Source organism: Balaenoptera musculus, chromosome 14 (assembly GCF_009873245.2).
Source record: "Balaenoptera musculus isolate JJ_BM4_2016_0621 chromosome 14, mBalMus1.pri.v3, whole genome shotgun sequence".
Lineage (NCBI taxonomy): Eukaryota > Metazoa > Chordata > Mammalia > Artiodactyla > Balaenopteridae > Balaenoptera > Balaenoptera musculus.
Genome location: NC_045798.1, coordinates 17,340,044 through 17,628,401, shown reverse-complemented (window position 1 = coordinate 17,628,401; position 288,358 = coordinate 17,340,044). Strand labels below are relative to the sequence as shown.

At 43.4% G+C, this 288,358-nt stretch overlaps 4 protein-coding genes across 7 annotated transcripts; 3 read left to right on the top strand and 1 right to left on the bottom strand.

The window, feature by feature from the left end:
- Window positions 1-81,199: 81,199 nt before the first annotated feature.
- Window positions 81,200-99,381, top strand: OASL (2'-5'-oligoadenylate synthetase like). The gene is made up of 6 exons (XM_036823200.1): window positions 81,200-81,588; window positions 86,553-86,835; window positions 88,254-88,429; window positions 93,190-93,431; window positions 95,688-95,835; window positions 98,397-99,381. Exons 1-6 carry the CDS (start codon window positions 81,391-81,393, stop codon window positions 98,958-98,960), a joined length of 1,611 nt encoding a protein of 536 aa, XP_036679095.1. The 5' UTR covers window positions 81,200-81,390; the 3' UTR covers window positions 98,961-99,381.
- A 2,038-nt stretch (window positions 99,382-101,419) lies between these two features.
- Window positions 101,420-109,348, top strand: C14H12orf43 (chromosome 14 C12orf43 homolog). The gene is made up of 6 exons (XM_036823000.1): window positions 101,420-101,575; window positions 103,695-103,737; window positions 103,917-104,015; window positions 106,792-106,865; window positions 107,403-107,493; window positions 108,006-109,348. Exons 1-6 carry the CDS (start codon window positions 101,452-101,454, stop codon window positions 108,355-108,357), a joined length of 783 nt encoding a protein of 260 aa, XP_036678895.1. The 5' UTR covers window positions 101,420-101,451; the 3' UTR covers window positions 108,358-109,348.
- HNF1A (HNF1 homeobox A) lies at window positions 109,304-126,645 on the bottom strand. 2 transcript variants are annotated; one of them, XM_036822997.1, is made up of 10 exons: window positions 125,094-126,645; window positions 118,285-118,484; window positions 116,578-116,764; window positions 115,895-116,136; window positions 114,753-114,904; window positions 114,428-114,629; window positions 113,470-113,661; window positions 112,218-112,339; window positions 111,990-112,134; window positions 109,304-110,596 (listed from the first exon to the last, which is right to left on the bottom strand). In XM_036822997.1, the coding sequence occupies exons 1-10, from the start codon at window positions 125,420-125,422 to the stop codon at window positions 110,469-110,471; spliced, it is 1,899 nt and encodes a 632-aa protein (XP_036678892.1). In that variant the 5' UTR covers window positions 125,423-126,645; the 3' UTR covers window positions 109,304-110,468. The 2 variants fall into 2 exon arrangements, with proteins under 2 accessions (XP_036678892.1, XP_036678894.1); XM_036822999.1 differs by having other exon boundaries at window positions 115,907-116,136.
- A 34,249-nt stretch (window positions 126,646-160,894) lies between these two features.
- On the top strand, window positions 160,895-285,499 carry SPPL3 (signal peptide peptidase like 3). 3 transcript variants are annotated; one of them, XM_036875049.1, is made up of 11 exons: window positions 160,895-161,430; window positions 233,312-233,389; window positions 262,594-262,682; window positions 268,925-269,044; window positions 269,819-269,897; window positions 270,808-270,920; window positions 281,248-281,354; window positions 281,837-282,000; window positions 282,749-282,948; window positions 284,034-284,143; window positions 284,892-285,499. In XM_036875049.1, the coding sequence occupies exons 1-11, from the start codon at window positions 161,408-161,410 to the stop codon at window positions 284,961-284,963; spliced, it is 1,155 nt and encodes a 384-aa protein (XP_036730944.1). In that variant the 5' UTR covers window positions 160,895-161,407; the 3' UTR covers window positions 284,964-285,499. The 3 variants fall into 3 exon arrangements, with proteins under 3 accessions (XP_036730944.1, XP_036730945.1, XP_036730946.1); XM_036875050.1 differs by having other exon boundaries at window positions 161,306-161,430; window positions 284,796-285,499; XM_036875051.1 differs by having other exon boundaries at window positions 161,306-161,430; window positions 284,034-284,202; window positions 284,796-285,499.
- Window positions 285,500-288,358: the final 2,859 nt, after the last annotated feature.

Genomic DNA, 288,358 nt, shown 5'->3' with positions numbered 1-288,358 from the left:
GTAATAAATCTGAAAACCCTTCCAGACACAGACCTTTATGGGTGTGAAGTATCTTAGGGACAGTCAAAATCACGTACAATGGAGCAGTGCATCCTAATGCAGTGGAACCTAGGAACCACTTTCCCTCCTGCCTTGAATCTTTCCAAAAAGTTAACTCTTTGGTGGCCAGTCCTCTTTCTGGCTATGGGGGAGGTTTAAGCAGTCTTGTCAAAGCAAATGGGGGGACCTAGAGGAGAAAGGTGGCCAGGCCCCACTGCTGTGTCTCCCTGGGAATCTGGAAATGCCCAGCCACATGGACTGACTGGAGACTCTGCCAGCCTGTGTAATTTTGTTGTTGTCATTTTTTTCTGAAAATGATAATCAGCTGTCTTCAATGATTAAAATACAGGCTCACCTGGAGGCAGAAGGATGGACAGTTTGACCTCTCAAGATCTTCCTTCAGCCTTATATTTCAGGAGAGAGCATGGCAGAGGGAATGTGATACAATAAAGAATGTATCTGGGCTTCCCTGGTGGCGCAGTGGTTGAGAATCCGCCTGCCAATGCAGGGGACACAGGTTCGAGCCCTGGTCCGGGAAGATCCCACATGCCGCGGAGCAACTAGGCCCGTGAGCCACAACTACTGAGCCTGCGCGTCTGGAGCCTGTGCTCCGCAACAAGAGAGGCCGCGATAGTGTAAGGCCCGCGCACCGCGATGAAGAGTGGCCCCCACTTGCCACAACTAGAGAAAGCCCTCGCACAGAAACAAAGACCCAAGACAGCCATAAATAAATAAATAAATAAATAATAAAAATGAATTCCTTTAAAAAAAAAAAAAAAAAAAAAAAAAAAGAATATCTGCTTTGTTCTGGGTTCCTGGCACAGTGTTTCAAAATCCTTGGACTTTCTTAGTGATAGTAGTAGCTTTTGTTATTCATAATGAGCCCCTTTTGGCAGGGGGGTGGGGGGGCGAGGGGGGGTCTGGTGGCCAGGGGAACCAACAATGTGATTGGAGGGTTGAACCTTTCAGCCACCGTTGGAGAGGGGAGGGGAGCTGGAGATTGCATTCAATCACATGGTTTAAATTAAATCAATGATTTAATCAATCATGCTGACATAGTGAAACCTGGATAAAAACTCTTAGACACCAAGGCTTAGGGGAACTTTCCGGTTGGTGAACACGTCAGTGTGCTGGGAGGGTGGTACACCCTGATCCCATGCAGAAGGAGTATGGAAGCTCTGAGCCCCCTCCCCTACCTTGCCTTATGCATCTCTTCCAATCAGCTGTTCTTGAGTTGTATCCTTTATAATAAAACTGTAGTTTTGAGTATAGTGCATGCAGTGAATTACTTGAGTTGTTCTAGTGAATTACCAAACCTCAAAGGGAATTATGGGAAACCCCAAATTTGTAGCAGAAGCATGAGTGGCTAGGGGACACCTGGGACTTGTGGTTGGTGTCTGAAGTAGGGGCAGTCTAGTGGAGCTAAGCCCCTTAGTCTGTAGGGTCTGCACTAATTCCAGGGAGTTAGTGTCTGAACTGAATTGAATTGAATTGGACTGAAGTGAATGACACCCAGCTGGTATTGGAGCTTAGGGAATGAAGATGATGGTTGACACTTACTGAGTACTTATTATGAGCCATGTGCATATAAAATCTTTCATGTGCATTTTCTCAAATAAGAATCCAGACCCCGCCCTGCTCCCAATATTGATGGTCGCAGTTTACATCGTAGATTCCTCAATATGTTATATATAGCTTTAAATCAGGTCGTACATTCCTTAGAATGGCCTTCAACTGGCCAGGGATTTTACACCTTTAGTTTTAGGTATCCCTCCCCATCTTCGGCCTTTCCAGCGAGCAGTTACAGATTTGTAAACACTCCAAGGGATGCTATTTAAAGACAGCCCTTTGCAAATCAGAGTGCTTCTGAAACACAAATGGATGTAATCACTCCTTAATTTGCCTGGTTTGTGGGTTTGAATTTGCTTGCTTGCTTTATTTAGACTGTTCTGAATCGTATTGTGGGCTGAGAATCAACAGCTTCAGCCATAAGTGCTCTGACTCTGTTTTGTTTTGTGCAACACCAGGTGTGATGTCAGACGAATAATGTTATTTTTTTCCCCAATGCTATACATTACACATCCAAGTGAGCCTTGTCTTTCAAAGTTCTCACCTCGAGGAGGCAAATGCTTTCCCCACCACTCTGTCTTGAGTACCTGGAGCACCCCTGGAGCACCCCTTCCCCCACTCCCTTCCCTAGAGCCTGAGGGTTCTGCCCGCACAGGAACTGTACTGTCTGATTTCATATCAAATGTAGCACATGACTGGATTCTACACACCCCCCACTCTCTTCTCCATGGGTCTCGACATTCCAGTTATGGGAAAGAATGGAAGCAAAGAGAAGAGGGTTGCGAGGGTTCAGGCGCAAGAGGGTTCCGGGGTTCAGCGTTCAGACAAGGGTGGTGGCAGTGAGGATCAGAAGAGGTGAACTATTTTTGGAGTCCACCACTCAATGGATGTATGGGATGTGGCAGTGAAGAAAAAATGGGTCACTTCTGATCTCTCACCAAAATTCTCAGTGACCCTCAGAGCCCTTGTCATATTTGGTAATCAGAATTATTTGTGACTGTTTTTCTGTTGTCTATCTCCTAGACTGTGAGCTCCAGGAGGTCAGTGAGTAGCAGAGGGCTTAGCACCCCAGAGGACTCTAAATATTTGTGGAATGAAAAAAATGAATGAACATCTTATCCCCCTGATAGAAGCCCGTGCACAAACACAGACTTGCTGCATCCAGTGATTGAGCTTCCTAATTTGGCTCCAAAGCTTGAAAGATCAGAGGTCATGGACAATTTTGAGAATCTGATGGAAGCTATAGAGCCTCTCCCCTTTACCAAATGTGAACAGAATTTTGCACAGTACTTCAGAGATTTCACTGACCACACATGGACCACCCAGAGTTCTTGGTTAAGAATTTCTGATCTCGGGCTTCCCTGGTGGCGCAGTGGTTAAGAATCTGCCTGCCAGTGCAGGGGACACGGGTTCAAGCCCTGGTCCGGGAAGATCCCACATGCCGCGGAGCAACTAAGCCCGTGCGCCACAACTACTGAGCCTGCGCTCTAGAGCCTGCGAGCCACGACGACTGAAGCCCACGCGCCTAGAGCCCCTGCTCCGCAACAAGAGAAGCCACTGCAATGAGAAGCCCGCGCACTGCAACGAAGAGTAGCCCCTGCTCGCCGCAACTAGAGAAAGCCCGCGTGCAGCAACGAAGACCCAACACAGCCAAAAATAATAAATAAAAATAAATTTATATTTAAAAAAAAGGAATTTCTGATCTCTAATCCAAAACTCTAGTTTTATAAATGTGCCCAGAGAGGGGAACTGACTTGCCCAAGATCACATAACTAGAAAGAAAGAAGGGGAAGGAAACGCTTTTTGAGCTATAAATGATCAGGACTTTCTCATTTTTCCAGATCCCTCACTTCCTCTGGGCAGAGACAGCCAGCATATTCATCCAGAGCTGGACTTTTCTGCTTAAAAGTCCTTTTTTTTTGGCATGGAAATGTATTTTCAGAAATTTTTTTTGGACCAAAAATCTCCCCAGACTAGGTTTGAGGCTTTGGGAAGAGAAGAGCCACATACTGATATGCATGTGTGTTGGGAGAGTTTGGAGAGAGTGGTTTCTGTTGTTAGGGAAAGTACTTTTCTTTTTGATTCTCTTTTTACTGTTTTCCCAAGTGTTTTTCTGACTCAGAGGTGAACCAGAGCTCAGTTCTGCTCCATAGGATTAGTTAACAATCTTTGACAGTGCTGCATTCTCAGTGGAAGTCAGAACCCCTGCAAAACACTGAATTATTCACACCAAAGAGGTCACATTTGCTGATGGAGCAAGTAGAATTGTGTGTCATGGAAAGACTCATTAAACTGAGTGCTTCGGTAAAGCAAGCCCCACTAGGGTCTGACTTGTTGGTATTGCTTGACATCTGCCTCCCAAAAGTGATGGGGGCTGCATCTACCTAATGGGCAGAGAGAGTGAGCCCATTTCTGTCTGTGGCCAGAACACGTGTCTCATGGACCTGCCCCAAGCCCTGTCCTTCATCCATGCTATCAGCACTTGGATCTTGGAGTTTTGCATGCTCAAAGCTCTGTGGAAGGCAGAAAGACAAGACTGGTCACTTTTTGGATGAGGATCACTAATCCAATGATGCTATCTTTATCAAGAATCATTTGGTTGCAGGGAACGAAAACCTCCTTAGACTGACTCAAGTAAAAGGAGATTGATTTAGTGGATAAAGGGTAATCTTGTGGATCTCAATGATGGAGAAAACCTTTTTTTAAATTTTATACAGCAGGTTCTTATTAGTTATCTATTTTATACAAATTAGTATATATATGTCAATCCCAGTCTCCCAATTCATGCCCCCCCACCCCCAGTGGACCTTTTGAGAATCAAAACTCATTAGATAAACTATGTGTTTTCTCTCCTCTCTCTCTCTCACCATACGACAAGATGCATGAATAAATCCAGTAAATGGATACATAGGAGTCCAAGTGCATCAGTCATGGCACTGCTTACAAACAGCCCCTGATAACTTGGATGTAGCCTTACCTCAGTTGCTGGGGGCAGATGCAAACGCATGTTGCTGTCCATGGTCCTAAACAACCACTGAACACAATTTTCTTTTTCCCTAACACTGGGACCCAGATAACCTCATCCAAACTGGCTCAGGACATCTTAATCAAATTTTGAAAGAGGTGTGAGGGTAGAGAATGAAAAAAAAGGAAAACTGGGAAAAAAGACAGGCCATCAGAGGCAAGCATGCAGGACCACAGTCCGCTAAAGATGATAGGAACTAAGCATGACCATTGGCTAGGTTATACCAATGCACTCATGGGTTGTTTTGTTGTTTTATCTTCTATATTGATGAATAATCAGGTATTCTTCACACTTGCAGGACAAATAGAATTACCAGTCTTGCTTCATTTTTTTTTTTTTTTTTTTGCCACACTTTGAGTCTTGTGGGATCTTAGTTCCCCAACCAGGGATTGAACCAGTGCCCTCGCTGTGGAAGCATGAAGCCCTAACCACTGGACCGCCAGGGAAGTCCCCAGTCTCGCTCCATTCTGATGCCATACTCAGAAGTGTCAGGGAGCTCACCATTTTGTAATATCATCTAATCCCAGAGGTATAAGAATCTCGGTTTTTGAAAACATTTCTTGTGTCAGACTTAACCTGCTCTCTTGTAACCATCACCCTCTGTTCACAGTTCTGCTGCCTCTTCCACATGACAGGCCTTCAGACAATTAAAGCCCACCCTCACCTGCCCCCAGGTCATCCTTCCCCAATTGACCCTAGGACTCCTGTGCTATATCAGCTCATCCTGACTGAGCATCACGTGGAACCCAGAGATTAAAGTGAAACTTCTGAGATGAGAGTCTGTGCTAAAGACAGCATCTGAATGTTCATTTTCAAGCAGTCCCAAGTCCTTCCCAGGTACTGATCAAAGATCCCCACACTCTCTGCAGAGAGCAGCGTTTCATCTGGATCTGCTCCTGGATGTGGGCCATGGCGTTAAGACATCAGCCTGGCCTCCTCTTTCTCCCTAACATTAGACAAAGCGGGAAATGCTGTCATTACAGCAGAAAGGAGGCTAAACTGATGGTCTTCATCTCAGTTCTCCTTGCTGCATCCCACATTCTACCCCATTGTTTCCATGAATTAGAAAATACAACCACCTGGGTGATATCCACTGATCTGTGGTCCCAATCATAATATGTAGCCTTTTGTTCATGCAGTGAACATTCATTGAGCTGCTATTGTGGGCCAGGCACAGATGGTTCAAAGATTCCTAACATCCAGACCCTGCTCCAAAGAAGCCCATGATCTGGTGAAGGAGACAAAAACATGTCAAAAACAAGTGATTACAATAAAATAGTCCTTTGAGATAAGGAGTAAATTTGACACATAAGCAAGTTGCTTAGAGGAATTATGGAAAGAGGATAAGTTCTACTCAGCAGATCAGAAAAGGCTTTGCAGAAGAAATGACATATGGTCTGGGTATTGATGGGTGAATCAGAGTTTTCTAGGGGGCAAAAAGGTGAGAAAAGATTCCAGACAGTATTTGTCAAAGCACACAGGTGTGAGAATGCAGGGACAGTTTGGAGAAGGACTGATGGCACCATGGGGTGAGAATGTCGGATTCACACCACTAGGTCAACCAACAGATAGGAATGAGCCCCCACTAAGGGCCAGGCACCAAGGGTGTAGTACTGAATATGCCAGGCTTGACCCGTAATTTCCTGGAGCCTCTACTGCTTAAGAGAAGAACTTCAGGAGATGATGTTCCCATGGAGATGCTTCCATAACACCTTGCACGTCCTGGGGTAGCACGCATCACTCTCTAGAGCTACTGTCTGTTGACCTGTGATTAGACTGTGACTTCCTTAAGAACAGAATGTTGTGCCATTTACCACTTCTGCATCCCCTATGCCCAGCAGTTTCTGGCACATAGTGGCCACTCAGTAGACATGCGATGAAAGAATAAATGAAAAGCTGATAAGGCCAGTTTGTGACTGGCCTGTCTTTCCTCCTAAGCCTCTTGAGGGAGAACTATTACTGGTACCTGTATTCAATGCAACAAGGCAGGAATTTTTTTAAAGCAGCAATAATTGTATTTCCCTAACCCAGGACTGAATTAAACACTACCTTTAACATGGGTTGTTAAAAATGTTTTACTTCTCCTGCTGGCACTTAGAAGTCAGCTCTTTCTCAGCCATTCTCTTCCTTCATTTACTTCTTATCAGGGACATCAAGACCACTGGCATTTAAAAAGCACATTATGTTGGCTCTTTTCTTTCCAAGCACTGCAAAAGAAACGATTTGACCTTTCATAAGGAAAATGGAACCCTGAGCTTCCCCTACATGGCAGTGATGTCCGGGATTTCTTATCTCCATGTCAGGAGACCTTCTCTCCAGCCTGGCGGGAGTGAGCCTGGGAGATAGGTGGAGCCTATCTGATACGGTCCCTCAAGAGAAAATGCTGAGGGGAAGGTTTATTAATAGTGCAGACCAGCCCTGCCGTAGGCAACTGTGAGGAGGAGGTGGGAGAACACTGGCTCCAGGGTCACAGTAAACTCTGCTGACATTTCATTTCTTTGACATCTATGCAGAGAATACCAGGCTGTTGTCCTGGGGGGATGAAAAGGAGAGGATGGCCACAGTCAGAAAACTAAAATGGAAAAAACGGACTGACCCAGGAGCCCAAACAGATAGAATGAATTCCCTCATGGGAAAGGGCAGGTCTCAATAAGTCTCCTGTTTGGCTTGGAAATGTAAGAAATAGATCTATTGCTGTCCTCTGCTCATGAGAGCTCCCTTTTGTGATCACTTTTACATGTAGCAAGAATTAGGAGTGTGTGAGTCCTTGGAGTATATTGCTAAAATTATGGCAATTCTTCCTCTCACTGTGCCCATGCTCTTTGCAATGAGACTCTGCTGCTTCTCCCATCAAGGTGTGGAGCCTCTTCCCCACTCCTGGAATCTGCACTGGACCCTGTGACTAGCGTTGGCCAATAGAACATGGTGGAAGTGTTACTGTGTCAGTTCTAAGCCTGGGCCTCTAGAGACTGTGCTTACTTCCATTCTCTCTGGGAAACTTTCCTGGCCACCACATGAACAGCCTGGGCTAGCCTATGGGAAGATGAGAGATCGGAGCCATTGAAGAACATTTACCCCAGCTGAGATCTCAAACATGTGAGAGTCCAGCCAGGATCACTAAAACTGCCTACCCAACCTGTAGCTTGAATGTGGATGCAAGAATGTATCCAGGTAAGATCAGAAGAAACACCCAGCTGAGTCCACCCTAAATTGCCAATGGCAGAATTTTAAGCTAAATAAATTGTTGCTATTTTAAGCCACTGGGTTTTGAGGGCATTTTGTTATACAGCAATAGCTAACTGATACATTTGTATTCTTATTCGAGCACCCCTAGAGGACAGGAGAATTTAGCACTTAGATGAGAAGATACACGAACTCTAAGCTGGAATGTAAATCCCATGAAGGCAGGAACCATGTTTTCCTGGTTCAACCCAATGGGCACAGCAAGTGACACAGAGCAGATGACAAATAAATCTTGTTGTATTGAGTTTGAAAATTGTGCAGAAAATTGGGTATCTTCAAGAGGATGCCCTCGTGAGAATTTTCCCAACTTGCCTCCTGGAGTAATTATCACCCTGGTTAAAGCTTCAGTAAGAATGGCTGGCAAGATCAATTGAGCTTCTTGAATTTAATCTGAAGAATTGTGTGTCCTGGTTAAGAAGAGCCAGCAAAGAGTTAAAGATCTCTACCACATACACTCCCTGCCCCATCCATTACTTCCCCAGTTATCTAAACCTGTAGTCACTCTTGACATCCCACCCCCTCCTCTCCTTCATTCAGTCTCCATGTCCTGTTGTTTATGTCTCTTACATACATCTCAATCTATTCGCTTCTTGCCACCACCGTAGTTTAGGCTTGAACGATCATATCAGCTCTTAAACTAGTCTCTTAATTAGTTGCTTGACCCCTTCTCCCCAGAACAGCAATTATGATCTTTCCAAAGCACCAGTCTGATCATCCCTCCCCTGCTAGCCTTCAGTGGCTCCCCATTTCCCCCAACAGGGTTTCTTAGTCTGCCTGCGCCCACTGCTGACTTTCCTCCCTCCCTTCTCCTTGTTCTCTGTTTCCACCAAAACACAGGCCTTTCCTGTGATACTGAACTATTTGTAGTTCTGTGACATTCTTGAGCTGGGACAGTCTCCCCACTCCCTATCCTCCTGCCCAGCTATTTCCTTTCTTCTTTCAAGGGCTTTCCTTAGATGCCATAGTTTCCTTCCCTGATCCTCAGGCTGAGCAAGATGGAAGGCTCTCCTCTGCTGTCCTTCAGCTTCCGGTCCACTGCCCAGACCTCACTGAAGCTCCAGTGCCTGTTCTTCTCTTCCCTCCCCCTGCCGCTAGCCTATGAGCTCTGTGAGGCTGGGGCTATTTCTTTCATCTCTGTGTCTAGCAAAGAACCTGACTTACAGTAAGTGGTTGATTGAATGAGTGAATGAATGAACCTAAAACAAGAGGGACAGGGACTGCCCTGGTGACGCAGTGGTTAAGAATCCACCTGCCAATGCAGGGGACACAGGTTCGAGCCCTGATCCAGGAAGATCCCACATGCTGCAGAGCAACTAAGCCCGTGCGCCACAACTACTGAGCCTGCGCTCTAGAGGCCGCACGCCACAACTACTGAGCCTGCACTCTAGAGCCCGCACGCCACAACTACTGAAGCCCGCGTGCCTAGAGCCCGTGCTCCGCAACAAGAGAAGCCACCGCAATGAGAAGCCCGCGCACCACAATGAAGAGTAGCCCCCACTCTCCGCAACTAGAGAAAGCCCGCGCACAGCAACGAAGACCCAATGCAGCCAAAAATAAATTAACTAATTAATTAAAAAAAAAAAAAAAGACAAGAGGAACTTTTGGCAGCCCCTCCTGAGAATGAATCAGACTTGAGGGAATCTTCTAGAGAGAACTAGAAGAACCAGTTCCCACTTCCAGGTTACATGATCTTCTGGGAAGTGGATTAGAAGGAAGGATGAGCAGTAACGAATGTCTGAATCAGGCACAAACATGGAGCAAATTCACGAGTTGGTAGCTCTCATTAGACTTCAGTTGTCAAAGGTGAGATTTGCTAACAATCAATAAGGGTTGGTGTTGATCAACAACTTGTATCAGTCGCTGTGCTAAGAGCTTTACAAGTCTCATCGCATTTACTCATCTCAGCCACGCCGTGAAGTATGTTTTATCACCATCCCCCCCTTTTCAAGTGAGACTCCAGAAGCACAGAGAGGTTAAGTAACTTGCCCAAGGTCACTCAGTCAATGGATTAGGTTAAGCAAAGTCATTTTGCTTGAGTGCAGGTTATACAGTCTTTATCTGATCATCTGCTATGAAATGTATGATGTGGGAAATTCAATACAATTATACCATTTAAACATACTTTGCTTGCTTATGGATACAGATCAAAATAAAGCATCACATTTAAATAATTAACCTAGTCAATATAAGAGTAAACAGGATGCCAATCAATATACAGAGTTTTTTTTTTCTTTCTGAGATTATCAATGCACTTTTAAAACTGAAGTATAGTTGATTTACAGTGTTGTGTTAGTTTCAGGTGTATATCAGTGTACATTTTTTGCCAAGACATAAGCATTCTCTTTCTGGCCACCAGACTCCTAAGAGTGAAGAAGTGAAAATTATATATGCATTTAATGTGCCCAATTCGAGTACTGCGTGTCTATTAGTTTCTACATGTAACATCAATGTTGTTTCCCCATTTTCCCTCATATTAACTGGCCCCCACTATAAACTAGTCACTTTCCCTGCAATTCTACAAACCTTGCCACCTCCTGGGCCCTTATCCATGTGGCTTCCCTAGCCTGAAAGCCACGCCCATCTAAATCTGTCTTTTAAGGTCAAGTTCATGACCACCACCTTCTGTCTTGCCACACCTTCTCATTCTAGGAAATATGATATGGGGCTCAGTGCTCTTTCCACTCCATCTTGGGCTGATCAAGCAGCATCCTCCCCACCCACATGTGTTTTTATTTGGCCTGCATGATTTGGCTGCACAGAACGTTTTTAAAATTTGAATTAGTTGTCCACTTCCAAAAATCAAGAAAGTTTACATAAAGATCCAGCCTTCTGATTTTCTTGAGAGGTCACAAGATTTGATAACTCTGTAACCATATACCTTCATGGCTATAAATATCCAGAACTGAGTAGCTGCTTCCTTCGACAGGGTACCACAGATGCTGGTGTGCCCCCCACCCCTTCTACTCCCTCATCACCTACCATTTATGGGCACCCAGCAGGCTGACTGACTTCCTGCTTGTCCACTCATGCAACTCTTTGGGTGAAGATTCCCTCTGTCTATGGAGGCTGCTCTGTCTCATTGCAGGACAGACCAGAAGTGCCAGGGAATAACTGTCTTCTCATCTCCTCCCAAGAGCAGCTCTCAACCAATGATGGCAAGACGTTGGTGAGCTTCCCTCATCATCTAAATGTTCCTGAGTTCCAACATCCTGGTGGTCTGCTTATTATCCAGTGATGCATAATAATAACCTCCAAACATAGTAGCTTAAAACAATGTATTAACTCTCACTGTCCTGTAGGTCCCCTGGGCAGTTCTGCTCCACCTGGCGTCAGCTGGCCACTGGGTGGCTGCACTCATGTGCAGGTTCACTTAGGCTGTACCGACCAAGACGGCTGGAGTTAGCACCGGCAGGGAGCTAGTCCTGGAAGTCAGCTAGGGGTGCAGCTGGGGATGACTAGCAGCGTGCGTATACGTGACCTCTCCATGTGGCTTAGGCTTCTCGCAACATGGCAGCTGGTTCCCAAGAGGGAGCGATCTAAGAGTGAGCATTTCCAAGAGACCCACGCAGAAGTGAAAGGTGTCTCATGAACTAACCTCAGAAACTACATAGCATCCTTCCACCACCATCTCCCCACTGCTTCCTTCCTATCTTTTGAAAGCTGCTGTGTGAGGCCAGGAGGTTTGGCACTGCTGCAGCCAGCTCACAACCATGAGGTGGGGGGCTGCCAAGTGGTCAGGGAATTGTAGAGCCATTCGGGAGCTCGGAGCCCGGCATGAAATCTTGGAACTAACTCTCTTCAGGCCTCTTCATGATGGTGGTAACTGTGCTTAGAATTTGAACCACAGTTAGGCTTTCTATTACTCATGGCCAAATGTGTCCAAACTGATGAACCAACTGATTTCAAATATGGGACCCAGGTGGGTGTCACTTTTCTATGTTCCCCAGATTCTGATTTATAGCTCCTGATGTAGTCGTTTGGAGATGTCAGAAATTGGGAGAAAAGTTGCGAGAAAAGGCTTGGAGGAATGTTTTCTTGCAAAATACCTAAAGGACCCTGATGGAGAAATAACGCACTCTGCTGAGTGCCTCTCCAGAAGTTTCCCCTGGAGACTAAAACCTCGAATGATCCAGTTTAAACAGTTTATTCTGGCTGCAGAGTTAAGAGCAGTGTATCTCAGTAACCCAGCACCCTTAGAATACTGCCTAGCCTTGCATAAGAGCGCTCTTCAATGGCACTTAGTATTGAAACCACCTTGGGGCCTTGCTAGAATTCAGATTCTTGGGCTCCCTCTCCTCAAATATTTGGATTCATAGGTCTAGGGTAGGGAGAAAGAATCTACATTTTTATTAAGGATTTCAGGTGACTCTGATGTGAATGGTCGATGGATCTCATCTTGTGCTTTTCAAACTGTATTTTAAAGGAAGTAATTTGTTGGGTTGTGTGTGTGTGTGTGTGTGTGTGTGTGTGTGTGTGTTCTGTATAAACACCTGTGATCAGCTGAATTTAATTGGACCACAGCTGGTGTCGATTGCATATTTTTTAATGTGGCTTTTTTTTTTTTTTTTTTTTTTAATAAATGCCAATTGAATTGATGTTTTTTTTTTTTTTTTTAAATGGTAAGTTACCTTATTTATTTATTTATTTATGCTGTGTTGGGTCTTCGTTTCTGTGTGAGGGCTTCTAGTTGCGGCGAGTGGGGGCCACTCTTCATCGCGGTGCACGGGCCTCTCACTATCGCGGCCTCTCTTATTGCGGAGCACAGGCTCCAGACGCGCAGGCTCAGTAGTTGTGGCTCACGGGCCTAGTTGCTCCGTGGCATGTGGGATCTTCCCAGACCAGGGCTCGAACCCGTGTCCCCTGCATTAGCAGGCAGATTCTCAACCACTGCGCCACCAGGGAAGCCCCTAATGTGGCTTTTGAATACTCTCTCCCCTAGAACGGCCTTTATGACTGAACATCGGCATTGATCCAACCTTGGCTGTCAATTTTAAGGTTTATTTAAAGGCACATGACAGCCAGAGCTTTTTATTCTTTACCTAAATGACACTACATATGGACTTGGGAGTTTTAAGTGCAGCATGTTGAAAGGAGAATTTCTACCATGATTGGGCAGCTGTCAGTTCGTTTTTTGTTTTTGTTTTTGTTTAATTTTATTTATTTATTTATTGCTGCTTTGGGTCTTTGTTGCTGCCGTGGGCTTTCTCTAGCTGCAGCTAGCGGGGGCTACTCTTCGTTGTGGTGCGTGGGCTTCTCATTGCGGTGGCCTCTCCTGTTGTGGATCATGGGCTCTACGCACGCAGGCTTCAGTAGTTGCAGCACATGGGCTCAGTAGTTGTGGCGCACAGGCTTAGTTGCTCTGCGGCATGTGGGATCTTCCCGGACTGGGGATCAAACCCATGTCCCCTGCATTGGCAGGCAGACTCTCAACTACTGTGCACCACGGAAGTCCTGCTGCCGGTTGGTTTTAAAAACTGTGAGTTGCTTGCTCTCAGAGTCAGCTTGGGCAGATTATGTCATGACCCCAGGTCAGCAGAAGGTTGTCTACCCTGAAAATAGTCATCAAGGCTGCTGCAAGCCTAGATGAGTCTCTGTATGTGAATCAGAAAAAGGTGCCTCTTTCCTCAGGCAGAAAGGACTTCTCCTGGCTTAGTGAGTGGTATGAAGGCTGAAGAGTGAAGGAAGGAGGCTCCTAAAACAAAACAAAACAAAACAAAACAAGAGGCAACCGAGGTATTGTTACAATGAAGGGGAAGGGACGTTGGATGTGTTCCCTGCCACGGGAAAAGAGATCTCAGTGTGCTGCCTTTGTATATGATCCAGGTATGATCCTTATGCAGTGCACAACCCATACAACTACACGTGACAGCCCTGCACGAGTTAACACAAGTCTTGTTCAGAACTGAAGAATTGGAAGGGCTCCAAACATCAAATTGGAGGCTGTGCATGTTGGTGGAAAAAATAAAAACACAGCAGCAATACCATTTAATAAGCCAGATGGTAGAGGCCTCTTCTGTGAAGGGTGACCATAGGGAGAGAGACCTGCGATGGCATTAACCTCTGAGCAGCCATGTGAGTTTCTCCCCAAGGCCACAGTGGATCATGGTCACTTGGGATCCATCTGAGAATGTGTTCTCCATCAGAGAACAGCCCATGGGGGTCTGGGTCCAGCAGAGTGAACACACCCAGGATCCCTTCCCCACTTGGGGTACTAGTACCCTAAAAAGTCGTCCTTTGAAGAACTGCCTCACTTCCACTCCAGTTTTAGTGATTTGGGTGCTGAAACTCACAGCAGCTCCCGCGATGAACAAATGACCCAGGCTTCAGCAGTCAGGATAAATTTCCCGGGAAGAGCTTTACTTTGGATTTCACAGACTGTGGAATCAGCTGCAGGGGCAGCATAATGTTAAAAGTGTGGGCTGTGAAGTCAGATTTCAACTCCACGAACATCTAGTTGTGTGACCTTGAGTGTCTTAACCCTTCTGGGGCAGACAGACTCTGAAGTGGCCATGATCCCCACCTCCCAGTTACACCCTGTGTAGCCCACTCCCCTTGAGTGTGGGCAGGACTTTGGTCTGGCTTCTAACCAATAAATATGACAAAGATGATAAAATGATGTCACTCCTGTGATCATATTATATAAGACTGTAACATCTCTCTTGCTTGAAGTCCCTCTCTCTGTGACTTGGAAGAAGTAAGTGGCTATGTTGGGAAGGAACTGGGGGTGGGTGTCTCTGGCCAATAGGCAACAATAAATAGAGATCCTCAGCTCCATAGCCCATGAGTAAAGGGCTGCTGCCAACAACTGTGTGAGCTTGGAAGCAAATCCTTCCCCAGTTGAGCCCCAGATGAGACCACACCCTGACCAACACTTCATTACAACCTTGTAAGACCCCAAGCAGAGAACTCTGTTAAGCTGTGTCCAGAGTCTTGACCCACAGAAATAGTAATATAATAAATGTGAGTTGTTATAAGCTGCAAAGTGTGTGGTAATTTGTTCTGCAGCAACAGATGACTAATACACCCTCTCAGGAAGAGAATGGAGAGACAGTCACATGGTTGAGAGTAAGGCTTTCAATATGATGTCAAGTACACAGCAGATTGTTTTGAGACTGTAGGATACTGCAGGGGTGTGCCTGGCACACAGTAGACACTCAATAAATTGCACTTCCCTTCCTCCCCTCAGTAAGACCAGTGTCATAAGTTGGCAACCTTGGAATAAGTTGGCAAACTCTGTATCAGAAGTTTCCAGGGTCACCCTAGGAAAACACCAGCAGAAGTTAAAAAGCCAAACTTCTTTTGTGGAAGGTAAAATCATTTTACATCGTCCAAGAGGCTGCACACAAGGCAAAAACTGTTTCATAATCCTGCCATGTCAACCAGCTGGGATTTTCCTTCACATAAATTGGATTTTGATTTATATGTCAACAAATGCCCCCAGAAACCTCATCATTTGAAAGTTCATCAATCTCAGCTAGAACTGCAGATATGGCCCTAGAGGTAGCTCCCTGGGAAATACGGCCCTCGTTTACTAGCCCCACACGCTGACAGGGGCATGAAAGAGGGAGCGGGCGGCAGGAGAGATAGGATCACCTACCGGGGCTTTGCAGTGTCAGGCTGAGGACTTGAGTCCCCAGAAGAGTGTGAGAGAGCCTGGTGATTTGGGGGACCTGCTTGAAGGTGTGGCACGGCTGGAGCATGCAAGGAGTGGCAGCTTGAGATCAGGGAGCTAGGGAGGGGCCAGGTTATGACTAGCACTGAATGCCAGGACATGGGGTTTGGGTTTTGAAACAAGAAACTGGCATAGCAGATATGAATCTTCAAAACAGCGTTCTAGCTGCAGTGTGAAGGACAGGATGGAGAGACAAGCCTGGGGACAGAGAGACCAGCTGGGATGCCACTGCCATCCTTTATATGAGCAATAATGGCGTCCTGGATGGTGGTGGCAGTCAGGGTGAAGAGAAGGGGATGGATGGAAGGACTCTTGGGGGATTCATTTTGGCAATCCTGGTGACTGATAGGACTGGACAGAGAGGTCTGGTAGGATGACACTGATTTCTGACTTAAGTCAGAGGACGGTGGCAGCATTTAGAACCGGAATTGTGGAAGAAAAGTAACATAGTCAATGACCAACCGAAAGTCTTAGAATAGTCCCAGAAGAGGTTTTCATGGAAGAGAAAAGGAAATCTCAAGTTAGGAGAGTAGAGCCTCTGGCTAAGAGAAAATTGCCCCAAATCAGCTACTTCATGCATTACACCATGCAAAGCCCCCATAACAGACACTTTGTAGAATGTCCTCTCTGGGGACATTGTGGCCCAGCTACAAATGAGTCACAACCTCCCTTTTAAAGCTAATAAGTCTCTTCCTATAGAGTAGTGGAGCCATGACTACTTTGGCAGCTCTGACACAAGGGATTATATTGATGTGGTTGAACATTTTACTGAACAAGGGAGGTGTCTGGCTGGCCAGTAAAACTGACAGATATGTGCTGTGGGTTTGGGGGCTTGTCAATTCCATTTCCATTGTCCTTTCTTAAGTGAAGACTATACCAAGTCTCAAAAGACTCCAGTCGTTCTGCCCTTCAATCCACCCGGCACATGGCCAATTATCCAGTATCCAAGCTCAGAGGGTCCTTGTGAGGACTAGAGGCCATGATGGGTGTAAAGGACTTGGCACAGTTTCTGGTACAAAGGATGAGCTTAGATCTCCCCGTCATCAGCACCGTCCTTACTGATGTCACTAACATCATCATTGTTATCATACCGTATGGGGCTGATCAGACCACTCCCCTGCTCAGAAGCCCTCTCTGGCTCCCCACTGCACATAGGAGAGAGTCCACACTCAGCCTGGCCATCACTACGCGACATCATCATACCAGTCCAGGTTTAACTTCTTCAGCTCCTTAACACCTGTCCTACATTTTAACTATACCACCATGTAGGCATTTGCAACAGTTTGCCAAACAATAGGGAAGGGAATTAGACATGAATTAGACTTTCACTGGCCTCATGAAACTCATGCTCTATCTATAGATTAAGACACGCCTAATGAGAGTCCAGAGAAAGCTAAATGTTGGGCAAGGGACAACTTTATATCTAACTGGGGATTTAGTGCCTGAGCCAGGTGGTCCCTGATGAGCAGGAAAGAAGTCTGTGGAAAATCCCCTTGCCTAGACCCAGTGCAGGGCATGATACCAGGCATTTCACACAATCACTCAGTTTGGGGCCAGGCACTATTCTAGGCATTTGACATATACTATCTCATTAAATGAATCACAATGCTATGAAGTATACAATCTCATCCCCATTCTACAGAAGAGGAGCCTGAGGCTCAGGGAGATTAAGTAACTTGCCTAAAGTTTCCCAGTGGATAAATGGCAATGTCAAACAGAGTCTAGATATTTTTAACTGCAAATCTCTTAATACTTTCAAGACCACTGGAGTGGCTTTCAGGTTTGGATTGTCATTGGAATTCACAAGACACATGATAGGCTCACCAGGCATGAGACTTCTTTCACCTTAAGAAGGGATACAGAATAAGGAGCACAGCAGCATCTTAGGCTAGCAGCATCACAAAGGCCTTGGACATCCAGAGCCAATGTCCAATGTCCTAATCACCATTCTGGTCTAAAGCATGAGAGCTGGTGTGACTGTGGGTCACATCGGCATAGGGAAGCTTCAGGATCTTGGAGCCTTGAATACCTTGCTAGTGATGTAGTGCCCTGAGGGGCACATGTTTCTCATTCTTCAGCAGCTGCACTCCATAAACTACAGGTCATGTAATAAGGAAACCCAACAACCAAGTACAGTGGGCTCCGAGACATCATTGGATCAGTGATGGGCATACAGCCACCTCAGGAACAGCATCATTTGTCTCTAGTGGGTACATTCCTTCCGTCATTATCAGAAAGAGTCCAACTTTCCTCAAGCATCCCTGAGGACAGAAGAAAGATTTACGGTTCACCTGTGAGCCCCAGCCCCTTCCTTCTCATGATGACGATGATGACCAACACTTATGAAGAAGTCACTATGTGCCAGCTCTGTGCCAAACTTTTTATCTGCATTATTTCAACTAATCTCCATAAGCCAATAAAATAGGTCCAGTAAACATTGTTCCCATTCTCTAGATGAGGAAACTGAGACTTAAATAAAGAGATTCTGTAACATTCCCAAAGTCACACCTCTAGGAACTGAAGGTGCCAGAATTTAACCCTGGTGCACTTGACTCCCTAACTGGTGTATCTAATCAGTCTGTGAAACTGGATAATGGAGTCAAAACCAAGTTCATCCCTCCCAGTTAAACTGGATGCGTGCCTGAGTCCTAAATCAAACAATAAACCAAGTCAACTGGAAAAAAACACGTTAAACTAGTAGATTGTCTAATTTGGTCAGTTCCTGAACCAAATTGACAAGTCATTTCATTCAAAATAAGTGAGCTAATAGTCGTGTGTAGAGATGCCATCATGGCTTAGTTACAATGATTAACAGCTTTGCCCAGTTTTATCGCGTAAAAGCTGTATTCCTGAAAGCATTCTCTAAGGCTCTAGAGCTTTTGCAGGGGCTGTGCTGTGGTCAGAGTCTGGGAAAAGTGGAATTAAGCCTTGTTAAGGGGATCACTTTAATCTCAAGAACCTTTAACAGGATGCTTCCTATACGTTGTGAATCTCTCTTCTTGTCAGAAGTGCAAGGATTCCCCCAAATCCTGTTCCCACGGGCCCCTCTTTGGGTGAGAACATATTCCCAACACACACTGGGAAACGCTGCCTATCCTTCTCATCTCCCTGCTCCTCTTGATTTTTCTCTTCTCAGAACTGGAGTCTTTCTTCTACTCCCATCAGTCCTCAGATCAGCTCCCAGCTTCCCAGAGTCCCATCTGCAGCGCAGCAGACATCACGAAGAGTACAATTACCCAGGGAACAGAGGCATGGACTTCACGTTGCATCATGTAGACCCTGCCTAGCCACTGTTGAGTACATCAGCTCAAAGAAATGATTTACAAAGGTTACTAGAACAAAAGAAATGCGAGTACACATAGGCACGCACACACACGCGCACACACACCCCTATAAATGTTATTGGGTTTCATCCATCAGGATGCCTTTGAACAGATCTCATAAACATTAAAAAAAGGTTTATTACTAAGGTGAACAATGTACTTTAATATCTCCTGAATAACTTGTGTTGTCAGGAGCACCCACTGCAGTATTTTCTAGTTTTTGTCCTCTCCGGCAGCTGCTGACCACTCCGAAAGAAATGAGCTTCCAACTGTATTAATAGCTTTTTCATCTTCCTGCCACTGCTCCCTCTAAATGGCTTGCCGTTATCTATTCATGAAATAAATAACTGCTGCCTTTCATGTCTCCCAAACCTTCCTTGTGCCTGGTGAGATTAGGGAAGTCAAAATCTTTCCAAGGAGCTCTCCAAATGCCTGTGTTGCAGGAGAACCTGGGAAGGCTGGCTCTGTGTGAAGTCAGTGGAAACTAGGTAAGTCTGGACATCGTTTTGTCACAGGGGAGTTCCCACAGGGTCTCGGTATAATGTGCTTCAGTGTGCGGGTATGTTGGGTGAAGCCTTCACCAGGCCTGTTATCCTTTCCACCCATTCCCTGTGAGTTTTATAGCCACCCCTCTCTCTGTGGGAAGCCACAACACGTGGCAGGTGAACATTCCATCCTCAGAGTCTAAAAGATGCGAATCCAAATCCCAGCTCTGACACTCACTAGCTGTGTGACCTTAGGAAAGTTGCTTTGCCTCTCTGAGCCTCAATCTCTTCTAGTTGATACAAACAACAACAAAGCTATAATACTGCTTTTGTTGTTAATTTTATTATCCTCACATTGGAGCAAATGGATCCAGAGAAGTTCAGTAGCTTGGTCATGTGCACACCTGAGTGTGAGTGGCAAAGGCGGGAGTTTAATCCAGTTTTATCTGATGCCAAAATCTGTGCTCATTCCAACTACATGGTCAGCACCAGGAAGGCAAGGCCTTGTCTGTTTGTTTCTGCTATGTCCCTAATTACCAGTCACAGGAGGTGCCCAAGTCTTAATCACCTCTTACAACTTACTTGATAGGCAATGTTCTAATCATTTCCTAATATGCCCTTATTTAATCCTTACAACAATCATATAAGCTGGGTACTGGTATTACCCCCACTTTAAAGATGAGGAAATGGGTGAGTAGATGGATGCATGAATTCCATTACTGTTTTCCAGATTAGCCTGATCATAGAAATCACCTAGGTTCTTATTAAAAATCAGATTCCTGGACTCCCCATCACTTCCTCTAACCCCAGGGATTCTGTTTCAGTAGGTTTCGGTGGGCTCCAATCCTGGGATATGTATACAACAGAGCCCACCCATGAGGTCTGATGAGTTTTTTAAACTGAAGGAGGGTCTGGTTCTCAAACAAAAATTTTGGTCCAAGGATGATACTCATAAGCACCTGCTGAGAAGGAGGCCAGTTCTTATAATTCAACACAGGCTGGGGAAGGAGAGCAGGTCTTGGAGCCCAGCTGACCTAGATATGACTCCCCACTTGCCCCTTAATAGATGTCTGATGAGAACCAAGTCACATAACCTTGCTGAGCGTCAGTTTCCTGAACTGCAAAGCCTGGATAATCGTCCCTTCCATGAATGGTTATGGTCACATTTAGCAACAATGTATTTACGATGGCTCCATGATGCCTAGAACATGGTCGGCGTTCAACAACTAAGAACTGATTACAAATCGTGTAGGACACAGCGTGATCCAACAAGGAAGCTTCTGAGCCAGGTAGACTTCATGTGTTTATTCAGCAAATATTTAGTGAACATTTAGTGCTCACTGTGTGTCAGGCACTGTGCTCAGAGCAGTGAATACAGCAGTTAACAAAATTAATTAAATCCCCTGCCCTGGGGGATAGTCAAGTAGGAGTGAGACAGGCAATTAAATATATGCAAGATAAATAAGCAAATTATATAGTAAGAGATTGTGTCTTAGAAGGCAAAAAGTGCTTTGGAGAGAACAAAGGAGGGTGAGGAGAAACAGACATGGGGGCAGAGAGAAATTTTAAAAGGATGGTCATGATACATTGCATTGAGCGAGGGATATCTGGATAAGATTTTAAGGAAGTAAGGACTCGTGCTTTGCCATGTCTGGCATTTGAATTCTAGCTTTTCTATTTACTTTCTGTGTGATTTTGGGAAAGCCATCTTATTTCTCTAAGTCTGTGTTTCATGATCTGTAAAATGGGAATAGTGGCACCCAGAGTCATCAGATTTCCTAACAATGTATACTGGTTTTTGTGCATAAGATATTTTTAAGAAAACTGGACAAATAATGGCTAACGTTTATCAGGCACTTCCTCTACCTACCAGGTCCTCTCCTAGGCATTTCATATGCAGTATCTCATTTTAATCCTCACCATAGCTCACTGAGGTAGCATTCTAGTCCCATTTTACTGATGAGGAAACTTAGGCTCAGATATTTGAAGTGACTTGCCCAACTTCGCTAAATGAGGAAATGGTACAGCCAAGACAGGGACCTGGATCTGACTCACAAATTTACTTAACCCTCTCCCTCACTTACTGACTGTGTGACCTTCAACAAATCACCCCCTAAGCCTTCATTTCTCATTATTTAAGAATCAGAGCACTATTTGTTTTCACATCAAATGATGTGAAATCAAATCATCATCAAATCTTCATCATCAAATGATGAAGCCTTGATTAGCATCTTAATTCAATCTGTGTATCTGAGGCTGTCTGATAGGAAAAGACAGATGCCTAAACTCAAAGAGGACATAAAACAGCATCCAGACACACTTGGCAAATTGATTTCACCTCTAACCCAATTTTGATCAGTGGCAGAAGGTGCCTGGTTCCCTCTACTGGGAAGGATTTTAAGATCACAACTAGTCTGAGCAGGCTGTACTGCCATGATCTATTAGTGATGTCTGGCACAGATGAAGAAGTGGAGAGCAGAGGTCTGTGTGATGCAAAAGTCACTTCTGTTGGTCCTAAATGGAAAATCCAAGTACCCTTGCAAAATTAAAACCTGCCCTCTTATTTTCTTTGATCCAGGTAGACAGAAACTTAACTTACTTGAAGCCAGTTACCAACTTTGACAAAGTGAACATGAACTTAGGAGTCATCCTCTCCTCTCCATAATTCTCTGGACATTATCTAGTTCTTGATGTTTATCCATCAATTAAAACATTTTTGGCAACATGGTAAAGACACGAAAATGGTTTTCAACTACTTTTGAACTGAACATAGAGGGAAACCAAAGACATTTCCTTGGTTAGAAAGGAATCTAGTTCTCTCTAGGATTACTTAATGAATGGCAGCCCAAGAAAGGCAGAGAAGAGGGCGTTTCCCAAACTGCTGATTCAGGAACCCGTGTCCATCTCAATGAGGTCAGAGGATCTCCTGATTTACAACTCACAGCACACCAAGGAGACCTTAAACCAATATGCCAACCAGGGAATGCGCCAAGGCAAGCAGACTCCTTCCTACCTTCTGAGAAGAAGGATTTATATAGAACCATGCTAAAAATAACTCCCAGGTGTGACAGGCTGCGTTGGGTCAGGCAGCTCTCAATTATCTGGGATGGAGGCAGCCTGGGATGCTGGTAAAGTGAAGTAAAGGAAAACCCAGCTATCGTGTCTATCTAGCCTTAGGGTTCAGTGCAAAGGCTTGGGAGTTTCAGACAGAGCTGGGTCTGGATCTTGTTTGAACCACTTCCTGCTGTGTGACCTTGGGCAAGTCATTTCACCTCTCAGAGCCTCAGATTCCTTATCTAGAAAGCAGAGAGCGTTACATAGAGTTGTCCCTCAGTATCTGCGGAAGATTGGTCCCAGGACCACGCCCCCTGCAGATACCAAAATCCCCAGGTGTTCAAGTCCCAAAGGCGGCCCTTGGTACTGGGGACGCAGAACCCACTGAAACAAAGGGCCAACTGTACCTTCTTCCCAGCATGTATTTTGAAGATTAAACGAAATAAAGAACACAGCACTCAGCAGAGTGCCTGCAACACGGTAAACCCTCCATCAATGTGAGTTTGCTTATTGTTTTCCAGATGAGGGAGAGGAGCATATTTCTATTTCTTAATGAGTGTGATGCAGGCTAATAGTAAAGTGAGTCAGAATCCCCGTATTAAATTCAAGAGATGCAGTGGGGAAAGCCGCTAGGTAAGAAAGATAGTTCTCACTCTGTCCGCACCTGCTGTTCAGGCTTGGAATTTTCCCCCACATCTCTAAGACGCAGATGGCCCATTTGTCACAAAGAAAAGGGTAGCACATGGTTCAAGACACGGACATAGGTTTCAATTCCCAGCTCTGCCTGTTCTGAGTGACTGAGTCTTGGTTTACTGATCTGTGAAATGGGGATGATGATAACAACACCAGCCTCCCAGTGAAATTAACAAAATAAGCACCACAAAATTTTAGCAATACTAATCCTTAGCTTCTTTAACAATAATAATATTATTATTATTATTTAAGTGATTATAGCTCAGGTACTACCTTGCTTCAAGAAGCCAGTGGTGGCAGCAGGATGGAAAGCAATCAAATTGCAGTGGACAATTTGCCCCAGATATGCTGCATGTAGGGAGCTGGGAATTGCACAGGGGCCTCCAACACCCCAAGGCTCTCCCTCCCTCAAACACCCCATTCTCCCCTCCCCTCCAAAAGCAACCAAGATTATTCAGAGAAACTTTGAAAAATGTAAATGCCCACTTCTCACTGCTCTGTAGTCCAAATTCCAAGAAAAAGCAAAGCTCCTATATCAGCATTAATTAAACTGCCAGCTAGTAACAGTCCCATTACTCAACCAGTAAATCTAATTCCTATCTGTTCGGCAGGAATCCCTGAACCACATAAACCCACGCTGGAGTTTTATGTAACCTTAAAGGACTCTTGATAGCTTCTGGAGTCTTTCTCCTCCCCATACATCTTGCAGCATCGAGAAGGTCTACTCCGTGAGTTAATGGGAGAAATAGCTTCCCTTGGCACTTTCCACATCTGTCTTAATTTTTTAAATTATATTTGTATTAAACCCTTAAGGAAAATGGACTTGCAGAGTTCTCATTAAACAGGGAACTATGCACTGCATAAAACAGAGAGACGAAAATTTTTTTTGAAAGCGACCCTCACAATTTGCCTTAATGAATTCTCCCTCCACTGCTGTATTACAGAGTGTGTGCAAATAAATAGAGCACTTTGTGAGTGGTGGATGGGCAAATGGACATGTAAGCAGCCGATAACAGTTCTGGCAGCCTCCAATTGGGATCTTTCTTCCTAGGAACTTAAAGCATTGGGTGCATTACGCCACAGTCTTTTCTCCCTGGCTTAATGCTGGGATGGAAAGACAACTCAGCCCTGGAACCTCTCATGGAGGGAGAGTCACTCCCACACAACAGTTTCAGAGGAAGCTGCGGGAGTCTACTTCCTAGGAGAATACACAGTGTTTATCAAGCACCTACTCTGGCCAGGCTTGTTGCTAAGTGCTTTTCCTGGCATTCGTGGTTATCAGCTGGTAAACTGATTATGGCTCCCAATGCCAATTAAACTGGTTAATCCAGCTGGTAAACTGGATTACGGCTCCCAATGCCACATCCTCCCTTAAACACAATTATACCCCCATGCTCTTTGCCATGTGACTTGTGGGTGGAGTCTACTACCTTGCCGCATTAGCGCTTAGTCATGTGACTTGTCTTGGCCAATGAAGTATGGGAGGAAGTCTTAGTGTTACAGTTCCAAGCATCAAGAGGCATCACGTTTACAATCTCTTGCACTCTTGCCATCACCATAATAAGGGACCTGCCATCCCCCAAATGAGACACACAGCCTAGAGTTATAACCAACTGAAATTGGCCAAATATTAGCCCATTGGCACACACAAAAGTGAGAAAAACAAAGAAGGCATACAGATGGCCAACAGGCACATGAAAAGATGGTCAACATCACAAATTATTAGAAAAATGCAAATCAAAACTACATTGAGGTATCACGTCACACCAGTCAGAATGGCCATCATCAAAAAGTCTACAAATAATAAATGCGGGAGAGGGTGTGGATAAAAAGGAACCCTCCTACACTGTTGGTGGGAATGTAACCTGGCTCAGTCACTATGGAGAACAGTATGGAGGTTCCTTAAAAAACTAAAAATAGAGTTACCATATGATCCAGCAATCCCACTCCTGGGCATATATCCAGAAAAGACAAATGCACCCCAATGTTCATTTCATTATTCAAAAAGACACATGCACCCCAGTGTTCACTGTAGCACTATTTACAATAGCCAAGACATGGAAGCAACCTAAGTGTTCATTGACAGATGAATGGATAAAGACGTGGTGTATATATATACAAAAGAATATTACTCAACCATAAAAAAGAATGAAACAATGCCATTTGCAACAACATGGGTGGACCTAGAGATGATTATACTAACTGAAGTCACAAAGAGAAAGACAAATATCATATGATATCACTTACCTGTGGAATATAAAAAGACAGATACAAATGAACTTATTTACAAATAAGAAACAGACTCACAGACATAGAAAAGAAACTTATGGTTACCAAAGGGGAACAGGGTGGTGGAGGAGGGATAAATTAAGAGCTTGGGATTAACAGATACACACTACTATGTATAAAACAGATAAACAACAAGGTCCTGCTATATAGCAAAGGGAACTATATTCAATATCTTGTAATAACCAATAACAGAAAAAAATATGAAAGAGTATATATATATACACATTTTTTTAAAGATTTTTTTTTGATGTGGACCATTTTTAAAGTCTTTATTGAATTTGTTACCATATTGCTTCGTTTTATGTTTTGGTTTTTTGACCCAGAGGCATGTGGGAGCTTAGCTCCCCGACCAGGGATCGAACCCGCACCCCCTGCACTGGAAGGCAAAGTCTTAACCACTGGACCACCAGGGAGGTCCTGACACATATATATATACACACACAAATATATATATATAACTGAATCACTTTGCTGTACACCAGAAACTAACACAACATTGTAAATCAACTATACTTCAATACAAAAAAAAGAAAGAAACTAAACCAGACCTCAAACAAATCATCAGTAGGTTGGGTTTGGGTTTTTGTTGTTGTTGTTAATGTTGTCTTGGTTTGAGGTTTACTTGTTTGTGAAATGAAATGCTGACGACAGGGTGTTTTGAAAACAGCAATGTCCCTAATAAGGCTTAGACCAGTGCATGTCAACCTGTCTGCAATGAAGGGCCAGCTTTGTTTTTTCCCAGTACATCACGGACTAGTCCTAGTCGTGCATGCAGCTGCTACCCGTCACTCGATCCTACTCTGCATTAGTACCCACTCACGCCACAGGCAGCTCACCACTGAATTTCAACAACACTCTGACCGGGCTACACCTGGTTCAACAAGGCAAGTGCACTCGGCCCCTGTGCAGGGCTAGGTTGCTATAGAAGTTTCTACATGCCAGTTCTTGGTGTCTTACTGATCTTGTCCCAGAGTTGACAAAGCTCAGAGGCACAGCTCAGAGACTACACTTTGAGTAGCACTGGATTGGAGTCAAGCAGGGCTCTCACCCCTTCCCAGTCCTGGGAAGAGCCCAAAGATGACACTGACAAGCTGAAAACCCCTAAGTCAGCCACATCATGCTTCTTTCCAGCTCAGATTTCCCGAAATGCCAACTGAGGCAGGAAAAGGCTTTTCATTGTTGGAGATTTAGTGTCCAAGGTGGGATCCCACAGGAGCTTGGGGACCAGAGTGGACTGACCTTGACATTCACGAAGTATAAGTTTCAGGACTGTCATCTGAATGCACCTGCCAAATAAATAGGTACTCCCATACCTAAGTTTCATTACTAATTTTCTTAAGAGGGTCGTTCACATTGTATCAACCTCAGTTCCTCAAACCCGATCTGACCCTGTTGGGGACTTGGGCTGAAGTTCACCAAGCCATTAGGTCCACAAGGTGAACCAGCACATATGCTGCAAGTCTGCAGGCAGTGATGTTTTACCTGTACTCTAGCTGTCTTCTCAAGGAGGAAGTTTTAGGTGTGTGGCCAAAGACCCCTGGAGTGGAATTTTGGCAATGCCATCTACTTGCTGAACTTGGATGAGCAGCTGTACACTTCTCAGAGCCTCAGTTTCTTCACCTGTACAATGGAACAAGAACAGCATGCATCAAAGTTTAATGGGGATACAAGCTCATGGGCTCAGTGCAGGGCTGGATGTTTAACAGAGGCAGCGCATAGTGATTTAGCACTTGGCCTCTGGAGGCGGAACACTCAAGTTCAAGTCCTGGCTCTGCCATTGACCAGCTGTGTGACTTTGCAAGTTTTCCCACATCTCTGAGCCTCAGTTTCCTCAGCTGTGAAATAGGGCTAACATTATAATTCCCTCCTGGTGTCACTCTGAAGATTAATAAGATGATGCCTGAAAAGGATTAGCAGACTCCGTAGGGCAGAGTGGGTGCTTATAAATGGCAACTATTATTACTGTGCAAACGCAGGTGATGGCTTTGGTCTGAAGGATGTAGGGAAGATGTCAGAAGGCCAAGATTAGGGTTAAGGGATCCCATGACCCTGGAGCTGAGTTATGCCAACAGGCTACCCAGACCCACAACCTTGGGCTGTCGTGCCGACAGAGCCCGCGCCCCACAAAGCCAGCCTGCCATAGGCCACCAAGCCTGTTTCCCTCTGCAGAGAGCTGGCAGCCATGTGCACCTGTTCTCAATTCACTCCCGTATCATTCCCCTTAATATCTCCCTGGGAGCTGATTGATGGCGACAGGCGACAATCTATAGCTATGTGACAGAATGTTTACTACCAGCCCTCTAGGAAATGATTACTTCGAGGTAATTTTGAACCTCCAGACTATGATGCAGTGTCTCATATATTAAACTGAAGTGAGCAGTGTATAAAAGTATTTCAAGGAGACCTTGTATTTCACAGTTTACTGGGGAAGGAGCACACAGGGGCTCCTTGGTCTGAAATTGGTTTCAGGGGAAGGCGAGCATGGAGGATTCAAATTCTTTGCATCCAGCCTTATGGAAGGAACAGAGAATTCAGCTTCGAGTCTACAAGACCAAGGTCAATGCCCATTTTATCCCCCTGGACTGCTCCAGGGGAGACCCTACAGCCAGTGCCACTGAGGACCCGCACTCTATAATCCATACTACCAAGGCTCTAGGACCCTGCCACGGCTGCTTCCAGAAGCTGGATGGATTTCTTCCTGCCCCTTGCACAATCATTACCAAAAATGGGTCCCTTGGGAGTACCTCCTTCTACACAAACCTCTCTTTCATATGAAAGTTTTCTAAAGGTTAGACATATAGACCAATGGAACAAAATAGGGTCCAGAAATCGACTCACTCATAGTCACCTGACTTATAACAAAATTCCCTGGAAGCAGAGGGAGAAGGATGTTGTTTTCAATTACTGGTGCTGGGTCAATCCATGCTAGAAAACAAAAATTCAGCTTGAACCCTACCTCACACCATACAAAGAAATCAGTATCGGATGGATTGGCACAGCTAAATGTGAAAAGGAAAACAATAGAACATTTAGGCAAAACACAGGAGAGCGTCTCATGACCTTGGGGTAGGCAAAAAATGTCTTAATAGGGTCACAAAAGTGCTACCTAAGGGGAATACTGATAAATTGGACTACAGCCACAACTGTTGATAGTAATCAAAAGATACCATGGAGGGAATGAAAACACACCCAGGAAAGTGGGAATGGGATATTTGCAAATTCAAAAAGGACTTTTAACCAAAGTATTAAAAGAACTACAAATTAGTAAGAAAAAGGCAGACAACCCAAAGAGAAAAATTGGCAGAAGACACGAAACAGGAAGTGCACAAAAGATGGTCTCCAACTGGCCAATAAGTATATGAAAAGGTACTCAGATATTAGAGAATACAAATTAAAACCACCATGTAATATTTCTCACTCTTACCAGAATAGGCTAAAAGGTAAAAGGTGTAGACACAAAGGTTGGAGCAATTGCAAACTCTCATATATTTGACCGGTGGCAGTGGTAAAGTTGGTATAAACACTTTATAAATGATTTCGCAGTACCTGCTAAAGCCAACTAGTGCATATCATCTTTGACTCAGCAGTTCTAACTCAAAAGAAATGCATACATATGTTTCACCAATAAAACATGTACAAGAATATTCATAGCAGCCCTACTTGTATTAGCTGAAAACTGGAAACACCCAAATGTCCATTAACAGTTGAATTAATAAATTAACTATGGTATCATCATCTACTGGAATACTACCCTGCAATGGGGATGAATGATATAATAACTACATGCACAATATAATTTATATTTTCCATATTCCATATATATATAATTAATTCTATTAATTCCATATATATCTTCATTAACTTATATAATTCGCCATTTCTATAATTTTAAAACTAGCCAATAATAGCCTATGCATTAGAAGTCAAGATATAGATACTCTTGGGGTGGCTGGAAGGAGGCTCAGCCGGGTCTTCTGGGGAGCTGGGAACACTGTTTCAATATTTTAGGCACTGGTTATAGGACTATGTTCAATTTATAAATATTATGCAAGCAACATACTTAGGCTTTGTTGTGATTTTCTATATATATGTTACTCTTTCAATAAAAAGTTTACCCCTCCCCTCCCAAAAAATCCAAATCTTCCAGCATTGGGTCCCAAGACTGGACCACAAACTTACAAGGGAGATGGCAAGTGAGTTTTTTGGCTTTTCTCTTGGGGACGTGGACTCTGGACAAGGGAAAATACCCCCACCCAGGAAGACATTATACTGATGCTCAGTGGCCAAAAGGCATAAAAAAATGTCCCATTAGAGGAGATGGAGGGGGAGAGGAGAAGAGCATCCATCCTTAAGTGCCAAGCACTGTATTGAGTACCTTTGTGCACATCTATTCATCAAGCCTCACCTGGGCTCAGAGGGTAAGTACTGCATCATCCCTTGAGCTAAGCACTGCTGAGGCAACTGAGGCTCAGAGAGGGGCCAGAACATGTGCCCAGGTCTCAATGGCTCCAAACCCAAGCTCCCAACCTCCAAGGGTAGCCTGTAGATTGGTAGCTGCTTACTGTGTAGGAGCAGCTGTCATCCTAGGGCCCTGTGTCTCCCTGACCTCCCAGGAGAAACGTGGGGACCAGGTGGGCAAGAGGAGCCTGGCCTTCTCAGCGGGTGAGTACGTGCTACCCTCATGCTCAGCCTTGTCTCTGCCTTTAATTGGCACGACCTGCTCCATAGCAAGAGAAATGTTTACAGTGTTAACAAGGCAAACTGTTAATTAAGACAGCGGTACCTTCAGGGGGTTTTAATTTAGGGTAGGCACAAACCGGGATAAAGAAGACATTCAAAGCATGGATGTGTGCATTTCTACACCCAACTGGCTACCTTGCAGAATTTTAATAAAGATGATTTCTGCTTTCTAGTTATGATTTCCAGCTGCCTGCAAACAAGGCCTTTGCTGTCTCCGAAGGGTTTGGAGTCTGTACTTGGGGTGCTGATAACTAAGGGAGGATATGTGAGGCAGTGAAGGGGATGGTGAGGAGGTAAGCGGTCCCAGTTCAAATCCCAGCTCCATCACCTACAAGCAGTGATGAGTCAGTCACTTAGCCTCGATGAGCCCCAGATTCCTCAGCTATAAAATAAGGTCAACATGCCCAGCTAATAGGGTTATTGAGATTATAAAATTAGAATATATATGTGTATATGTGTGTGTGTGTGTGTGTGTGTGTGTACACACATTATATGTGTACATATACATATAGATATACACATCTCATTTCGCATAGTTCTGGGCATATAGCAAGTGCTCAATTATTGTTAGGACTCTGCTCACAGCTCACTGTCCTGCGTTCAGCTTTGGGAAACTGACCTAGATGTTGTAAAGACCTTAACTTCAGAGAAATTACCTAAGTTGCCCAAGGTCTCACAGCTAGTAAGGTTTGGTACTTGGCCAAAGTGAGGTTGGGTCCCAACTCTGTCTGACTTTTGAGTCCCTCCTTTTTCACGGCCATCTATTCCAGGTGTGACCTGAATTTAGATCTCCCAGTACCAGCCCAGAAGCTCGGCGTGGAGTAATTTGCACAGAGGTCCCAGCCAGGCACAGAGCGAGAACACCTTTTGTTAGAAAGCGGATGACCTTCACACCATTGGCTCCCCTGTCCCATGGGGCTTTCCACTCTGGCTGCTGTTCTTGGTCAAGGACGAGATGGGTTGTGGATTTCATAGCATCAGGAGGCTCCATTAAGGGTTGAGGCATAGGAAGAGGTCAGAATTACCAGACCCTCTAAAAACAGCTGCAAGGACTCCCCTTGGGGCAATCATCCCCTTCCCACACTCCCAGTGAGTGATGAGGTGACCAGTGAGACTGGGTCAAAGTGTTCTAATGCTGGATTCCAAAATAAACAAAGCTGAGCCCCTCTAATGTCTAGATTTCAGCTGCTTGAGCTGCATCCCTGCCCATCCCAGCTCTGGCTTTTATGCATGACTGGATTCCAGCCATGGGACTTGGGATTCAGATGTGGATTCAAGTTCGTCTATATCCCGCAGGGAGTCAAAAAGACATGAGTTTTAACCTAATCCTCCACCACATTGATATATTTATTGTTAAATTACACACATAATCCTATACTAATACATCATGTGCATTATGGAGATGTCTATTATAAAACATGGAGAAAATACATAAAATGTAAAAGGAAGAAATGGAAAACAGATATAAATAGACAGCCTAATCCTTTCTTCCCACACCCCTGTACATATAGTCGACAGTCTTGGTGACCGTTCCCTTTCCCAGGGGGTATACTCATTCATAAAAGAGCTGTCCTCTCATCTGAGCAACTGCCCTTGGCTAAAGGGAGATGTCTCACTTTGAAGTTGACACCCCTCACCACCCTAGGGTCAGGTGGCTGACAGAGGGACACAAAAGGTCAACCCCCTGTGATGCAATTCACCTGCCAGAGATCCCGTATGGACCAGGCTGAAGCTAGACTCCAGCTGACATCACACCCTTGCGTAGCTTTTTCCCTCTTCTCCATACTGCTTCCCTGACTCTCGCATAGGTCTCTCCTGAGTGCTCCCCACCCCAGTAAGTCACATGGATCCAAATCCTTGCCTCAGGCTCTACTTCCAGGGAACCTGAACTAAGACAGTACATTATAAACTGAACTAAGACAGTACATTATAAAACATGCCCAGAAGTATAACTTTCAAAACAGATATGATAGAAAACACACGGAAACAGAAGTTCTTATACCTTTTTCCCACACCTGGGAGGATCATCCTGCGTTGCCTCCAGTTTGCAGATGCCCCACTCCAGAGACCACTGCTACAGGCAAGCTGAGCCTTGGCAGGGTTTGAAGGAGGAAAGAGGCTGGGGTCAAATCTGTGGTTTGAAAAGAGGCCTCTGGTTGGCCAATAGAGAGTGGAATGGGACGGGGGAAAGGTTGGAAGCAGGCAGAGAAGTAGGAGGTGGCTACAGGCATCCAAGCAAGACACACTGGAAGCCTGGACGAGGGTGGTGGGAGGATGGAGAAAAGTGGCTGATGGGAAAAAGACTTAGGAGGTGGGATCTCCAGCATGTGGAGGCTGAGTGACTGTCAGGGGACAGGGAAGGAGGAAAGGGACAGAATGCCTGGGTGTCTTGTATCAGCAGTCAGTGCACTGTGCTGTGTTCACTGAAACCTTGAGGAGAAGCAGGTGCATGGGGTGGGGTGGGGGAAAGATGAGCTGCATTCTGGACTCACCTCCACCACCTGAGCCAGGTTCTCTATCCTTGAAGGGAACTAGTTCAGAGAAGAACCACACCATTCTCCATCATGGGAGTAAATACCAGGGCACACACCACAAAGCGTATTCAAGAACGCTACAAGACCAGATGCGGTTTATTTTGTTGGCCCTTTGTTAAGCACTTACTGTGTGCAAAGCTCCTTGCTAAGCCTGAGGCAGACACAAGGCTGAAGACACCAGGGGCGCTACCCACCAGAAGCTCGTGGTCCTGACGGAGAGACAAACGCACTCAGGCAAGGCTCCAGGAGCCCTCACTAAGAACTGCGGACTTTGGAACCACACCTCCTGCTGGGGTCCTATCCCATCTTCTCAATTTAATTATTGGTTTAGCTTGGGTGTGTTACTTAATCCCTCTGAGCCTCAGTTTCCTTGCCTATAAAATGAGGATGAAAATCGTGGTACCTACCTTGTGGGCTGCTGTTAACAGTAACAGCAGTAACTAGCATTATTGAGCCCCCCAAGCGCTCCAGCACCTGTGTACCTGCACATAGCAGATGCTTGACAACTATTTGTTGAATGAATTAATTGAGCACTTACTGTGCTCTAGATGCTGGGAGAAACTCAATGTTATTTTTTATCCTTCTTTTTTATTACTGATTTTCTCGCAACTCTATGAGACCACAATGACTGTTTCCCCCTCTTTCAGGTGAGAAACTAAGACCCCTGGGACTTATTAAGTGCATCATCCAACATCACACTGCTAGTAAATGACCGAACAAGATCCAAACCAGGATCCAGTCGAAGTCTGGAGGCCGGTGGCCCTGGCCCAAAGATGATTAATAATTTAATGTATGTGAATCACAGCCTGGTTCAGGGCGCGTTGTGTGTGTCCCCTCAATTCCAGAAGCCTCTCTGAGCCAGGCTTGGGCACTGGGACTCTTTCCTGTAGGTAATAGGAAGCCCCGGGAGGGATTCGATCAGGGGCCTGATGTGATCACATGTGTGATTAAGGGAGGTAATTCTGGCTCCCATGCAGGGCCGGAACTAAGGTGAGGCGAGTGAGGCAACCTACCCTCAAGCACAAAATTAACGAGAAGCTGAAAAGACTCATTAAACAAGATAAATAAAGACAGAATCAGTATTACTGATATTTCCTTTCTTCCCCAGGCTTCAATATGGCTCAGCAAGCCCTGTTATTAATCCTGTCTTAATTTAAAATGTTGATACTTTGTTCATCATAGATTTTTTGCAGTAATTAAAAAATATGGCATTAGAATATCATTGCTCTTGATTGCTGAGTTTTTCTGGTGTCCCCTTAACTTTGTGCCTGAGTCCAGGTCCTCCTCCCATGACTTATTTATTCACATTTCCTCAAAGCAAAACTTGTCCAAGTCTCATTTTCTACATCTGTGAAATGGGTATCTTAATACTTAACCTCTCAGAGTTGCCATGAGTACTAGATAAGATTCTGCAGGTTTAAGCCTTGCTTTGTGAACAATGAAGTGTGTGATTCAGGAAGGTGACTAATCTCATGAAACAAGGTCACCTGGCAATGTCCTTGGCAGACCTGGGAGTCATTCAGGATTTTCTTTCTAAGCCCTCAATTTTGGTCACACTGTTTCCCATCCTATTCCCTCATCTGCACCTTCCAACCCCCGCTGCCCACGCCACCCAGTAAAGACAATCACACATTGTGGCTTATTCCCAAAAAAGTTCTAGAGCCAGAAGAGTTCTCCAAGAACTCACTGCAAAACAGTCTTGTTCTTTGACAAAATCCACTCTGAACCAGGCAGCTGAAAACAAACATTGCTTCTTCCACTGGTGTCAGAAAACCATATATTGTGTTTTGAGGCCTCCTGGAGAGGGCTGAAATATTCTTTTCTCAGGAGAAATGAAATCCTGCCTCTTACACTGCAGTTGGGACTGCTTCCAACCCCACATTCAGGATATTTGCTATTCTGATTGTATAAGCCCGAGTCATGTACACATGCTGGGGCTTCTGAACTATATATTACAAGGAAATCAGCATAATACACAGTTAATCATTCAGCATATGATTAATCCAAAAGCTCCGCTCCATATTCAATACATCCACTGCTCCCCTACTGTGGGCCGGGTTTTGCTTAAATGCATTTGAAGTCAATGGAGCTGCCAGATTTATGGAGGCTGCCGAAAGGATGGTGCTCTGATGGTAACAAGTTATATTCCTATTATGTGGTGGGCAATAAAGAATCTGATATTTATTCTTCTGGATTTTCGAGAAACTCTTGGAAAGAATCTAGGCTGCTGGAACACAGTGACATATTTCACAAACAATGTCCCCACTGCGGTTTGACTGTTTAGAGGATCTGGGGCTGCCTTAGAAACCCAGCACCCTAAAAACCATTTTTTTATTTTAAAAATAATTTTAAAAATAAATTTAAAAATTAAAATTTTTAAATTTAAAAATAAAGGGACTTCCCCGGCAGACCAGTGGTTAAGACTCTGCACTCTCAATGCAGGGGACACGGGTTCAGTCCCTGGTTGGGGAACTAAGATCCCACATGCCGCACGGCACAGTCAATAAATAAATAAATAAATAAGTAATAAAAATTAAAATAAGAAGTAAAAATAATTTTAAATTTTTTTAAAATTTAAAAAAATTAAATAAATAAAAAAGAAACCCAGTACCCAAGTACTCGAGTAGGTCAACCAGCACCTCCATCATGGTTGGAAGTTTCTCACTACCCTTAGAGAGACACCTGGTTCTGTCCTCCTGGAAATCACAGGCTGTGTGACCTCAGGCAAGACCCTTACACCTCTCTAAGCCGTTTTCTCCATCTGTAAAATGGGAATAGCAATAGCAACCTCAGAGTTCTGTTGCCAGGATTAAATGAAATACTGAGCGTGCACCTGCCTAGGCCAGTGCCTGGCATGTAGCAAGCTTCTAATGGATGGTTTTCAAAGAAGAACTGGAATTTACAAATGAATAAGTGGATCAAAGTTAATTTCTTCAACTCATGAGGGCACGTATTAGAACAGTGTGTCCTCAAAAATGTGGTAACCGGGGACTTCCCTGGCGGTCCAGTGGTTAAGATTCCGCGCTTCCACTGCAGGGGGCATGGGTTCGATCCTTAGTTGGCGAACTGAGATCCCACATGGCTGCATGGTGCAGCCAAAAAATGAATAAATAAATTGTATTAAAAAAATTTTTTAAATGTAATAACTGTACCACTCGGGGGTGTAGGGAACGATTTTTGATGGAACATGGATGGTGAATTTTATCTTTAAAGTTATGTGCTTATTTTAGTGGGTCTTGAATAAACACTCAACCTCATGATTTTGTGAATATGACTGCTTGAGCCAAAACTATAGAGGGATGACTATTAGAACAAATCTTAAAAAAAAATAATGGTGTAACCAAAGATAGGGTAAAAACCTTGAAGGTGATATTAAAATAACTGGGGTTTGGGAAGCACTGTTCTGAAGGAGAAAAATAAAAACTCTTGGGGTTAGCAAAGCAAATCTTAGGGTCAGCATAAACATATGTTTATGTTTTAAACATAAAAAAATCAGGAACCATGAAGGGTAAGATTGTGGGCATCTGAGGGTTGTTCCGAATTCCCCAGACGGTAGGTACCCACTGCCTATTCCCACCATCCCCCACCTGCAGGAAAGCACATCTGGAAGTAAAGCATTGAAAACAGCATCATTATAGAAAGAAACGTGAATGTTCTCAAACTTATTTTTTAAGCAAATAATCTGCCAACTTTGGTATTTCACCAATAGCTCAGATTATTTTCCAACGTCCCTGATAACTATGGCCACCCAGTGGTGATGCCATGCTGTGGCTGAGAACTGCTGGTCTCCAGAACCATGCCACGTGGTTAAATTAAAACCAGCTTGGGTATCAAGAAGCTGAACTCAGGGCTTCCCTGGTGGCGCAGTGGTTGAGAATCTGCCTGCCAATGCAGGGAACACGGGTTCGAGCCCTGGTCTGGGAAGATCCCACATGCCGCGGAGCGACTAGGCCCGTGAGCCACAATTACTGAGCCTGCGCGTCTGGAGCCTGTGCTCCGCAACAAGGGAGGACGTGATAGTGAGAGGCCCGCGCACCGCGATGAAGAGTGGCCCCTGCTTGCCACAAGTAGAGAAAGCCCTCACACAGAAATGAAGACCCAACACAGCCATAAATACATAAATTTTTAAAAAAAGGTTTTTTTAAAAAAAAAAAAAAAAAAAAAAAAGCTGAACTCAGACTGTAAACGGAGAGAGTTGGCTCCAGCTCTTTCTGCTGGTGTTTCAACATCTAGAGTGCTGCTAAGGCCTTTGTCCTCTGCTCTCCTAATTCCAGAGCTCCCCGCTCCCTGGAAGAGAAAGCCATTCCAGGCTGGAAACTGCAGAATGACAAGCTTCTGAAGCAGCAAGCATGGGGTTAGGTTGGTCGGCGTGGGGCGGGGAGAAGTTCTCTCATGCACATGGTTAAGAGGAGAAGCTCTTTTCCTTTGGCAAATGCTAAGGAGCTGAAGACTTTTCAGATGCCAATGGTGGGGGTTCTCACTCAGAAACTGGGGTAAGATTCAGGAGGTCTATGGACCCCCTGAAATGACTGGCAACCAGTGAAACCACTGTGGGTGTGTGTGTGTGGGTGTGTGTGGGTGTGTGTGTGTGGGTGTGTGTGTGTGTTGTGTGTCTGCATGCACACACATGCGTTTGAGTATTTCCCCAGGGGAAAGTCCATGGCTTCCATCAAACAGTCAAAGGGGCTGCATTAGGTTTTGTCAGCTGTTTGGAGCTTCAGTGATATGGAATCTTAATGCAAAAGGCAAGAGAAGGGAAGCAGATGCATCAGTTAAGAGCGGAGAAGGTGGTATGGGGTGTGGCTGGGATAGAAGAAGAGGTTTAAGAAATACTTCTGTGGAGTATGAATCGTCGCCTAGTGTTGGGGAATTATGATAAATGAATGTAAGTTATTGTGAAATTATTCTTGGGATCATGAGACTGTCTTCTGTTGATCTCAACAGCTCTTGAGACTGGGTCATACAGATCCCTGCGGTATAAGCACTACATCAACACTTCTCTCTCCATCTCTCTTTTCTTCTTCCAGGTGCTCATCCCCTAGAAGGCAGGAACTCTGGCTAATTACACATCATATCCTCCACCACCTCCGACACTGGTGCTTGCTAAACCCTTGCGGAAGGAATGACTGTGCCGATCTTTAGGAGTCATTGGTCAAAAGGGCATGAGCTTTGCATCCAAATGGACATGGACTTAAATTGTGATCTCCATCACGTAGTCAAAAGGTTTTCTTGGGCAAGTTATGGAGCCATTTTCATCCACAGTTTCCCATTTGAAAGATGGGGGTGAACATTTCTAGTTGGCATGGCTCTCAAGATGATTAAATGAGTGAGTGGATTTCATGAGCTTAACGCCATTCCTGGTACATGTGAGGCACGTGGCCAATCGTAGTTATTGCTCTAAAAACACATTTGTTTGAAAGACCGACCCTACTTAATTGTTTAAAAATCATTTAGGGTCAGCAGCATAAATCTCAAACAGAAAGATTTGCTGAGAGCCTTCTGCATGCTTTCTGTGTAGGGCAGCAATGATGCAATTCTTGCTTTCATAGGCTCCCGAAGGAGAAGCGATGGGTAAGTTGCACTTTGCAAGCTCAGTGAGAGCTCGATGCCATGAGCAACCCCCTGGACTTGGGGTCAGAGAAGAATTCCAGATGCAAAGACATGAGAGAAGAAGATGTAAGAAAAGAGCTGGAGACGTAGCGAGGGAAAGGTGCTGAAAGAGGATTGCAGGTGAGGGACCCTCCTGTGAGGAACCCTGAGCCAGGAAAGGGCTTGGTGAGTTAAAGGATCTACCAAGGATCCCAGTGGGATGAGACAAGAAATCCCTCAGAACGTCCTGTGCTAGGACTACTGCAGGGTCTCCTACCTGTTCTTAGTCCTGTTCTTCCAGCTGCCTTTTCCATCCTGCCCACAGCAATCAGAGAGAACATTGAACAATATAACTTGGATCCTGCTGCTCCTTTTTATGGCTCCCTGCTGCCAGCAGGATGAAGTCCAAGTTCCTTTTCTTACCCTAACTGACCCCTGCCGACCTCATCTCTGGCCTCCTGACACACCAGGCTCCTCTGTGATTCACCACACACACTGTGTGTCAGCCTCCTAACAGCATCCTTCCTCTTCCCTGTCTGGTCCACGTTTGCTCCCACCCCAGGGCCTTTACACCTGCTCTTCCCTGTGCCTTGAATGCTCTGCTTCCTCCAGTCCTGGCCTTGCTGCCTCCCTCTCTCCGTTCATGTGTCAGCTCTGCTGTCCTCTCCTACTTGTTTTCTCCACGTAGATCCCACAGTTGCCCTCTGTCACATCACCCTATGCTTCCTTCACATTCCTTACTATCTTCTAACACTTGGTTGCTCTGAATCAGACCTTTACATAAAAGGAAATAGAACTTTCTTCTCCCGACTCTACAGTGGCTACATTTATCCAGCGTCATCAGGGCATCCATGGGTATTTGCTCCAATTGTCATGGAAAACTTGATTTCAAATCCAGAAAATCCCTGACAAATCATAAGGTCCAAGATTTAGAAATTCTGATTAACTGGATTTTCCAGTCAATTGAAGGTTAATCAGGAAATCTTTTGCGCTTTAACCCCTCTGGCTGGTTATCTTTCAATACGTGTTGTGGTTCTCTCCTGCTCTGAATCCCAGCTCTATCCCTGAGGAGCTCTGTAGCCTTGGGCAAGTTACTGAATATCTTAGTTATCTATTGCCACATCACAAATTTCCTCAAGCTTAGTGGCTTAAAACCACATGCAATCAATATCTCGAGGTTTCCATGAGTCAGTAGTCCAGGCATGGCTTAGCTGGGTCTTCTCAGGGTCCCACGATGCTTCAATCAAGGTGTCAAGTAGGCTCCTTCCCAGAGCTCAGGGTCCCCTTCCAAGCTTGCAGTGTTGTTGGCAGAATTCAGTTCCTTGTAGCTGTAGGACTGAGGTTCCCATTGTCTTCCTGGTTGTCATCTGGGGCTGCTGTCAATTCCCAGAGGACACCTACAGTTCTTTGCTATGTGACCCTCTTTCAACATGCTAACTTCCTTAGCATTAACTTGTTTAGTGTTCACCATGATCCTCTGAAGGAGATGCAATTATTATTCCTACTTAGCAGATGAGGAAACTGGGGTTTAATAATGTGCTACGATTGGTACAAGGATATCCATCTGGCAAGTGGCAGAGCCCAAAACAAAGTCAAGTTTGTCTGGCTACAAAGCCCATGTGCTTACGTAACCACTACAAGATCCTGCGTGTTGTGTCTTATTAAAACCTGGCTGAGGGCTTCCCTTGTGGCGCAGTGGTTAAGAATCCGCCTGCCAATGCAGGGGACATGGGTTTGAACCCTGGTCCGGGAAGATCCCACATGCCACAGAGCAACTAAGCCCATGCACCACCACTACTGAGCCTGCACTCTAGAGCCCACGAGCCACAACTACTGAGCCCACGTGCCACAACTACTGAAGCCTGCATGCCTAGAACCCGTGTTCCACAACAAGAGAAGCCACCGCACTGAGAAGCCTGTGCACCACAATGAAGAGTAGCCCCCGCTCACTGCAACTAGAGAAAGCCTGCGCGCAGCAACAAAGACCCAACGCAGCCCTAAATAAATAAATAAATTTATATATATTAAAAAAAACCTGGTTGAGCTTTATTTTGTCTTTTTTATTCTAGAGTATAGCTCTTGCACACAGGATAGAGATGTTCTTGGGGAAAGGAGCCAGGTCTCAAGTTACATGTGTCCTAGGTCCATAATGCAAGTTGTAGCACATAATGAGTAATTAATAAACATTTGCTAAATGGATGGATAGGGTGGGCAAGTGGTGGATGTCTGGATGGATGGATGGGATAGATGGGTGGATGGGTGGATGGATGGGATAGATGGATGGATGGATGTCTGGATGGATGGATGGATAGATGGATGGATGGATGGATGGGATAGATGGATGGATGGGATAGATGGATGGATGGATGTCTGGATGGATGGGTGGATGGGTGGATGGATGGATGGATGGATGGATGGATGGATGGATGGATGGGATAGATGGATGGATGGATGGATGTCTGGATGGATGGGTGGATGGATTGATGGATGGATGGATGGATGGATGGATGGATGGATGGATGGATGGATGGATGGGATAGATGGGTGGGTCTGAAGGGAGGTGGAGTGGGTAGAGGAATAGATGCATGAAGAATGGGGTGGGTATTAGGTTGGATATGGACTGGGCAGTGGGTGGAGGGATGAATGCGTGGCTGAGTTGGTGGGAGATGGGGATGCGTATGAGATAACTGAGTAGAAACAGAGAGTAACTTCTCCCTGAATAGCTTCCTAGACATTTTCTACTTTCCCCCTGTAATCCTCTTATACTATACACATCATGTATCTACAAGATTCAGGCTGGCCTAAGTTCGTCATTGGCTTGATACCCATAAATGTATATTTAGATTCAAGAATTCACAAATCCTAGGCTATTACAGGGACTGGCAGAGCCCTGTTTCTCAGGAATGGAGCAAGCTGAATGGCTGTTTAATAGGTGGATGACCCCAGACCAAGAGGCTGATCCTAGGAGAAATTCCCTGCCCAGTGCATCCCAGAGCTTTGGAGGGCTGAGGGATACCTCAGCTCCTACCTGCCTGGAAAGGAGAACAATTTTACTTTTCTAAGAGCCTATGATATCCCACTGATCGAAAAACTGTGCATAGCCCTCCCAATAGCAGGGGTGGGTAACCCAGTGCTGTAGCATCAAATGGAGCATTCTGTGATATCCTAGCCCCATTCCGGAGTCTCAGTCTTTACCCTGACCTCATTTAGGACATGTGTAGTTACAATAACAGTTTAACAAGCATTAGCAAAGTACTGTGCCAAGGGCATTAATGTACATCCCATTTAATCCTCAAAGTGGCCCTAGAACCTGGTACTGATATTCTCTCCATTGGTTGAGGAATCAGGTGAGGTCATCCTTCAAGGTCACCCAGCTGCCAAGAGGGGAACTTGGGCTTCACAACAACTTCGATCTGACTTTAAAACTCTCGTTCTGCACTTGTGTTCCAAACTGCTCCTGTCCAAGGAGAAGAAACGCCTTGTCTCTTGACTAGCAAGATACTTGGAGAGGACAGGACAGAGCTGGGCCTCTTGTGAACAATCTCTTGGAACACATGGTTTTGATAAAGACATTGGGAGGCAACAGATTCAAACAAATATTCTCTAAATCCCCCTCTCAACCATAATAATCTTGGGAATGGCTCTTGCTTGGCTGATGTATTGGGGAGGGGGGAAATTCCTGAAATAATTGTAGGATTGTTCAAGGAAGCCCTTCTGGCTAAGTCCACGGAGAGATCCCAAAGACCGTTCCCAATCACTGGCCAGAGCAAGAGAAAACCAGGGAGACTGAGAAGGTGCCCAAAGGGCTGTACATAGATGGGGCTCCTTGTGCAAAGCCCCACAGTGCTTTGTTAATTCAAGTGCCCCACACACCCTCTTTCGTTCTTAACTGTGCTGCCAGCTTGGGGTAAATAAGAATCAAATGGACAAAAATCATGCCATCTTCTTGCTGAGCTCACACTGTATCCTGTGCATGGTGCTGATTTATCTTTTTGTGCATTATCTCATTTAATGATCATAGCCGCCCTGGGCAGGGACTTCTATTACTATCCCTATATATGAAAACTGAGGCTCAGAGTGGTGGAGTAACTTCCCAAGGTTACTCAGCTTGGAGGTGAAAGAGGCAGGATTCCACGCCAGGTCTGCCTGACTCCACAGCCTCTTAAGGACTGCACTTGACAGCCCGGCATTGCAGTAAAAACAAGGGCTTTGCAAACACGGACTCATTTCCTCCTCATCTGTGCAATTGGTTCAGTTAATTGCCCACTTTACTGAGGAGAAAACCAAGCATCAGGGAACAGAGCCCAATTTCCTCAGAGAATCACAGGTAGAAAACAGCACAACGGAAATACAGATCCAGTTCTGTCCACTCCAGAACTTAATCTCTTTCTTCCATGCCTCATCGCCAATCAAATCTACTCTCTCAACGAGATGATGTCCTGAGCAGGTCCCAGTGGTAACTCTGGGCAGCTCTGTCCACAGCCCCCTGGACAGAGGTCGGCCTCCTCCACCCTCTGCCTCGTCTCTCCTCTAATAGCCTGGCCCCTCTCCAGGCCCTGCAAGCTCTCCACCCCCATGTCAACTGCTTTTCAGGCTGCCTGTCACCCATGGTTTACAGCTCACTCGATGAAGAGCAAATTCGTATTGATCTCAGAACAGCTCAAGCTGTAAATTACTGGTCATGATTGGCTTGGTCACCTCAAGATGAGGATCTATCCACTGCACGAGGGGTCTAAATCTAATTATCATCCCAGAAAACCCACTGGCACTGTGACCCAATGTCTACGTGAAAAGAACTATTAAGATGGCCAAGAGCTACCTGTAAAAATACATACCACATGATTCAGAGCTGGCCCTGGTCTTGGCTGATGGATCAAAGTCTCAGCGGCTTACTTTGGCCATTGAATTAAGTTTGAGACCTGACCGTGAGCCATTTCTGTTATTAATAATAGTGGTAATAATGACCATGGCACAACAATAGCTAATACTCACTGACCCCTTTCCATGCAGTATTTTATCCTCACAAAAGCCCTGTTACTTATTAGCTATGGGATTCTGGGCAAGTTACTTAGCTTCTCTGCACCTCTGTTCCCTCACCTGTAAAATGAGGAATAATATTAACAGCTCCCTTATCACAGTGGGGGAAAGGTTAAATGAAGTGATTTATGTAAATTGCTAAGATCAGGAGCTAGGTGTACTCTTACCCTCACTATTCATAAAGAAACAGAAGCTCAGGGATGTTAAGAGACTTGCCCAAGGTCACACAGCCAACATGGGGTTTTATTATAGATCGCAGTGCATTGTTTTTAAAATGTTCAACTGCCAAGACCGAAAACTAGAGATGACTTACTCTTTCTCTTGAACACTGGGGGAAAAAACTGGCAGCACCGGGCTCGCCTTTCTTTCTGCCATATTTTTCTGCTAACCAAATCTGTTCTCTCCCATCAGCTCAGCCCAACAATGCCTAAATCTGCCCACAGACTCTTGAAAAAAAAAAGTCTGGGATTTTGAGGTTTACTAGAATGCCTGGAGCAAATGCCTGAGTGCCCTGGAGCAGGTGACTCTGGCCAGCAGCTGCCACCATTCCACGGGGTTAGGGCTCCTGGTTTACCACAGTTCCCACCACTCCCTGCTGCCCTACACCTGGCCTACTTCTCACGTTCACAATGCCTGCCTGGCCCCTGGAGGCACCTGAGACTGTGGAATACATTAGCACACTCGAACCTCTGAGGGATGTGCCATCGTCATTCCCAGGTGCAGAAGCACGATCAAGGAGACCGTGACTTGCCCAAGGTCACCCAGTCAGCGAGCCTCAGGACCAGAATTCCAACGCAAGCCTACCTTCTCCCAGAGCCAACCTTCTTTGTCCTTTGCCGAGTTTCCTTCCCAGGCTCGCGGGCTACGTGAAAGTCTGCAGGCAGAGACAGGAAAGAAAAATCAATATCAATCTCTCACCCTGGGGAAGGAATGTAAAAAGAGAGAGTCTTCAAGTCGTCTTTCAGGTCTCACAGCTTCTCCTGCAATGACTCTTCTGAGGACAAAGGGCTGTTTCCAGTGGTTAATGGCTTGGTCTGTGAAAGACCCATATCGGGGAGAACACAGAGCTTACATGTGTCCCTGTTTTGTGACCGTCACAAAAAGGCTCCCACGTTCAGGTTGCCGTCCCTTTTTCCATCTTCAGACTTCGCAGGAAAGAGGCAAGGAGGGCTGTGGCTGACAGACACCCCACGCCCAGCCCCGACCCCAGTAGGTGACAGCACCAAGGCCCGTGAAGAGACGGCTCCTCCGACCCCAATGAAAGCAGCCCCCCTTCCTGGCCCCAAGGTTCGGGAGGTGGGGCGGAAACGGAGGCGGCGCCCGGAAGAGAGATTTCATTTTCTCTCCTCTTCCAGAGCTGACAGCTTGGACAGTAGCTTCCGAGGAACAAACTTTATTCTCAGGCAGACCGACAGGCCTGAGCTTTAAGTGATGCCATGAATATTTATGGCTTTTCTCCCTGCTTCTTCCTCAGCTTTGGCCATTACACAAGGTTCCCGCTCACTGCCGGCAGATGCCTCGTTATTGCTCCGCGGAAGCCGCTTCTCTGTGCCCGGGATGAAGAGCCACCAGGTGGCGCTGTTGTCTCTCGTGAATGTCGGCGACGATAAATCTACATCAGCCTCTGTAGTTTACGGAGTGTGCTAAGGGCTTTACACAGGTTACATCATTTAATCCTCGCAACGACCCCGAGGAGGAAGCAGTGAGGCGCAGAGAGGAGAAGCTGCTTACCCAAGGTCACACAGCTAGGAAGCATGGAAGACAAGATTCAAATCTATACGCCGGCGGCAGAAAATTTCTGTAGCAAAAATGTCAGTGTACAAACACCAGCTGTCCCTGCCTGGGAAAGGCTATGGTTATTTTTTTTTTCGTGAAGTTATGTCCTTCTTATGTTTAGGTGTTAAGATGGATTTTCTTTTTGGAAATGATGGAGATGGGATGCGTGGTGGGTTTTCATGTCTTTAATAAGTAAAATTTTAAATTTCCTATCCAATGGACCTAGAGATTATCATACTAAGTGAAATAAACCAGATAGAGAAAGACAAAAATATCATATGATATTGCTTATATGTGGAATCTTAAAAAAAATGATACAAATGAACTTATATACAAAACAGAAATAGACCCACAGACATAGAAAACAAACTTAAATTACCAAAGGGGAAGGAGAGGGGAGGGATAAATTAGGAGTTTGGGATTAACACATACACACTACTATAGATAACCAACAAGGACCTGCTGTATAGCACAGGGAACTATACTCAATATTTTGTAATAAACTATAAGGGAAAAGAATCTGAAAAAATATATATACGTATAACTGAATCACTTTGCTGTACGCCAGAAACTAACACAACTTTGTAAATCAGCTATACTTCAATAAAAAAAATTTTAATAAGTAAAATTTCCTATCCAAAACTTTTTCCCCCCAATTTTCAAGCCCCAGATATTCAAGATCAAGGACCATTTCCCTTAATGGACAAGCTCTGGTGTTCAGTTAGGAGGATATTCAAGTTTGTACAACAGAATTCTGTTGGTAACCCAGTCACACAGGAGTACAATCAGTAATGCATCGTCTGGTACAAGTGGATGTAGACAGGGGACCCAAGGTCTCTGGGCCTCAGTCTCCTCACTAGTAAAATGGGATAATTACAGCAACTCACGGTCTTGTGATGAGGACTCAGTGAGATGATGCGTGTAACTTGCTTATCACATTATCTGGCCAACAGTAGGTAATCTGGTGTCTGATTTCCTTCCTCTGTGAGGTTCGTCTATCTTGTTCCATGCAGTTGTGGTTTGCTCATTCTCTGCGTGTGTAGCGTCCCACTGTGTGAATATGCCACGCTTTATTCATTCTGCCATTAATGGGCATGTGGACTGTTTCACATCTGGGATTTCACAATCTTAGGGATTGTGGTCCTATGAACATTCCAATACATGTGTATTTGTGAACATAAGTACACATCTGTGTTGGGATTATGCAGAGGGGAGACTGTGGTATCCAAGGTATGGATGTACTCACTTTTAGGAGATACTGACACATAGCTTCCCAGAGTGTGTGTCAACTTACCCAACTGTCAGCCCTGGAGGAGTTCCAGTTCCTCCACATCCTCAGCAACACTAGATATGACAACTTATATATACTTTTGACATTCTGGCAAATGTGTGGAACTGTCACATTGGGGTGTCAAACTGCATTTCACTGAAGACTAATGAGCACATTTTCATTTGAGTTTTAGCAATGGATATCCTCTGTTGGGAAATGTCTATTCACGTCCTTTGTTCATATTTCCTTTTTTTTTTTTTGCCACATCCTTTGTAGGAAATGTGTTTTGCAGAAAGTCTTTTCCATTGCACTTTACTGTTTCTTTCACTTAATTGTGTCTATTGATGAATGGAACTTCTTATTTTAAAATAGTCAATTTTTTCCCTTCATGGTTAGCACAATTTTATCCTAGTTATGTAATCTTTGCCTACTCCCAAAGTCATGAAAACATTCTCCTTTGTTTTAGTCTACAAGTGTATTGTTCTACCTTGCATAATTAGATCCACAAGAGACCTGGAACTGATTTTGAGGTCGGTTTAAAGACTTCCATGTGGAAAATTTATTGAAAAGCATGGTCAAATTTATTTTTATTTTCACTTCCAAGAGTGAGGTGTTTTAGCTGCAATCATCTTTAAGTGCTTGTTGTAGAATCTGCAGTAGTTTATTCATTTATTCAGCCAACATTAACTGAGGTTGTACTTTGTGCCAAGCTCTGTGCTGGGCACTGTGGACACTCGGGTGCTGCCCTCAAGATTCCCTGGGGAGTGGACACAGGACATACTGTCCATTGAATGGGTCTGTCATTCACCTCTGTATTCTCCAAGCCCCACACAGTGCCCAGCCCATAGTAGGAGCTCAATAAATAGCAACTGCCTTGGGCAACAGAACAATATTATGTCTCTGGCATCTGGACTTGGACAAAAACTTTGTCAAATCATAGCCTGTCCAGTTATGTGCTGTGTGACTCTGGGCAGGTCACACCATCTCTCTGAGAGTCGATTTCCTGGTATGTAGGATGGGAATTTACATCGCAGGGTCTCCTGGGGGTTTAAGGAGCTAATCCATGAAAAGAGCCTGGCACACACTGAGTGCGTGACAAGTTACAGCTTTTGGAGTTAATATTGTCACCATGATGTCAAGAAGCCCTGGTAAATACTATGGTCTCCATTCTCCCTTCTGGAAAATAAGGAGGACAGACCACATCGCCTCTGTCTCCTCCACGCCAGGACCCTAAGGGATCAGACATGGCTGCTGTGAGACCTTCAAGATGGCGGAAGAGTAAGACACGGAGATCACCTTCCTCCCCACAAATACATCTACATGTGGAACAACTCCTACAGAACACCTACTGAACGCTGGCAGAAGACCTCAGACCTCCCAAAAGGCAAGAAAACTCCCCACGTACCCAGGTAGGGCAAAAGAAAAAAGAAAAAACAGAGACAAAAGAATAGGGACAGGACCTGCACCTCTGGGAGGGAGCTGTGAAGGAGGAAAAGTTTCCACACACTAGGAAGGCCCTTCACCGGCGGAGACAGGGGATGGCGGGGCAGGGTGAGGAGGGGAGGGGGCTTCAGAGCCACGGAGGAGAGCGCAGCAACAGGGTGCGGAGGGCAAAGCGGAGAGATTCCCGCACAGAGGAGCGGTGCCGACCAGCTCTCACCAGCCCGAGAGGCTTGTTTACTCACCTGCCGGGACGGGCGGGGGCTGGGAGCTGAGGCTCGGGCTTCGGAGGTCAGACCCCAGGGAGAGGACTGGGGTTGGCGGCGTGAACACAGCCTGAAGGGGGCTAGTGCGCCACAGCTAGCCGGGAGGGAGTCCGGGAAAAAGTCTGGACCTGCCCAAGAGGCAAGAGAATATTGTTCCGGGGTGCGTGAGGAGAGGGGATTCAGAGCGCCGCCTAAACGAGCTCCAGAGACGGGCGCGAGCCGCGCGGCTATCAGCGCGGACCCCAGAGACGGGCATGAGACGCTAAGGCTGCTGCTGCCGCCACCAAGAAGCCTGTGTGCGAGCACAGGTCACTCTCCACACCGCCCCTCCCGGGAGCCTGTGCAACCCGCCACTGCCAGGGTCCCATGATCCAGGGACAACTTCCCCGGGAGAACCTATGGCGTACCTCAGGCTGGTGCAACGTCACGCCGGCCTCTGCCGCCGCAGGCTCGCTGCGCACTCCGTACCCCTCCCTCCCCCCCACCTGAGTGAGCCAGAGCCGCTTAATCCGCTGCTCCTTTAACGCAGTCCTGTCTGAGCGGGAACGGACGCCCTCACGTGACCTACGTGCAGAGGCGGGGCCAAATCCAAAGCTGACCCCCGGGAGCTGTGCGAACAAAGAAGAGAAAGGGAAATCTCTCCCAGCAGCCTCAGGAGCAGCGGATTAAATCTCCACAATCAACTTGATGTACCTGCATCTGTGGCATACCTGAATAGACAACGAATCATCCCAAATTGAGGCGGTGGACTTTGGGAGCAACGATATGCATATTTTTTTCCTTTTTCTCTTTTTGTGTGTATGTGTATGCTTCTTTGTGTGATTTTGTCTGTATAGCTTTGTTTTACCATTTGTCCTAGGGTTCTGTCTGTCCGGTTTTTTTTGTTGTTTTTTTTTTTCAGTACAGTTTTTAGCACTTGTTATCATTGGTGGATTTGTTTTTTGGTTTGGCTGCTCTCTTCTTTCTTTTTTAATTTTTTTCTTTTTTTAAATTACTTTTAAATTATTTAATTTTAAATTATTTTTTATTTTAATAACTTTATTTAATTTATTTATTTATTTTTCTATCTTTTTTTTCTCCTTTTTCTTCTAAGCCGTGTGGCTGACAGGGTCTTGGTACTCCGGCCGGGTGTCAGGCCTGTGCCTCTGAGGTGGGAGAGCCGATTTCAGGACATTGGTCCACCAGAGACTTCCCAGCTCCACGTAATATCAGATGGCGAAAGCTCTCCCAGAGAACTCCATCTCAACGCTAAGACTCAGCTCCACTCAATGACCAGCAAGCTCCAGTGCTGGACACCCTATGCCAAACAACTAGCAAGACAGGAACACAACCCCACCCATTAGCACAGAGGCTGCCTGAAATCATAATAAGGCCACAGACACCCCAAAACACACCACCAGACGCGGTCCTGCCCTTCAGAAAGACAAGATCCAGCCTCACCCACCAGAACACAGGCACCGGTCCCCTCCACCAGGAAGCCTACACAACCCACTGAATCAACCTTAGCCACTGGGGACAGACACCAAAAACAATGGGAACTACGAACCTGCAGCCTGCGAAAAGGAGACCCCAAACACAATAAGTTAAGCAAAATGAGAAGACAAAGAAACACACAGCAGATGAAGGAGCAAGGTAAAAACCCACCAGACCAAACAAATGAAGAGAAAATAGGCAGTCTACCTGAAAAAGAATTAAGAATAATGATAGTAAAGATGATCCAGAATCTTGGAAATAGAATGGAGAAAATACAAGAAACATTTAACAAAGACCTAGAAGAACTAAAGAGTAAACAAACAATGATGAACAACACAATAAATGAAATTTAAAAATTCTCTAGAAGGAATCAATAGCAGAATAACTGAGCAGAAGACCAGATAAGTGACCTGGAAGATAAAATAGTGGAAATAACTACTGCAGAGCAGAATAAAGAAAAAAGAATGAAAAGAAATGAGGACAGTCTCAGAGACCTCTGGGACAACATTAAACACACCAACATCTGAATTATAGGGGTCTCAGAAGAAGAAGAGAAAAAGAAAGGGACTGAGAAAATATTTGAAGAGATTATAGTTGAAAACTTCCCTAATATGGGAAAGGAAATAGTTAATCAAGTCCAGGAAGCACAGAGTCCCATAAAGGAAGAATCCAAGGAGAAACACACCAAGACACATTAATCAAACTATCAAAAATTAAATGCAAAGAAAAAATATTAAAAGCAGCAAGGGAAAAGCAACAAATAGCATACAAGGACATCCCCATAAGGTTAACAGCTGATCTTTCAGCAGAAACTCTGCAAGCCAGGAGGGGGTGACAGGACATGTTTAAAGTGATGAAAGGGAAAAACCTACAACCAAGATTACTCTACCCAGCAGGGATCTCATTCAGATTCGATGGAGAAATTAAAACCTTTACAGACAAGCAAGAGCTAAGAGAATTCAGCACCACCAAACCAGCTTTACAACAAATGCTAAAGGAACTCCTCTAGGCAGGAAACACAAGAGAAGGAAAAGACCTACCATAACAAACCCAAAACAAGAAAATGGTAATAGGAACATACATATCGATATTTACCTTAAGTGTAAATGGATTAAATGCTCCAACCAAAAGACATAGACTGGCTGAATGGATACAAAAACAAGACCCGTATATATGCTGCCTACAAGAGACCCACTTCAGACCTAGGGACACATACAGACTGATAGTGAGGGGTTGGAAAAAGATATTCCATGGAAATGGAAATCAAAAGAAAGCTGGAGTAGCAATTCTCATATCAGACAAAATAGACTTTTTTTTTTTTTAACATCTTTATTGGAGTATAATTGCTTTACAATGGTGTGTTAGTTTCTGCTTTATAACAAAGTGAATCAGTTTTTGGTCACAAATACATATACATATGTTCCCATCTCTCTTCCCTCTTGCGTCTCCCTCCCTCCCACCCTCCCTATCCCACCCCTCTAGGTGGTCACAAAGCACCGAGCTGATCTCCCTGTGCTATGTGGCTGCTTCCCACTAGCTATCTATTTTACGTTTGGTAGTGTGTATATGTCCATGCCACTCTCTCACTTTGTCACAGCTTACCCTTCCCCCTCCCCATATCCTCAAGTCCATTCTTTAGTAAGAAATAGACTTTAAAATAAAGACTATTACAAGAGACAAAGAAGGACACTACATAATGATCAAGGGATCAATCCAAGAAGATATAACAATTGTAAATATTTATGCACCCAACATAGGAGCACCTCAATACATAAGGCAAATGCGAACAGCCATAAAAGGGGAAATCGACAGTAACACAATCATAGTAAGGGACTTTAACACCCCACTGTCACCAATGGACAGATCTTCCAAAATGAAAATAAATAAGGAAAGACAAGTTTTAAATGATACATTCAAACAAGCTTTAAATGATACATTTAAAGACAAGCTTTAAATGATACATTAATTGATATTTATAGGACATGCCATCCAAAACCAACAGAATACACTTTCTTCTCAAGTGCTCATGGAACATTCTCCAGGATAGATCATATCCTGGGTCACAAATCAAGCCTTGGTAAATTTAAGAAAATTGAAATCGTATCAAGTATCTTTTCCGACCACCATGCTATGAGATTAGATATCAATTACAGGAAAAAATCTGTAAAAAATACAAACACATGGAGGCTAAACAATACACTACTTAATAACCAAGAGATCACTGAAGAAATCAAAGAGGAGATCAAAAAATACCTAGAAACAAATGACAATGAAAACACGATGACCCAAAACCTATGGGATGGAGCAAAAGAAGTTCTAAGAGGGAAGTTTATAGCAATACAAGCCTACCTCAAGAAACAAGAAACATCTCAAATAAACAACCTAACCTTACACCTAAAGCAATTAGAGAAAGAAGAACAAAAAAACCCCAGAGTTAGCAGAAGGAAAGAAATCATAAAGATCAGATCAGAAATAAATGAAAAAGAAATGTAGGAAACAATAGCAAAGATCAATAAAACTAAAAGCTGGTTCTTTGAGAAGATAAACAAAATTGATAATCCATTAGCCAGACTCATCAAGAAAAAAAGCAAGAAGACTCAAATCAGTAGAATTAGAAATGAAAAAGGAGAAGTAACAACTGACACTGTAGAAATACAAAAGATCATGAGAGATTACTACAAGCAACTCTATGCCAATAAAATGGACAACCTGGAAGAAATGGACAAATTCTTAGAAAAGCACAACCTTCCAAGACTGAACCAGTAAGAAATAGGAAATATAAACAGACCAATCATAAGCACTGAAATTGAGACTGTGATTAAAAATCTTCCAACAAACAAAAACCAAGGACCAGATGGCTTCACAGGTGAATTCTATCAAACATTTAGAGAAGAGCTAACACCTATTCTTCTCAAACTCTTCCAAAATATAGCAGAGGGAGGAACACTCCCAAACTCATTCTACGAGGCCACCATCACCCTGATACCAAAACCAGACAAAGATGTCACAAAGAAAGAAAACTACAGGCCAATATCACTGATGAACATAGATGCAAAAATCCTCAACAAAATACTAGCAAACAGAATCCAAGAGCAGATTAAAAGGATCATACACCATGATCAAGTGGGGTTTATCCCAGGAATGCAAGGATTCTTCAATATATGCAAATCAATCAATGTGATACACCATATTAACAAATTGAAGGATAAAAACCATATGATCATCTCAATAGATGCAGAAAAAGCTTTTGACAAAATTCAACACCGATTTATGATAAAAACCCTCCAGAAAGTAGGCATAGAGGGAACTTACCTCAACATAATAAAGGCCATATATGACAAACCCACGCCAACATTGTTCTCAATGGTGAAAAACTGAACCATTTCCACTAAGATCAGGAACAAGGCAAGGTTGCCCACTCTCACCACTATTATTCAACATAGTTTTGGAAGTTTTAGCCACAGCAATCAGAGAAGAAAAAGAAATAAAAGGAATACAAATCGGAAAAGAAGAAGTAAAGCTGTCACTGTTTGCAGATGACATGATACTATACATAGAGAATCTTAAAGATGCTACCAGAAAACTACTAGAGCTAATCAATGAATTTAGTAAAGTAGCAGGATACAAAACTAATGCACAGAAATCTCTTGCATTCCTATACACTAATGATACAAAATCTGAAAGAGAAGTTAAGGAAACACTCCCATTTACCATTGCAACAAAAAGAATAAAATACCTAGGAATAAACCTACCTAAGGAGACAAAAGACCTGTATGCAGAAAACTATAAGACACTGATGAAAGAAATTAAAGATGATACAAACAGATGGAGACATATACCATGTTGTTGGATTGGAAGAATCAACATTGTGAAAATGACTATACTACCCAAAGCAATCTACAGATTCAATGCAATCCCTATCAAACTGCCAAAGGCATTTTTCACAGAACTAGAACAAAAAATTTCACAATTTGTGTGGAAACACAGAAGACCCCGAATAGCCAAAGCAACCTTGAGAAAGAAAAACAGAGCTGGAGGAATCAGGCTCCCTGACCTCAGACTATACTACAAAGCTACAGTCATGAAGAGAGTATGGTACTGGCACAAAAACAGAAATATAGATCAATGGAACAGGATAGAAAGCCCAGAGATAAACCCACGTACCTATGGTCACCTTATTTTTGATAAAGGAGACAAGAATATACAATGGAGAAAAGACAGCCTCTTCATAAGTGGTGCTGGGAAAACTGGACTGCTACATGTTAAAGAATGAAATTAGAACACTCCCTAACACCATACACAAAAATAAACTCAAAAGGGATTAAAGACCTAAATGTAAGACTGGACACTATAAAACTCTTAGAGGGAAACATAGGCAGAACACTCTATGACATAAATCACAGCAAGATCCTTTTGACCCACCTCCTAGAGAAATGGAAATAAAAACAAAAATAAACAAATGGGACCAAATGAAACTTCAAAGCTTTTGCACAGCAAAGGAAACCATAAACAAGACGAAAAGACAACCCTCAGAATGGGAGAAAATATTTGCAAATGAAGCAACTGACAAAGGATTAATCTCCAAGATTTACAAGCAGCTCATGCAGCTCAATATCAAGAAAACAAACAACCCAATCCAAAAATGGGCAGAAGACCTAAATAGACATTTCTCCAAAGAAGATATACAGATTGCCAACAAACACATGAAAGAATACTCGACATCACTAATCATTAGAGAAATGCAAATCAAAACTACATTGAGATATCACCTCACACCAGTCAGAATGGCCATCATCAAAAAATCTACAAACGGTAAATGCTGGAGAGGGTGTGTAGAAAAGGGAACCCTCTTGCACTGTTGGTGGGAATGTAAATTGACACAGCCACTATGGAGAACAATATGGAGGTTCCTTAAAAAACTACAAATAGCACTACCATACGATCCAGCAATCCCACTACTGGGCATATACCCTGAGAAAACCATAATTCAAAAAGAGTCATGTGGGGCTTCCCTGGTGGCGCAGTGGTTGAGAATCTGCCTGCCAATGCAGGGGACACGGGTTCGAGCCCTGGTCTGGGAAGATCCCACATGCCGCGGAGCAACTGGGCCCATGAGCCACAACTACTGAGCCTGAGCGTCTGGAGCCTCTGCTCCGCAACAAGAGAGGCCACGATAGTGAGAGGCCCGCGCACCGCGATGAAGAGTGGCCCCCACTCGCCGCAACTGGAGAAAGCCCTCGCACAGAAACGAAGACCCAACACAGCCAAAAATAAACATAATAAATAAATAATAAATACAAAATTAAAAAAAAAAAAAGTCATGTACCACAATGTTCATTGCAGCTCTATTTACAATAGTCAGGACCTGGAAGCAACCTAAGTGTCCATCAACAGATGAATGGATAAAGAAGATGTGGCACATATATACAATGGAGTATTACTCAGCCATTAAAAAGAAATGAAATTGAGTTATTTGTAGTGAGGTGGATGGACCTAGAGTCTGTCATACAGAGTGAAGTAAGTTAGAAAGAGAAAAACAAATACCATATGCTAACACATATATATGGAATCTAAAAAAAAAAAAAATGGTTCTGAAGAACCTAGTGGCAGGACAGGAATAAAAACGCAGATGTAGAGAATGGACTTGAGGACGTGGAGAGGGGGAAGGGTAAGCTGGGACGAAGTGAGAGAGTGGCATGGACTTATACACACTACCAAATGTAAAATAGATAGCTAGTGGGAAGCAGCCGCATAGCACAGGGAGATCAGCTCGGTGCTTTGTGACCACCTAGAGGGGTGGGATAGGGAGGGTGGGAGGGAGACGCAAGAGGGAGGAGATATGGGTATATATGTATATGTATAGCTGATTCACTTTGTTATACAGCAGAAACTAACACAACAATGTAAAGCAATTACACTCCAATAAAGATGTTAACAAAAAAAAAGAAAAAAAGAAATGGCTGTTGTGTTGGGTGGGTGTAGAGTGGCATCTAGTGGAGAGGAAGAAAAAGTGACAAAGTGTCACAAGGATATTTGGAAGAGAATGTTTTCAAGGCTGGCAGAAAATCCAGGAAGGTGACGGGCACGTGCTTGTGTCCCCAGCCGGGGAGGTAGACAAACTGCCCTCGGCAGCACTCAGGGCTCCCTCCCATGTGCCTGAGCCCCATGTACTAATGGAAGACTCCCCCCTCCCCCTCCCCAGGCCTCTCTGGGTGCTGGGTCTCTGGGTCCTGTGGGCTCAGAGGCTCATCTTCCCTGTTCTGCTCCACCTGCCCCGTGTCCAGCTAAGGGCATTGCCTCCGCTGCCCCCAAGTCCCCAGCTCTCAGGATAATTAAGACCATGTACGTTAGCAATGTTCAAACACATTTTTCTGTTTCCACGTTTTGCTACTCCGAGTGCAGGAGCAATCTAAGGCCTGACTCCAGCCTTTTGTTTTCCCTGTTTGTAAACAAATCAATTTTCTTTGTGGTCCTGACAGGTCATTGGTCTGTAACACCTTCATGTGACACAGTCAGGCAGGACCTCTGTAGGTTCAGATCACAATTTCACTGGAAGCAAAACCTGCAAAGTCTTCTTAAATAATGTATCACAAAGTCTTCCACTCTGTGAACACAGGATATCTTTCCATTTATTTGTGTCTTCTGTATTTTGGTTTAGCAATGCTTTGTAGTTTGTGGGAGATGGGATATCTCTGCAGATGGCAATATGGGGACAGAGGTACCATTGCTGGACACCAGTAGGTGTCTATGGACAGAAGGAGGATGTGGAACTAAATGGAAGAGTATTTTTCATACTGTGTGAGAGGTGAGGCCTTAAGCAAAATAAAGAGGAACAATGAATCTCCAGATATCATGGAAGGAACTGGTCTGATTAATTTGACTGATTAAATTGTGCTTAATTTGTGAAATAACAGTTTTGTTTTCAAATTACAAACAACTTGAACATAATCTTACTGTTTTTCCCCACCTAAAAATGTATCATAAATTAAGTATCTTTTCTTTCTTTGTATACATTTTTTGTAAGACCGAATTTTGGTCCTATTTGATAATGATTTATCATGTGATTAGTAGACACAGAGAACAGACTTGTGGTTGCCAAGGGGTAGGGGGGTAAAGGAGGGATGGATTGGGAGTTTGGGATTAGCAGATGCAAACTATTATACATAGGATGGATAAACAAGTTCCTACTGTACAGCACAGGGAACTATATTCAATATCATGTGATAAACCATAAAGGAAAAGAATATGAAAAAGAATGTGTATCTATCTATCTATCTATCTATCTATCTATCTATCTATCTATCTATATCTCTGAACCGCTTTTCCATACAGTGGAAATTAACACAACATTGTAAATCAACTATACTTCAACAAAATTTAAAAAAAAATTTTTTTTAAATATCAAAAAGAAATCATGTGATTAGATGACTCTTACAGATTCAATGTTTTAGCAGTGGGAATAAAGACTCAGGGAGATGGTCTGAAAGAGGCCAGGTTAATTCTCAATGGTTGGATTAAATTGTATTGCATCTAGAAAGTAATCACCCGGTGTTTGCTTTTTGCTGGATCCTTTGGTCATTGTAAAGACAGAGCCCAGCGCTCCTGTATTATCTAATTAAGAAAAACTGAAAAAGACGCATCTCTAGCTAAAAACCGTGACCCGTGTTCTGTGAGGTGGGGGCTAAATTTCAAGTGTAAGAACAAAAGACAGTGGAAAGCATTTATCTCAGTATAAGAACAAGTTTATACAGAGTGCAGCCAGTGAGCTGGGCTTTCAGTTTTCGTGGAGCCAAATACGCTCATCTCTGGGCTGAAAGGAGGGCATGTGGATGTCGCTGGAAGAGTGAAAACAACATAGGCTGGCTTTTTGTTTTTTACCTTTTGGCCCCGCTACGCGGCACGGGGGATCTTAGTTCCCTGACCAGGGATCGAACCCACGGCTCCTGCATTGTGAGCGTGGACTCTTAACCACTGGACCGCCAGGGAAGTCCCCTGTTTATTAATCCTGTAGATGTAACTTGTAGGGAATAGGAGGACCCTGATGACCGCGCTAATGGGCAAACGCACAGTATGTCCATGAGGTGGCGCGAGGACCATATTCTGTGACCTGTGGAAGGATGTACGGTATTTGCCTGCAGTGCTCCCAGCAGCTGTGCTGGTGAGCATCCTGCGTGGCGGGGACGGCTGGGTGCTGAGACCAGGATGAAGGTAGTCATGGTTTGGGGGAAAGTTAACAGAGAGCAAGGAGCTGAAGTCTTGGAGCAATGACGGGGTAGGCCCGGCAGCTATTGCGTCCCTGCGGTGAATCCATGTATGGCCCTAAGCAAGATGCACAGTCCCCAGCAGAGAGGTCCATCAAGGCAGCAGTGTAACCAAGGAGACGCCAACTCCGGTGATGGAAGCAGCGGGTGGAACCTTCAGAGAATCAGCTCAGGACACGTGGGAACTGTGGCTGAGTGTCCACGATTCTGAGGCAGCCGGAGGAGGGTGGACGGGAGGCCAGGGGGTGAGGCGCTCCAGGCCCCACCTGCACAGAGCCAGGGGTGATCCAGGCAGTGGGTGGGCTGTGAGGTCGACACCTGGGGGCATCAGACAGCAGGTGTGCCAATTTTTCAGATGCTGGTTACTACTATAATTAATTTTGTGAATGATGGAAATATTGATGACATCATCGCTTAAAATTCACAGTGGGTAACATTTGCTTTGTTTTACCAAGAGCCCAAATTGACCTTTTTTAGTCTTTTATATTATGTACATATTATTTTGATAATGTTATTTAAAAAATAAAATTTCCAAATTGTGTTACATTTTTAAACAATATTGAATATTTTTAAATTACATTTTCAGAAGTTTCTTTCCTGAGTGTTCACCAATTTCACCATGTATTGCTTTCGTCCAGTGTTTATTGATGTTGCTTTGACCTTGAGGAAGAAGTTTACATTATCAACAAAATTAAATCTAGACATTCTACGTCATTGTTGCATGTACATATATAATTATTACTGTATAAATACATATATAATATAAATATAACATTAGATATATATATGTGTGTTTGTATATGTGTGTGTAAATATTTCATGCTTAATCTTTAGCCAGTGCAATAGTGGGTTTTTTAAAAAAAAACAGCTCTCATTTTAACTTCACTTGATGGCTTTTTAAGATTTAAAAAGTTCATTATCACATAAATCATATCAATGTTTTGTTAGGTCAGTCTCCCAAGGCAATAGAAGTAAAAGCAAAAATAAACAAATGGGGCTTAATCAGACAAGTTTTTATACAGAAAAGGAAACCATAAACAAAATGAAAAGAAACCTACGGAATGGGAGAAAATATTTGCAAATGATGTGACTGACAAGGGATTAATTTCCAAAATATCCAAACAGCTCATACAACTCAATAACAAAAAAACAAACAACCCAATCAAAAAATGGGCAGAAGACCTAAATAGACATTTCTCCAAAGAAGACATACGGATGGCCAACTAGCACATGAAAAAATGCTCATGATCGCTAGTTATTAGAGAAGTGCAAATCAAAACTACAGTGAGGTACCACCTCACACTGGTCAGAATGGCCATCATTAAAAAGTCTACAGGGGCTTCCCTGGTGGCGCAGTGGTTGGGAGTCTGCCTGCCGGTGCAGGGGACACGGGTTCGAGCCCTGGTCTGGGAGGATCCCACATGCCGCGGAGCAGCTGGGCCCGTGAGCCACAATTGCTGAGCCTGCGCGTCTGGGGCCTGTGCTCCGCGGCAGGAGAGGCCGCGATGGTGAGAGGCCCGCGCACCGCGATGAAGAGTGGCCCCCGCTTGCCACAGCTAGAGAGGGCCCTCGCACGGAGGCGAGGACCTAACACAGCCATAGATAAATAAATAAATAAATAAATTCAAAAGGAAAAAAAAAAGCACATTTAAAAAGCAGCCATAGAGAATGCACAAACGAATGAGCCTTGGCTGTGCTTCAATAAAATTTAAAAAAAAAAAAAAAAAAAAAAAAAAAAAAAAAAAAAGTCTACAGATAACAAATGCTGCAGAAGGAGTGGAGAAAAGGGAACCCTCCTACACTGTTGGTGGGAATGTAAATTGGTGCAGCCACTATGGAGAACAGTTTGGAGGTTCCTCAAAAAAAACAGAATTGCCATATGATCCAGCAACCCCACTCCTGGGCATATATCTGGACAAAACTATAATTCAAAATGATACATGCACCCCAATGTTCATTGCAGCACTATTTACAATAGCCAAGACATGGAAACAACCTAAATGTCCATCAACAGATGAATGGATAAAGATGTGGTGTGTGTATACACATACACACACACACACAACGGAATATTATTCAGTCACAAAAAAAGAATGAAATAATGCCATTTGCAGCAACATGGATGGACCTAGAGATTATCATACTAAATGAATTAAGTCAGAAAGAGAAAGACAAATACTATATGATATCACTTATATATGGAATCTAAACTATGACACAAATGAACTTATCTATGAAACAGAAACAGACTCACAGACAGAACGGACTTGTGGTTGCCAAGAGGGAGGTGTCGGGGAGGGATGGATTGGGAGTTTGGGATTAGCAGATGCAAACTATTATACAGAGAATGGATAAACGACAAGGTCCTATTGTATAGCACAGGGAACTATATTCAATACCCTATGATAAGCCATAATGGAAAAGAATCTGAAAAAGAATATATGTATATGTATAACTGAATCACTTTGCTGTACAGCAGAAATTAACGCAACATTGTAAATCAACTATACTTCAATAAATTTTTTAAAAAAGATTTTAAAAGTTCAGTGTTGTTATTATTCACTCCATTGTTCATTCATGATATAAATTTTCACTTGCTTTAGCTACAGTACTTAGAAAATGTAGGTCCAGGAAGAAGAACGGATGGCATGTTTTCCAAATAATCATGTTGTATTGTGATCTAAAGTAAAGTGAGATGGAATCTGAAAATGTTTTATTGCGATCTGATTCTTTTCCTTGGCTTCATTTCCAAGCAATGAGTAGAAAGAAGGAATCTTACTGTCTTGTTTTACCCCTTGATTAAATGTAAAAAATTTAATGATCAAAAATAATGAAGCTGATTCTCTTCTTATAAATTTATTTATTTATTTATTTATTTTTGGCTGTGTTGGGTCTTCGTTTCTGTGCGAGGGCTTTCTCCAGTTGCGGAGAGCGGGGGCCACTCTTCATTGTGGTGCGCAGGCCTCTCACTGTCGCGGCCTCTCGTTGCGGAGCACAGGCTCCAGACGCGCAGGCTCAGTAGTTGTGGCTCACGGGCCCAGTTGCTCCGCAGCATGTGGGATCTTCCCAGACCAGGGCTCGAACCCGTGTCCCCTGCATTGGCAGGCAGATTCTCAACCACTGCGCCACCAGGGAAGCCCCTGAAGCTGATTTTCAATATTTTTTAAACTCATAGAAATGAATAGGCCGTAGGGGCAGTTCACAAATTGCAATAATTATTTAATATCTTTAGAAATTACTGGGCACTCTCAATGCAATTTGATGGTGTGTGTCAAAGATCCTGCACAGGTGTTAGTGACAACTGCAGACCCTTTGAACATAGTAAATGACCCTTTGACTAACAAATTTGTGCTAAAATGAGCAGCAACCCTCAGGGGTCGTTATATCACCATTTACAAAGGGATGGGTACCTCCCTCTTCTGATGCAGGTTCCAGGACTCCATTCTACTTTCTGAACACCCACCACAGTCCAGGACTAAGGTGAAACCATCTCTGCTCAGTTCAGTAAACATATGTGTCTACTAAGACCTAAGACTTGACCCTGCTCCTTACAAGTTTATTTGAAATTACAGCAGTTTCAATTCATATGCAGCCAATGTTTTTAGGAGAAAATGCACCTACACTGCCCTCCCTTCTGCTTCAAAACCTGTAATTCCGGTTATAAGATAAATAAGTACAAGGGATGTAATGTACAACATGATAGTTATAATGATCACAACTGCTGTATGGTATATATGAAAGGCGTTAAGAGAGTCAATCTTAAAGGTTCTTATGAACCCAGGAGGAAATCAGGCTGCTACCAGATGAAGGGGGTGCAGTCTCTGGCATTCAAATGTACCAGCCCTTATACTTGGGCTTCCCGAAAACACTTCCTGTGCTTGTCCCTGGGGGAGGGGCCTCAGCCACCCACGTCCAGGCATTTGCATGTAGTCCCTAGAGGGCGTGGAGATCCTGGCTGAAGGACCGTTCAGGGTGGGGCTGCTGAGATTATCAAAGATGGGGGCAGGCAGACCCTCCGGTTTCCAGATCTGGGTCTTTCGCAACTTATCTGGTGGCCACTTACTTATTTATTCGAATCAGGCCCTCCATTTCACTGAATTGCATTGTTTATTTCATGCCTCTGAGCCTTCACTCCATTTCTTTTAAAAGAGCGAGAAAGGCAAAATACAATGTCGCAGTTCTGCTTAATCCGGTGCAAGGCTTAAAAACCAGACTTTCCTCAATTTCCTCATTCGTTGAAATGAAGACGACATAAGGAAACCACTAGAACAGTAGCATGCCACGTCATTTAGGGGCTGAAACGTGACACTATTTAAGGACAGCTGCCCCCTGTTAGGCCCTTAAAATACTGAGCACCTGGTTTGTGGTGACCCCGCCATCATTGAACGTTAATTGAGTAAGTTCGTTCCTTAAAGACGCATTTATACATTGCCGCCTACAGATGGCGCCAGAGACCGCGATCCGCGGCCTAGGGCCCAGAGCACTTTCTGGTCCGGCGCACAGGCTGCTGCTGGAACCCCACATGTCTCAGCCTTCGACCTTCTCACTCTCGCAGGACACACTAATCACGCACACGAGCCCCTCACCTCTCATTCACTCTCTCTCACACGCACTCGCACACTCTCACCTGTACCGTCTCTCTCTGATACATGCTCTAGAAGTTTCTCCCAATATACAGCATTAAGTAGCCCTGGCAGATCCCATGGCCCGGAAGCCTAAAACACGTGCTCTGGCTCCTTGAGAAAACATATGCTGACCCTTTCAGCTGGCGCTTTGCAAGACTTCTCGTGCCCGTCACCCACAGCACCTCCAGGCCATCAGTGGGCCCAGTCCCCGTGACAACCATCCGGCTCCCCGTGGGTTTCCAAGAGGATCCCACTGAGAAACTGCTTTCAGGTCTTTGTCTCCTATTGACTGTCCTCTCCAATCTTTATCCTACTTTTAGGGATAATGCTTAAACAGTAAAATATTATTTAATTATTTTACTTAGTTTGCACACTTACGTACGATTCCATAGCCTGGGGCTGTCAGGAAGGGCTTCTGAGAGATGCGGTCTGAGCTGATGGCAGGCAAGGGGGGAAGCTGCCGAGGAGGAGAGGTAACAGGAGTTACAACCACTTCTTTACGGGCACTTTCTGTTTGTCAGATGTTTTCTCGGACTGTTACTGCTTCTCTAATCAGAGTATTACTGAGAAGGAAATGAAATCAGAGGTTTGAGGGTGGGGACTTAAGAGGAGATAGAAGAGCTGGGGCTGGAACCAGTCTCGCTGTCCAGCCGGGTACTCTTAACTTCTGGGCGTCCTCCTTTTCTGAGGCCTCTGCATCCTCAGAGGCCTATGGGGTGCCAGGAGATCCACTGCTAATGTTATAAAAGGAGATGAGGCCAAGATCCATCTTCAGGAAAATCCATGAAGGTCACTAGACCTGGGCTGCCCAGTACTGTAGCCACCAGCCCCATGTGGCCGCTGAGCACCTGAAATGTGTCTTATCTGAATTGAGATGTGCAGTGAGTGTAAAATGCTTCAAAACTGATTTTGAAGATGTTATAAGAAAAGTGATTTCAACTATTTCATTTTGAGATCTTTTAAACATTGATGACTCACTGAAATAACATTTTGCCAAATAAAATTATTTTGACTTGGTTCCTTTCGCTCTAGTTTAATGTGGCTACTAGAAAATTTATAATTAGATATGTGGGTTACATTCTCGTGGACATCCTGGTCTAGACTCAGAGACCCTCCAACTTCCGCCAGCTGGTCCGACTCGGCTGTGGTTCAGATCCCCAGCAGCAGCTGAGAGGTTGAATCAGTCAACGGGGGAAACTCGGTTCACCATGTGGTAGAGGACTCCAACCAGGATCTGATTAAGGAAAAAGAGCATCATCTCTCCAGCCTGGGTGCTGAAACCTAGTCCTGCCTACAGCTCCTGGAGCAGAGGGCCCAAGGATCCCTAAGTGTACACACTAGGTCTGGGATTGAGCTGGCCTCGGCATCACTTGCTGTATTAATAAATTACTCTCCATTCCCCAAACTTTGTTCTGTCATATTTGCCTTTTGTAGAAAACTGAGAAGCAAAAAAGAAATTACATAGATTGGACTTGCCTCTCTACTAGATCCTCCTCTGGCCTCCAACTCCTTCTGAAGGTGATTCAGCTTTTGAGTGAGATCCACCTACAAGGGGCTTTTAATTTTTAAAATTTTTTAGAAGATCTTAGTCACACATTTAATGAGACTTGTATAGGACTTGTACAGGGTAAAATCTGTAAAACTTTGCTGAAGGATGTGAAAATTGATTTTTTTATTGAAGTATAGTTAATTTACAATATTAGTTTCAGGTGTACAGCATACTGATTCCATATTTTTACAGATTATACTCCATTAAAAGCTATCTATTCTATACATAATAGTTTGTATTTCTTAATCCCTTAATCCCATACCCTCCTCCCTTCCCTCTCCCCACTGGTAACCACTAGTTTGTTTTCTATACTTTGAGCCTGTTTCTGATTTGCTATATACATTCATTTGTATTATTGTTTAGTTCCACATATAAGTGATATAATACAGTATTTCTCTTTCTCTGTCTGATTTATTTAACTAAGCATAATAAATACCCTCTAGATCCATCCAATTGTTGCAAATGACAGAATTTCATTCTCTATGGCTGAGTAATATTCCATTGTATGTATATACCATATCTTCTATAAGGGGCTTTTTAATCCTGAAGGATCTCTTCCCACCCTATTCATACCAGGCCTCTTTAATCTGATTGTATTTTGATTTACTTCTAGCAAAAATGAGATTTTTACTAAAGACAAAGAAGTTACCACAAACATTCTTTATTGAAGTAAATTATCACAAGCATTTTTACTCAACATTTTAAATGAATTGCACGTGCATTAATTAATTACAATTCATTAATATTACTTCATATATATTTGTAAATATGTCATGCTTAATCTGTAAACCACACAATGGTAGGTAAAATTCTCATTTACTCTGACTCATACATTTTTAAGATTAAAACATTCAGCTTTGCTAATTAATATTGACCCTTCACTAATACCTGATGTAAATTCTCACTTCAGCTAAACTATTTAGAATATGTGGGTCCAGTTGATGGACACACACGTATTTGCTAAGGAATCACGTGGTACCAAGGGGAGGTGAGATGGGATTTGGCCGTGCTTAATTCCCATCCTATGAGATAGATTCTTCGTCTTGATTTTATTGTCAGTCAATGACTAGAAAGAAGATATTGCAAATTGCCACCTTGTCTTACTGTGCATTAAAATGTAAGAGTGAAGATGTAGCAAAAATCATGAAGCTGATTTGAAATAGTTTTGAGATTCAAAATATGAGGTCATAATGGCAGTTCATAAATTGTACATATTTTAAATATCCATATTACTGAACACTCAATGAAGTTTGAGAATTTGTTGTTGTTTTTAGACACTTCTCCACATATTTTGACCTTCTTTCTTCATATATAAAAAAACATGGACAGGTTTTAGTTCTTGAGTGACAGTTGCAGACATATTTAACATTTGATTAATGAAGTAATCATAAAAGGCTCCAGCCATCTCACAGCTACCCGCTAGGTGGCGCTATGTCAAAGTCTATGAAACGATTCGGCTCTTCCCTGTTCTGATCCAGGTTTCCTGCCTCCTAGATTCTACTTTCTGAAATGCTCACCAGAAAGCAAGGACCCATCTGATCCTGTGACGGCTCAGTTTTGTAGACATTTCTGTCTCTTGATAAACAGGATATCCTGACTATCTTCTCCTCACAAGATTATTAAAAATTACAGCAGTTTAAATTCGTAGGTAAATGTTCAGCCTTCCTTCTTCCTGGAGACCTTTCACCCTGAGTGACATGGCAAAACTCCGCCGCACCCAATGCCTGGATCAGCTGTTCCTTCTTCTAGGAACCGTTCCTTTTGTCCCAAGACAAAACACTGCTTTATGTTGCTCTCCCAGGACAATTTATAAACATTTCTAATAGAATCTGTTACCATTTTTATCTGGATTGGTGTGGTCTTAAAAATTCTTTAACGAGACAAACTTAGTAGAAAGCTGAGTCTGTGGCCTTGATTTTGGATATGAAATACAAAGATATCCAGCAAAAAGTAGACAACAAACAATTACAGTTGGATTGACAGACAATTGTATGTAATAATTTGAAATCAATCTGACTTCCTTCATATTTTCTCCTGATTTTCATCCTCCCCACACTCTCCTGGTCCTCTAGGTGTCATCTAAAACAATAAAAGAACTCAGCTGGCCTCATACCTCCAGACCCTGAGTAAGGAACCCAGGTTAGCCAGAGCAGACTTCTGACTTACAGAACTGTGTGATAATAAATGGCTATTGTGAAAGAGGAAAACAAATATCATATATTAACGCATACATGTGGAATCTAGAAAAATGGTTCAGATGAACCGGTTTGCAAGGCAGAAATAGAGACACAGATGTAGAGAACAAACGTACGGACACCAAGGGGGGAAAGTGGGGATGGTGGTGGGGGGATGGACTGGGAGATTGGGATTGACATATATACACTAATATGTATAAAATAGGTAACTAATAAGAACCTGCTGTATAAAAGATAAATAAATAACTAATCTCCTATAAAAAATGGCTATTGTTTTAAGCTGAAAACAAAATTTGTGAATTAATAATGTAATTTTATTCATTGATTAAGTGGGTGGTATTTATCCACTCATATTTATTTTATAACCCAGACAGACGTACTGTATGTTACTTTGTCCATTGTTTAATTCATTGAAGACGCCTAGAGAAGACAAGGCTTGTTTTCAAAGCTTGACCATGGTGTAAAAAATTAATAAAGGGAAACCTCAATTAAATAGAGTTGGGAGACCAGAGGGGGAGCTCTCGTGCCCTGTGACCATAGCAGAGCCCAACAGGAAGAAGAAAGACTCCTCTTCTTTCCTGGCAAGACTCAGCCAGTGAAAAGCTGTGAACTCTTGACTAGAGCCCTCCCAACTTCTTTGTCCCCTCTATAAAAGCATTCTCCTTCCCTTGCCGCTTGGGGACTTACACAAAGCTCACCATGGTGGCCGACCCTGAACTGCAATTCTCTGCTGACCCCGAATAAACCTGTCTTTGCTGAAGAAATATCTGGTAGTCTATCTGTTTCAAGTCAACACTTTCAGAATATATAAATGCCAAGGTTTTCTGATTTAGAAAGTACCCATTTTGGCCAATTAGTTTCTATTTATTGTCTCCTCTGATGCTCATTTTAAAAAATCTGATTTTTTTTTCTAAAGACCAGTTTATCTTTAAAACACATGTGGGGTTTTATTGTACCTAGAGATTTTACTGTGGGATGGACTTTTAAAAACTGCAATAATAAACAAGTGCAGAGTTTTAAAAAATCATGAAGCTGTAGCAAGCAAACTTGACTGTACATCATACAAAGGAAACTGATATGAGTTGTGTTACAACAATGAGAAGGGGCAATATTAAGATTATATATGAATTATTTGTGATTTCCTGAGAAGTAAAGACCACACTTATCATTATTCTTGTGCATTTTCAAACATTTCCAAACTTGAAATGAACAAAAGAAAGCAAGTACAAAACACATAAGATGCCAACATTGAGAAACAGTGGTTACATTTGACTTTTAGGTTCATTCTACCATATATATTTCCCAGTCTCTGTGGGAGAGTGGAAACCTAACTTTGATGGGCACTAAATACCACACAGAGATGTCCTAATCACAGAGAAAAACGATTGCAAACTCAGAAATAACTCAATGCTCTGGAAGCACCCCATAGATCAACCCCACCTCAGTACCGAGAAACTCTCCTGCCTTTTGTTTCAGTGAAGCTGAGCCCAGACTGAGTCTTGGTCTTTCTCCCTTATTACAGTAGTCTTCAATATCACCTTCCTTCCCTATTTAACTCTTTTGGGTGCAATTTTTAAAATTAATTAAGTAAGTAAGTTATTTATTTATTTATTTATTTATTTATTTATGGCTGCACTGGGTCTTCGTTGCTGTGCCTGGGCTTTCTCCAATTGTGGAGAGCAGGGGCTACTCTTCCTTGCGGTGCACAGGCTTCTCATTGCGGCAGCTTCTCTCCTTGCGGAGCACAGGCTTCTAGGCACGCGGGCTTCAGCAGTTGGGGCACGTGGGCTCAGTAGTTGTGGCGCACGGGCTTAGTTGCTCCACGGCATGTGAGATCTTCCTGGACCAGGGCTTGAACCCGTGTCCCCTGCATTGGCAGGCGGATTCTTAAACACTGTGCCACCAGGGAAGTCCCTGGGTGCAATTTTTGCTTTGACGAAAGTAAAATGTATTACAGAAGTCTTACAGCAATATAGATTTTCTTACCCTTTGTTCTTTATGTTATAGTTGTCATATGTAATACCTCAGCATGAATTGAACTTGACCTTCTGAGATTGTGGTGTAATTTTTTCCTTCAAAAGTCATACTTATAGTAAAAGAATTTAAGAGGAGAAAACTAAGCTATCTCATTTATCCAGATGCTACCCCTTCTGTGGCTCTTTCTTTCTTCCTGAAGTTCCAACTTTAGGAACTCTTGTGTCATTTCACTTCAGCCTGAAGAAGTTCCTTTCCCATGATTTTATATCTAGCCACCTGATAATTGACTATTTTGTCTTCTTTCATCTTCATCAGCCTTTGTTTTATTTTCATTTTTGTTTTGCCTTCAGTCTTTAAGGATATCTTGGCTACATCAGTATCCTGAGGTGATAGTTTTCTTTCAGTAGTTTAAAGATATTATTCCGATCTCTTCTAGCCTCCGTTTTCAGATGAGAAATCACGTCTCGAAACTGATATTCTTTTACATTTAACTGACTGCATTCAAGGTTTTTCTTCCTCTTTGATTTTTTAGCAGGTTGATAAAGATGTGTCAGGTTGAAGGTTTTCTGATTTTATTTGAGATGAATGCCAACCTCGGACACTCCTCAGGTTGTCAGAAATCACGAGTTGTCATCGGCTGTATCTACATGCGAGGTCATAGCCACTGGAGAGAGAAAATAATTTAGCAGGTAGACTGAATCCTTGGCCCAATCAGAGAAGGCACCCACATATCCCATTTGCATTTAAGTTGGTTTATTTCTGCTCTTTCCACAGTCAATAAAACCTTTCCCCAGAAATCCTTCTTGAACTCCCAACGTAGGACCTAGGAACTGGGCCTAGATGAGATTTTTCAATACCCAACCTGAAGAAGTGGATTATTTCCTTATTTTCATAAATGAAAGTATAGCCTGGGGTATATATCTTGAACAGACTGTCCAATATATATTTCTGTGATGGAAATGATGTATATCTGTGCTGCCCAATATGGAGGCAATGAGCTCCATATGGCTCTTGAGCCCTTGAAATATGACCACATTTCTCCTGCCACATGTAGAAATTCTAACATTTTGCAGATACTGAATTTAAAATCTATTATTTACATTGACTTCACCATTTTCATTTTCCTGGTGTGTTCATTAGAAAATTCAAAATTACATATGTGCCTGGCATTATGTATTTTTTGGTGAGCAGTGATCTAGAGGATGGAAATGTATGCCTCCTTCGACTCCTTAAACTTAACCCCACTCTGGGGCAATGTCCCAGCCAGGCAGAAACTGCAGGTGGAGCTGGAGACCTTGAAAAGTTTGGCTATACTTCCAACTCAGCCCAAAGCCCAAGGATGATTCTAGACTTCCATTCTGACTCGTGCATTTCAGATCTTTCTGGGTTTGGACCTGGTATATATGTCCCTCCTAGCCCGCCCTGGCTGCCCCTTCAGTTGTCACCCCAGCAGGATCTGGGTGGCTTAGGCACTTCTGGGTTTTTTGGGGGGTTTTTTTGTACTTCTGTTCTTAGCGGCTCTTCCCTCCAATGTTACCAGGCGGGAGGGCAGGCGGACGCACAGGCGCTGATGCCGAAGCTGCCACCTCGGGCGGCGGCTGCTGAGCCAGGTACCCTGCTCTTCAGCTTTCCCGCTCTGGTGGCCGGGGACCCATCCTGTACAGTTAGAGCCGGCCAAGGGAGAAGGGGCAGCTGCCCTGCCAAGAAGCTCATCACCCTCAAGGCAAACACCTCCAACCCGCAGACCCTGGGAGATCTGGAAGCACCTATGCAGCCCCAGGTCCTCACGTGTCCTCCGCGCATGCGCCATCCCTCTGGAACCTTTGCGCGCGCCTGTACCTCATGGGCCCCGGGCACGCGCGCCCATTCTTCGCTCACAGGTTCCAGAGCTGCGTCCCAGCAACAGGTCAAACAGTGCGCACTTCGCCTTTGGCCGAGTTGGCAGCTGAAGGAGAGCGCTCGGAGCCCAGCTCTCTGTCCAAGGACCGACCTCACCCAAGTTCTCTAGGGACAGTTACCTAGGCAGGCCCTGCCCCTCACCCCCGCCCAGGGCACTGGGGGACCAGCACCTCCCAGGAGGGCTCGGCCGCCCCCAGCCTGCTCCCCGCGCCCACCGACTTCCCTTGGCCGGCCCGGGTCACCCAGCTGTCCATGGCCCGCTATCCATTCGCAGGCCAGCCCACAAGTGTCCAGTGACTCTGCATCTGCGCTTTGCCACAGAGTCTCTGAGACCACATTGCAGCATCCCACAGACCCTGCGCTCCTTTCTGGGGGTCCTTATCGCCATCTGCAGGCGAGGCCATCGGAAGAAGGCGGTGACGGGTGCTCACACCTCCACGATGTCCCGCAGCTCAGTGTCTGCAGTGGACACAGTCCCTGTCAGTGTGGCGCAGGGGCAGCCAGTGCCGCCCACGACACCCAGGTGTGTTCCGAACAGTAGTCGGTGCACAGAGAAGATGGCATTGAGGGTCCTGGGAGAGAGCGGGAAAGGGATGGCCAAGCAGGAGGAAGTCCCCACAGTCACCGGGAGGAATGACGACCGGAGAAGCGGCCCCGATGGCACCGGGGGCACACGATCTGCATTTAGGCCCCTGGGGGTCTCTTTCTTCGTGCCCAGGCCTGGACCTCTGCAGATACACCTCGACGCCAAGAGAGCAGAAGACAGGTACAAGAGGAAACTCCAGACCTCTTTTATGAGCTCCTGCCGCCAAAGAAACGCCATCACGAGCTCATATATCTCCACCCGAGGTTTCCCGCCAGTGCAGAGAAGGAGGGGTCCCGCCATACCGCAAGGGCTGCCCCAGAAGTCCTCAAAGAAAGGGAGCGAGGAGGGCCGTCCATCGCCCTCTGCAGCTCCGGTGTTTCCCAGAGCAAAAGCCCGCCTGACAAGGATGCAGAGGCAACAAGAGGGCAGAAACGGACCTGGAGGAACTGCTCACCCACATCTGACAGTCCCAGGCCCCGAAAACGCAGGATTCCTCTGCTGCCGCACAGGCGAGGGGAGCCTCTGAGGCTGCCCTCACCCCCTGAGCTGGGTTTCCGGGTCACCGCTGAACACCGAGACGCGGAGAAGGAAGCAGCGCTCTGGCGCATCAACAGTGCGCTGAGGTGAGACCCAGGCCATCGGGGGCCTCGGCGCCACGCAGCCTTCCTGTCCCTTCCCCCTGCCTGCCACAAGGGCTGCTTCTCCGCCAGCCGTCCCTCCAGACCCCAGCAGGGATCCACCGCTTGAGAGATGCGGTAGGAAGCAGGACTCCCCAGCCCCAGTGGACATCCCGGCATCCGCTGGAGGGGCCTCCTCTGTGCATCCCTCGTCTGGGAGGCAGCACAGCTCACCCGGCCGCCTCTTCTCCCTGCCGCAGCCTCTTCCAGGCACCTCTTCACACTCACGGCCCTCAGCCCCTCTCACCTTGCTGACCCCCGCTTCCCCCCAGTATCAGGCAGGGCTGGCCTGTGTGCTAGGCCCCCAGACCCCTCCGCCCCTGCTCCCTCCCCCGTGCCAGGCACGGCCGGTGCGATCAGAAGCCTGGCTCCTGACTGGCCCGCTCCTCGGCTGCTGCGGCTTCCCTTCCCTGCTTCAAGTTGAAGCTCATCTCGGGGCCTCCTACGAATGGGGCAGGAGGAGGCCGTTTACAGCCCAAGGCATCCGTCACAGCTGCCACCTGCCTTCCCTGCAGCTCCCAGCACCTCCCGAATGGAGTCCCGCACACCCGTGTGCGTGGGGTCTCCTGTCTTCACCCCACAGAGCCTCCCTCCCGTCACCAACCCTACTGCCCCCCACCAGCCTGCCCATTATGTGTACTGTCAGTTCCAGACCCTCAACCAGCACATCTGCAGGCCTGGCTCCCCAGGCCGCTTCTGACCCTGAGGTCACCCCCATGGACACCCCTCCACCCTCCCAGCCTCTCCTCTTGGGGTCCGCCCCTGGCTCCAATGGGAACCTCTTCTTGTCTACCCAGGCCCTGCAGATGCCCCCCCAGTGACAGCACATCCTCAGTCACAGTCACCAGCGACCTGCCTGCACTCAGGTTCTGCGGCCCCGCCCAGACTCTGAGGTTTCCTCTTCAGCCTGGAGCCACTACCCAGCCCATCTCTGGGGCCCCTGATGGGCAGCAGCGGGGAACCACCGCCTGTGGCAGCTCTCCCCACCGTAGAAAATGACAGCTCCAGCCTTAGCCTCTGCTCCGGGCCCCCCAGCTTCGGGCAGCCCCACACAAGCATCTTCTGGGAGTTCATCATCCACAAATTCCACCGTGGGCACCCATGCCAGCACCCAGCTGGGTTTTGGGAGTGGAGCGGCTGCCCTAGGTCTGAGCTGCATCTTTGCAGCTCTCAGCATCACAGCAGGAACCAGGGGGCCCCCGAGCACCACACACAGCAATGGGGAAAGCGTGGGCCTGAACTCCTGGGGCCCTCCTCACCAGAGCACCCCCATGGTGACCATGGGACCCAGCACTAAGAATAAGCCTGGGTTTGGAGGCACTACTGCCCCCATCTTAAGTCACATCTCTGGGGGCGCACCCAGGCAGGACTCCCCTACTTCCAGCAGAGGGCCCAGCCCATGCCAGCCAAGGCTGCCTTTAGGGGCATGTCGGTTCCAGCCTCTACTCCTAGTAGCCCCGCCTCCGCGGTGGGCACAGCAAGGTTCAGCCTTCCTGTTAGGGCCCCCTCATCACCTGCCCAGGGGACATAAAACCATTGGACCATTGACCAAGTCATTCTCCTCCAGGTCGGGATTCATTACCTTGGGGTGTAAGAGGAGAAAGTTGGCCTGAGCCAATAATTTTGGGGAGAAGCCATCAGTGTCCACCTCCTCCCAGGCTGGGCCTTGTGTGGACCCTGTTTCCATGTGAAACGGACATCTTAGCCCTAACCTCTGTAATCCTGGAGCAAACTGGGCACCCAGAGATACAGCATTCCGTTCCCACCCCCCGCCTGCAGTCTTCCTCCCAAAGGTGGGTGGTTTGAGTCTCTTGTCCCATCCCAGCAGTCAGAGTCCTCAGGACAGTAGACAGAGGCCCTAGCTTCATCTCCTTCAGTCCTGGAACAAGGGGATGCCCTCTGTTGCCTGGAGCTGACTCCTCCCCTCTCCCTGTTTTCCTTCCAGAACCCTTGTGTTGTGTTCATAACTTATAATAAAGCTTTGTTCTTGTTTATTTGCATAATCCTCACCTGTCTGTGATCTGTAGATCAAGTGCGGAAAAGCACTGGCTTGTATGAGTGGTAACATGGAAAGCCAGACCTGTTTACCGTTTCCTGTGACCCTGCTCATGGGTTGTGAAGAGTAGCACAACAAGATGGCTACAAGGGCCCTGTATCAAAAGTGTGTTTTGAATTTAAATGATGCAGTCCAGAATAAAATGGGCCCTGGGGGAGGGGTAAACAGAGAGGATCATCCTTGTCTGTTGTAATTGCTGCTTCTCACCCACCTCTCTGACCTGGAAGGGGCTGGATCATCCCGAGCATACACCAGCCGCCCATACTCTACACGTTTAGTCTTTTCTAATGTAGCAGTTTCTTTGACTTTTTTTGTTTTGCTTTAATAAGTCTTAGGCAAATCACCTACATACACGTCTCACTCAGAGAGTATATGTCCATACAACCTAAAGCAATTTACAGATCCAGTGCAATCCCTATCAAAATTCCAATGACTTTTTTTACATAAATAGAAAAAACAATCCTAATATCCGTATGGAACTGCACTAGACTTCAAAAGCCACAGCAATCCTGAGAAAGAAGAACAAAGCTGGAGGCAACACTTTTCCTGATTTCAAATTATCCTACAAAGCTATAGTAATCAAAATGGTATGGTACTGGTATGAAAACAGACACGTACACCAGTGGAACAGAATCAAGAGCCCAGAAATAAACCCACACACATACAGGCAACTAATTGACAGGGATCCAAGAGTACTCAACAGGGAAAAGATAGTCTCTTCAGTAAATGGTGTTGGGAAAACTGGATACCCACATGCAAAACAATGAAACTGGACCCCTATCTTACACCATTTGTACAAATTAACTTGAAATGGATTAAAGACTTCAATGTAAGACCTGAAACTGTAAAACTCCTAGAAGAGACCATAAAGAGAAAGCTCCTTAACATTGGCCTTGGTGATGATTTTTTGGGTATGACAACAAAACCACAAGCAACAAAAACAAAAAGCAACCAATGGGACCACACCAAACTAAAAAGCTTCTGGACAGCAAAAGAAACAATCAACAAAATGAAAAGGCAACCTAGGAATGGGAAAAAATATTTGCAAACCACATGTATGATAAGAGGTTAATATCCCAAATCTATAAGGAATTCACACAACTCCATAGCAAAAAAACCCCAAATAATCTGATTCTAAAGTAGGCAAGGCAGGGGACTTCCCTGGTGGTCCAGTGATTAAGACTCCACGCTTCCACTGCAGGGGGCACGGGTTTGATCCCTGGTCAGGGAACTAAGGTCCCGCATGCCATGCAGTGTGGATTAAAAAATAAAATAAAATAGGCAAAGCAAGACTAGGAAACAACTCAGTGTCCATCAACAGGTGAATGGATAAAGAAAATGTGAGAGAGATATATATAATGGAATTTTATTCAGCCACATAAAAAGAAGGAAATCTGCCATTTGTGACAACACAGATAGACCTTGAGGGCATTATGCTAAGTGCATTAAGTCAGACGGCGAAACACAAATACTTATGAGATCACTTATATGTGGAATCTTTAAGAAAAAGAAAAAAACCTCACAGATACATAGAACAGACTGGTGGTTGTCGGAGGTGGGAGGTGGGTGAAATAGCTGAAAGTGGTCAAAAAGTACAAACTTCAAGTTATAAGATAAATAAGTCCTGGGGATATAATGTGTAGTGAAGTGACTATAGCTAACAATATTGTTGTATATTTGAAAGTTACTAAGAGAGTAGATCTTAAAAGCTCTCATCACAAGAAAAAATAATTTGTAACTATGGGTGGTGATGTATGACAAGCCATGGAAGAAGCTTAAATGCATATTGCTAGCTTAAAGAAACCAGTCTGAAAAGACTACACACTGGATGATTCCAACAATATGACATTCTGGGAAAGGCAAAACTATGAAAATAAGAGGACATGTGGCCCCAGTGGACATCACTGTCTCTCCTTTCAGGAGACTCCAGATGCTGGAGACCTTCCCTCCTGAGATCCAGGTCTTCATGAAGGACTCCAGCGGCCAGAGCAAGCCTTATGCCATTGACCCTGAAGACTCCATCCATGACTTGAAAGAGAAGATTGAAGAGGCTGGAGGACCTTACATGGAGGATCAGATACTCAGGTTCTGGGGCCAGAAACTGTGGAATCAATAGCTTCTCAGACCTGCACATCAAGGATTGTGACACCATCATGCTCGTTAAGAGAGGCCCCACATCCTCATGAGTGCCAAGATCTGGCTGTTCATTTTGTAGACTTCTATGGTCCTCTCCCCCTAGCTCACCCCTTTCTACCCAGACCACTGTGCTCTTTCTGAAGCATAAATAGAAACAGAATCCTCCCCTGCTTAAAATCGTCCAGTGGTTCCTATTACCTACAGAATCAAGTTCAAGTTCCTTTGCTTGGCATTCAGGGTCCTTGACCATTTAGCTCTTGCTGACCTCTCAGTCTCTCCCCATCACTCTCAAAACACACCAGACGTGGCCAAACACTTGCAATTCCAGAACACTGAATGCTGCTCACAACTCCATGACTTTGAGTCAACTGTCCTTCTCCCCCATTTTGTCATCTTTCAAAGCTCAAACCTCTAAGTTATTAATTCTCAAAAGTATGGACCCCAGACCAGCAGAATCAGCATCATCTGGGAACCTCTTTGAAAAAAAAATTCTCAGCAACTACACCAGAATTACCTGAGTTAGGTTCTCTGGTAGTGGGACTCAGCAATCTGTGTCTTAACAAGCCTTCCAAGTAATTCTGAGCAAATATGGAAGTTCCAGGGAGTTAACACCCCAGGGGGTAAGCCTTGGCCCATTGAAAGACAGGAACCAGCGAGTGCATACTCCCCTCCTCCACCTCTCAGGTGGATAATTTTGAGGCACGTTCCTCAAAAGTTTTTGAGGCATTTGCTCCTTACGCGTTGCTCCTTAGAGAGTCCGCAGTGGGATCAAAGCTCAGCTGCCCACAGTAGTGATCAATTTCATGATATTTCTTGGACTGGTTTTTCCTCCTTCTCAATCCCCCACACCTGTCCCTTGGGATCATTTCCCAAAACAAGTCTCATGCAAATCCTTGTCTCAGGCTCTGCATTTAGAGGACCACAAGCTAAGAGAAAACCCATCTTTATGTATCTTCCTCCTTCCTAAAACCCAGCCCACACCCTTCCTAACCACTAGCTCTTCCCCCACTTCCATAGGAATGTGCCCAACTGGATGGCATTTCAACAAACCATAAAGCCAATACACAATCGACTTCATGTTCCCTTTTTAAATCTTTTTTTGTTCTTTTTTTGGCCACGCTGCAAGGCTTGCAGGATCCTAAATACCAGACCAGGGATTGAACCCCAGTCCCCAGCAGTGAAAGCCCAGAGTCCCAACCACTGGACCACCAGGGAATTCCCCCTTTTTAAAACTTGAAAGCTGCTGAACTCCCAGATATTTCATGAAAATCAATAATGAAAATGAATCAAAACTAATATGTAAAGTCTATTGAGCAAAGTGGTGGCTATCAGTGGGGAGAAGGAAGGGGGGAGGGGCAAAATAGGAGGAGGGGATTAAGAGGTACAAACTACTGTGTATAAAATAGATAAGCTACAAGGATATATTGTACAGCACAGGGAATAGAGCCAATATTTTATAATAACTATTTTTTTCAAAGATTTATTTATTATTTGTTTATTTATTTTACTTATTTTTGGCTGTGTTGGGTCTTAGTTGCGAGATGCAGGATCTTCATTGAAACATGCGGGATCTTTCATTGCAGCGCATGGGCTCTTCATTGTGGTGTGCGCGCTTCTCTCTAGTTGTGGCCTGCAGGCTCCAGGGCTCATGGGCTCAGTAGTTGTGGCGCGCGGGCTTAGTTGCCCTGCGGCCTGTGGGATCTCAGTTCCCCAACCAGGGATCGAACCTGTGTCCCCTGAATTGGAAGCAGATTCTTTACCACTGGATCACCAGGGAAGTCCCTATAGTAACATTAAATGGAGTATATAACCTGTAAAAATATTGAATCACTATGTTGTACACCTGAAACCGATATAGTGCTGTAAATCAACTATACATCAAAAAAAATGTTTTAAACTAAGATGTAAGGTCTGAATGTTTATTGTTTGAATAACTTGTATATTGCCTTGAAGCTCATTATCTGTCATTATAAACATAGGGCAAATGTTTGGAATCTCACTTTATTGTCGACTTTGGTTTGCGAAATTGCCACTGCTCTTTAAACAGTTACAATATAGGACTGTTTAAGGACCAGGCACTACCAACCTCTGAAAATATGGAGACTTTTAGAATTCATGTAATTAAAAAAGTGATTCTTTCTGTTTGGGGTTAGCCAGTTGGAAAATTTAAATTGAAACCTGTCATGATTGAGGGTTTTTTTGTGTTTTTTTTTTCCCCAAAATGGTATTTAAGACAACAGACACCCTCCACCGCACCACTTCCTCCAGCTAACGCCTGTCTTCCTCCTCCCTTTCACGACAAAGTTCTTGAAAGTGTTATCTACACTCCTGGTCTCCATCCTCCTCACCCAACTTACTCTTCAACCCCACCCCTAAAATCTGGCTTCTGCTCCCAGCTCTCCTTTACATTTCACCCACAATGATCACCAGTAGCCTCTTGGGTGCTTCTCAGACCTATATTCCTGAACTTATCAGAAGCATTAGGCAATGTGGACAACTTTTTTAAGCTCTCTGGCTTAAACAGCTACCCTTCTAGACCTCTCCCTTTCCCATTCCTCCTTGTATCTTCCTCCCTTTGTTAATAGTACCCTCCATCCGTTACCCAGGTACCCAAGCCAGAGAGCTGATAGCCGTCCTGTCTTTTCCCTCACCTCCTACCTGTAGTCACCGAGTCCTGTCCACCCTTCCTCCAAGGTAGACCTAGAATCCCATCCCTTCTCCAGCCCAGTCCAGGTCACCTTCCCTCTCACCTGGACCACAGTACAGTGTCCTGACACGTCTCCCTATATCTACCCCTGCCCCCTGCAATCCATCCTCCCCACAGAAGCAGCCAGACCAATCTTTCCAGAATGGTAATTTCACCTCTGGTCGCTCCTCTGATTTGCCACTGCCCTCAGGACAAAGTCAGCACAGATTCACCTGATATTTGACCCAGTGGATCACTTTCTCTTTCCTAGAACAATGTTTCCACTTGGCTATCAAAACACACTCCTGATTTTTCTTCCACCTCCCTGGCTACTCCTTTTCATTCTTGTTTGCCGGATGCTTGCCTCTCCCCAATCACTTAATACTATTAAGTATTTCAGGGCCCAGTCATTGGTCCTTTTCTTGTCTTGCTCTATACTCACTCACTTGGTGATCTCATCCAGCCTTATGGCTTTAAATATGTCTATGCTGGTAATTTGTATCTCAACCCCAGATTTCCTCCCTGAAATCCAGACTCAAATATGCAACTCCCTACCCCATTTGGATCTCACTAGACACTCAAGTTCACTTCCAAAACCGAGCTCCTGATCTTCATGCCTACACTGTGCCCTTGCCCAGTCTTTCCCTTCTCAGTTAAGGACAATTGCATCCTTCCAGTTGCTAAGGCCAAAAGCCTTAGAGTGGTCCTTGACTCTAATCTTTCTCTCACATCACACTCTATCCATTAGCAAGACCTGTTTATACTCAAAATATAGCTAGTGAAATGATATGATGTCTGGGATTCACTTCCAAATAATACAGGAGGGGAGATATGGATGGAGATATCGTTGAAACAAGACTGTCTATAGGCTGGGACTTCCCTGGCAGTCCAGTCATTAGGACTCTGCGCTTCTACTGCAGGGGGCACGGGTTAGATCCCAAGTTGGGGAACTAAGATCCCGTGTGCTGGGCGGCCAATAAAAATAAAAATGGGCAGAAGACCTGAAAAAACGTTTTAAAAACTGTCTACAGGTTGATGATTGTTGAAGGTGGGGGATGGTACATGGAGGTTCATTATATTATTCTACTTTTGTTCATGTTTGAAATTTTCCATAATAAGAAAATTGAATCATACCACTTCTCCCTACCTTTCACTGCTACCATTCTGACCCAAGGTGCCACACCTCTTGTCTGGACTGTCGTAGTAGCTTCTTAACTGAATTCCTGCTTCTGCTCTCACCTCCACTCCCCACCCTCTGCTTTTAATCTAATCTTCCCACCAACAGTCAGTGTGATACTGTTAAAATGAAAGTCCAACCATGTCCCTCTTCTGCTTGGAACTCCCCAGTGGCTCCCCATTTCAATCAGAGTAAAAGCCAAAGTCTTAATAGTCTTCAAAATCCTACACAATTTACCCCCCACCCTTGTACTCAAACCTCATCCCCTCCCACTCTCCCCCCTTGATCATTCCATTCCAGTCACACTGCTATTCCTCAATCCCACCAGGCATACTGCCGCCACAGGGCCTTTGCACTTGCTGTTCCTTCTCCCATTCTTTTTTTTTTTTTTAATATTTATTTATTTTTTTCTTTTTGGCTGAGCCGGGTCTTAGCTGCAGCACACGGGATCTTTCGTCGCAGTGTGTGGACTTCTTAGATGCCGCATACAGACTCTTAGTTGCGGCATGCATGTGGGATCTAGTTCCCCGACCAGGGATCAAACCTGGGCCCCCTGCATTGGGAGAGTGGAGTCTTACCCACTGGACCACCAGGGAAGTCCCACCTTCTCTCATTCTTCCCTCTGACATACATACAGCTCACTCTTCGCCTCCTTCATGTCTTGGCTCAAATGTCTCCTTTTCAGACCTTCCCTAACCACCTTCTTTGAGACTGAACCCCTAAACATCGCCACTTCTCACTCCCCACACGTAGTCGATACCTTTTAACCTCTTTCCCTGCTTTATTTTCCTGATTAGCACTTATCACCGTCTTAATTACTATAATGTTACTTATTTATCCTGTTTACTATCTGTCTCCACCATTAGAGTGTAAGCCCTCTGCGGTCCAAGAATTTTGCCTATTCACTGCTGTATCCCCAGGACGCCTGCCTGGCACACAGCAGGCACTCAACAAATGTTTGTTGAATGAATGAATGAATGGCATTCTGAGTCTCAATCCCTGCCCACCTGTCCAGGCACAGCTCTCACCTCTCCCCTCCCTGCCCTCCATGCCAACGTGGATCTGAAAGCCGAGTCCTGGCACATACCAGGATGATTCACACTTCTCAGCCTTATCCCGTCTTGTGCCCTCTGTCTCCTGGCCGCATTCCCAGTCTTTTAAGACTCATCTCAAGCAGGTGTCCACTGACACCACAGGTGACCCCAAAGAAACTCTTCTGCCTGAATTTCCACCAGGTTTCTGTGCCCTCTTTTCTCCTAGTACACAGGACACTGGACTCTCTGTGTCTCCTGTCTCCCCTACTGCTCTGGGAGCCCCTGCGGCAGGAACCACATCTCATGTTTTCTTCTTAGCACAATGTCTGGCACCCAGCCAGCACTCACTAGACGTACAGTGAACGAATAACAATACTTGCATTTACTTAATGTTTTCTCTGCTAAATGTTCTCACGCTTAATCCACACAACCTATGGGGTAGCTATTATTCTTAAACCCATTTTAAGGATTATTTATGTGAGGATCAGAGAGGTTAAGAGTCTGGCAGAGGGCAGAGTGGAGTTCTAGAGTTTGTTCTGCGGGACCCTAGAATTCCCACTGTTCAGCCCAACCTCGAGCGAGTCCCTGCTCTTACTGACCTGTTTCAGGTGACAAGGTGGTGGGGATGGGATTGGTGGATACCGTCCAATTCCCATCTCCTGGGGGAGTTGCCTTTCCCAGGGCCATCCTCAAGCCAATTTCAGTTTCCAAGTTGTAAAAGGGAAACTAAAAGTTGAGAAACGAAACCTACAGCAGAAAGGGTGACTAAAAGCCACGCCTGTTAAGGTGGTTTCACTCAGTGTCCCTCGGTGCTCCAGCTGCAGTGAACGGCCTCCAGGAAGAGGATCCCCTGGTCAGCCAGACACCCCTTGTTTCCTCTCCACTCTGGTCCTTTATTCCACAGGGTGCTGGAGGTCAGCTGAGGAGGAGTCCCCTTAAAGAAGAGTGTGTGTGCCAGGAGCTGGGTTGGTGTGTGTGTATATATCTAGCCACCAGTGGTACTCTCAAGACAGAGATGGCAGTGCCCCCGGAGCTGTTTGTCACCCCGGCTTCCAGGCTGAACTCCTTCGTGGCTCACTCTCTGCACCCCAGCCAGGAGTGGAAAAAAGAGGTGCTGGAGACTGTGCAGACTGTGGAGCAGTTCCTGAGAGAGCAGAGCTTCCAGGGGGAGCACGGGCTGGACCAGGAATTGTGGGTGCTGAAGGTGGTCAAGGTGAGACTGGTCCCCTCCATCCCCAGACCAGGGCTGGGCAAAATGCAGCTTGTGGGTCTACATCCCTGAGGATGCTGGGACCTCTTGCCTCATTATCCCTAGCCCCTGCTACTGACATCTCAAGACACTCCATCCCAGTGCACTGCTGCCTTGAGCAGAGCAAGTCCAGTAAGGAAGCTAATAATAAGAGTGCACTTTTTTGGATGCACTACCCTAACCCCTTAACATATATTATCTCTAATTTGTGTACCCTGTGAGGTATGTACTATTCTTTTCCCATTTTACAGATGAGCAGAATGGAAACTCAGTGATTTAAGATCCATAATGACCAAATACAATGCAAATTCTCTGATTGGATTTTGGTGTGAATGGACCATCTGTAAAATATAATTTGGGAACAATTGGGGAAATTTCAATATGGCCAGAATATTAAATAATATATATAAGGGAATTTTTTTTAAATATTTATTTATTTTATTTATTTCTTTTCTTGGCTGCGTCAGGTCTTAGTTGTGATAATGCAGGATCTTTCGTTGCAGCGTGCGGGCTCGGGCTTCTCTCTAGTTGTGGCGTGTGGGTTTTCTCTCTCTAGTTGTGGCGCGTGGGATCCAGGGTGTGTGGGCTCTGTAGTTTGCGGCACGCGGGCTCTCTAGTTGAGGTGTGGGAGCTCAGTAGTTGTGGCATGTGGGCTTAGTCGCCCTGCGGCATGTGAGGTCTTAGTTCCCTCACCAGGGATCGAACCCGAGTCCCCTGCATTGGAAGGTGGATTCTTTACCACTGGACCACCAGGGAAGTCCCAGGGAATTGTTTTTTTGAGACATAATAGTTTTGTGGTTATGGGGGAAAATGTTCTCCTTTGTTGGACACAAATGCTAAAGTATTTAGGGACAATAGTCCTTAGCGTCTGTAATTGACTTTAAAGTGGCTTAGTTGAAGCAAATATGGCAAAGAGTTTAGACTTGTTGAATCTGGATGGATGTATAAGTGTTCATTGTATTCTCTTTCTATTTTTCTGTTTAAAATTTTTGATAATGGAAAATTTTTTTAATGGAAGCTCAGAGAGGTGAGGTCACTTGCCCAAGGTCACACAGCTAGTGGTGAAGCTGGGATTTCAACCAGGATCTATCTTACTCCACTCCAGGCTGAGCTTTTTTCCCCCAAGCCCTTCCTGCAGCTGCCTCATGTCACCTCCTGTCCTAGCTAGGATAATAATGCAAGAGGGTCAAAACTAGAAAGGCGTGATGAGAAAAACAACTTTTGAGGAAAACAATTTTGTTTTTCTGAGTGGCTGCCTAGGCCTTTTACAGTATGGTGACCCTACTAACACCAAAAGTTCAGAGTCTGGACTTGTAGATAGGTTTAGGGTATCCCCACAGGTTCCTGCTTTGCCTTTCCCAGTGGAACCTTTTAAAATAACCACTGAGTGGGCTTCCCTGCTGGTCCAGTGGTTAAGACTCTGAGCTTCCACTGCAGCAGGCACGGGTTCGATCCCTGGTCAGGGAAGTTCTGCATGCCACACTGTGTGGCCAAAAAACATAAATAAATAAAATTTTTTAAAAATGTAGAGCTAAGAGCGTTTTTAAAAAAAATTTTTTTAATTAAAAAATAATAACCACTTAGAGTTAAGCCTGTGAAAAGTTAGTAACCTCTGCCCCAATCACCTTGTAAGTACTAGGTGCTTGCTACCCTGCTCTATCTCCTGCTGGCTTGTGACCTGGGGCGGAGAACTGCCCTTCCCCCAGCTCACTGCGTCCCCTTGCTTCTGGGATCTGTAAGTAATAAATCTTTTTTTTTTTTTCTTTTTTTTAAAAATGGTGCTGAAAGAAAGGTTGTGACCAAATTAAAGGTTGTTGACCAAATTTTTTTTTTTTGATTTTTATTTATTTATTTATTTATTTATGACTGTGTTGGGTCTTCGTTTCTGTGCGAGGGCTTTCTCTAGCTGCGGCAAGTGGGGGTCACTCTTCATCGCGGTGCGCGGGCCTCTCACTATCGCGGCCTCTCCTGTTGCGGAGCACAGGCTCCAGACGCGCAGGCTCAGTAGTTGTGGCTCACGGGCCTAGTTGCTCCGCGGCATGTGGGATCTTCCCAGACCAGGGCTCGAACCCGTGTCCCCTGCATCGGCAGGCAGACTCTCAACCACTGCGCCACCAGGGAAGCCCTAAATTTTTTAAATTAATTTTTGTTGGAGTATAGCTGCTTTACAATGTTGTGTTAGTCTCTGCTGTACAGCAAAGTGAATCAGTTATACATATACATATACCCCCTCCTTTTTAGATTTCTTTCTCATTTAGGTCACCACAGAGCATTGAGCAGAGTTCCCGGTGCTCTACAGTAGGTTCTCATTAGTTATCTATTTTTGAAAGTAATAAATCTTATGACTCTACTCCCTTTGTATGGGTGTATTGAAACTGCACCTTTCCTCCAAATGACCCCGTGGGTTTCATTTCCCCACGGAGGGAGTTTGGATGCTGAGGGAGCTACCTGCCCACCCTGTGTGGGCGGCTTGTGCCCCCCCAACACCAACGAGAAATTAACACTTTGTTTGGGCTTTAAACCCTCCCCCCACCCCTGAAAATCTGGTGAGCTGTGCTGGTCCACAAGAGTGAATGCTTGTCCTTGGGTTTGAATAGGTTTGGACTGAAGCAAGTCATGAAGCCTGTTCTAGAACGCTCTTCCCTCTCTGCCTGTATCTTACCACTGGAAAAGGTGGGAAGGGCAGCGCAGGCACAGCCTTCAGCGGGATGTGCTCTTCATCTGCACCCAGGGTGCCATTCCCAACACTCTCACATGGGGCAGAAACGCTGAGTCCGAATGCAGGTGGAGAAAGAAAATGGAAAAGGAAGAGGAAAGAAAAGATGGCGGACTCCTGCACAGAAGCAGGGCCTGCCACATAGACTTGGGTCACAGGGAAGAAAGAGGTAGAACCACCACACCTGGTGTTCTGACTCTATCTGACTGTGACTATCACTCCTGGCTGTGAGTCCATGGCAAGTTGATTAACCCCCAACTGCCTCCCTTTTCTCATCTGTACAATGGGGATAATTATACTAGTCCCCCCACCTCAATTAATGGGGGTGAGGATTAAAAGACATTGTGTGTATAAAGGGCTTTCAGTGGTGCCAGGCACAGCGAGGGCTCAATTGGCGGCAGCTGGGTCATCATCAATGTTCCTTGACTCCACCCACCAGCAGAGGTAGCCGACCTGTGGTCTGATGCATCCCTGGCAATTCCACCTCCCGACCTGGAGTGAGAAAGAGAGAAGGCCAGAGAGTTGGGGGACTTAGTATACCAGAGGCAACAGTGCTGGAGAGCAAGTTTAGGATCTCAGAACATCAAAAAGACCCTTTCAAAATCATCCAGCCCAGGCTCCTTCAATTCAGATGGGGAAGCTGAACTCCAGGCAGCAGAAGAGATGATCTAAGTCAAGTAGAGCAGAAGGAAGAGAGATATATTGCTGACTTCCTGTGTGCCAGGCACCACGGCAAGCCCTTGGCACACATTGTCTTATCGAATCCTCCCAATCACCCAGTGACTCATGTGCCATCATTACTCTGAGGTGACAGATGAGGGACGGCGTTCAGAAGGATCACGCAACTGAGAAACAGGGGCAAGAGGCGAGGTCAAGATCACGCTGCCTCATTCCCCAGTCCGTGGTTCTCATCCACCAGGCAATACTGTGCCCCCCTTTTTATTTTTATTTTATTTTATTTTTTAGATATTTATTTCTTCATTTATTTATTTATTTAGGCTGTGCCAGGTCTGAGTTGCCACAGGCGGGATCTTAGTTTTGGCATACAGACTTCTTAGTTGCGGCATGCATGCAGGATCTAGTTCCCCAACCAGGAATCAAACCTGGGCACCCTACATTGGGGGGGGGGCGGAGTCTTACCCACTGGACCACCAGGGAAGTCCCTGTGGCCCCCCCTTTTTTTAAAATTTATTTATTTATTTATTTATTTTTGGCTGTGTTGGGTCTTCGTTTCTGTGCGAGGGCTTTCTCCAGTTGCGGCGAGCGGGGGCCACTCTTCATTGTGGTGCGCAGGCCTCTCACTGTCGCGGCCTCTCGTTGCGGAGCACAGGCTCCAGACGCGCAGGCTCAGTAGTTGTGGCTCACGGGCTTGGTTGCTCCGCGGCATGTGGGATCTTCCCGGACCAGGGCTCGAACCCGTGTCCCCTGCATCGGCAGGCAGACTCTCAACCACTGCGCCACCAGGGAAGCCCTGCCCCCCTTTTTAATGTCATGAAATTATTCAGACCCCCCCCCCAGAATCCTCCTACCACCACCCTGTGGAGGATGACTGTTCCCTTGGAGTGGGGATCACTCTGCCGATAAGGCTGAGTCTCAGAAGCGAGGCAGTGGAGTAAATAAGAAACGTGGGCTGTGGAGTCTGGCTCCCTGGTTGGAAGCGCCCACTGTGTGACCCTAGAGGAGAGGCTTGCCTCTCGACATCCCCGCTTTCTCCCCTGTAAAGAAGGGATGTTAATACTCCCCACCCGGACATCCCTGGTGGCACAGTGGTTAAGAATCTGCCTGCCAATGCAGGGAACACGGGTTCGATCTCTGGTCCGGGAAGATCCCACATGCCGCAGAGCAACTAAGCCCATGCGCCACAACTACTGAGCCTGCGCTCTATAGCCTGCGAGCCACAACTACTGAGCCTGCCTACCGCAACTGCTGAAGTCCGTGCGCCTAGAGCCCGTGCTCCGCAACAAGAGAAGCCACTGCAATGAGAAGCCCGCGCACCGCAATGAAGAGTAGCCCCCGCTCGCCGCAACTAGAGAAAGCCCGCGCACAGCAAGGAAGACCCAATGCAGCCAAAAATAAATAAATAAATAATTTTTAAAAAAGGAAATACTCCCCGCCCATCCCTCAGGGCGGTGGTGATCATCCGTGGAAAGAGCCTCAGGGATTGCCTGGCCCAGGCAGTGGCCTCGTGGTGATGGGACTCTGTGCTCTGCAGGTGGGCTCTTTCGGGAACGGCACAGTGCTCAGGGACAGCTCGGAGGTGGAGCTGGTGATGGTCCTGAGCGGTTTCCACAGCTTCCAGGAGGAGGCCAGGCGCCTCGACGACGTTCTGAGCCTGCTATGTGAAAAGCTCAGGTACTGCCAGGACCTCCGGAGCCTCCAGCTCCAGGACCTGAGGCTGGTCCAGGGAGTCCCCTCTGCTGTCGCCTTCACCATCCAGTCCTGGGAGACTGCGGAGCCCATCACTGTCACCGTCGTGCCGGCCTACGGGGTCCTGGGTAAGGGGAAGCCCACCAGACTCACACGACCGCCCTCCCGGGGGACCCGCAGCTTCCTCACCTCTCCTTCGTGGCCACGTGCAGACACCTGTATTCACCCATTCAACCCACGTCCTGTGCTGGGTGCTGGGTGACCGCAGTGCCTGGGACTGACTCAACTCTGGCTGTCCTGTGGCTCAACTTAGGAAACAGATTTATCAAAGAATCACGCAGATAAATATATGGTTGGAGAGGAAGTGAGAGCCATGGAGGGGAAGGAGGAAGAGCAACCTCGGGTGCTTCTGGAACATTTACCGCGGGGGCGGGGGCCTGTCATTGTCTGTGCTTTCCCGGAAGCAGACCCTGAGACAGGGATTTGGGGATAAGCAGTCCCAGGAGATGCTGGTAGGGAAGCAGGGGAGCGAGACGGAAGGGGAGGAGCCTGACAAGGTGCACGTGGAACTAGTCACCACGGTGAGCAGCTGGGCTTGTGCCCCTGCAGAGCTCCGGTAAAAGTGCAGAGCACGTCTCCCAAGTGGGTTGTTGAGTGTTTCATCCACGAGCTTCCCATCGGCCATTGGCTGAGGGCTGCTTCCCGGGAGCACCGATGGCAGTAGTAACGGTATCAGCTACAAACCCAGATGATACAGCTTTCACCTGGTGCACCAGCTCCTCTTAACTAGAGTGGCTGCTGGAGTTGCCTCCACGGAGAAAGTGTCACAATTGGGATCCCATCTGAGCCAGAAAGAGACAGTGGGAGACATAGTGGTAGTGATGTATGCCCCACCCTTCAGCAAACGTGCTCTCTGAGCCCAGCTTTCTATATGGAAACTGGTCCTTCCCTACAGTGATGGAAGCTTCCTATAAATCGCTGAGAGATCCAAAACAGACATTAAGGGAAACTGAGGGTGTTGGGCACATCAAGAGAGGACAATAGTCCTTGAGTAGCCTGAGGAATAGAAAACCCACTTTTAAAAAAAATGTATTTTATTGAAGTCTAGTTGATTTACAATGTTGTGTTAATTTCTGCTGTACAGCAAAGTGAGTCAGTTATCCATATATACACCATTATGTTTTATCACAGCATATTGAATCTAGTTCCCTGGGCTGTACAGTAGGACCTTGTTGTTTCTCCATCCTATGTATAATAGTTTGCATCTGCTAATCCCAAACTCCCAATCCATCCCTCCCCCACCCACCCTCCCCCTTTGGTAATCACAAGTCTGTTCTCTGTGCCTGTGAGTCTGTTTCTGGAAAACTCACTTTTGATTCTCCAGAAGGACAATCAAGAAGGCAAACTGTTAGTCTCTTAAGCTATGTGGTCCCAGGTTTCCCTGGAGAGATACTCCAATAATTACCAGTCTCTCCCCCATGGACTAGTCAGCAACCTGGGGCTTCCTGAGCCCTCACTCTCTCCCCTTTGCCTCCTCTCTCCTCAGGGCCTTCTGTTCCCAACTCTCATCCCTCCCCAGAGGTCTACGTGAGTCTGATTAAGGCCTGCGGTTCCCCTGGACATTTCTCCCCATCCTTCAGCGAGCTGCAGAGAAACTTCGTGAAACACCGGCCAGCCCAGCTGAAGAGCCTCTTGCGGCTGGTAAAACACTGGTACCTGGAGGTGAGGAGGCTGCCAGGCTGGGGGCAGGAGCGGAAGATGGAGGAGGGAGGGGAAGAAAAAGGCAGGAACCATATCTGTTATCTCGGGAAACTGCACCCAGAAGCAATGAAGGTTGGGTGGGAGAGAAGGCTCATCTTTTAAAATGTAAACCTGGCAGAAGATGCAGATGAAGAAGGAGGAAGGAGAGGAGGGGGAGGAGAAAGAAACAGAGGAGGAAGGAGAGAAATAAGGAACGTACTGTATTTCAAAGAACGAGTGCTTGTAATGGTCCAGCTACAGTCCAGTGCTGGCTAAGGTCAACTTCTCTGGGCTCTCTGGACATTAATCTCAGCTGATTAAGGACTAACAAGAGGAAAAATTCGTTTAATTCCACACTGCACCAATTCCCCCTCCAAATGATTGAGTTCCTGAGTATCATGATCATTACTGAGTGAATACATCCACAGCAGCTACTTTTTAGATTTCACATATGATGTCTGCATGGTACCAGGTATATTTCAAAATACCCAGATGAACATGTCATCTGAACTTATGAAAGGAAGACTCAGAAACAAGCAAAAAATGAGACAGAAAGAAAAAAGATGCTTTCTTATTTTTAAAAAAATGGTAAGGGTCAGATTTTAGAAAGACCGGTCCAGTCCAAAAAGAAAAAAAAAGTATTTAAAGATAAAAATCAGAATATTACCAAAGTTAGTTTATAGTTAGTATGTTTATGGTGGGAAAGCAGTCATTTTCTTACATGATTATCACTTCTACCGAGGTTGTGATGTATCTTCAGATGTTAGCATCACAGAAGCCAAGAATGAAATTGGTTTTTTTGGTCAGTCAGGCACTTAAGAGGAATTGATCCAAGGTTTTGTGGATTTGGAGAGCTAGAACTCAACAAAATGATCTGTTTGCTTTGTTTGTCTGCCTGTCTAAGTGTACAAAGTGTTTTCTTCCTGTATATGACTTGCACATTTATTGTAACGTCCACAGAACAACATATCAGCTTTACTTCTATAGCCCTTTCTTTGTTCAAGTCTCTGCCACTAAGGGACTTCCCTGGCAGTCCAGTGGTTAAGACTCCATGCTTCCACTGCAGGAGGCACAGGTCTGATTCCTGGTCAGGGAAACAAGATCCCCGCGTGGCCAAAAACAAACAAAAAAGCAAACAAAAAAACCCCAAAAGTCTCTGCCTCTAAGACAAGAATTTGTCTGCATATGGTTTTTTGAAACAGTTTTTTGATTCAGTATTATTATTTATTTATTTATTTATTTTTGGCTGTGTTGGGTCTTCGTTGCTGCGCCCAGGCTTTCTCTAGTTGCGGCGAGCGGGGGCTACTCTTCGTTGCGGTGCGCGGGCTTCTCATTGCGGTGGCTTCTCTTATTGAGGAGCACGGGCTCTAGGCGCGTGGGCTTCAGTAGTTGTGGCTCGCAGGCTCCAGGGCGCAGGCTCAGTAGTTGTGGCGCACAGGCTTAGTTGCTATGCGGCATGTGGGATCTCCCGGGACCAGGGCTCCAATGCGTGTCCCCTGCATTGGCAGGCGTATTCTTAACCACTGGGCCACCAGGAAAGTCCCGATTTATTCTTGATTTATCTAATTCTATCCTGGTAGGAAGGAGGACAGATTTTTTGAACGTATGTAAACACTACATATTCCTGAAAAGGAACTTAATAAAGACACTTTGTGAATATTAAGCCATCATTCTGAATAGTTTTATAAACAAGGCCAATTTACATATGCTATTATTTTACAGAATAATTATTTTTGTTTTCCTGAGGATTTGTTAGTTCATAATCTATAGTAGGAATTTTTATAGGGATTTTTTTTTTAATTCTGAGGTGTCAGTTGGAATAATATATCATTTACAGAATGTATCTTAGTTTGCACATGTATTTCCGTATATTGAGGGTAGGAGAGTAAGAAAGAAAGGGTTTTTTTTTTCTCTCTCTCACATAGTCATCAATAGAACATTAACCTGAGTAATTAATTCTCATTTTGTTAAGCAATCTGCTCTTATGAAGTTGCCTACTTCTGAAATAAAAGATTCTGGTGAAATTCTGACTCAGTCCCCTTTGGTGGCCATGAGTCTTTATCCACGAATTTATTATACTTCATAAATTTCCCATAGTGGAGTTGGGAGGAAGAGATTTGCTGGCAGATAGATTATATTGTAATCAGACCATTCTTTTACGAAATCCTTTTTTTTTCATTTACATACATAAAGACAAAAAGAATTGGCAGCTGTGATTTTACTATTTTAATTATGTGTCCAAAATAAACACAGCATAAAATCTAACAGTCCATCAGCTCCTAATTTTACAGGTCGGTTTTCCAGGAATCACATGTGTGTGCGTGCACGCACCACACCCCTACCCCCCAATTTTTGAGTGATTTAAATTCATAATGGCATAGAAGACAACAATAACAGGGCTCCCAGGAGATCTCTGAATTCTCAAGACAAACAGACCAAACGAGAGAGAGAGAGAGAGAGAAACACAAAATACAATCAAATTCTCATCGACTGCCACCCAGCAGAGAATAAATTCCTATCATCTGTCTCCCGATAGAGACCACCAGATGGTCAAACCATAAAAGCAGAGTTACAGATTGTAGTCATCAGTGGGGACATAAGTGGCCCCATACAAATACGTACAAGAACCAGAATCAGACTTGTCCAAGAATCAGACAATCTAGAATCAGAAATAAAAACAGAGTAGAGGTGGGGAGGGAGGAGAGAAACATCAGAAGAGTAAAAACTATTGTACTACAAGATTCACCCTCAGAGTTGAAAAAAGGGGCACATCTGAGTGTAAACAGCCCATGAGGCGCGTTTCTCAGGCAACACAGTTTACTCAGCTTTGGAACAGTCTCAGTGGAACCTCCAGCTGCAAACAGAAACAAGAGGTAAAAAGTCATTTATTAAATAAGAACTTGCAGAGAAGTTGCAAGGGAATCAGACTGCAGAAGGAAAGGCTTAATCCAATAAAAAATATAATAGGTGTTTAAAGAAAAAACGATTACCAAGATTACTAGGTTTATAGTTCATCTCTGTTGGTGGTGGAAAAATAGCAAATTTCTCACATGCTTATCAGATCTAGAAAGGTCATGAAGTATTGCAACTTCGCAAAAGTCAGAGAAATCCAAAATATGAAGAAATCAGAGCATCGCTAACATAAATCAGCACTGGAAGGGAACATAAATCTTTTCTTCTGGTTTGCTCTTTTTTTTTTTTTTTTTATGTACCATTAAATAGTCTATCAAAGGTCCTAAAAGAAATGAACGGCTCATTTTTCCTAAGGCTTACAGCTTATGATTACAGGCATTCTGCATTTTCTTTGTCATGTAAATTTAAGAATCTAGCTAGTAAAATTTCACTAGTATTGGAGAAAATAAATTGTCTTGTCATGAGTTTACATTCTTAACAAAATTATAATTTTATTAGTTAAGATTTACAGCTTTGTGAGATGTGAATTCACAAAATGTTACAAAAACAAATTCATTAATTTATGAATAAGTTTGAAATCAATTAAAAAATTTTAAAGTCAAGGATAAAGTTGTTTTTGTTAGTGAGTCAATAACTTACAGGAAAGGCACAGGTTTCATTTATTTTGGGGACTAGAACTAGACCAGATGGCCTCGTTTCTGTTTGTTTCAAGGTCAAAGTGGGTTTTTGTCCCTTTGAGGGGTGTGATATAAAACTTATTTATAATGGCCACAGGACAAGATGTCAATTTTGCTTCCACAAACCAAATAGCTGGATGTTTGACAGAAATTTTCATTTCCTAGCTCAATGTTAGAGAGGTTCTTTAGACAGGAGGTGACTGGTATCCGTTAAGATGCTTTCTTTTGCAAGTAACAGAAAAACAGAAAAACCAACTCAAACTGGCTTAACCAATAAAGAGAATTATCAGCTCATGTGTGAAAACCCACAGCAGTGGAGAGGAGGCTTCAGGCACTGTTTGATGAGTGCTCCAGCTCAGTTTCTCTATAATACTCTCAGCGTCTCTCAATTCTATATGTCACCTTGGTCCTCAGGCTGGCTTCCCTCATGGTGGCAAAATGGCCACATCTGTTCCTGCCCTCACATCCACATACAAGAGAGGACTTCTCTTCTTTCAACCACTGAACAAAAGAACTAAGCTTGACTCAAATTAGGCCAACTTAGATTACAAAGCTTCTCTTGAACCAATCACTTGGCAAGGGGAATAGGTTTATACTGGTGACCCTGTCCAGTCAGGGCCAACCCTGGGCAGGAGGACTGGGTCAATCCCGTCCAAACAGCATGGCTACTATACAATGGGGAAGGAAGAAACGCCTGTTAGAGAGGCAACCCCGATGTTCACCATGGATTCTCAGCTATTACCTAGTCCTATAGTCCCCCAACACACTCATACTATTTTTTTTCTCTTTAGCTAAGAAGACTTTTCTTTAAAAGAAATCTTTCAGAGACCCAAATAGATTAAAATGGAGCTGCTTAGGCTGGGGTGCTGGTGACAGAGCCCAACCTGCTCACTCCTTGGGACACCCCTTTTTCATTCCATTTCCGGGAGTTATGTCAAGCACAGTTTGAAACCAACTGGACTAACCTAGCTGCTTAATTCTAAAATGGAGAAACCCATTTAGGGTCAGAGAGGGAAAGTGACTTGGCCATGACTACGCAGCCAGTAGGTAGCAGAGCTGGGACCAGAACTTGGATTTTTCTAGTTTCTGGTCCAATGTCATCCTTATAAGGAATCTTGGGGTCTCGCTCTCTCTTCCCATGTCTTTCAACAGTGCGTGAAAGCCTGGTGCCTTCGGGCCGAGCTACCCCCTCTCTATGCCCTTGAGCTACTGACCGTCTACGCCTGGGAAGTGGGTACTCAGGAGAAGGAATGTTTCCGGTTGGACAGAGGCCTGGCCACCGTGATGAGCCTGCTCCAGCAGTATCAGTTCCTCTGTATCTACTGGACCAAATACTACACGTTCCAGAACCCAATCATTGAGGACTTTGTCAGAAAACAGCTCAGAAAAGAGAGGTACTAGATCACTGCATGCCAACCACATCTCAAAGAGAAAAGAAAGAGAATTAAGGGAAAGGTGGTATCGAGTTTTCTGGGTGGGCTTCATTAAGTAGGAAAGCTGATACCTCACCCTGACACACCTGACATCTCAAGTTGACTGCCTTTCAAAATTGCAAGGACCTTAGGGGCTTTAAGCCTTTTCCTTGTTCCTCGAGCCACCACCCCACCCTACCTTAGCCCTCTTGCCCTCAGAAGACCATTTCAGAAAAACATTTCAGAAAAGCTAAGCTACCTTAGCTTTTTAGTGACAGCACAGGAAACTGGAAAGAAACGTGGAGACCCAAGTGTGAGCCCAGCTCCACCATTTTCTCATCTCTGTGAGCCTCCGTTCCTCGTCTGTAAAACAGGAGTAATTGGCACCAACATGCAGGACTGTTGGGAGAGTCAGACAAAATATTTGTAAAGGGCCTACAGTATCTAGCCTATGGTAGATGCCAGACAAATGTTGTAGCACATGCTGCCTGTACCCATTCATATCCCCTGGGCCTTTACCGTTTCCAGGAAGGCTGGTTCAACCTCCAGCTGTCAGCACCTGCGTCCCTTTGCCTGTGGGTTTTCAGCTTCCCCCAGTGACTGATGGAAGTTGGTGTATAAATACCCCAGCTCCCTCCCATCTCAGATGGAGGGACTCTCTTTGGGACACATGTTCTATACTACTTCCCAGAGTCCACCCTGGGGGACTAACCCCCAGTTGCTCACAGTGGTAATCACCTTGACACATACCCTTTATTGGCATCCTTCCCTTCCCTGTCTCACTTTCTCACTCTCTTATTGGTGCTTCCTGGTATCTCCTTCCAAATAAATGACTTGCACTCAAATCCTGATCTTAGGATCTGCTTCTGGGGGAACCCAACCTGGGACAACTCTTTACATTAGAAGTTTTAGGTCAATGCAAGCAATATCGCAAGATTGTTTATTATTCCCTTATGTGAGTGTTGGGTCTTTTTTTACAAGGGAGAAAATCCCGGCTTCCTAATGAAAAGAGGATTTATTGTAAGGATGACCAGAAAATTGACCTTGGAAAACCACTGGGACCTGAGGCAAATCTATAGACTCCCCCTCTCTCTGTTGCTCACTCTCATTGCCCACGTGCTCCCTTTCCTCTCACTGCTTCTCTCTCCACACCTGTTCGGCTCCCCTCTTACTCCTAGTTGATGAGGAACCTCCATCATTCCTGGTCCAAACTCCAGAGGGAACCAGTCTGATCGCTGGGCACAGGCCCTGCATATCAGGTCACCTGGTGGGTCACTTTGGGTCAGGTGACCCCATCCCATAGGACAGCGTGTTATGACTCTAAATGAGGCAGGACCATTCAGTGAGCCAGGGATGTTGGGAGTTGAGAGCATGGAGCCTAAGGTGTCTAGTTCATGTCAGTAGCCTGCTATCACATTCTGTCACTTAGATCAAATCTCAGCTCCCATCTAAGTCAAAAGCTCCTGGAGTACAAGGGCCGGGTCTTGATCATGGGCTTGCCATCCAACACATGTGGTCACCCCAAGCAACCCAAATAGGCTATTAGACCCCCTTCAAGCCAATATTCTTTAAAGTATTTATTCAACATTTACCTAGAGGAGAGATGCTTGGAGACAGCCCAACCTCTCCTCTGTTGAGGCAGAGGAGATGGGTAAGAACCTCACCTTCAGGTTGGGAGAACCTAGGGAGGTCTGTGCCTCAGTTTCCTCATCTGTAAAATGGGGGAAGATCATCATCATCACCATCATCCTCATCATAGTCCCTACCTTATAGAATTGTTGTAGGGATTAAAATAGGTTAATTCACATAGGGTTTGAGCCCGTGCCTCAATAAACATCAGTAAATAGTGGTGGTGGTGTTACTGTCATCCAAAGCAATTCAGCAGCTCTAGCCTTGAACTCACTTACGTAGCCTGTTCAGCAAAATGAAAGCTCTGAACTTGAGGCCCACCTGCCTGAGTGGGCCGCTGTTACTGTTCCAGCATGCCTTTGGGGCTCTCACCCTCCATACACCTCAAAAATTCCTTGCAAACACCTAAAGTACTCTCCCCAAGAGGAATTCTTGGAAAAAGAATCCTCTCCATTCTGTTACTCTCCGGCAATGTTTTTGGGCCCTCCTAGACTGATAGTCCTGGGCTCTGGACATAGCAGATGCTCAGATGATTGCCAAGAAGGTTTCTTTCTGGCTTGCGGGCCTCCAAACCAGAAAGAACCTGGACGCCTTCTCTCTGTGTTGCAGACCTATCATCCTGGATCCGGCTGACCCCACCCATAATGTGGCAAAAGGCTACAGATGGGACATAGTCGCTCAGAGGGCCTGCCAGTGCCTGAAACAGGACTGTTGCTATGACGACAACGAGAACCCAGTCCCCAGATGGAACGTGAAGGTAATGGCTCCTCTCTGGGCTGCCAGGGGCTTGAAGGTCAGAATGAGATAACTGCATAGTATTTACTTCTGTGTCGATGGAGCCAAGAGGACTTTAGTGTCAGTTTGAGGCCTGGCTGCACCACCTACCAGCTCTGTGAACTTGGGGAAATTATTCAACTGTCTGAGCTTCAGATTCCTTATCTTCAAATTCTTGTTTTCCTGTTTTTTCTTCTTCCCATAACCTACCAAAGAATCACTGGGATTCTTTGCTCTCAATCATTCTCTGCATAAGCTGAGCCCAGGCAAGTCAATTCAATCAGCTGTTTTGTGTTAGCACCAGGCTTGGGGTTGATGGGGGGTGACGAAGGGGGCAACAATGGTTCAGAAATAAGACATGGCCACAACCCTTAAGAAACTTGCCAGATGGAAGCAAACTTGCACAAAACTCCTAAATAGAATTACCAGAGAAGATACTCAGAAAACAAAAAAATGCCATATAATATTATAATGTGATGTCAAACCCACAGTACAGGTAAAGAACATAATAATCTATTTTATTCACATTGTGCTTTACGATTTGCATAGCACTTGTTCAGGGACAAGTCTGTAAAATAGAAAGGTCAAGTAGTATTATTATCTTATCATTATTATCCCCATTTTACAGATGAGGAGATTGAGGCTCAGAGAGGTAAAGTGAATTAACCAAGGTCACACTGCTAAGAAGCAGCAGAGCCAGAATTCACACCCAGGTCTTTGTGGGGCTGTGGAATCGGAAAATAAATGTCATCATCATAAGTCACCAAGGAAGATTTCTTGAAGAAATTAAGGCTTGAGGTGGGCCCTAAAAGCCAAGGAGGGATGTAGACACTCAGAACAAAGAGTACTCCATCCAGGGAGAGGGTCAGGTAGGGGATGAGGGGCAAAGGACTAAAGTTGTGTTCAAAAGACTGAGGTGCTTAGAGCAGAAGGCAGAAGCAGAATCAGAGGCTCCCTAATAAGGAGCAGAGATTACAAACTGGGGGCCCACCAGCCATATGAGGCCCACAGATGGGCTAAAAAATATATGCCTTTGGATTTTTCCTGAATATAAAAACCATCATGAAAAGATTTTTATCTTGACAAATCAGAAGACTTGGCAATGCTGGGCCTATATTCCTTCTTAAAAGGATCAGCTAGAGGTCTGCCCACCATTCCCCTCCCCCAGCACCTTCCAGATGTTGCTCTTCAGACATCTGGGGCTCTCAGGCCCTTGAGTGTGGCCTCCAGTGGTGAAGAACAGACTTTGGAGTCTGGCTGACCTCAGTTCAAATACCCGCTCTTGTGGGCAGAAGACCTAAATAGACATTTCTCCAAAGAAGACATACAGATGGCCAACAAATACATGAAAAGATGCTCAACATCACTAATCATTAGAGAAATGCAAATCAAAACCACAATGAGGTATCATCTCACGCCAGTTAGAATGGCCATCATCAAAAAATCTAGAAACAATAGATGCTGGAGAGGGTGTGGAGAAAAGGGAAGCCTCCTGCACTGTCGGTGGGAATGTAAATTGATACAGCCACTATGGAGAACTGTATGGAGGTTCCTTAAAAAACTAAAAATAGAACTACCATATGACCCAGCAATCCCACTACTGGGCATATGCCCTGAGAAAACCATAATTCAAAAAGATACATGTACTACAATGTTCATTGCAGCACTATTTACAATAGCCAGGACATGGAAGCAACCTGAATGTCCACCAACAGATGAATGCATAAAGAAGATGTGTCACATATATACAGTGGAATATTACTCAGCCATAAAAAGGAACGAAATTGAGTTATTTGTAGTGAGGTGGATGGAACTAGAGTCCGTCATACAGAGTGAAGTAAGTCAGAAAGAGAACGCATATATATGGAATATGAAAAAGCATTACTGATGAACCTAGTGGCAGGGCAGGAATAAAGACGCAGACATAGAAAACGGACTTGAGGACATAGGGGGTGGGGAAGCGGAAGCTGGGATGAAGCGAGAGAGTAGCACTGACATATATACACTACCAAATGTAAAATGGATGGCTAGTGGGAAGCTGCTGCATAGCAAAGGGAGATCAACTCGATGCTTTGTGACAACCTAGAGGGTGGGATAGGGAGAGTGGGAGAGAGGCTCAAGAGGGAGGGGATATGGGGATATATGTATACATATAGCTGATTCACTTTGTTGTACAGCGGAAACTAACACAACATTGTAAAGCAATTATACTCCAATAAAGATGTGGAAGAAAAACAAACAAACAAATACCTGCTCTGCTCCTCACTACTTTTGTGATGGTCAATAAATGGCATAACCCTGCTCAGCCACAGCTTCCTCATCTGTAAAATGGGCTAATAGCAGAACCAACCTCATAGGGCTGTGAGAATAAAATACATTAAGAAGAGTATGAACGGCGCCCAGCACAGGGCCTGGAAGGTGATTGGCACCCCCTAAATATTTGCAGCTGCTGCTGTCGTTGTAAAGATGAGGGCAGGTAAAGGGCACTTTTGTACTCAGACAGAGGGATGTGGACTTAACCCCTCTTTATCCTCTCCCTTCCAGGGGGCACGAGACATCCAAGTGACAGTGGAGCAGTGGGGCTTCTCGGATTTCGTCATCACGGTGAACCCTTATGACTCCATAAAGAAGGTTAAAGGGAAGATCCAGGGGAACCTGGGCTCCACAGCCCTACAGCGTCTGTCCTTCCAGGAGCCCGGTGGGGAGCGACAGCTACTCAGTAGCCAGTACTCCTTGGCTGATTACGGGGTTTTCTCCAACACTCGCATCTGTCTGCTGCAGACCATCTCCCCTGAGATCCAGGTCTTTGTGAAGAATCCCAGTGGTGGGAGCCACGCCTATGCCATTTGCCCTGATAGCCTTGTCCTGAACCTGAAGCTGCAGATTGAATTCAAGGAGGGGCTGCTCAGAAAGGAGCAACAGCTAGAGTTCCAAGGCCAAGTCCTGCAGGATGGGTGGAGTTTGAGGAGCTATGGTGTCCAAGACAGCACCACCTTCACGCTGAAGAAAGAAGAAGAACGTGGAAAGAAGACGAACCCAGCTAGTTCCTCTGAAAGACCTCTCTGTGCATTTCTGCCATTTAATCCAGACCCCATCAGTTCCACCTAACCTTGCCAGTAGACGGATGACGAGGGATATGAGAGACTAGATATACAAACGAACAATGGCCAGACTATCTTCGACAATAGAACTCTGACCCACAAGCTCTGCAGCTACCAGCCCGAAGCCAAACCACAATCCCTGCATCAATCAACCCCAAACCATCAGGATTTGGTCAATAACTGCCAGCTTCCTTATTCCCTCCCTTCCAATTTAGGATCAATGAAAGAAAGCCAAACAAGCTCCCTAACCAATCACATAGGACACCCTGCTTCTGCTTAGCCCACCTCCAGCTTCCCCATGCAAACAACCTCAGTCAGGGTATGCCTGAAGCCTTCTCTTTTTCCCACTATAAAGCTGTCCCACCGCCCTGCTTGACTTGGAGTCTCTGCCAAAGGCAAGGGATGGTGGCTGATTCCCTGGTTATGGCAAGTTGGGAATAAATAATCTTTGTTTGTTCTCTTTCGGATGGTCTTCATTTCTTTCCACAGATGCTAAGGCTGTCCTGGCATTATTGCTGAAACATTTGAGCCTCTTAACTCTGGAAAGTGAGGGCTGTAGGGAAACTGAGATGAAGAAAAGCAAAGTCTGGGAGAGTGAGGATGATGTGGTGTTAAATGTCCCCTTGGACTTCCCTGGTGGCGCAGTGGTTAAGAATCTGCCTGCCAATGCAGGGGACCACGGGTTCGAGCCCTGGTCTGGGAAGATCCCACATGCCGCGGAGCACCTAAACCCGTGCGCCACAACAAGAGAAGCCATCACAATGAGAAGCCCGCGCACTGCAACAAAGACCCAACACAACCAAAAGTAAAAATATAATAAATTTTTAAAAATCCCCTCAACTTATTTACAAAACAGAAGTAGAGTCACGGATGTAGAAAACAAACTTATGGTTACCAGAGGAAGGCGGGTAGGGGTGGTGAGGGATAAATTGGGAGATTGGGACTGACATATACATACTACTATATATAAAATAGATGACTAATAAGAACCTGCTGTATAGCACAGGGAATTCTACTCAATACTCTGTAATGGCCTATATGGGAAAATAATCTAAAACGAAAAAAAAGAGTGGATATATGTATATGTATAACTGATTCACTTTGCTGTACACCTGAAACTAACACAACATTATAAATCAACTATACTCCAATATAAAAACAAACAAACAAAAAAATTCCCTCAACTCCTGCAATACACACACAAACAGTACCTAATGGTCCAAGGATGTAAGGACAGTAATAGCATCTTTAGCATCAAAGGACATCATGTGATCAGGTTTACTCCAATCAACCCATTAAAAAGTTTGCTTTTCCTCCCCTCCCCTTTGACCCACTTTCTAAAGGACTACTCACCATAGGGGGGAAAAATGTACTTTATAATTGGTACTCAATAGTCTCTGGGCAATTTATCAATAGCAGCCTGTTTCCCACCTCTTTTTGCCTTCAGGGGCGGAAAGAGTGCCTCCTTTCCATGGAGCAGACAGGTGAGTCCATCCCACACCCTTTGTATCCTTTATAAAGCCCAGTGTAGCCCACATTGTAGGTAGTGGACCAATTCTTGTTTAATAGAATGATGAATAAGTTACCTTCCTCTCTTTCGTAATAGGAAAGCTGAGGCCAGAGAGTTTATTTTTTTTTAATTTTGACACACTCAGCTTCAAAGATAAAACACAAAGAAAAGCATTCCAAAGACAAAAGTGATTTTGTTCATATTTTATATTGGAGTATCTTAACTGTGGAGATTCTAATGTGTCGGTCTTGGGGGGATCTTAGGAGTCAGTACTTTAAAGTTTCCCAAATGTTTCCGATGTGCAGGTTGAGTGAAGTCCTGAGCTAGAAAACTGCAGAATGTTTCCCAAACCATATTGTGCAACAGAATCACCTAGGATAGTGCCTCTCAAACTTTAGTGTGCACACAAATCACTTGGAGATCCTGTTTAAATGCAGGTTCTGATTCAGGAGGTCTGGGCTGAAGCCAAGATTCTGCATTTTCTAACAAGCTCTGGAGTTTGCCGGTGCTGCTGGTTCACGGATTATACACTGAGTAGCAGCAAGGCCCTAGGATGTTGGAGGAAATACAGATTCCTGAGTCCCACTCTCGGAGATTCTGATTCGCCTAGTTTTTAGTGAGACTCAACAATCTGCATTTTAAAAAGTTCCCTAAGGTGCTTCTGATGCCCAGACGGATTTACCAAAACCTGGGAACCAATCCTGGCTCATTAACCCCTTGTGTGACCTTAGGCAATTCTTTCCTCTCTATAGGTCTCACTTGCCTCCTCAAGGATAGATAAGTTGATTTCTTAGGCCCTTCCAGCTCTCACGTTTAAGGAAACCCCCATAACAGTTTAGGACCAATGGCGGCCTGAGTCTGAGAACTACAATCCCCACAATGCCCTGTGCTGCTCCGCTCCCTTGTGGGATCTTGGAAGAGGATCGCTCCTGGAGGCGCTCCCCACAATCCTTTGCGGTGCTTCAAGGTGGCGGCGCCCAGGGGTGCCATGAGCGATATGGAGAGCAGCAGCAGCAGCAGCGATGCGGAGGAGCTGGAGCGGTGCCGCGAGGCGGCGATTCCGGCCTGGGGCTTGGAGCAGCGCCCGAGGGGCCCGGAGAAGCCAAGAGTCGGTAAGGGACTATGTTCGGGGAGTCTGGCCGAATGGCGCAGGATCTTCCCCTGCGGCCTGAGAGGATGGATGGTGGGGAGGGAGTCCCTGGAATTCGACTTCTTTCCCCGAGGAGGCTCCAGGGTCTGGGTGGGGTTCAGAGTCAAAGCGCGGACAAGTTCAGCAGGGAGGGTTGTTCCATTATCCCCGTCAGAGAAACCAAAGCACCTGAATGTCTCTTGACTTTGCTTCCCTGGGTCCATCCTAACTGTCGCACCCTGGGCAGCCCACCACCTCTCCGAGGTGACTGCGACCCTTACTGGATTTTCGCATCCAGGCTTTCCCCGCCTCCAACACTTTCTCACTCCCTGGGGCTGCCAGCGAGCTGTGTCCTACACGTCTCTCTGACCATGACTCCCTAGTGCCCTGGGAATAAATCCAAAACCCCTTAAGGGTCCCTAATCCCGGACAGAATCCAGAGGGTCCGTGAATCTGAATGGGAAAAATATTTCATCTTTACTTTCATTAATCTCTGTTTGAAATTTAGCATCTCTTTCCATCATGCATGTGAACAACAAGCCACAGTAGTTTTGGCAATACCTGTTAACTTTGTCTTAACAAAAGTCACAGATTTTCAAATCCCATTACAGTCTTTGCAGATATATCAAAAATATTTTATTCACAGTAAAATGTTGAAAAAAATCATTTCCACTCATCCCTGCTTTAAAATTACAGTAATTTTTAGACCCATCAGTAGATCTTATACATTAATTAAGAAGCACATATATTAATAATATCCCAAATTTGGCTTTTTAGTATTAATGATAACTGAATTTCAGTATCATTGGTTTTCTTTGTAATCCTATGTGTTACATTTTTTGCATCTAAAACATTCTGAGAAGGGATCCAGGCTTTACCAGACTGCCAGAGCAGGCCGTGGCAAAGAACCCCTGCTTTTGTTGAGAAGGACTTACAAGCCCTTTGGTAATCTATTTTTTTGCCTTCCTGCCATACTGCACACTTCCCGTAGGTAGGCTCCAGACCATACTGTGTCCTCTCATCTGTGGGCACCATAACTCTGCAGTTTTCTCTTCATTTTCTATAGGCAGAAATGCCTCTCCATCCCCATCACTTACTGGCAGTAAGAAATTTGGGCAAGGTACTTAAATCTCACTGTACTTAAATTTCCTCATCTGTAAAGTGGGGGTAATGGTAGTACCTACCCCGTAAGTTTGAGAAGGAACTGAGATGATGTATCTGCAGTGCTTGGCGCATATTAAAGGCCCAATAAATAGCAGCAATTATGTGATCGGTCTCTCTTCATGGACTGCTTTCCCCCTCCTGTCTGACTCCCACTCATCCTTTAATACTACAGCTGAGACACCATCTCTTCGGGAAAGCTGGGTTACACGCCTTCTCTCCACCATCATCATACTTTGTGTGATTCCCTTCGTATATAATGCTTTCCTTTCTTCTACGATTGCCTCTTTATTTATCCTGTCTTTTTTCCTTTCATCCCCTGCATCCCCAGCACCTAGAGTCAACTCTGGCCTGTACTTGATCCACAAATATTTATTGAGCGAGAGGTTACATGATGTGAACTTCACGAGGGCTGGTATCCCTTCACCATGGTATCCCCAGGGCCTACACAGTGGTCAGGAAAATAGTTCTTAAATAAATGAACTTGCTGGAAAGGCACCTCTAATGAGTGGAGGCTGAGACCCCAGCCAGACTCCCAGTCCAGTGATCAATATAACTGAGCCCCCTTCTTCTCTCTCTTCCACAGCACTTAGCACACAGCCAAGCACATAGTAGGCACTCAATAAATGCTGGAATCAAATTACACTTGCTTGTTCAGCATAGTGGTTAAGGGGGGACCTTTGGAGCCAGATGGCCTGTGTCCTCATCCCAACTCTGTCGCTTATTAGCTGTTTGACCCTGGCTAAGCTATTTTACATCTCCTTGCCTCAGTTTCCTCTTCTGCAAAATGGGGATAATGGTAACCCCCACCCCCCACCCCATGGGGTCATTGGAAAGATTCAATGAGTGATACATGTAAATCACATAAAATAGTGCTTGGCACACAACTGATGCTATAGTCATTTCCTCTATAAATGCTTTGGTGTTCGTTATTTTCACAGGTGCTGCAAATACTCAGTTGCCAACCACCCAACCGAGCCTCAGGTACTGTGCACTTTGGGTTCACGTTTCATGCATTCATTCATTGATATTGCTCCCCTGCTGTGTGCCAGAGGCTATTAGACCCTGGGATGTCAGTGCGAACCAGACACACGTCTTCCCCGCCCTCATGGGGGCAGCTTCTGAGCTGGCAGGAAGTGAGGTCCTTTTCGTGTGTGTTGTAGGCACAAGGTGGATGAGCACGAACAAGACGGCAACGAGCTGCAGACCACCCCTGAATTCCGAGCCCATGTAGCTAAGATGCTGGGAGCCCTGCTGGACAGGTAACCTGCCCTTATTCATTAATACGAAGAGTAAGGGCTCCCATGGCCTGGAAGCTCAGCGTGTGTAAGTCGACATCGCGGCAAGCACGTGGCATCTGTCACATCATCGCTTTTCATAATCCCCCTACCACGGAGGTCCTGTCGTTGTCCTTCTCTAGATGTGGCAACAGGCTCCCCTCTGTGAGAGGACGCATTTGCTTGAAGTCACAGGGAGGGAGGAGCAGAGTGGCTTTGACTCCAAAGGCCCTGCTCTTAACCACTGTGGAATCCTGCTACCACGAGAGGAAGAGGGGAACCCGAGCTCATTCCCACTGCAAGAGGGCAAGGGACCAACTGTATTCCTATTTCTTGGGTGCTTTCTGTATGCCAGGCACTGTGAGAATACAATCTGTAAAGATCCAGGTCAGCAGTCCCAAAATAGGTGCCCAGAAATGTGAGTCCAGAGTGTGGCTCTTGACAAAAGGGGTCCAACAGCAAAGAGGTGGAGAAACGCTGCACTCTGCATACCCCCGTGCCTGGGAGATTTAGATTCCTAATAGTGTATTCAAGGTCCTGAGAAGTCCTGCAGTAAAGAGACCTGTGTAACTTTGTTTAGCCCAGCATCTTGCGAATTCATTTGGCCACAATGCCGCTGTTCCATGGATGACTGATAGTGTGTCATGGGACGTGTTCCGGGATAGGCTGGTCTACATCCATCCCCACTTGACAGAGCCCTAGCAGGGTTTTTGTTGTTGTTCTTTTTTAATATTTATTTATTTATTTGGTGGCACCGGGTCTTAGTTGCCACTCCAGGGCTCCTTAGTTGTGACATGCAAACTCTTAGTTGCAGCATGCATGTGGGATCTAGTTCCCTGATCAGGGATCGAACCCGGGCCCCCTGCATTGGGAACGCGGCGTCTTATCCACTGTGCCACCAGTGAAGTCCCCAGCCTAGCAGGTTTTGAAAAGGAGATTGAGGGTGTTCAGGCCATAGTCCTGCAATTTGAAGTAGTCATTGAAAAAGGACAAATAAGCCTTCCCAAAGTGCACACCAGCTGCTCCTCCCAGACAGAATGTTGGGCCAGGCCTCAGCAGCCTGCACCCCCATGGCGTTAGTGCCAGTCCCCCAACCTGGGAACGTGTTAAACATGTTTAGGAAGGTCAATTAGCATCTCACCCCATGGGAGCGGTTTTTCTCCATGACGGTTCGGCTTCAGGGTGACCAGGGCCTGCCTGGCGTTGCAGTGATCCACAATGGATGCTTCCCTAGGTGGACATCCAGCAGGATGCGGGTTACACGCGGTCAGGATATTCCCTGCAGCGTGCCCATATTTCTCTCCAAAGAAACGATACTCCAGTTGGTCCCTTGTGTTAGATCAGGGTTTCTCATCTTGGCACTATGGACATTTTGGACTGGATCGTCCGTGGTTGTGCGGGGCTATACCATGCACGTAGGATGGTTTGCTGCATCCTTGGCCTCTACCCATGAGATCCTAGTAGTGTCTCTCCACCAGCCGTGACAACCAACTGTGTCTCCAGACATTGCCTGGTGTCCCCTGCGGACCGACGTTGAACCACTGGGTTAGATACTACCCGGGTCAGGGGCGGCGCCCAGTTGGGCCAGACCGCGTCTCCGCTCCCTCTCCCCAGACCCCAGACCACGTCCTGCACAGGACTTCGGGGAGGCCTCTGGCACCTACAGAAAGCAGTTAGGAGAAGCACCCAGTGCATTGCTGTGTTTGCTGCGAGGATGTTGCTGAGAGCGTCGGTCTCTGCGGTGCGAGGTGACTGCCCCACCAGCATTCCCCCAAGACCTGCTTCCTGGTCTCGTCAGTTCTCCCCGCTCTCTCTGTGCTTCTAGAGAAAGGGGGTCCTGTGAAGCTCATTGCTTATCTTGACAACAGTAATCGTCTTCAGCATCGTCATAGCTGCTGTTTACTGAGCACTGGCTTGTAGCCAGGCTCTGTGCTCAGGGCTTGGTACCCACTGTCTCATTTAATTCTTGTGGCAGCCCTCGGAGGTGGGGACTCTTATCACTCGCAGTGTAGAGACAGGTAACACAGGCTCAGAGAGATGAAGTCCCTTGTTAGTAAGTGACAAAATCAGGATTCAAAACCCAGGTCTGAAGTCTGAAAAAGGTCGGTGGGTTGTAGCAAAGTCAGTTTCCCAGTTGTGATAATGGACCCTAGTTACACGCAGTGTCACCAGAGGGAGAAACGGGGTGGGGGGGAGTCCGTGGATCTCCCCCTATTATTTCTTGGTACTGTATGTCAATCTACAATGAGCTCAAGTTTTTAAAAATTTAAAAATGAAAAAAAAACAAACAACAAAAAAAACAGGTCTGCCCTGCTCTAGGAGCTGACCTCTGAACTGTTTTTTGCTAGACTGGTCATATTTCCCTTTTCGTGCTTGCTGCCAGGAAATTCACAACGAAATGTGTACCCTCTGTCTAGCAAGTGTGTAGGGCTTCCTGGCCACACTTCTGGCTCTTTCTGTCCTTCCTGCTCTTGTTTTCTCTTTGCCTTATTTGAAATTGCACTCATTTTGTTGTACTGTATCTTCAAAACTTCTTCAGCACTTTCTGGAATAAAGTAGGCTTTAAACCAGTGAGGCACCGCAGTTTGAGCTGGCACTATGGACATTTGCGTCCCCATCAGGCCGGGGTGCTCTCCGCCTTTGCACTTAGTATCGCGTTACCCTACCCCCTCCACTTAAAGGGAGAAAAGCAAGTTTTAATTAAAAAGAATTTTCGTTGTTACCCAGAATCTCATCTTAAATCCACCCTCTCTTCGCTTAGCTCCATTACCATCTCAGAAGTAGTGAAGGAGCCAAGAAAGGCTGAGGTACCGAGAGGTGTCCTGGAGGATGATGGTGAGCAGTTATACTTTCCTTTATCAAGCACCTCCCGTGAGTCTGGAGCTGGGAAATACATTTTTGGCATTTTATCTTCTTTCATCCCTGCAGCCCCTGTGCGAGGCATGTATTATGGTGATCCTGTTCACAGGGGGGAGTCATGAGGGGACTGGGGCTCTGGGGAATGCAGACACTGGCCCGAGGTGACCCTGAGCAGGAGCGCCTAGCCACTGCACCCTGCAGCCTCTCCCGCATGAGTCTCTGTCCCCTGCCCAACTCATTAGCCACTCTGAGGGCTGCCTTAGGCGGGAGGCTCAGCTGCTGGCTCCCGGAAGCCTCTGAGGGCTTGCTGACTTGATTGGGCAGCCGGCATCCCCTCAAGCACCCCATCCTCTCGCTGCAGCAGGTAGCAAGCGAGCCTCTCATCCTACGAGGCACCGTTTTGTAGTTAGGAGCGATGCCCGCTGGACTGGGAGCTCCTTGAGGGCAGAGACGGGGCAGCCTCGGCCCCTGGGGTGCCCCTGGCGGTGCTGACTCCGCCCCTGTGGGTTGCAGGCTTCCGCCTTTTCTTCACGTCCATCCCTGGAGGCCCTGAGAAGGAAGCTGCTCCCCAGCCCCGCCGGAAACGGTTGCCTCCCAGCTCCAGGTAAGATGGGACACCCACTCCTCAAGTTCCCTCGTTGTTGCCTGTGTTCTGTCTTGGCCAGTCCCCCCTGCCCCCCAAATAGCCAGGCCAACTCCAGTCAGGTCCAGGCCCAGAAGGAGCCCTGCAGTAGCTGAAAAAATAGTACCTCAGTGGGAGGGGAAAGAGTTTCCACTGGGCGTTGGCTTTGGATGTTTACTGCTTTTCCAGCACCCATCTTGTGCCGGACACTGCACTCCTGGGACATCCCTGTGAGGCCTGGGCTCTGTTAAGATCCCCGTTTTATAGATGAAGACACTGAGGGTCAGAGAGGTTAAGTCGCAATATGAGGTCACACAGCCAGGAAGCAGAGAAGCCAGTATTGGAACCCAGCTCTGCCTCACTGCCAAGCCTGAGTTCTCCAACCGCCACCCTCTGTCCGTGGCCTCTCTCTGGTGGCTTGGACTGAGGCAGTGAGAGGCGGCTTTGGGGCCCCGTCCCGACTCCAGCTGACCTGGCCTGCACTCCCGTTGCAGCAGCGAGGACGGCGACGAGGAGTTGCAGCGCTGCCGGGAGGCGGCTGTGTCAGCCTCTGACATCATCCAGGAGTCCGCCATCCACGGCCCTGGCAACGTGGAGAAAAAAGCAAAGAAGAAGAAAAGGAAGTGGAAAAAGAAAGCCAAGGAGGACAGCACCGACCTTGCCCCCGTGGCCACCACTGCAAGCAAGGCCGCATCTGGGGAGCAAGGAAGGGAGTCCACCGGGCTCAATGGAGACCAGGCGCCGTTTGGGACCAAAAAGAAGAAAAGGAAGAAAAAGGCAAAGAGGGCCAGTGAGGCCTCCCCATCCCCACCAGCAAAGAGCGCAGCAGCCGTGCCTGCAAACTGAGCCCCGCCTGTGAGCACAGGGCCCAGCTCGGGCACCTGCCAGGGACAAGGCATGTCCAAGCCCCGCCTCCTTCTCCAAGTGCAAGGACTTGGCTAGCAAGTCTAGACTTCGCCCATGACTGGGGCTGGCCCAAGGGTCGGGGCAAAGAAGCGGTTGTGGGGTGAGCAAGGCCTGCCCTTCTGTGCTCCCACTGGGGCTGGGGCAGACCCGTGGTACCAGAACATTCTGTGGTCTCAGGAAGAAGGAGGAGCCTCCCAGTTATTGAAGGCTGATGGCCAAGTGGTAGAGCTTCCACCTCCTCAGCCTGGTGTGGGAGACGACCTGAAGAAAATGAGGGAGGGGGTCTCCGAGATGCCAAGCCCCAGGAGGAGTTTTGTGCGTCCCCCCTCCAAGCCACACAGACCTGATATAACACTGTCTGGAAAAGAAGGAGAGAGATCCCTGCCTCCACCTGGTTTTCCAGAATTTTCTTTCTTCACATTGTGAATATGCCATGCATGATCATGTCTCTGAGCCAACCAGATAATTGAAAATAAATTGTCGAGGGACCCAGAATGTAACAGAGGGATTTGGGTGCTACCCTCGTGTCCGTGCTGAATCCTGGCGAGCCACTGTAAGTAAGCATCACACAGGAGGGGTCCTGCCTGCACCCCCAGAAGTGTTCCACTGCCCCAGCGTCAAGACTTCAGGAAGTGTCACAGCACTCGTCGCCTGGGGGATTCATGGACCCATGTATCCTGCAAGAAGGAGCAGAAGTTCAAGGTGAAGGTGAAGTGCTGGCTTCGTTGCCTGGCCTTGGAGATTCGGCAAAGCAAGAAAGACAGAGGTGGGATGTGAGAGCGTGTGTGCCGGCCCCATCCCTCCTTGGGCTCCTGGTCCCCTTGCACCCCCCTCTGCCTGCCCAATCCCATCTGGGCGATGTGTGGACAAGCAAGACGTTTCAACATGTTCCTCATTTACTAAAAGTTAAATAAATGTACAGGCTCGCCCTTAGCCGGCTGCAAGCTGCAGGGAATGCCAGTTCTCCCCTGGCTCCTTCCTCAATCCAGGATGGAGGCAGTCCACTGGGGCTGGGTTATCTGCAGCAGCCCCAGGGAGATGAGCCCTGCGTTGGCACGGCTCCCTTGTCCCTCAGGACCTCAACCTCCCCGGGGTGGTGGGCTGTGATCGCCTTCCCTCAGCCAGCTGGGCTCCAAGCTTCCAGGCGGCAACCTCTCCTCTGGTCTCGCCTCTCTCCTCCCTCTGGGCCCCTCAGCTCTGCCAGCTGCCCTGGCCTTACCGCCTTCTGAGCTCAGCAGCTTCTCCCCCAAAGCAGGGAAGGGTCTGCTGCCCCATGACCTTGACTTGGCACCAGGCACAGAGTCACGAGTCTCCCATAGGAGCAGAGACAACACCTAGGCCTGCGGGGATGGGGGCTTTCCAGTAGAGGCGAGATGCCAGGCTGGCATCAGAAGGTGTGATGCGCAGGGGGACAGATGTCCAAGAAAACGGGAGATCATGGCGGCTGGGGAGAGGGATGGCTCAGGACGAGGGAAGCTGGAGAGGCCTGCTTGCCCCAGGCCCTGGCACAGAGGAGCCACTCAGGCGATGCTTATGTGGTGGGGGACAGGTGGGTCCAAATGGGTGTACGGGTTAAAAGCAGGAAGGGGGGCTGGGTGGAGTGGCCTGATTGGGGCACAGGTGACAGCATGGGGCCACGTTGACCTATGACCTCTCTCCCAGCTGCACAGCCTGGTGTCCTGAGAAGTGTGGCGTCTCCACAGGCCCGGCCTGGGGGTACCAGAGCCCAGGGCTGCCCCCTTCTGTTCCAAGTGACAAGATTTACCCTGAGCAGCAGGGACAGTCCCTCCCGAGTCCCACCAGGAGCAGGCTCTGCTTCCCAGCTCTGCACGGTTCCCTCTTGTGCACTGAAGCAGCCCTCCTCGGGTTGGGGCGCCTCAGAACCCCCCCCCCTTTTCTGAGGGGAACAGGGTGGGGACTGAGGCACAGTTTTCCAGGGAAGAGCAGCAGCCTGGGGGCAGTGAAAGTTTTGCAGGCTCAGATGTCTTGGTCACCCCTCCAGCAGTCTGTGTAGGCTCCAGGGCCCATCCCCTGGGAGGCCGTGTCCGTGGTTACTGGGAGGAAGAGGCCATCTGCGTGGAGATGAAGGTCTCAATGACGCTGTGGTTGGATGGCAGCAGATGGCCATGGCCGTTGGTGGAGTCGGAGCTCTGGTACAACACCAGGCTGCTGGAGGACACTGCAGAGGCAGAGGAGGCGGCTGGCTTCCTGCCATGCCCGTCCCGACCCCTCCCCACCCACCATCCCTAAGGGGTACTCGGGATGGGAAAGTGGCACCTCGCCACCTCCTAAATCTCAGCAGGTGACCGGACCCCAGAGTCACACCTCTGCCCTCGGGCCTTATTAACCCCCAGCTAGGCTCCAGGACCACGAGGCAGTGGTCTTCCCAGCACATTTTAGTGGGAACATCACAGAAGCGCTGGTGAGCTGGCGTCGTGGTTAGTTTTATGCGTCAGCTCGGCTGCCTTTTAGTACCCAGTCATTGAGCCAAACCCTAATGCAGGCGTGGCTGTGCAGGTATTTTGTAGATGTGGTTAACACCTACGGCAGTTGACGTTAAGTAAGGGAGAGTTCCCTTGATAATGTGGGTGGCCCTCATCCAATCAGTTGAAGGCCTCAAGAGCAAAGGCTATGGTTTCCCGGAGGAGACTGCAGCGTCACTTCCTACCCTGCAGCTCTCAGACTCACCAGCCCTCACAGTCGTATCAGCCAATTCCTTATATATATGTGCGTGTGTGTGTATTCCTATTGGTTCTGCGTCTCAGGAGAACCCTGACTGATTCAGATGGTTAAGAGCATGAATGGGCTTTGAGTTTGGACCTGGGTTCAGGTCCTGGCCCCACTACCTAGTGGCTGTTGGAAGCACCGCCAAGTCCCTCTCCTCCTTGAGTGCTTTCTCATCTGTAAAACGGGGATGCCGACACACACCTCATGGGTAGAGCACAGAGCCTGGACCGTGGAGCCCTCAGTGACTGTCCCTGCAGCCACCGGCGCTGGGCGGAGGATGCTGAGGCTCACACTTAGCAAGCGGCTGCCCTGGGTCTCAGAGCCCAGCAGCCTGACTCCAGAGTGCCTGCTCTTCACCCTGACGTTGTGGGCTGCAGACTCAGGTCTTCAGGAAATGGAAATGTGTGGGTTGGGTGGGACGTGGTGGGCTGGAGAGCCCACACTCTGTGGTTGCCACGGGGCAACACGAGTCCTTCCGACTTTCGAAGAGGAGCCAGAAGTCTATGAAAGCTCTTAATTTTTAGCTGTTGGCAACGAATTCAAAAAAATGCTAAACCCTGAGCTAAAGCAACACATCCATGAGTCACTTCTGGTCCCCAGCAAGCCCAGTTCTCGCCTCCTGATTACCCCCTACCACCTCTTCCGGTTATCTTTTTCCTCAACTGAGTTAATAGATGTTCCTGTGAGACAGGCCCATTTCCTGTGGTTTCACACCCCCCTCGGCTCACTTCAGGGGAGCACAGGTGCCCCCTCGCATTTACCCCCTCCCTGCCCCCCGTCTGCTGCTCACGTCTTCCTCCCCAGCTATGGGGACGGCAGGGGGGCGGCAGGGAAAGGCCACTCACCGGTGGGGCTGGCGCTGAGCCGATGGGTGGGCTGCAGGTGCTGGATGCCAGCAGGGTCCTGGCTGGGGATGTGGATGGTGGCGGCCTGGGACGCTGGTGTGTGAAGCCCGGACTCACTGGAGGCCTCAGCGTCTGAGGTGAAGACCTGGCAGAAGGGCAGCTCTTGAGCCGCCAGGGTGTGCGCTGGGGCAGGACCCAGGGAGGGGCCGGGGCAGGCCTGGGCCTTACCTGCTTGGTGGGTGTGAGGCTGGCCAGGGCGCTCAGGTTGGTGGTGTCGGTGATGAGCATGGTCTGCGGAAGCAGGCCCGTGTGGGTGTACTGGGCCACCTCGGGCTTGTGGCTGTAGAGGGCTGGCCGGGAGGGAGGGAGGAGAGAGGACACAGACTTGGCACCTGGGCTGGGCTGAACCCCTCCCAGGAGGGCCTCAAGGCGGGGGGCTCCGGGGAAATGGGGCGTGGGCCTGGTGAGCAGCCCAGGGGGGCAGTGTCTGGGGACTCAGGGCTGATTTCCCAAACTGGGAGCTCCAGATAGAGGGGTTGGACGCTCTCCCCAACCGCAGGGGCCTGCTCCGCCTGTCTCAGTGGAGAGGAGCCTGGGCGAGGCCGGGACCCCAAACCCAGCTCCTGCGGTCACCTCAAGAGGACAGGTGTGAAGGGCAACGGGAGCATAGGTGCTGTTAGGGCACTAAGTACCGGCCTTGGAGGGAAAGGCCAGGGCTCCTGTTAGGGGGTGAGGAGGGGGCAGCATTTCTCCATCTCCAGGACCCCTCTCCACAGTGTAACCCAGAATTTCACCTGCAGTCCCCAGCCCCACAAATATACACACAGATGCCAGTAGAAAACAACGTAAATCACGTATTCTCACATGGACTCAGATGAAAACACAACCACCCACATACACACATAAATGGTGCCCTCAACCAAATACACAGATGTTCAGGTCCACAAGCCCTTATCCAAGAGTCCAAGTTCCAGAAAGGTCTGAAAGCCAACAGGTTTTTGTCTGGTTGGCACTAGAGCTCATTTGGTGGCAAAATCTGACCTGAACCTGATGTGAGGCTGAGTCTTTATTAACCCACTTCGTGGAATTCTACCTTTTGCTGCAGGAATCATGGTGTTTGATGACAGAGTGTTGCTCCAAGCCCTGCTGGGAGTGTTGTGTCATTCATGGTGTATGCTCCACATTACCTTTCTAAAAGCTGAGAAATACATATGGCCCCAAGGGCACACGTGGGTGTGCACACACAAACACCCACTCACACAAACCCATGTGCGTGCACATGCAGCCACACACTGAAACGTATTCCAGCCCACAGATGCTCATCTGAGCCCCCGCAGAGCCTCCGCCACAGAAGCACTCACACTTGTATCAGACACACACACAGACCACAGCGTCTGCTAAGCCGCCCCCTTCCCCTGGGCTCAACGACAGCCAGCCTCTCCCACCACCTCCCCCAGCAGGGGGGCCGAGGGGTGCTCACCATGGGGGCTCTGCAGCTGGGCCATGGTGGCCATGAAGGGGCTCTGGGCCACGTGGCTCTGCACGGAGGGCATGAGCGGCTGCTGGTAGGAAGGGTGCAGAGGCTGCGAGAACTGGACGGGCTGCAGGGTGGTCAGGCTGCTGCCCATGCTGTTGATGACCGGCACGCTCTGCGCCTGCGTGGAGGCCAGGCCTGGAGCGGGAGCGGCAGGAGTCAGCCAGACCTCCTGCCGCCTCCATGGCCTCCTCAGGCCCAGCCCCGACCCCCAGGGGCACCATCTCTCCCTCCTGGAGCCAGTGGGTTGCAGGAGGGGACAAGGTAGTCAGGAAAGAGCCTTGCACTAGGAACCTTCACTAAGTTACAGCCCTGGCAAGTTAACTCCCCCTCTGAGCTGCTAGCTCATCATAAGGGCAGGGGGTGTGTCAAACTAGGGTCCCTGGAGCCCTGGGGTTCCACAACAATGCAAAGGCCCTGGGGCTTAACTCTCTGTACCCGGCTCCCAGCAGCTCCCTGTCTGTCTTATATATTGAGTTTCTGCATAATAGTTCTGAATAAAGTTTTTCTGGGCTTTTTAAAAAAAAAACTAAAACCTAAAACCTAGAAAACTTCAGTCCTCCTTGCTCTGCTCTGTTTTCCCATAGCTGTTTTACCTTTTAAGATACTCTATAACTTACGTATTGGATTGGCCAAAAAGTTCGTTCGGGGTTTTCTGTAAGATGTTAGGACAAACCTGAACGAACTTTTTGGCCAACCCATATTCTGCTTATTGTCTGCCTCCCCACTTGGGTGGCTGAGATTTGGCGCTGTTTGGTCCACTTGTGTATCACTGGTGGAGCACGGAGTGGGCACTCAATAAATACATGAAGGAATGAGTCCCAGTGGCTCTCCCTGCTCCTGGATTCTGTGGGAGACCCGGGAGACCCTCCCCCAGATGCCCCCGTCCACCCCACCAGCTTACCAATGACCAGGGTGGAGGCGCCCGTGTTGGTGAACGTGGGGCCCAGGGAGGCAGGCTCACCAGGCCCTATGGCCATGACCCCGGGAAGTGAGGCCATGATGAGGTTCTGGGGCTGCTGGCTGAGGCCCGGGGATGTCTGCTCCAAGCTGTGCAGTGCTGTCAGGGTGCTGACCGGGGGCAGCGGGCCCCCAGTGGCTGAGACCTTGAAGGGGAAGCCGAACTGAGTCAGGTGGGGGGTCCCACCCTACCTCCCTGGGGACTGCTCCAGAATCTCCCAGCCAAGGGGAGATTGGTGGGGGTGGGGGGGATGGGGCGGGACACTCACCAATTTGGCTTCTGTGCTCAGCAGACTGTGACTGGGCTCCAGACCAGTGGGGGACACTTGATGCAGGGGTGCAGACACTGTCACCAAGGGACCACCACTGCTTGAGGGCACTTCTGCCCCCTCACTGCTTGCAGGCTGTCCATAGCGCACTCCTGGAGCGGGAGCAGTGTCCAGCCTCAGCACCCCACTTCCCTGCCCGCCTCCATGGCCCCCATCATTCCAAACTGCATTGGTTTGCGCAGACCCCTCACCCCATCCCTATGCAGCCAGCAGACTTTGCTTGAGTGTCCACTTCCTGCCAGGCCCTGTGCTGGTTGCTTCCAACTCCTTGAACACAAGGGCCACGTTTTATTAGTTCTGTGGCCCTCACTGCCCAGGGCTATACCTGACGTGAAGTAGGTGCTCAATAAAAGACAACTGAGCCAGGGACTTTCCTGGTGGTCCAGGGGTTAAGACTCTACGCTCCCACTGCAGGGGGCACGGGGTTTGATCCCTGGTCGGGGTAAGATCCCGCATGCCGTGCAGTGCAGTGTGGCCAAAAAGAAAAGACAACTGAGCCAAACTGAATTGACGGTAGTGAAATTAAACCACAGCAAACTGAGTTGAATAGAATGAACTGGAATTAGTTGAATGAAACTGAGTATCATTGAATCAAACCAGAAATGAATTGAGATTGATTGAGTCGAATTGGATTGGAATTGAACTGATACAAAATTAACTGAATTTCCTTGAAATACATTTAGTTAAACTGAATCAACTGGGAATTGGATTGGATCAAACTATTCCAAATTTAAATGAACTAAATTAGATTATAATGAGTTGAACTGAATTGAGTTGAATTGAACTGAGCTGAAATGAATTGAGTTGGTTTGATCTGGAATGAGTTGAAGTAACTGAAATCAAATGAGGGTGGAGTGAATGGAGCGGATGGAATGGAGTACAGTGGGCGAAGTTGAGTGGTCAATGGAATGGAGAGGGGTGGAGTGGATAGAGCAGTGCAAATAGAGTGGAGTTGGAGCCGTAAGGAAGTGCTAAGAGGTTTGGGTGGCTGCTGCCACTGGGGTGGTGCTCCCCAACTCTTCCACCCACCCCCATATTCTCTGTACCCACCATCCCAATCCCCCTGCCCACATGGCACTCACCGTGGACCTTACCGGGGGAGAGGGCCGGTGGGGGCAGGCCAGGGGAGCCGTGGGCAGGCAGCGCAGGGCCTGGGCCTGGCCCTGGTGGCGGCCCGCTGTACGTGTCCATGGCCAGCTTGTGCCGAAAGGCTTCTTCCTTGCGCCGATTGGCAAACCAGTTGTAGACGCGCACCTCTGTGACGAGGTTGGAGCCCAGCCCCTGCGCCTGTGACGGTGACACCCCCCTCTGGATGCACTCCGCCCTGCAGAAATGGCCACTCATGAGCCTCTGGATCAGGCACAGAAGAACCCTCCCTTGGGGCTGGGGGGAGGGTTCTGAGAAGTAGGGCTCTACCTGAGTATTTGCTGAGGCTGGCAGACCTGGGTTCCGAGCCCAGTCTGCTGTGCAACCTTGAGCAAGTGACTTAGCCTCTCTTAATCTCTTCAGTTATAGAGTGAGCCCAGTAAGTGTAGGGTTGTAGTGAGGATGAGTGAGACGAGCAGCCACTCAAGGGCTGCTTGGGTCAGTGGGGGGGTGGGTGCCAGGAATGGAGCTAGGTGTCAGACACTGAACAGGAGCTGAGAACTCCTGGGCCAACAGCAGGAGCTCTCAAAACCTGGGGAGCCTCCCTCAGGACCCAGAGCCCCCCTCGCCTTCCCCCAGCCCAGACCAAACCAGCCCTGCTGACCACCAGCCATTCTACCTGTTACACTCCTCCACCAGCGCCTCCCGCTCCTCCTTGCTGGGGTTCTTCTGCCTCTCGTAGGCCTGGAACAGGATCTGCTGGGATGCTGGGCCCCATTTGAAACGGTTTCTCCGACCCTTCTTGGTTGGTAGCTCATCGCCCATGGGCTCTTCAATCAGCCCACCCTGCCCTGCGTGGGTGAACTCTGTGGGCACAGAGAGCCATTAGCAAGACACTGGCCAATCCCACCTTCCAGCATTGGTTCACCATGCTGGAATTGGTTCACCTAACCATGCCTCTGGTTCTTTCTCATTCCTAGGATGCTGAGCCAGAGGAGCTTACAGCTAGAACTTAGAAATCATCTAATCCAGTGATGACAGACACATAGCACACACACCACCCCTTTCCTAACCTGTGTCCAAGGCAGACATCACTAATCAACCCCTGCATACTTTGCTACTGGGCCAAGATATAATCTCACAGTCTTCAATACAAGGCTCCAGGTAAGCATTAAGCATTTGTTCACATTTGACACATATGCCGTCCCATTTTATAGATGAGGTAGCTGAGGATCAGGGAGGTTAAATATTTTTCCAGGGTCGCACAGTAGAGCAGAAACTTGAACTGTATCTCCTGAGTAGATTCCACGCTATTTTCAACATTCCAGACTTGAAAATCAAGCTTAAAGTATAAGAATTAGCCAGGAGAGAAGAGACCCAGGCACTTTCTCAGCTGGTTCTTTGGTAGGAGGCCAGTTAATGGCGCCTCCAAATAACAGAACAGCTAGCAGCCCTTCAAAGAGCAGGGGAAATATGTATATAGCCAGTATATACATACAGTACCCCTGGAAGGTTACGTATGAGACTGGGAATGCCAGTGGCTGCCTTAGGAGAAGGACACCTAATTTTTATTGTAAAATCTTTACTTTCTTCTATTTTTTTTAAATTAAGTGTGTATTACCTTGAAAACCTGGATAATTGTAAAAGAAACATCAAAAACATTTTTTTTTTTACACTTAGGCTCAAAAGTGTGGAAGTGCACTTGGGATTTTGTGGGGTATGAGGCCCGGGTAGTGAAACCCACCATCCCCGGAATAATAGTGCACCTAGCTCTTCCCAGGTTTGCAGTGGAGGATTCCCTAAGCATGCACCTCACCTCTGAGCCTTTACTCCTGCTGTTCCTTCTGCCTGAAACCCCATCCCTGCATCTTCATGGGTCAAAATTCAACTCACACTTTAAGACTTAGTTGAAAGATCATACTTCTAGTTGATCCTTCCTGATGCCCCTGCCTCCCTGAGGAAGAGATTATTCTCTCCTCCTCCACCAGCTCAACACTTGGAAACACTTTCTGTAGTGCCCTGCCCTGGGCCTGGCGCACGGTGAGTGCTCCATAAACACTAGCTTTTGTTGTTGGCGTTATCACATTTTAATACTTGTCTCACCGAATCATGATGATTTGTTCTCCTGCTTCCCCTCTACACAGGGAGCTCTTGGAAGGCAGGGGCCCAGTTCACCCACCCAAAGAGGATGCCCAAGACCAACCCTCCTCCCCTCCCCCAGAGCGCCTTGCGCAGAACAGCTGTCACATGCTGGCTGAATCCTCCCGACTTCCTCTCAGTCTGCCTGTCCGAGGAATGGGGTGGGAGGCTTCCAGCTCCCACCCTCGAGCTGCAGGTAGTCCGGGGCCCTGCTGGGAAGACAGGGCTGCAGTCGGTTATTACTTACGCTGGGCCACCTCTCGCTGCTTGCGGACGTACCAGGTGTACAGGGCGGCTCGCTTCTGCGTCTTCATGGGGGTGCCCTTGTTGAGGTGCTGGGACAGGTGGGATTGGTTGAGGCCGGTGGTGTCGACCACCTCCCGCTGCGGGATGTTGTGCTGCTGCAGGTAGGACTTGACCATCTTAGCCACACGCCATGGGTCCTCCCTGGGGTGGGGGGGGGCGGGGGCGCAAGGACAGGCTGCTCAGCCCAGGGTGGGTGCTGGGAGCCCTGTCCACCCGGGGGGTGAGGATGGTAGATGGAAGCAGGCGTGGAGCCCAGGAGCCTGTACCTAGACTCAGGGACAGGAGATAAAGGCACTCATGCCAGGACACAAGGACATGGGGACAGAGACTTGCAGACACATGCACATGGCAGACGTGGACACAGGCCCCAACCAGTCCCACACAGACATAGGAACAGATAAAGGTTTCGAAACACGGACACACAGAGACGTGGACACAGATGTAGACAAAAACAGACCCCCTGGGAGCTGCCCAAGCCAGATGGGGAGGGTACTCATCTTTGTGCCTCCTTTAAAGATTTCCCCCGCCATTCTACCTAGAAATGTTATTTGTGACTGTGTCTTAACCACTGTGAGAGACTATAAACACCTGGAGGGCAGGAACTGTCTGGTTCTCGGCACCCAAAATAGGCCTGACATAGAGTCTGCCCTTGGTGAATGCATGAATGAATGAGTGGATGTGTGTATGTATGTATGGATGGGTGGGTAATGGGATGGTCAATGGATTGATGGTGGATGGTGGGTGAGAGGATGGATGGATGGATGGATGAATGGGATGGTTGATGGGTAGATGTTAGATGGATGGGTGGATGGGTGGGTGGATGGATGGATAGATGAGAGAGATCTACCGGAAAAAAATTTGGGTCTGAAAACAAGGAGAGAAACATGATTCTCCCACTTTACATCCAGGGCCACTGAGGCTCAGAGCACTGTGTCACTTGTATCTCTTGTCCAAGGTCACAGGGTCAGCCCAGTAGAGTCCCACCCCAGCTGAAAGGATTTGGTTCTAAGTCAGCCTGTCAGATAAAAATCACATAGCATCAAAACGCCTCCTGGAAATCTGCACTAAACCCTAGATGGTGGCGCGGCCAGTCTCCCCACAGCACTGAGGCGGGTGGCTAATTTCTCAACAGAGTCCCAGGTGAAGGGGTTAGGGGCTGGCATCCCAAGGCCTTGTAAGAAAAATGAGCGTGTCTGAGCATGGAATCCCACTCTGTGGGCTCAGTTCTCTCACTCGAGGGATTCAAGGGGACCTGAGGCCACCTGTGGCTCAATCTCCTGTTCTCTGCTCACTATGGGGAATGGAACGGGTCAGGTTGCCTGTACGATATAAATTCTTCTCTCTCCCTCTTCTGCTCTGTCTCAACCCTCCTCTCTTCCCTTCATCCTCTCCTGAGCTTCTATTACAACCATGTGTCAGATACAACAGTGCTGAAACAGGCAGAGCTGGGATTTAAACCCAGGTCTGTGCGATCCCAAGCCTGTGTTCCCACAGCCTTGATGCAGCAGTTTGCTTCTAGAATTGAGGCATATGTGACAAATGGCGTGTGTAGGAAGTGATTCATCTCCATGTCGTTTGCCACAGCCAAAGATTGGAAACAACCTAAGCGTCCAGCAAAAGGATGCTGATTAACCAAATTGCAGTGCCTCTGTACAATGCAGCCATGAAAACCCACTGAGAAAGCTCTGTACAAGCCCAGATGGAACAGTTTGTGTGATAGGTCTACTGTGCTATGTGTGTAAAATTTTAAGTGGGATAAAAGGAGATTTCTACGTATTTGTTTTGTTCACATGAAATACCAGAAGTATACGGAATGAACTGGAGTCACTGATTGGATGCTGGGGACAGGGTGAGAGGGGAGGGTTTTCTCTGTTACTCTTCTGTACTTCATAAATTATGTATCAATAATATAGTATCATATAATATACTACATATGCATATATAATGTTTAAAAGTGAATTGTGAAAAAAAAAAAGAAAAGAAGCCCCCCAGTGCTCTGAAGCCCACCCCACACTGCCTTCTCCCCTGGCCCTTCTCTCTTTCCTCAAAGAACCAGCCTCGCCTGTGTCCTTGACAATGCCCTCCCAAGACGTGAGGGCACAGAGCCTTTCATCCACTTTGGCCCTCTGACTTCCTCCTTTTTTAATCAGCAGTTCCCATACAGGCAGGGAGGAATGGAAGGTGGGGACAGATATAGTTAATCAGCAGTCGGTCCAGCAAAGTCCCATTTGTGTAGAAATGATAGCTGTGAGAATTCATGCTTCTTGAGTATTTATGGTGAGCCAGGTAAGGGCTGGTCATTTAAATCTTAGAATAACCCTAGGAAGTATGCCCATTTCACAGGTGAGAAGATTGAGGCTCGGAAAGGTGAACACTTGTCCAAGGTAACTTCGCTGGGACTCAAGAATATTTCACTTTCCTGAACCCCCCAACCTCTCCCCAAGCCCTATCTCCCTGCTTTCCTAGGAGCTTCTCCTCCCCACCTCCCCCGTTCCCCGGGTGCCAGTCAGAGCTGGGAGGGAAGGGCAGGACAAAGTCCAGCCTTGTGCTCCGTGGCAAACATGTTTATCTGACTCCAGGGCTGGGCTGCCCGATGGCCTCCCTCCTCCCCCAACTGCAGTCATCACCCTCCTGAGAGATCCTCCCTCCCTCTGTCTCTTCTCCAGAGAGAAGGAACCCAGTCTTCCTTCAACAGGGCCTCTCCTGGCTCAAACTAAAGATTTACTGTCTGTCTCTGTCCTTCTGACCCCATGTGTCTCTATCTGTCTCTGTTTCTCTCACTCTCTCTCCTTCTGTCTCTGTGTCTCTCTATTTTCTGCTCTCTTTCTCTCCCCCCCCCCCACCCCGCCCCACAGTCTCCAAGAACATGGCTCTTTTCCGGACATTTTCCCCAACGCAGAACTAAGAGGCCAGGTCTCCAGGCATCTCCTGCTTTCACTCTAATGGGTTTGAGAGTCGAACCAACCTGGGTTCAAATCCCACCACTGTGACCTCGCGCCCAATGTGCACATGGCCCCCATCTCCCCTGTAACACAGCGGCAAATTCACGCCTGCCTCCCTGTTCTCTGTTGGGAGAACTGAATGAGTTTCTAATAGGAGTGAAATGCTGAGGACAGGGCCAGGCACACAGTAAGTGCTCAGTAAGTGGAACAATATTGTTACCATCATCATCAGCAGCAGCGACCTAGTCCTGGGACCTCCAGCCCCACAGCAGAGGGAAGAGGGCCCAGGAAAGGTGAAGGTCTGCCCACATCCCCCCTCCTCTCGCCTCCTGCCAGTTCTAGGGTCAATCAGAGGTTCGAGGCTTTGGGCCTCTTGCTCCCTGGCCCGTGGGGTTTCAGTGGGTCCAAGGCTGCAGAGCTGGGAGACCAGCCTGAAGGCCACTCATCCGGAGGGGGAGCCGAGTTCTCAGTGTGAATCCCAGCTCTGCCACTCACTCTCCGGGTGGCCCTGGGAAGTTTCTTAACTTCTGTGTGCCTCAGTTTCCTCAACTGTAATAGGGAGCTAATAATATTTAATAGGCTGTCAGGAGGAGAAAACAAGCTTAATGCACTTGTAAGCGCTTCGTGAGCCCTCGAGCACTACGCAGAAGTGGTCGATGGTGACATTAACAGCAAGAATGACCCAAGGGGGTAAAGAGGGAGATAAATGTATCAAGGACAGGCATGCGACCTCAGGGTGCTGTGCAAAGTGTGGGATTAGGAGGACCTGGGTCCAAGTCCTGGCCTTACTGCTTTGTAAGAGTTACTTTGTGCAGGTCACTTTGCCTCTCTGAGCTTTAGTTTGCTCATCTGTAAAATGGGACCACTGATAATAGCAACTGTTCGTTGCACTCACATGCTTACCCTGTGGGTAAGTGTTATGATCAACTCTGCCTTGCAGAGAACACTGGGACTCAGAAAAGTGAAATTGCCTGCCTGAGCAGAGCTGGGGTTCAAGCCCAGTCAGGCTGGCCTCAGTTAGGGATGTCAGATTGCCCCACCTTGGCCACTGTCTTCCTGGGTCTCAGTGCCTTGGTGCTGCCCAGTGGAGAGGACCAGAGACCCTCAAGATTGAGTCTGAGCTGCTCAGGGACAGGAGGGCCCAGGAGGACACTGAGGAAGGAGCCCTGGGAACATGCTACTCCCTTGGCCATTGCAGCAGACATCCCCAGGGCTCAGAGAAGCCTAGTCCCTCGTTCATTCATGCTGTGTGTCAGCACTGGGCTGGATATCAGGGGTCTGAGTGGTGAACAAGCCTCTGGAAGAGCTTCTGTTGTCATAGCAGGAGATAGAAAACAGACAAATAAGGTAATAATAAGTAATGATAAGTTTCAGGGGAAAGTCAATGAAAGTAGTGGAAGAGGGAGTGACTGTGGTGGAATTTGAGCAAAAAGAGAAGGAATTGACCGTGGGAAGATCTGGAAAGAGGGTTTCGGGGAGAAGTTACAACACATGCAAAGGCCCTGAGGTGGGAATCAGCAAAGTGTAGTGTAACTGGAGGAAAGTGAGGGAGGGAGAGAGGTCCCTCAGGAAGAGATCAGGGAATCAGGGCAGGGAGTTTGAATTTTACTCATTGTCCAGGTAGGGAAACAGAGGCAGGAGGAGAAGAGGCTTGCCCGAGGTCACTCTTGGTCACACTTGGCTTCCACGGGAAGCCCTGCCTCTTCACCATCCTTTCCAGCCTCAACCTCCCCCACTGGCCAGGCCTTCATGGGGGTCCCCCACCCCTCTGCAGCCTGTGCCCTGAGGCTCGAGGCCCCACTTTTTCCCCTCGGGGCGTTTTCAGATCCCTTTTGTTACCTGAACAATAAGTAACCCAGGTAGTTAGTTATAAACCCCGCAGGAACAAGGAGCTGGTTGATAATTTATAGCAACATCTCAAATTTAAATGGAAAGTAAATAGCATGCTGTTAGCATTAAAGAAAACCCAATCGGGGCGGGAGGCAAGCACTCCAGCTTCCTCGCAGCTTGGGGCGCCTCGCTCTCTCCCCAGCCCATTCTCCCAGCTGCGTGTCAGCCCCTCTCCCCTCCCGGCTCCTCCGCTCCACTCTGCTTCTCCAGGCCTCTCTCTCCATCTCCCCTGACGCCCTGTCTCTTCCTCCATGTCTCCCCTCTCTCCCTCAGTTTCCAGGTCTCTGCTGGTCCCCAGGGAGCACTTTGACCCCTGCTTCCTGCTCGAGTGCTGTGGATCAAGCCTTTCCCTCCACCCATCATCCCACCAAAGGGGCTGCTGATCAAGAGGCCCCACCCAGCCAGGTAAGGCCTTTGGCACTCCCTGCCCCCAGTCCCCCCCGAAAGCCCCCAGTCCCATCTGGGGCCCTGAGCAGGTCTGGCCCTGCCCCACCCTTGTCCGAGTTGCCCTCGCCCTGGGTCTGGAGATGCCAGACTCTTTGCCCCTCCCCTGCAACGCGGCAGGGCCCTTTGCCCTCCTCTTCCTGCCAAGTCAGGGGGCCCTGGCTACTCCCCTGCCCCCTGCCCAGGCCCTCACAAGGCCTGGCAGGCCCTGAGAGCTCCCTGAGGCAGGGATCCAGCCCTCCCCAACCCCAAGCTGGGATCAGGACCTTGGACAGAAAAGAGGTGGTCTTTGGGACTCTCCCTCAGAACCCCCAGCCACCCCCCAGCTGGCCCCTGGCCCCGGTCATGGTGATTGAGGGCACCGAAGAGAGTGGGTGTGGAGCCCCAGCTGGGTGGCCTTAGTCCAGCTCCGCCCCCCTCTGAGCCTCAGTTCCCTCATCTGCGAAGCAGTTGTCCCCAGGTGCCTCCAGAGTTCATCTCAACACTACCCGAAATGATACCTGTGAAACCTCAGCACGTGCCCACCTGGCTGTTAAGATGGAGGTTACAGAGCCTTAAGGGAGGGGCAGTCCCTGCAGCCCCCAGGTTCCCCTTCCCTCACCTCCAACCTCCCCCACCCCCGCTCCGTGCGAAGTTGGTTGGCCCAGGCCTCACCAGGCTACCAGCCCTCCAAGTTAATGATCACAGGCCTTATCAGAGCCTTTTGCCATTTATAAATTTATAAAACAAAAGAGAAATAATAAAGCCCGTGGGTAATTAGTAACCAGGTCAGCTCTGCTGAGGAGAGGGGAGGCATCGGGCTCAGACCCACCCAGTTCTCCAGGAGATGGGGAGCCAGCCAGTGGGTGGGGTACAGAGTGGGGAGGCTTCTAACGGTACCCACTGGTGAGGGGCATGGCCTGAGGCTGTGCTGGAAAGGGGAGCAGCTCCCATCCTAAGGCTCCATTTCCCTCAGGTAAGAAAGACCTGGGTTCTGCTGGCTGAATGCTTGAGTTCCAGGGAGGCCAAGCGGGGCGCCGAAAACCCCGGCCTGGGCTCCCCCTCCCCACTGGTGCATCCGGGGGCCTAGCAGGGAAGTTGGGATTGGGAGAGTCGAAATGGGCATGGTAGCTAAAAATTCCCTGCCTCCCCACCCCCGTTGTCCAGGGACTAGAATCGTGGACTCTCCTGCTTTGTCCCCATCTTGGGGCTCCCCTGGGGCATGCCCCACTTCCCAAGCACTGGGCTGAAAGCCTTGGCTCATGGAGACTCGGGACCCCTCAGAGGGCCGGGTCAGGGGCTGGAGGCTCCAACCTCCGAGCTAGGACCCCACCCCACCCCCGCTTCCAAGCTCTAATGGGCCCTGTCCCCCCTTGCCGACAACCAGCCTAAAGGCTACAGCCCATGGGACTCTGGACTGGCAAGGGCTGGTCAGGAGCCGAGGCTGGGCCCCTCCGGGCTCCTTGGGAGCTGGGGACAGGGGAGGGGTCCTTACTGCAGCAGGGTCTCCACCACGGCTTTCTGGTGGGCTGCCTCCTCGGGGCTGAGGTTCTCCAGCTCTCTGAGAATGGGCGGTGTGAAGTCTTCACCCTCGTCGTCCGTCTCGTCCTCGGAGCCCCTCGTCTCCCCCAGCCCATTGGGCAACTCGGCCAGCTCCCCTCGACTGCCGCCACCACAGGACTCCCCCTTGTCCGGGGGGCCGTCTCCAGCCAGCAGGTAGGGCCCCGGCTCACCCAACGCCTGGATCAGCGCCTCTTTGCTCAGGCCCGACTCGAGCAAGGCCGCCAGGAGCTCCGTCTGCAGCTGGCTCAGTTTAGAAACCATGGCTCCACTAGCGCGGGCCACGCGGCCCAGGGCCACTGAGCCGGCCGCCTCCCCGCCGTGTGGGCTGGCTCCGTGCTGGCCGGCCAGCAGGCAGGCCCAAACCAGGCTCCTTGCGCCCGCTGCCCCCCCAAACCCCACTAGCCAAGCCCTGTGGGCACCCCCAACCCCCAACCCTGGCCCCAGTGGCCAGTGAATCAGGGCCCCTGCCCGCTCTGTTTACATTGGAGCTGGGGAAATTCTCCAAGGTTCATATTTATCCATGTGCTTAGCGAAGGGACTGAACTTTGGACTTCACCCTGCAAAGTGCAGGCCTCATGGCAGCGCAGAGGGACGGGGAGCCGTGGCCTTCCATGGGAGTGGGCAGAGCGGAGGGCGGGGGAGGCAGCGGTGGGGGGCCCAGGACAGCTGGGATGGAAGGTGCTGGGAGCCGGGGAGGCCTTCGGGTGACCAGCATCGGGTCCCTCCCCCAGCGACCTCGTAGGGGGCCAGGCTGAGGCAAGAGAACAAAAACAGCCTTGGGAACAGAAGCAGCAGAGAGTTCTAGGCTGTCGGGTAAACTCTCCTCAAGGGCAAGGCTAGGACACATCCATTTGAGGACCCCCCACTGCCAGCCCCAACATCTGGCCTCCCAGGAGGGAAAACGCTTCGACTTAAGTTTACTGTGGGCTGGGTCTGTAACGTGCGTCATTACCTCAGTGTAGCCCCCTAACAGCTGTGAGTAGGTACAGGGATTATGCCCATTTTACAGAGGAGGAAACTGAGGCTCTGAGAGGGTAAGCAACTCGCTCAAAGTCACACAGCTAACAGGGACAAGATTTGTGGAGTGGGAGCAGGGTGAGGCCAGTCAAGCACTTGGTGCAGGTGCAAATTTTAAGGGGACGTCGAAAAACTCAAGATGAAAAAATATTTTTATATACTCTATTAAAAATTCAAAATTAATGCAAAACCCAAAAGAACTTAAAAGAAATGTCCACACGAAAACTTGCTTGCGAATGTTCTCAGCAGCATGATTCACAAGAGCTAAAAAATAGAAAAAACATAAATATCCATCAGTGGATGAATGGATAGAAGAAATGTGGTCTGTCTGTGCAATGGCATATTATTTGGCCATAAAAAGGAATGAAGTCCTGATTCATGCTACAGTAGGCATGAATCTTGAAGACATCATGCTAAGTGAAAGAAGCCAGACACAAAAGGCCATCTATTGTATGATTCCATGTATAGGAAACTTCCAGAATAGGCAAATCCATACAGACAGAAAGTAGATTCGTGGTTGCTGGGGGCTGGGGAGGTGGGGGTGGGCACAGGGAATGGCTGCTTAATGGGTACAGGGTTTCTTTGGAGATGATGGAAATGTTCTAATATTGATGGGGTGATGTTACACAACTCTGTAAATTTACTAAAAACCACTGAAGTTTGCAATTTAAAAGGGCAAATTTTATGATCTATGAATCAATAAAATATACTTTTCATTAATTTGAAAAATTAATGCCAAAAATCTGTGATGAACAAAAAATATCAAAATGTTAAATAAAGGCAGGTTCCAACCCTCACTCACCTCCTGCTAATGCCAGTCCTAGGCAAAAACTCATCCTCAACCCCCACCCTTCCCTCTTCCGGTAAGAGCCTGGACAAAAATTCCTGCTGTCTGTCCCCTGGGGTGGCCCTAAGCTCCCAGAACAAGGGGTGTGCGCCATTGCCTGGAGCAGGCAGGATGGTGCTGAGGGGCTGCCCCCAGGCTGGGGCATCTCTCAGGGGTCTGCAGAGCCAGGGTCATGCTTGGCAGCGGTGGAAGGGAAAAGGCGCCCTTGGCCAGAAGGCCCTCCCTGCAGGCCAGGCTAGGCCAGCAGGGGGACAGGGGCTTCTCAGTTCTTCATTTTTGTACTCACCTGACACACTCGGCAGCTGTGAGGCCCGTGCGGCCACTGAGCACTTGAAATGTGGCTAATGCCTCTGGCTGAAATGATAAATTTTGGATCTATTGAGTGAACGTTTTTAATTTTAAAACTAAATATTTTAAAAATTAGAAAACTTAATTTCACCTGTTTCTTTTTACTTTTATAATGGTACCACTGGAAACTTTTGAATTACATTTGCGCCTCACATTCTGTCTCTATTGGACAGCACTGCTCTGTAATTTACTTACACGTATGATGTTTATTATTTATGGTCTGTCTGCCTCTGCTAGAATGTCGGGCCCCCCACCCCCGCTCCAGAGCAGGGCTTTTGTCTGTCTTGTTCACTGCTGTATTCGAAGTGCTTAGTATGTTGCCTCATCCGTACTTAGTAGGTGCTCAGTAATATTTGTGGAATGATAAATTTCATTGCACACCGCCCAGCGTATACTTAGCTCCACACCAGGCTTTAGTAATGTGTGAAATGCTCAGAACCCCTCTATGAAGTAGGCACTGTTATTCCCAGAGCCCGGCCGTCTGCACAGGATGATGCTGGCAGTTGCCCCTTGAGAAAGTGGGCCCCCCACATTTCTCTCAGTGCTTCCCTTCTCCTCTAGCACAAGTAGCTTTGGGGTCAGGCAGCTCACTACTGGGGGCAGAATTCGCAAGTCCAGCTAAAGGACAGGGAAGATGCGGTGTGCTGTCCCTTCGCGGTTTCATGGCTCTCCTCCTTGCTACCCCGTCCAGGAGGCTGCTTGCTGCCTGCAGCTGCTCTCGGAGACTTTCCTCTAGAAGAGGGAGCCAGACAGGGTGGGGCCCGGATACTTCGCACAACTTTTGGGCTCATTGACTGCGGGGTCCCCCCGGCAGCCAGGTGGCTGAACTGGTGACTCCGGGACTGAAGGTGGATTTAGTTGGGAGGAGGAGAGTGGCATGGGGCGGGGGGAGCCTCTAAGGTGTCTAAGGAGAGAGACCCCCCAGGGTCCAACTTCAGCTCCAGTACACACAGAGGCTATTGTCCTGCCCCTCCCCCCACTAGGGCTCCCTCTGAAAATGAGAAGAGTGTTGGGTATTGATACTTGGCAACAGACAATGGAAACGGCGGTTCCAGCCCCCAGCCTGCCCTTCCCCACGATCAGGGAACACATCTAAACAGACTCAAAGGTTGGGAGAGGCATTTTGCCTTCTTGAGAATCACTCAGGACCTAGTGTGCGTTTCACGGGCCCCCCACACACACACCCCAAGCCCGCACTGGGTGGCCTCAGGCACTGAGTTCGCCTTTCATGACTTATTTATAAAACAGAGGTGTTGATCTCCTAGGGTTGCTTGAGACAACTTTGTACACCTAATGCAGAGATTCCAAACTTTCTTGGTTCCAGGTACCCCCAGTGTCTCAGTAATATATTTTTATGACAGCTCCTACGCATATCCTCCAAACCCCCAGCCAAAAAACTAACAGTTCTGTTTAGTAAGTAGTTAGGTCAAAACAACTAATAAGTATTTATGTCCTAACAACTTAGTAGCCACTTGAAAATGCACATAAACTGAAGAAAAGTAATATTTTAGTTTCTTCTTAAATAATCATAAGTATGTACTAATATGAGTGGATTTGTTGGGCTCTACACAACTGCTCAAACTTTGGAATTAGATTGGACATGACCACCTTCATTTCCTGTTCCACAATCATTTTTGCATGATGCTTACTTTTTTTTGTTGTTTTTAGAACAACTGCCGTAAACCCAGCTTCACAAAGTTATGACATCATCTTAACATTCAAACTGCAAACTACCTTGAGCTAGCGCAAGGTGGCCGACAGATGTCGCTGTGTTCCTTTCAAAAATCCTCTAAAATATTCTGCGGCGCCCAGGGGCACCTCGAGGCGTAGTTGGGAACTGCGGACCTAAGGGATGGTCTTGGACACAGAGGGTGTTCGGTAAACCGTAGTTGTGAACTTTATCACCATTCTCACCTACTGAGTGAGCAAATGTTTGCAAAACCGAAGTTCTGGCAAGGCACAAGTCTTCTCCTTGGCCTTAGGAAGCGGCGCAAGAGGGGTGCCCCGTCAGCCAATCTCAGGGCTCTCTTGGAATTTAATCGCCAACCCTACCACCCCACCACCCCCACCTCGGGGCCCACCTGTATTCATACTTGGACTATTCTTCCTCCCAGCCCCACTACCTTTAACCTTTTAACCTTTATTGAGCAGTCGCTGGTATATGCAATTTTCATGCTTTTTCTCATTTAACATCTCAACAGCCTCATGAGGTAGGTACTTTTATCCCCATTTTACAGATGAGGAAACTGAGGCTCTAGGAGGCTATGTAACCTGCCCAGCTAGTGCTTGGCAGAGCTAGGATTTGAACGCCGATCACCCTGATGCCAGAATCCAAGCCCTTGACCACTATTCCACGCTACCTCTTTCTGTGAGGCAGTTCACTTTCACTAAATACTTGTTACTATTATTTTGTTGTCATCATTGTTTTGTTGTTCTGGTTAAGCATAACTCTGCTTATTGGACTTGTCACCTTTGTGTTGGTTTTACAGATGAGGAGACTGAGGTGCTGAGGGAATAAAAGAGTGATTAAAAGCCAGACTGCCTGGGTTTGAGCCTGGCTCTGACATTTACCAGCTTTGTGACCTTGGGCAACTTGCTTAACCTCTCTGTGCCTCAGTTTGCTCTTCTGTACAATGATAATGAAAATACTATCTGCCTCATGAGTTGTTAGGAGGATTAATGAAGTAATACACAGACAGCACTGTGCCTGGCACATTGTAAGCACTCCCCACTACTGAATGATAATCGTTACCTGATTACTAAAACAGCCGTTCCACTCCTATCACCCAGGCTGAGTTTTCTTCGTTTGCGAAAGTTCTCCACATAAGAGTCCCTGCCACCCACTTTATTTGACTCTTAAGCCCCGCCTACTCTCTATCCAGTCACACTATTTGCCATCTCCAGAGCATACCTGAAACTGTCTCCCATCTATGACTTTTGCACAAGCTGTTTTCCTGGAGACCCTCACCTGTGAACCTCAAGATCCTCAAGATCCTCCTGGGTCTCCTCCTGATCCCTTCTCCTTCCCACAGCAACATGAGCCTTCACTAGCCAGCCTTCCCTGACTCACTGGAGCAGGACCAGCAGCAACAGAAAGCCTTGGGTTGAGGATTAGAAACTCAGATTCCTGACTCCACACTCAAAGGGTTTCTTTAGTAGATCTGGGGTGAAGCCCAAAGTGTGCACACTCCTTGCATCAAAGGGCAGAGAACTGAATAGTGTTCTCTGCAAATCAACAGTAAGTGTGGTTGTATGTATGTGTTTGAGAAAGATGTGAAAGGACATACTCCAAGCTGTCAACATCAGTTATCTTTGGCAGAGAGGTATACATAAAGAAAAACAAAAACAATAGCAGGAGGAGAGGAAGAGAAATAAAGAAAAGAAACCTCAAAAAAAATTGTAACTCTATGAGGTAACAGATATTAACTAAACTTATTGTGGTAATCATTTTGCAGTATATATGGACGTATATCAAATCATCATGTTGTACACCTTAAACTAATACGATGTTATAAGTCAACTATATCTCAATAAAATTGGGGGAAAATTAGTTTATGATGATGGTTGCACAACTCTGGTAATATACTAAAACCATTGAACTGACACTTTAAATGGGTGAGTTATATGGTATATGTATTATATTTCAGTAAAGATCTTAATAAAAAAAAGAAAGAAAAGGGGACTTCCCCGGTGGTCCAGTGGGTAAGATTCCATGCTCCCAATGCAGGGGGCCTGGGTTCGATCCCTGGTTGGGGAAATAGATCCCGCATGCATGCTGCAACTAAGAAGTCCACATGGCACAACTAAAGATCCCACATACCACAACTAAGACCCGGTGCAGCCTAAATAAATAAATAAATAAATATATTTTTTTTAAAACTAAAAAACAATGGACCTTCCCAAGCTTAAAAAAAAGAAAGAAAAGAAGCCTCAATAAAATATTGCATGTATAATGAAGTGACTGGGTGTGTATACGTGTATCAGTATAAAAGCACAGTGAGCCATGTGGAAAGATGGTCTTCAAAGGTATATTTGCAGTTATTGCTAGGTGGTAAGATTTCAGGTGATTTTTACTTTCTTGATTATCCTTGTCTGTATTATTTGAATAGTTTAACATGAATATTTATTTTCATAGATATAAAATAGAAAAACAATAAAGTTATTTTTATTTGAATGGTACCTCCTCTCCCCCCCTCACCCAATGAGCCAGATTCCCCAGGCTATCGTGATGCCCACAGTTCTGTCCCCCATCTCAGGTGTTTGTCCCTGGACCCCCACCTGGCTGTGAGCCACAGATGGCAAGAACCATGGTATGTCTATTCCTGGGCGCCCAGGGCTCCCAAGTGCTATTACCTACGCTAGTGGAGCTCCAGACACAGCTCATGCTCAGGAAATAGTTGCCGGATGGAGCCCCATCCAGTGTTTCCGAATGCATTTCTCATGATTTCCTGAAGATGTCTTGTCAGTTCAATTAGATTGTAAATTCTGTGAGATCAGGGAGAGCCTTTGCCTTCCTTTTACTCCCCTTGCCCCTGCCCAGCTCTGATCTGGGCACATAGTGACCTTGAAGGGTAAAAAAAAGACTCGAGGCAGGAAAAACACCTGCAGGAGGAAGGGACCAAACAGCCTGGGAGTGCCTCCGTCCGTTTTATTGTCATCCTCTTCATCGACAGCAGAGGGCGCTCTAATTCTACGCAGCAAAAGTTTCCAAATCTGACTTATGTTTAGAACTCCGGGTCACCAGGGCAAACAAACAAATAACAACACCAAAAAAACCCCACCAAAACCGAAATCCAAGGACCCACCCCCATTGTTTCTGAATCTGCCTCTTTAGCAGAAATACCAGAGAATCCCTCCTTCGAACAAACACCTCAGGCAATTTTCTCAGGATCAAGCAAGTTGCAGAAACTCTGTCTCACACAGCCCTCCAGGTGTTTACAAGATAAATAACGTGGTTTCGTGGTTTCGACAAGCAAAAAGCCCAGAGAGACTTACAAGGGTGTGAATCAAAGTGAGCAAACAAATTCTTTAGCCAGGATGTCACACTTCAGCCCCAGGGCTAGGTGATGGTGCTGCCTAGAGGGCAAACTATTACAAGCTTTGCTGTTGACTCTGAACAAGTCCCATAACCACTTTAAACCTGTTTCCTCATTTGTAAAGTAGGGACAATGTGGGCCTGAATGGGTTGTTGTGAGAATTCAGTGAGATAAACTGCAGTTGTATTTATACAGCAAGCAGGCATTTGGACAAATGTGAGTTTTCATCCTAGTGAAAATAGCTAGTTTTTGAGCACCTACTACCTGCCAAGCCCTGCATAAGTGCTTTACATTTATTTGTTCCTTTAACCCTCGCAGCAACCCTATGAGGAAAGGTCTGTTATTCTCCCCATTTCACAGATGAGGAAACTGAGGCACAGAGAGGTTAAGCAACTTGCCCATTGTCTCCCAGCTAGGAAGTGGCAGAACTGGAATTTGAACCCAAGAAGCCTGGCTCCAAGCCCCAGGATGAACTAGCCCCATGGGAACAAAACTATAACACCTTTGGGTTTTTTGTTTGTTTTTGTTTGTTGTTGTTGTTGTTTTTGGCCGTGCCACGCGGCACATGGGATCTTAGTTCCCCGACCAGGGGTCGAACCTGCGACCCCTGCATTTGAAGGGCAGAGTCTTAACCGCTGGACCACCAGGGAAGTCCCGACAATATCTTTTAGGAATCATGAAAATTGCCCCTTGGCTTCTTTGGGGAAAAGTAGACCACCCAGATGAGCGAGTCCAGAAATTAGCTGAGGGGCCAAATGCAGATGCAGGCTGCCAGCTGGGATTCCTAGTCCTACAACTTTTCTCAGATTGGCTTACACACATCTGAATTCATGGGACCAGGAAGTGCTTGGTCTTGCTAAAGCTGGTTCCCGTTGGCGGACTTCCGACTCACTGCTGGACTAGCGTCAATCAGTTGCAGCCTCAATATAGGACATGGGTAATTTCCAGAAAGCTGTGGCTTCTGGACACCGCCCCCTGGAAACAAGGCTTTTGTGAGGATACAAAGGGACAAGAGGGAAATCAAGCTGAACTAGTGTCCTCGGGACCTGGCATTGGGGTCATGTCCACTCACGTGCCTGGCTTGGCTCACAAGTTATTGATAATCCCAAACAAGCTAACAGAAACGAGGCAATCATGTTTCTGGATGGAGAGATGCAAAGGAGTCTGGGAACACTTTCTGGGGAGGGGAAACCAGAGCCTGGAGGACAGGGTGGGATGAAGGCTTTGCTTTTGTGCAGCTTCATTTTTACACCCTGAGCGAGTTGGTCAGGGTCCTGGCAGGATACAGCTGGCACTCTCTCAAATGAAACGATGCAGCCAGGCTTTCCTGCCGGGGCTCTTTACCAAAGTGGGAGCAGATGTAGGGAGACCAAAGGGATGGAGTGTCCGGGGTGGGGCTGGGGCCAGTAACAGTGGGGAACTGTTGGCAGGCCTGGCCTGGCTGGGTGAGGGCTGGGATGGCCACCAGTGCCGTGGAAAGGGCTGCCCTAGGAGGACAGGTGACTCAAAGCCTGGAGGCGGGGAAGGGCAATACATACCTCCACCTCTGCCTTGCTCCAGTCCTACCCTCCAGTCTCCTGCTGGCCTCTCCACTTGCCGAACCCAACCACCAGGCAGAGACAGGGGGAGACTCCGCGGGCACGGAGCAGGGTGGAGACGGGCAGGGAGCACCTCTGTGGAGCAGACCAGACCACTGAGCAGTAGGCATAGTTATGGAGATATGGGGATGTAATAAGAAATATATATTTGGTCTTCATAGAGCTCCTAAACCCTTGTAAAATTGAGTGATGGAGTGAGCAGAGCATCTTTTGTTATACCGTTTGATCTTAGTCCCCATTCCTGACATAGAGTTCCTAAGACCTTTGAACCTCCAGAGTGATTAAGAGCGTCTTTCTGTATGTTAAGGAGGCAATTGATGACTGGGGGCTGCAGGGAGTCCTCACCAGAACCAGAAAGACCGAGGCATGGTTAGAGGGTTAGAAATTTCAGCCCGACGCCCACTCCGACCTCTGGGAAGGGTAGAGGGGCTAGAGGTTGAGTTAATCACCTATTGCCAGTGATTTAATCAATCATGCCTATGTAATGAAATCTCCATGAAAATCCTAAATGAAAGGGTTGGCACTCCTTGCACTTGGGAATATATTCATGAGCCCGGAGGGTGGTACGCCCCTACTCCACGGGGATAGAAACTCCTGCACATGGAACTCTTCTGGAACTCACCTATGTACCCCTTCCTCTGTCTGGTCATTTGTGTCCTTTATAATATCCTTTATAATAAACTGGCAATTGGGACTTCCCTGGCAGTCCAGTGGTTAAGACTCCTCACTTCCGTTGCAGAGGGAGCAGGTTCGATCCCTGGTCAGGGAACTAAGATCCTGCATGCCGCGAGATGCAGCCAAAAATAACGACAACAACAATAAACCGGTAATAGTATGTAAAGTGTTTCCCTGAGTTCTGTGAGCTGTTATAGCAGATCATCCAATGTGAGGAGGGGGTCAGGGGAAACCCTGATTTGTAGCCAAGTTGCACAGAAGCATTGATGCCCCAGTACTTGTGAACCCAATACCTGTGACTGGCGTCTGAGGTGGGGACCATCTTGTGATATGAAACCCCTAACCTGTTGGGTCTGCGTGAACCCCGGGGGTTTAGTGTCAGAACTGAATTAAAGGCTGAGGCTTCTAAAAGTCTCATGCAGGGAATTCCCTGGCGGTCCAATGGTTAGGAATCGACGCTTTCACTGCTGTGGCCTGGGTTCAATCCCTGGTCGGGGAACTAAGATCCCACAAGCTGCACAGCGCGGCCAAAAAAAAGTCTCATGCAATACTTCTACCTACGGTTCATCGAACTAAATGCAGTCACATGGCCTTGCCTAGGTTTGAGAGAGGCTGGGAAGTGTCTTTATTCTAGGCAATGAGAGCAGGGTTCTACTAAAGCAAAAATGGGAAGAATGTATATTAGGAATGTAACTGGCTACAAATGATAAAAATAGCATCTCATTGAGCACTTACTATGTGGCAGACCCAGTGCTGAGCACTTAATAAGTGTGGTCTAGTCAAACAAGATTGCCCTCTTGTAGCCAGGAAGACGCACACACACACACACACACACACACACACACACACACACATACACAGAAGCCTCTTGGACATGGCCCCTTCACTGTGAGCCATTGATGTGAGAAGTCTTTGTGACCCAGCAGAGAGGGAGGGGTAATATTCCCTTAGCATAATAAGGTCAGGATTACTGGTTCTCATGAAATTAAATCAAAATCTGTACCAGGAAGAATATGAGTGTTCCATGTACAAGATAGGGGGGAGGGATGTTTTCAAAAGGAAATTAATCTTTGTGGTTTGAGACGTGTTTGATTTTAAATACATCGAGAGAGAACCAGCCACTACCCGGCAATGGAAACCCCCGTTCTTCCAGCCTACCCCATCCTCCCCACACCTGCCCCCAGAGGAGTCAACAAATGATGAGACCAAAGTCCCTCTGTCCCCCTCTGCGTGTCAGCAGAAAACTCGGAGAAGAAAGACTTTTAACAGTCAGCAGACTCTGGGAACTGTGTACTTAGCAATTTACAAAAAGGGGCTTCATGGGGACTTTGACATTTTTACAGAGAAGGGTGATGTTTCACGAATAGTGAAAAGGTCAGAGACAGAAGTAGGCAGTTCAGAGAGGAAGGGAGCATCACAGGGCTGCCATTTTGCACAACTCCAGGGTAATGCCCACCCACAGAGAAGAGAGGACGACAGTGGTTCTAAAGGCTTATTGAAAGGAGATTCCACAGGACCTAGGGGGTGGGGGCAGGGGCTTGGAAGAACAGTTGGAGGGTTAGAGGCTGAAGTAGTGGGAGATACCCCAGGACTGGAGACAGGTTTGGGGTTCCTGAGCATCTGGGGAGACTGGATCTGAAATATGAGTAGCCAGTCTGAACCAAGACCCCTGTGTCAACACTTGGCACAGAAATAGCGATGTTAGCAGCCTTCAGAGGATCCACAGGCTTGATCAGAGAGCACATCAGGGTAACCAGTGTAGACCAAAGGCCAGAAGGCTTCCCCCAAACCTTTTTGCCTGGATAGGAATCCTACCACCCCTGTACAAGACAAGAAATAGGAAGCCCTGGGTTACAACTAGGCCTAAATACCACCCCCCTAACACGTGGAAGTCTTGGGTCAGGAATAATTTGATTTCAGAAAACTTAAGCGATGTTCGCAGATTCCAATCATCATCATCATCATCATCATCATCAATCACAAAGTTGGGTGGGCTTGAGATAACATTAGGATCCCAGGTTCTCTCCATCCTCCCTCTCAGCAGGCCACAGCATCAGCTTCCCTGAAGGCCAACTCCCCTGATGGTCACAAAGTGGCTGCCACCACTCACTGAGGCATCTTGGTTTTGCGGAGGGTGGGCGAGGAGGAGAGGGAGGAGCTGCTCACGCCCATTAGCTCAGACCACGCCCCCCTTGCATCTCATTGGCCCACCAGTTCAGGCCCACTCTGAATCAATCACTAGCAAAGCGAGATGGAATTGCCGTGATTAAGTTAGGCCAGCTGTTCTCCCTGTGGTCCCAGGACCAGCAGCATCAGCATCACCTGGGAACTTGTTAGAAAGGCAGGTCCTTCAGCCTCATCTCACATGTGCTGGATCACAAACGCTAGGGATGGGACCCAGCGGGCTGGATTTTCACAAGCTCTCCGGGGATCCTGATGCACGAACCCCTGCCTTAGGTAAAGGTCTTCTTAAATTGCTCTCAAGGTCTGTGCGTGAGGATGACTTTGGAGGAAGGTAGATGAGGCGGGCTGAGGGTGGGGGATGGGAAGAATACCCTCTTCAGTGGGCAGTGCAGCTCCCGCTGTCGACAGTGTGATGACAGGGACCATGTGGACCCAGGAGTCCTCACCTGCAGTAGGGAGACAGCAAGACTAAAGTCTCCTCTTAAGACCACTCCCCCCAACCCCAGAGGGAAGGGAAAAGCCCAACGGACAGGAAAGAAACCCAAAAATCTACATGCATATTATGTCACTTGACCTCTCTGCTATCCTCTAGAAGGGATATTATTAAATTCTCATTTTAGTGACGAGGAAATTGAGGTTCAGAGAAGTCGCTGCTACATGGCTACACACAGCCACCCATTCCACGTGAGATGTCCAATCTCTTGTCCGTGTGATGTAACAATGGCGGGGCAGTGGGAGTGGTCAGGCAGCAAAGGGGAACATTTTGTGTAGAGAATTTTAAAACAGTAATAAAACAGGCTAAATGTCCTTTATTGTGAAAGTGTAATGGCAATTTTAAAGATCAAAATGCAATAGCAATTCTAATTATTTCTCAATAAAACTGGGCAAAAATAATAAAAGCAAAAAAAAATGCAATAGCAATTCTAAACAGTTCTAAACAATGTCAGTGACAAGACTCTCTCCCCTGAGTTGGTTTGGGTTCTAAACAATTTCTGTGGTCACTGTTGAGTTTTAATAAGAGAAATGATGATATAGGGAATTCCCTCGTGGTCCAGTGGTTAGGGTTCCACACTCTCACTGCCGAGGGCCAGGGTCCAATCCCTGGTCGGGGAACTAAGATCCCACAAGCCGCGTGGCAAGAAAAAAAGAAAGAAAGATGAAAAAAAGATGATATAATGATAGAAGTTAAAATATAACACAAATAATACAAATTAAAAGCGAGCACTTTTTAATAATCCCTCTTTTAATAAACATTGTAGTCTCCATGTAAGAAGTTAATTCAGAGAATTTTCCCAGTTATACAGCTGGTCCCTGACACAGCTGGTCTCAACTATCTTGGTTTCAAAAGTAAGTTTATAATAATATGAAATCACTGGACCTGGTTTATGACTCCAACCCCTATGGTACTTCATATTCCTCATTTAAACAGTAGATTAAAAAAAATAATAATACAGTGATTGTAAAGATGAAGGAACAGAACCTAGCCTACTTCAGTTCTGTCAATCTATATGGCCACTTGGAGTTTTTATTTGTGTTTAAAATTTAAAACAGTGAAACAGCATGTAAGTGACAAAGTGTCATACTTTTTTGGTCGGTCAATGCTAATTGTGGTTCATGCATGAAATATTTTACTGAATTTCAATAATATCTTTAAAATTGAAATATATACCTACTTCCTAATTGTTAATGGTTTTTAAATGAAAGAATGAATCAAGAAAATGATGATGAGTGATTGTTACATGATTAATACTGAAAATATTTTTATCACCTAGAGGAGGAAAGTGTTAAAGATGGTCTATTCTGGGTCGAGTACAATTATTCAAATGTCTGAAGACTATTTCATGCCACTGCTGAGAGTTCTCTCTTCCTGGCTAAATGGCCCTAATTCCTTTGTCCACTCCTCAGCTGACACATTTCAGACAGTTCACTTGCCCAGTGTTACTCCTGGAGCCTAGAGGAGATCTTCTAAGATTGTGGCATCCAGAACGGAGGATTCTGCAGGAGAGGAGAGCGAACACAAATTTTAGAATCAGGTGTGCCAGGATGCAAATCCAGGATATGGCCATGTGGCCTCAGGCAGGTCATTTTCTCTCTGAGCCTGTTTCCTCATCTCTACAATTTGATTAAGGATCTTTATAATCTCTTGGGGTTAATATGAGCTAACTTATTTTTATCTAGATGTGATTATTCATACTTTTTCCCTCCCCACCCTCTAAGGGGAGAGGATTCTTGCCAACTCAGCTCCATGATACCTTCCCTTTGTTTTGCAGGATCCCAGCCACGGGTTACAGCCTGGGAGAAAAGTGGTCAGGGAGTTTGAGATCTGAGTATGGGTCCAAGGGACTGCCTTTCCCAGGGAGACCTCTGTAAGGGAAGAAGGAGTGTTTTGGAGAAGTTTTACTCTGCATTGAAAATGAGCTCCCTCCAAAACCACACCTATGAGAATGGCTATAATGAAAAAGACTGACCTAATCAAGCCCTGGCGAGGATGTGAAGCAAGGGGAACTCTCATGCCCTGCTGTTAGAAATGTAAAGTGGGGGAATTCCCTGGTGTCCTGTAGTTAGGAATCTGTGCTTCCACTGCCAGGGACCATGCGCTGCCAAACACACACACACACACACACACACACACACACACACACACACACACACACACAAGAAATGTAAAGTGGTGCAAATACTTTGGAGTTTGTAGTTTCTTTTCTTTCTTTCTTTCTTTTTTTTGGCCATGGGGCATGCAGGATCTTAGTTCCCCGACCAGGGATCGAACCCAATGCAGGGGCCAAGGGTTCAATCCCTGATGGGGGAACTAAGATCCTGCATGCTGCACAGCGCAGCAAAAAAAAAAAGGAGAACATACCATGTGATTTCACTTAGATAAAAGTCTAGAAAATGCAAAGTAATCCACAGTGATAGAAGGCAATCTAGTGGTTATCGGGTATGGAGGGAGGGTGGCAGAGGCAGGAGGAAAGGATTATAAAGCACAGGAAGAATCTTTTGGATGTTACAGGTATATTCATTATCTTGATTGTGATGATGGTTTCACAGGTGTATACTTATGTCAAAACTTGTCAAATTATACACTTTAAATATGTGCAGTTTATTGTATGTCAATTATACTGCAACAAAGCTTTTGTTAAAATGTACTCACCCCTTTGCATTCTTTGAGAGATTGGGAAAAGATTTTAATTACTTCCATTTTTCTGACAAATAAGTCACCATGCAGAGACAAGGCCACCAGAAGCCCTGGGTATATTTGGTTTACATATATTATGCAGAAAGCCTGGTTCCTGGCTCAATAAATAGCAGTGATTGGAATTATTAATGCAACATTCCAGGTATCATCTGACCGGCACAGAATTCTCTATTTAGACCAGAAGTTGCAAGCTCAGAGGACTTTAGGGGCCAGGCAGGTGAATTAAAGCAAGAGTGAGACAAGCATATATGGCAGAGACCATGGCAAAAATAATTTATGTCCAGTCTAAATGCATCCAAGTTCTAAGTGTTAAACAACAGACATTGGTGGGCTGAACTGGGCAAGTTTGGGGTTGGGGGGGGCAGTCCCTGCACTATCCCTAAGACAAGATACCTCAGGTCAAGTAGGTCCATGAAATTTAGTGATTCGATAGCAACAGGTGACATCTTACAAAATGCTTTTATCAATATTTGGTCCTCCCGACAATGCTGTATGCTCAAGAGGATTATCTCCACTTCTAGATGAGGAAACTGATGTTCAGAGAAGTCACCAAGACTCCCACCCAGGGCCAGTGAAACCGAGACACCCCCTTGCTGCTTCTCACCCCAGCTTGAGTTTTTTTCCCCACGCAGCTACAGGTATGATTGTATTAGCTTTGTTTACTCCTGTGGATAAAACTCCACTGTCTCTTCCTTCCCATGGTGGTTACCTCAGGGGCTGAGGATATTTTGGAAGGAGAAAGAGCTCAAGAAGCCCTCTGGTGGACGTTCCAGGAAAAAAAAGAGTTGAAAACGCACTGCCTGTTACGACTCCAATTTTTTTTTTTTTTAAATAAACTCCCTTTATAAGGAGTTCATCTGTGAATATCCTAGGATATTATGCAGGTAAGTTCACTTTAAGAAAACTATTATATATGGTCAGTAATTATGTAATATCTTTATATGGTGCCAGGTACCCAGACTTATCGTTGTGATCATTTTTAAATGTATAGAAACATTGAATCACTATGTTGTGTAACAGGAACTAGCATAGTGTTGTTGTAGGTCAATTATACTGCAAAAACAAACTCATAGAAAAAGAGATCATATTTGTGGTTATCAGAGGTGGGGGTAGGGGGAGGAGGAATTGGATGAAAGCAGTTATAAGGTACAAACCTCAGGGAATTCCCTGGTGGTTCAGTGGTTAGGACTCCACGCTTTCACTGCTGAGGACCCAGAACCCTGGTGGCGGAACTAGGATCCCTCACATCGCAGGGCGTGGCCAAAAAAAAAAAGAGGTACAAACCTCAGTTATAAGATAAATAAGTACCAGGGATATAATGTACAACACAATAAATATGATTAACACTGCTGTATGTTACATATGAAAGTTGTTAAGAGAGTATGTCCTAAGAGTTCTCATCACAAGAAAAAAATTTTTTTGTCTATTTCTTCTTTCTTTCTTATTTTTATTTTATTTATTTATTTTTGGCTGTGATGGGTCTTCGTTGCTGCGCATGGGCTTTCTCTAGTTGCAGTGAGCAGGGGCTACTCTTCGTTGCAGTGTGCAGGCTTCTTATTGCAGCGGCTTCTCTTGTTGTGGAGCACAGGCTCTAGGCGCACGGGCTTCAGTAGTTGTGGCACATGGGCTCAGTAATTGTGGCTCGTGGGCTCTAGAGCACAGGCTCAGTAGTTTGGCGCATGGGCTTAGTTGCTCCGTGGCATGTGGGATCTTCCCGGACCAGTGCTCGAACCCGTGCCCCTTGCCTTGGCAGGCGGATTCTTAACCACTGCGCCAGCAGGGAAGTCCTTTTTTCTATTTCTTTACTCTTGTATCTATAGGAGATGATGGATGTTCACTGTACTTATTGTGGTCATCATTTCATGATGTATGTAAGTCAAATCATTATGCTGTACACCTTAAACTTGTACAGTGCTGTGTGTCAATTATATCTCAAGAAAACTGGAAGGAAAAAATTAAGGGTATTAATCCTATTCATGAGGGCTCTGCCTCCCAAAGGCCCTATCTCCTAACATCATCCTATTGGATGTTAGGATTTCCAACATGTGAATTTGAGGGAGACATAAACATTCAGATTATAGCACCATTCATCACACAAAAGGATAGGATCCCCGCCCAAAAAACCCAAAACCATTACGTAAGAACGTAAACTGCAAAATAGATCTGCAAATACACCTGGTGTGTGACAATCTTAACAGTTGATGGGCTAACTATGCGCCAGGCTCAGTTTTAAGTGCTTTACAGGTGTTAAAAATTAGTCCTGAAAAAACAATTATTTAGGTGGATTCTGTTATGTCTTAGTCCGTTTGGCCTTCCATAACAAAATAACCATTGACTGAGTGACTTAAACAACAGGAGTTTTATTTCTCACAGTTCTGGAGGCTGGGAGTCCAAGATCAAGGTGTCAACAAGGTAGATTTCATTCTGAGGTCTCTTTTCTTGGCTTAGAGGTGGCTGCCTTCTTACTGTGTGCCCACAGGACCTCTTCGTGCTCTGGGAGACAGAGAAGGTGAGCTCTCAGTTGTCTCTCCTTTTAAGGTCACTAATCCTATTGGATCAGAGCCCCAACCTCATGACCTTGTTTAACCTTAATTATTTCCATAAAGGCCCTATCTCCAAATACCATCCATTGGGGGTTAAGGCTTCAACAAGTGAATTTGGTGGTAGTAGAGGGGGGCACAAACATTTGGCCCATAGCAGTTCCCAACCCCATTTTACAGATGAGAAAAATAAAGCAACCCTCCTGAGCTGACAGTCTGGTGAGAGAGACTGATATCAAATTACAAATTTCTATCATCTCCGTGGAGGAAAAGCTTGGGGAGTTATGCAAGCCTAGGGAAGTGGAACCCTGTCTAAGTTTGGGGAGTCAGAGAAAGGGACTTTCCTGAGGAAGTGCTGGTGAGCAAAGGAAGGGGGTGGGGTGGTGGAGTGGAAGGCAGAGTGGAAAACCCAGAGGCAGACAGGAGCAAGGCACATTCTAGAAACCAAAGAACTGTGGACAGGATGCAGAAAGCCAATGGAGGACCCAACAGAGGACAGTGGTTGAATTGGGGTTGTATTTTGAAGATAGGTGACTTAGAGGGACAGGGAAGAGCAGGGGATGGCCCTGTATGAGTCCCTGCTTCCCTCAAACTGTTATTGGGGGACTTCCCTGGTGGTGCAGTGGTTAAGAATCCACCTGCCAATGCAGCGGACACGGGTTCGAGCCCTGGTCCGGGAAGATCCCACATGCCGCGGAGCAACTAAGCCCGTGCGCCACAACTACTGAGCCTGCACTCTAGAGCCTACGTGCCACAACTACTGAGCCCACGTGCCACAACTACTGAAGCCCATGCGCCTAGAGCCCGTGCTCCACAACAAGAGAAGCCACCGCAATGAGAAGCCCGCGCACCACAACGAAGAGTAGCCCCCACTCTCCGCAACTAGAGAAAGCCCGCGCGCAGCAACGAAGACCCAATGCAGCCATAAATAAATAAATAAATAAATGTATTTTTAAAAAAAAAAAAAACTGTTATTGGGAGCAAAGCAGAAGCAGCAGCAACTGTGGAGACTGTAGCAGAGTCGCTGGCTCCCCAGTGCGAGCTGCTTGGGGTGTGGAGAGACCTTGCAGCGTTGGGACTCAGATTTTGATGCCTCCCCTCAATGGCTTATTGGCTGTGTATCCTTCTGCAAATAGCTTGCCCTCTCTGGGCCTCTGAGCCTCTGGGTGGACTGCAGGAGATGAGGCTGTGAGGCTCTGAGCTGCCTTCTCAGCATTACGCAGCATGTTGTACTCTGAGCGCATCATGACAAGCCCCAGGCTGTGCTGATAACGGCAGGAGTCCCCACGCCACCGCCTGCCTCCTCCGAGTGGCTTCAGAGTCCTCAGGTAAATACCTGAGCTCACCTGGCCAACCCCAGCTCTTAAACAACAGAGCTGTGCGTTAGGAGAGCGTTTCCCCCCTCCAGGACCTCACCTCAGTCCCACAGCTTCTTGAGCCCAGGCTTGTCCCCAGTCCACCTCCAGATTACTCCAGGCTCTTGTCTTTGCTGAATTCAAATCCCACTTCTGCCGCATCCTAGCTATGAGCTTGGGCAAAGAACAGGCTCTCGAACCCCAGTTTCACCATCTGCATAATGAGGACTTGCGAGGATTCAAGGAGATCTTACTGTACATAAAGTGTTCAACACACGACATGGTACACAGCAACCCCAATAACTGTCTCCATTGAAAAAAGACATTGTACTATATAATATTCAACACATACCATATAACATATTTATTCCAAAACCATTTATGAAGGACGTGCTGGGTACCAGACCCTGTTGTAGATGCTGGGGATACAGCAGGGACTGAGATTTCATTGCTGCTTTTGCAGAGCTTACCTTGTAGAAAGAGCTATAGATGATATACAAACAAAAACTAACATTTTCATCTCTCACATGGGAATAAGTGTTCCAGAAAACTATTAAGTAGGGACAAAGTAAAGGAGCACAGAGCGGGCGATGGGGGTATAATTTTAAAGAGGATGACCTTAAAAAGCTTCACTGAGGAGATAATTTTTGAGCAAAACCCTGAAATATGTTATAAAACTTAATCACAAAATAAACATCATCCTGGAACCCACCTCCTAATTTATGGCCTAGAACATTATCTCCTGTGAAGCTATTATTTTTATTTTTTATTTTTTTTGCATTGCTTTCCCCACACTGAATAGGCATTGCTTTTCAAACTTTAATGTGCTCTGGAATCACTTGGCAATCTGGTCAAAATGGAAGCCAGGCCTCAGGCTCTGCATTTCCAACAACAAAGCTATGGCTTTCATATTATGGTTTTCGTTTCTTTATTATGGCCTACCCCAGCTTTAGCCATCTTAAGAGGTCTCTCCTGGACTTCTCTGGCGGTCCAGTGGTTAAGACTTCGCGCTTCCACTGCAGGGGGTGCAGGTTCAATCCCTGGTCTGGGAAATAAGATCCTGCATGCTGCAAGGTGCGGCCTGGAAAAAAAAAAAGAGATCTCTCCATCTTTCTCCATCCTCCTCCGTCAACAGGGCTTCCTGTCTGCCATACCTCACATTTGTCTCCTTTCTCATGAGTTCTGAAGTGCTTTACAGCTCAGTTGGAAAACCTGAGTCGGGAGGTCTGGGTTCAACTTGTGGATTGACCACAAGCTCTCTCTGTGACCTTGAGCAAGTCATTGGCCTGTGCCTCAGTTTCTCCATTCTGAAACTGAAAGATAAGAGGCTCTTCAAGACCCCTTCCAGCTTAGACCATGGATTGGACCTTGTGCGCGCGCGCGCGTGTGTGTGTGTGTGTGTGTGTGTGTGTGTGTGTGTGTGTGTGTTTTGTCTTTCCAGCACGGGAACCTCATTCCTGTGTTTGGAGGATCCACCTTGTAGATCAAATCAGATTTTGTGTGGAACAAAAGTATCAAATACTTGTTCTCACCAAGCTGGATCATTTGGAGGGAATCCCTCGAAGCACAGGCTGAAGGCTACACAGGAGGAGAGGTGGTCTGGACTTCAGGTGGCCGCCAGTATCCAGAAGAGGCAGCAGGCTGTTTGTGGTGAAATCCTTAGCTGTGGTTCCAGCCATCCTGCTCCTGTGGGTTTCTGCCAATTCTCAGATCCTGTCTCACCCATCAGTTCTCTAAGCTTCCAGACATCCTTCCAACAAACTCCTTTCTGCCTAAGTTACCTAGAATTGGATTCTGTTGTTGGCAACTGTTGGGCTCAGAACTTCAAGTGATCCTGTGACATAAGCATGTGTCTTTAAAAAAAAAGCAATCATTTTAATTAATTAATTAATTAACTTATTTATTGGCCACACTGTGCAGCTTGCGGGATCTTAGTTCCCTGACCAGGGATTGAACCTGGGCCCCAGCAGTGAAAGCACTGAGTCCTAACCACTGGACCCCCAGGGAATTCCAGCATGTGTATTTTCTTAAGTGTCTTGCCTTTTGGATGTGTATGATTTACGTCTCACCACCCCCAGCTTCCCCTCCCCAGATAGAGGGGTATCTTGAGGGCCCCAAAGTAGTGCAAAACTCAAAACCGGGTGGTTCAGAGACATGGAATCCTTCCAAAGATCGTGGAGCATCTTCCAGGGGACCAAATTGTCAGCCCGATACAGCCAGCATGTGGATACCCTTTGTTTGCAAATTTCACACAAAAGTTTCAGATTTCCAGATTTTCTCAGAAAATCAGAAGATCTGTCCACACTGCCCCAAAGTCCCACATGGCAGCATTTGATTAGAGCTGAGTAGCACCTACTCCCTTTGGATGGAGTGTGACTTCTCCAGTTATCCACAGTCTCCACTCATCCCTTTTGTGTTACACCTGGACGGCTTCACTCATTTAAATGATCTATTGGAGTCCAGGAGGCACTGGAGTTTGCATCCCTTGTTTAGGTGGGCAGAATGCTATAGTTCCTACCTTGTTTTCCTTGAGCATGTCTTTTAAGGCCACAGCTGGGGATAAGATGCGGCAGTGTGAGATCAGCACAGACTTCGGAGTCATTTACTAGCTATATAACCCTTGGAAAGTCCCTTAACCTCTCTGACCCTCAGTCCCTTCAACTCTCAAATGGAAATAATAGTTCACAAGAATGTTGTAAAAAAGATAAGTGATAAAGCCTGACACAGAGGATGTGTTCATAAAAGTTTATGGAAGAGGGACTCCCCTGGTGGTGCAGTGGTTAAGAATCCGCCTGCCAATGCAGGGGACACGGGTTTGAGCCCTGGCCTGGGAAGATCCCACATGCTGCAGAGCAACTAAGCCCGTGTGCCACAACTACTGAGCCCACGTGCCACAACTACTGAAGCCCGCACGCCTAGAGCCCGTGCTCCACAACAAGAGAAGCCACTGCAGTGAGAAGCCCGCGCACCGCAGAGAAGAGTAGCCCCCACTCGCTGCAACTAGAGAAAGCCCGCATGCAGCAACGAAGACCCAACGCAGCCAAACATAAATAAATAAATAACTTTATAAAAAAAAAAAAGTTTATGGAAGAGTTAGGGGATTCTGAGGTCTTAAATTTGGAAGGGCTCAGTAGGGCCCAGGCTCAGAGCGGGTGCTTTGAAAATGTGCTTTCTCTTCCCCCAGCTTCTTGATTGCTGGGCAGAGTCCCTGGGTACGGATGTTATGGCCGAGACAGGCTTGGGCAATCAGGCCACGGTGCCCTCCAGTGGAGTCTTGTGGGCTAGAAATAGATCAGGCCCTGAATAGCTTTGGGACATTAGATATGAGGTACAGCCAGCCACACTCCCTGATTTGCATGGGACCCGAGGGCTTCTTGGGAAAGAACTGATATCCTGTCCAGGTGTGTGAACCTGGGATTCAGACAGGTTCAGACCAGCCCAACAGTCTTGGTGGGGCAGAAAGAAGCTGGATAGAGGGAGGAATGGGGCCCGAGGGAAAATCACAGGAGGAAGACAACTGGCAGAGAGGGCCTGACAGAGAGCTGGGCCTGAGATTGGAGAGAACAGATGTTCAAGGAACAATCTGAGGCTGTGTTTGCCCTCCTTCATGCCCACGTGGTCCTCGCTTGCGCCGGATGGAGAAGCCTGTGGTGTGAAGGCTAGAAGGGGCTCACGTGGAGCCCAAACAGCTCTGCCAAGGGATCCCCCTCCCTGTAGAAGCTCCACAGAAAGCATCGCAGGGGTCAGCAAATAGCCTCCTCAGTCGACAGGTCGGGGGAGGCCAGCAAGGGGGGCAGGGCCTGAGAACCCCAGAGAGCAAACAGCAGCTTGAGTCACACCTGAGGCAACTCCTCCCTTCCGGGACCTCGGAAAGAGCCACAGCGCCTGTCAGAACCCGGAGCATCCTGGGATGCTTGCGGAAGGGGACCCACGTCCAGGACAGGACTTCCTGCTGGCCCAGCTCAGGGTGGGGGTGGGGTACGGGGGGTTTGGGGGGGCCTTGGAGTACTAAGACTGTAGGTAGAGGCGTGGCTGTACCTGTGGTCCCTATTATATTTGCGGCTCATCTCCACCTATTCACCACCTGCTCTGTGCTAGGCTCCGTCCCAGGTGTACAGCGGGAGCAATGGGCGAGAGCGTCAAGGCAGCGGGGGAGATAACAAGCAAGTGATCAGATGAGTCAAGGAAACAGGAAGTGCTATGTGTTGTGATGCGTCGGAGTGGCTGAGGTAGGTGGGGCTGAGTGTCCAGGGCAGACTTGATCCTTGTGTCACCGTGGGATGAGCTAGGTAGAGGCAGAGGGGCCACCGCTGTTTCCTCCCAGGTCCTGCATTGCGGGGGCCCCTGTCCCTCCTGAGAACTCAGGTCCATGGAATGGCCTGCCCAGGAGGGCAGGTCAACCCTGCAGCCCTCTCAGCAAGCCAACCCCGGCTGTCTCATTTTAGGAATAAGACCAAGTGGGTGGGTGTCCTCAGAACCACTGGTGGGGTTGGCAATGTGCTCCTACCTGCCCAGGTAGGCCCAGGCTCCAGGGCTGGGGCGTCACCTGTGACTCATCTCACGTAGCACTTGGGGAGCTGCCTGCTGCACCCCTACCGCCCACCAAACACACACACACACACACACACACACACACACACACACACACACACACACACACACAGAAACTCTGCCCCGGCTTTGGGCTTCTAGGAGAGGATGTGACCAGAGATGCTTACGGCAATAGGGGTTTATGATCGCTGGGGCAGCAGCCGTACCCTACCCCCCTGCTGACCCCATAGTGGCTGTGATGAAATTTAAAGTTCATTTCCACCCCTTCCTGCGGTCAGGGGGTGTGGTCCTTCAGGACATGATGTCAGCATTTCTTAGGGGTGTGGCCTGGGCTGTCTTGCAGCATCCAGAACACTTGCTCTAGGAGGCGGCCAGCCAGCTGCCCCACACAATGCCCACCCACCCCCTGCTTGCTCCTTCTCCCTCAGAAGCGCCTCCTCCAAAGTCCACTCTGTTTCTGCCTTTGCACCCCCATCTCATTCCTCAAAGCCAGACCATAGCCTCCCCACCCCCCCACCCCAGATCTTTCACTTCCTAGGTCATCACCTTTCCCTGGATTCAAAGCCTGGCCCCTGTCCATTTATTACCTGTCTGCCCTTCGACCACATCTTATTTCCCTCTCTGCATTTTCAGTTTCCTCTTCTGTAAAATAGGAAGAAAGAATCCAGCCTCATTTTTCATCCAGCAAACATCGTGTGAGTTAAGAGACCCAAAGCACTTTGAACAGTGCCTGGCATGTAATAAGCATTCAATAAATGGTAGCTATTTCACTATTATCATAATTAAATAGCGAGTGTCTCTTCTGCTAGGTGTTGGGGACTCAGTGGTGAGGAAAACAGCCAACATTACAGTGGCTGAGGTAAGATAAAGGACGTGCAGGATCTGACACATAGAGGACCCCCAATAAATAGGGGGATCCTCCTGCCTTCCTTCTCGGGAGCATTCCCAGCTCTGAGCATGCCTCCGGTCCTCAGTGTTCACCAAAACCTACAGACCTGACACGGGATGGAGGCTGAGGGATGTTTCTGGCTGGCAGTAGAGTCCCAGGAGGGTCTAGTCACCTTGGGGCGGGCCATGTGCCACCCAGTAAAGGTTTCCCTGGGGAGGAGTCCTGAGGAGAAGTCTGGCAGATGGGGGGCCAGCTCCGAGGGTGGTGGTGAGTCTTTTCATATCCCCCGAGCTGCCTATCTGGCTTCTAGAAATGAGGTGTTAGGAGCTTGCCTTCCGTGGGTCCTTTTTTTAAATTTTTGGCCACGCCGTGTGGCATGCGGGATCTTAGTTCCCTGACCAGGGATCGAACCCGTGCCCCCTTCATTGGGAGCACGAGTCTTAACCACTGGACCGCCAGGGAAGTCCCTTCTGTGGGTTCTCTTAGTCGGGCCCAGGTTCCCCTGAGTCTGACTCAGGCCTGACTCTCAGCAACAGAGGTGGTTAGTTTCAACAATTTAAGTCTGGTTTTGTGATTTTCACACCCCATTCTGGTATTCAGAGTTGCCACTCAGGGCTTCACTGAGGATGTGACCTAGAAGGTCCCAAACATAGGCAAGAAGAAGCACAAGCTGAGGCCAAGGGCATCTGAGTCACTTCTAAGAAGCTCTCCCAGGCTCTGGGCCCAATTTTAAATGCTTCTTGCTCCAGGGCAGAGGGAGTTGGTGGGGATGGATCAGTGGCAAAGATAGAGGTTGGGTTAACTTTTGGGAGAGGGGGATTTTGAAATACCTTAGAAAACGTAGGTCTGGTTTAACTCTGCAAGTCAGATTTAGGTAGGAGACAGAACAGAGTTCAAGGTGGCAGAAAAGCTGAGGGTGTGTCAATAATAATAGCTACTCTCTGTGGAGTGCTTACAGGTGTCAGGTGCTGTGCAAAATGCATCATGTGCATTATCTCATGGAATCTTTACAACAGCCCTGTGAGGTTGCTGCTATTATTATCTCCATTTAAGAGGAAAGAAGACAAAAGGTTCAGAGAGGTCTGGTCACCTGCCCAAGGCCACCTAGCTAACAAGTGATAGAGCCAGGATGTGGATCTAAGTGGAGTGACTTTAGAACCTTCAGCCTTAACCCCAGCACTGGTATCACTACCTAGGTGAAGCATGATGGAAAAGTGAGAGTCCTGAGCTACAGTAGACAGTAGACCTCCCTGGTGGGAGGTACTTTGCCTTTACCAGAGGGATTTTAACCCTGACTGGGCATTAGAATCATCAGGAAACAGTATAAAATGTAGATTCCTAGTCCCTACTGTTAGAGATACTAATCCACTAAATGGGGCCTAGCATCTCTATTTTGCATAGTTTTGCAAATGATTCTGATGATGTGGGTTGAAAACTACTGCCCTAGCCTGAATAGGGGTTTTGAGGGATCTCACCTCTTCCCATCCTTGGATATTTTCCAGTGGGCTCTAGGCTGGAATCCAAACCACCTTGAAGATGTTTGGGAATGGTTGTGAAGTGCAGCAAGGATACGGTTATGTCATTTGGTTGGTTTCAAATTGTGACTCTGCCATGAACTAGGTATGTGACCTTGGGCAAATGGCTTCACTTTTTTCAAAGCCTCAGTTTCCTCCACTTAATAATGGGGGCTAATTATACTGACCTTAAGGGGGTACCCTGATGAATAAAGGGTTAAAGAATATAAGGGGTGGTAATAGCAGAATTAACCTTCCCTCAAATAATGATAAAATCTGAACAAAATATGTACCAGAAAACCCCAATTATTTGAAGGCACTGGGACAACATCCACTAGCAGGCAGAAATGTGAAGGAAGTCAACACTTGAAAGATAAGAGCTGCTTGGATGAAATTTGAGTTTTTGTGGCCTCTTACCTCTGGCACTCTCTAATCTGTGTGGGAGGTGGGGTTGTGTAGAAAGCTTTGATCTCACTGGTTTGAGGTGTCAAAGGTACAGAATTCCAAGCTAATTGCTGGAAAATTAAGCAGGAAATCCCAGGGGAAAAATTAGCTGTAGAGGAACCCCAAAATCTGTATATAAACTCTGTCTAAATCCTTGCCTGTACAGGGAACTACACATAGGCACAGGAAGCTCCGGGGATCCCAGTGAAATCAGTGGCTGGAAGCTGAAAGAACTGAGTGGAAATTTCAGCTGCTGCCCTTTACAAGGGATACAAAGTTTGGAGTTTGAATCCAGCCAAGTTAATTGACTGCTAGAATAAGATTAACACTCTTGAGAGAAACATAATAGAATCCAGGATCTCTACAATGTATCATTGACAATGACCAGCACACAAAAATCAAGTGCTAGACATAGGAACAAACAGAAAATGGACTCAATTTCAAAGAGAAAAAGTGATTACCCAGATGTTGGAATTAGCATCAAGAATTTAAAAGCAACTCTTATAAATATTTTCAAGGCCCCTCCCCGCAAATATAGTCATAATGAAGGAAAAGATGGGGAACCTCAGCAGAGAACTGAAACTATAAAAAAAAGTCAAATGGAAATTCTAGAACTAAAAAGTACAATAACTGAAATGAAGAATTAACTTGATAGGTTCAATAGTAGAATGAAGAAAAAGAAATAACTGGAAAAAATTAAGCAGAGCTTCATGGACCGGTGGGATAGCATTCAAAGATCTACATACCCCATGCAATTCAAATTTCAGAAAAGGAAAAGCGGGAGAATGGGACATAAAATTATTCGAAGATAGGGAGTTCTCTGGTGGCCTGGTGGTTAGGATCCCAGGCTTTCACTTCCATGGCCTGGGTTCAATCCCTGGTCGGGGAACTGAGATGCAGCAAGCCATGCGGCGCAGCCAAAAAAAAAAAAAAAAAATCGGAGATATATTTCCTGCTGATTTCTCAAATTTAATCCAAGATAAATTTACAGATTCAGAAAGCTCCGTGAAGTCCAAACAGGATAAATGCAAAGAAAACCAGGCCCAGGCATAGTGTAGTCAAACTACTGAAATCCAAAGATAAAGAGAAGAATCTTGGAAACAGCTAGAGAAAAATGGCGCATTATAAACAGGCGAACTATGATACAAATGACGGCTGACTTCTCATTGCAAACAACGGAGGATAGAGCCTAATAGATCAACATCTTTAATGTACTGAAAGGGCAAAAAAGACCCTCTCAAACCAGATTTCTACATCCAGTGAAGGTATGCTTTAAACATGAAGGCAAACTAGACACATTTTCAGATAAACAAAAACTAAATTTGTCACCAGCAACCTTGTATTATGAGAAATGCCAAAGGAAGTTCATCTGGCTGAAGGGAAATGACACCAGATGGACACTCAGATCTATAGGAAGGAATGAAAAGGACTTGAAATGGTAAATATGTGAGTAAATATAAAACATTTTATTTTTTTTCTTCTCTTTTTTTAATTTTAATTTTTTAAATTGAAGTATAGTTGATTTATAATGTGTTAGTTTCAGGTATACAGCAAAGTGATTCATATATGTATGAATATATATATATATATATATATATGATTCTTTTCCTTTATAGGTTATTACAAGGTATTGAATATAGTTCCCTGTGCTATGCAGTAGGTCCTTGTTGTTTATCTTCTTTTCTTCTCTTGATTCCTTTAAGAGACATAGGACTGTTTATTTTTAATATTTATTTATTTATTTGGCTGTGCCGGGTCTTAGTTGTGGCACGTGGGATCTTCGTTGCTGCGTGCGGGATCTTTAGGTGTGGCATATGGGATCTAGTTCCCTGACCAGGGATCAAACCTGGGCCCCCCTGCATTGGGAGCATGGAGTCTTAGCCACCGGACCACCATGGAAGTCCCCATAGGACTGTTTAAAAGCTAAAATTATGACTTTGTATTGTGGGGTTTATAACATAGAGAGATGTAATTTATATAATAACAGTAGCATACAGGGTGAGAGTGGGGCTAAGTGGAGCTATATTGTTGTGAAGTTCCTACATCTTATGTGAAGTAGTAAAATACTAATTTTAAGTAGATTGTGATAAGTTAAAGACTCATGTTGTAATCACTAGATGAACCATCACAAATACATTCAAAGAAGGTAGAGCTAAAAAAGCCAGGAGAGGAATTAAAATGCAATACTAAAAAGTATTCAATTCGGGGCTTCCCTGGTGGTGCAGTGGTTAAGAATCCGCCTGCCAATGCAGGGGAGACGGGTTCGATCCCTGGTCCGGGAAGATCCCACATGCCGTGGAGCAGCTAAGACCATGCGCCACAACTACTGAGCCTGTGCTCTAGAGCCTGCAAGCCACAACTACTGAGCCCACGTGCCACAACTACCGAAGCCCGTGCACCTAGAGTCTGTGCTCCGCAACAGGAGAAGTCACCGCAATGAGAAGCCCATGCACCACAACGAAGAGTAGCCCCCACTCGCCACAACTAGAAGCCCATGCACAGCAACGAAGACTCAACGCAGCCAAAAATAAATAAATAAACAAAAATTTTTAAAAACAAACCAAAAAAACACTATAAAAAGTATTCAATTCACCCAAAAGAAGGCACGAAAGGTGGAACAGAGGAACAATAACAAAAAAAGATGGAAGAAGTAAAAAGCAAATAGCAAAATGGTAGAATTAAACCTAAACATATCAATAATTACATCAAAGGTAAGTGGGCTAAGCATTCTAATTAAAACAACTGAAATTGTCAGACAAGGCAGAGAAGCAAGATCCCCGAATATGATGTCGACAAGACACACACTTTATTTATTTATTTATTTTTAAATTTTATTGAAGTATAGTTGATTTACAATATAGTGTTAATTTCTGCTATACAGCAAAGTGATTCAGTTACACATATATATATTCTTTTTTAAAAAAGTATTTATTTATTTTTGCCGTGCTGGGTCTTCATTGTGGCACGTGGGATCTTCGTTGCAGCATGCATACTCTTAGTTGCGGCATGCGTACTCTTAGTTGTTGCTTGTGGGATCTAGTTCCCTGACCAGGGATCGAACCCAAGCCCCCTGCATTGGGAGCACGGAGTCTTACCCACTGGACCACGAGGGAAGTCCCCATATATATATTCTTTTTTATATTCTTTTCCATTATGGTTTATCACAGGATATTGAATATAGTTCCCTGTGCTATACAGTAGGACCTTGTTGTTTAACCATCATATACATAATAGTTTGCATCTGCTAATCCCAAACTCATAATCCTTCCCACTCATAATCCTTCCCACCCCTACTTCCCCTCCCCCTTGGCAACCAGAAGTCTGTTCTCCATGTCTGTGAGCTTGTTTCTGTTTCGTAGATATGTTCATTTATGTCGTATTTTATATTCCACATGTAAGTGATATCAATATCATATGGTATTTGTCTTCCTCTTTGTGACTTACTTTCCTTAGTATGATAATCGTTTAGTATGATAATATCTAGGTCCAACCAAGACACATACCTTAAATACAAAGCCACATTTAGGTTGAAAGTAAAGGAATAGAAAAATAAAACCACAAATCATAAGAAAACTGGAGTGATTCTATTAATATCAAATAAAGTAGACTTCAAAATAAAGACTGTAAGAGAGATATTTTACAATAGAAGAGGCAATTTGTCAGGAAGATATAACAGTTTTAGGTGTGTATTAACCTAATCATAGAGCTTCACACATGAAATCCAGATAGAATTAAAGGAAGAAGTAACAAACTCACAATCATGATTAGAGATTTTAATACCTTTCTCTCAATAATTGATACAACTATTAGATAAAAAACCCATGGTGGGGGTGGTGGTGGTGGGATGAATTGGGAGATTGGGATTGACATATATACACTAATATGTATAAAATGGATAACTAATAAGAACATGCTGTATAAAAAAAAAAAAGTAAGGACATAGAAGACCTAAACAACATTAGCAACGACCTTGACTTAATTGACATTTATAAAACACTACATCCCAAAATAATGGAATACAAATCCTTGTCAGGTATACATAGAATATTCACCAAAATAAGTCACATGCTGGCCCATAAACAAGTTTAACAAATTTCAGAAGGTTGAAATCTTACACAATATGTTCTCTGACCACAGCAGAATTAGAAATTAATAACAATAAGATAGCTGGGAAAGCCCCAAATATTTGGAAATTAAACAACACTCTTCTAAAAATCCCATGGTGGGACTTCCCTGGTGGCTCAGTGGTTAAGAATCCGCCTGCCAATGCAGGGGACATGGGTTTGATCCCTATTCCGGGAAGATCCCACATCATGGAGAAACTAAGCCCATGCACCACAACTACTGAGGCTGCATGCCACAACTACTGAAGCCCATGCTCCTAGAGCCTGTGCTCCGCAACAAGAGAAGCCACCGCAATGAGAAGCCCGCGCATCACAACAAAGAGTAGCCTCCACTCGCTGCAACTAGAGAAAGCCCGTGCACAGCAACGAAGACCCAACACAGACAAAAAAAAAAAAAAATCCCATGGTATTCCAAAGTAAATTGAAAGTTATGTCCATGGAAAAACTTGCACATGAATATTTATAGCTGTTTTATTCACACTTGCCAAAACCTGGAAGCATCCAAGCTGTCCTTCAATAGGTGAATGGTAAGCAAACTCTGGTACATTCATACAATGGAATATAATTCAGTGATTAAAAAACAACAACAACAAGGTATCAAGCCACGAAAAGACAGAGAAGATTTTTTTTTTCCTTTGGCTGTATTGGGTCTTAGTTGTGGCACACGGGATCTTCGCTGAGGCATGCAGGATCTTTCATTGAGGCACGTGAGCTCTTCGTTGCAGTGCGCAGGCTTCTCTCTAGTTGTGGCCTGTGGGTTTTCTCTTCTCTAGTTGTGGCACACAGGCTCCAGGGTGCATGGGCTCTGTAGTTTGCAGCACACAGGCTCTAGCTGAGGTGCGTGAGCTCAGTAGTTGTGGCATGTGGGCTTAGTTGCCCCACGGAATGTGGGATCTTAGTTCCCTGACCAGGGATAGAACCCGTGTCCCCTGCATTGCAAGGTAGATTCCTTACCACTGGACCACCAGGGAAGTCCCACAGAGAAGACTTAAAAGCATATTGCTAAGTGAAAAAAAAGCCAATCTGAAAAGTCGACATATTGTATGATTCCAACTATATGACATTCTAGAAAAGGCAAGCCTATGGAGACAGTGAAAAGACTGGTGGTTGCCAGAGGTTTAGTGGGAGGGAGGGAGGGAGGGAGGGATGAATAGGGGGAACAAAGGGGAATTTTAGGGCAGTGAAACTATTCTGTATGACACTGTAAAGGTGGATACATATCATACATTTGTCAAAACCCGTAGAATGTACAACACAAAGAGTGAACCCTAATGTAAACTATGGACTTTAGTTAATAAGAATATATCATTATTGGCTCATCAATTGTACCGAATGTACCATACTAATGCAAGATGTAAATAATAAGGGAAACCTTGTTGGGGAAGAGGGAGTATGTGGGAACTCTCTGTACTTTCCCATCAATTTTTCTGTAAACCTAAAACTGCTCTTAAGGGACTTCCCTGGTGGCCCAGTGGGTAAGACTCTGCACTCCCAACGCAGGGGGCCTGAGTTCGATCCCTGGTTGGGGAACTAGATCCCACATGCTGCAACTAAGAAGCCCAAATGCTGCCACTAAGAAGCCCACATGCCGCAACTGAGAAGCCCACATGCCGCAAAGAAGACCAGGCGCAGCCAAAATAAATAAATATTTTTTTTTTAAAACTGCTCTTAAAAAGTAAAGTATTTTTTTTGGAAAGAAAAAAAACCCTCATGATCAAAAACTGCAAGTGACCTGATACCTAATAAGCTTACCATGTACCTTACCTCCAATCATCTGTCTTCCTATAATGTCTCTAACAGAGATTTCTCTGCCCCTAAGGATTCTCTTTCTCAGCCGGGAGGAGGCCGTGGGGGACGGGAGAGGGTGCTGAATTTGAGATCATGGACAGAATCATGGGACTATCAGGCAGAACCAGTTGTTCTGAAACCTGGTTTGCCTTCTCACTCACTCAAGCATTCATTCCACAAACTTTGAGCTTCTCTGAGCTGAGTTCTGCGCTCGACACAGAAGATGGAACTGGCAACAAGCCACAGTCCCTTCCCACAAGGAATTTGCAATCCAGAGGGAGAAGATGACAAGTAAACAGGCAGTGACCATTCTCTGTGCTAAGTGCTAGGACACCGGGAAATTCAGGGGTCTGTGGGAGCGCGGGGGAGGAGTACCTAACCCAGCCTAGGTTTGGTCAAGTGAGACTTCCTGAAGGAGGGGACATAGAAGCCAAGCTTCAAACTTAATGAGCAGCAGTTGAGAAGCAGAGATTTAGAAGCAAAGAAGAGCATAGCCCATTGGAAGCTGCAAGCGGTTCAGTGTGTGTGTGTGTGTGTGTGTGTGTCTGTGTGTGTGTCTGTGTGTGTGTGTGTGTGTTGGGACTGTTGCACAGAGGTGAGAAATTGGCTGCAGAGGCAGGCGGGGACCGGTCAGACCAGAGCCTTTGACCCTCTCAGAAGCAGCACCTAAGCAGCCCAGTCAAACCTGGCAATGCCTGCTCCCTGGAGTCTGCACCTGAGGCAGATGACATGTCCTGGGGAGACTCACCAAGTCTCTTTTGAACACACTTGGTAGAAAGAGCAATCCTATAATTACCGTGGTGATAATTAGAGGAACTTCCATTGCCTCTTTCAACAAATATTTCGCAAGCTGTGGCCCTCCCACCTGTGTGGCAGTTGGGGGTCAGTGGGGGCAGCCAGGCACCCCTCCTGGGGGGAGCCAGTGCCTGTGTCTCCTGCCAAGCACACCTGACTCTCCAGCTGAGGCCCAGAGGTGCCATAGATACCACCTGGGACCACTCCAGCCTGGAGCTGAGTGCTGCTGGCAGAGGGGCTGAAAGTCACTCCCCAAGTACCCCAGGCTGGGTGGCCTCCAGCCAATGGACAGACTTCAGATTTATTTCAGCCTGGCCTTCTCCAGGGGACTTCAAGCCTGCAGAGGTCCTGACCAGGGCCTGGAGGTGCCTTCTACATCTGGGCAACCTTAGCCTGAGACACTTAAGCCACCAGTTTCTGGGCTCACACTCCAACTGCCTGGACCATGCACACAGGCTTTCCATGGCCTGGATACCTCCCAGCCCTGCCAAATGCTGTTTGGCTTCTTATACGGTCTGCGTTCACATGTCTTCCCAAGAGATGCTTGGAGGGCCTCTGGTTTACACGGAGAGAAGAAAAACTTACTTCTCATTTCGGACCCCATACCTTCACCCAGACCCCTTCTCCCTCCTTTCTTCCACCAGATTTTTCTCAGTGCAAAAAATGGTCCCTTTGCTTCTGGGAAGGCCTTGACTTTCTTTCCTCAGCACCTCCTGTTCCATCCCTCCAATACCAAGTTTGCCCTTAGCTTTGCTTTCTCTGACTCACTGGGAACGAAAGCCCAGGTGAATTGCCCAGGGGCTCAGTGTGTCTTTTTGTTTCATTAGTGACATGTCTGGTCTGTTTTGTTCTTAGCTCTTCAGGGAAGGAGCCTCTGCACCTCCCAAAGCCATTTGTGCCAATAGCTTCTGGCCTTTCTCATGGGGCCTGAAGCCTCACCCATTTGAGACTCAGAATGACTGTATATCACATTCAAGCGTACAGCTGACATTCTGTAAGAGCACCTGGAAGAGCTGTAAGAGCTAAATGAAATAAAAAATTTAGGCTCTTTGCTTTCCTGTCTCCCCATGATATCTCCACATCCAGCGCCATTTAGAGCTGGGCAGATATTTGCAGGCTGGTACCTTTCTGTGAATGGTCAGGGGAGTGGCCCTTGGTGGTCTGGTATATTCTTGGGGCCCTGCCTCTAACCCTCTGGGGAAACCTTGATCTTATCATCTTGCCCTTTCCCAGGGCTCTCTGGTGGAGCTTCAGGAAACACATTGAACCTGACTGGTCCTAGTCCCTGGCAGTGGGGAAAGGAGGAAGAAGGAGAGATGGCTTCTGAAGGAAAAGTGTACTTGGTTTTCTCATGAAAGGGTTCCCCCTGGGGAATGGGCAAGTGGCAGATGTATGGGCAATGGCCAACTGATCCAATTGGAGATAGATTCAGGGCATGGTGTTCCCCGTAAGGCTGGGCAGGTCTTGGGAAACTGGAGCAGCGCTAGATCCTGGCCTGAAATTGGTCCAGCTGCAGAGGATCTTGAGTATGCTGGCTTCAGGTGTGCCAGCTCTGCTCCCTGTGGAGAATGGGGGTCTGGGAAGTCTAGTGTGTCTGTTGCCCAGGCATGCTTCTGAAACCTGGAGCTGCACTGCTCATTTTCATTCGTGAACATAGTAATTGGCAGGGAGGCTTAGCTAGGCCCTTCAAATTCTGGCCTCAGAGCACTTTTTCAGTCTCTCAACACTCTCCAGAAGGAATCATCCATCCCTCTCCTGGATCCAAGCTCACTCCAAGCCTTCACATCTTTGGGCCTTTCCTCATGTCATTCTCTTTTTCTATAATGTCTTTTCTCCTAGTAAGCCGCTCCTCTTTCAGACTGCCTCATCAGCTCCTGGAAAAGTATTCCGCAGTGCCCCTGGGCTCAATTCATCTCTCCCTCCTCTCTCCTCCTAAGCCCCAGATTCACTCTGTCGGTCTCGGGGTCTAGCTCTATTAAGTTTACTTCTGTGCCTGCCTCCAGTCCTCCAGATAGGCTGTTCCCTGAGCTTTGCTCTTGCATGGTCAGCTCCTCCTCATCCTCAGATGTCACCTCCTCCACCAGGCCTTCCTTCACCATCCTATCGAAACTAGTCCCCACCCCTACACACTCTTTGTCCCATTACCTTGTGTTATAATCTTCATAAAACTTAGCAGCATCTGAAATGATCTTCACTTATTTGTCGGCTTGGGCTATCTATGTCGTTTCCTCTAGAATGTAAGCTCTCAGAGGGCAGAGACCCAGCAGAATGAATTGATACATAGTTGGCACCCAGTAAATATCTGCTGATTGATTACATGAAGGCAAGTGTGGCGTATTCGACTTGGCCCCAGAGGACTTGGCACAGAGTCTGGGCGCAATAAAAGCTGGCTGCGTGGAATATTTGCTAAACGAATGAATGAACCAACGAACATGCGAACGAAGGCATGCAGCGCTCCGCCTGCTGACTGACAGGTTGACTGACAGCTGGGAACCCGCGGCCAGCAGACTCTTGATTGATGGGTGACAGCTGAGTGGCAGCCAACAGACGCGCATCGGGGCCCCTGATTGGCTGGCTGCAGCAGCCCCTCGGAAAGGGTAAGGGGAGGGGGTCCGAGGCGACCGCTCCGCGTGGGGAGGGTGCGGCACCAAGCGGCGGGAGGCGGCCGAACAGCCAGAAGCCGAGAGAGCAACTGTCGCCTCGAACTAAGGAACCGACGTCTCCGCGCATGGGCCCGGCGCGAGGGGCGGGGCGCGCGCATCACGTGAGCGTGTTTTGGACACGTGACCCGCGCAGGGCCAAGGCTCGCCCCCGCCCCCTCCTCACCTCCCCTTCGCGGGTGTGAGCGGAGCGGCCTCGGCTCACCGCTTAGCGCCCCCCTCAGCCGCCGCCGCCGCAGCCGCCGCCTCCGCCTCCGCCCGCTGGCCATGTCCTCCGGCCGCCGCCGCCGCCGCACGAGCGCGGGGCTCCCGCGGCCCAGCGCACAGTGAGCGCGGGACCCTCTTGCCGTTCGCCCGCCCCGGGCCCCCTTGTTCTCAGCGCCGCCGCCGCCGCCATGTTGGGTTCAGAGCCGCAGCGGAGCCGCCGCCGCCGCCGCCGGTGAGGGAGGCCGAGAGCGGAGCCCGCCCCGCCCCGGGGCCCAGGGAGCGGGGCCGCCTCGGAGCCCGGCGTCTCCCCGCCAGCCGCCTTCCCGGCCCGCCCGCTCGCCCGCGGTGTAAGCGAGCGAGCGAGCGCCGGGCCGCGGCCGCGCCTTCCGTTCCCGGCCCGAGCGAGCCCACCGTCCGTTCGTTCCCCCGCCGCCGGGCCCGGCCACATCCTGCAGCGGAGCCCTTGAGAGTCAGCGCCATGGCGGAGCAGACCTACTCGTGGTGAGTGCGGGGCTCCGGGAGACCGGGGCGCGGCGAGGGTGGGGGTCGGGGCGCCGGCGAAGCCAGCCCGGGGGGAAGAGGAGGAGGAACAGGTGCCTGCTGGGGGGGCCGCGGGATAGGGGTGCACGCCCCCCTCACCCCCACCGGAGGGGACAGCAGGCTCTTGGGGAAGGCGTTGAGCGGCCGGGGACCCAGCGTCCGAGGAGGGGGTTGCAGGAGGAGGAGGCCTCCGCGGCGGATGTCATCTGGTCATGGGCGGAGCAGGTGATGGAGAAGGGGAGCTTGACTCCGGGGTGGGAAGCCCACGGAAGGGAAGTGGATTCCCGCGGGCACCCCGGAACTGGCCTGAGGGGGTGGCTGATGGGCAGGAGCAATGGAAAAGGTGGAGAGGGGCGGGCTGGGGCAAAGGTGGGCCACGGAGCTGAGAGGCATCTTCTGAGAACAGGTGATAAGAGGCCGAACTTGGAAGTTGTGAGAGAGGAGGAGCCACCTCTACTGGGGCTGCTGCTTAGCCTTGGGATGGGGAATGAATGGAGAGTTGGTAAGGTGGGCAGAGGCCCAGGTGTGAGCGGAGGAAAGCTGCGGAAGGAGAGAGTCTTGGGAACCCTGGAGGGACACCCTGGTGAAGAGGTTGGAAGGGGAGACTGTTTGGATAACTAGATTCTGGACAGGAAGTCATTGGTGACAGTGGGGCCTGGGCAGGATCTTTGTAAGGGTTATATGAAGTGGCCCGGTGCCCTGGGTCACATATGGGGATGGAGGATCTACAAGTTATGTCCATTTTAAGGGGACTTTTTAAAGTTATAAAATAGCTTGTTAAGGACTGAGAAGCGTACTATGTAGTTTATGGAGTGAGAACATACCTGTCTTGAGAAGGGAGTGCTGCGGTTTGGGGAAAGGGGGATGAGACACTTCCCTTTAGCAGGCAGAGGTGGAATATTTGCAGGAGGGAGTTGAAGGAATGGCGATAGTATCCTTGAGGAGTGGAGTGGGGAGGAAGCAAGAAATGGGATGATGGTAGGTGCAGGGATGGAAAATCTGGTTGCAGTCTAGAGCGATTGTTCGAAGATGGTTTACTCTGTGAAGCCAATGTGGTTTGGGATAGAACTAGAGGCTTTCCCTTCTTAGAAAAGAGCATAGTAGAGTGGGAAGAGCATGGCGTTTAGAGTTGGTTTGGATGTCGGGTTCACCACTTAACTCGCTTTACAACTAGACAAGATAGTAAGTTTTCCATTCTTTTCTCCTTACCTATAAAATAGGGGGATTACCTTTTTCATAAGCTGTAAGGATTAAATGAATAACTTTACAAAGCACAGGGTAAACTGTAAGGTGTCATATTTTACTATATTATAATTATCTTAGGGAAACAGCAAAGAAATGGATAATATCTGAAAATGAGGAATGGCTTTGGATAGATGGCTTTAACTGAGTGGATGATTTGTGGTGGTTGGGGTTATGTGAAGTCAGGAACTCATTGTGTCTTCACATAGGGGAAGAGGATTGGTGATTGAAGACGATAATTCAAAAGGGAACTTCAGTGATGTATATACAATCTCAAAAAGAAGATAACTGAGAGATTGAGAGAAAGCAATGCTAAAGCAAGAATTAAAATCTTAGTGAACAGTTGTGACAACATATATATTTTTAAAAGACGTTTAAACTACTTTGTTGTGAGCAGCAGTGAGCTGCCTCTCTGTAGCAGGTGATTCGGAACACAGGATTAGAATGTTTCTAAAGAACTAGAGCTTTCTTATGGACAGAATAAGAAAGGAAGTGAAGGTGCCCCTGCGTGCCTTGTGCTAACTAACTCATCTTGAGCGTCTTAACACTCTGGCCCAGCTGAGAGTCCTGATGACGATCCTTCTGTTTGTACTGTGCTGTAGAGAGGCGGTGGATGGTTCAAAGAGTAATAAGCACAGTGGCCAAGAATTGGGGATAATGAGAGTGTTTTTACTAGGTAGGTTGGCCACACACTGTGTGATGTTGGATGGCTCTGCTACTTAGAGGAGGGTTGTTTGGTGAAGTTTGACAGTTTATAAGATTTATCCTCCTGAAATACTTCCTTCAATCTCAGGTTCCTTAGTTTGCTTTACAGGTAAGGAAAGAAGCTCCTTGACATCAGAATGCTTAGCTCCTCACCTTTAGCATGTTTTGAGATGGAGAAAGTTTTTACAGCGTCTTGGGAGAGGGTGGTGTATGGAGGGAAAGGATTGGGAAGCCAGGCAGCTTTCTTCCTGACTAGTTCTTCCCAGGTCAACCAGGCAATAATATAAAGAACTATCCATGTGGCATTTAATATATACACTCACTTGATTCTCACAAGTCCCTGAGGTAGGTGATCTTTCCCTATTTTATAGAGGAGGAAACTTAGGCTCAGGAGCTCAAATGATTTGTCCAAGATACTTCAACTGTGGTGCTTTTTGTTGTTGTTGTTGTTTGGCATGAATTCTCCATGATTTTATTCATTCTCATTGAAATATAAGTATGGAAAAGGTATGCCCAAAGTACATGTAAACCGTTTTGGATTGTCTGTCATTTTGCAGTATCTTTGTCACTGTTCCCTTGGTTTGATCAACAATCAAGAGTTGATTTTCTTGAAAATAGGTTTGCACTTTATTTGTATGTGGCCTTTAGGAAAATCAACCTTGTGGAGACTACTGTGGTGGTATGGATTTGTCTGAGGTGGAGTCAGTGAAGAAGGTAGGAACATATGAAAATAGGTTCCTTTAGGGTTTTTGTGGAGTAAGACATGTAAATTATAAAACAGGATTGGCTATGAGTTGATTATTGTTGAATCTCAGTGGTGAGTCCATTTATTCTGTATACTTTTACATGTTAAACATTTTCATAATAAATAGATTAAAAAAAAAAAAGCCGCTACACAGAAGTTCATGCTGTTCTCTGGTTTCTTGTGCCTGCTTTTTTCCTAGCAAATTCTATCAAAGTTCTGTTACCCAGCTGTGAAGCATTTTCTGACTGCCCCAACTGAAAGTACGCTCTTTGTTTTTTTTTTTTAAGTTTATTTATTTTTGGCTGCGTTGGGCCTTCGCTGCTGTGCGTGGGCTTTCTCTAGTTGTGGCAAGCCGGGCCTACTCTTTGTTGTGGTGCTTGGGCTTCTCATTGCGGTGGTTTCTCTTGTTGCAGAGCATGGGCTCTAGGTGCGCGGGCTTCAGTAGTTGTGGCACGTGGGCTCAGTAGTTGTAGGGCGCAGGCTCAGTAGTTGTGGTGCACAGGCTTAGTTGCTCCGCAGCACGTGGGATCTTCCCGGACCAGGGATTGAACCCGTGTCCCCTGCATTGGCAGGCGGATTCTTAACAGCTGCACCACCAGGGAAGTCCCAGCTCTTTGTTTGTGACACTTGTTTTGTCTGCCTCACTTCTTCCTTTTCAAGTGTGAATACCTAGTCTTCTCACTGGATGGTAAGCTTTTTGAGGGTAAGGATGCAGTTACACTAACCTTTGTCCTCCTCTAGTGCCTAGCACATTGTCTTGCCCATAGATCCTGTTTAGTAAATACTGAACGATTGAATATGATAGGTTTTCAGAGTGGTTCGTCCTTTGTTGAAAGAATATTAAGTGTAAGAGGAAGCTACAGATAGATGAGTGTTTGTAATACATATACTTATAAAAGAGAGCTTTTGGTAACTTAGTTTCCTGGTGTCTCAGTGTTGTAAGAGTGAAGGGTACCATCCCTTAATAGTTTTAAATAAAAGCGATTGACAGAAGAAATTAAAATAATTGGTAGTAACACCACAATCTTTATCACGGGTCACGATTAACCACAAGATTCTGTTTGTATCCTTTTTATTCGTAAAAACTGAGGAAATAAAAGCATGCATGTGAAAACACATTGAAGGTGCAAACTAGACTTTTATTAATTTGAGAGAAACACCTTGCTCAATGTATATTTATGAGCAGTTGTTTTAGCATAAGTTCTGTGAGAAACAGTACCTTCTCTCTTGTTGGAGTCAATGCAGTACTTGTATATACCTACACTTGAATCTTGGTAAAAATTACTTATATTAGGGTTAATGTTGGTGTGTAGGGGGAAAAGGAAGTCAGTCCATGTGAACCTCATTCACATGAATTTCGTTACCAAAGTAGTATCATCATAATTTATTGTGTGTTTTCTGTGTGCTGGGGCTTTACAATCATTGCTCAGTAAGGAAACTGAGGCTCAGAGAGTGTAAGTGACTTGCCCAAGGATATAAATAGAAAAACGGTTCTAAGTCAAGACCGTTGGACACCAAGATTCCAACACTGAATCTGTCTGCTTCCTTGTCCACAGTCACTACTCTAAGCCAGCCCTCTTTTGCTTCAGTTCCTTGTTAGCCTCCTCACTGGTTCCCTCCATTCTCTGCACAGTGGCCATCCATTCTCCTGAGTAGTCTTCTGACAGCCTAACTCAGGTCATGTCAGTCCTGTGTTTAAAACTCTTTAATGGCTTTTGGCCACATTTAGAATAAAATCCAAATTCATTAGTGGGGCTCTTCATGGTCTCATTTTGTGTGTGTTTTTGAGGGATGACAGATAGTAAACAAACTATAGGTTACACAGAGGTAAAAGTTTTTCTCTTTCGGTGCTCTGTCCAGTGCTTGGCATATAATAGGTGGTTTGGCAAATATTTACTGAACAGTGAATGAACATGCCTCCCCCTGGGCTGCCTGTCTGAAGATCTGTTCTAAGGACTGCATTATATTGAGGTGATATGTTGTGTGACAATGGACATTGTCAATGTCAGGTATTTGCAAATAATGCTAAACTGGATAATGAAAAGCAAAGCAGATCTCTAGAACAAATGGAAGTTATATCTGGTTTTGGATTTCTGTTGTGTATCACTGTATCTGTTATGATCATATCTGATTGTCTTGTGATCATCGAATCTGGTGAAAGTTTTTCGGAGAGAAACTGTTTACTTGAAAATGTATGTCTAGCATTATAGACTTTAGATTTGCTTATTATTTTTAAAACATGTTTTGCCTGTAAAGTGCTATGATAGTAATGTTTTGGGGACTTCCTGGTGGCGTGGTTAAGAATCCGCTTTCCAATGCAGGGGACACGGGTTCGATCCCTGGTCGGGGAACTAGATCCCACATGCATGCCACAACTAAGAGTTTGCATGCTGCAACTAAGGAGTCCTTCTGCCACAACTAAGACCTGGAGCAACCAAAATAAGTAAATTAAAAAAAAAAAGATAATAATGTTTTGGCGATACATGATTCAACCTAAAATTAGCCAAAGATAAGACCATGAATTTGTATTGAAATAACCTTCTTCAGTGTTTCTTATGTGTCCTCAGTGTTGGGGAGCTGGGGACTTGGTAACCATATAAGCCTGTAATTTATGAAGTAGTACTACAAATTAAAACGCCTAATGTTCATGCATTTCTCAAAATAGATTTCTGTGATCATTTATTTTAGAGATGATAAATGCCACTGAACTGAGGTGTTATGTAGTTCTGTATAATTGTATTTTACTTCAACATTAATAACTTATTTAGTTTTCATCATTCTTACCTGTTTAATCAGACCATCTCGTGAAAAATCAAGGATACCCTAAGAAGAAAACGTCTAATGAAGTGCTGTTTTAGTTGGCTGTATTTAGTACCTGAAACTTTATGTGATTGCTGTCCTTGACAGTAGAGCCATAAGTATAATTTTATTTTCAAAATTCTATAATATATTTTCTGGAGTTTAATGGTTCCTTCTTAGGAGTTAAAGGAAAGTAGTGGTTTTATTTGTTGTATGTATAAATCAAGAAACGTTTGCAACTTTGAGTTTCTATAGCATATTTTCTAATCCTCACTTAAAGAGTTAGAGGCAGAGTGCTCCTTTTCTGGAATTTTAACCTCTTAGATGTCTAGAGGGGCTCCATGTGACCAAATTCAGTTTTACAGGGAAAATCTACAGTTAGTTCCCATGATGCTCACAATGAATTACCTCTCAGATTTTGTTAGTAGGTCTCATTAGGGCCACAGCTTAAAATAAATCAGACCCACTCATTTGCTGTGATAAGACTAGATTGAGCTCCTATGAAAAAGTTAGGTTTGAAAATACTTTTAAGGCATTAGACCGATGAATATTAGCCAAATAGAGACCTAAGAGAAAATCCCATTTCTTGATTGGTCCGGTTCACTCTAACTTGGTAAGAAAACTTGATAATCTCTGTTTTGGAGTTCCAGGTTTGATAATGAAGAACCACTAAAGGATTTTAAAAAATGCACTAAAGTAGAGGTGTGTTTTAATTGCTTTTTACATGTTTATAAATTGTACTGAATATAAGTGATCACTCAAAGTATTCAGTTCTGTCAGTACCACTCATTAAATTTTATTTGAAATCCTAAGATAGGATCTAATTCTGTTCTGATTTATTTTTTTTCTTTTCCTTTTTTTTTTAATTAATTTATTTTTGGCTGTGTTGGGTCTTCGTTGCTGTGCGTGGGCTTTCTCTAGTTGTGGCGAGCAGGGGCTACTCTTCGTTGCAGTGCATGGGCTTCTCCTTGCAGTGGCTTCTCTTGTTGCGGAGCACGGGCTCTAGGTGCGTGGGCTTCAGTAGTTGCAGCACGTGAGCTCAGTAGTTGTGGCTCGCGGGTTCTAGAGCACAGGCTCAGTAGTTGTGGCACACGGGCTTAGTTGCTCTGCGGCATGTGGGATCTTCATAGACCAGGGATCGAACCCGTGTCCCCTGCATTGGCAGGTGGATTCTTAACCACTGTACCATGAGCGAAGTCCCATGTTCTGGTTTCTTTAAATTGAGAAGTCTTTAGTTTGAAGGTGATTTTCATCTCTGATTAACTGTGACCTAGTCTTGTCTTAGTCCCAGTGTTGAATTTTGTACAATGGTTATGCCTGTCATACTCCACAGGGTTGCTGCAAGGATTCAGTGAGGTAATATATGTGAAAATGCTTTGAAAATTGCTACATGCAATATAGAAGCAAGTTATTTGTTCTTTACATTTTTAGACCCGGATCAGCTCCAGACAGAGTTCCTCACTGCAGATAAGATTTTTCTTTTTTCTTCTTTTTTTAATATTTTTTTAAATTGAAGTATAGTTGATTTACAACATTGTTAGTTTCCGCTGTACAACATAGTGATTCAGTATTTTTTATAGATTATACTCCATTTAAAGTTGTTGCAAAATATTGGCTCTATTCCCTGTGCTGTGCAGTATATCCTTGTAGCTTATTTATTTTATGCATAGTAGCTTGTACTTCTTAATCCCCTATCCCTATCTTGCCCCTCCCCCACAAAAAAGATTTTTCTTGTTTCACAATTTAAACAGCATTTAAACTTTGAGATATCTATTCTAGTAAGAATTCTATGGAGATGTTTGAATAATGCCATATAAAAAGAAATAGAAATATTAGTTTGCAAGTTGTCATTGATTTCTGTTGTTGCCTTTGAAATGTGTTATAAGGTCATCTCCGTTTAGTCACAAGTTTCATAGTCCAGTGCTGCTTACCACAAAACAAGAAAAATTGTGACTTGAATAAAGGCTAAATTTTTTCATAATAATTGTATTTTGATCTTTTGAAGGCAGTGTCCCTCATAATCGTGGATAATCCTAGTCTTTGTCTCTTTTTTGTTTTTGTTTTTGTTTTGTTTTTAAATGCACAGGAAAATTTTCTACCTTAAAATGCCTGAGGAGGGGCTGTTAGTGGTGGGTTATCTGTTTTTCTTACTGCACACCAAGTCTGCCAGGCACACTCACTTCCCTTTATCTGAGGGCTTCAGGCTTGGGCTTCACTCTTGACCTAAATAAAACATGTGTAGCAAAGTTTTGTTAATTGTTTCTTCAACCTGGTTATACACACATTTTGACCTAAGTACAGTGCTTGACCTTTTGTTATTTCCTTGTCTTAATTTTTGCCCAGAATTGTCTAGCTTGACCTTCCAAACTTGACTAAATCTTCACACCTTGCCTGACAGTCTTAACTTTTAAACCTTTGACTGTACACTCTGATTTTATAAATGCCCAGAAATTTACATTCATTTCTCAGAAGTGCTTGCAAAAATACTGTTAGAAGTAAAAGCTAGTTTTAGAGAGTGAATGCTCTTACTTACGCTACTGATTAGTACAAGCACTGATACCTTGAAAATATTAAGGTCTAATACCTTAAAAAACATTTTCAAACGTAACTTCATAGGGTTCAATCTAGTTTTATTACAGGAATACATCCTGGGACCACAGGTAGGTTAGCTAGAGTTAGTTTAAGATTTGAGATGAGGTCAGTTAACCAAGAGGGAGAGTGTAGAGAGGACAGAATGGAGGACTAGAGTTGAGGCCTGGGAAACTCACAGTTGAGAAATGGGAGGAAGAGGAGGAGTCAAGGGAAGCTCCATCAGAGGTAGGATAATTAGGAAGGTGCAATGGTGATGAAAGAAAAGGCACAGAGAATTTTTAGGGGCAGTAGTGTAAAAAGCTTCAGGATTCAAAGAGAATGAAGGAAAAACAGGCTATTGACTTTGCAAAGGAAGTCGTTACTGAAAGTGCTCTAATAAAGATCAGAGTAGTGAGGGTGAAACCCAAATTAGGGATGGATAGTGAAGAAGTAAAGGTGTCCTTTGGGTACTGGCCATTTGTTTGAGAGATGGGATGTGAAAGACATAAGGAAAGAGGATGGTTGATATAGACAGCAGAGTCATAAGGATCTTTTGTTTTTATTTATCTTATATAAGGGAGAGAACTGTGTATTTGAAGCCAAGGAGGAGAAATTGATCTTGGAAAGAAATTGGTTTTTTACTGTAGTTTAAGTTTTAGAGATTTCTACTTTTTTTTTTTTTTTTTTAAAGTCATGGATTTCAGTTAGAGTTGTGAAGAGGACTTAATGGGGAATGAATGCGATGTAGTGTACATTCAGTCTTTGTTTCTTTTGATCTTTACATTGTCACTAGTTTGGATTGTATTACATTTGGATTCCTAGGGCTTTTAAAATTGCCTACAGTATAAAATCCAATCTTTGGTCTGCTTTTCAAAATAATCTGGCCTTGTAACCCTACTTTTCTTTAAAAACTTGTTATTTCAGCCAAACTGGGTTACTCACTGTTCCCCTTTTCTTTAAGCTGGCTGATACACCTGGTTAGCCTTTCTCCCAAGTCTCTGAAATATGTGAGTCCTACCTGTCTTTTCAAGGTCCAGCTGAATTGCTGTCCTCTTGTTACAGAGCCTTCTGATTGGCCCAGGAGAAATATTCTTCTGATGGCTGTAGTTCTTTATCTGATCCTGTCAGATGGCAGTGCTTTTACGATTTTCTGACCTTGTATTGAATGTATTTATGTGGCTCTTTTCCCATGTTTGCAGTGAACTCTGTAAAGGTAGGATCAAAGGCATTGGGCTTCCCTGGTGGTGCAGTGGTTGAGAGTCTGCCTGCCAATGCAGGGGACACGGGTTCGAGCCCTGGTCTGGGAAGATCCCACATGCCGTAGCGTAGCGGCTAGGCCCGTGAGCCACAATTACTGAGCCTGCGCGTCTGGAGCCTGTGCTCCGCAACAAGAGAGGCCGTGATAGTGAGAGGCCGCGATAGTGAGAGGCCGGCGCACCGCGATGAAGAGTGGCCCCCGCTTGCCACAACTAGAGAAAGCCCTCGCACAGAAACGAAGACCCAACACAGCCAAAAATAAATAAATAAATTTAAAAAAAGGCATTAATTTCATGGTTTAACGACCTATATGCATAATAGAGGCTCAGATTTTTTTAAAAAATTTATTTATTTATTTATTTATTTATTTTTGGCTCCATTGGGTCTTCGTTGCTGAGTGCAGGCTTTCTGTAGTTGCGGCGAGCAGGGGCTACTCTTCGTTGCGGTGCGGGGGCTTTTCATTGCAGTGGTTTCTCTTGTTACGGGGCACGGGCTCTAGCGCATGGGCTTCAGTAGTTGTGGTGCATGGGCTTAGTTGCTCCGCGGCATGTGGGATCTTCCCGGACCAGGGCTCGAACCCATGTCTCCTGCGTTGGCAGGCGGATTCTTAACCACTGTGCCGCCAGGGAAGTCCCTTTTTTTTTTCTCTCTCTGTTGAAGAATGAATACTTTAGAGGTGAAGTTTGTCAGGTGCAGGATTTTAGGATAGAATGTGTCCTTAAAAATAAAATGGCAGGGCACATAGAAGAGAGAAAATAATAACTTGCATAACGTCTCATTCCTCTTTGAAGAAAATACAAAAGTAAAATTGTTACTGTTAAATTGGGTCATGTGTTGTGGCGAGATTCCCCTAACTTCTTAATATCCATACAGCACCGAGAGAATGAAAGTGGCTCAGCCTGGGAACTGAACTCCTAAGGGAGACATTTACAAAGGACCACAGGCCCTTTAGAGTAGTCATCTCCATTTATCTCCAGTCTTCTTCAACTGCCCACAGACTGACTGCTAACTATTTATAATTTATCTCCCAAACAAGTATTGGTTAAATATGTGACATATATGACACATATGTAAGTGGAGAAGCTCTGCTATTTTGTTTCTGCAATTAGCAAAACAGTTTAAGGGAAATTTTTTTCAAATGAAAATATTTTGCAGGAAACTTCCTTTGAGGTGTGAGGAGAGCTATAAGCTATATGGAAACTAGCTTCTGAAGAATTTAACATTTTCTCTTTTGTTTCTATTTCAGAAATTCATATTTTTTTGTATTTAAGCTTCTGTTTAAAAAGTTAACATTTTTAAAAGTAGAAACTTACATTTCATTTTTTTCCTGTTTCTAAAAGACTGTTTTCTCTTTTGACTCATTTTTTTTGTCTCTTGTTTAATAATTAGTATTCAGAAAGGGAAATTAAAATTTTTTAATTTTAATTTTTAAAATTTTTATTGGAGTGTAGTTGATTGAAAATGTTGTGTTTCTGCTGTACAGCAAAGTGAATCAGTCATACATATACATATATCCACTCTTTTTTAGGTTCTTTTCCCATATAAGTCATTACAGAGTTTTGAGAAGAGTTCCCTGTGCTATGCAATAGGTCCTTATTAGTTATCTATTTTATGTATATATTATAGTGTATATGTCAATCCCAATCTCCCAGTTTATCCCTCCCCCACTTCGCCTCTGGTAACCATAAGTTTGTTTTCTACATTTGGACTCTATTTCTGTTTTGTAAATAAGTTCTTTTGTACCATTTTTTTAGATTCCATGTATAAGCGATATCATATGATATTTGTCAGAAAGGGCAATTTAAAAATATATGGCTTGGTGTGTGCATATTTTAAATTTCATAGATACAGTAGTGATTCAATCTTAGGTCCGAATTAAATAACCTAGTCGGGACTTCCCTGGTGGCGCAGTGGTTAAGAATCTGCCTGCCAATGCAGGGGACACGCGTTCAAGCCCTGGTCTGGGAAGATTCCACATGCTGCCGAGCAGCTAAGCCCGTGCGCCACAACTACTGAGCCTGAGTGCTGCAACTCCTGAAGCCCGCGTTCTTAGAGCCTGTGCTCCGCAACAAGAGAAGCCACCACAATGAGAAGCCCGTGCACCGCAACGAGGAGTAGCCCCCACTCGCTGCAACTAGAGAAAGCCCACGTGCAGCAACGAAGACCCACGCAGCCAAAAAAATAAATAAATAAATAAAATAACCTAGTCATCTGGAATAGGCATAAACCAGAAGTTTGGGGGATTAAGAGTTTGTTTTTGAACCTTTGCATGCTGCACGATGGTGAAAATAACCTGCAGGCCTAAGGATGATGTATTAGGCTGGTATTCATGGATAGCAGAAATTCTAAAAGCCAAACTAAAGATAATCAACCAACTTAGAAAAAAGGGAGTAACAGGTAACCTCTTCATTCTCTCTCATCTTTGCTCCTGGATGACCCTTCATTGTGTTCTCTTAGTACACTACACTTGCCTCTTTCAGTTGTTTGTTTCCTTGTTTCTCTCTCCGTAAAGTTTTGAGGACATGGGTTATAGTTTGTTCATGTCTTTATCCTCAGTGGTTTGGTACCTAGTTTATTTAAATTAGTATTATTCTGTCTTTAATTTTTTAAAATAATAACTCTAAAATAATAAAATTAGTAAGATGGAAGAGTATGTAATATCTTAAATTGCTCTCAACCTTTAAGAGCTTAAAGGGACAAGCATTAAATATCTTTTGAGATATATAGATCACTCTCTTAAGCTGAGTAAATGAAACTATTTTTATTCAAGGTGCTAAGCTGGACCTACCTTGATAATCACTTTCATTCTTGGGACCTCTTCAAAATACAGTGGGAGAATTGGGTACTGTATTGGTTAACTATTGCCACCATAATACTGCCTAACAAATTGCCCCATAACTCAGTGCTTAAAATAGCAATTGATCTGCACGTTGGCTGGAACAACTTTGCTTCTTGCTTCAGATCTGTAAGTCAGCTGGGTGACTGCTTCATGTGTGTTCATTTTGGAGCCCAGGCTGAATGGGCAGCAGCTACCCAAGGGAAGTTCTTCTCATGACAGTGGTAGAAGCACAAGAGGGCAAGTGGAAACATGCAAGACTTCTTGAAGCTCAGGCTCAGAACTGGCACACTGCCATTTCTGCTTCATTCTTTCGGCCAAAACAAGTCATGTGGTGGAACCCAAAGACAAGGAGCCACAAAACTAAACCTTGCCCTTTTTGTGGGAGGAGCTGCAGAATCACAGGGCTAAGGAGCAGATTTGGGGAGGGGTGAGGAATTTGGGCCAGTAATGCAGACAACCATAGTTGAAATTCTCTCTTCCTTTTCATATGGCTAGCTTTCATTTGTTCATTCTGTTCTGTCTAAAATGAAGGATTTCATATAGGTCCCTTTCTATAACAGTATTGTTTTCATTCTAATGTTTTATGTTTTTAAAATGGCTTTTTTGAGATATAATTCACATACTATACAACTCACTAATTTAAAATATACAATCCAGTGGTTTTTAGTACATTCACAGAGTTGTGCAACCATCACTACAGTCAATTTTAGAGCATTTTTTTCATCCCAAAAGAAACCCTGTACCTGTTAGCAACTACTTCGTTTCCCCCTTTTCCCCAGCCCTGGCAGCTGCTAATGTGCTTTTGGTTTCTGTGGACTTGTCTATTTCATATAAATGGAGTAATAAAATATGTGATCTTTTGACTTATTTCACTTCGCATAATGTTTTCAGGGTCCATCATATTGTAGCATGTATTAGTGCTTCATTCCTTTTTATTGCCAAATATTCAATTGTATATATTACCACATTCTACTTATACACATTTGTTGATGGTTGTTTGGGTTTTCACTTTTTGGCTATTATGTATAATAATGTTGCTATGAACATTTATGTAAAAGTTTTTGTGCAGATATGTTTACATTTCTCTTGGGTAGATACCTAGGAGTGGAATTGCCGGCTCTTAGGGTTTCTGTGTTTAACATTTGGAAGAACTGCCAAACTGTTTTCCAGAACGTCTGCACCATTTTGTATTCCCACAGCAATGTCTGAGGGTTCTCATCTCTCCAAATGCTCACCAATTCTTGTCATTGTCCTTCTTTTTAATTATAGACATGCTAGTGGGTGTGAGTGGTTTTTGTGTAATATTTATGTCTTAGGGTTTATAAAAGAGGAAAAAAGCAGTGGTTTTAGAAGGTTAGATCTGTTTGTTCTTAACAGTGTAGTACCAAAGTTGAACCTCAGTTTTAGTTACCTAAAAATCTAGCATTGAGGGAAAAAATATAATCTTTTGGCTCACAGATTTTTCTTCAGACTACTCCTTATATTTTTTACACGCTAGAATCATTTAGGAAGAAATTAGCCTCAGATGATTGTTACTTCCCTTTGGGTAAGTGAATGACCAGATTGCTCTGGCAACCTGCTGCATCGTCAGTAGTCCTGGGACCGGTTTAATGACTGAAGTTGTTGTGGTTTTGTGTGTGGGGGGTGGGTGGGGCTCCATATCTCTTTTTGCCGGGAAGGTACTCACTAGAGGAATTAGTTGTAAAATATGACCTTCTCTGGGGAACCACTGTCCAGTAGAAATATAATGTGAGGAACGTATATAATTTAAAGTTTCCTAGTAGCCACATTAAAAGCAACAAGTGAAATTAGTTTTAATAATGTCATTCATTTAACTCAGTATATCAAAAATATTTATCATATCATTTATTGTATGTAATCAATACAAAAATTATTAACGAAATATTTTATGTTATAGTTTTAGCACAAAGTCTTCTCAGTTCAGACTAGCCACATTTCAAGAGCTCAGTAGCTACATGTGGCTAGCAGCTACCATATTTTACAATACAGTCCTGGAGGTCTAAGAGTTTATGATCTAGATTTCTGCTCACATGTATGATGATTGTGTATCTTTAGGAAAAACAGATGAGTGCTTAATCAGCCTGTATTTCTGGTTCTTTAATTTTATGTTGTTACTGACCCCTCCCCAACCCCCCCCCCTTTTTTTTTTTTAATGTGGAAGACAGTCTTTAGAAGGGTACAGAGAGGCAAGCTCCTTACAGGTCAAATTTTTTATTGTGAGTAGAGATTAGTTAGCAAGAGGAAGAAAAACATTGGTCTCCCTCATCATTAAGGATGTATGAGGTTCCATTGTTCTTAGCAAATGAAAGAAATCTGTTGGATCTGCTGTTGTTTGGTCCTAATTCTAATTGTTCTGTATGTTCAGGGTCTGCTTTGGCCTGTTCTTTATCAGTTATGCACTGCTTGTACTGTTTGACCACATAACTCACTTGGTTAGAAAAAGTTGTAGATTTGATCTCTATAATTAATGAATGACTTTATGCCTGCTGGGACTCCAGCATAGTAACTAAAGCAGAATAAACAGGATCCTCTCTCTTCCATGAGTTTGCGGTGTTGTTAGAGACTGTTTGGCATTTGCTGGGTCAAATGCCAGCAAATGTAATTAAGACAATTTTGAGAGAAGGGAAATTTCAGGGTGGGCCATTATATAGACTGTGTGTCCCAATCATTTGATTACTGGAAGGACTGAATTTGGTCAAAAGTGTCTTAATATTTGAGTGCCTTTACTCATAGTATATATTTTCTTTTTTCTTTTTTCTTGGCTGCACCTTGCAGCATGTGGGCTCTTAGTTCCCTGACCAGGGATCGAACCTGCGCCCCCTGTGGTGGAACTGCAGAGTCTTAACCACTGGACCACCAGGGAAGTCCCCCATGGAGTACATTTTCTAATTTGCCTCAGTCCCTACCACCTTCTGCTCCTGTACACTGAGTCTCTACATCACTAGTTTATATTATTTACCTAGCCCCTGAAGGCAATCAGGTTGTGGCCCCCTGGTGTCTGTGATCAGTTCGTTGCCTCAAGGATGGGCTAGGGATAAGGAGATAGCGATCAGTGCCCCAGTGACACTGCATATGGGCACCTGCATATTGAAGACACAAATCCTTTCACCAAATTTGACCATTGCATTAAGTATCACTGACAGTCGGATACCTTAATGTTCTAACAAATGTTCCATCAGCCATTGTTCTGGTTTTCTAAGTGTTAACATGCAGTTATTCTAAGTGGAATTTACATGCCTTTGGATTGGGGTCTATGAATGGTATCCTGACCAAGAAAACAAAGATCACTACTTAATTTACATGGAATAGCCTAATGCACTCATCTTTGAGCTCTTGGCTCTTTTGATAGTGTGGACCCAGGGCCCGTTTGTGAGTTCATGGATTTGAATTTGAAGGCCATGTGAAATCCTTGTGTATTGTAGGTCCTCAGTGCACAATTGTGGGATTAAAGAATACTGTGAGTGGTACTATTTTTTTTGGTCAACAGTTTATTTGGTGGCTTTGTTGTGTTTTTGATATACATTATGATTTTGATAATTTCCAAATAAAGTTTGTCTCTTGTTCATTAACTTAATTTTTTGAAATGGGCTTGAAAGCTTTAGCCAAAGAGAGAAATAATAATGTTTTTTAGTTGTTGAGTTTTAAATGCTGTGGTTTGTTGGTAGGATGAAATATTAATTTAAGGGCTATTTTACTTGTTCTCAGCTGAATGCACAGTCTGCAAGTGGCTATGCTTCAAGTTTGTTGGGCCAGTGTGGACAGAATTGGAAGCCTTACTTCTTCTCTGGTCTTGTATACTAAATAATTCCACTCCTCTGGTATTAAAACCTAATTTAGATCTCTTCTGGTAGTAAAAACACAAGACCTTAACTGATGTGAAGTTAGTTATATGACCTATTTATCCCACTTAGTGTAACTCTTCACTTTGCTGCAGGAATGTTTTTGTTTTTGCTTTTTTTTGCCATGCCGCGCGGCTTGCAGGATCTTAGTTCCCCCACCAGGGATTGAACCGGCCCTGGCAGTGAAAGCACCGAGTCCTGACTGCTGGATCGCCAGGGAATTCCCAGGAATGTTTGTGTTTGATTGTGGAGTACTGCCTGAAACCCTTCTGGGGATGTTGGGCAATGCTAATGTATGTACTGTGTTGCCTTCCTTAAAGTGAAAAAATCAGGATCCTGAAACATCTTTAGTTGCAGGAATATCAGATGAGGAATTATGGAACTGTAATACGTATTTTATTGGTACAGTTTTGGAAAACGTAGATAAACAGAAAATGGTAAGAACACTACTCAGAGTCCCACCAACCCACAGAAATCCTTCATTAAATTTGTTGCTTGTCTTTCAGTTCTGTAAAAAAAATGCATATGCTTGTGACCCCCCCCCCTTTTTTTAAATTTACACGAAAGTTCGCTGACGATCAGAAATCCCGAATAAGGAGTAATTTAAAAATTATAGCTACCTAGAATTTAAATTGCCTAGAAAACTCATGGTAACATTTCATATTACCCTTTGGGGTAGATCATTTTTTACACAAAAATAGGAACAGCTTCATACTGTGTTTTCATTTTTATGTGATGTTTAATATCTGCAGAAGAATGTGTTCTGTGTATGTAAGTTATGAAGCATAATCAACACTCATGAACATCACCAAATAACTAAATAACTACGGGATTACGAATACTCTTGAAGTTCTCTATGTACTCCTTGATCCCTCCTCCTGCCTCTGTCCCCTACCCCTGCAGAGTAACCTCTGTTGTGATTTTGTGTTTACCATATCTTTGCTTTTTAAAAAATGAGTTTTACGTTTACTGTGTTTTTATGTTTTACTGTACAACATAATGTTTAGTTTTGCTCTGTTTTTATAAACTTGAGTATTATAAAGATACATATTATCTTTTATAATTTGCTTTTTTCAATAAATATTGTTCCCAAGACTTGTCTGAGTTACAGTATTCATTTCCGCTGCTGTATATTGTTCCATCCTGTGCATATCCCATACTTTATTCATCTGTTCTTCTGTTGACGGATATTTAGGCCTCTAGTTTGGGGCTATTGCAAAGAGTTCTGCTGTGAGCATTCTTGTATGTATTCCTGGTGTTTGTGTTTATGAGTTTTCCTAGGGTTTATACCTAGGGCTAGAATTTATCAATCTCTTTTATGGCGAGTGCTTTTGTGTCATAAGAAATCCTTTTCTGGCCTGAGGTCTTAAAGGTATTCTCCGGGCTTCCCTGGTGGCGCAGTGGTTAAGAATCCGCCTGCCAGTGCAGGAGACATGGGTTCTAGCCCTGATCCGGGAAGATCCCACATGCTGCAGAGCAACTAAGCCCGTGCGCTGCAACTACTGAGCCTGCGCTCTAGAGCCCGTGCTCCGCAACAAAAGAAGCCACCGCAATGAGAAGCCCGCACACTGCAACAAAGAGTAGCCCCCGCTCGCCACAACTAGAGAAAGCCGGCGCACAGCTACGAAGACCCAATGCAGCCAAAAATAAATAAATAAAGTAAATTTAAAAAAAAAAAAAAAAGGATATTCTCCTGTATTTTTCTGTAAGTAGGAATGGGTTAGGGTTAATACTTTGCCTTTCACAAACTTAGAACTTAGTCTAAATTGAGATGGCTTTAGATAAGACTAAATTAAGACGTCTAGAATAAAGTTTAATTTATCTGTGGGTGAGTTAGGAATCCGGTTGTCCCAGCACCATTTACTGAATTGTCCCATCTTTCCCTAATGATCTTTAATGTCACTTCTTAGACTCTTTCTGGGCAGGTGTGTGTGTGTGTATGTAAGTGTTAGGTTAAATGGTAAATAATATTTTGTTATCTGCTTAATATATCATGAACATCTTTTCATACCATTAATATTTTATAGATCGGATTTCAGTGCATACAGAGTAGACCACTATATTCAACCCCTCTTTATTGTGTTCATTCTTGATCCTACAGCCTCGCTCTACAAGAAAATTTATAACATGTGTTTTCTCTCCATTCTTCTAGAAATATATGCATATAGGCACATGTATGTGTATAACCCTGTTGTTTTTTTATTATTGTAAAATATACAAAACATACAGTTTTTCATTTTAACCATTTTTTAAAATAAATTTATTTTATTTATTTTATTTTTGGCTGCATTGGGTCTTTGTTGCTGTGCACGGGCTTTCTCTAGTTGCAGCGAGTGGGGGCTGTCTTCGTTGCGGTGCGCGGGCTTCTCATTGCGGTGACTTCTCCTGTTGCAGAGCACGGGCTCTAGGTGTGTGGGCTTCAGTAGTTGTGGCTCGCGGGCTCTAGAGTGCAGGCTCAGTAGTTGTGGCGCACGGGCTTAGTTGCTCCGCGGCATGTGGGATCTTCCCAGACCAGGGCTTGAACCCGTGTCTCCTGCATTGGCAGGTGGATTCTTAACCACTGAGCCACCAAGGAAGCCCAGTTTTAGCCATTTTTAAGTGTAATTTCATTGACATTAAATACATTCACATTGTTGTGCAACCATCACCACCATCCATCTTCAGAACTTTTTCATGTTCCAAAACTGGAACTCCATATCCGTTAAACACTATTTCCTCCATTCTTCTCTCCCCGTTCCCTGGCAACCACCATTCTACTTTCTGTCTCAATGAATTTGACTACTCTAGGTAAGTCACATAAATGGAGTCATATAATATTTGTCCTTTTGTAACTGGCTTATTTCACTTAGCATAATGTCTTCAGGATTCATCCATGTTGTAGCGTGTGTCAGAATTTCCTTCCTTTTTAAGGCGGAATAACATTCAGTTGTATGGATATACCACATTTTGTTTATCCATTTATCCATCGATGGCCATGGATTGCTTACATTTTCTGGCTATAGTGAGTAATGCTGCTATGAACGTGGCTGTACAAATATCTCTTAAAGACTTTGCTTTCAAAATTTTTGGATGCATACTCAAGTGGGATTGCTAGGTCGTATGGTAATTCTCTGTTTAATTTTTTGAGAAGTTATCATACCATTTTTTATAGTAGCTGTACCATTTTACAGTCCCACCAGCAATGCACAAGGGTTCCAGTTTCTCCATATCTTCTCTAACACTTGTTATTTTCTGGTTTTTTGTTTGTTTGGTTGGTTTTTTAAAAATAATAGCTGTCCAGATGGGTGTGAAGTGGTATCTACTGTGGTTTTGATTTACATTTTCCTGATGACTGTTGATGTTGAGCATCTTTTTATGTGCTTATTTGGCTATTTGTATATATTTGGAGAAGTGTTTATTCAGGTTCTTTGCCCATTTTTTATTCAGGTTGTTTAGTTTTGTTGTTGAGTTGTGGGAGTTCTTTACATATTCTGGATATCAGTCCCTTCTCAGTTGTATGATATGCAAATATTTTTTCCCATTCCATAGGTTGCCTTTTAATTCTGTTAATAGTATCCATTGGTGCACAAAAGTTTTGAATTTTGATGAGGTCTCAATTTATTTTTCCTTTTGTTTCTTGTGCTTTTGGTATCATATCTAAGAAGTCTTGCTAAATCCAAAACCATGAAGCTTTTTCGTATGTTTTCTTCTAAGAGTTTTATTGTTTTGGGTTTTTACACTTACAACTTTGATCTGTTTTGAGTCCATTTTTGTAGATGGTAGTAAGCGTTCAACTTCATTCTTTTGTGTAATGCCTTTTTAACAGAATGATAGCATACTATACACTATGATGCTGTATCTTGTTTTTTTCACTTAATAGTGTATTTCAGCCCCACTAACTTGTTTCCTTTTGTACTATACTCTAGTATTCAGTTGAAAGGTGTGAGTCAATACATAGAAGAGCTTTTGAGTATGACTTTAGTAGTTAAATTAAAAGAAAATCAAATAGGAATGTTAAGCCCAGGAATGACCACTGAAAGGAAAAGACAAAAGTAAGGAGAGAGGGAGTGTATGGGAATAAGTATCATCAACTTTTGTTCTCAGGAGGACAAATTGCAGTATTGTTGAAAATTTATCAGGTACATTTGTTAACACTGTCTGTGTGTATAACCTACCCTTAAGTCAAGTCCTTTGAAGTTTAAGTATTGTTTCCCCCATTTTACAGTTGAAAAAACTGATTACTCAAGATTATATAGTTACTGGGTGGCAGAGCTAGAATTTGAACACAAGTATTTTTAACTCCAAATCCAGGGCTCTTTGCCATTAGTGGTTCTCTGAGAATAAAGGGAACCTTTAATCAAGTAAGCTTGAGAAAGGCTGCATGTTAAATCCCTCTTTTGGAAATTCATAGTTTGAATTAGCATATTATGAGCTCTGGTAAGTTGGACAGTAAAAAAGAAACCTGTTTAATTTTATTTTAAATGTTAAAAGACACTTGCTCAAGGGAGGAGTTTGCTTGGCATCTTAACAGTACCTGGAACAGTTCTCCTTTAACACTATTTTGGGAAGTGCCACTCACAGTTGTGTTCTCTTTCTTGTATCAAATCTCAAAGGCTAAGGACAGGAAATTAAATCCTAACTTAGTGAAAAGGAACAGCCTATAGAATTACCAAACACAGACCAGGGTTATTGCTTTTTGGAGAGTGAGGGTCAGCTTATACCCCAGAGTCTACTGTGAGGTAACTCAGAAGGACAGGTGCTCTTCCAGAGGTGAATTGCATGTGACTACAACTTCCCTTGTCCACATGACGAGTATTAAGTTCTAGCTTTATTTCAGTGTGTATGATATGATAAAACTGTAATACAACAAAAGGATCTAAGACATTCATTTAGAGATATTTAAGAAAAAATAACATTTGATCTGCAGTACTTCTTACACATGAGCATTGTGTTAAAGATTCTGTCTTGGTCATGAATTGTTCATTTTAGCTGTACCACAGGTAGCATAAGCTATGATTTAGGAAATGAAAGATTGTGTCTATTATGAGGGTAACATTTAAACACTGGACAGAAACTAGTGTTAGAGATGGTCAGCAAATGAATGAATCAGCCATCTATTTGCATTTATTTTGTAAGAGAAAGTCATTTATCAGTTTGAGACCCAACCCCTCGATTAGGTATTGCTTTTAGTATTCCAAAGGGCTAATCCTATTTTTTTTCACTGATTGCTCTTTGATTTTTTTTCCCATTTATTTTTTCAAGTTCTCAAGTTCTGTAAAGTATGTTGTTAATGTTTGTTTTTTTTGTTTTTTGTTTTTTGGGGCCTCACCACGCTTGTGGATCTTAGTTCCCCGACCAGGGATTGAACCTGGGCCTTCGGCAGTGAGAGTGCGGAGTCCTAACCACTAGACTGCCATGGAATTCCCTTGTTAGTGTTTTTATTTTTATTTATTTATTTAATTTTTAAAAGAATATTTATTTTGGCTGCACCGGGTCCTAACTGCAGCATGCGGGCTTCCTGGTTGCAGCAAGTGGACTTCTCAGCTTTGGCACATGGACCTCTCACTTGCAGCATGCGGACTCCTAGATGCAGCATGCGAGGTCTAGTTCCCTGACCAGGGACTGAACCCAGGTCCCCCGTTTTGGGAGCACGGAGTCTAACCCACTGGACCACCAGGAAAGTCCCTTGTTAGTGTTTTTAATTGGGAGTACATTACATCTGTATTTTTTAATTTTTGCGTACTTATTTATTGAAGTATAGTTGATTTACAGTGTTTCAGGTGTACAGCAAAGTGATTCAGTTATACATATATGTATTTTTTCAGATTCTTTTCCATTATAGGTTATTACAAGATACTGAATTTAGTTCCTTGTGCTGTCGTAGGTCCTTGTCTATCTATTTTATATACAGTAGTATCTGTTAATTCCAAATTCCTAATTTATTGCTCCCCCGCACATCTATTTTTTAACTTGTGCAAAATTGTCTCCTTCATGATGTTATGGTATATTTCTTCTCTGCAACTAACCAAGTTTTTCTCCTGTTAAAGTTTACTACACTAATTTTATATTCACTACACTAATTACCAAGTATTTTATACTTTTTGTTGCTGTTTTAAATTTATTTATTTATTTATTTATGGCTGTGTTGGGTCTTCGTTTCTGTGCGAAGGCTCTCTCTAGTTGCGGCAAGCGGGGGCCACTCTTCATCGCGGTGCGCGGGCCCCTCACTATCGCGGCCTCTCTTGTTGCGGAGCACAGGCTCCAGACGCGCAGGCTCAGTAGTTGTGGCTCACGGGCCTAGTTGTTCTGCGGCATGTGGGATCTTGCCAGACCAGAGTTCGAACCCGTGTCCCCTGCATTAGCAGGCAGATTCTCAACCTCTGCGCCACCAGGGAAGCCCCCCCCTTTTTTTTTAAATAAATTAATTTATTTATTTTTGGCTGCAACGGGTCTTCCTTGCTGCCATGTGGGCTTTCTCTAGTTGCGGTGCACGGGCTTCTCATTGTGGTGGCTTCACTTGTTGCAGAGCACAGGCTCTAGGTGCGTGGGCTTCAGTAGTTGTGGCACACAGGCTCAGTAGGTGTGGCTCACAGGCTCTAGAGCGCAGTCTCAGTAGTTGTGGCACACGGGCTCAGTTGCTCCGTGGCATGTGGGATCTTCCCAGACCAGGGATTGAACCCATGTTCCCTGCATTGGCAGGCGGATTCTTATCCACTTCTTATTTTCTTCCACCAGGGAAGTCGTGTCGTGACATTTTGCATGAATCTTTTGCTTGTATGATATCAATAGTTATACTTATTTAAAACCCTTGCATTCTTAGAACAAAACCTGTTTAGTAGTATTTAATAAATCTCTTGAGGTATTGCTTTATTTGCTTGAGTTTTATTTAAGATTTTCACATCATTATTTGTAAACAAGATTGTCATATAGTTTTCTTTTTTCATTTTATCTTATCAGTTTAACGACCTGTTTCCTCCACAGCACTTGGAGGTGAATATACCTGCCACATTTTTGTTAGAAACCTTTAAATTTTCGTGTAATGCTGTTGGGTTTTAGTGCTCTCGTGGGGGTAAAGAAGGGATGGTTGTGTAATTTTTTGTTATATTGGTCAGCGTCTTCTGTTATGGATTTGTTTCATGTTTTCTTGTATCAGTTTTGGTATTTAACATTTTACTAGCATACTATTCATTGAACTTAAGTTTTAAAGTTTATTAGCATGTAAGTGTATATGGTATTCTCCAGTAATTCTGAGCTCTTTTATTTTGGCTCTTATGATTTCTTTCCCACTTCCAGCTTTGAGATTTTTCTTTTCCCATGTAGTTTTTAAAATTTTAATCAACTTTCTGAGGTATATTTGCCTACAGTAAAATTCACTCATTTTAAAGTAATAATTTGTGAGTTTTGGACAAGTACATGCTATTATTGTGAGACTACAATCCCAGTCAAGAATAGGACATTTCTTCCTATCACTCCAAACAATTCCCTTGTGCCCCTTTACAGTTAATTTTCTCCTCTCACTCCTAGGCCCTTAGCAACCACTGATTGCATTTTGTGTCTCTCTCTCTCGCTATAATTTTGCTTTTTCTAGTATTTCATATAACTGGAGTCATACAGCAATAGTCTTGATTCTGGCTTCTTTCACTTAGGATAACGTTTTTGAAATCATGTATTTTGTTGGGTGTATCAGAAGTTTGTCCCCCCCCGCCCCCGCCCCGCCTCAAGGCTTGCAGGATCTTAGTTCCCCTACCAGGGATTGAACCCAGGCCCTGACAGTGAAAGCGCTGAGTCCTAACCACTGGACCTCCAGGAAATTCCCCAGAAGTTTGTTCTTAATTGCTGTGTGGATACATCACAATTTGTTTACCATTCACCAGTTAGTTGATGGACGCTGTTTCTTTTTTTGTTTTTGGCTATTATAAATAAAACTGCTATGAATATTCAAATACAAGTCTCTCTGTGGACACATGATTTTATTTCTCTTGCATAAAACCGGAGAGTGGGAATATTGGGTCATATTGTAAGTATATGTTGAATTTTTAAAGAAACTGTCAAACTGTTCTCCAAAGCCTGTAGCATTTTGCATTCCCACCTGCAATGTGTAAGTTCCAGTTGCTCCATTCTCATAGTGGAGAGTTTTAGTTGCTTCATTTTCTAGCCATTCTAGTGGTGTGTAATGGCATCTCATTGTTGGTTTAAATTTGTATTTCCATGGTGACTGATTATATTGAGCATCTTTACATGTGTTGAAATGCTATATAAATATCTATTAGGTCAAGTTGATTGATAGTGTTCAGATCCTTGCTGATTTTTTAAAATTCTGTCAATTACTGAGAAAGGTGCGTTGAAGTTTCCAGCTTTGCCTGTTTCTCCTTTCCGTTCTGTGAGTTATTGAACCCCTTATTAGGTATATACATATTTAGGATTATGTCCTTTTGATGAATCGACTCCTCCTTCATTATGTAATATCTCTCCTAATATTCCTTGTTCCAAAGTCTACTTTTGTTGTAGAGATATAGTATAGTCTCCTTTTATCTGTTCCAGGATCCCCAGTGGATGCCTGAAACCATGGTAGTACCAAAACCTGTATATACTTTTTTTTAAAATGTTTTTTCCTATACGTACATACCCATGATAAAGTTTATAAATTAGGCACCGTAAGAGATTAACAACTAATAATTAGGACAATTATATTATAATAAAAGTTATGTGAATGTGGTCCCTGTCTCTCTTAAAATACTTTATTGTACAAATTTAATGTTTTTTCCACCTTAGCTAAGCACTTATCACTCCCTATAGCTGTAACTTTTGCAGTTTGAGGTGTGACATCAAAATGAGCATGAATTTCTTTTTCTTTCTGTACAATTTCAGAAATTCGTTCTTACTGTAAATCTTAGCAACCTCAGCATATGATTGTTTTTCTTATGAAGTTGAAAACTTTCACCTTTTCACTTAAAGGAAGCAGTTTGCAGCTTGTCTTTGACGTGTCGGAATTGCCAACATCACTACTCTTGTGCTTTGGAGCTATTATTCAGTAGAATAAGGGTTACTTAAATACAAGCGCTGTGATACCTCAACACAGCTAGATGGCTGGCTAGTAAGTGACTAACAGGTGGATATTAGAGCACACCTCTTTTTAATAGTCTGTGTGATGTAGTGGGAAGTTATAAGGCGCTTATAACTTCTTATAAGTGCCTTAAATTATAAGGCACTTACTTCTTCTGCAAGTTGAAGTTCCGTGGTGGTTTTAACATGGAGGATTGATTGAGTTGCACGCTGACCTAGCAACATTTTTCATGGGATACCATTTTTACTTGAGAGAATAATTGACAGAAAAACTGTGGTTATTCAGACTTGAATATTTGGCAAACATTTTCTCAAAAATGAAGGAGCTGGTAGTATTTGTTGCCAATGATAAAATTTGAGTTTGACAAATTACCACTATTTAAAGACCTCTCTGATGAGATCAGTGGTAATGTTAAATAGGGATTTTTGGTATTGAATAATGAAGTGTATCAATGTTTTAGGAGTCACACAACACTAGTGGACTATTTGCTGAGTAAAGATTCATGCAAGTGCAAAATAGACTGATGGTTTTTAATGTAACAGAGTACAAAAAGTTCATTGGTAGGGTTTCAGATTCCACACTGCATGTAACCTTTAAGAAGCTACCATTTGTTGAGTTTTTTTAAAATTTTTTTATTATTATTTTAAAGTTTATTTATCTTTGGCTGTTTTGGGTCTTCGTTGCTGCGCGAGGGCTTTCTCTAGTTGCAGCAGTGGGGGCTACTCTTCATTGCGGTGTGCAGACTTCTCATTGCGGTGGCTTCTCTTGTTGCGGGGCACGGGCTGTAGGCACGTGGGCTTCAGTAGTTGCAGCATGTGGGCTCAGTAGTTGTGGCGCACGGGCTTAGTTGCTCCGCGGCATGTGGGATCTTCCCGGACCAGGGCTCAAACCCGTGTCCCCTGCATTGGCAGGTGGATTCCTAACGACTGCACCACCAAGGAAGTCCCCATCTGTTGAGTTTTGTTGCAGTATTAAAGAAGAATATCCAGTTATCTGAAAGGCTATTAAAATACTCCCCTTTCTTTATTCTTGGCTGTGTCGGGTCTTAGTTGCGGCCCGCGGGATCTTCATTGAGGCATGCGGGATCTTTCTTTGCGGTACACAGGCTTCCTTCTAGTTGCGGCCTGCGGGTTTTCTCTTCTCTAGTTGTGGCACGCAGGCTCCAGGACACGTGGGCTCTAGTTGAGGCGGGCGAGCTCAGTAATTGTGGCGTGCGGCTTACTTGCCCCGTGGCACGTGAGATCTTAGTTCCCTGACCAGGGATCAAACCCACGTTCCCTGCATTGTAAGGCGGATTCTTTACCACTGGATCACCAGTGAAGTCCCAATACTCCCCTTTAAAACTACAGATTTGGGTGAGGCTGGATCTTCTTCATATACTTCAACCAAAACAAATGATCACGTCAGATTAAATGTAGAAGTAGATATGAGAATGCACTTGACTTCTGTTAAAGTAGGCATTAAAGATATTTGCGAAAATGTAAAACAGTGCTATTCTTCTATTCTTTGTTTGTCTTGGAAAAGTTATGTTTCATTAAAACATGTGATTTATGTAATATGTAATACTGTTTTTTGTTTTAAAATATTTTTAATGTTCACAGTTTTAATTCTAACATAAATATCAATAGATATAATGTACATAAACAAAAGTTTGAGAACAGCTAGCTACTTTAGACATTATGGACATTATTTTACAGTAGTACTGATTGCATTATACTTATTGTTGACTAAATTATTGTTGTTTTTGAGTCTTAGTCCCTTCAAGTACGTTGCCCAAAATTCTAGAATTGAAACCATGAAGAAAATATGAAAATGTTGAGAGCTACCACCCAAAGCTGTGGTCTCAGTCCTTTGAGAGTTATCTCTTACCCCTAACTCTCTTGTAGCCCTCGTTGTTCTTCTTTGGTATCTCAGAACTCTTGGGTATCAGGGATCCGGGTCATATTTTGAAGGGTACTTTCTGCTCTTCCCTCCTTCTCTGCCACATCGATTACCTGTGTTACTCCTGTAGTACAGTTATTGGCCTACAGTTTACAGTTGAGAGATTGTTCTTCAGAGATATTTTAGGTATCTTTTAAGTTTCATAATTTTATTTAAGATGGTTGGAAGTCTGCTGCTGGTGGAATTTTGTTCTTTACATATATTGAGGCAATCAGGGTCTGGTGGGAAACTGAATAATAGGGGTTAGGAAATCTGGATTGTGGTCTTGAATCTGCTTTTAACCAGCTATAAAATTTTTGTTCCCTTAGCTTCCTCATCTTTGAAAGGCAGGTAGCAATTACTCACCCTTACTCACACCTTACTCATTCAGCAAATGGTTGGTTGGTTGGTTGATTTTATGTGCTTGTTAGAAGAGATGGAAAGAAGACTCAGACATGAATCCTGCTCTCAAGTAACTTAGGGTCTAGTAGGAAAAGTAGTGTCATTTTTGCGTTGCATTTTGGTTATTTATGGGTGTATCTTACTTTAATCACTAGGATGTAACTTTTTTGAAGGCAAAATCTTATTTTTATACCCTTAATAATGCATACCACCAGCAGAGCTTTGCAACTCTTAGGCACAAAAACTATTCCAAAACACAAATAATGAGGGACAGAACTAATCTGTTAGGAGATTGGATTGTTTTATATGTTCTGATTTCAAGGATGTGATTTTTTTTTAAATCAACCAGAGATTTGATTATATAAGTGTAATGTCAGACAGTGTTCTCCCCTGCCAGTTAAACCAGAATTCAGTCCTTTGCTAAGAAGTATATAAACAGAGACATCTTACCTGTGTAGTATCATCATAGGGCACTGTAGTTTATTATAACAAAGCAAGCATCCACCACAGCCTGTTTAACATATGACTAGAAACATGGCTGATGGCATAGCTAAATGAGATCTAGACCACATTGATAGCAGTCTCTTCAGGATTGGTTTCCAAAAATCTTACTCTTTTACTTTATTGCCAAAACCCTTCCCAAGGTTCTGTCCTTTTGGAACATTCTGTGCTTTGTCTCCTTTCTTATTCTATTTTTCTTGAATGTTACAGTACGGGAATCAGCAAACTGTGACCTGCAAGCCAAATCTGACCCACCGCCTGTTTTTGTAAATAAAGTTTTGTTGTAACACAGCTATACCCATTTTGTTTACATGTCATCTGTTGCTTCTTTCATGCTGTAATGGCAGAGTTGAGTAGTTGCAGCAGAGACTGTATGGCTTGTAACGCCTAAAATATTTACTATCTGGCCCTTTACAGAAAAAGTTTGCCGGCTTCTGCTTCTCAAACTATTTCTGGTAATGTACCAGTTCCTCTTTCTTCCCTCCTCCCAGTTTGTCACAAACAGATTTTTTTGTTAAAATACACTAAAAATAAATCACCAGATTAAAAAACCTTACAAAACGCATGCCCCAAATTTTCATTATCAGGGTCAACAGGCATAAAATTACCAAATCGCTGTAAAGGTTTTGAAACATTTATTGTTTTTCTTTTTTTTTTTTTTTTTTTTTACTTACCTTGAAATGGATCAGTTACCAGTGGTTCGTGGACCAACACCAGGGCTGAACTACCCTTTGAATAGTCCTGTTCTAGTAGTCAATGTATTACTAGAAAACTTTGACGTTTATACAATTTATTCACCCCTTTCGTACAAGTATTTTTGTAGACCAGGTATATTATATGTTATATACACTTGTGGTTAAGTATGATGAAGATATATCATGCAAGTGATGGGACTCTTCCAGTGGTGAGCCAGATCCTTCCTAGGTCATTTGTATACTTTTATCACCTCAGTGATTGAGAGGACTTTTGGACTCTATATGTTTTTCTATTATGTTGAAACTTAACATAGCTTCCTTATTAATAGGGACAATATGACTGTAGGCATAAGTGTTCAAAAAATTCTTTTAAATCAGTGGTTCTTAAATAATTTCTGTTTCAGGTACTGTTGGTGGGTTTTTTTTTTTTAAAGAATTTAGTAGGTTCTTTTTAATTTTTAAAAAAATTGATTATTTTTGGCTGAGTTGGGTCTTCGTTGCTGTGCGTGGGCTTTCTCTAGTTGCGGCGAGCGGGGGCTACTCTTCCTTGCGGTGCGCGGGCTTCTCATTGCAGTGGCTTCTCTTGTTGTGGGGCATGGGCTCTAGGCATGTGGGCTTCAGTAGTTGTGGCACGTGGGCTCAGTAGTTGTGGCTCACAGGCTCTAGAGCACAGGTTCAGTAGTTGCGGCGCATGGGCTTAGCTGCTCCACGGCATGTGGGATCTTCCTGGACCAGGGCTCGAACCCGTGTCCCCTGCATTGGCAGGCCGATTCTTAACCACTGTGCCACCAGGGAAGCCCCTGTTTTGTTTTTTTGTTTTGTTTTTTTTTGGGGGTTTTTTTTGGTGGGAGGGCAAAGTAAACTACATACACACACACAATACTATATATAGTATGTATACTATACTATCACAATTTTAACCTCAGTTACTGCTTGATAAAAGCATTTAGATTTGGCAGTCTTTATCTTATTTAGGTGACATGTTAGCACTTATCTTTATATTTTGCTTGTAGCATGCTATAAATTTATACATAAAATCTCCCCATTGGAAAGTTGTTTTACTGTGTCTCTGAGAAACATGATGAGACAGAATATAAAATGAAAATATAACTCTGTACTATAAGGATCCTAAATACAGTTAATAAGTAAGGGGAACACTAATAGATTCTAAAAAGCAACTGGCTCTTAAGAAGTTAAACAAATTTACCATATGACCCTACAGTTTCATTCCTACTAGTTTGACTGCCTGTAAGTTCTTGGCTCATGTTTGGTTTCCTCTATCGTCTTCTGCCATGTAGCATTGCTTTCAAAGACTAATGATGTTCTGATAGTCTTAACATTACAAGTGACTTGGACTTTTTGTCAGGATGCCAGGACTTCTGCTTTTTAAAAGATCCAGTAATTATACTAGACTGTTTCTCAGAGCTGGTCATTAGGGATTGATTGATTCAATGTAGAATTTTTTTCGTGAAATTTTTCTTAAATTGTGATTTTTTATTATTTCTTAGGTCGCATTGCTTTGATTTTTTTTTTTTTTCCCTTTGGGGCATTACGGCATTATGTCATTTTCTTAAATTTTTAAAGCTGATTTTGAAATATAAAATTATATTCATCTGTTTTAAAGTATTGTTTTTCTAGTATGCTTTCATTGTTTTTAGGAATACTGTCTGTACCCCCCATCCCCTTTTTTTTGGTTTTTTGTTTTCCTTATAATGACTTTTAGGTGTAACCACACTGCTTTCCCGTGCTCATTTTAAAATTAGATTAATTTTTCTAAACTATTAGAAAAAAGAGGTTAGTCGTGAAAGTTTTTCTAGCTTCATGGTTCTAGAGCTCCCTCTTCTGAGTTTTTTTGTGGGGACCTTGTACTTTCATACATTTCCTGGCCCTTTCTCCTCCCAGTTCCTTATCTGGGCTGCCTTCTTGCTTTACCGCTCTTGTCTCTGTTCTGCTTAATTTGGATTCTGTTCCCAGTAGTTTTTCCTCAGCATAAGACTTTGTTCTGAAAGGAACTTCGGATGGTTAACTTTGAGTTCATAGGGCCCAGGTTACTCCATCCCCTTCAGACTGCCAGTCTCCTTGTGCTCACGCATAAGTTGAAATGTGCAAAACTCCTTTCCTTTTCAACTGCTGTTCTCAGTTTGGCCCAGTGCACTTTCCAGTGAGTATCTGTTGTCTCTTCGGGGTTTTCCTAAGTTCAGGTTCATCAAATACCCTGTTGCTTCCCTCTGCTTTTTCTCACACAGATGGTAGTTCCACGTGAGTCTTTAGCAGTCAGTAGTTTGTCTCCACCCACTTGTATTCTGGGTTTCATGAGATACCTTATCTCTTAGTATTGTTGTAAATGCAGGCTTTCAGTTTTGCTATCCAGATTGCTCCATGTGTTTTTTATGGGAGAATTCAGGAGGATTCAAAAACAACTGTGCCCTGGCTGCTGCCATCATTCTAGAATCCTGTCCCATAATTAAATTTCTTTAATTTTTTTTTTTTTAAGCAGGAAAGTGGCAAAAATTGAGGACAATAGTGTTCTGGTTTTGTTTTTTAATTTCAAATGTGCATGTAGTCTGTTTAACACAATATGGTGGAAAAGCTCTAGTGTGATACACTTAACTTGATCCATTAGGGGTACCAAACAGATTTAAATTATTTCACTTTGGAAACATGATTTAGTCTGTGTTTACATGGTTAGTAAAATTCATAATGTGTTATTGGACTATTATTTGGTTTGAGAACAGTTAGAGAATTTAAATAATGCATATTTTGTAATTGTTTAATTTAAAACGGTAGAGAGGGAGTTGAATGGAGGAGAAAGTAAGTTAGAAAATTTTTCTGTTTGTACCTACATCTTTTTTTTTTTAAATAAATTTATTTTTGGCTGTGCTGGGTCTTCGTAGCTGTGCAGTCTTTCTCTAGTTGCGGCGAGTGGGGGCTACTCTTTGTTTTGGTGCGTGGGCTTCTCACTGCGGTGGCTTCTCTTGTTGCAGAGCATGTGCTCTAGGCACACGGGCTTCAGTAGTTGTGGCTCGCGGGCTCTAGAGCGCAGGCTCAGTAGTTGTGGCGCATGGGCTTAGCTGCTCTGTGGCATGTGGGATCTTCCCGGCCCAGGGCTCGAACACGTGTCCCCTGCATTGGCAGGTGGATTCTTAACCACTGCGCCATCAGGGAAGCCCTGTACCTACATCTTAATAGTGATAACTTTAAATGAGTCCTTGGATGGTAGTGTACAGGTGGTTAGTTTACTGTTAACCATATTTATTTATTTATGTTCCTTAGTAGTCTGGCCTTAATATTTGCTAACAAATGATTTTTAGCAAAGTACTTATGATCCATTATTTAGGATATATTTGTTCTAGAATTACTCTCTTTGGAATTGACATCAGTATCTGATCTTTAAATACCTAGGTTTATTTCACTACTGCTCCAAGGAGGACAGTTTACTTCATCTGCTTTTACTTTGTGTCTCTTGTGAATTAGTATATCTTCAGCTATGGTTAACCAAAAAATCCTGATTTGGCTGACTTAAACAGTAAGAATTTGTTTAATTCTTATGGACAGGAATTTTTATCTGTGAGGCTTATTGCTGTATCTCTAGTCAGTGCTTAGGAAATATCTGAATAAATGAAAATATCTAAAATATCTTAAATAAATAGATTAAAATGTTATCTCTTCAACAGTGGTCAGGCAGCTAGCTCATTGATAGTTTCAAGGGGTCGTGTTCTTTGCATTCTTCTGTTCTGCTCTCTTCAGCGTATTTGTCTCATCTGTAGGTTTGCTGCTCTACTATTTGCAAGATGGCTGCAGCATTTCCTACATATTACATCTCAAGACCACATCCAGAGGCAGAAAAAAGAAACTTCTCTGCCTTGTGTGTGTGTCCTTTTTTTTTTTTTTTTTTCCCAATACAGGAGAAATCTTTTCCCCTTATCTCATTGGTCAGAACTGCATCAAACGCCTAAGCCAGATCACTGCCAAGGGGACTGGAATCCCCAGGATTTTCTTAGATCTGTGCTGTCCAATAAGGTAGCCACTAGCTGCACATGGCTATTTACATTTAAATTCATTAAAATAAAATTACAGGGCTTCCCTGGTGGCGCAGTGGTTGAGAATCTGCCTGCTAATGCAGGGGACACGGGTTCGAGCCCTGGTCTGGGAAGATCCCACATGCCGCGGAGCAACTAGGCCCGTGAGCCACAACTACTGAGCCTGCGCGTCTGGAGCCTGTGCTCCGCAACAAGAGAGGCCACAATAGTGAGAGGCCCGCGCACCGCGATGAAGAGTGGCCCCCGCTTGCCGCAACTATAGAAAGCCCTCGCACAGAAACGAAGACCCAACACAGCCAAAAATAAATAAATAAAATAAAAATAATTACGCTTGCCTTTATTTAAAAAATAAAAAATAAATAAAATTACAGTTTCAGGTCCTCAGTCGCGCTCACCACTTTTCTAGTGCTGACTTATTGGACAGTGCAGATATAGAATGTTTTCATCATCACAGAAAGTTCTGTTAGACAGTGCTGGCTTACATTAATCATGAGTCACCCTTTGGGCCTTTCAGAATTCCACTCACTCTTAAGACTGGAATTCTCTCAGCTGCCTTCCAGGGACATCTATGTGGTGGATAGGCACAGTATCTGACAATGATTCCATCCTGGTGTGGCTCTTGGGCTTCAGGTACACCTCCACTCCTTGGAGGAGTGACATATTTTCTCCATGTATGAAAAAGAGTAAGGTGGTTTTACTGCCAGAAAGAAGACAGCGCATTTCTGAAGCAAGTATTATTTTACTTGAGACCAATAAATTTTTTTGAAAATAAAGCTTTGGGCTTTGCTCGTGGCGCAGTGGTTAAGAATCCGCCTGCCAATGCAGGGAATGCAGGTTCAAGCCCTCGTCCGGGAAGATCCCACATGCCACGGAGCAACTATGCCCATGTGCCACAACTACTGAAGCCCACGCGCCTAGAGCCTGTGCTCAGCAACAAGAGGAGCCACCTCAATGAGAAGCCCGCGCACTGCAACGAAGAGTAGCCCCCACTCGCCACAACTAGAGAAAGCCCGGGCACAGAAACAAAGACCCAATGCAGCCAAAAATAAATTTAAAAAAAAAATTTATAAAAAAAGAAAATAAAACTTTTAAGTCATAATGCTAAATAGCAGGGACCTACGATTTACTTGATAAAAATTGGTTTATATATGTTTGCCAGTTTCTAGTTGTGTGGTTGAAAAATACCATTAATCTGTGTTATTTCTGTTCATTTATTGTGCTATCTGGAAGCTCTTCTACTGGGAAAGTCTACTTCATAAGTTATTAGAATCAGAAGTTGAGAAGTTGTGGAGTACCCAAAAGGTGCGAAGTTAAGTTGTTAGGCCATAAATGCTTATTAAGTTTGGACCTAACAGACTATTAGGCATTCCTTTTGGCCTAGAGCGTGCTATGAGAAAGTGACCTACATTCTAAGAGAGCAGTGACCTGAGAAGGTTTAGGAACCTCTGGTGTGGTCTAAATTTTTTTGGTGACTTGAATTTTGGACTTTCAGTGTGTTAAGTTGTCCAAGAAAAAAACAAGGGAGAAAGGCCAGGGAATTATAAACAGCACTGTGGAGGAGAAGGCAGTATGTGGTTCTGGTTTTGAGTCTTAGTTCTTTGGCTAACTTTATGATGCCCGAGAAATTAACTTTTCTAGACCTACTTGATCATTAATAAAAAAGTAATGATAATACTGCATGAGGTTTAAATGAGATATTGTAGATACATATGCTTTATAGAATTTAAAATCTCTATACAGGTGTGTGGTAGGCTGAATAACGGCCCCTCAAAGATGTCCATATCCTAATTCCTGTTACTTGTGAATATTGTAAAAAGAGACTTTGCAGATGTGATTAAGTTAAGGATCTTGGGATGGGAGAATTAGCCTGGATTATCCAGGTGGGCCCAGTATAATCACAAGGGTCCTTAGAAAAGGGAGGCAGGAGATCAGAGTGCATAGTAGAAGATTTGATGATGGAAGCAAGAGGTTGGAGTGATGTGATGCAGAGTAGGTGACCTAAAGCGTACAGGCAGGCCTCTAGAAGCTGAAGAAGGCAAGGAAACTAATTTTCCCCTCAGAGCCTCCAGAAGGAACCAGCCCTGCCAGCACCTTGATTTTTAGCCCCGTAAGGCTCGTTGTAGGTTTATGACCTCTAGAATAAATTTGTGTTGTTTTAAGTCACTTAGTTTGTGGTAGTTTGTTACAGGAGTAATAGAAAACTAAAATAGGGTATTACTCAAGTTGAAAAGGGGAAATTTTCTTTAAGAAACCATTAGTTCATTATCCAACATTCTTTTTCATAGTGTGAAGTCTGGAATAGCAGCAGTTGGCTTTTTAGACTTCCCTGCACTGTGGCATAAACTTCCATGGTGTGGGCATGTTGGTGATTTCATTTGGCCTTAACACTCGGATGGCTCTAGAGACTGAGTAAGTAATTAGATTTGAAAGGGGCAGTGGGGAGGACTCATTAGCCTCTGGTACATCTGAGATAAAGGGTGTCTCCAGAAGGCTTAATTTAATGGAAAAGGTTCTAGGAACTGAGTTCCCTTGGTAGCTTCTGGAGCTGATCCTTTACTGATCATCCATCATATTTCCAAATCTAGCCTGGTCCAGCAACTTAGTTTAGAACAGTTTCTCCAAGCTTAATATACTTTAAGTTTGCACACCAGAGGGTAGTATTTCAGAACCTCTCTGAGTGCAAACTTGGGGTTTTCCATGGCCTGATGATTCAGCTGAGGGAAGCATCTGACCAGCGTCTGCCTAAATGTATCTGTTACACTGTTAGGAATGGTTATTTTTACTGAATCCTTGTCCACATTTTTTCAGTCTTAACTTTTCCAATGAAAATATTTTACACTAGAGTTATGGATTTATAAAGCAATGGCTATCATAAAGAAGTGGTGAGGCTTGAGGACATGAAAACTCTAGGGGGAGGGTATGTGTGAGAAGATTAGGAGCCTATAACCCAGAGTTGTTTTCAGGAATCTCAGCTGAATAGGATTTGCCCAGTCCTAAAAGGTATAGACCACGTGTATGAGTCATAGCTAACTAGAATGCCTGGGACAAAGCCAGATATTTTCTTGGAGATATTCTCAGATGCCACATGCAAAAATCACACAGAATATGTTGGTCTCTGTTTTTTAGAGCAGTTTTGATTTTCTAAGTAAAACTCATGATTTTTTAAACAGTTGCTGTTGTAAACAGATCACCCATTTCATCTGCCTCTGTGGTGGCCCATTAATCCATTAGTAGCTACTTAAACAATAGTTTAGGAAATGTTCTGCCAGTTGGCTACAACTTTGTAGAAGTTGGTACAAATTACATGAATTTTTTTACCTTTAGAAAACTGACTTAGATGGTTTGATATACAAGAAAGCTTTTTAGAGTTGATGATCCCATCTCTTGTAACTTTGTTAGAGGGAAGGGAGAGTATTGGGGGGGGTGTATATGTAAGTTTAATTCTACTTTCATTAATGTAAAAATATTTACATACACTAATCAAGTTTGCATTACATCCTGGGCCCCGAAAGATGGTTAAAAACAAATAAATAAATAAGTAAATAAGTAAATAATTGAATGTCATACAGATCATCTCTAGCGTGCTTATTTTTTTGTCATTGGTGTTACATCACAGAGGTAGTAAAGAATAGTTTATATGCAGATTTTTTTCTGAATTCTTTTCCTGTTTGCCTACTTTCTTCATTATTTCCTTATTCTTTAGATATAATAAGATATGCTACAAGAGCAGTATTTTAAAATACCTGTGAAAAACCTAGCCTTTCCCTTTGTCGCCTTCTGGGTTAAAGTTTGACTTTTGGAAATGAAACCATTAAAAAGTAGTTATAAAAATTATAAATTTGGCTTCCTTTTATCTTAAATATATAGATTAATTCCACAACTAATCTGTATGTGAGATATGCAGATGATTAAAGTAGTATAACAATTCTAAAATAATACTTGTTAAGCTAGCTCACTTGGGTGGGGGGAGTGGGGGCAGGTAAATTAGTTAAAATAAACCCTTGCCGTTCTCTCAATGGCACCACTATTCTCAGTCATTCGGACTGGACAAAAAGTAGCAGTGCTCATGTCCCACCTTCCTTGCGGCCCTCCTGTTGAGAGAAATTAATTTGAGGCTCTGTGAGTATGACAATAATTCTAGACCCATACGCATCCCTGTAGTCCTCAGCCCGCTCCAGGATTTTAGGATCCAGTGGCTGTGGTTTGGCCTGTTTTCTGAGACTCTTTCCTTGAGATTTACGTCCTGATCCTGGTATATTAGAAAGAAGCCATTGGAGAAAATGAGGTTAGACATTGCAAGTACAGCTTTGCTTACAGTGCCAACTAGAACAGCCTTGAGTTTCTCTGTTCTTTAATTGTTCCTTCCCTCGAATGGATCCTGGCTGCTCTTTTCATCAGGAGGTGGTTTATAGTCTAGGTCAGAATCTACTCTTGTACACATATACCACCTTCTCATCCCACTCCAGTGTTGGTGAACAAGACTAGTTTTGTTTTGTTGCATAATGCCTTACTTCTCGTTTTCTGTCACCAGACGTTCAACTGCTTATAAAAATGACTCTGTCCAAATAGAGGTTTTCCCCTTTATCTGAGCAGTTCAGGTGAACACTGGTTCATATTCACTGTGGCATTTATAAAGTAGGAGTACACACCCAAGCTGATTATGGTATTTAGGTACAGAAGAACAGGAAAACCAGTGCTCTGCTATGGAACGTTAATTATGAACATTGGCATTATTTTTTAAATTAGTTTAAAAGCCAGTTCAAATGGCTACTTTAAAAATAAACCTAATCTGTATTTCCAGCCTCCCCAGAGAGACTAAATTAGTTTTTTTCCCCCCCTCTTTTTTCTTGTTTTCTTTCTCTCTCCTTAGTGTTGAAATCAGTGTTACATCATTTTTTTTTTTTTTTTGGTGGAGGATCTCCTTTGTTTCAATCCCTTTTGCCTGATGTTTGGTTCTGTGCATAGTGAAGCTTGAGGCTGTTGGTGTGGGTGTTCAGTGACCTAAAACTTCCATTTATTTGTGTTTATAAGTCAGAATCCTATTTCACTTCTTCCTGAGCCTGAGGGGAAGTCTTAGAAAAGTCCATTGAGATTTAAGTTATAAACACACTGCTTAATTACTGCACAAGCTTAACCACAGAGTTTGCTGTCACAATATAAATACCCAGATGAAAGCCTGAGAAAAGCCTCCACACTTCCACCCCCGTGAACTCTCGTGGGTTTTCTAATCCTGCCCTCTGTCTGGCAAACAAAAATATGAAATCCATTCCAAGAGCTTCTGTGAAGCTGGTTTAGAAGCCTTATAAATGGCTCAACTAAATGCTCAAAACTCTACTACTTCCTTTCTGTTTTGCCAGCTTTCTCCAAGCCATTTTTTTTTTAATTAAAAAAAAAAATTGGTTATTTTTCTTGAAAACCTACTGTATTTTACCTAATTTGCTGCAAGGATTTTTAAAAAATATTTACTTATTTATTTGGTTGCATCGGGTCTTAGTTGCAGCAGGCAGGCTCCTTAGTTGTGGCTTGTGAGCTCCTTAGTTGTGGCACACGAACTCTTAGTTGCGGCATGCGTATGGGATCTAGTTCCCGCACCAGGGATCGAACCCCGGCACCCTGCACTGGGATTGCGGAGTCTTAACCACTGCACCACCAGGGAAGTCCCTGCTGCAAGTTTTTTAAAACTCCAATTTTAAAACTTGTTTCTCTTTTTTTTTAAAACTCCAATTTTAAAACTTGTTTCTCTTTTTGGTCGTAAGTAGCATACACTAAATAAGCAAAACAGCCCTGGCTCACTATTGTACTCTCCAAAGCCTTTATAGGATAAAACGTGTTCAGGCTTTAGGATTCTCACACAACTACTTTAAAGTGAAATAGCAGCTGTGTGAGTAAACCAGAAACTAGGATATTTCATCATCTTAAAACAGTAAATTTTTTTAAAAAATAAATTTATTATTTATTTATTTGTTTTTGGCTGTGTTGGGTCTTCATTGCTGCGTGCAGGCTTTCTCTAGTTGCGGCAAGCGGGGGCTTCTCGTTGCAGAGCTCGGGCTCTAGGCGTGTGGGCTTCAGTAGTTGTGGCACGCGAGCTTAGTTGCTCCGTGGCATGTAGGATCTTCCCGGACCAGGGATCGAACCCGTGTTCGATCCCTGCATTGGCAGGCGGATTCTTAACCACTGAGCCACCAGGGAAGTCCCAAAACAGTAAAATTTTGCTTTTACTATAATTAAAAATCTATTTGAAGAGCTTGACATATACCATTGATAAAATTAAGTGACACACTAAACAAATGTGCCATACTGTGCATGCGTTTGAAATGAATTTATGAAATTAGAAATTTTTTCGTTTCAAACGCTTTATTTTTTTGTTTTTGTTTTTTAATTTTTATTAGAGTATAGTTGATTTACAATGTTGCATTAGTTTCTGCTGTACAGCAAAGTGTATCAGTTAACACATTCATATATCCACCCTTTTTTAGATTATATTCCTATATAGGTCATTACAGAGTATTGAGAAGAGTTCCTTATGCTGTATAGTAGACCCTTATTAGTTATCTATTTTATATACAGTAGTGTGTATATGTCAATCCCACTTTCCCAGTTTATCCCCCACCCCCTTCGCTTTCCCCCCTAGTAACCATAAGTTTGTTTTCTACATCTGTGACTCTATTTCTGTTCTGTAAATAAGTTCATTTGTACTGTTTTTTTTAGATTCCACATATAAGCGATATATGATATTAGTCTCTCTCTGTCTGACTTAACTTCACTCAGTATGACAATCGCTAGGTCCATCTGTGTTGCTGCAAATGGCGTTATGAAATTATAAAATTATTTTATCAGTCCCCTTAGTGTGGCCCTACTTTTCAGTTTTTCAGTCATGTAAAATATTTACTGAACTCCAGTTATGTGCCAGGCACTGTTGTAGGTGGTAGGGATACAGCAGTGACCAAGATGTCAAAGCCCCTGCTCTAGTGGAGCTTACTGGCTCATGGGGAGCAGTAAACAAGTAAAGAAGGTACCAGGAAGGAATTCTAAGCAGAGAATGAATAGAGAATGATATATAGTGATTGGGATGGCCCTGAAATTGGGTGGGCAGGAAGTGCCTGTCTGAGAAGGTGACATTTAAGCTGATGTCTTATTAACAAGAGCCAGCCATGCAAAGATCAGAGGCAGCATATTCTAAGCAGAGGGCCTAGTCCTACGGTGGAAATGAGTTGGGTATTCAAAACAGAAATACGGTCGCTGAGGCTGAAAGTGTTTGTGTATAGCATGGGGTGAGGGAGGGGATGTTTTTAGGGAATAAGGGTAAGTTTGATGTCAGATAGGCAGACAGGAGCTAGGATTTTATTGGTACAGTGGGATGCCATTGGAGGATTTTAACACAAGCATAAAGAATGGAAGTAAGACCAGTTTGGAGGCCATTGCAGTAGTTTAGGGTAGAGATGGTGGTGACTTGAATTAGGATGCTTACATTGGAGATTGAACTGGCAGGATTTGGGATAGGTTTTGGAGGTACGGTTGATTTACTTGTGTTGTAGATTTTGACCTGAGTACCAGGATGGCTGGTGTCTTTACTGATATGGTAAAACGGGGGGAAGAGCAGCTTTTTGGAAAAAATCAAGAGTTTCTGTTTTGTCCATTTAAAGCTCAAGATACCTATTATTAGATAGCCAACTGGAGATCTCAAATTAGCAATTGAATATTGCTAATTTGAACTCAGGAGTTCCCAGGAGAGGCCAGGTCTATGGGTATAGATTTAGGATTAAGCAGTAGAGAGCAGGTACTATTTAAAACTGTTGGACTTTATAAATCATGAGGGCAATTGTGTAGGTTGAGAAGAGGAGAAGACCTAGTACTGCCGACTTAAAAAAAAAAAAAAAACGCACAACGTGAGAGTTGTGAGTTAAGTTTTATTTGGAGCAAAATGAGGACTGTAGCCCGGGAGACAGCATTTCAGATAGCTCTGAGAAACTGCTCCATGCTCCAAAGAGTTAGGGGGGAAGGTCAGTATATATGTGATTTTGGTGAAGGGTGGAGTACATGTAATGAAGCACATAGTTTTGGAGTAGTTTTCTGGTAGTCACGAGGAGCAGATGTCACCATGAAAGATTTTAGTGCTTTTCTAGATATGAGGACATGCAAGAATTGGGCTCGTAAAATCGTCTCCTGAAAATATCTGTTTGAAGACCTGTTCTGCGGGTTTTTCCCAGAGCACAGAGGGCCTCATTTCTGATCTCTGCCCTGAACTCCTTTCAGGGGTTGTTAAAGGTCAGCAGCTGCAGCGGCTCATAATTTAATCCTTGTAGAGGTAAACGGCAAGTGCCAATTTGTAGGTGACAGTACCCTGGGGACTTCAGGAGAAAGAGCCAGCAAAGGTGACTGAGGAGGAATGACCATTGAGGTGGGAGGAAGCCAGTGGATTGCGGCATCAGAGAAACGAAAAGTTGAAAGTTTCAAGAAGGAGGCCTAGAAACCAACATGCTACTCAGAGATCAAGTTAAATAAGAACGACAGAGACACTGGTTTTGAGAATCACTCATGATCTTGACACCAGCATTCTCAGTGGAGTCAAGGAGAGAATAGACCTGAGGAAGGAGACAGTGATTATACACAACTCTTGAATCACAACGGATTATATCAAGAATAGATATAACAGGTAATTATGTTTTCTAAGAGAGAAGAGGGATAGCAAACATATACTGTGTTCCTAATGCAAATCAACAGAAATATCACTATATAATTTATACATGTGTATCCGCCACCTGGGGACCCAGACACAGATTAGAACTGTAAACTCTCATGGTGTGAATGCTATTGAATGGAGCACAGGCACAGTGGTCCTTCATGTAGCTGCACTCCTGGGGATGTGCTAAGGAACTCACTCTACTAGTTTGAGGCTGTAATTCAATATATTTCACACTAGAAATAGTGCAAAATGCATAGTTGGAAGGTGTGTGTGTGTGTATGTATGTGTGTACTGCCTCCTGCAGCTTCCAGATCACTGATCAGGTCCTGTTTTGCATTTTTAAAAATGCCTTCTTGGTGTTTTTTCCATTAACTGAATGTTTGTTAGAGCTCTGTCTTTAATACTATATTTTTTCTTTTCCAGTATTTTTGAAAAATAATTTGTTCAGGAACCTTTTTACATAGGAACATCTTCTAAGCTATTGGTAAGGTTCCCCCCACCCTCTGTAACTTGGAGAGTAGTGTAATGCTCTGCCACTATCTTAGGTTGAGGAACACGAGTTTCTGATATTTGTTTGTAGATGTCTTTAACTTTGTGGTGCCCGTTGGCATTATTACTTTTATCAATCAAGTAGACCATCAGAGAACTTTTATCAATCATGTAGACCATCAGAGAACTTTTATGACTATTTTCTCTTATTACTCTACCTAAAAAGTATCAACTTCTTGTGTGTGCTTCTGACCCATCATTTCAAAAATTGAGCTCTTTTTTTCTGTTTGCCGTCACAGCTTATAGCTGCACTTTATTTTCTATCTGTACTGAGATAGTCCAGCAGAAGAGATACAAGACAGTCTGTGTTGGTGATCAAAATAAATTCAGCCTGCAGATACTTAGATTTACTCTTCCAGATAGTAAGCTAGTATTGTGGTGTGATAGAAGCTTAGAATGTAATAGTTATTATGTCATATTTTGCCTTAAATGCCTAACAGTACTGGTGCACATTTAAATGTGCAAGCCAGTAGTTCTGTGATTCAGGCTATTGATTAGTAGTAATAGGAGAAAGATAAGTTATGTTGATGCTTATTTTGCTTTGAAGAAAGAAGTTGTAATTGCTAGGTAGTCAGATACTGAGACTGTCTAACGGAAGGAAAATTCAGTTATCACTCTTGTGTCTGACCTTTCACTTTCCAAACTCAGAAACTGAATAGATTTGGATAACAAAGGGTAGTTGTTTCTGTAACATTGGGCTAATTGTGTAAAGCACAGACTGGGACTTGCTTGGTTAACACATTTTGTTTCATATTCCAGAACTTCTGACTTATACAGTCAAGTAATTTAACCTAATTCACATGAAGGAACAAACTGAGGCAGTTTTCTCTTTTCACTCTTTTAAGGAAAATATGTAACTTAGCCTTTTATTTTTCATTCTCTTACAACATGAAGGTTTCAGAAATCTGTAAGAATGAAAAACTGAGTTGCAGGAAGGAGACAACCCAGATGTTTTGCATATAAGTATTCTTTTCACTTAAAAGTGCATAGCAGAGAAAACCAGTGAATAATAAAGATATGAACAATTCAAAGCTTTTATTGTTTCTTTTTTAAAATAACAGCTTTATCGAGATGTAATTAACATACCATAAAATTCATCCTTTCATAGTACACAGTTCTGTGGTTTTTAGTTGTGTCGCCATCATCATGATCTTATTTTTATTCCCGCCATAAGAAACTCGTATATACAATCACTCTCCATTCTCCTATCCCCCATCCCCCACCCCAGCCCTAAGCAACCACTAATCTACTTTCTGTCTCTATTGATTTGCCTCTTCTGACATGTCATGTAATTGGAATCATACAATATGTGGCCTTATGTGTCTGACTTCTTTCACTTAGCATAGTGTTTTCAGGATTCATCCACGTTGTAGCATGTGTCAGTACTTCATTCCACTTTATGGCCCACATTATCCATCACATGGATATACCACAATTTGTTTATCCATTCCTCAGTGGTGGACTTTGTTTCCACTTTTGAGTGATTATGAATATCTATGTACATGTTTTTTCTGTGTGTGAACATGTGTTTTCAATTCTCTTGAGTATATACCTAGGAATAGAATTGCTCCATTTTATAGTCTATCTTATTGTTAAGTAATATAGTTGTTGACTAGTCCATTGAATGAAATTATCAGATGTATCTACATAGTGAAAAAATAATTTAACCCTGGGGCTAGGGGTATTATTATACTATTTTCCATCTTTGGTTATTTAAAGAGAAAGACTCTTAAATTAAAGATGAGTTGTAAGTAGCTCATTGGGTTTTTCGAGCTGCCCGCTTTCTTGGAATGATAGCTTATGTATAGTACTTTGGTACTCTAATTCTCATTTCACATTTGCTCCGTGGTAACTCTAAAAATTTTATCAGTTGAATGTTTGGAAGCAAATAATAAAATAGAAAGCCCAATGGCTTAAGCAGTAATGAGGCTTTTCTAGAACAATAACTGAAAAGTCCAGGTAGCGCTGGCTTCGGGCAAGACTTGTTTCTTCACTCTTAGAGTTCCTTGGTGACTTAAACAGAGGGTCCAGTTGAATCGTATTTGCCCTGTTGATCTATCTTGGGTTGTGTGCTTATCTTTGGTCAGGATTTGGAATAAGCTAGAGCTGGGAATGGGTACAATCCATGTCAGTGTTCTGTTAGGAAAGGAAGGAAGAATGTGTGCTGGAAAAATACCAACAAGGGTGCACTGCAGAGTCACACCTCTCTTTCTGTAGAGCTGATAAGGAAAAAATAAGTACGTATTCACTGCACTTGAGTCTGTATCTGATAACCTACTGAGTTCAGAAAGCCCATCTTTCCTAAAAAGACCAACCCTTTTCTTTTTCTAGCGTTTCCTGCAGATCCTTTGGATGTCTGTGCCTTTTTATTCTTAAGTATTTGTTTGGTAAAGTATTTTATAGCTTTGTTAAACAAAACTGGTTCCTTTGTTTTAAGTGGTAAGTGTGGGCTGTATTCATAATCACTGTGTCTGAGATTTAATTCTAAAGAGACAGTGAAGAATGTTTTTATTACTTTTGCTCAACGATACTCTTGTTTGACACAAGGGTTGGTCTTTTAGTGACCAGTGCAACTTGAGTTTTGTCTGAAGCAGCTTCTCTACATGACCCTTCCACTTAATTCAATAAGTAACAGGACAGAGAAGTGGGCAGATTACAAATGATTAAGCAATGCTAATTTACAGTAAATTGCGGTCTTAAGATGGGGTGCACAGTACTAGTTGTACTTTGGTTATTACATGTCAGTGACCGACTAGGTGCTGATTTTTTGTGTGTTGTAGTGGTAGTTCTATGTTCACCCCCACTGTAGAAAGAGTACCAGTGTTATTTGGCTTTTAGGTATTAACTACCACCTTGCTCTTGACCGTAAGTACAGCTGTGGTCTCCACCTGTGCTGAGGGCCCCTTCTAGGTTTCCTGACCTGTGTTGCTTTCTTGCCTGGGATCCGGAATCTCAGAGCCTGATCACCTGCAATTCTAATCTACATCCTGGCCCTGGCCCTAGTTTTTATTGTGCCCAGCCAGGTCTTGTCACTGCCCTACCAGCCCATCTGATTGCCCCCTATCCTAGGGTACCTCAAGTCTAAGCCCCGGTTTCCTGATTTTATTAACAGATTTGTCATTACTGGTTGGGCTGGCTGACAAAACAGGCTCTCTCAGCTTTAATTGTTCTAGCTGTAAAATGAGGATAATACCCGCTGTTCCATCAATCTTATAAGAGATATGTGAGGCTCAAAGGTTTTATGTGTGAAAATACTTTGTAAATTCCTGTAAAGAACTAAAAAAAAAAAAAATGAGTAAGGTGGCTTTAAACATCCCCCTCTGGGCATCAGTGAGGAGAATGAGATGAGCATTAGGTGAGTTTCGGCATATCATGTGAATTGTATCCAATTTAATAACTTTCCTTGTATAGTTCTGTTGGCCTTTTTTTCCCCCTGCTGGGTAACAGCCTCAAAACCTCACAGTGAATTACAACCAACAACATTTATTTTTATTTATGGGTATTCAGGTTGGTGTAGTTCTGCTGATCTAGGCTTTTCTAGTCTAGGCCAGGCTGGGCTTAAACTTCTGGCCAGGTTCAGTTCTCTTTCATGAGTTTGTATTCTGGAGCCTAGGCTGAGAAGCAGTGGCTCCCTGGGCATGTGGCTACATGATCTTCTCATACAGGTTTGCAGGAGTTTAAGAAGGGTGAGTAGAAACATGCATTGTCTCTTAAGGCTTCATCTGGGAACTAGCACGTTGATAACTTTCTCCCAGTTTTAATAGACAAAGTAAATTATATGGCTAAGCCCAGTATCAGTGGAGCCAGGAAAATACTGCTCCCACAGTGGGAGATTGCAAAGTCACACAACACGGGTGTATAATTCTAATAAGGATGGAGTGAAGAATTGGGAATGATAATCTACTTAGCCATAGGTATTATCCTAGGAATAAAGGTGCAAAAAACTGTGTGTGACAAAAGCAGATTTCTCTGTAGAGTGAGTAGATTAGGATTATGTAAGAATATACTTGGGTACATTTTAATAATCTGATTAAAATGATTAGTAATGTTCACACTAAATTAATAAATGATGTTTTGTTTACTGCTGTCTCGGAGAAAGCAACCATGGTGGTACCGTGTTCAATTCCTCACCTCACTGTCTGAGGACCCTTGCTAATAAGTTGCTTAGCAATTTTTAATACTAGCCTCTTGTGTAAATTTTTTTAAATTTATTTTGTTTTTGGCTGCGTTGGGTCTTCGTTGCTGCACGCAGGCTTTCTTTTCTCTAGTTGCGGCGAGAGGGGGCTACTTTTTGTTGCGGTGCACGAGCTCTAGGTGCGTGGACTTCAGTAGTTGTGGCTCGCGGGCTTAGTTGCTCTGTGGCATGTCGGATCTTTCCCGGACCAGGGCTCGAACCCGTGTCCCCTGCATTGGCAGACGGATTCTTAACCAGTGTGCCACCAGGGAAGTCCCCTCTTGTGTAAATTGTAATAGGGCCTGAAATGCTAGCCTGTGGTCAGTCTTAAATTATTAACCAATTCTTATTCCCATTCTTTCTCTAAAACTTAGCAAACTACTAATTGGTCAGTTTATATATCAGCCGTTATAAGACTTTCATGACAGCTAGAATATAGAAACAGTGAAAAGGTGAGGCATTTAAAATTATATTTAGAAACATCTAGGTCATCTAAGGAACATTTCAGGAACGTTGTATGTAGTTCCCATAGAAAGAATTATAAATTTGTTTTTGTCTTTTTTGAGAGTTTACAATGCTGGCAGAGAAGTGACTTTTGTAGACTTTGAGGAATCTAGGTTTTAATGGCTAGGACAGTATTTTCCCTACTAATTGAACTATGGAACTCTTCCACAGGAAAAGGATATTTTGAAAAACTAAGCTTCCATGAGGTACATTTTGGATAATACTGTTGTAGACCATATTTATTTATTAGGATTAGGTTTAACTATATGTAATAAAAACTCAAGGTAATAGTGGCTTATACAGGAAACAAGTATAAAAAAACACAAATGTTTTGTGTTTAAAATGCAGCTAAATAAATATTTGGACTTTAAAAAAGCTCATATTTTAATATAATGTATTTCAGCTAACCTAGACTGCTAATTTAAAATGGCTCATTATTTTGTGCCACTAAAAAAGAAAAAAATATACTGTCAATTGTAAAACACACTTCACTTTCAGAGATGTTAAAATGTGGGAAAGTGTGTCATTGACAGTATTAAACATTTTCATGTCTGGCTTTTGTCTCCTCCCATTTTTCTCTAACTAGCCCATTGGAGGTGTCTTTATTGTGTGTAATTGAGAGCTGTTTGTTCAAATGCAAATAAACTAGGTAAAAATTATGCACCATACCACTACTAATAGCAATTGTTAACATTAATTATATACCCAGTAAGTCTTCTCTTATAAAGCTGAGCTGTTAGTTACATTAAAGTATTACTACTCTGTGTCACTTATCTATTACTGTATAACAGCCTACCTCAAAATCTCATAGCTTAAAATAACCATTTTTTTTAATTTTTTTTTCTTTTAATTAATTAATTAATTATTTTATTTTTGGCTGTGTTGGGTCTTCGTTTCTGTGCGAGGGCTCTTTCGACTTGCGGCATGCAGGGGCCACTCTTCATCGCGGTGCGCGGGCCTCTCAGTGTCGTGGCCTCTCTTATTGCGGAGCACAAGCTCCAGACGCCGCAGGCTCAGTAGTTGTGGCTCACGGGCCTAGTTGCTCCGTGGCATGTGGGATCTTCCCAGACCAGGAGCTTGAACCCGTGTCCCCTGCATTGGCAGGCAGACTCCCAACCACTGCGCCACCAGGGAAGCCCCAATAACCATTTTTAATTGACATTAAATTTAATTGAGATAATTGTAGATTCACATGCAGTGGTTATAAAAAAAAATGAAAGAAAGAAAAGAAAGTAATATGGAGAGATTGCTGTGTATCCTTTGCCCACTGGTAAGGTTTGCAAAACTCTAGTGTAATATCACGGGATATTGGCATTGATACAATCCACTGATCTTATTCAGGTTTCACCAATTTTACTTGCACGGGTGTGTGTGCACATGTGTGTGTTAAGGTCTGTACAGTTTTATCACCTGTGTGTGTTTGCATCTACCACCAAGTCAAGGTAGTGAGCAGGACTAACACTAAAAGTACCCCTCATATTGCCCTTCTATGAGCATACCCCATACTCACCTCCCTCTCCATGCTGAGCTGCCACTCTCAGTCTCATTCCTAACCACAGGCAGCCACTGTCTGCCATTTCTAAATTCTCTCCTTTCAGAAATAGTGTATTTGTATTTGTCTGTGGATCCGCAGTTGGGGCGAGGCTCAGTTGGGATTGTTTGTCTTTGCTCCATGTGGTATCTGCTGGACTCTACTGGGACTGGAGAATCCAGTGTGGTCTCACGTCGCATGCCTGGAGCCTCGGTGCTGGCTTTCTGTTAGGGTGCCGAAGTGCTCCTCCCCACGGCCTCTCGTATAGTCTCTTCTCCTCCAGGGCCTCTCTCTCCACGTGGCCTCTTGCTTCTAGCAGTAGAGCCTGGACTTCTCTTTTTTTTTACATGCCAGCTCAGGGCTCCAAGAAGGCACAAATGGAAGCTGCCGAGTCTCTCTTGACCTAGGCCCAGAACTGGCACAGCCTTACTCCTGTAGTAGTCTGTTGGTTGGAGCAATCACAGGGGTAACCAAGGTCCGAGGGGGAGGGGAAACAGACTCTGCGTCTTGATGGGAGGAGCAGCAGGTGTGTGCAGAGAACAGTTCCTTTGCAAGGCAAGTTGCTGAGTTCAAGTTAGCAACCAGATCTGAGGATTCCCAGGGGGCCTGTGGTATTTGTAGAACAAGTGGTTGCTTGAAGTGTCTGTTAAGATGTTAGGAATGGTTCACCTCTCTTTTATTTTCCCAGGCTAGCTGTTTTCTCGTGATCTTACAATAGCAGGGGCTTTGTATACATAGTTCCAGCTTCCTATATTACTAACTTCAAGAGACCGTACAGATTTTCCTCCTTTCATTAAGCTTTTTTAGGTAGGGTGTAAGGATATTGTTTTTCAAGATATTTTCAACTTCATAGAAAAGATCTCTTAAGAGGGAATAAGATTGTAGAAGGAAAGAGATACTCATTTCAGCTAAGGATTTAAAACCAGAAGAGCATTTTTCTTTTAAGATTTTTTTGACTATCAAATGTTACATTTCCTTTGTTTTGTTTGAGAGTGGCAGTAGAATGGGTTAAAGGTTAGAGATTCTGAACTTTGCTGGAAGAATTCTTGATCATCTATTATATTGTAAGGAATGAGCTTTCATAGAATTTGTGGAATGAGAGGTAACTCAAGAGCTAGTGCTCAGTGAGGGCTACATGCTTTAGAGAGCCTTTAGTAAATCATGGGGATGATTAGGTATAGTGTGGTTGCCAATATAGAAATGACCTTTCACTCTGAGCTTTAGAACAATATGTTATTTGGCTGAGAGTTTCCTTTCCTCCTTCCTTTCTGAGTGGTAACTGATTTCACAGACATTAACTATGCACTCTATATACATGGGACGCTCTGTTAGACATCATTAAAAGAAAGTTAGAACAGGGTCCCTATTTTCCAGGAGATTGTGGTCCCACGGGGCGAATAAGATGTTCACAAATAGCTGTTATGTAATACCAAGGTGATAACATACAAGTTCAAAACAAGGAGAGAATGTTACAGACAGCAAGCTAAGTAAGCTGCCTGAACCTCATTTTTCCATAGCTGTAAAATAAATGTGGACGGGTTCTCTTCCATCTCTAAAGTATTGTGATTCTGAAACATAGGTTTCAATTATTAGAGGCTTACACTTTTTTTATAAGATGCATCAGATTCCACGTGATGGTGTGGAAGATTTATTACTGTGTATTTTTGGCACATTTTACCCACGGTGCACACAGGTGAACACTTGTTTTATTATTCGTTAATGAAATATAGAATTACAGAAAGGGAAACACAAAGGTTGTTTTTATCTTTGGTTAAACCAGAGTAGTTCAAAACCTTCATTTAGTGCTTTTCATACCATTCATAACGGTGAGAATAGCTCAGCTGATCCATATTCACTGTGATAGGAAAGGAGAATGAATTTAAAATTGCAGAAAGAAGTATCAAGACATAGACAATGGGGAGGAAATGCCTTCCCTTGTTTTAGTAGACATTTCTAACTTCTCCTTCTTAGGCAACATCCATGGTCCTCTTTTGCTTCCCACCTCCTGACTGTTAGGTGTCCACGTGGAAGCTGTCATGGCCCATCTGTCTGTCTTTCAGGCAGTCTCTCAAAGGGTGCTTCAGAGGGCAGGATCCTCACCCACCACCCCACTCACAACCCCTGTTGGAGATGACTGAGCAGACTTCTGGACCACTGAGCCCCTCTCACTACTCTGTGGCCCCCTTATTAACCATGGCACAGCTGCCTTGAAATTGGTTAGCACAGGTGATTGTGCTGAAAATGAACAGAAAGATTCTCATGCTAGCTTGGTTGCCTGTTATGAACTGAAGACTTTTAAAACTCAGTCTAGTGAGGTTTCCTTTGTTTCTGCATTCCAGATTGTGATTAACATAAACTAGTTATGTTAATCACAACTAGTGAACTCATTAGCTAGGAAGAATTTATAGGCCAAATACTAAAATTTCAGGAAATGGTGATAAGTAATCTTGTGAAATAAGTATTATCTCATTACGATTAAAGGAGAATATAAGTGGAAGTGTCTGATCCTTGACACATATTTATTCTGAGTCTTTGAAGGTCAGTGCTGTGCAGATTTACAGTCACCTTTCATATATGTGTGTATGTTAAAATGAAATCTCAATCCTGAGCTCTAGCCCCACATTTGCAGCCCACTTTAGTTGTATAAAACAAAAGTGGGGGCTTCCCTGGTGGCACAGAGGTTGAGAATCTGCCTGCTAATGCAGGGGACACGGGTTCGAGCCCTGGTCTGGGAGGATCCCACATGCCGCGGAGCAACTAGGCCCGTGAGCCACAACTGCTGAGCCTGCGCATCTGGAGCCTGTGCTCCGCAACAAGAGAGGCCACAATGGTGAGAGGCCCGCGCACCGCGATGAAGAGTGGCCCCCGCTTGCCACAACTAGAGAAGGCCCTCACACAGAAACGAAGACCCAACACAGCCAAAAATAAATTAATTAATTAATTTAAAAAACAAAACAAAACAAAACTTAACCTGAGTTGCCAAAACTCAGGTTAAGATAGTGGTGATTCTTCAGATGCCTTTAAAAAAAAAAAAAAAGTGGATCTCACTGCTTATATATCTCTCTATCACTTGAAGCTCAGTATATAAAGAGCAACTCTTTTCCCTGTCCCTACTCACGTGCATTCGTTTCTCCTCCTTTGCACCACACTTTTATTATTTTTGTTACTGTACTACCACCTTCTTATTTACCCAGCTTCACTCCTATTTCTCTCTTGCTCTGCTATACCAAGTCAGCTGCCAAATGCTGTCCATTCTACTTCTCTTCTACCTCTTAAAATGATTCGGATATTCTTCCTGTCTAGACTCCCTCCTAGTCTCTCTCCCTTTTTTAAGGCCTGTCTGCGCCCAGCCTAACCAACCTGACCAGGCTTCTTTTCCTCTATTTCCTTTCTGGTCCCCATGCTCCAAGTAACCTCCAAGTACTTAGCACATCCCATACTTCTTTGTCATTATGCCATCATTCCTCTTGTATCCTTTGCTTGTGAATGTTCTCCCTGTTGGATTCCACATATCCAGATCCTACTCATCTTTCAAGAACAACTCAAATATCATGTCTTCAGAAGAGGCTAATTTGAACTCTGCAGTTGGAAATAGTCTCTTCCTCCTCTCCTGTAGCTGTCTGTTCCTTTTACTGAATTTTAGATGTCTTTCTGGTTCATTTAGAGTTGTTTATGTGCGTTTTCTTTTCCCACTTAGATTGTAATCTTGAAGTCAGGAGCTGTGAGTTATCACCATATCCCCATAGGGCTGATGTAGTACATAAAGCATTCCTTATACTTCGGAAGGGCTCAGTAAAACATCTGTCCCAAACACTGTTTTCAAAGAGTCTTCCTTGTAGTTCAGATATCTAATATTAAACAACAGCGTGGCAACAAGTTGCCTGTATAGTATAGTGAGCTCTGACCAGCTATGAGAGCAACTTGACATTTTCACATGATCCACTTTCTTTAAGAGGGGCATGCCTCTATTTTTTTTTCTTTTTTTTTTTTTAATGTTAGAGCCAGGAAATAATAGTATAAGGCATAAACCGATCTCTCGTGATCCTTTGGGGATTAATTAAATGCCATACTCCTTAGTATACTGCCTAAATATTGGACATTCAAACCAAATTTTAGGTACTTGGTGCTTGCTTATTTTATTTCTAAGGTTGACATAATACCTCCCGTTTTTATGAATGTTATCTTAAATTGAATGCTATCTTTGCATGTGTAACAGTAATGATAACTTTGTCACAGGATTATTTTGAGTATTAAATGGGCTGATTTATTTAAAGCACATAGCACAGGGGAGACCTTCAAGATGACGGAGGAGTAAGACGTGGAGATCACCTTCCTCCCCACAAATGCATCAGAAATACATCTACATGTGGAACGACTCCTACAGAACACCTACTGAACGCTGGCAGAAGACCTCAGACTTCCCAAAAGGCAAGAAACTCCCCACGTACCTCGGTAGGGCAAAAGAAAAAAGAAAAAATAGAGACAAAAGAATAGGGACGGGACCTGCACCTCTGCGAGGGAGCTGTGAAGGAGGAAAAGTTTCCACACACTAGGAAGCCCCTTCACCGGCAGAGACAGGGGCGGGGGGCTGGGTGCGGAGGGGAGGAAGCTTCGGAACCACAGAGGAGAGCGCAGCAGCAGGGGTGCAGAGGGCAAAGCGGAGAGATTCCCGCACAGAGGATGGCTGCCGACCAGCTCTCATCAGCCTGAGAGGCTTGTTTACTCACCTGCCGGGACGGGTGGGGGCTGGGAGCTGAGGCTGAGGCTTCGGAGGTCAGACCCCAGGGAGAGGACTGGAGTTGGCTGTGTGGACACAGCCTGAAGGGGGCTAGTGCGCCACAGCTAGCCGGGAGGGAGTCCGGGAAAAAGTCTGGACCTGCCCAAGAGGCAAGAGAATATTGTTTCGGGGTGTGTGAGGAGAGGGGATTCAGAGCGCCGCCTAAACGAGCTCCAGAGACGGGCGCGAGCCGTGGCTATCAGCGCGGACCCCAGAGACTGGCATGAAACGCTAAGGCTGCTGCTGCCGCCACCAAGAAGCCTGTGTGGAAGCACAGGTCACTCTCCACACCTCCCCTCCCGGGAGCCGGTGCAGCCCGCCACTGCCAGGGTCCCGTGATCCAGGGACAACTTCCCCGGGAGAACACATGGCGTGCCTCAGGCTGTTGCAACGTCACGTTGGCCTCTGCCGCCGCAGGCTCGCCCCACATTCCGTACCCCTCCCTCCCGCCGGCCTGAGTGAGCCAGAGCCGCTTAATCAGCTGCTCCTTTAACCCTGTCCTGTCTGAGCGAAGAACAGATGCCAGAAGGCGACCTACACGCAGAGGCGGGGCCAAATCCAAAGCTGAACCCCAGGAGCTGTGCGAACAAAGAAGAGAAAGGGAAATCTCTCCCAGCAGCCTCAGGAGCAGCGAATTAAATCTCAACAATCAAATTGATGTATGCTGCATCTCTGGAATACCTGAGTAGACAACGAATCATCCCAAAATAGAGGCAGTGGACTTTGGGAGCAACTGTAGACTTGGGGTTTGCTTTCTGCATCTAATTTGTTTCTGGTTTTATGTTTATCTTAGTTGAGTTTATTATCATTGGTAGATTTGTTTATTGATTTGGTTGCTCTTTTTTATATATATATATAGATATATATAGATATATTTTTTTCTTTTTCTCTTTTTGTGTGTATGTGTATGCTTCTTTGTGTGATTTTGTCTGTATAGCTTTGCTTTTATCATTTGTCCTAGGGTTCTGTCTGTCCGTTTTTCTTTTTGTTTTTTTTTTATATAGTTTTTAGTGCTTGTTATCATTGGTAGATTTGTTTTTTGGTTTGGTTGCTCTCTTTCTTTCTTTCTTTTTTTATTTTTTTATGACTTTTTAATTTTTTTAATTTTTAATTTTAATAACTTTATTTTATTTTCTTTTTTTCTTTCTTTCTTTCTTTTTTTCTCCCTTTTCTTCTGAGCTGTGTGGCTGACAGGGTCTTGGTGCTCCGGCCGGGTGTCAGACCTGTGCCTCTGAGGTGGGAGAGCCCAGTTCAGGACAGTGGTCCACCAGAGACCTCCCAGCTCCATGTAATATCAAATGGCGAAAGCTCTCCCAGAGAACTCCATCTCAACGCTAAGACCCAGCTCCACTCAATGACCAGCAAGCTCCAGTGCTGGACACCCTATGCCAAACAACTAGCAAGACAGGAACACAACCCCACCCATTAGCACAGAGGCTGCCTAAAATCATAATAAGGTCACAGACACCCCAAAACACACCACCAGACGCGGTCCTGCCCTTCAGAAAGACAAGATCCAGCCTCACCCACCAGAACACAGGCACCAGTCCCCTCCACCAGGAAGCCTACATAACCCACTGAACCAACCTTAGCCACCGGAGGCAGACACCAAAAACAGTGGGAACTACAAACCTGCAGCCTGCAAAAAGGAGACCCCAAACACAGTAAGTTAAGCAAAATGAGAAGACAGAGAAACACACAGCAGATGAAGGAGCAAGGTAAAAACCCACCAGACCAAACAAATGAAGAGGAAATAGGCAGTCTACCTGAAAAAGAATTCAGAGTAATGATAGTAAAGATGATCCAGAATCTTGGAAATAGAATGGAGAAAATACAAGAAACATTTAACAAGGACCTAGAAGAACTAAAGAGCAAACAAGCATAGATGAATAACACAATAAATGAAATTAAAAATTCACTAGAAGGAATCAATAGCAGAATAACTGAGGCAGAAGAACGGATAAGTGACCTGGAAGATTAAATAGTGGAAATAACTACTGCAGAGCAGAACAAAGAAAAAAGAATGAAAAGAATTGAGGACAGTCTCAGAGACTCTGGGACAACATTAAATGCACCAACATTCGAATTATAGGGGTCCCAGAAGAAGAGAAAAAGAAAGGGACTGAGAAAATATTTGAAGAGATTATAGATGAAAATTTCCCTAATATGGGAAAGGAAATAGTCAATCAAGTCCAGGAAGCACAGAGAGTCCCATACAGGATAAATCCAAGGAAAAACACACCAAGACACATATTAATCAAACTATCAAAAATTAAATGCAAAGAAAAAATATTAAAAGCAGCAAGGGAAAAGCAACAAATAACATACAAGGGAATCCCCATAAGGTTAACAGCTGATCTTTCAGCAGAAACTCTGCACGACAGAAGGGAATGGCAGGACATTTAAACTGTTGAAAGGGAAAAACCTACAACCAAGATTACTCTACTCAGCAAGGATCTCATTCAGATTTGACGGAGAAATTAAAACCTTTACAGACAAGCAAAAGCTAAGAGAATTCAGCACCACCAAACCTGCTTTACAGCAAATGCTAAAGGAACTTCTCTAGGCAGGAAACACAAGAGAAGGAAAAGACCTATAATAACAAACCCAAAACAATTAAGAAAATGGTAATAGGAACATACATATCGATAACTACCTTAAGCGTAAATGGATTAAATGCTCCAACCAAAAGACATAGACTGGCTGAATGGATATAAAAACAAGACCCATATATATGCTGTCTACAAGAGACCCACTTCAGACCTAGGGACACATACAGACTGAAAGTGAGGGGATGGAAAAAGATATTCCATGCAAATGGAAATCAAAAGAAAGCTGGAGTAGCAATTCTCATATCAGACAAAATAGACTTTAAAATAAAGACTATTATAAGAGACAGAGAAGGACACTACATGATGATCAAGGGATCAATCCAAGAAGAAGATATAACAATTGTAAATATTTATGCACCCAACATAGGAGCACCTCAATACATAAGGCAAATGCTAACAGCCATAAAAGGGGAAATAGACAGTAGCACAATCATAATAGGAGACTTTTAACACCCCACTTTCACCAATGGACAGATCATCCAGACAGAAAATTAATAAGGAAACACAAGCTTTAAATGCTACATTAAACAAGATGGATTTAATTGATATTTATAGGACATTCCATCCAAAAACAACAGAATACACTTTCTTCTCAAGTGCTCATGGAACATTCTCCAGGATAGATCACATCTTGGGTCACAAATCAAGCCTCAGTAAATTTTAAAAAATTGAGATTGTATCAAGTATCTTTTCCGACCACAACACTATGAGACTAGATGTCAATTACAGGAAAAAAACTGTAAAAAGTACAAACACATGGAGGCTAAACAATACGCTACTATGTAACCAGGATATCACTGAAGAAATCAAAGAGGAAATTAAAAAATACCTAGAAACAAATGACAATGAAAATACGATGACCCAAAACCTATGGGACACAGCAAAAGCAGTTCTAAGAGGGAAGTTAATAGCAATACAATCCTACCTCCGGAAACAAGAAAAATCTCAAATAAACAACCTAACCTTACACCTAAAGCAATAGAGAAAGAAGAACAAAACCCCCCCAAAGTTAGCACAGGGAAAGAAATCATAAAGATCAGATCAGAAATAAGTGAAAAAGCAATGAAAGAAACGATAGCAAAGATCAATAAAACTAAAAGCTGGTTCTTTGAGAAGATAAACAAAATTGATTAACCATTAGCCGGACTCATCAAGAAAAAAGGGAGAAGACTCAAATCAACAGAATTAGAAATGAAAAAGGAGAAGTAACAACTGACACTGCAGAAATACAAAGGATCATGAGAGATTACTACAAGCAACTATATTCCAATAAAATGGACAACCTGGAAGAAATGGACAAATTCTTAGAAAAGCACAACCTTCTGAGACTGAACCAGGAAGAAATAGAAAATATAAACCAATCACAAGCACTGAAATTGAGACTGTGAGTAAAAATCTTCCAACAAACAAAAGCACAGGACCAGATGGCTTCACAGGCGAATTCTATCAAACATTTAGAGAAGAGCTAACACCTGTCCTTCTCAAACTCTTCCAAAATATAGCAGAGAGAGGAACACACCCAAACTCATTCTACAATGCCACCATCACCCTGATACCAAAACCAGACAAAGATGTCACAAAGAAAGAAAACTACAGGCCAATATCACTGATGAACATAGATGCAAAAATCCTCAACAAAATACTAGCAAACAGAATCCAAGAGCAGATTAAAAGGATCATACACCATGATCAAGTGGGGTTTATCCCAGGAATGCAAGGATTCTTCAATATACGCAAATCAATCAATGTGATAAACCATATTAACAAATTGAAGGATAAAAACCATATGATCATCTCAATAAATGCAGAAAAAGCTGTTGACAAAATTCAGCACCCATTTATGATAAAAACCCTCCAGAAAGTAGGCATAAAGAGAACTTACCTCAACATAGTAAAGGCCATATATGACAGACCCACAGCCAACATCGTTCTCAGTGGTGAAAAACTGAAACCGTTTCCTCCAAGATCAGAAAAAAGACAAGGTTGTCCACTCTCACCACTATTATTCAACATAGTTTTGGAAGTTTTAGCCACAGCAATCAGAGAAGAAAAAGAAATGAAAAGAATCCAAATAGGAAAAGAAGAAGTAAAGCTGTCACTGTTTGCAGATGACATGATACTATACATAGAGAATCCTAAAGATGCTACCAGAAAACTACTAGAGCTAATCAATGAATTTGGTAAAGTGGCAGGATGCAAAATTAATGCACAGAAATCTCTTGCATTCCTATACACTAATGATGCAAAATCTGAAAGAGAAGTTAAGGAAACACTCCCATTTACCATTGCAACAAAAAGAATAAAATACCTAGGAGTAAACCTACCTAAGGAGACAAAAGACCTGTATGCAGAAAACTGTAAGACACTGATAAAAGAAATTAAAGACGATACAAGCAGATGGAGAGATATACCATGTTCTTGGATTGGAAGAAGCAACATTGTGAAAATGACTATACTACCCAAAGCAGTCTACAGATTCAATGCAATCCCTATCAAACTACCAGTGGCATTTTTCACAGAACTAGGACAAAAAATTTCACAATTTGTATGGAAACACAAAAGACCCCGAAGAGCCAAAGCAATCTTGAGAAAGAAAAACGGAGCTGGAGAAATCAGGCTCCCGGACTTCAGACTATACTACAGAGCTACAGTAATCAAGACAGTATGGTACTGGTACAAAAACAGAAATATAGATCAATGGAACAGGATAGAAAGCCCAGAGATAAACCCACACACATATGGTCACCTTATTTTTGATAAAAGAGGCAAGAATATACAGTGGAGAAAAGACAGCCTCTTCAGTAAGTGGTGCTGGGAAAACTGGACAGCCACATGTAAAGGAATGAAATTAGCACACTCCCTAACACCATACACAAAAATAAACTCAAAATGGATTAAAGACCTAAATGTAAGGCCAGACATTATCAAACTCTTAGAGGAAAAGATAGGCAGAACACTCTATGACATAAATCACAGCAAGATCCTTTTTGACCCACCTCCTAGAGAAATGGAAATAAAAACAAAAATAAACAAATGGGACTGAATGAAACTTAAAAGCTTTTGCACAGCAACGGAAAACATAAGATGAAAAGACAACCCTCAGAATGGGAGAAAATATTTGCAAATGAAGCAACTGACAAAGGATTAATCTTCAAAATATACAAGCAGCTCATGCAGCTCAATATCAAAAAAAACAAACAACCCAATCCAAAAACGGGCAGAAGACCTAAATAGACATTTCTCCAAAGAACATATACAGATTGCCAACAAACACATGAAAGGATGCTCAACAACACTAAAAACTAAAAATAGAACTAACCATATGACCCAGCAATCCCACTACTGGGCATATACCCTGAGAAAACATAATTCAAAAAGAGTCATGTACCACAATGTTCATTGCAGCTCTGTTTACAATAGCCAGGACATGGAAGCAACCTAAGTGTCCATCAACAGATGAATAGATAAAGAAGATGTGGCACATATATAGAGTGGAATATTACTCAGCTATAAAAAGAAACGAAACTGAGTTATTTGTAGTGAGGTGGATGGACCTAGAGCCTGTCATACAGAATGAAGTAAGTCAGAAAAACAGATACCGTATGCTAACATGTATATGTGGAATCTAAAAAAAAAAAAGCTTTTGAAGAACCTAGGGGCAGGACAGGAATAAAGATGCAGATGTAGAGAATGGACTTGAGGACACGGGGAGGGGGAAGGGTAAGCTGGGACGAAGTGAGAGAATGGCATGGACATATATACACTACCAAATGTAAAATCGATAGCTAGTGGGAAGCAGCCGCATAGCACAGGGAGATTAGCTCCGTGCTTTGTGAGCACCTAGAGAGGTGGGATAGGGAGGGTGGGAGGGAGACGCAAGAGGGAGGAGATATGGGGATATATGTATATGTATAGCTGATTCACTCTGTTATAAAGCAGAAACTAACACACCATTGTAAAGCAATTATACTCCAATGAAGATGTTAAAAAAATAAATAAAGCACATAGCACAGCACCCCACACATATTAAATGGTCAATAAAGCCAAGGAGCTATAATTACTATTAGGAATTTACAATTTGAGAGTTAAGATTGTTGGTGGTATAAAGGCAAGTGTACTGCTGGTTTTTATGTATTGAACTGTGCCAAGTAGTTTCCTAGGAATTAGATTAGCCCTGAAATGTTATGTCAGCTGAGAATTTTGGTTTCTAGGTGACAGTGCTACCGTAGGAAACAGCACTGGCATGCTCTTCAGAGAAGAAAACCTTTCAGTGGGAATCTATAATAGCTTTTTCTTTCTTCTCAACTCTCGGATTAAAATGATAGTCAATGTAAAGGAGAGACTAGAGAGACTCTGCAAAAAGGATCAGGAGCTACAGAACTTAGGAGGAACTGCTAACAGATGGGAGAAATGAGAACAAAAGTTTTTGTTTTGTTTTTTTTTTCTATTAAGCACGCACTTTACTAGTAGAAATGAAAAACTCCATAATAGGAAGGAAAAGCTGTATCAGAAATATAAGTGATTCAGACATGAATTCCCAAAGTATACAACCTCTCCTTCGCATAAACTAGTGGGATAAACATTGAACATAAGGAGTGAAATATAGAAATAGTGACGGAGGAATTTCTTCAAGAGGGGTGTAAGTGGAACCTGATTAAAGGAGCCAAAGATAGTGAACACATTTTTCCCTTTTGTAAAAGAGGAACATGTTTAACTTGGGGGTGAGAGCTGGTAGACCCATCAAGCTGCAATGAGCAGAACTGTATGATGGCTGGGCTTCCTTCTAGGGTCACAGCAAAGTCTGCATAGTAGGACTTCCAACTGAAATGGAGAATGCAGTGATGTTTACAGAAACAAAACAAACTATGAGTTAAGTAATGGCATAATCTCTATTTTACAACAGACTAGAACTTAGAACTGAGTTCCTGATCCCCACTCCCCAACCCCCCTTCCTCCCCCTCCAACACTTGTTCCATCTGTAGCCTTCCCATCTCTGTTGGTGGTGGCTCCATCTTTCCACTTGGTCAGGCTAAAACCATGGTAGTCATCCTTTGCTCCTCTTTCTCTCGTGCTCCATGTTCAATGTATCAGGAAATTCTGCAGAGCTTTATCTTCAAAATATAACTGGAATCAGATCACTTCTCACCATTACCATGACTTTTACCCCAGTGTCAGCCATCATCTGTCATCTGTCATCTTGTGCCTGAATTATCACAGTAGCCTGTTCTCTTTGCTTCTGCGTTACCGTGCTATAATCTGTTCTTTCCCCCAACAAGGTTGATATTTATTTACTTAGTATAGTTGATGTATAATATTACATAAGTTTTAGGTGTACAACATAGTGATTCACAGTTTTAAAGGTTATATTCCACTATACTAATTTATAATGAGTATAAATTTTTGACTGTATTCCTATATTCCCTGTGTTGTACTATATATCCTTGTAGCTTAGTTATTTTACACATAGTAGTTTGTACCTCTTAATCCTCTACCCTCTTCCCCTTCCCTCTCCCCACTGTTAACCACTAGTTTGTTCTCTATATCTGTGTTTCTTTTTTGTTATATTCACTAGTTGTATTTTTTAGATTCCACATATAAGTGGTATCATACAATATTTGTCTTTCTCTGTCTGACTTATTTCACTTAGCATAATACTCTTCAAGTCCATGTTGTTGCAAATGGCAAAATTTCATTCTTTTTTTATGGCTGAGTAGTCATTTTATTTATATATATTTTTATATGAAATATATTTTATATATATGTTCCACATTTTCTTTATCCATTCATCTGTTGTTGAACACTTAGGTTGCTTCTATAATCTGTTCTTTTTTTTTAAGATTTTTTTTTTTGATGTGGACCATTTTTAAAGTCTTTATTGAATTTGTTACAACATTGCTTCTGTTCTGTGTTTTGGTTTTTTGGCCGCGAGGCACGTGGTATCTTAGCTCCCCAACCAGGGATCGAACCCGCACCCCCTGCATTGGAAGGTGAAGTCTTAACCGCTGGACCGCCAGGGAAGTCATAATATGTTCTTAATACATCAGCTAGTCATCCCTTTTCCCCCTACTTTTCTAAAACTCAGATTTCTTTAGGTATAATTTACAAACAGTAAAATTCACTCTTTTTAGGAGTAGAGTTCTGTGAATTTTGACAACACACATAGTCTTGGACCATCATAGTCAAGAAATAGAACATTTCCATTGCCACCCAAAGTTCCCTTATGCCCTTTTGTAATCATCCCTCCTCCCACCCCCAACCCCTGGCAATTAGTCTCTTTTTTCTTCCTTCAGTTTTGTCTTTCCTAGAATGTCATATAAATGGGATATATTTGTAGTGTTTTGAGTCTGCCTTCTTTCTCTGAGCATAATGCATTTGAGATTCATACATACACAGTGCATTGCTCAGTAGTTTGTATCTGTTTATTGCTGAGTAGTTCTCCACTGTATAAAGGTACCACAGTTTGTTTATCCTTTCACTAGTTGATGGACATTTGGATTGTTTCCAGTTTTTGGCAATTTTGGATAAAGCTGCTTTAAACATTCACATTTAGGATTTTGTGTGGATATATATTTTCATTTCTCTTGGGTCAATATGCTAACTTGTTTACCTTTATATGACACTGTCAAACTGATGCTAAAGTGACTGTACCATTTTGCTATAAATTAAGCACGGTAAGAGAATATCTTACTGTGGCAGTATCACTACTCTTGCGCTTTAGGGGCCATTATTAAGTAAAATAAGGGTTACTTGAATACAAGTACTATGATACCATGATAGTTGATGTGATAACTGAGAAGGTTAAGTGACTAATGGGAGGGTAGGTATACAGAGTGGATATGCTGGATGAAGAAATGAGTCACGTCCAGGAAGGACAGAGCAAGACGGTGCAAGATTTCATCACGCCATTCAGAATGATGTGCAATTTAAAACTTATTAATTGTTTTATTTATGGAATTTTCCATTTAATATTTTCAGACTGCAGTTGACCATAAGTAGCAAACTGTGGAAAGTGAAACGGTGGATAAGGGGGTTACTACTATATTGTGAAATGGTTTAGAGTGTGACCTCTAGATCTGGGGACAGGCTGCCTGGGTTGGCATGCTAGCTCTTATTCCTCCTTGGGCAAATTAGTTCATCTCTCTGTGCTTCAGTATCTTCATCTCTAGAGCTGATAATAATAGTGCCTTTTTCAAAGGAATGTTGTGAAGATAAAATGAGTTAGATGTAAACAGCTAGTACAGTGTCTAAACACATAGTGAGAGCCCCAAGAGCATTAGCTATTGTTGTTGCTGTTACTGTTACTATAACAGCAGTTTTATTTCTCGGTCTCCTAGGCCTTTCAGATAGGGCTTCGGACACTTTTTAATGAATTACTCACCTTTTAAAGGTTGTTCTCATGTTTATTATTTACGGGAGGCCAGGTAACATTTGTCTGAGTGTTTGCGGCACCTGTGTGTAGAGGAAAACTGAAAGTTTTGGGGAATTTATAAAGCCCAACCTTTTAAAACACTGTAATTTAATCTCTGTTTGTAAACAGGCGTTTGACTCGTACTAAACCAACAGTTTTCTCTGAAAATATTCTCACAAGTGGCAGAAGTCTCCAACTATAGAATAGAGTCCAGCATCCTTTATAACTACCAACTAAAAGTAGTCTTTTCTTAGTGTGACTTTAAAATTTGGACATTCATCTTATGAATGTCTCACTTTTTGTCAAGATTAATTAGAAAATTCACAAGTAAAATCACCCAGGGCTTCTCATTATTGTTTAGGTTTCTAACAGTATATTTGTATTGGGGTTTTTCCCCTCCACTTGGAGCCCTGGACAGTAGTTATTTGATCTGAATCTTTTTAGAGGCGTGATAGTGGATTAATTCGAGCTAAAGACTTCAGTCATGAATTCTTTGTGTATATCTCTAGAAAAAAACAAGGGTATTAAATATTCTTGTTACTGCTAAGGACAGAAGAGCCCTCTCCAGACAGCTGAGTGTCTGCTTTTGGGAGATATTTAGCACAGAGTACTTTAGAGCTCTGGGCTCAAACTTTCTGGATTTGAATCCACACTTTGTCACCTACTGTGTTGTGAAGCTGGAGCTGGTGTATTGAATTAAGAACATGTAGATTTTGACCGATGGATGAGGGGGACAAACCACCCACACGGGGTCCCCAGGTAGTTTCCTCAGCATCTGAGCTCCCACTTTGGGGAAGTGAAATCCACAGGGTCGTTCTGATGGAGGGTGCAGTTTCAATACCCCCACACCAAGGAAATAGTCTTAAGATTTATTACTTACAGACCCAGAAGCAAGGGGATGCAGTGAGCCAGGGGAACGGCAGTCCTTCATCCCTGGGCACAAGCCAGCAGAAGATAGAGCAGGGTAGCAAGCACCTAGTACTTCTAAGGTGATTGGGGTGGAGGTTACTAACTTAGGTCTGGTACCCTTGTGCAGTAACAATAGTAAACAGCAAGGGTTGACATACTCTTTCTGTATAGAGTCCGATAGTAAATATTTTGAGCTTTGTGAGCCATATGGTCGCTGTCACAACTACAGTTGACCCTTGAACAACATGGGGGTCCACTCGAACTGTGCGGGTCCACTTTATAAGGCAGATTTTTCTCAGTAGTAAGTACTACAGTATTACACGGTTCGTGGTTGGTTGAATCCACAGATACAGATGAACCTCGGATACAGAGGGCCAGCTCTAAGCCGGCACCCCTAACCCCCACGTTGTTCAAGGGTTAACTGTTTTCACCTCTGCCAGTGAAGCTCTAGAGCAGCCATAGACAGTACCTGAATGAATGAGCTTGGCTCTGTTTATTGGAATAGCAGTAGGTCATGGTTTGTCCACTCCTGGTGTGTGGCAACCCATAGCGCTATATGTAGGCTGGTGACTCCCTCCTCTAAGTAATAACAACAGTCTTTTATTGAGTAGTGTGTCAAGTGCTGTATTAAATACTTTACATTATTATCCCCCTTCTATAGATGAAGTTAACTGAAACAAGTGAGGTGAATCAACTTTTTTTTTTTTTTTGGCCGTGCAGCGTGGCGTGTAGGATCTTAATTCCCCGACCAGGGATCGAACCCGGGCCCCAGCAGTGAAAGCGCAGAGTCCTAACCGCTGGCCTGTCAGGGAATTCCCTCAACTTTATTTTTTTTTCCTACAGTCATTGTGTTTTGTTTATGAAGAAATTTAAAAGAACAGCGTGGAAAACTGTTACAGGAAGAAGCAGGCTGAAGACCAATATATCACATAATCCCACTTTTATTAAAAATGGGACTCATCATTTCACATTTCTTATTATTTGAATTTTTTAAATAACACTAAATTTTTTTAAAATGGTGTTTAAGATCTGCACGTTAAGAAAAGGACAAAGAAGTGTTTGTGGTTTGTGATTTCTGATTTGGCTATACTTTTCATTTATTTTTGACCAAATGCTAGAAGCTTGTTTTACAGTTAAATGTAACATCCCATCTATAGTAGAATTTTATTTCAGAGAGCCAAATTTAAAGATGAAGGTTTTCTAAAACTTTAAAAGCACCAACATTGCAATTATATATGTATTTTAAGATTTATTTAGTCACATCACATCAATTGATATCTTGATTCAGCACTAAATACTATTGCAGGTAAATATTGCTATTCTGATTACTGATAACAGCTTTTCACATAGGAAACAGCAGCAAACTTCCATACCTTAATTCATCAAAAGGCAGCTAAAAAAAATTTAAGCAGCTACTATAACACAGGTCATATTTGAATTCCAGGTTCCCCAAACCCCATCCCACCCTCATTTGGAAAGCAACCCAACGTCTGCTCCTGAGCTTGCACCGCGTAATCTCTTGTAGGAAGAAATGCAGTGTTTGCTTCACAGCTGCCTTGATTATACTGGGGACTTAGTCCATAGGTTAGCTTTTCATTTTATTTATGGTTTCCTTTTCTGTGCAAAAGCTTATAAGTTTGATTAGGTCCCATAGCACTTTGTTTCTCTATTAAACATTACATTCTGCCGCCTTGTACAGTGTGTCTTTACTAGATTGTAACCTTCTTAAATGACTGTCTTACTTTTTGTCTTTTTGTATCTTAAACATGAATTTAATTTATTAAAATTTTATTTGATGAGACACCTATTCCATTACTATGCTTAGAATACATACTTGGTTTTTTCCCTTAAAATAAGAAAAGATGTGGAAGATAATTATTGTGGACCTTATGATAGACAATATTTTTGATAAAAATACAAATTAAATTCTGTTTCAGTATACTCCACCATGAAGAGAAAGATTGTAACATTTCTTAGGCCTGGAATATGTCATTTTCTGCATATTGTATTTGAAGCCAGATATTTTGCAAAGCACAAAAAAATTGTAGCTACCCTTGGTGTTTTGTGATGTGTTAGAATAGCATGTGAGAAAATACTAGCAGTTTATATAGCCAGGGCTTGTGGGGAAATGTATAAGGCAGCAGTTCTCAAATTGTGGCCTGTGGATCACTGGGGTTTACTCAGACCCTTTCAGGGAGTCTACAAGGTCAGACTATTTTCATAATGCAAATAAAGTTATTTGCCTTTTTCATTTTGACATTTTTTTTCTTGCAGTGAAAAGCAGTGGCGCGTTTAAAAAAACCATTGCTGTGCTGCTGTAACATGAATCAACACAGTGGCACCAAACTGAACTAATAATCATTGTATTCTTCACCACCATGCACACACTGCTTAAAAAAAAAAGAAAGGCAGTTTCACTTGGGGCAAAGCAGTGAAACTGCTAAGAAATTACCACTTGTTGCTTTTATTAAATCTCAGTCCTTGAGCACACTTGTTTTTTTCTAATAAAACGCAGAGTTTCCCCCGATTAAAAAATGGGCAGAGGACCTTCTTTTCCAAAGAAGATATACAGATGGCCAACAGGCACATGAAAAGATGCTCAGTGTCACTAATCATCAGGAAAATACAAATCAAAACCACAATGAGGTATCACTCACCCCTGTCAGAGTGGCTATTGTCAAAAAGACAAGAAATAACAAGAGTTGGTGAGGATGTAGAGAAAAAGGAACCCTTGTGCACTGTCAGTGGGAATGTAAATTGATGCAGTCACTATGGAAAACAGTATGGAAGTTCCTCAAAAAATTAAAAATAGAACTATCATATGATCCAGCAGTTCCACTTCTGGGTATTTGAAGAAAACAAAAACACTAATTCGAAAAGGTAATGCACCCTAATGTTCATAGCAGCATTATTTACAATAGCCAAGACATGAAGTAACCTAAGTGCCCACTGACAGATGAATGGATAAAGAAGATGTGGGGGCATATGTATGTATACATAGACACACACACTGTGGAATATTACTCAGCCATAAAAAAGAATGAAATCTTGCCATTTGTGACAACAAGGATGGACCTGCTGGGGGTGTTTAGCTTAGTAAAATAAGTCAGACAGAGGAAGACAAATACTGTATGTGGCATCTAAAAAACCAAACAAACAAACGAATATAACAAAACAGAAACAGATACAGAGAATAAACTAGTGGTTACCACAGGGGAGAAAAGGGCGAAATAGGTGAAGGGAATTAAGATGTACAAACCGGCAGTTATAAATAAGTCACAGAGATGTAATGTATAGCACAGGGAGTGTAGTCAATATTTTATCACTTTGTATGGTGTGTAATCTATAAAAATACTGAATCACTATGTTGTACACCTGAAACTAATATATTGTAAGTCAACTATACTTCAATTAAAATTTTAAAAGTTCTTATTAAGCACTTCTGCTATATAGTAAAATACCATTGGTTTTCTTAAGAAAAACACTTGTGCAGTCATTTAAAATGCTAGCTGAACTAGCTACTTTTTTCTTGGAACCTTCCATTTTTACTTGAAGGATGACTAGTGGACAAACTATGGAGTTATTCACACTTGGGTGTGTGGCAGACAGTTTCTCAAAAATGAATGAAGTGAGCCTGTTACTTCAAGGGGGAAAAAAGTTATTTTTGCCAGTGATAAAATTTGCATGAAAATAGGAATTTTGGAAATTTTGTGCCCATTATCATTAGCCTCAAGAGTGAAATTAACAGGGCTTCCCTGGCCGGCGCAGTGGTTAAGAATCTGCCTGCCAATGCAGGGGACATGGGTTCGAGCCCTGGTCCAGGAAGATCCCACATGCTGCAGAGCAACTAAGCCCGTGTGCCACAACTACTGAGGCTGCGCTCTGGAGCCCGTGAGCCGCAACTGTTGAGCCCACCTGCCACAGCTGCTGAAGCCCTCATGCCTAGAGCCTGTGCTCCGCAACAAGAGAAGCCACCACAATGAGAAGACTGCACACTGCAACGAAGAGTAGCCCCCGCTCGCCACAGCTAGAGAAAGCCCACGCACAGCAACAAAGACCCAATGCAGCCAAAAATAAATAAAATAAAATTTTTTAAAAAGTGAAATTAACAAATGTGGTTTTTCAGATATTGTGTAATGAAATGTAACAGCATCTGGAAGAGCTGCATAACTCAGTGACCAGTGTCTTCCAGGTGACCAATGCGTGATGTTACAAAATCATCCATGGGTAAAAGATCCATTCAACTGTAATATAGTCCGTGGGATTTTAATGTAATATCGTTTTTTTTTTTAATTCACTGATAAGGTTTCAGATTCCACGCTGCAAGTAACCTTTAAGAAATTACCACTTGTTGAATTTTAGTATAGTATCAAAGAAGAATATCCTCAGTTATCTGCAAAGGTTATTGCAATATTCCTCCCTTTTCCAGCTACACATCTGTGTAAGGCCAGATTTTTTTCCCCCCATAAAGTTCAACTAAAGTAACATACAGCAACAGATTGAATGCAGGAGCAATTATGAGAATCTGGCTTTCTTCTATTTAAGCCAGACATCAAAGAGGTTTGCAAAAATGTAAAAGGATGCCCCTCATCTAAATTTTTTGTTTTGGAAAATAGTTATCTTTCCTTTAAAAATGTAATTTATGTGCTCGTGTAATGGTTTTATTATATTTAAATGAATTAGTAAATAAGCATTTAAATTTTTTCTCACTTTTAATTTCTAGTATTGTAAATATCAATAGCTGTAACCCACAGGAACAAAAGCTCTCAGGGTCCTTGAGAGTATAGATGGTCTCAAGACCAAAAAGTTTGCCAAGTGCTATTCTAGGTCAGTGTGCAGGGTTGGAATAGTAGTTGCTTGGTTTGTTGGGTGGACAAGAATGCTTTCATTGTATAGCTGGCAGGCTGACACATAGAACACATTATAGAACAGAACTCTCTGTGTCTCAGTTTGGCATGATTTTTAGCAGGATATGTGTCTAAGCACTTGCTGGTAAAGCAGCTAGAAATAGATGCTTGACTGTGGAGCAGCTCCTAAAATCCAGCATGGTTCTAAAAATCTTAGGGTGTGAAATATAACTTTATATATGAGAGAACTTTCTGGTAGCTCTTTGTCTATTAAGACTTGGGGGAATGTAAAGAATTAATGGTTTTCGTAATGACCATATAAAATGTTTCAACTCAACAGCTGACCTATACTAATACTTTATTTGGCAAAGTCTTCAAGTCTGTTTTTAGTACGTTTGGCTAACCTGCTTTCAGCGTGTCTCAAATGCATGTATGTAGTTTCTTTTTGCATTTCTGTAAGAATTCCTTTACTTCAGAGTGTAGAGTAATTCCTCCTTTCTTTATCGTGAATCCAGCATCTCTGGAAACAGTCACTTCAATGGGAGGGCCTGAGAGATGATACATTTCTGTTGATGCTTTGGTAGAGTCTGAAGTATAGGATACAGAGGGCTGTAAAATAAGATTGCTGGCCTTTGATTTTAATCCATGTTCTGTATTTTATAATAAATTCTTTTGGTTAAAAGGCTTTTTGTAAAACTTCCATAATGATAGTTTGAGTTGAAATTTGTGAAATTACAAATAACACTGTGAAATAAATTATAACTTCTAATTATGTGATATTTGGTAGTTTGCAAAGTTGTTCAAACTTTTTAAAAAGTTTTATTATAAATTATAAAATACCATGAGCTATATTAGGAGTCAGTTTTAACCAGATTTTCTTGGTACAGATTTATTTGAAAAATAAACTGGTCCAGTATAGAAGAAACCATTAAATGAAACATCAGAACATTTTTTCTGAAACCATACATTTAGCTCTGCAGTGGGTAGCATGCTTATCGCCAGAAAGTGGAGATGAGAACTGTAGTGCTTATCAGTCTCTTCGTAAGGTATTTAACACATGGCCAAGACTGCACCTTGAAAAACAGATTGTGAGGAAAGTCAGTGACTAAGTATGGTTAGTCACACAGAGTAGAGCACAGCATAGAGAATCTGTGGAGGAGGAAGAGCTGGTTTAACCAAAATTCAACCCAGACTTCTAGAAGTCTTAAGTGATGTCTCTGGAGAGTCTCCATTGATTTGAGAGTTATAGCAAAAGAAAGAAACAATAGTACCAAACCTTAAGACACTGAGTTTGGGAAGTTTAAATGTTTAATCTACCTTTTAGGGAATGGCAATATTCTTCAGAACATGAAGGGTACAGAAAAGCTAAGTCATCTAAGTAAAACACCATCAAAAGAAAAGTGCCCCCCCACCAAAAACAGGCTCCCTTCATGTTTTATAGATCAGGAGTCTGAAAAACTTTTAAATTGCTTTTTAAAATGCCTGTTGGCCCTTAATTATACGAAAAGCTGCTCAATCTCACTTTAATTCACTTTAAAATTAATTACATCAGCAAAGTAATTAATGCAAATGAAAACTAACTGCTGGTAAGGGGTAGAGCAATTTAAGTTCAGGCAGCATCTCATCTGATCCTGCTGCTCTTTGAAGACACTTCATCAGTTACCGTGCTATCCTGGGTTTTCTTCCTCCTTCTCTGTTTCATTTTGTTTTCTTTGCAGCTCCTCCTCCTTTCTGATCTTTAAATTTCTGAATTTTCAGGCTTTCATCCTGGGTCCTCTTCTCACCCACACCCGTGGCTTCAATTACCATGTGGAAGGCTATGAGCTCCCAATATGTATCCTTAGCTTAGAGCTGCTTCTGAACTCTAGACCCAGATAGCCAACTGTTTCCTCAGCACATCCAGAACTTCAAATCTGCTCCTCCTGTTGCCTTTTTTGCCAAATGGTATAGCCATCCATCAGCTGCTTAGCAGAAACCTGGGGATCCTCTCTTAGCCTCATAAACAATCACCAAATCCTATTTTGTTGAGTCTTGTGTCTCTCTCATTCATCTGCCCCCACTAAGGAAGCCCCCCCACCCCTAGTTCTTAGGTAGAATCCACCTATTATATATTTTGAAGGTACCCTGTACTTGTTGAAAATTTATAACATTTTCAACAATTATATTCACTTGCTTATGTTAACTTTTGTTTTCATTGCTTTAGAACAAAATTTAGTTTTTAAATTCCTTTAGAAAAGACATTCAGGGATAAGACCAAGACAGTCTTGTTTTTTATTACATCCCTGGGGGCTAGCAGAGTGCCTGGCACAGAAGCATCATTAAATATTTACTGAGGGAAAAAAATGAAGAGAAATTTGTTTTAGGAAAATCCATAACATGAATGGATAGTGTGCACGGTGAATTCCTGAAGACAGACTTGCAAACGTTGGGAATTCCCTGGGACTCTGCGCTTCTACTGCAGGGGGCCTGGGATCGATCCTTGGTCCAGAAACTAAGATCCCACGAGCCGAGCGATGTGCCCCTCCCCCCCCCCCAAAAAAGATCTCTGATAGTCAAGCCATACAAGGGAGCTAAGGAATTGGCAGTAGGATTGAGAGAAGTAGGGTATTTGCGGAAGTGGAACTTGTGAGACTTACTGACTGTCGTCACATGTGGGAAGTAAGAGAACAGGGTGTCGAGAATGCTGAGGGAATCATATCATTCCTTAAGACATTTGGGTATGAAGGGAAGAATAATGACTTCAGTTTTGGACCTGTTGACTTTAAAGAACCTTCTGTGGGACACCTAGATGGAGAGAACCAATAGGCAGTTATAAAAATAAAACTAGAATCCAGGAGAGAGACACAGGCTTTACTTCATCACTGAGCAAAACCAGTAAAATACTATTGATAATTCAAGTGTACAGAGTTGGTAGATGTTTTGGTACTTTTTAACTTGGGAGTGGAAGCACATATTGCCTATCATACGGAGATGGCATTTTTTACATTGATGTCATTTAACATCCTGTGAATGTTAACTAATAATAGCTGTGAATCTATACGTTTACTCTTTATGTTAAGCTAGCAGATCTATGTTTTAATTATGTATTTTGTTAATGCTAATTTATACCTGTTTTCCTTCCTAAAGACAAAAATAAAACTTAGTGGGGTTTATAGAAATCCATTAGACTGTAAACTCCATGAGGACTTGCTGCCATGTGATTAAAATTTTTTTCCTCTTATTTCTCTAGGGCCTATTCCCTGGTGGATTCCAGTCAAGTGTCTACATTTCTGATTTCCATTCTACTTATAGTCTATGGTAGTTTCAGGTAAGATGCTCTCAAAATGGGATTGATTTCTATTGGAAGTGGAAGAAGCATTGCTCTGAAAATGTTGGCACCAAAACTTATTGCTTCTGTGAGGAAAAACATGACTTTGACAGGAATTGAGTTGAACAAGATAATTCTGATATTTATTCTTTGGTTGGCTTCTGTTAAAACACTTCTTGGTTTTGCTTATGGCTTTGGCATTTTAATGCAAACAAGCAAAAACTAATTGCTTAAATTCTGGTTCTGAAAAAAAGGATTCACGTAAATACACTCATTGAGAGGGTAAAGGAGAGTCCTTGACAGTGATTCTGCAGAGTCTCAAAGGGGACATAAAGTTTTTCTTAATTAAAAAAAAAGGCACTGACCTACGTTGAGCCATATGAGACTGCTGATAGTCAAATTTTTGACCTACACAAATAATTTCATATGGTTCAACCTACTTTTATGAGGATTGTGTACGGTAGCATTTACCAAGTATTCTCTCTGCTGACCTCGAAGTTCCCATCCTAGCAAACAGCCATAGAAATACAAGGAAAATCAGGAAGCTAGATACTCCATTCTTTTCACTATTCTTACTTTAGAGGAAATTTGGTGGTTGTATAACTCAAATGGTTTTGTGGCTGATACATTTAAAAATGAAGGCTGCCTGAGAAATTTTAAATTGAGAACTTGAAAGGGAGCAACAGTGATAAACGAAATAATGAGGCATAAGGATTTTGAACTATCCAGTATTATATCTGGATTTTAATGGGTATTTGGTAAAATCATAAGACTTTCAGGCTTTATCTCAACACTGAGTAGGACAAGTAAAATACTGTTGATAATTCCAGTATCAGTTGATAAAAGTTTTAATCATTGAGACTTCAGCTGGGAGCCCTAGGTTCATAACCACTCTTAGGAAGCATTAGTCAAACCAGGGCAATTTAGAACCTCATCAGCATAATCCTGATATTTTGTATCTCTATCCTTTGGACAAGTTTTTGGTTTTTTCTTTTTAAGTATATAATGTTTCAACATTTCAAAAGTCTTTATAATTAAAAAAAACCTTTAGACTCACAACTCTAATACTCCTTTCATTATAGCTCATATGACATTTTATTTGGCACATACTTATATACTGTGTACATTTTTATAGTTTAAATCATTTATATTCTGATTATTATCTAACAAAAATATTTTTCATTATCATCTTCATACTAATTTTTAGTAATTTGATATTTCTTTGTATTACTATCTTATTCCACTCTTTTTGGACATGTGAGTTGTTAAAGTGACCATCTTTTTATGTATTCTTTTGCTTTGGCTGAAAAATATCCCTAAGATAAATATCCAAAAATTGAAAAACTTCTCCAAAGAGTAGGAACTGGCTCTTACTACATATTGCCATGTTGTTTTCCAGAAGGGTTATACCAACTTAGAATTGGGCAAGTTTTAAACAAAATTTTATGTAATAAATGTACCATAGAATTATATTATGTGGATGGAAAGGATTTCTCTGGTACGTCTCCTTATTTTACAAATGAGGAAACCGAGGCCCAACAAGATGAGGTAACTTGCTAAAGATTATACAACTAGTTGGTAACAAAATCTGGATTGGAACCCAGTTCTCAAGACTTGTGGTCCAATACTTTATGTCTTTTATACTTTAATAATGCACTTTCTGCAAAAAGTAAATCATGATGCCTTTAATTATACATTTAAATTTACCTCATTTTAAGTAAATTTGGAAGTATTTCCTCCTCTTCTGTTTTCTGGAAAAGATTACGTGAAATTGTGTTACTTCTTTTTTAAATATTTGATAGAAATCACCAGAGAAGCCATCTAAAGATGGAAGATTTGGGGGGGGTTTGGCTTTGGTTTTTCCTGCTTTTTTCATCTTTTTTTTTTTTTTTTTAAGTATTGGTAAAGGCTTTGTGTGTGTGTGCAGTAAAATATACATAACATAAAATTTACTATTTTAATCATTTCTAAGCATACAGTTCAGTAGCTGGTAAGGGCTTTTTAAAACACGTTACTATTTTTTTTTAAATTATTTTTAAAATTTATTTTATTTATTGTTTTTGGCTGCATTGGGTCTTCGTTGCTGCGCGCGGGCTTTCTTTAGTTGCTGTAAGCGGGGGCTACTCTTCATTGTGGTGCGTGGGCTTTTCACTGCGGTGGCTTCTCTTGTTGTGGAGCACGGGCTCTAGGCGCGTGGGCTTCAGTAGTTGTGGCATGCGGGCTCAGTAGTTGTGGCTCATGAGCTTCATTGCTCTGCAGCATGTGGGATCTTCCCGGACCAGGGCTCGAACCCGTGTCCCCTGCATTGGCAGGAGGATTCTTAACCACTGCACCATCAGGGAAGCCCACTATCTTTTTATTATAGCCGTTCTAGTGCTGGGGTATGAAATACCTCATTGTGCTTTGATTGCATTTCCCTGATAACTGAGATCAGGTTGAAAAGATGTTGAGCATCATTTAATGTACTTGTTAGGCATGTGTTTTTCTTCTTTGGTGAAATGCCTATTCAAATCTTTGCCCATTATAAAATTGGGTTGTCTTATGCCAAATTGTAACAGTTCTTTAAATATTCTAGATCCAGGTTCTGTCTCAGTCACATGATTTGCAAATATTTTCTTCCAGTCTCTAGCTTGCCTTTTCATTTTCTTAACAGTGTCTTTCAAAGCGTAAACATATTTTATTTTGATAAAGTCCAACTTACCAACTTTTTGTCTTGTGGAGTATGCTTTTCGTGTTGTACCAGAGAACTCTTTGCCTTATCCATGAGCACAGTTTTTCTCCTATATTTTTACGTTTTACATTTAAGTCTATAATTCATTTTGAGTTGATTTTTGGGAAATACAAATGAAGTACAAATCTAAATTCGTCTTTATGAATATGACTATCCAGTTGTCCCAGCACCATCTGGTGAAAAGACGATCCTTCACCCATTGTCAAAAATCAGTTGTCCGTAAGTGTAAGGATTTGTCATGGGACTCCCCATTTCTTTTTTTTTTTTTTTAATAAATTTATTTATTTTAGTTATTTATTTTTGGCTGTGTTGGGTCTCGTTGCTGCACGCGGGCTTTCTCTAGTTGCAGTGAGCGGGGGCTACTCTTTGTTGTGGTGCGCAGGCTTCTCATTGCGGTGGCTTCTCTTGTTGAGGAGCATGGGCTCTAGGTGCATGGGCTTCAGTAGTTGTGGCTCACGGGCTCTAGATCACAGGCTCAGTAGTTGTGGCATACGGGCTTAGTTGCTCCGTGGCATGTGGGATCTTCCCGGACCAGGGCTCGAACCCATGTCCCCTGCATTGGCAGGTGGATTCTTAACCACTGTGCCACCAGGGAAGTCCAATTGCTAGAGCTTTTATAGTAAATGTTGAAATCTAGTAGTGTAAGTCCTACAACTCTGTTCTTTTTCAAAAGTGTTTGGCTATTATGGATCCTTTGTATTTCCATATTAAGTTTAGGTTCAGCTGGTCTGTTTCTACAAAAATTCTTCTGGGATTTTGATAGGTATTGTGTATCTATAGATCAGTTTGGGGAGAATTGCTATCTTAATAATATTGAGTCTTTCAGTCCAGGGACCTGGAATGTCTCTCCATTTATTTAGATAATCTTTAATTTTTCTTAGTAATGTTTTGTAATTTTCAGTGTACAAGGTTTGCACCACTTCTGTTAAACTTATTCCTAAGTATTTTATTCTTTTTGATGTTATTGTTGATGGAATTTTTCCTTGATTTATTTTTAGATTTTTCATTGCTAAGTATATAGAGCTATGAATGATTTTAAAATATTAACCTGGTATCCTGTAGCTTTGCTGAACTCATTTATTAGTGCTAGTAGTTTTTTGTGTATGGATTTCTTGGGGTTTCCTACATGCAGGGTAATGCAGCCTGCAAGTAAAGACAGCATTGCTTCTTCCTTTCAAATCTGAATGCCTTTTATTTTATCTGTTAATTTCTAGGATAGTTAAAAGTATTCAACTGTGATTGGAATTTGTCTGTTTTCCCTTATATTTTTGTTGATTCATTTTTAAAGTTATGTTATTAAGTACAAAAAGGTTTATGATATTATATCTTGGTAGACTGTATTTTCAAATTATTATCCAGTAGCCCTTTTTCTTATGTTTTATGCTTTTTGCTTTGAGTTTTATTTTGTCTGACATTAATATTGCTATACCTGCTTTCTTTTGATACTATTTTATTTTTAATTTCTTTAAAACATTTATTTTGAAATAATTTCAGACATAAAAGTTGTAAAATTAGTACAAAAAATTCTCATATACTCTTTACCCAGATTCCTCAGATGTTAGCATTTTACCATTGCTTTCTGTCATTCTTTGTGTGTGATAAAGATAAGTACATTTTTTTTCCTGGAAAAAAAAAATCTGACTGCCTTTAATCTTTCCTCCTCCTTCTCCTCCTCTTAATTTCTGTTCATCAGTAGTGATGTTCTCTCTTCCATTTTCTATTTTAGTCATTTATGTCTTCTGTCTTTTTTTTCTTTGTTAGTCTAGCTAAAGGTTTGTCAATTTTGTTCACCTTTTCAAAGAACCAACTTTTGATTTCATTGATTTTTCTTTTTCTTTTTTCTATTTTCGCTTTTCATTGATTTCCACTCCAATCTATCATTTCCTTCTTTCGGCTTGCTTTGAGTTTATTTATGCTTCTTTTTCTAAGTCCTTAAGGTAGAAGCTCAATTTACTGATTTGAAACCTTTCTTCTTTTTTAACATAGTCATTTAAAGCTACAAATTTCCCTCTGAACACTGCTCTAACTGCAACCCATAACTTTTGTTATGTTGTATTTTCATTTCATTCAATTCAAGATATTTTTCCTGGTGATTTTTTTCTTTGACCTATGGGTTCTTTCTAAGTGTGTTACTTACTTTCCTAATAATTGGAATATGTCAAAATTCTCTCTGTTATTTAAAAGAATTTCAACAGCCTCACTTCTGCTGTGCTCAGAGACATACTTTTTATGGCTTCAATCCTTTTAAATATTTGCGACTTGTTTTATGGCCTAGCGTATGATGTGTCCTGGAGAATGTTCCATATGCAGTTGGAAAAATCAACCTACAACAGAGTGTTGAGAGCAGGGAGTGATATTATCTGGTTTGTGTTTTAGAAAGGTTGGTCTAGGTTCTGTATGGGAAATAGATTGTTGAGTAAGAAGGAAGAGTGAAATAAGGGAAACCTGGGAGACTGCTGCCCTAGTATAGGCAAAAAATGATGGTGCTTTAACTAAACTAATAATGGTGGAGTGAGATATCAGTGGATTTAGGACAGGATTGCTGATGGAGTGGATATAGTGTGTGAGAGAGAAGAGTCAAGGGTGACTCCAAGGTTTATGGCCTGAAACAGCTGGACCCAGTGATGGTGCCATTTTTGAGATGGGAAGCTCTGTAAGAAAAGCAGATTTTTCATGGAAACTTGATACACAAAGCAGACACAATTTGTTAAGAGACTGATACTGGTTCTAGTTTGGCTCTTCCCACTGTTTAATTTGGGGCAAGTAACTTAACCTCTGTGAACCCATATCTTGAAAGTTGTTATTTCATTAATTATGAGTATTGTAACTATAATTTATAACAATAGTGGCATAGTGTTAACTATATTCTGACTTGTAATGCACTCTCTTTAAGCTTTCCAGAGTGACTTGTAAGTGTATTGTTTTAGTAGCGCTTAACCAAATAGTTTTACAAGAAATTTTCACATCTCTTTCTAAGTATTTAATAAACAAACCATACTGAAATTACTGTTTTGATAGGTCAAAACTTGTCAAATATTGTAGTTCAACTGATAGTTTCTTTTTACTCATTGACCTGTGATCACGTGGGGGCTTTTAGGAATGCCTCTTATCAAAAATATCTCTTTGTGGTAACAAAATGAAAATTGCAGTAGTCAGTGAGTTAAAACTGGTAGCAGCAACATCACTAATTATTAGAGAAATGCAAATCAAAACTACAATGAGGTATCACCTCACACCAGTTAGAATGGGCATCATCAGAAAATCTACAAACAACAAATGCTGGAGAGGGTATGGAGAAAAGGGAACCCTCTTGCACTGTTGGTGGGAATGTAAATTGATACAGCCACTATGGAGAACAATATGGAGGTTCCTTAAAAAACTAAAAATAGAATTACCATATGACCCAGCAATCCCACTACTGGGCATATACCCAGAGAAAACCGTAATTCAAAAAGACACATGCACCCCAATGTTCATTGCAGCACTATTTACAATAGCCAGGTCATGGAAGCAACCTAAATGCCCATCGACACACGAATGGATAAAGAAGATGTGGTACATATATACAATGGAATATTACTCAGCCATAAAAAGGAACGAAATTGAGTCATTTGTTGAGACGTGGATGGATCTAGAGACTGTCATACAGAGTGAAGTAAGTCAGAAAGAGAAAAACAAATATCGTATATTAACGCATGTATGTGGAACCTAGAAAAATGGTACAGATGAGCCGGTTTGCAGGGCAGAAGTTGAGACACAGATGTAGAGAACGGACATATGGACACCAAGGGGGGAAAACTGCGGTGGGGTGGGGATGGTGGTGTGCTGAATTGGGCGATTGGGATTGACATGTATACACTGATGTGTATAAAATTGATGCCTAATAAGAACCTGCAGTATAAACAAACAAACAAAACAACTAATACAAAACTTTCATTGGGTTATGTGTATGGAAATATGTTAATATAAACGTTTCAGACATTACATGAAATTTCTAAAAATCTTATATGTTCTGGTATAATGTTATAAGTCATAATCCTAGTTATTACTTTAAAATGTATATCTCAGAAATAACTAATTTTCTTGTCAACTGCATTATTATGAACTTTCATCAAATCTTTAACCGTGGTCATTTTTAAGTCTTTTGTCATTTACAGACAGTCCTGGGTGTACTCTGATGCTTTTGCAAATATGTTCCTATAAAAGGGTTTCATCTTCAAGAAATTCATGGAAAAGACTCTGACAAGTACAGGTTTCTGGTAACTGACGGTACTGCTGAACTGAATGAATAAGCATTTTCAGAACTCTAATGAAAAACTGATGAACTCATAAAAGTGCTAACAAAAGATCAAGATGAAAAAAAATATTAATTATATGGGACTGAGTGAACTGATGAGGATGAGTATAATTTTTGTGACTTTCTGTCTGAATTAAAAAAAAAAAATCCCACAAGGACTCAGAGGCAAAGAATATACAAATCAATTTTCACTGCAAAGTAAAGGAGCTGTTACAGTGGAGGATTACTGGACTGAATGTCAATATTATGACATAGTATGAGTGTGTTTCATGTTTGGTAATTGCAATCATTGTTGCTTTTGTTGTGGTCATCCATGTACAATGCTTGGTGTCAGTCTATTTATCTCTTGTAAAAATAAAATACAGTGTGTGTGTGTGAAAAAAAAAAAACTGGTAGCAGGGTAATTTCCTTGATTCTTGCTTTAATGTAAACAAGGGATAGCTAGATGAAGAACTGACCTGTTACTTATTGGATGTGGATTCCTTGATGAAAATACTTAAGGGAGTTCTTCATTAAGACACAGCCAGTTGGGTACCCTAGGGTGCTGAATGATGCTTCCCAATCTATCTTGCTCTCTGACTTCTACCATTGCTACCAGTTTAGATGCCTCTCAATTGTTGTGAGTGACTTCTTTTTCTTACTCTGAGGGGATTGGGTAGCGATGTATGATTTTTATTGGCTATTATAATTTTTTTTTTACTTAGACCTTGACTATATTAAAGAAACCTGATGAAGAAAATAGCTAACATTTTACTGAACATTTATGTACCAAGTACAGTGCTAAGTGCTTTACATAAAGTCTCATTAATCCTCACATCAATTCAACAGGATAGGTATTGTTATTCCCATTGTATAAATGAGGAAACTAGGGCCCAGAAATGTCAAGTGGCTTACCCAAGTAATAAGTGATGGAGCTGGGATTCAAACTCAAGCAGTACTTTACTGCTGCTGGCTATTGAGAACAATAATAAAGTTTTAAATATGAAGCAAATAAATTGATCTGGTAGTAAAGTCAGAAGGAATGAGAAGCTTTCTTAAAAAACCCTTTTTTGGTGATTTTTTTTCTTCAGCAGTGGTTCTCAGACCTTATTGTGCATAAATATCACCTGGGGAAGATTGTTCAGTAGGTTTAGGATGGGGGCCCAGCACCTCATTCAGGTGACCTACACAACACACTTTGATGAACTCTTACCTAACACTAAGTTGTTGGTTCTTCATTGCTGGTAGCATTTTAAGGACCCATTCACTGATATGTTATTTACCTTTTACAACTCTGTTGAAGTTCTCCTGAAGTTCTCAGAGTTTCCCTTTTTGCTAAATCAAAAAAGTTTCCCCTCAGTCCTCATCCTTGATAAGCCTTGATGGTTTACCACCACTTACCTATTGCAAATTTCTCCTCCCTTGGCTTCCATGATTCACTTTCATGCTCCATTCCATATAGGTCATGCACAAAAAAATCCTTCTTGAATTTGTTTAGCCCTGTCCCTATTGCCCCTCCAAATGCCCAGCCAGATATTAATATGTTCTTATCTCCTCTGATTTGGGACCATAAAAATATATTATTTGCTCACTTAAATTATTCCATTTTATTTGTTTAGAGCTGGGATGACATGGAGAAAATCATAAAATACAGGATAAAAGATTTGTGAATTGTACTGGTTAATTACCCCCAGGCTTTCACATTTCAAAGTACAGAGGGGAAAACTGTGCCAAATAAAATGAGATTCTAAAGCCCAAAACAAATCCTTGATTTAGGAACCTTTAACGTTCGCCATCCCTTGGCTGAGCTTTGCTAGCTGGACTTCCTATATTACTTAAAGATGACACCTGTCTCTCCTTAATCTTTCCAGCTGCTCAGGAAAAAAATAGCATAATTACTCACCTAATATGTATGTCCCCAAAGCCTTTGACAAATCAACAGGAAAACATTAATGGAGGGGAGAGGGGAGGAGAAGGGGACTGTCCTGATGGGCATATGGACCCAAGAATTACAATGTGAGGATGGTTTAGAATTTCTTAGACAGCTTATTACTGTCAAGACACTTAAGTTCTGTCCCATCAGGAATCATAGACAAAAGAATAACAGGTTGGAAGTAGATGTAGGGACTTCCCTGGTGGCGCAGTGGTTAAGAATCCGCCTGCCAATGCAGGGGACACGGGTTTGAGCCCTGGTCTGGGAAGATCCCACATGCCACGGAGCAACTAAGCCCATGCACCACAACTACTGAGCCTGCGCTCTAGAGCCTGCGAACCACAACTACTGAGCCGGCGTGCCACAGCTACTGAAGCCCGCGTGCCTAGAGCCCGTGCTCCGCAACAAGAGAAGCCACCACAATGAGAAGCCTGTGCACCGCAACAAAGAGTAGCCCCCCCTTCGCCACAAGGAGAGAAAGCCCGCACGCAGCAACGAAGACCCAATGCAGCCAAAAATAAATTAATTAATGAAATAAATTTTTAAAAATGAAGTAGATGTAAAAGGAAATCAAAAGGAAGATACACTTTATGATCAATAGACAAATAGATAATATATAATACATATATCTCTGTATATGTGAAGTTGCTATATAAAGGAATAATGGAACTTTTATAGAGTAACTACTACCTTTTTTTTAAGGCAAGCACCTACCTGTGCTTTCTTTAATGGTGAGGATAGTTTATTTGCTTATACCCAAACCTACTTTAGGAAGACAAGGTCATCAGGTTAGTAAGACCGCAGAGATGATAAGAAATGCACTTCGTATGATTGTGTTGCCCTTCATATTAAATGCATGTAATTAAGTTAGATCAGGTTAACCAAAATAAGTCTGACTATGGTTCACAAATGTCATGATGTGTTTATCACACACTGATGTGTGATATGCTTATCTTTTGAATTGTTCTTTTTGCCCTCTCATAACCTGTCCTACTTTAAGAAAACATACAGAAATCTGAATTTATTAGATAATGTAGGGAATGGTTATGTACATTGTAATGTATATGGACAAGTTCCTTGATATATTTAAAAGTTTTATCAGTTCCTTTTTCAATGTTCCATTTATAAAAACCACTGTAACTTTTCTAGGAACACACATTTAGCGTAAAGCCAAGTTCAGCCATGTAGTGTTTACCTTGACCAAGTGAATTCTCCCCTTCATTGTGCTTGCTTCCAAAACTGAAATGATCAAAAAACATGGTACTTTTAAATTAAAATATTAAAATAAAAAAGTTCAATTTGAGTTTCTCCTCCAATATTCACAGTTGTACTCCGTTATCAGAATTCAAACATGAACAAGTATAACTTTCAGTAAATGTGTTCTCAGCTCCATTTTGCTTCCTGCAATTGTTTATTTTTGCTCTGCCCTGTCCAAAAGGATTTCAGACCATTTATTAAGTTTTACAAGTTGTGATGAGATAAGGTAAATTAAAATGGGGCCAAAGAAAAGTATGGGTGGAGACAAAGTAGAGCCAAAAATAAGTCTAAAAATGTATACCATATTGGCCAGCACGCTTACTACTGGTGGTCCACTGACACCACAGTAAGCTTTCTAGCAGCCAACTTTCAGAAGAAAGAAAGAAAAACTTTACAATGTCCTTGAATAAAAAGAACCCAGTTGTTCAGGTGAATTGCAGTTATTCTTGGTCTTAAGATCAGACAGACCTTTATCCCAAAGACCCTCAGAAGGAGGATGCAACATTGAATTTCATAGCATTCATAATAGGCATTCATTGTTTGTTGAATGAATTATAGTACCCTTCAATATAAGCTGGTAGCATTTTGTGAAAACAGATTTCAGCAAAAGCAATTTTGCCAAAACTGGGGAGACACAGCCAGCAGCAGAAAGCTGTGGTCTAGATTGCTAGCTTACTGTGGTCTAATGTTACATTGTACAATACCTGGAGAAATTAATGGGTTATTAATTCTTCAACTGATTATTCTTGAATATTGATTTCTTGATAAATGTGGGCAGTGGTCCAGATGTGTACTCCGTGGCTGGCTGAATACAGACCTCTTTGTCTTAACAGTTCTTACAGCACATTTGCATTTTTATCACAACCAAGGAACGTAAAATGACCTAACTATAAGCCCATATTTCCCCTTGTCCTCAGCAAGCAGTGGAAGTTCTCATGGGCCTAGGACTTTCTCAGAAAACCGTATATAATCCAGTCTAGTACCTAAAGATACTAATAGTTGATTTCCTAAAGTTCTGTTCCTTACAACTGAATTAGTTTTAGCCTGAAAAAAATTTGAAGCAAATATAACCAGATCTCTACCTCAGCCACAATAAAACCTTATTAAAGCACTCAGAGAATGTTAAACTATTTCCTGATGTACTGTCTGTGATAAACTAAAGCACTTAGAGAATTAAAGCACTCAGAGAATGTTAAACTACTTCCTGATGTACTGTCTGTGATAAACTACTTGTTAAATGTACATCAAAGTGACCAAAAAATGCACCCTGGGGTTTATACTTATACATCAACTTAAATTTGAACAGTGTTGATCAGTTGTCATTCTTTCTGACACTACTTATCTAGCAGGCTCAGTTGTCGGTTATACCCCACCCATCAAGATCAAACCATATCATCTGCTTGTAAAAGGTTGCTTTTCTTACTATTTCTCTCTAATAAGGCAGGATATATGCAATTCATCCAAAAATAATGTCAGATCAAGTTAACCCAAGGAGAAATAGTCTTAGCTTTTTTTCTTGTTGTTTTTAAATGAAAAGGAGTTGTATGTATTGATGTGGAAAGATAATCTTGGCATACTACTGAATGAAAATTAACTTGTGAGATGACATATTAAGCCTCTTTTTTTTAAAAGGCAAAATATATACCAAACATATATATCTCTGGAGATAGGGATTATAGGAGTCTTTTGTTTTGTACCATTCTCTATTATTTGAGTTTTTAAATAATCATATATATTACTTTTTCAGAAAAAAATATAGAAGTTTGGTTGTTTTGTAAGGGGAGATGATACAGCCAGGGCAGAGTGGTATAATAAGAACCTTGGTTTCCTTACTATAGGGATAATAATAGAGCATCTCTGTATAGTTTGCTAGGGCTACCATAACAAAGTACCACAGACTGGGTGACTTAAACAGCAGAAATTTACTTCCTCCCAGTTCTGGAGGCTAGAAGTCCAAGATTGAGGTATTGGCAGAGTTGGTTTCATTCTGAAATGGCTTATAGATGACCATCTTCACATGTAGATGGTGCCCTTCCTGTGGTCTTTTCTCTGTGTGTGCATGTGTCTAGTGTATCTGTCTCTCTCTCTGCCTTTTTTTTTTTTAATTCAAACAGAAAGTCACAAAAATTATACTCATCCTCATCAGTTCACTCAGTCCCATGTAATTAATTTTTTTTTTATCTTGATCTTTTGTTAGCACTTTTATGAGTTCATGAGTTTTTCATTAGAGTTCTGAAAATGCTTATTCATTCAGTTCAGCAGTACCGTCAGTTACCAGAAACCTGTACTTGTCAGAGTCTTTTCCATGAATTTCTTGAAGATGAAACCCTTTTATAGGAACATATTTGCAAAAGCATCAGAGTACACCCAGGACTGTCTGTAAATGACAAAAGACTTAAAAATGACCACGGTTAAAGATTTGATGAAAGTTCATAATAATGCAGTTGACAAGAAAATTAGTTATTTCTGAGATATACATTTTAAAGTAATAACTAGGATTATGACTTATAACATTATACCAGAACATATAAGATTTTTAGAAATTTCATGTAATGTCTGAAACGTTTATATTAACATATTTCCATACACATAACCCAATGAAAGTTTTGTATTAGTTGTTTTGTTTGTTTGTTTATACTGCAGGTTCTTATTAGGCATCAATTTTATACACATCAGTGTATACATGTCAATCCCAATCGCCCAATTCAGCACACCACCATCCCCACCCCACCCCAGTTTTTCCCCCTTGGTGTCCATATGTCCGTTCTCTACATCTGTGTCTCAACTTCTGCCCTGCAAACCGGCTCATCTGTACCATTTTTCTAGGTTCCACATACATGCGTTAATATACGATATTTGTTTTTCTCTTTCTGACTTACTTCACTCTGTATGACAGTCTCTAGATCCATCCACGTCTCAACAAACGACTCAATTTCGTTCCTTTTTATGGCTGAGTAATATTCCATTGTATATATGTACCACATCTTCTTTATCCATTCGTGTGTCGATGGGCATTTAGGTTGCTTCCATGACCTGGCTATTGTAAATAGTGCTACAATGAACATTGGGGTGCATGTGTCTTTTTGAATTACGGTTTTCTCTGGGTATATGCCCAGTAGTGGGATTGCTGGGTCATATGGTAATTCTATTTTTAGTTTTTTAAGGAACCTCCATATTGTTCTCCATAGTGGCTGTATCAATTTACACTCCCACCAACAGTGCAAGAGGGTTCCCTTTTCTCCACACCCTCTCCAGCATTTGTTGTTTGTATATTTTCTGATGATGCCCATTCTAACTGGTGTGAGGTGATACCTCATTGTAGTTTTGATTTGCATTTCTCTAATAATTAGTGATGTTGAGCATCTTTTCATGTGCTTCGTGGCCGTCTGTATGTCTTCTTTGGAGAAATGTCTATTTAGGTCTTCTGCCCATTTTTGGATTGGGTTGTTTGTTTCTTTAATATTGAGCTGAATGAGCTGTTTATATATTTTGGAGATTAATCCTTTGTCCGTTGATTCGTTTGCAAATATTTTCTCCCACTCTGAGGGTTGTCTTTTCGTCTTGTTTATGGTTTCCTTTGCTGTGCAAAAGCTTTTAAGTTTCATTAGGTCCCATTTGTTTATTTTTGTTTTTATTTCCATTACTCTAGGAGGTGGATCAAAAAACATCTTGCTGTGATTTATGTCAAAGAGTGTTCTTCCTATGTTTTCCTCTAAGCGTTTTATAGTGTCCAGTCTTACATTTAGGTCTCGAATCCATTTTGAGTTTATTTTTGTGTATGGTGTTAGGGAGTATTCTAATTTCATTCTTTTACATGTAGCTGTCCAGTTTTCCCAGCACCACTTATTGAAGAGACTGTCTTTTCTCCATTGTATATCTTTGCCTCCTTTGTCATAGATTAGTTGATCATAGGTGCGTGGGTTTATCTCTGGGCTTTCTATCTTGTTCCATTGATCTGTGTTTCTGTTTTTGTGCCAGTACCATATTGCCTTGATTACTGTAGCTTTGTAGTATAGTCTGAAGTCAGGGAGTCTGATTCCTCCAGCTCCGTTTTTTTCCCTCAAGACTGCTTTGGCTATTCGGGGTCTTTTGTGTCTCCATACAAATTTTAAGATGATTTCTTCTAGCTCCGTAAAAAATGCCATTGGTAATTTGATATGGATTGCATTGAATCTGTAGATTGCTTTGGGTAGTATAGTCATTTTCACAATGTTGATTCTTCCAATCCAAGAACATGGTATATCTCTCCATCTGTTGGTATCATCTTTAATTTCTTTCATCAGTGTCTTATAGTTTTCTGCATACAGGTCTTTTGTCTCCCTAGGTAGGTTTATTCCTAAGTATTCTATTCTTTTTGTTGCAATGGTAAATGGGAGTGTTTCCATAATTTCTCTTTCAGATTTTTCATCATTAGTGTATAGGAATGCAAGAGATTTCTGTGCATTAATTTTGTATCCTGAAACTTTACCAGATTCATTGATTAGCTCCAGTAGTTTTCTGGTGGCATTTTTAGGATTCTCTATGTATAGTATCATGTCATCTGCAAACAGTGACGGTTTTACTTCTTCTTTTCCAATTTGTATTCCTTTTATTTCTTTTTCTTCTCTGATTGCCGTGGCTAGGACTTCCAAAACTATGTTGAATAATAGTGGTGAGAGTGGACATCCTTGTCTCGTTCCTGGTCTTAGAGGAAATGCTTTCAGTTTTTCACCATTGAGAATGATGTTTGCTGTGGGTTTGTTGTATATGGCCTTTATTATGTTGAGGTAGGTTCCCTCTATGCCCACTTTCTGGAGAGTTTTTATCATAAATGGGTGTTGAATTTTGTCAAAAGCTTTTTCTGCATCTATTGAGATGATCATATGGTTTTTATTCTTCAATTTGTTAATATGGTGTATCACATTGATTGATTTGCGTATATTAAAGAATCCTTGCATCCCTGGGATAAATCCCACTTGATCGTGGTGTAGGATCCTTTTAATGTGTTGTTGGATTCTGTTTGCTAGTATTTTGTTGAGGATTTTTGCATCTATATGCATCAGTGATATTGGTCTGTAATTTTCTTTTTTTGTAGTATCTTTGTCTGGTTTTGGTATCCGGGTGATGGTGGCTTCATAGAATGAGTTTGGGAGTGTTCCTTCCTCTGCAATTTTTTGGAAGAGTTTGAGAAGGATGGGTGTTAGCTCTTCTCTAAATGTTTGATAGAATTCACCTGTGAAGCCATCTGGTCCTGGACTTTTGTTTGTTGGAAGATTTTTAATCACAGTTTCAATTTCATTACTTGTGATTGGTCTGTTCATATTTTCTGTTTCTTCCTGGTTCAGTCTTGGAAGGTTATACCTTTGTACGAATTTGTCCATTTCTTCCAGGTTGTCCATTTTATTGGCATAAAGTTGCTTGTAATAGTCTCTTAGGATGCTTTGTATTTCTGCGGTGTCTGTTGTAACTTCTCCTTTTTCATTTCTGATTTTATTGACTTGAGTCCTCTCCCTCTTTTTCTTGATGAGTCTGGCTAATGGCTTATCAATTTTGTTTATCTTCTCAAAGAACCAGCTTTTAGTTTTATTTATCTTTGCTATTGTTTTCTTTGTTTCTATTTCATTTATTTCCGCTCTGATCTTTATGATTTCTTTCCTTCTGCTAACTTTGGGTTTTGCTTGTTCTTCTTTCTCTAGTTCCTTTAGGTGTAAGGTTAGATTGTTTATTCGAGATTTTTCTTGTTTCTTGAGGTAGGCTTGTATAGCTATAAACTTCCCTCTTAGAACTGCTTTTGCTGCATCCCACAGGTTTTGGATCGTCGTGTTTTCATTGTCATTTGTCTCTAGGTATTTTTTGATTTCCTCTTTGATTTCTTCAGTGATCTCTTGGTTATTTAGTAACGTATTGTTTAGCCTCCATGTGTTTGTGTTTTTTACGTTTTTTTCCCCTGTAACTGATTTCTAATCTCATAGCACTGTGGTCAGAAAAGATGCCTGATATGATTTCAATTTTCTTAAATTTACTGAGGCTTGATTTGTGACCCAAGATGTGATCTATCCTGGAGAATGTTCTGTGCGCACTTGAGAAGAAAGTGTAATCTGCTGTTTTTGGATGGAATGTCCTATAAATATCAATTAAATCTATCTGGTCTATTGTGTCATTTAAAGCTTCTGTTTCCTTATTTATTTTCATTTTGGATGATCTGTCCATTGGTGTAAGTGAGGTGTTAAAGTCCCCCACTATTATTGTGTTACTGTCAATTTCCTCTTTTATAGCTGTTAGCAGTTGCCTTATGTATTGAGGTGCTCCTATGTTGGGTGCATATATATTTATAATTGTTATATCTTCTTCTTGGATTGATCCCTTGATCATTATGTAGTGTCCTTCCTTGTCTCTTGTAACATTCTTTATTTTAAAGTCTATTTTATCTGATATGAGTATTGCTACTCCAGCCTTCTTCTGATGTGCATTTGCATGGAATATCTTTTTCCATCCCCTCACTTTCAGTCTGTATGTGTCCCTAGGTCTGAAGTGGGTCTCTTGTAGACAGCATATATATGGGTCTTGTTTTTGTATCCATTCAGCAAGCCTGTGTCTTTTGGCTGGAGCATTTAATCCATTCTCGTTTAAGGTAATTATCGATATGTATGTTCCTATGACCATTTTCTTAATTGTTTTGGGTTTGTTTTTGTAGGTCCTTTTCTTCTCTTGTGTTTCCCACTTAGAGAAGTTCCTTTAGCATTTGTTGTACAGCTGGTTTGGTGGTGCTGAATTCTCTTAGCTTTTGCTTGTCTGTAAAGCTTTTGATTTCTCCATCAAATCTAAATGAGATCCTTGCCGGGTAGAGTAATCTTGGTTGTAGATTCTTCCCTTCCATCACTTTAAGTATATCATGCCACTCCCTTCTGGCTTGTAGAGTTTCTGCTGAGAAATCAGCTGTTAACCTTATGGGAGTTCCCTTGTATGTTATTTGTCGTTTTTCCCTTGCTGCTTTCAGTAATTTTTCTTTGTCTTTAATTTTTGCCAATTTGATTACTATGTGTCTCGGCGTGTTTCTCCTTGGGTTTATCCTGTATGGGACTCTCTGCGCTTCCTGGACTTGGGTGGCTATTTGCTTTCCCATGTTAGGGAAGTTTTCGACTATAATCTCTTCAAATATTTTCTCGGGTCCTTTCCCTCTTCTCCTTCTGGGACCCCTATAATGTGAATGTTGTTGCGTTTAATGTTGTCCCAGAGGTCTCTTAGGCTGCCTTCATTTCTTTTCATTCTTTTTTCTTTATTCTGTTCCACAGCAGTGAATTCCAGCATTCTGTCTTCCAGGTCACTTATCCGTTCTTCTGCCTCAGTTATTCTGTTATTGATTCCTTCTAGTGTATTTTTCATTTCAGTTATTGTGTTGTTCATCTGTTTGTTTGTTCTTTAATTCTTCTAGATCTTTGTTGAACATTTCTTGCATCTTCTCGATCTTTGCCTCCATTCTTATTCCGAGGTCCTGGCTCATCTTCACTATCATTATTCTGAATTCTTTTTCTGGAAGGTTGCCTATCTCCACTTCATTTAGTTGTTTTCCTGGGGTTTTTTCTTGTTCCTTCATCTGGTATATAGCCCTCTGCCTTTTCATCTTGTCTATCTTTCTGCAAATGTGGTTTTTGTTCCACAGGCTGCAGGATTGTAGTTTTTCTTGCTTCTGCTGTCTGCCCTCTCTCTCTCTGTCTTAATCTCCTCTTCTTATAAGGACAGCAGTCATATTGGATTAGGGTCCACCTTAACAACCCCATTTTAATTTTATTACCTCTCTGAAGGCTCTGTCTCCAAATGCAGTCACATTTTTAATTATAGTTATTCTATGAATCAAAAGAAATATTGACTACAAAGCTCCTAGCATAGTGCCTGACTGTATAAGCTCAATAAAGGTTAACTATTAAAAATATTTTAATCCACGGCTGCATAGTCAGAAGACCATCTCTTCTACTTGGATTCTTAGTAGTAGGTTCTTAATGTAGGTCTATATGAGCATCGATAATTAGAAATTTGTCTGCCTCCTACAACTTGACACCTGTAACTATTTCCTGTTTAGTCATAGTTGGTGAAAAGACAAATTGAAAATAGCAAATAATATGCTATAATTTAGATGGCTTTTTCCATAATGGTAAATGGTTGTCTGTGATGGAACAGCCATAGCTCAAGTCTTTCTGTTACTATTTAAACATTGATTTCAGTAAACTAGACTTGCTGTTTGTTAAGCAGATAGCTAAGATACAATCTGGATAGAATATCTAGTAATAATATTATAATGTATAAATATCATATTGTATGTTATTGCATAGTAATAACAATAGGGTTGTGATGGCAGGGGTGGGGGGATTGAAGGGTAGTTTTCTATGAAGATGGAACAAACTGTTCTAGGTCCAGCCAAGCAACTTCATATCTGTAGAGTTAATAAAGATTACCAAGTAAGTTGGGATAAAGGCGCATAATTCACAGTGGTCCCTGGATAGCTCAGGAGGCAGGGTCTTCTACAAAGGCTCTATTTAACAGCTTATGTTTGCTGTCAGCTATGCAGTGTGGGTAACCATTACTAGACCCCAGTCATAGAAGCCTGGGATCTGCTAAACTTAGGTCCAGGATGTCATTTTATAAAGCTGGAATGCATGTATCTTCCGTGTTTGAGCAAATATACGGGGCCTCACAACCTCATTTAGCCAGATTTCTGTTTTGTGTAATAGTGACCCATGGTAGTATATTCCATATGTACAAGAAGTTAGGTAGGTACATAGAAGGTATTTTTAAATACCCAAATCAAACTTCTGGAGATGAAGACAACAATGTCTGAGATCAAAAATACATAGGGTTAGATTAACAGCAATTAGACATTACAGCAGAAAAGATTAATGAACTTGAAGGCACAGCAATAAAAACTATCCAAAGAGAATTAGAGAAGAAAAAAATAATTTTTTTAATGAAAAGTGTCACTGAGCTATCATTGGACATCAAAGAACAATCTCCAGTGGCCTAATATGGTAATTGGAGTCCCTGAAGGGAAGAGAAGAAAGAGGGGGACTGAAAAAGGCTTGAAGAATGAATGGCCAAAATTTTTCCAAACTTGAAGAAAACTATAACCCACAGATTCAGTAAACCCATAGCACAAGAACCATGAAGAAAACTACACCAATGCACATCATAATCAAATTGCTCAAAACCAGTGATTAAAAAAATCCAAAAAGCAGCCGAGGGGGTGAGGGGATGGGAGGTGGGAGGGAATCCGATTTCTCACTGAAAACAACATAAGTGAGAAGACAGTGGAACAACAGCTTTAAAGTACAGAAAGAAAAACTGTCAACATAGAATTCTATGGCAAATGTATCTTCCAAAAGAAAAGGCAAAATAAAGATGTTTTAAGACACACAAAACCTGAAAGAATTCTTTACCAGCCAACTTGCACCACAAGAAGTGTTAAAGGAAGTACTTCAAGCAGATTAAAAGTGGTACCAGTTGGAAGTCTGGGTCTACACAAAGGAATGAAGATCAGCAGAAATGACGCCTACATGGGAACTCCCTGGCAGTCCAGTGGTTAGGGCTCGCTCGGTGCTTTCACTGCTCTGGCCTGGGTTCAGTCCCTGGCCAGGGAACTAAGATCCTGCAAGCTGTGCAGGATGTAGCCAAAAAAAAAAAAGAAAAGAAAAAGAAATGTTGACTACAGTGATAAATATAAAAGGGGTTTTTTCCCTTATTATTTAAACCTCCTTAAAAGATAATTGTATAAACAAAAATAATAATATAGTATGGCGTTCATAGCATAACATGTAAAAATAAAATGCATGGTAATAATAGTACAAAGGTTGAGGGGGAATAAATGTAAACTGTTATCAGGTTTTAATACTATATATGCAGTACTGCCATATAACTTGAAGGTAGGCTGTGCTGATTAAGATGTATGCTATAAACTGTACAACAGCCACTAAAACAAAAGAGCAGAGACTTCCAGCTAATAAGACAACAGAGGAAATAAAACAGAATCATAAAAAATACTGTGTTAATCCAAAAGAGGACAGGTAAAGGGGAGCAACAACAGAAGAGATAGGACAAACATGATAGTCTCAGACCTAATCGTAACAATAGTCACATTAAATGAAATTGGCCTAAAAACTCCAGTTAGAAGACAGCAGTTGTCAGATTGAATTAAAAAGCAAGATCCAATTACATGATGCTTACAAAAAACACACTATAGATATAAAGCCAGAAAAAGAATTTAAAGTAAAAGGTTGGGAGAAGATACACCTTATACTCATCAAGAGAAAGCTGGAGTGGCTATATTGATGTCAGACAAAGCAACTTTCAGAGCAAGGAATATTACCACAGACAAAAAACCTTATTTCATAATGATAAAGGGGTCAGTTAAGCAACAAGACATAATAATCCTTAATGTTTGTGCATCTAATAGGAGATTTTCAAAATACATGAAGCAAAAACTGATATAACTTCAAGGAAAAATAAAACAAATCCACAAATGTAGCCGAAGATTTTAGTACCTCTCTCTCTCAGTAATCGATAGAACAAAGTAGTCAGAAAATCAGTAAAGATATAGTGGCTTAAACAATATTCTCAACCAGCTTGACCTGATTGACATTTATAGAACACTCCATTCAACAGTGGAATACACATTCTTCTCAAGTGCATGTGGAACATTTACCAAGATAGAATGTATTTTGGGACATAAAAAAAAGTCTCAGTAAATGGATTCAAGGCATACAGAGTATGATCTCTGATCTCTATTAGTCAGCTGGGGCTGCCATAACAAAACACCACAGATTGGGTGTCTTAAACAACAGAAATTTGTTTTCTCAAGTTCTGGAGGCTGGAAATCCAAGGTGAGGGTGCCAGCATGGGTGGGTTCTGGTGAGCATTCTCTTCCTGGCTTGCAGATGGCCCGCTTCTTACTCTGTGCTCACATACATGGTCTTTCTTCAGTGTGTGCATGCTCCAGGAGAGAGAAGGAGAGAGTGCGAGAGCGCGCACGCAAACTCTCTGCTTTCTCTTCTTAGGATACTAATCCCATCGTGAGGGCCCCTCCCTCAGGACCTCAGCAGAATTACCTCCCAAAGGCCCCATCACCAGATACCATCCATCACATTGAGGGTTAGGGCTTCAACAAATGAACTTTGTGGGGGACACAAACATTCAATTCCTAACAAATCATGATTGAATTGAGCAGAAAGAGCTCTGGAAAATTCCTAGATGTTTGGAAACAAAAATAACACACTTCCATGTATCAAATAAGAAATCAAGAAGGAAATTAGAAAATACTTTGAATGAAAAGAAAGTGAAAACACAACACACCAAATTTATGGAATGCTGCAAAAGCAATACTTAGGGAACTGTAGCTCCAAATGCCTGGATTAGAATAGAGCAAAAAGTATCAATGACCTAAGCTTTTACCTTTCTTAATAAACTAGAAAAAAGGAGCAGATGAAACCCAATTCAGTAGACAAAAGGAAAGAATAAAGATCAAAGCCAAAGTAAATCAAATAGATTTCCTCTACTGGAGAAAAATCAGTGAAACTAAAAGCTGATTTTTTTAAAGAATCAATAAAATTGGTAACCCTCTAGCCAGACTAATCTGGGGAAAAAAAGAGAAGACACAAACCTAATATCAGGGGTAAGAGAGGTGATATTACTAGAGCCTACAGATATTAAAAGGATAATAAGGGACTACTATAAACAACTTTATGCCAAAAAATTTGACGACTTAGATGAAACGGACAAATTTTTTGAATGGTACAATCTACCAAAGCTCACTCAAGAAGAAATAGATAGGGCTTCCCTGGTGGCACAGTGGTTGAGAATCCACCTGCCAATGCAGGGGACATGGGTTCGAGCCCTGGTCCAGAAAGATCCCACATGCCACGGAGCAACTAAGCCCGTGCGCCATAACTACTGAAGCCCGCGCGCCTAGAGCCCATGCTCCACAAGAGAAGCCACTGCAATGAGAAGTCCACACACCGCAACGAAGAGTAGCCCCCGCTGGCCACAACTAGAGAAAAGCCCGCGCACAGCGATGAAGACCTAATGCAGCCAAAAATAAATTAATTAATTAAAAAAAAGAAGAAGGAGAAATAGGTAACCCAAATAGCCCTATACTTATTAAAGAAATTGAAAATTGCCAGACTGTTTTCCAAAGTGGCTGCACCAGTTTACATTTCCCACCAGCAACGTGTGATGGTTTCAGTTTTACAGCCTTCCTAACACTTGATTATTATCTGACTTTTTTGGTTACAACCATCCTAGTGGGTACGAAGTGGTACCTCATTGTGGTTTTGATTTGTATTTCCCTGATGACTAGTGTTGTTAAGAACTTTTCACTAAGCTCTGCCCACCAAAGCAACAGCCAGCTCTACCCATCACCAGTCCCTCCCATCAGGAAACTTGCACAAGCCTCTTAGATAGCCTCATCCACCAGAGGGCAGACAGCAGAAGCAAGAAGAACTACAATCCTGCAGCCTGTGGAACAAAAACCACATTCACAGAAAGATAGACAAGATGAAAAGGCAGAGGGCTATGTACCAGATGAAGGAACAAGATAAAACCCCAGAAAAACAACTAAATGAAGTGGAGATTGACAACCTTCCAGAAAAAATATTCAGAATAATGATAGTGAAGATGATCCAGGACCTTGGAAAAAGAATGGAGGCAAAGATCAAGAAGATGCAAGAAATGTTTAACAAAGATCTAGAAGAATTAAAGAACAAACAAACAGATGAACAACACAATAACTGAAATGAAAAATACACTAGAAGGAATCAATAACAGAATAACTGAGGCAGAAGAACGGATAAGTGACCTGGAAGACAGAATGCTGGAATTCACTGCTGTGGAACAGAATAAAGAAAAAAGAATGAAAAGAAATGAAGGCAGCCTAAGAGACCTCTGGGACAACATTAAACGCAACAACATTCACATTATAGGGGTCCCAGAAGGAGAAGAGAGAGAGAAAGTACCCGAGAAAATATTTGGAGAGACTATAGTCGAAAACTTACCTAACATGGGAAAGGAAATAGCCACCCAAGTCCAGGAAGCACAGAGAGTCCCATACAGGATAAAAACAAGGAGAAACACGCCGAGACACATAGTATTCAAATTGGCAAACATTAAAGACAAAGAAAAATTACTGAAAGCAGCAAGGGAAAAAAGACAAATAACATACAAGGGGATTCCCATAAGGTTAACAGCTGATTTCTCAGCAGAAACTCTACAAGCTAGAAAGGAGAGGCATGATATACTTAAAGTGATGAAAGGGAAGAACCTACAACCAAGATTACTCTACCCAGCAAGAATCTCATTCAGATTCGATGGAGAAATCAAAAGCTTTACAGACAAGCAAAAGCTAAGAGAATGCAACACCATCAAACCAACTCTACAACAAATGCTAAAGGAACTTCTCTAAGTGGGAAACACAAGAGAAGAAAAGGACCTACAAAAACAAACCCAAAACAATTAAGAAAATGGTCATAGGAACATACATATCGATAATTACCTTAAACGAGAATGGATTAAATGCTCCAGCCAAAGACACAGGCTTGCTGAATGGTTACAAAAACAAGACCCATATATATGCTGTCTACAAGAGACCCACTTCAGACCTAGGGACACATACAGACTGAAAGTGAGGGGATGGAAAAAGATATTCCATGCAAATGCACATCAGAAGAAGGCTGGAGTAGCAATACTCATATCAGATAAAATAGACTTTAAAATAAAGAATGTTACAAGAGACAAGGAAGGACACTACATAATGATCAAGGGATCAATCCAAGAAGAAGATATAACAATTATAAATATATATGCACCCAACATAGGAGCACCTCAATACATAAGGCAACTGCTAACAGCTATAAAAGAGGAAATTGACAGTAACACAATAATAGTGGGGGACTTTAACACCTCACTTACACCAATGGACAGATCATCCAAAATGAAAATAAATAAGGAAACAGAAGCTTTAAATGACACAATAGACCAGATAGATTTAATTGATATTTATAGGACATTCCATCCAAAAACAGCAGATTACACTTTCTTCTCAAGTGCGCACAGAACATTCTCCAGGATAGATCACATCTTGGGTCACAAATCAAGCCTCAGTAAATTTAAGAAAATTGAAATCATATCAGGCATCTTTTCTGACCACAGTGCTATGAGATTAGAAATCAGTTACAGGGAAAAAAAACGTAAAAAAACACAAACATATGGAGGCTAAACAATACGTTACTAAATAACCAAGAGATCACTGAAGAAATCAAAGAGGAAATCAAAAAATACCTAGAGACAAATGACAATGAAAACACGACGATCCAAAACCTGTGGGATGCAGCAAAAGCAGTTCTAAGAGGGAAGTTTATAGCTATACAAGCCTACCTCAAGAAACAAGAAAAATCTCGAATAAACAATCTAACCTTACACCTAAAGGAACTAGAGAAAGAAGAACAAGCAAAACCCAAAGTTAGCAGAAGGAAAGAAATCATAAAGATCAGAGCGGAAATAAATGAAATAGAAACAAAGAAAACAATAGCAAAGATAAATAAAACTAAAAGCTGGTTCTTTGAGAAGATAAACAAAATTGATAAGCCATTAGCCAGACTCATCAAGAAAAAGAGGGAGAGGACTCAAATCAATAAAATTAGAAATGAAAAAGGAGCAGTTACAACAGACACCACAGAAATACAAAGCATCCTAAGAGACTACTACAAGCAACTCTGTGCCAATAAAATGGACAACCTGGAAGAAATGGACAAATTCGTACAAAGGTATAACCTTCCAAGACTGCACCAGGAAGAAATAGAAAATATGAACAAACCAATCACAAGTAATGAAATTGAAACTGTGATTTAAAATCTTCCAACAAACAAAAGTCCAGGACCAGGTGGCTTCACAGGTGAATTCTATCAAACATTTAGAGAAGAGCTAACACCCATCCTTCTCAAACTCTTCCAAAAAATTGCAGAGGAAGGAACACTCCCAAACTCATTCTGTGAGGCCACCATCACCCTGACACCAAAACCAGACAAAGATACTACAAAAAAAGAAAATTACAGACCAATATCACTGATGCATATAGATGCAAAAATCCTCAACAAAATACTAGCAAACAGAATCCAACAACACATTAAAAGGATCCTACACCACGATCAAGTGGGATTTATCCCAGGGATGCAAGGGTTCTTCAATATACGCAAATCAATGTGATACACCATATTAACAAATTGAAGAATAAAAACCATATGATCATCTCAATATATGCAGAAAAAGCTTTTGACAAAATGCAACACCCATTTATGATTAAAACCCTCCAGAAAGTGGGCATAGAGAGAACCTACCTCAACATAATAAAGGCCATATACGACAAACCCACAGCAAACATCATTCTCAATGGTGAAAAACTGAAAGCATTTCCTCTAAGATCAGGAACAAGACAAGGATGTCCACTCTCTCCACTATTATTCAACATAGTTTTGGAAGTTGTAGCCATGGCAATCAGAGAAGAAAAAGAAATAAAAGGAATACAAATTGGAAAAGAAGAAGTAAAACTGTCACTGTTTGCAGATGACATGATACTATACATAGAGAATCCTAAAGATGCCATCAGAAAACTACTAGAGCTGATCAGTGAATTTGGTAAAGTTTCAGGATACAAAATTAATGCACAGAAATCTCTTGCATTCCTATACACTAATGATGAAAAATCTGAAAGAGGAATTAAGGAAACACTCCCATTTACCATTGCAACAAAAAGAATAAAATACCTAGGAATAAGCCTACCTAGGGAGACAAAAGACCTGTATGCAGAAAACTATAAGACACTGATGAAAGAAATTAAAGATGATACCAACAGATGGAGAGAAATACCATGTTCTTGGACTGGAAGAATCAATATTGTGAAAATGACTATACTACCCCAAGCAATCTACAGATTCAATGCAATCCCTATCAAATTACCAATGGCATTTTTTACAGAACTAGAACAAAAAATCTTAAAATTTGTATGGAGACACAAAAGACCCCGAATAGCCAAAGCAGTCTTGAGGGAGAAAACGGAGCTGGAGGAATCAGACTCCCTGACTTCAGACTGTACTAGAAAGCTACAGTAATCAAGACAATATGGTACTGGCACAAAAACAGAAATGTAGATCAATGGAACAGGATAGAAAGCCCAGAGATAAACCCATGCACCTATGGTCAACTAATCTATGACAAAGGAGGCAAGGCTATACAATGGAGAAAAGACAATCTCTTCAATAAGTGGTGCTGGGAAAACTGGACAGCTACATGTAAAAGAATGAAATTAGAACACTCCCTAACACCATACACAAAAATAAACTCAAAATGGATTAGAGACCTAAATGTAAGACCGGACACTATAAAACTCTTAGAGGAAAACATAGGAAGAACACTCACTCTTTGACATAAATCACAGCAAGATGTTTTTTGATCCACCTCCTAGAGTAATGGAAATAAAAACGAAAATAAACAAATGGGACCTAATGAAACTTAAAAGCTTTTGCAAAGCAAAGGAAACTACAAACAAGACGAAAAGACAACCCTTAGAATGGGAAGAAATATTTGCAAACGAATCAATGAATAAAGGATTAATCTCCAAAATATATAAACAGCTCATGCAGCTCAATATTAAAGAAACAAATACCCCAATCCAAAAATGGGCAGAAGACCTAAATAGACATTTTTCCAAAGAGGACATACAGCTGGCCAAGAAGCACATGAAAAGCTGCTCAACATCACTAATTATTAGAGAAACGCAAATCAAAACTACAATGAGGTATCCCCTCACACCAGTTAGAATGGGCATCATCAGAAAATTTACAAACAGCCAATGCTGGAGAGGGTGTGGAGAAAAGGGAACCCTCTTGCACTGTTGGTGGGAGTGTAAATTGATACAGCCACTATGGAGAACAGTATGGAAGTTCCTTTAAAAACTAAAAATATAATTAGCATATGACCCAGCAATCCCACTACTGGACATATACCCAGAGAAAACCATAATTCAAAGAGACACATGCACCCCAATGTTCATTGCTGCGCTATTTACAATAGCCAGGTCATGGAAGCAACCTAAATGCCCATCGACAGACGAATGGATAAAGAAGATGTGGTACATATATACAATGGAATATTACTCAGCCATAAAAAGGAACGAAATTGGGTCATTTGTAGAGACGTGGATGAATCTAGAGACTGTCATACAGAGTGAAGTAAGTCAGAAAGAGAAAAACAAATATCGTATATTAACGCATATATGTGGAACCTAGAAAAATGGTACAGATGAATTGGTTTGCAGGGCAGAAATAGAGACGTAGATGTAGAGAACAAACGTATGGACACCAAGGGGGGAAAGCAGCAGGGGGTGGGGGTGGGGGTGTGCTGAATTGGGAGATTGGGATTGACATGTATACACTGATGTGTGTAAAATGGATGACTAATAAGAACCTGCTGTATAAGAAAATAAATAAAATTCAAAAAAAAGAAAGGAAAAGCAAGATGCAGAAAAGTGTGAATAATATGATCCTGTTTTTGTAAAACTAACAGCAATAAAAATATTTCATGTACATGTATATATGTGTAAAAAACAACAAAAAAAGAACTTTTCATGTGCTCATTGGCCATTTGCTTATCTTCTTTGGAGAAATATTTATTCAGAGTCTGCCCACTTTTTAATTGGGTTGTCTTTTTATTATTGAATTAGAGGAGTTCTTTCTATATTCTAAATGTAAGGCCCTTATCAGATACACAGTAGCACGTATTTTCTCCCATCCTTTGGGGTTGTGTTTTCATTTTTTTCAGAGTGTTCTTTGCAGCACACAAGGTTTTAATTTTGATGAAGTTCAATTTATCAAATTTTCACTTGTGTGTTTGATGTCATATGTAAGAATCCACTGCCAAATCCAAGGTCACAAAGATTTTGTCTAAAGTTTTATAGTTTTAGCTCTCCAATTATTTAAATTTAAATTAATTAAAATGAAATAAAATGTAGAATTCAGTTCCTCAGTTGTGCGCCCACATTTCAAGTGTTCACGTGGCTAATATCTACCAAATAGGTCAGTGCAGGTACAGAACATTTCCACCATCACAGGAAGTTTGGATGCACAAACACTTTAAAGGAACGCAGTAGTAGAAAATGAGCTAAGGACTTGAACAGTTAGTTCACAAAAAGAGAAATGGGCAAGCTCAGGTACATAAAATTGTTTAATAGGTAAAGAATTCTAAATTAGGACAGAGACAGCATTTTTAGTCCCCCAGATTGACTGTGTCTACTTCCTTCAGGTCTTGACTCAGAAATCACACCAGTGTGGCCTTCCCTTGCCTACCTTGTTTAAAATTTCAGATCTACCCTCTCTATTTCCTGCCTTTTCTCCTTAGCTCTTACCATTAGCATACCCTGTATTTAACTTATTTTTCTTGTTTATTGTCAGTTTCCCCCCCTTCGAATGTAGAATCCATGAGAGCCTATTTTACTCACTATTTATTGTCTCTCCAATACCTTGAATATTCCCAGATATAGCAAAAACTCAAATCCATGTTGTTGAATGAGAGCTGGCAAGGTGTAGAGAAACAAGTGCTCTTATACACTGTTCTCAGAGAGTGAATTGGTCCACCCTCTTTGGAAGCAATTGTGTGGTATGTAAAAGTCTCAAAATTGTGCTTGCCTTTTGACCCAATATTTCTCCTTCTAGGTATTTAGCATAAGGAAGTAATTAAAGAGGTGCACAGAGATATGGCTGGAATATTCAGCCACAATGGAATGCTTTTACCTGCAGTCAGGAAAACTCTTGAACTGACACTGTAAGGAATGTAGATTGTTTTTTTAAATGTGGCATCAAGAAGTGTTTTGCAGAGCTGTTCAAAAGAGATCTTTCTTTCTTTCCTAATGCTTTAGCATTTAAAAGTATGTCTCATTACTGACTTTTCTGGTCTGCTTCTTAAGTAAAACTAAAACTTACCTATACAATTTTTTCCCACAGATCCCTTAATATGGACTTTGAAAATCAAGATAAGGAGAAAGACAGTAACAGTTCTTCTGGGTCTTTCAATGGCAACGGCGCCAATAATAGTAAGGCATTTTATGACAATTAGCTTTCTACGTGTAGTTGTCTTAATTTGATTCTTTCTATAACCCCAGTAGATAATTTACTGGGTTCAAGGATTATGTCTGGTATAATAATAAAATTAAATCTGTATGGTATAATTTGTTAAAGTCTTATGTTCTGAACCTGAACTGTGGATTTCTTGTGTACTGCTTTTAATTCATGCCTAAAAGCTTGCTGCCGAGATTCTTTATTTTCTTTTTTAAAATAAATTTATTTATTTTACTTTATTTATTTATTGTTTTTGGCTGCATTTTGTCTTCGTTGCTGTGTGCGGGCTTTCTCTAGTTGTGGCGAGCGGGGGCTACTCTTTGTTGCGGAGCGTGGGCTCTAGGCACGCGGGCTTCAGTAGTTGTGGCTCACGGGCTCTAGAGCACAGGCTCAGTAGTTGTGGCACACGGGCTTAGGTGCTCCGCAGCATGTGGGATCTTCCCGGACCAGGGCTTGAACCTGTGTCCCCTGCATTGGCAGGTGGATTCCCAACCACTGCGCCACCAGGGAAGCTCTCTTTATTTTCTTAAAGACAAGCAGGATAGATGGGTATCTGCCTGCTTATAACTTCATTTAAATCCTTTGATGAGGTTGATAATTTTGTAGGTGTTGATCATAAATTCATTTAGTGATCCTTAAAGATAGCTACTTGAAGTACTTGTAAAACTATTGTATCTTTTCTGATACTTAAGATTTTAAAGAATATTTGCTTTGAAAAAACAGAAGTGTGCTATATGGCAAGTATTCAGCAGCATTATTCATCATAGCCAAAAAGTAGAAGCAACTCAAAGATCAATAAACTAGTTAATGGATAAACAAAATATGGTATGTCCATACAATGGAATACTGTTCAGCATTAAAAAAAATTAATTACTGAAATATGCTCCAACATAGATGAACCTCAAAACACTGTTAAGGGCTTCCCTGGTGGCGCAGTGGTTAAGAATTGCCCGCGCACCGCAACTAGAGAAAGCCTGCACACAGCAGTGAAGACCCAACGCAACCAAAAATAAAATTAATTAATTTAAAAAAAAATTGTTAAGTATAAAAAGCCAGATAGAAAAACTACATATTGTGTGAGTCCATTTATATGAAATTTCCAAAAGGCAACTGTATAGAGACAGAAAACAGATTCGTGGTTGCCTGGGGCAAGGGATTGGAAGGAGAATTAACAGTAAGCTGGCATGAGGGATCTTCTTGAGGTGATGAAGATATTCTAAAACTAGATTATAGTGATGGTTTCACACTTGGTAAACTTACCAAAAAAAAGTATTGAATTACACACTTAAACTGGGTAAATTTTATGGTATGTAAATTGTACTAGAAAATTGGTAATGCTTATTATAGAAAGAGAACTGAATTGGAAGTAAGGAGACTTGATTTGATAATACTAAGAGATTGATACTGGGTACCTACCATGCACTTGGCATTTATTAGATATTTTGAAAGATGCGAAAGTACAAGAGCTGGTACTCAAGCCGTCACGTAGGCAGTGTGGCCAAAATACTTCCCAAGGTGTTAATAAAGTGCTAAGACAGAGCAAATACCACTTTCCACACTATACCTAGAGCAAGTACTTTTTCTCATGGACCCTTACCATAGCCTCAGAATCCTTCTGAACAAGCATCTACTATCAATACATCAGAGTAAGCACCAGAGGGAAGTCATTTTGACATCCATGTACAAGGAGAATAAAGAGAAAGGCAAGCCAAGGTGAGCAACAGTGGTGAAGTTAGTAAGGGACTCTCCTGGAGAAAGTGAATTTGACATGAAACAGTGAACTTGGATTGCTGGAGAAGAAGTTCCTCCAGGTGGGAAGAGCATATAATACAGGCACAGAGGAGGAGAATAAGCGTGACTTGCAGGACAAATCAAAGTCACCGCCTAATAGGGAGGAAAGACTGGAGATCTAATATAAAGTTTAATAGAATATTGATGGAGGATCTTAGAAACTAAATTGAAAAGAGATCACTTAATATCTATTTCATTTTCTCTAGTTATTATAATACCCCATCAACTAAATTATACTTGCCCAATTTTCACTGAGTTAAATGTGTTTCATTGTCCCCAGCAATGTAAAGTGGACAGGACAAATACAGTAAGTAGAATCATTTAAATATAATGAGCCTTTTCTTAAACTTATAACACAGATCCTTATATTAAGTAAAATACCATACCAGTAACTTCACAGGAACCAGGTAAAACCCAGTGTCAGTATCCAATTTTAGGGTTAAATTTTTACATAGCAGCTTACCTTCTATCAATAGTTTAAACCAAATCACTTCACACACTTGAAACTCCTTTAAATTCCTGTGTTATATAGCATATATACAAATGATGTACTTAAAACAGATTACAAATCTGTTGTGCATTGCATCACATAAACCTAAAAGAAATCAATAGTATGTATCTAAGTACCATTTTATCCTCAAATAAATAAATGGTTAAGTCAGTCCATGCAGTGGAAAGAATTTACCTGGTAACATCAGTTTTGTATTTCTCATTGTTAATCAGCATCTAAAGAGTAGTTGGTGGTTGTTTAATGGTAATTTCCTTAAATCTACCTCCTGTGTTGTGCTAAAATTATTCTCAACAAAAGTATTTCTTCAGTGCCTAATCTGGGCCATGGATACCAAAAAGGATAAGCATAGACCAGGACAGGATGCAGTCCACTTCCACATAATCAGGAAAAACTTAATGAAAGAAATGGCCATTGCAGAGAAGGCCAGTACTTGATTATGGAATATGGTATCATTCCAGTTTGAAGGGGTGGCATGGAAAACGGGATGCAGTCATCAAAAATCAAAGAAATAATAATAGCCAGAAAAATGAACAGAAACATGAGATGGTGTAGGTGCTGAGGAGATTGAAATGCTTAACAATGAAGATTAACAATGAAGAAGAATTGGGGGGAGTTCTAAGAAAAGGAGGGTATGACTTTAGTGTTAAGATTTTGCCAAGTGTTATGAACTAATTAATGAAGGAGAAAGAGTAGATGGAGGTTTTCTAAAAGTTGCAGTTGCCTACTCCCAAAATACGAATCAAGGAATTTGTGAAAAAGACATGAAAATTAGTGAACTACAGCTACGTATAACAGCATGGATGTTTCTAACAATGTTGAATGAAAGAAGCCAGACACAAAAAAATACATACTACATAATTCAATGTATATAGTAAGTTCAGAAAACAGGCAAAATAAATATTAGTATTTTAGGATGCATGCTTGGTAGAAAACATAAAGCAAATAAAAAGTACCGTAAAAGCCAGGATATAATAGTAGTTACCTTTGGGGGAAAGAGAAAGAGCAGTGATTGTGAGGGACACAAGAAAGACTTCTGGCCTTGGCAAGGTTCTGTTTCTTGACCTGGGTGGTATTAGCCATGTGATGATTCACTGAACTCTACATCTTTGTTTCATGTACTTTTCTGTAGTGTGTTATGTTTTACAGTAAAAACAGTTAGGAAGTGGAGGGGAGTGAGTTCCTTCCAGGTCCTCTCTGATTTTCCCTAACCTTGTCCTAACTCCTGTCTTATCCCTGAATCTGCCCCAGGAAACCTATATAGAAATTTCCCCCTTCTGGCACAGCCAGTCCTTCATCCTAATTAGCATTAAGAGGGTTTAAAAAAAACAAAAACAAAAAAACCCAACCCCCCCCCACCTCCAATTATCTGATATCTTGAAGTTCTTTACTAGGCTTCCCCTATAATTTATTTGAACTGTGAAGATTGATGGAGATCTACAGTTAGAATTCTCTTCATTAATAGAGAAACACATCTTAATCTCCCCACCTAGACTGCAAACCCCATAAGCTCTGGAAATGAGTTTTTTAAAAAAATCCCTTGCTTCTCTCATGGAGGTGCAAAATCAGTAACTTTCATAAACAGTTATCAGTACTACATTGGTGTATTGCTCTGCAACCTGTTCACTAAATACAAAAAATAATGTCTCTGTACATAATTTTTAATTCCATCATCATGCCTATTTCTTAACGTTGATTTTGCCTTTAAAGATAATGCCACTGCAGTTGAGCAAGTCGGCCCAATTATGGCTGCTCTGTTTTGCTTTTGCTCTGTTTTGTTTTGTCACTGGAGTTTGGCTAAAATTTCTAATTAATTAGCTTCCTTCCCCTCAGGACCATTATTTCCAGACCTTTAAGAAGTGCAGTATTAAAGTTGTGTACATTATTTTTGGTAACATATTGTCAGCAACTAAAGGAGCTTCACTTGCCCTGTGACATTGCTGTTTGATAAACTCTCTTGGGCAGTCCTTCTATAAAACTAATGGAAATAATGTCTAATACTTACTGGTTTAAAATCTGTGCTTTCAAAAAACAAAAATCTGTGCATTCTATCTAATATTCTAGAAAAGTTCTTTGTATTCTGTTTTGCATTTTAATTGCAGACTGAACTTGTAAAATTTAGATTGATTATAAACAAATACTTCTCATAAGCCTGCTTAGTAAACAGTTCTTTGTTCTAGCCAGTCATTTGATTTTTTTTCGTCTCATGTTTTAAACCAGTATAATTAATCTGTAGAGTATATGATGCTTTGTTTTACAGAAGGAGGGGGGTGTGGGTGTGTGTTTTCAGATTTATAGATTTCTTTTCAAAGATTTGTTTCTTATATAACAATCATTTATTTGAGAAACTATTATTTTCTGTTGTGAAAGGCACCTGAAATCTAGCTTCCTCAAGTAGTTCTTTGAACTATTGTAGAGCACTCAAATAAAAAAACTATTTAGGTGAAATTTAGTTAGAGATTTCATAGAGTTTTGCCTTACAAATGCCCATAAGATACTTTAAGATATGCGCCCCCCCCCCAAAAAAAAAAAAAAAAAAAACCTATCCATGGGCCAAGATGAATGGGTTTGACTGCAGTTCAGGTTAGACTCTTCTCCAGATCATTTGTTTGTCTTGACACATGGCTCACTCTTCTGAAATTGAATTGCCCTGTTCCTTAGTGAATATTTGACTCATCTACCTAGCCAATAAGAAGCAATTTTGTTTTGTAGAAATATTTAATATTCATTTCACAAAAATCCCTAAATAGCCTTCTTGAGGACAGGTAAATTTGAATACTGATGAGCAGGGTTTTTATTTATTTATTTATTTATTTTTGGCTGTGTTGGGTCTTTGTTGCTGCGCGCAGGCTTTCTCTAGCGAGCAGGGACCTCTCTTCGTTTCGTTTCGGCCTCTCATTGCGGTGGCTTCTTTTGTTGGGAAGCACGGGCCCTAGGCGTGCAGGCTTCAGTAGTTGTGGCACGTGGGCTCAGTAGTTGTGGCTCACAGGCTTTAGAGCGCAGGCTCAGTAGTTGTGGTGCACGGGCTTAGTTGCTCCGCGGCATGTGGGATCTTCCCGGACCAGGGCTCGAACCCGTGTCCCCTGCACTGGCAGGTGGATTCTTAGCCACTGTGCCACCAGGGTAGCCCCCAAAATAAAATCTTGTGGGGAGTTTTTCCTGGACCTACTAACCCCTTGAGATTTCAGTTTAGTTGGCTCTGGGGTTGGGCCCAGGCACTGTGATTTTTTTAAAGCTGTCCTGTGATTTTTTTAAAGCTGTCCAGGTGATTCTAATGAGCAGCCAAGACTTGAGAACCACTGTGCTAAATCCTGCTCTATCCCAAGAGCTTCTGGTTCCCCCATTTATCTCCTATTTACTCTTTAAAATGTTCCCACAAAGAAATGTTTTTGATTTACTGTTTCCAGATATATCTTGTTCTCCCCTCCTCCCCCACCAAAGTCAGTCCTCAACTATTAGCAACAATGGGGAAGAATGAACATGAGTACATTAAATCCACAGATGATGAGAAATTATTTTAGTCAGGGGGTTTAAACCACCTCTTTTACCAAACCTATATATACAGGACCACAGATGTACTCAAATTGACTAAAATGAATTTTTACTACCTCTTAATGTTCTTGTTTGTTGTTTGTTTGTTTGTTTTGGCACCCTGTCATCCAGATGGTTAGCACCAGGAGGTAGTAAGTCAATTCAACAAGTATTTCTTGGGCACCTACTATAATAAAGGCACTATGAGGACAGCAAGGAGCTCATATCATAGTCTCACTGGGAAGGAGAGAGTCCAAGGGCCTAGATAATCTATATTTTATATACTAATCCCTAGAACTGTCTGCATTTTATGAGTTAATGTATCTGAAGTACATGGGTACAGTGTCTATTAGGTAAGTCATTGATATGTCCCTTTTTCTCTTTCAGGTATCCAGACTATTGACTCTACCCAGGCCCTGTTCCTTCCAATTGGAGCATCTGTCTCCCTCCTAGTAATGTTCTTCTTCTTTGACTCAGTTCAAGTAGTTTTTACAATATGTACAGCAGGTAAATGAGTTCCTCTATCTAATCTTAACATTAAGCTAAAAGGAAATTATTAAACCTTTTTTAAAATCATCATTCAAAAATTAAGATTTATACACTGCACCATGCAAGTTTTTCTTCATAAGTCTGGCTTTTTCTCCCCCCACTCCTCCTTGAACCACTTAATACCTGTATCATCAGTTCAGACCTGCGAGATACTTGATACCTGTATCATCAGTTCAGACCTGCCAACCCAATCTGAATGAAAGGCCAGGAGTTGAAAACTCACGAGCTTTGTGGCACCAGAGCAGAATTGCTTTGGCTGTGGCTCCTTGTCTGATAGGTTACCAGAAAGTCCAGTTTGGCAGAGTAGTCATTGGCAACCCCTACGCATGTTTCTGCAGATAGAAACACTCATAGCTAATCACAGTAATTCGACTGTCATCTATCTGATCAGTTTTCAAGCTGAGCGATGATGGACATGTGTGAAACATCAAAATGCTAGACATGTTAGATCATACCCTGGCCCGCTGTTTATCATATCTTGTTGAGATAGGTGAGAAAGAGAAAACCTACCAATGCTACCCCTACTTCAAATCAGGTAATATTTTTTTTAAGAGGTTGTCTGTGCGGTGCTAAAGAAAGATACTTTTCTTCTCTAGTTAATTAATACTATTGTATGCACTTGTCGAGAAAAGTATTCTGGGCAATGATTGTTTCCATAAGTCATGCCATTTTTCTTATACTTAGTAAAATAATAAACAACAAAAAAATTAACCATACATTTTCTTTCTCTAGTTCTTGCAACGATAGCTTTTGCTTTTCTTCTTCTCCCGATGTGCCAGTATTTAACAAGACCCTGTTCACCTCAGAACAAGTAAGGACTTGGGATTTTCCTCTAAATTGTAAACTTGTATATGTATGATTTTGTCTCATACTTGATAGCAATATTAGGGGTCTAAATTTTTGGTATTGACTGAAGCACACAAATGCCAGAAGACTGGAAAGTGAGATGTTTGATTTTTTAAAACTGTAGGATAGTACTTCTTTTTGCAACTTTCATAGCAGAGGAAATATAACAAATCTTAGGAAGTCAGAGTCACTGTAATATGCTTCCTTGCTTTGATTATATTGAAGATGAGTTTTCTTTTGAAGCAAGCATTTTCATTCCTTTACTAGTTAATGGAATATGAAAATAGTGCTTGACTCAACATTCTTTGCCTTTCATCTTTGATGACCTAGAATATATACTAGCCACTTAGGTTTAAATCCCAGTTTCACCCTTAACTCCTAAAGCCGTTGCTCCATGGAAACAAAATGCTGTGCTAATGGAGAATGCTGTGTGCACTTAGGAAATCAGTCACTTGGGGTGGCTGATCTTCCCAGGATTAGTGATAACCAAATAGATGTACCATCTTAATTTTATTCATCTTTGCTTAATGAATTGAATTGTTGGACTGTCTTCATTTTGTTTTCCCGTAAGAATTAGAATTCCCCTACATTTAGATTTTCTAAAGATTGATATTATCACTTTAAACTTCTCAATACCCATGTTGATAATTTGGATAAAAAGTACATTATCTAATTGGTGCAGAAGTATAATTCCTTTGAACTTTCTGTAGTTTTTTCCAAAGAGATTTGGGTATTTTGGATTTCTGGGTATCTAGGTATTGCCTGCTATTTTAATCTGGCTGTCACAAAATTCTGATCATGAAGAACCAAAGGAGGAGTTTGATTATTCATATAAATTATGTCCATTAGTCCAATAAATGTTGTGTATTTTCCAGGATTTCCTTTGGTTGTTGTGGGCGTTTCACTGCTGCTGAATTACTATCATTCTCTCTGTCTGTCATGCTCGTCCTCATCTGGGTTCTCACTGGCCATTGGCTTCTCATGGATGGTAAGTAACTACTGTGTGACAAGTTGAAATTTTAATATCATTTATGGTTAAATTTGTCCTCTCTTCCTCTACTTTCTGTGTTTTAGTAGTGGTACCTCTGAATACCCTGAAAATTAGGTGTCCAGAGATGGTGTTATGTATCAAATTTTTTATTATTTTTACCTACATTCTTTTGTGTGTGTGATTTCTTTTTTTTTTTTTTAATCAGTCATCAATTTTATACACATCACTGTATACATGTCAATCCCAATCGCCCAATTCAGCACACCACCATCCCCACCCCACTGCAGTTTTCCCCCCTTGGTGTCCATACATTTGTTCTCTACATCTGTGTCTCAACTTCTGCCCTGCAGACTGGTTCATCTGTACCATTTTTCTAGGTTCCACATACATGCATTAATATACGATATTTGTTTTTCTCTTTCTGACTTAGTTCACTCTGTATGACAGTCTCTAGATCCATCCACGTCTCAACAAATGACTCAATTTCGTTCCTTTTTATGGCTGAGTAATATTCCATTGTATATATGTACCACATCTTCTTTATCCATTCGTTTGTCAAAGGGCATTTAGGTTGCTTCCATGACCTGGCTATTGTAAATAGTGCTGCAATGAACATTGGGGTGCATGTGTCTTTTTGAATTATGGTTTTCTCTGGGTATATGCCCAGTAGTGGGATTGCTGGGTCATATGGTAATTCTATTTTTAGTTTTTTAAGGAACCTCCATATTGTTCTCCATAGTGGCTTTATCAGTTTACATTCCCACCAACAGTGCAAGAGGGTTCCCTTTTCTCCACACCCTCTCCAGCATTTGTTGTTTGTAGATTTTCTGATGATGCCCATTCTAACTGGTGTGAGGTGATACCTCATTGTAGTTTTGATTTGCATTTCTCTAATAATTAGTGACGTTGCGCATCTTTTCATGTGCTTCGTGGCCATCTGTATGTCTCCTTCGGAGAAATGTCTATTTAGGTCTTCTGCCCATTTTTGGATTGGGTTGTTTGTTTCTTTAATATTGAGCTGAATGAGCTGTTTATATATATTGGAGATTAATCCTTTGTCCGTTGATTAATTTGCAAATATTTTCTTCCATTCTGAGGGTTGTCTTTTCGTCTTGTTTATGGCTTCCTTTGCTGTGCAAAAGCTTTGAAGTTTCATTAGGTCCCATTTGTTTATTTTCGTTTTTATTTCCATTACTCTAGGAGGTGGATCAAAAAAGATCTTGCTGTGATTTATGTCAAAGAGTGTTCTTCCTATGTTTTCCTCTAAGAGTTTTATAGTGTCCGGTCTTACATTTAGGTCTCTAATCCATTTTGAGTTTATTTTTGTGTATGGTGTTAGGGAGTATTCTAATTTCATTCTTTTACATGTAGCTGTCCAGCTTTCCCAGCACCACTTATTGAAGAGACTGTCTTTTCTCCATTGTATATCTTTGCCTCCTTTGTCATAGATTAGTCCCATAGGTGCGTGGGTTTATCTCTGGGGCTTTCTATCTTGTTCATTGATCTATGTTTCTGTTTTTGTGCCAGTACCATATTGTCTTGATTACTGTAGCTTTGTAGTATAGGTCCTGAAGTCAGGGAGTCTGATTCCTCCAGCTCCGTCTTTTTCCTTCAAGACTGCTTTGGCTATTCGGGGTCTTTGTGTCTCCATACAAATTTTAAGATGATTTGTTCTAGTTACGTAAAAAATGCCATTGGTAATTTGATAGGGATTGCATTGAATCTGTAGATTGCTTTGGGTAGTATAGTCATTTTCACAATATTGATTCTTCCAATCCAAGAACATGGTATATCTCTCCACCTGTTTGGTATCATCTTTAATTTCTTTCATCAGTGTCTTATAGTTTTTCTGCATACAGGTCTTTGTCTCCCTAGGTAGGTTTATTGCCTAAGTATTCTATTCTTTTGGTGCAATGGTAAATGGGAGTGTTTCCATAATTTCTCTTTCAGATTTTTCATCATTAGTGTATAGGAATGCAAGAGATTTCTGTGCATTAATTTGTATCCTGAAACTTTACCAGATTCATTGATTAGCTCCAGTAGTTTTCTGGTGGCATTTTTAGGATCTCTATGTATAGTATCATGTCATCTGCAAACAGTGACGGTTTTACTTCTTCTTTTCCAATTTGTATTCCTTTTATTTCTTTTTCTTCTCTGATTGCCGTGGCTAGGACTTCCAAAACTATGTTGAATAATAGTGGTGAGAGTGGACATCCTTGTCTCGTTCCTGGTCTTAGAGGAAATGCTTTCAGTTTTTCACCATTGAGAATGATGTTTGCTGTGGGTTTGTTGTATATGGCCTTTATTATGTTGAGGTAGGTTCCCTCTATGCCCACTTTCTGGAGAGTTTTTATCATAAATGGGTGTTGAATTTTGTCAAAAGCTTTTTCTGCATCTATTGAGATGATATATGGTTTTTATTCTTCAATTTGTTAATATGGTGTATCACATTGATTGATTTGCGTATATTAAAGAATCCTTGCATCCCTGGGATAATCCCACTTGATCGTGGTGTAGGATCCTTTTAATGTGTTGTTGGATTCTGTTTGCTAGTATTTTGTTGAGGATTTTTGGCATCTATATGCATCAGTGATATTGGTCTGTAATTTTCTTTTTTGTAGTATCTTTGTCTGGTTTTGGTATCTGGGTGATGGTGGCTTCATAGAATGAGTTTGGGAGTGTTCCTTCCTCTGCAATTTTTTGGAAGAGTTTGAGAAGGATGGGTGTTAGCTCTTCTCTAAATGTTTGATAGAATTCACCTGTGAAGCCATCTGGTCCTGGACTTTTGTTTGTTGGAAGATTTTTAATCACAGTTTCAATTTCATTACTTGTGATTGGTCTGTTCATATTTTCTGTTTCTTCCTGGTTCAGTCTTGGAAGGTTATACCTTTGTACGAATTTGTCCATTTCTTCCAGGTTGTCCATTTTATTGGCATAGAGTTGCTTGTAGTAGTCTCTTAGGATGTTTTGTATTTCTGAGGTGTCTGTTGTAACTTCTCCTTTTTCATTTCTAATTTTATTGATTTGAGTCCTCTCCCTCTTGATGAGTCTGGCTAATGGCTTATCAATTTTCTTTATCTTCTCAAAGAACCAGCTTTTAGTTTTATTGATCTTTGCTATTGTTTTCTTTGTTTCTATTTCATTTATTTATCTCTGATCTTTATGATTTCTTTCTTTCTGCTAACTTTGGGTTTTGTTTGTTCTTCTTTCTCTAGTTCCTCTAGGTGTAAGGTTAGATTGTTTACTTGAGATTTTTCTTGTTTTTTAGGTAGGCTTGTATAGCTGTAAACTTCCCTCTTAGAACTGCTTTTGCTGCATCCCATAGGTTTTGGATCGTTGTGTTTTCATTGTCATTTGTCTCTAGGTACTTTTTGATTTCCTCTTTGATTTCTTTAGTGATCTCTTGGTTATTTAGTAACGTATTGTTTAGCCTCCATGTGTTTGTGTTTTTTATGTTTTTTTCCCTGTAATTCATTTCTAATCTCATAGCGTTGTGGTCAGAAAAGATGCTTGATATGATTTCAATTTTCTTAAATTTACTGAGGCTTGATTTGTGAACCAAGATGTGATCTATCCTGGAGAACGTTCCGTGCGCACTTGAGAAGAAAGTGTAATCTGCTGTTTTTGGATGGAATGTCCTATAAATATCAATTAAATCTATCTGGTCTATTGTGTCATTTAAAACTTCTGTTTCCTTAATTATTTTCATTTTGGATGATCTGTCCATTGGTGTAAGTGGGTTGTTAAAGTCCCCCACTATTATTGTGTTACTGTCAATTTCCTCTTTTGTAGCTGTTAGCAGTTGCCTTATGTATTGAGGTGCTCCTATGTTGGGTGCATATATATTTATAATTATTATATCTTCTTTTTGGATTGATCCCTTGATCATTATGTAGTGTCCTTCCTTGTCTCTTGTAACATTCTTTATTTTAAAGTCTATTTTATCTGATATGAGTATAGCTACTCCAGCTTTCTTTTGATTTCCATTTGCATGGAATATCTTTTTCCATCCCCTCACTTTCAGTCTGTATGTGTCCCTAGGTCTGAAGTGGGTCTCTTGCAGACAGCATATATATGGGTCTTGGTTTTGTATCCATTCAGCAAACCTGTGTCTTTTGGTTGGAGCATTTAATCCATTCACGTTTAAGGTAATTATCGATATGTATGTTCCTATGACCATTTTCTTAATTGTTTTGGGTTTGTTTTTGTAGGTCCTTTTCTTCTCTTGTGTTTCCCACTTAGAGAAGTTCCTTTAGCATTTGTTGTAGAGCTGGTTTGGCTGTGCTGAATTCTCTTGGCTTTTGCTTGTCTGTAAAGCTTTTGATATCTCCATCAAATGTGAATGAGATCCTTGCCGTGTAGAGTAATCTTGGTAATAGGCTCTTCCGTTTCATCACTTTAAGTACATCATGCCACTCCCTTCTGGCTTGTAGAGTTTCTGCTGAGAAATCAGCTGTTAACCTTATGGGAGTTCCCTTGTATGTTATTTGTCGTTTTTCCCTTGCTGCTTTCAATAATTTTTCTTTGTCTTTAATTTTTTGCCAATTTGATTACTATGTGTCTTGGCGTGTTTCTCCTTGGGTTTATCCTGTATGGGACTCTCTGTGCTTCCTGGACTTGGGTGGCTATTTGCTTCCATGTTAGGGAAGTTTCGACTATAATCTCTTCAAATATTTTCTCTGGTCCTTTCTCTCTCTCTTCTCCTTCTGGGACCCCTATAATGCGAATGTTGTTGCGTTTAATGTTGTCCCAGAGGTCTCTTAGGCTGCCTTCATTTCTTTTCATTCTTTTTTCTTTAGTCTGTTCCGCAGCAGTGAATTCCACCATTCTGTCTTCCAGGTCACGTATCCGTTCTTCTGCCTCAGTTATTCTGCTACTTATTCCTTCTAGTGTAGTTTTCATTTCAGTTATTGTATTGTTCATCTCTGTTTGTTTGTTCTTTAATTCTTCTAGGTCTTTGTTAAACATTTCTTGCATCTTCTCGATCTTTGCCTCCATTCTTATTCCGAGGTCCTGGATCATCTTCACTATCATTATTCTGAATTCTTTTTCTGGAAGGTTACCTATCTCCACTTCATTTAGTTGTTTTTCTGGGGTTTTATCTTGTTCCTTCATCTGGTATATAGCCCTCTGCCTTTTCATCTTGTCTGTCTTTCTGTGAATGTGTTTTTTTTGTTCACAGGCTGCAGGATTGTAGTTTTTTCTTGCTTCTGCCTGTCTGCCCTCTGGTGGTTGAGGCTATCTAAGAGGCTTGATGGAGGCCTCTGGTGGTGGGTAGAGCTGATGTTGCTGTGTCTACCTACATTCTTAAGATCTTTTTTAGTAACAGCTTTTGGGGATGTAATTCACATATCATACAATTTACTTATTTAAAGTGTACAATTCGGGGGACTTCCCTGGTGGTGCAGTGGTTAAGAATCCGCCTGCCAGGGGCTTCCCTGGTGGCGCAGTGGTTGAGAATCTGCCTGCTAATGCAGGGGACACGGGTTCGAGCCCTGTCTGGGAAGATCCCACATGCCACGGAGCGGCTGGGCCCGTGAGCCACAACTACTGAGCCTGCGCGTCTGGAGCCTGTGCCCCGCAACGGGAGGGGCCGCGATAGTGAAAGGCCCGCGCACCGCGATGACGAGCGGTCCCCGCACTGCGACGAAGAGTGGCCCCCACTTGCCGCAACTAGAGAAAGCCCTCGCACGAACCGAAGACCCAGCACAGCCAGAAATAAATAAATAAATAAAAATAAAAGTAGCTATAAAAAATTTAAAAAAAAAAAAAAAAAGAATCCGCCTGCCAATGCAGGCGACTCGGGTTCGAGCCCTGGTCGGGGAAGATCCCACATGTCATGGAGCAACGAATCCTGTGCGCCACAACTACTGAGCCTGCGCTCTAGAGCCCGCAAGCCACAACTACTGTAGCCCATGTGCCTAGAGGCCGTGCTCTGCAACAAAGAGAAGCCACCACAGTGAGAATCCTGCGCACCGCAGCAAAGAGTAGCTCCCACTCGCTGAAACTTGAGAAAGCCTGTGCACAGCAATGAAGACCCAATGCAGCCAAAATAAATTAATTAATTAATTAATTAAACTTATTTCAAAAAAATTAAGTGTACAATTCAGTGGTTTTTAGTATATTTGCAGAGTTGTGCAACCAACACTACAATCAGTTTTGTGTTTTTTTAATTTATTTTATTTTTTTATTTTTGGCTGCGTTGGGTCTTCGTTGCTGAGCGGGGGCTACTCTTCATTGCAGTGCCCAGGCTTCTCATTGCGGTGGCTTCTCTTGTTGCAGAGCACAGGCTCTAGGCACACAGGCTTCAGTAGTTGTGGCACGTGGGCTCTAGAGCACAGGCTCAGTAGTTGTGGCGCATGGGCTTAGTTGCTCCGCGGCATGTAGGATCTTCCTGGTCCAGGGCTCGAACCCATGTCCCATGCATTGGCAGGTGGCTTCTTAACCACTTTGCCCCCAGGGAGTCCCCGGTTTGTTTTTTGTTTGTTTGTTTGTTTTTTAAATTTATTTTGGTTGCGCTGGGTCTTAGTTGCTGCTCCACCTGGCTCCTTAGTTGTGGCATGTGAACTCTTAGTTGCGGCATGCATGTGGGATATAGTTCCCTGACCAGGGATTGAACCGGGCCCCCTACATTGGGAATGCGGAGTCTTCATCCTCTGCGCCACAGGGAAGTCCCCTACAATCAGTTTTAGAGCATCTTCACACCCACCCTCCAAAACCCACACCCAGTAGCAGTCACTCCCCCATTCCCCCACCCCAGCCCTGGGCACCCACTAATCTACTTCCTGTCTCTGTGAATTTGCCTCTTGTGGACATTTTGCATAAATAAAATCACATATGACCTTTTGTATCTGCCTTCTTTCACTCAGCATAATGTTTTCAAGGTTCATCCATGTTGTAACCTGTATCAGTACTCCATTCCTTTTTATGACCAAATACTGTTTAATTGTACAGATGCATCAATTTTATTTATCCATTCATCAGTTGTTTCCACTTTTTTGGCTATTGTGAATAATGGTACTGTGAAAATTGGAATACAAATTTTTGTGTAGACTATACTTTGTTAATATAAATGGGATTATACTGTAATACAATACCCATATTATTTATAAATATATGTGGAATATATAATGTATGTCATATAATATGTTATATATGATAGAGACTTCTTTTGTGTAATTACATAAATACATGTCTATATCATTTTATAAAGGTACTAATAGCTAACATTTATGAGTAATTTTTATACATTGGCACTCTGCTGGGTGTTTTGTTTTTTTTTTTTTTAATTTTATTTATTATTTATTTATGGCTGTGTGGGTCTTCGTTTCTGTGCGAGGCTTTCTCTAGTTGCGGCAAGTGGGGGCCACTCTTCATCGCGGTGCGCAGGCCTCTCACTATCCGCGGCCTCTCTTGTTGCGGAGCACAGGCTCCAGATGCGCAGGCTCAGTAATTGTGGCTCACGGGCTTAGTTGCTCCGCGGCATGTGGGATCTTCCCAGACCAGGGCTCGAACCCGTGTCCCCTGCATGGCAGGCAGACTCTCAACCACTGCGCCACGGGGAAGCCCTGGGTGTTTCATGTGGACTTTCTCATGTAATCCTGAATACAGCTCTTTGAGTAGGTACTATTATTGTTCTTATTTTACAGAAGAGGAAACAGGTCTGAGAAGTGACTAACCACAGTCACAGAACTCCTGTGTATATTTCATACTTACTATCAAAACATCTTGATAGTGTTTTGATAGAAGGCCTTTTCTCAAAGTCCGCCATTATTCTTCTGTTCTGTCCCTTAAGACATTGTTAGACTTTTCTTTATTTAAGACCCTGTAACCATCTCCACCTCTTTTTTCATTCAGTCCTTATTACTTCTCTTATTTTCATAGTTTGCTTTACTAATCTCACGAAATTTTATCTAACTTCTCTGCCCCACAAAGTCTGTTCACCTTTTCCTTTCTGGGTGTTTCAGAAGGGAAGGAAGTTGAAACACAGAAGTCAATTTTATACTGTTTGTAACACTATCTAAAGAATTTTGGCGGGGGGGGCGGTTATTTATTTATTTATGGCTGTGTTGGGTCTTCGTTTCTGCGCGAGGGCTTTCTCTACTTGCGGCAAGTGGGGGCCACTCTTCATCGCGGTGCGCGGGCCTCTGATCATCGCGGCCTCTCTTGTTGCGGAGCACAGGCTCCAGACGCACAGGCTCAGTAATTGTGGCTCACGGGCCTAGTTGCTCCGCGGCATGTGGGATCTTCCCAGACCAGGGCTCGAACCCGTGTCCCCTGCATTGGCAGGCAGATTCTCAACCACTGCGCCACCAGGGAAGCCCAAGAATTTTTTTAAGGGAGGAATTTGGAAAGCAGAGATTATGGGTATGGATCACACTTTTTCCTGTTACCCATTCCAAGCAACCACGAGGCTAATCCAGACCTTGGAACAGAGCTCTTTGGAGGCAGTGCCAGGTCTGAGGGGCTCCTCTCCTCTCCAGGCACTGTGTCCCTGCAGCTCTGAGGACGGCTCAGCTACAGTGGTGCTGTCATTGAGTGTTCAGGGAGGCTCCCCAAACCCTTACTGGCCCTAACTTGTAAACTTTTATATCATTTTCTGTCATTGTTGCTACTTCCCAATATCTACTTGTCCAAGGATCTCTTACCGGTTTACACTAGTTAAATTGCCCTTGTGACCAAGCTTAGTTTTCCCTCAAAAAAAAAACAAAAACAAAAAACGGAGAGAGTCTCTGAGCTTTTTAGTTGTTTGTTTCTCAGATTGGTATTTGATGTGTGTTGACTTGTTTTCTGCCATTAACAGAAAAGATAGCCTTCTAGCACGTGTCTGTAACATTCTGAAATATGTTCTTCTTTGACGTGGAAATTGTCTTTCCAGACTTCTTTGCAGAATCAGAAATCATTTTGTTGGTAGTGATAATGTGGTTGTAGAGTTTTTTTAAATGAGTGTTTTTTAATTAAAGCCTATTCCTTGAAGTTAATTTACAGTGAAAACAATGATAAATGTGGTTATTTTAAAGGGCGAGGCATGAAGTATGTTTTCAGAGTTATACCAAGAAGCATTAATATTAAGAAAGTACTTCAGAGTTTTTTGAACTAAATCTGTAACTTTTTTATCTACTCAGTTTCATCTTACAAATTAATCTTTTAAATTTGGGAAGACTTGAAAGAATTTGACCAATAAGTGGTGTGGTATGTTTGCAAGAGCTGATGAATGAAGAAAAAGAGAGGCAAACTGGATGAATAGTTGAGCGTGTGTTTCAGGGATGTGACATGGCTGGTGGCACTGTTCAGTTGGCGGTGGGAGTGATTCTTATTCAACATGCTTGTATTAAGAACCTTCTCTGAAGTAGTCAGATGGGATGCATGCTGCCTCTTCAAACATGGACTTGGAGTACGGTGGGGAGACTTGGTTGGCATGATTGGAAAGAGGTTATCGCTCATCTTAGAGAGAAGGAGTAGGTGGAGGCATAGGAGCAAAAGAAGAGGCTTGAGGCCAAGCCCGTGTGGTGCAGCGCCATTCTGTGTGAGTCATGCCTTTACAGTCGGACTTGATCAGAGAGTAGGGGACCTCGTGATTTAAGGCAGGGAATGATGTGAACTGATTTTTGACAATGGCAGTGAAGAGTAAGTGGGGGAGAGGGACAGAAAATGGGAAAGGATACACACATCACACTAGGAAGTACGGGAATCATGACCGAGGTGTGCCGTGACAGTAAAGAGGAGCACCCCGAAGTGGTTGCAGCCTGAGGGTGCGTGATGAAGGTTGCGATGAGATGAAAAGGAGCCCAGAGTTTCTTGTTTGGAAGATTAGGGATAGAATGACATTGTGTGGAGTCATGCAGAATCCTGTCATTGAGCAGTTCTGTCTTGTGTTTAGTTTAGACCCAGGTGGGGAGGATGAGCATAAAATGAGTGGCTGGAACAGTGTCCTTAAGTAAGTGAAAAAGATGTGATCTAGGGTGTGCATTGGCTTTAAAGGAGCAAGGGCGATGCATCTGAAGTAATGGGGGGAGGCAGGAGACGAGAGCTGGGAGGCCAGAACTGAGCTTGGCTTAGAGCTTTAGCATTCAGAACAGTCCCCTGGGTCTTAGATAGTTGAGCACCATCTATAGCATGAGAAAAGGGATTTCCCCAAATACGAGCAGGTCACAGTGGGCCAGCGGTGGGCACTTTGCACTAGTAGGGTGTAAACATCTTAGACTGGGGTTTAGGGCTGCCTGATTTTTTGAGGGACTTACAAACTCTGTTAGGGTTATGAGCTGAATAGCTTGTGGAGAGAAGCTGAGCCTGTGCTCCACACTGACTGCTGTCTCCTCCCCAGCCCTGGCCATGGGTCTCTGTGTCGCTATGATCGCCTTCGTCCGCCTGCCCAGCCTCAAGGTCTCCTGCCTGCTTCTCTCAGGGCTTTTAATCTACGATGTCTTTTGGGTGAGTGTCTGTTTCCCCAGAGCTGCTGCTCTCCTTTGTGTTTAACTGGAACATTCACTCCGGAAAATTTTTAACTCTAAATATCCAAAGTCTGCTGGCCAGAGTACCTCCTGTCTGAGACCACTCCCGGCTGCACTGTACCTGTTAAAAGGTGAGCAGGCAGCTGTCCGTGCCTGTGTTTGTCGAGACTTGTTACAGTAGAGAGTACACGTGTGACTCTCGGGGTGGAAAAGGGAGCAGGCAGGCAAGGTTCTCTGCCCTGGAGCGCCGGCAGCTCTGCTGTAAGGGCTTCCTCTGTGGGTGTGGAGAGAAAAAATCTGCACGTACACACAGGAGCAAAGATTTTCTTTCTCCTCAAAGCGTGCAGTCTAAAAAGCTTGATGATGCAGTACTGAGACTCTGCTCTTAAGAACAAAGAGGGCTGGTGCTGAGATCGGGGTGCTTCCAGCTCCCTCTGGTAAAGGTGACTCTCCCCTCGGCAGGTGTTTTTCTCTGCCTACATCTTTAATAGCAACGTCATGGTGAAGGTGGCCACACAGCCCGCTGACAATCCCCTTGACGTTCTATCCCGGAAGCTCCACCTGGGGCCCAATGTTGGGCGCGATGTTCCTCGCCTGTCTCTGCCTGGAAAACTGGTCTTCCCCAGGTAAGACTGGCGTGTCGGCCTCGTCTCGTGATGGTGAGGACACTGCCTTCCTCTGCCCCTCTGTTCCCCAGTTTGTCTGTCTTTGTCATCAGCATTCTGATGCTGGACTGGAAAAGGGTTGTGAGTCATCTCCATTTTACAAATGAGGACAAGAATACTGACTTAACTTGCAAAGACTGATCATTAAGTGATACAGGTGCAGCTTTTTAATATTGAATAATGTTATCAAACAACCCTATGTTACCACTGTTAGCATAGTTTAAAGTTGGCTAGAGGGAATTAACGGGAGAATCTGGATCTTTTTTACTTCTAATACATTTGTAAAAATATCTTAATGCTAAAATTATACAGTTCCTGGAACTATAATCTTGGAAAAATTAATGTGCTGCTTTAATCTCCCATGTCTGGCAGTAGTAGGTGCTTATTTGAAGTCTTAGCAGTGAATATGTGACACATAGTGAGCTGCTTGACATTTCTAGAGGCGGCAGCGCTCAAGCAGATGGCTCCAGCAGTCACTTATGCGGTGCTCTCCCAAAGCGCTGAGCGTGGGGCTGAAGACCTCAATCGCCAGTACCCTTGTGGCTCTTAATCTCTGAACTCTTAAAAACCAGTGTTGTTAAACCCATAGAGATTGCCATCTACCGTTCAGATAAGTTCTTTGACTTCTTAGAAAGTGAACAGACTTTGCGCAGGAGGAGAAATGGGGTTGTAGAAGGTGGCACCCCTGACATGTGACACTACGTTCCAGCTCCACTGGCAGTCACTTCTCTATGTTGGGCATTGGAGACATCGTGATGCCTGGACTCCTGTTGTGCTTTGTCCTTCGTTATGACAACTACAAAAAGCAAGCCAACGGTGACTCCTGCAGTGCCTCTGGACCCGCCAACATCTCCGGACGCATGCAGAAGGTTTCCTACTTTCACTGCACCCTCATTGGATACTTCGTAGGTAAGAGAACCAGAGACTGCATGCAGTCCCCCCCTCTGGCTGTCCTCCAACCCCTGGAATTAAATCAGGTCTTCTAGCTGCAGATGCCAGATGAAAGGAGAGCAGTGACTGGTTGCTCTTATAAACAAACACAAAGGAAAAAAAACTGACCCACGAGATGAAAGATGCTCTATGTGTTGGCCAGCAGCCTAGTTCCCTATCCAATAATATGTTTGAAGAACATTGCAGGAAAAGTGTGGTCAGGCCTCAAAGTTGAGAAGACCTACCACACGATGATTGTGGAGCAGTCTGTGTGCTTAATTAAATCTTCGGCTTGAGTTTAACGAATGTCATGTTTATTTCCTACTTTATTAGACAGATACTTCCCTTCATCTGCTCTAACATTTCCATCACCTCTGACCTCGGACTCTCCCTCGGCCAGCTTTTCTCTAGCCAGCTCCGTTTCGGGCAGACAGGAAGAGACGGTTGTAATTGGGCTAGTAACCTGTCTGTACTCCAACAGCTACGACAGTGAACAGAAGGGAGCACCTTTCTTGCCTCTGTGCCTTCTACTGAAGGAGCACTTCATAGTCCACGGTGCTCTCATAGGCGTGGGTTCATTGCCACTCCACTCCACTAGCTCTGAGGGGGGCAGGGCAACTGTGGTATCCCCATTAGACGGATGAGGAGGCTGAGGCTCAAGACGTGAAAGGCCTTAGCCAAGGTTATATGGCTGTCATAAGCAGCAGAGTTGAAACTTGAACCCAGGTCTTTTGCCTCCAAGTCTATCATCATATACCACAGGAGACAGAGGGAGACCAGGCACACTCAAGGCTGAAATGAGGCCTGGAACCAGGGACCTGGGCACGGAGTGGGACTTGGGCTACTCACAGGTCCTTGGAATTCTACGCTTTGAAAAGCTGTGCTGCTCCCTGTTTCTTTACCTGCTCAAGCTGGGCATTTCACTCCCCACCATTGGATGGAATGTGTCACATTACAGCTATACAATCTCAGGACTGTGCCAAGAAGCAGCCAGGTAACAGCGGCTCTCCTCTCTCGGGGCTGTCCCCTTGGAGTTATTCACGAATGTTTCTCTCTCCCCGCAGGTCTGCTCACTGCTACTGTGGCGTCTCGAATTCACCGAGCAGCCCAGCCCGCCCTTCTCTATTTGGTGCCATTTACCTTATTGCCACTCCTCACGATGGCCTATTTAAAGGTGAGAGAGGCAGTTATAAACCAGTGAAAGCAATAACATGGCATTGACCCTGGACTTGGGTATGTATTCTCCTTGCTGGAGGTCGTTCTGCTTAAGACCCTAAGCTCCTGATCTTGAGAGTGGGATCTTTTTGTTTTTGTTGTTTGGGGAGGATTTTGTTTGTTTGCTTGCTTGTTTTTGCTAACCTGATAGTAGCAACTTCTTCCAGGTTCTTAGAGCCATTGGCTGAAAATACTAATGAGTAGACCCCTTACCACCTGGTCATGGATTAATTAACTGAAATCCCTAAAGCCCCGCTACAGAGACTTCCTGCTTCTCTTAAAAAACAGCACCCTGTTGCCACCTAATAGCCCTTTAATACTCTGCATTAAAGTTTGGAAATAATTAAGAAATGCATTGTAAAAACTAAGGGCATTATCTGATTTACAAGATTTATATTATCATCCACATTTTACAGATGAAACAGGCACAGAGGTTAATTATCTTGCCTAGATCATCTGAATCATAAGTGATAACACTGCCACCAGGACGGAGTTGATAAAAGCCCTTACCCGCTCAAGGGGCCTAAGAGCCCTTCTAGGAGTTCTTCAAAGAATGAGGGGTTATAACCTTTTCAATGAGTAAAATTTGAATGTTCTTTGATTCTCCACAGAAGCAATCTGATCTGAGATCAGGAGTCAGAAAGGACTTGTAGGTATGTATGCCTCGAGTTGAAACCTGTGACTTAGTGAAGTTCCTTCTTTCCCAGGGTGACCTACGGCGGATGTGGTCTGAGCCATTCCACTCCAAATCCAGCAGCTCCCGATTCCTGGAAGTATGATGGGTCACAGAGAGCGACCAGAACGGCCTCTCAGTCCTTTTCTGTCCACGCGTGGTTTTGTTTCCTCTTTAGAGCTGGCCTGGTACTCGGAGACGTACCTGTCTAAGGACTGCCGTGTGACCGGATTACGCATTTACAGGAGCGAGGTGCCGGAGCCTGCGCGGTTCCTTCTCTTCCTGCCGTTGGAGAGGCGGAGCCCCTCCTGAAATGACAGGCCTTCCCCAGCGCTCCTCCCTCCCCCGTTTGTATGGCTCTGCACCAGACTGTTAACCTTTGGGGGACGGAGATGTGACTCTTTAAACTGACAAGGGCAAGGAGTCGTTCTATACCTTTGAACACTAAAAGGATGAAAAACATTAGCAAACTGGTTTCTTCAGTGAACCCTCAAGAACTTTTGGGACCAGTTTCCTATGGGGGACTCAGTTTCAGAGAACTGAGACAGAAACTCTTCTGTCATTATATTCTTCTTTCCGTTTTTTGGATTTATTAAATATTTTCTGTGGTGTGAAGTGACTTATTAAATCCACAGACACTGAGTGACTTCTTACAACATAAACATAAGAATTTGTTGTAATGAGTTCATGTCCACCCAGATGTTGTGTTGGCAGTGAACGAGGGCACGGTTTTTATACATACATACACACACATGCACATGGATATATATGAATAAACAAACATTAAAACCTGCTAAGATCATGCTGTATAGCAGACAGGGGCTTGCTGTAATTTTTAGCATGTAGAGCAGTTCACTCTGGCTTCCTTGTATATGGATAAGCGGCTGTCTTTCCCTCCACAACTGAACGTGCAGTTAAAAAACAGTATAGTATTTGTACTGATATACTCATGGACTTTAGGGGATGCTCATTTGGTTTTGATCAGTGTAGCAAATTAGGGATGAAAAGTTAAAACTTTTTGGCCCTTTTTTCGTTTTTACAGGCTTCTCCCTTGCAGGGTTTTTGATAGTTTCTTCTTGAACCAATGCATGTATTATAGCAGCAGGTGTCTTTGTGCTTTCTGATCATAGTAATGTACTACTTGTAAATACATTTTTCTATTTTCTATTTTTTTGTATTTTTTTTTTGGCATTTTGTTTCATTGGTGTGCTGTATTTTCCATGCCCTCACTCCTTTAAGAAAAAAAAAGGAAAAAAGCAACACGATCCTGTCCTTGCTGTTGTGATTATAGTCTTGGTTTACCTGTTGTGACAACTGGGTATTGGGGACAAATGTCAAACGCCCCCGGAGACGGGCCCTACGTTCCAGGAATTGTGGCAAGAATGAGCTGCTGTGACCCTTAAATCCGCCCGTGTGCTGTGGCCTTGGCTGGAGACCCAATGTCCCAGCAGTGACTAGTGGGAGTGGTGTCCACAGCTTGAGAGGAAATTGCCCGTTGTTTGGAGGCAGAGAGAAGCCGGGGATTGGCCTGCCCACCTGAGCGCAGGGGTTGGAGAAGGGCCCATGTTTCCCGGGCTCTCCCTTAAGCAGGTGACCTGTGTATAAAATGGGGCGCTGTGGGCCCCGTGGCTGGAGGTGGCGGTGGGTGGCACTCACAGGTGGTGCACGTGGCGGTCAGGATGGTGCGCTCCTCCGTCGTGTCTTCAGATCCTGCTGAAGGCTGTATGTTTTTTGTTGTTTTGTTGGGTTTTTTTTTTTTTAATAAATGACTCCTTTCTAGCCTTTGTTACCTCATCTTCACTTTTGGTTGTTGGTACCAAATGGAGCTCCTGTCCCCTCCTACCTGCTCTGCCTGTTCAGGAGACTGACTTCAGGAAGCTCCTGTCTGTCTCCAGATGGGGTCCCCTGCAGCTCTGGTTCAGCCTACAAACGTCAGAGAACAGAGGCTTCTGCTGTCCACAGAACCCAAAACAGCCTCTGGGTTTAGTGAAGACCAGAAGTACACCCGTGTACTCTCTGCTGAGCAGCTGTACTTCTTTCTTAGCCCTCAAGGATGCTAATGGCTACTTAAACAGGGAGCAGAGCAGGAGGTGGGGGGAATCTTCCAGAATGACTCTGATTAACGGCAAGTGCCAATAATAGTTAAAAATAATATCCTGGCGGTTTGTCATTTTAATTTTTCTAACTTTTCATTACAAAACTAAATTCCAGACAGAAAGAATGTAAATTTTTGTCATCGCTTTTGTGCAGGTTTCAGGGGAAAATACGCATACAGGACTCCTGAATGTAATTTGGATTCCAGTTGTAGTCTTCAGAGCCCTTGAAACTTCTGCAGAGTAACTACAAATGTTCCTTTTGTTTTAAATTAAACACAGGAGACATGCTAGAATTTGCCCGGTTCTGGAAGTGCCAGGCTCTTCTAACAGGGAGAGGTTGAGGGTGGGGTGTGCAGTTAAAGCACATGCTCTCAGTTTCTCCTACAGCCTCCCTCTCTCCCCTGCTTCGTATACTTACGTCCTGGTCTTATTTCTCCTGGTTTCTCAGATACTGAGTTTTGGGGGTTTCTATCTAAGAAGTTTCTTGCATTAGGCAAGGCATGTTGACAAAGTTCCAGCATGGACCCCCTTCCTCCCTCCCTCCCTGGTCTGGGGATCTTCTTCCCCCAAAGAGTCTGCATGTTGGAACTCTCACTTTTTCACAGTAACTTTCTTCTTTCTAATTTGAGCTAATGGAGATATGGCAGCAAAGTTTATCCAAAGCCTAGCACGTTCCATTACTATTATTACCACTTATGCCTTTTCTGAATAAGACAGCTGCAGAGCTCCCTGTGTAGGAACAGTTCAAACTGAAACTGGGGGGGCTTTGCAGGGGGGTGGGGGGCGGTAGGCTACTATCTGAATTGCCTTTGTAACATGCCAACACAGGCCTTGGTTAAGCAGGTAAGTTATGTTACCCACAAGAAAAACAAAAGGACTAGTTCTCTGTAAGAATGGAGGGAAGGGAGTTTTGCCAATAAAGTGTTAAAAATAGAATCTGCCGAGTCTGCATAGCAGCTCTCACATTACTGCTGACCAGATCCAGTGTTGTATGTAGACATTTGTGTTTTGTAAAGCCTAACATTTATGTCAGAGCCTCGGAATGTAGTAGTTTTGCACATATGTGAATGTCAACTGTGTAATTCTTCTCCACAGAGACAGGTCAGACAGCACAGGCTCAGAAGGAAACCAGCCCATTCTGCTTCTGGGCTTTCAGTGCATTCTGGCCTGGACAACCTCCTTCCTTCACTCAATCCCATTTTTCTGGCAATTTCCGTCAATGAAATCAAGAACAAGGGCTCCTAACACAGGTGTCAACCTTGCTACAGGAGTTTGTACTGAAGAGCTGCAAATCTAGTAGTAAAACTCGGGCCCTCCCCTCTTCTCAGAGGGATAAGCCAGGTAAGAGGGGGTTTTTTGGGTTTTTTTAATCCAGCAATTATTCCTATTCCTATGCAATTTACAG

Coding starts and splice junctions, on each gene's coding strand:
- OASL (XM_036823200.1), top strand. CDS start 81,391: ATGGCAGTGCCCCCGGAGCTGTTTGTCACCCCGGCTTCCAGGCTGAAC. Junction 88,430..93,189: donor TAAAACACTGGTACCTGGAG/GTGAGGAGGCTG, acceptor GTCTTTCAACAG/TGCGTGAAAGCCTGGTGCCT. Junction 95,836..98,396: donor TCCCCAGATGGAACGTGAAG/GTAATGGCTCCT, acceptor TCTCCCTTCCAG/GGGGCACGAGACATCCAAGT.
- C14H12orf43 (XM_036823000.1), top strand. CDS start 101,452: ATGAGCGATATGGAGAGCAGCAGCAGCAGCAGCGATGCGGAGGAGCTG. Junction 101,576..103,694: donor CCCGGAGAAGCCAAGAGTCG/GTAAGGGACTAT, acceptor TTATTTTCACAG/GTGCTGCAAATACTCAGTTG. Junction 104,016..106,791: donor CTGGGAGCCCTGCTGGACAG/GTAACCTGCCCT, acceptor CTCTTCGCTTAG/CTCCATTACCATCTCAGAAG.
- HNF1A (XM_036822997.1), bottom strand. CDS start 125,422: ATGGTTTCTAAACTGAGCCAGCTGCAGACGGAGCTCCTGGCGGCCTTG. Junction 112,340..113,469: donor CCAGCTGCAGAGCCCCCATG/GTGAGCACCCCT, acceptor CCTCCCGGCCAG/CCCTCTACAGCCACAAGCCC. Junction 112,135..112,217: donor GCCTCACACCCACCAAGCAG/GTAAGGCCCAGG, acceptor CCCTTCTGCCAG/GTCTTCACCTCAGACGCTGA.
- SPPL3 (XM_036875049.1), top strand. CDS start 161,408: ATGGCGGAGCAGACCTACTCGTG. Junction 262,683..268,924: donor TGGCAACGGCGCCAATAATA/GTAAGGCATTTT, acceptor TTTCTCTTTCAG/GTATCCAGACTATTGACTCT. Junction 270,921..281,247: donor CCATTGGCTTCTCATGGATG/GTAAGTAACTAC, acceptor TCTCCTCCCCAG/CCCTGGCCATGGGTCTCTGT.